This window comes from Lissotriton vulgaris, unplaced genomic scaffold (genome assembly GCF_964263255.1).
Source record: "Lissotriton vulgaris unplaced genomic scaffold, aLisVul1.2 SCAFFOLD_991, whole genome shotgun sequence".
Classification (NCBI taxonomy): Eukaryota; Metazoa; Chordata; class Amphibia; order Caudata; family Salamandridae; genus Lissotriton; species Lissotriton vulgaris.
In genome coordinates, this window is record NW_028245828.1 from 506279 (window position 1) to 794636 (window position 288358).

At 45.6% G+C, this 288358-nt stretch overlaps 1 protein-coding gene across 1 annotated transcript; it reads right to left on the reverse strand.

Annotated features, from left to right (window-relative positions):
- Positions 1-8626: 8626 nt before the first annotated feature.
- LOC147666280 (alpha-N-acetylgalactosaminide alpha-2,6-sialyltransferase 2-like) lies at positions 8627-233833 on the reverse strand. The gene is made up of 10 exons (XM_086949163.1): positions 233081-233833; positions 60009-60101; positions 52665-52719; positions 51715-51886; positions 40479-40641; positions 32140-32278; positions 19446-19549; positions 12234-12317; positions 11936-12035; positions 8627-11036 (listed from the first exon to the last, which is right to left on the reverse strand). The coding sequence occupies exons 1-10, from the start codon at positions 233218-233220 to the stop codon at positions 10869-10871; spliced, it is 1218 nt and encodes a 405-aa protein (XP_086805289.1). The 5' UTR covers positions 233221-233833; the 3' UTR covers positions 8627-10868.
- Between the last annotated feature and the right edge of the window lie 54525 nt (positions 233834-288358).

Below are 288358 nucleotides of genomic sequence, written 5' to 3' on the forward strand. Positions count from 1 at the left end.
CAGTTCAGCCCGAACTGCCAAGCCATGTCTTCCCTGGACCGAAAACAAGCTTCCAAGGACCGGTTTATGGCATTCCAGCCGTCTTCAGCCCGGCTTGCTTGAATCCAGTGGCAAAGTGAGCAAGGGACTCACGTCTGAGCATACCCCGCCACACTTATGGCGGCCAAAAGCGGTACAAAAGGTGGTGGTGATGGACGGAGCATCCGAATCAATCAAACACTCACACCCAGTCAAAAGATCTGGGTTTAATCCATCACCGTTCTTTAGCCCACTCTGCCACCCCAGTTCAGACATGGCTACATGCAAATCAGTCTGACCCTGTGCCTCATGGGAACAGCATAGTCCAGCACATTTTTAGGTCTCCCCTAGCATAGCTGCGCACATGAGCAGCTCGCTCGTTAGGTCTCGCCTAGCATAGCTGCGCACATGCACAGCTCGCTTGGCGAGATTTATTGTTAATGAGTACTTTCAGAGAAGGGCTTTAAGCCCTGCCCCTTATTTCCATTGACTGGCATCACCGTTTATGGTTAACGGTGGCCTGCCATTGGAAATTAGGGTTTTTGGTGGACGCCCTTTGACCTTCGAGCCGGACTTTGTGGCCTGCTTTGTGTCTGTCGCAAAGCAGTTTCTTATTTTTATGGGGACATGTGTTAGAAACACATGGCCCCATAAAGACAAGAGATCCCCATGCTCCGGCTGCAGCGCAGTCCTCCTTTCACTTTTGGGATCGCCCTTGTTGTAAATCGCCTTTGGTCTGTGCTGTCGACGACAGATGAGCCCCCCCCTGCGCTGCCCTCATGATTGATGCACTAGCTGGAGTCAGTGATCCTGAGCAGACACGATTCCTTAGGGGTCGCTGAAGTGGAGTGAAATTAATTACTATTGAAAAGCACCTTCTCCACTTTGCCTGCTGCTGCCTGTGTCTTTGACTAGAGGTCTCCCATTGCTGGCGTGAGGAAGGGGCGCGTGCCATCACCAGCGTGTGCACTCTACCTTCTCTCAGGCCTCGTGAACAAGTGCGAGCTAACGAGAGCAGAAGGAGGCGTACATTTACTGCCAAACACACTTGTGATTTCAGTTGGAAGCAGGAGTATACTATCCCAATATGCCTGATGTCTACCTAATCACAAACGCTACAACAGTTCGCACAGCGGACCTTGTGCGCTCTGAGTCTGGCTTGCTTCAGAATGGGGGAGAAGGCGCTGCTTAACCTGCAGGTCCGAAGCAAGAAATGGTGAATAATCAGGCAACTCCCGAGGCCTGTTGCACCTCGTGGTTTCTGTATGTGTTGTCGATTTTTTAGGTGTCGATTACGTTGCACATAGAATCGACCGGAACTGAAAATCACCTAAATACAGCTCAAGGGGGTTTCCTTCTCATGCTCTTGGCATAGTCTGGGAGGAGTCATCTGAACTTGCAAGGGTGTTTTGGTTTAATTTCTCATCCCGAGTAAAAGAAAGAGAAACGTGCGAGAGGAAGCAGAACAGACCTTAAACGCGGCTGAATATGGAAGAAACACAGTTTTGCGGTAACTGGTAAGACTATTTATTGCATAGCTTTGTGTTTTTAATTGGATTTCAAGAAATTGTGTCAGCAATGCAATTAGCAAACATAAGACAACAGCTCAGGAATCTATGCCTCTTAGAAATTGCCATGGTGAGACTCTGAGATGGTGTAATTAATTTTATTGTTTGTTAGTTTATTTATATAACGCGGCTTGTCGCCTGTGGGGGTATCCAGGCACTGTCCATTGGTACGGGAATCAAGTGATTTGCCCAGCATGGCAGGATGCTGTGCTGATGCCGTGACTGGAACTCGGATCTGCAGCTCTCAGTCAGCAGCTCTGGCCACTTCGCCACATCCTGTACCCCATTGTGACCCTGGGCATAGCTTCCTTTCGTGCAGCAGGTGCAGTGGCAGTGCCCTGGGGCCAGCGTCTTGAGGGGCCCAATGAACCCTGATTATTCCTGTATTTTATAATTCATACAACAGCTAGGGGGAGTTTTCTTCTGTGCCCTAAGGCCCCTGACACACTGTGTTCGTCACTCAGGCGCGCAACACCCATTGAACTCACTGGGCTTCAGCCCCCCCCCCCCTCCGTCGAGTGTGGCAGCCCGGGATGAGACAGATCCAGGGCACACACAGAGCAGCACCCGAACGTTACACAGGTCTTTAAAAGACCATTTGAATGTTAATTAGGCCCTGCAGTTGTTTCACCCCCTTCTAAGAGCCCCTGCAGCTCCACTCTGCCTACTGATTGAAGGTTCAGCCCCCCCCCCGAAATTTTTTCTTAGCCCCCCACCTCTAGTTGCGGCACCACTGTTTGTGATCGGTAGGAGTTTGGCACTGTGCCCATTTTTTGGCGAGTGGCGGCTCAGTTACGTATTTATTGCCACTAGTGCGACTGACTTCGGAGTCTGCTGACAGCTGTTAGCACGCGTACGGCGCATTTCTGCATTCCCCATAGGAATGAGAGACGGAGGACTTTGACACACCTGCAGTTTGCATTTCTGATAAAGCTAGACATGCTGTTGCGAAACTTTCTTCCAGGAGCTGGGTTTCTCAGTAAGTGCATGAAATGGAAGAATAGAAGTGCAGGTAGCCTGTACCAGGGTAAGTTCTTGCTTCTGAGACGTGCTGTGCCAGTTTAAAGTACTGTACCTCTGGTGAGAAGTGCAGGTACTCTCCCTCTCCTTCTAAAGAAGTGCAGGTGCTCAGTACCTGCCTTTTTAAAGCACTGTTTCAGGATACGTATGAGTGACATTCTACCATCAAATGTGACACCTCGAATGACACTTTCCCGAGAGTAAAACCAAGCAATAAAGGCCATGTGAAGAGGTAAAGTATTGCAGATTTGTGAACACTCCGACTGTTCCGGCATGAATTCCTTGGCAACACATGAGGCTGGTAATAAAGGATCTGGCGTGTTCTTTTTTTGAAGTTGGGAGCAGTGGTGGTTTCAACGCAATGGCGGAGGAGCGTTGCCCCACTGCCTGGCTCAGAGTCAGCATATGTAAAGTAAAACTATCTTCCAGCATCGTTTTATTTTTCATTTCCCTGCTCTGGGCCAGCTTGTACAGGGCGGGTAGGGCATGGAAGAAGGATTGCTATGGGCACTCCCTAAGTGAGCATATGGGTTTGGCTGAGACCAAACACACATGCGCACTTAGGTTTCCCCAGCCACTGGTTGGAAGTGCCAGCAACTCATGTATAAATTATGCTGTTGTCAATCAGGGTTGGAATTGTGGGACTTATTTACAGGCCCCTTGCAATGCCTGTGCATCACATTTTATGTGTTGAAAAGTGACTCACCAGCGGCGCAAAAGGCTTGTAAATAAGCCCCTGTCAGGGTCGGACTGGCCGTAGCGGGCACCAGACATTTCCCCGGTGCACCACCAGCGTGGGGGTAGGTTTTAGGCCTTTGAGGGCCGTTTATGTTACAGGGCCGTTTTTGTGGCATAGCTGCAATATCGGCGGTCCCTGTAACAAAATTGGCCTAAACCAGCCCTGGCAAAGAGCTTGGCCGCACCCCCAAGCCCCTGGGGGGACCAGCCGAGCATCTTGCCAGGGCCGGTTTTGATTCCCAGTCTGATCCTATCCCCTGTGTGTGCTCAGTTTCCACTTCTTGGCTCATAAGTCATAACTCATAGCAGTCACATTGTTTTTTTTTGTTTTTTTGAGAACTTGATGCAACCTGCTTGTTACTGTTTAGTATGGCCCACAAATGCGTGCCCTTAGATGTCAGTGTAAATCGGTGGCACTTTAGTAGCTGTTGCAGCATACAATACTCCCATCAGAAATGAATTGCTAAAACAGATGAATGAAGTTTGTATTTTGCCTACATACAGCTCCACAGAGACTCTCACTTTCTGTCAAAATGGCTAAGTCAATTTCATGCTGTGACCCGTCAAAAGAAGCACCAAGATCAAACGAATTTAGCAGAAATTTCAAGTTCTTAACTGTATTTCAGTGTTACACTTCTCTTATTACAACTTTGACAGTGCTCTAGTAATTAAAAAGAATCATATAAGTAAACAACAAATGTCAATTGGTGTGCTTGGCACGATTGTGTTTACAGGTAGAGTGATACGCCCATGTGAATGACCTTGACCATGAGTATGTGACGGATTCATTTGTTTGCCTGTTTTCAAGTAATGCCCGCTAGATCCAAATGACTTGGGGATTTGGGAATGTATACTTAACCGAAATCACAAGCAACAGGTTCATCTCTCGGCCCAGCTCATTGCCTGGGACAACAGGACAGCACTTTTTTAGGTTTCAAATGCCTGCACAACAATCTCTTGAAAAAACAAGCATTAAAAATGCAATAGGTCTCGCCTTTCATTAAGTTAAAGCCATTTGGTTTGCTATACAATACCATTAGCACAGCAAATGGCTTTAACTTAATCACAGGCGAGACCTATTGCATTTTCAATGTTGTGTCCTTCGATATTGGTGCCTCTAATCAGTAGCACAGCTTGTATGGATGTTTAATTATCTATATGTAATGTAGGGAATGATCAGCGAATAGTCTGTCCTTAAGTGCTGAACAATCAGTTAAAATCAAGCAATTTGGTGGTGGTGTTTACCTGTGGTGTAACGAAACTTGAGTGCCCCCACTGCAATGTGCACGAAGGGGCCCCTTTACGGGCTTACTCGGGAGCTCTCGGGCCAGGGAACTGCGCCGAGAGCCTTCCCCCGCACTGCGAGGGCCTTTGTTACACCACTGATGTTTACACCATATTTTAGTATGGATTTTTTCTTTAAGTTCTTATGTTCCACTAGGATGGAGCAGTGAGTTAAGTGTTTCTCTTCAGGCTTATGTCCTTGGAATATTTCCACTAGTTGGTACGTTTTCAAGTCAGCTGTTTTCAATAGTGCAGTGACATAGGCTATTCAGTAAATTTAGGGCAGAGGGGTCTCATTTAAGATGCATAGTTTAGATTGTCTTGAATGCTAATATCGTGATGGAGCATATTTTCTCCTTAGTGTGAGTGGACAGATGAATGGATCTCTGCATGGTATATAGCCTGTTTTTCTTAAATGCCAGTTTGATTTTTTTCTGTTCAAAAGCCAATAAAGAAGTGTCCCTCCTAGAACGCAACCCGGAGCTTTCCCCCACTTCCTTTTGAGCAGCCCAATAGCCTGTCTTAGATGCAATACTTATAATTTTGTTTCTTGAACTTCAAAGGAGGCAGTTTACTAATAAGTCTTCTCACTGAACATTGCTTATTTTTATGCTCGACAGTATCTTTACCCTAATAGGTGGACTTGGTGGAATTTCTCTGTAATATATTATTATCAATGCTGCTTTATTGCATAGACTAACCAATTTTGTCTTCCATAATGATTAGTCCGAGGCCAACGTTTCGCAAGTTAAGCTGCCTTCTTATGGAGTATGGCTACCCCCCCTTGACCATACACCCTCCCATCTTCTTACCTCTGCTGCTACCTTCTTGTCTCCTCAATAATAAAGGCAGATTCCTCTCAGTGTTCTGTTCTATGGCGTGAACACAGGAGCTCTAGAAGTGGCTGCCTTCTTGGGCCAATCAGATCATTTTAATCCTGGATTTGGGACCACCTTCAGCTAGCTGTCACTTCCTGTTTGAGGGATAGTCATGTCCAGGTCCATTTGTTTTGCATGGGAGCAGCCACATTTGCTGCTAGCTATAGTATGGAGGAGCAGATGGCACAAAGGGTGGGGAGCGTGTGGGAGGTGCAGGCAGTCTCTTCATCTTTGCAATTAGACATCAGTCCCTTAGCAACACACTTTTTTTCCTGGCAAATGTTCTTGCCTGGGCATTGGGTAGTATGAGGCAAATGTAAGACCAATTTTAGAGGTCGCAAAACGAGAATCAGGCCATTTGTGACCGGTAAAACTGCTTTCAGCCTGTAGTAACCCTATTTTGCGAGTCAGTAACCTATTACCAACTCGCAAAATAGGTTTGCAAATCGGTATGAGTAAGGGGAATGTATGAATGTTTTGCAACTGGAATGTGGTTGCAAAACATTCATATTTTATCGACACCACGAAGGAGGGGGTAACCCATTCACAAACAGGAAGGAGTCCCTAAAGGACCCCTTCCCCTTTGTGAATGTGGGTGCCAACATGTTTCAAGAGTAGTAAGTGGTCCCACGGAGCACTGCCTACTCATAAAAAAAAAAAAGAAAAGGCAGCTTTTCATTTTTCTTTTTTGAATGCATCTGGTTTTCCTTTAAGGAAAACGGGGTCCATAAAAAAAAATGCTTTATTTAAAAAGTAATCACACACATGGTGGTCTGCTTACCCCAGCTGGCCACCGTCCATGCGATTACAGGCTATTCCCAATGGGTCGCAAATTGCGACCTGCCTCGTGAATATTGATGAGGAAGGTAAATTGCGACCCCATTGGGAATCGCTAAATGTGTCGGAGTCCCTAATTGTGAGTTGCAAACAAATCGCAATTAGAGACTCCCAAAATAAAACGGGCGTACATCTTGCACCATGACTCTTCGCAGGGTCTTTGTGTAGAACCCCCACTTGCATACATAAAGAGGGTTCACAAGTTGTGATGCAGCTTAGCTAAGCACGCCATGCCAAGCATTAGGTGGTACGGTGAAGGATATTTGTGTCAACAATTTGAGGGCGGTTTTTGAAGAAACTGAAAAAAGGGGGATTCCACCCTCGGCCTTGTCTTCGTTGCATTTGGAAGGCAATGATCCAGTAAAAATGGGTGCTGGGGTCTCTTGGAGTTGCTAAGGTTTTTATGGCTCGCTAAGCATTTTCTGGAGGGAGCCTTTGCCTGGTCTCACGCCTTGACAGGACTTGAGGACTAGCTGCTCAGTCTCTTAATGATCCCACACAGCACCTGAGCGGCAGCAAAAAAGTATCCAGTCTTCTTAAGTTGACTAGGTCATGAAGCATTCCTAATGATTTGCAGCAAAGGAGAAGGTTCTTTCTCCCTGAAAGGATTCTTCGGCTGCAGCACAAAAACATCTGTGCATAATTTGCTTTCATTGACCTGTCAATATCTCCTGAAGCTTCTAGGGAGGCCAGGGGTGAGACCAGATGGCAAGTGAACCATGCTGGCCTGTGGCGAGGTGAATGCATGGTTGGCAGTGACAGTTCATGTCCCCTGGGCATCTCACATGGATTAAGGCACAGAGAACCACCAGTGTCACATGAACCTCAAAGGGGGTAATTGCAGCAATTTGTAAAGAAGCGGCAACTTTGCATGGGGTTTGGGTTGGTCGCGGCCCTTGCCCACCATCCCATGCACACTCAACTGTGCCAAGGGACAGTGGCACTTTGGAGAGGTTGGAGGGTGCGGTCTGCACTGGGGGACCAACACATGGCCCGGTTGCTCAGGCTAGCAATCCGGTTGGTGGCGAGGGATACCACAGGGAAAGTTTTGGTATGGGGTGAATGGGCCTCTGGCACAAGCGAAGGGGGCAGGGATTTGCATAAGAGCGATTGTTGTTTTGCCACTCTAGGATAGGGCTATAGAGGGCCCAGAAAGGTCAAATCTGCCAGGGAGACCCAGTCGAAGGGCCAGCCATGAATTCATAACAATTATGTTTGTGCACAAGGAGGTATGGGGCAGTAGGTAACTCGATGCCTGGCTGACTATGTAGGAGAAAAGAATCTGTTATAACCTTGCAAAGAAAAGTGCTGTGTACTTTTATAAAATGTTGCAAGTTTTAATTATGTAATAAAATAAGGCCTGAGATGTTGATATCTCTTACCAATCAACAAAACTGGGTCTCAGGCTGTCTTTTCCGAGTTTTAAATGTTCTGGGTGTAGGGGGATGCGTCAGCGGGAGGTCATCGATGTATCCCCTCCATATTACTGTCACTACCAGAGCATCAAGTACCACACTGAAGTCGAAATAGGTAGGAGCACGTCTTTTTTTTTACTGTTTCAGACGTTGAAAGATTTTGCTTAGTACTACAAAGGACAAGAAGGAAATCAAATTGGATTTATCGCTAATAACAAAATGAATATCTCCGTTTTGAACCTGTTCCATTGAGGATGTTTGTAAAGCCTCCACTCTCTGTGAGCTTCAGGGATATATGTAGATCACACCCAGGCCTTCTGGCAATGAATTGAAATTCTTTCATTCTGTTTACATCCAGTGTGGAGAATCTTGCTGGCAAGATGAGAGATCTGTCATTTCACTCTGGAACGCTATTCAGTTTGTTTTGGGAACTCAGTTTATCAGCATATTATTTGACTTTTATGGATTTTCCTTTCTCTTCAAGGCTTTTAAAGGAACAACGGCATTAAGAGCAGGATTATACATTCTAACACTGTCTGGACAAAACGAATTTGTTTTTTTTCGGGTTCAAAACCACCTATCAGCCGAATCATGGCATCACCAAACGAGATCTCACGACCGTGGACCCGATGATGAATGCATCAAAAATCCCTTTGCAGGACTTTCGACCAACACTAGACGAAATGGCACTGTGGCATTAGACCCTGGTATACACTTATGAGCCCTGCAGCAAACCTTAATCTTGTTGGAGGACAATCTCGCATTCCACTTGGTCAAATGTCCCCTAATTGTCATAAATTTAGAGAGCGGCATCTGCAAAATTCCATTACCTTTGGTACTGGGTTTGAAGTGAATAAGATGACACATTGTAAAATTATTTTATTTGATTGTTATGCAGTTTAAAAGAATACAACATTTCATTGTCAGTTCATTAAAACCAAGAAATGAAAATTGCAAGTGATGACTTCTACCAGAACATCAGTCAGTAGGAAATACTGTTCATTGAGTCCAAAAACTCTCAAAAAGGAAAACTCTCGTGAAACATGATGGATAGCATAGACCTTTACATTGATTCTCGCATTCTCTGACCTTACATTTGTACCTGGAGATGCTGTATGACCTGATTCTTATGGCAGAGACGCAGCCTCTGAAATATTGAAAACAGGATCCCATTTATTGAATGGTTGAACGTTTCAATGTTATGGCCCATAAAATGCCCTCTTGCAAGTGGAGAATACAAAAAAGAGATGGGTGTAATGCTCGAGTTATTCTTAGCCACAAGTAATTACTTGGGCCGCATCCGAGGCCATCGTTTTTATTGCCCAGACAGAACCCGGTGATATGGAAATCCGCCTTGGTCCTGCTCAAATGGGAATAATCCATCGGAAACTGCTAAGCCAAATCCATTTTGTACAGGAACTCAAGCAACCAAAGACTGGTTTTGGACCCACTTAGGGCTGGACTGATCCCATTGGAGCAGGACCAAGTCTGTTTTGCATACATTTGGTTCCGGTCTAAGGTGACATTGTGCAAAAGAGCTTTGGACTGGGGTGTGGCCCCAAACAATTCCCAGAGGATGAGAGTAATTCAAGCACTACATCCATAACATTTTTGTTTTTTTGCGACTATTTCTTTCTGCTGGTAAGGGGATGCAACGGTTTAGTGGGAAGGAATTAAAAATGCTAAGGAGCCAATTGAACCAGCACATCAGTCAATGCAAGCATATAAGGCACCGTGACAAGGAATTGACTAGGCGCCCAACACAGGTCAAGCAAAACCTATTTCAAGATTCGGATCTGATCAAATAATTTTCTTCCTTTAATCAAGCAGAAGTTATTCCACCATATTAAAAATGCTTGTAAAAACACTCTACTTTGCATATAAAAATGACTTAAAAATTTTTTTTTGACTTTGGTAGTTCAAAGTTCAAAATGGAGAAATAGGGGGTCACCGTTGTAAAGCTGTGTGGCAACACTCCCTGCTGTGTGCCTTTCTTTACATCACGGCCCATCAGCAAACAGCTAGGTCAATGGCAGTAGCAGAGAATGTTCAAAGTTGACAATGATGTCCTACACAGCTTGATCGTGACAGCTCATACTCGTAAGTTGTATGAAGTTTGAAGCCCTAAAGTGAGTAAAAACAAATAACGATCCTCATTTATATTAAAGTGGGACCTTTAAGAGTGCACCCATATTTTGTAGATTAACTTTTCCCTTGAAGGATGCAAAGAACAGGATTTGTATTTTTTGAAACATGCTAATTTCTTTGATTTAAACTTAGTTACCTACGAAAGTGGGGGTCACCACCCTAATAAATCCTGATCGGCTACTGGTTTCAAATGTTTATAAAAAGGGGAAGGAGCAGGGGGAGGTTACTTCTTGAAGACCTGTCATACTTCTTTTAATCAATCCATGATGTCACACTCTACATAAGCAAAGTTCTAATCATCATCCGGTTCTGCTGATCTATTGCCAACTGGTTCATTCTTGGTGGGTGTCGATAAAACTGTGCATCTCTCATCTTAATGTTCTGTAACTAGATGGCCCAATGTTTTTCATCAGTGCAGGTTCGGACTATTTTCTGTGGTCAGAAATCGAGGTGTTAACACTCATTCTTACATTCAAGTGGCTTTTGTCGGGAGTTTCTCCAGCCTGCTGTAGTAATTTATGGAAACGGAATTCTGGCATGATCTCCGCCATGCAATTGCAGGATATTCATCTTGAGCAGCTTGACAAGAGGAGTTGGCGCCATTCTGTCATAGTTAACCATGTTAACAACACTTTTCTTTAGTAAAGAAATATTGTACATCTTGAGTGCCCCTGTCCTCATTGCCAAGCTTACCATGCCTGAAGGAAAAGCCCTTTTCAGAGGAATGCATCATCGTATGGCAAGATCTCGAAGGGATAAGGGTGAACTGTGACCCGGGTCAAGAACCCATCTGTGGCTTCCCAAGCGGGAGCATCTGATGTTCTGTGCCCCTCTCCACCCAGCACGAGGTCTGTCACTCCTTCAATGTAGGCGGTCTTCATTCCCGCTCAGTACTTGGCTTTGGGTGAGAGTAGAAGCCGGTTCCATTACTGGGAGGCGAGGAGGGTCCACAAAAGCCAGCGTTATCTCTGGTACAGCCACAGAAGACCGCGCTGGTGCAAGGATTTCCACAGAACTGACTCAAGCAGCATATCGTGATTAGCATAAAACTGCAGGGGTTTCTTCACAGGCTCGTAATAGTGGTCAGAGAAATCCCTGTAGTTGTCTGTGATGAATCCGTAGGCGCTGACCTGAGGAGAGAAAATCATGCGTATGAATACTGTTCTTGGAGGTATGCTGATGCTCTACACCGATACATCTTGCAGTCCTTAGCTAATCTCAAACATTTATCTATGATATGTGTTTCAACTACATATTCGCGCCCCATAAACATGACAAGAAAAATCAGCTGGGTTTATTGATCTGTGATAAAGGACGGGCCCATGTAATTGGGGCAGATATGGTCCCATACTAATGCATTGAAACTTAATGGGCAAAAGCTCTTGTTGATCATCCCTGCACCCCCCTTTTTAGCCAATCAAACTTTGACTGCCCATGCTATAAGATTACGATCTCTACCATACTTGTCCTCTGCATTCATATCGTATGTTGATGCCAAATTCTATGACCTCGTAGTGCTCTTGGTAGTTCAAAGCATACCTTCTATGTGGTTATGAGTTTTCCCTCTCACTGAGACAAAATACTGCTGTGTCCAGTCTGTATGAGAATTGGTCTGTTGTATATTGAGTTCAATGATGGTCTCTGTGGTTTTTTCGAAGACCACTGTGTTGTTCTATTGCATAAGCTTGTGTAAAATCTTTACTGTATAAGCTTTAGTGTCTGGATAAGTGAACTACAGGACGTCGCCCACCATGTTATTCCAGGAGGATGCATGGTTGGCAACTGCACATTCAGCTGCGCTGGGATATGTTGGTAGGAGTTTCTACAGCTTTGACATTGTGTTGCGAGAGAGAAGATGCATTCGACTTTCCCACAAAGAGACAGCCAAAATAAAATCTTTATTGACAAATCTAACAGGAAGAGCCACTAAATCCGAGTTGAAAGAAACAATTTTATGCATATATTTTCCCACTGTACATAAAAACTGTGGTCTGCAGGCAGAACGTTAAATTAGACACAGTAACCTCACCTGGTCACAGGTATGGAGTGCAGTCAGAAGCATTAGAGCCCCTGTGCTAGGCATGTACAGGTTGGCGAACTGGGATTTTAGTAAGGTAGATTTCAAAAACCTGAAAGGATGGAAAATGGGTCAGAGGCAATATAAAAGAAAACATTTTAAACAAAGATTGAAAGGGCAGATTGCATTCAGGGAGGACTGAAGGAAAAGTACAAAGGGAAATGCAAACAGTGTGTGCAAGTGGCAAAGGAGGGATGGGAAAGTGCAAGGGAAGAAACTAGAGAGTGACAGAAGGAAGAGATTGCATTACCTGTCAGTGAGATATTTTATAAAGTCTGGATGCAGGATTTTAAACTTGTGAGCAGAGGCTTCTGGTCCAAAGTAGCTCTGCGGCCTGTGAGCAGAGCAGAAAAGAAAGCTTCAGAATTTGTTGTTCAGCCAAATAGGTATATCATGTTATATGCTTTGATTTGCTATGCTTGACTTTCGAAGAGTGCCCCCTAACCCCCCAACACCACCCTTGGTTGTCCAGGTGCTTATGTATAAAATACTCAGCAACCAAATAACTATATTCTGTAGAATAAGAATTATCAAGCTATTCTCAAAAGAAAGTTAGAATTCAAAAGGCGAGAAAGGAGGAAGGCTGTTGTAGAGAGTAAATGTACAAATCTCTTCCTCCAAGTCACTCCCTAGTGTAGCGGGACTCCTTCTATCCAATAGACCAAATCTTCCTTCATAATAGGAAGGCTGCTTCCATAACTGTTCGATGGTTCGTACACACACCCTTCAAGTGAACTCTGTAGATGGCGACCAATCCCAAAGTATTAAGCAGAGGTATGACTTGATCGACCTTGTGCACCCTAACACAAAGTGAACAGCTGAGTTCTGGATCTCCTGGGGCTTGTCCTCTAACAGACAGAATTATCCTATAACCAATTTGTGATTTGATTATACCAGCTACTGCTGTTTTTCAATCTGCAATTGGGAGACAAGGAATAGTGTAAACCAGATCTGTGTGAAATGAAAGAAGTTAGACAAGGCCACTGGTTAATGGTTGCTAATCAGAGGTCAATTTTGAACCCAAAACTTACCTAGTAAGGGGCACCTGCACTCACTATGAGATTTCAGAATGTATACCCACCTACAACCACTATCTTCTAACCAGAGCTTTAAGTGGGTTACATAAAGTGGTGAGAGTGTTTGTGGGGTGGGGAGGGGTCTAAAAGGGACATGTATTAGGCTTATGTAATTAAGGGCTTGGCTTAAACACCTAAACTACATTTCTGTGATTTCCACAGATTCCCACCGGATCGATATTTTGGTTCCTCTTTGAACATTCAGTTACTGCGTCTAGTTCTATAATACAACACATATAAAGCTGGATCTTTTGGCTTTGCCAAATTTGTTTTTTTTTGTTTTGAGTATACTCTTTCCATCCTAAGTGGAAAGAGCATACTCAAAAATTGGTTTCATGCCCACTCTCCAATCAGACTCAATGATTAGTCTCAACAAGCTGCCAAGCTCTGCGCATCACTAGCAGACAGCATTAGAAGCACCCAGGAGCATATACACTTCTGAAGACATATGAAACAAATGTCTGTTTCGTAGACAACTGCACCACTCCACATCCGGGCAACAGAGCCAAGAAACATACCTACACTCAAGTGCAATCATCAGCTTATAATCCACAGAACCCAAAGGTTCAGACTCCCACTCTTCCTCTCTGAACCCACAGAGGTCAACTGCGGAGTACCCCAAGGATCCTCGCTCAGCCCTACTCTCTTCAACATCTACATGGACCCCCTCGACACCATCGTCAGACAGCATGGGCTCAGCATAGTATCCTACGCCGACGACACCCAGCTCATGCTATCCCTCACAAAGAACCCAGAAGACACCAGACTCTGCTTCCAGGAAGGAATGAAGGACGTCGCAGCCTGGATGAACAACAGCTGCCTGAAGCTCAACTCGGATAAGACAGAGATCCCTGTCCTTGGACCCTCCTCCACCGCCATAGTGGAAGAGCCACAGCTTCAACAGACCCGATTCTGGCAGGAGACTCCCAATTTTCCAAGCCAAAAATGGCTTTATTGTAGCTGTCTCTCGCCTATTAATGCCCCTCTCTCAATAGAAGTCCATGGGGAAAATACATTCCCCCATTTTATTTTTAAATCTGTTCTGAAATGTTGCTATGTATGCCAATGTGTCTTTGCCACATTGGCTTTAGACTTGCACCCTGCACCACAATATGTGACTGATGTACCCGGACATGCTGATTCGCTGTAGTGGATCATGGGGCAGCTATGGCCACTCCTACTGTGCACCTCTCGCATCCTGCCTCCTTTGCAGAGCAATGGCTCAGAATTCTCTCTGCAGACTGGTCCCAGAAAGAGGCAAAGATAAGATTATTGTATTCTTACAGGGCAATCTAGGACACTGTCAGACTCCGCATTACTGTTTGAGTGAAGCAAGTGAGCCCATGCTGTTTAAGGGGAGCACTGAAAATACTTTTTTTTTAACGGTAACACAAAAAGCTTTGTAAAGCACATTTTACATATTTATCTTTGCAAATAAAGTTTTCTGTTTGTTGCCCAAGATCACAATTAATTGATTGTGGACACCCAGGGACAGTGCTGGTAGGTTTCTGTGGGCCAATATTGTGAATAATATGGCGTGACCCTTTGCTGGTATTTCGGTCCTTGTGCCACAGTTAAGCAAGTTGGTGGCTTGCCCTGAAGTGGCCCAAGCCTGCTTTATGGAGTAGAAAGTGATCAATGGTATTTGTAGCTAAGATTAGCCTGCTGTACACAGCAGGCCTTACATCTTCCCACGCCCCCATGATTTGCTTACTTCAGACAGCTAAACACTTTCTGACACATAAAAGATAATCCGAGCATCCAGGCAAGTCCCTTAGTCGTCTCTTCTCAGTCATGATTCCAGTCCTTGACAAGACAGTAAATATCAATCTTTAGGACTACTGTACATGTGTGTGTCACCCGCTCACATGACCAGACGCAACTACAGATTATGTTATGTTATATGTTATGTTATGTGATATGTTATATGGTATGTTTATGCATGGGATGTGCGCAAGTAGGAGTCCTGCTGAGCGGAGATGTTTAGATGTTTGGTGGAAGGAGATCAGACGTCAGGTAAATGTGTCCTGAGTTGTGTACGGAGTGTGTATGTAAGGACTTTGAATTGAGTGTTTGTGTGTGTCAGGAGTCAGTGTAGTTCCCTGAGATGTGGTGTGATGTGGGTTCAGTGTGGAAGGTTGAGGTGAGTCTGGCTGCTGAGTTTTGGATGGTGTGTATCCTTCTAGTGAGTTTTTCAATGATCCTGGCACAGAGGGCGTGGAGTAATTTGAAGATCTTCCTCAGTATCTTCAGGGTGAGGAAGCAGAATGCAGTGGCGGCATGGGCTTCTGCTGTTATTTCCAGTTTGCTGTTGATGATCATTCTGAGGTTCCTGGTGTGGGATTCAGGTGTAGGTGTGGGACCGAGTTTAGTCAGTTAGCAGTTGGCGTCCCACAGTAAGGTGTTTGAAGACCACTACTACTGTCTAATTGGTACTGAGCTTGAGACAGTTTGCTTTCATCCAGTTAGCAACTTTGGACATGCATATGGTAAACTTGTTTCTTGTTTTTGGCGTCCTATTCCAGAGGAAGACAATAAGTTGCACATGTTGTCTGCGTTGGAGAGGTTGTTGATGTGTGCCCAGATAATGCTGGCCAGAGGGATAATATATGCATTGAAGAGAGTGGGGCTGGGTTATGAGACTGGAGACACTCCAGAGTCATGTTTGCAGCTTTCTGAGGCGTAAGGAACCAGGCTGCCAGCTTGTGTTCTATCCATTAAAGAGCAGATGTAGCGTAGAGCAGGTCTTCGGATGCCAACCTTGTGCTGGCGCCTTATAAGAATGGGTTGGTAGACCATGTCGAAAACTGCAGAGATGTCTAGGAGAAAGAGGGCTGTTGTGCCTCCTCTGTCAAGGATCATGTGCATGTTGTCTGTAGCAACAAGGAGTGTTGTTTCTGTACTGTGGGTGGGCCTGAATCTAGAGTGCATGATATCAAGGAGCTGGTGGTTGCTAAGGTGGTCGGTGAGGTGTTGGTCAATTAGTTTATTTAAGCCCTTTGCCAGATGTGGTAGGGGGGAGATGGGTCTGTAGTTCAAAGTGTGGCTGGGGCAGCAGATGGTTTCCTAGAGGAGGGGCATGATAGTGATATGTTTTTTACAGGTGTCGGCTCTTGACAGGAATAACCCACTGCCGACTGTCAGTGGGTGCAAAGTGGTCAGTTGAGCTAATTAGCTCCTCTGCTACTGAATTATAAACGCAATAGCAGTGCAAAGGTGTGGGGACTTTAATTTGTTCCTTGCCCCTGTGTACCCTTGCCTGCCCACTGACTCAAACAAGCATTGGGAATGCCAACAAGTCTCGTCTACAGAATGCTTAAACACTTACCAAACGTGGGCAACTGTTCACACACTGGCACTAATGTACTCAAGGGACACTGCAAAACCTGAGTCAAGCTAGAAGGTGTCAAGATTTCAAGTTAGCCATACCAGGTAAATAAGCCATTTCAAATTATCGTGAGAAGCCTGAATAAAAGTGAAAAGAAATCAAATGTGTAAAATGCGAAAAGAAAAATAATAGAAATTAAAGTGTGAATAACACAATAGGACACCTGGTTCCATCTACAACACTATAACCTGAAATACCTGTCAATCCATGGAACAGCACATATTGCACCTGTGATGTCAGTCACAATTGCTGAAACTCCTAAAAGAGAGCCAGGGCAATCTCAACAAGACGAGTGTCATCCTGTACCATCAGATGGCCTCAATGATACACTGGTATCTCCCTGAGCTCCACAATAATAAACAGCAATGCAATCTTTTGCACAAAAGTATAAAGAACAGTTCCACTCAAATGCAGGAGTAATGTCTTTCTTGAAAGAAGATGTATCCGTTGAAGAAAAGTGATCCACAAATCCAATGTTATGGTAATCCAATGTCTTTTAATGGTAGTTTCTTCAAATAAATCCTTTAACAGCCACATAGCCACAGCCTGATTGCCAACTCCATAAGTGTAGATGGCCTCAATGAGTTACTGAACAAATGGAGCTGCATCCCCCATGATAATGGAAGGCGATGTTCGGTAGTAGACTTAGTGACACCATGATGTCCACACTGGAGTCTCATGGCAGAGTGACTAATAATAAGATACTGCTTGCAGCACTCAACACTACTACAAGAAAATGTTCAGTGACGGGCTGTGATGACGACTGGCTAAAATGGAACTAGACAGGCTGCATATTAAGAAGAAATGCTCTGAGGTTATCAGACACCATTCAAGGGGGAACAAGACAGACCCCAACCCTGGAGATTTGGGATGTGTACCACCAGTGTCTAGGGATCCATCCTGCATACTTGGCAAAGTACACCATTTTCTCATTTTACTGTCAAGGTAGCCAGGGCGAGCAGTCAAAGGTTTCTCAAGAAGGTAGTGTGGAGAGGCAGAGGCTCAGAATTCAACAGTCGTATATCAGACAGAATAAATTACAGCCCATCCCAGTGCTTATCTTTTTACATAAACAAAGTACTATAATTTCACAGCAGCACAGAGTATTACACAATTAGATATGGGGTATGACTACAAGGTTAAGCAATCTCATCCACGTGCTTTTAGCAAAGTCCTCAATGGTGCCTCCCTCCCCACTTTGTGGTCCCTGCATGGCATTCAGAAATGGATTTGCCTGTTAAAGGTGTACGATTAAATGGACTGCAAAATGAAGTTCTCAGTCACAGAGCGAGCTTCTTTGCACTGCCCTATATAATACACCAAAAACCCATCCTGGGCAGGATGGGTAGGAGGGTAGATCAGACATTATTAATGAGAGTGAGCTTCAATTACTTTCTTTCAGACATCACCAATCATTCACGATTTAAGATGCTTTGCTAGACTGTGGGCTTGTTGAACACAAGCTTGTTTCTATCATAAAGGTGGTGTATGATGGATATATAATCTATATATATATATATATATAAAACTCAGTAAAAAAAAATATACATATCAGACCAACTACGAATATGGGAAGTTACAAATATGTGAAGTACAACTTTTAGCTCCAATCTCTGTTAATATGAATATGACTCGTGAGATAATAATTCTTTTGGTCCAAAAATGTTAAAAAAAATTAAGTTTCAGTTTCTTAGTTTTTTCAGATCATAGACTCAATCAATAGAGTTAAAAGTACCCTCCTAACTTCGACTTTATACCCAAGGTACAACATTAAATAGGCTTTAATTATGAAGCACAATGTAAATCAAAAAAGAAATGTACAAATTAAAAATCCATCAATTGGTTTTCCCAATCAGTTCAAGATGATTCTGCTTCCAGAACAAATTGCCAGAAGTGCCAGCATGTCCAAATGATGTGCCAAACTATGTATAAAATGGAAAAGACATAGCGCTTTTAGAGGTTTGATTGCGCCTGACACCTCAAAGGTGAGAGAAGACGTTGTGGACAATTAGTTTATCTATTAGCACATCAGGACAGTAATATTGGTATAACAGTAAACCTAGAGACTACTATGTTTACTACTTGCTCCATATTGCGAGGACTATAGCTCCCAGAATGCACTCATTAAAAAAAATGAAATTAAAGTACTGGAAGTATGAATTGGCCACGGAGCATTCTGCAGCTGCAACTCAAAGAAGTGAAAAATGACGGAGAGTAGAACAATCTATACAAAGCATCATAGCTGAGGTCAACTGAGATGCCGACGTCTCGAAAAACATTTTCTCAATGACTTTGCCAGTAAGTGGGTCAAACTTAAATTTGTATGTTGTAATATTTGTTTAATCAGTAGACTCATGTAGCGTCCAAATGGGGATCAAATAAAAACGCTTCACTGGGGTAACTCTATTCTAATAAAAACTATGCAGCCATATAGCACAAAAAATGAGAAATTCAGATGTAATAAAATTAAACAGATCAGTTGAGCATTTAATGAGTTTTTTTAAAAGCTCAATGATATATTTTATATTTAAAATGTGTTTAATTGTACTGCTGCTTTATGTGATGTGCTTCTTACCTTAGTGGCACCCACAATCCTAACATACAAAATGATGAGGCAGTGTATGGAGGACGGCTCAGCTTTAAACAGGAGAGCCAGCAGAACCTGGGAGTCACCTCCAGCAAGTAAGACATCTAACACACCTTTCATTGGCACAGCCAGTGTAACCATTAAGTTAAGGAAATTTCAAGTGACTTGAAGGTAGTATTTTTTATCTTCTGTTGAAAGCGTCATTGCTTTACAGGGAGCAAGGAAGGCAATAGCAAACAAACAGCAAAGAAAGCAGGAAAGAGATAATAAGATATCTTAATATAGCATTAAAGCAAATACAACTGGGATTTGCAAATCTTTGCATATTATTATTATTTTAATAGTCAAATGAAGTCAGAAAAAGCTATTGACATAGCAACTATTGACAACAAGTCTGCTAAAGCTACTCACATGTCACCCGCATCATTGCCTTCTGGAACTTCAACGCCCAAAATAGCAGATTTCAACATCAGGTAATCTCTCAGGTCAGAAGGGATGAAAATGTAGCGCAGTTCCTGTGAGGAATTAAAAGAGCATTCCATTAATTAAAGGATTACTTCATCAGGAAGCGAGTGCGAGAGATCCATCATCCCTTGTACTAGTAGTAAGAACAGTGCATGAAGTCTAACTAGGGGGAGGCAAGAGGCAGGACAGAAACAGCTTCCTATTGGCCTCATGTCTCGTGTGACACCATTGGCAAGACCTTGCTACTCAATTATCAAAACGGGGAGTTTTGATTTTATACCCCCCACCCCCGCTATATGTTAGGCCCACAAGTGGATTGGCAGAAGGTTTCCCACATGGTATGGGGCCACGTGACAGCAATTGAAGGCATGTGTCTTGGAGACAACATACATTTATGGGTATGCCAGAGGGCAGCCAGGAATGATCAAAGGTAGAAAGACGCTTTTTAATCTCATCTGCCATTGACCTTACGTTGCTGTTGCAGAAGCAAAGTACAATAAAAGTATAGGACACCCAGATGAATCCATGGGGAAACGAAAGGGGATTATGCATGTATGTGCAAGAAGTTCAGGAAGCAGTGTAGGGGAATGAGAGGTGGTTAATTCATTCTCCAAGTAGGCGCTTCTGGAAGGTCAGCAGAGTGATAATGTACGGGCCCCACCTGCCAGGCTGACATTGTTCGATGCGATGCAGTGAGGTGATAAACCTAGGCTATGGTATATTTGTCAGTGACAGATTACACAAGGGAGGAGACATCGTAATAACCATAGGAGGATGAGTTAAGCCCCTTAACGTATGCTACTCTGAGCGTGACGTATGGCTGAAGCAGAGCAAGGTGAAATGTGTTAATTATACAATGAAAAGAGGAGTGCCATGTGCTAACAGTTTAGATAACCTTGTTGAGGAATAAGTGCAAGTGGTGCTCGGTAGTGGACGGACATGGAGGGAGGCCGTAAAAGAAATATTTTGGGTGTACAGGACAGTTGCGTACTCACCCACCAGTAAAGATACATCTGGAGAAGGATGGTGAGTAAAACGTCGACAGCAGGTTGGATAGATACGAGTGGGATGGTGATTGTGGACAGAAGGAAAGCAAAGTGAAAGTTGAAGGCAAGGTGGATCATGTACACAAGTGACATGTCCAGATGTTGGGTGGTAAAGCTGTAGAGTGTCAGGTGGGCGAGAAGTGGGTGTAGACAATGCAAAGGTTTGCACAAAGGGAGATGATACGGTGCTCAATCAATCAATCAATCAATCAAGAATTTGTAGAGCGCACTACTTACCCTTAAGGGTCTCAAGGCGCTTGGGGGGAAAAAAAGGAGGGGGGAGCTACTGGTCGTATAGCCAGGTCTTGAGTAGCCTCCTGAAGGTCAGCAGGTCTTGGGTCTATCGTAGGCTCAGTTGGAGGGTGTTCCAGGTCTTGGCAGCGAGGTGGGAGAAGGATCTGCCGCCGGTGGTTGTTCTTCGTATGCGAGGGACGGTGGCGAGGGCGAGGTCAGTGGAACGGAGCAGGCGGTTGGGAATGTAGAAGAAGAGTCGCTGTTGAGGTTGGCTGTGTCAGTGAATGAGTAGTCCCCTTTCCAGTGGGTAAGACAACCCTTTATGTGACTCGTGGTATGGGGGTACACAGGGGAGAGAAGAAGGAGCTGGGTAAAAGCAGAATAAGCATATAGAGTACCTTTTCACTCACTCGAGGGGCTATGTTTTGTACCAGTGTTAAATTTCTTTCCGTTCAGTAAAATGAATTCACTGTAAAGCAATTTGGACATTGGAGCTGCTAGTAAAGTGTTAGTGGAAATCTAGAATCCTGTTGGGTGGTTTGTCAGTTGTGGTTGGTAAGGGAGGGATTCACGTGCTGTACTGCACAGGGTGTTTTCTCTGTAATAAAGTACCCTTCAGTTGTCTTAGGTCTGCCTGTTTAGGCACCCCTCTGCATACCATGTGGTTGATTTTTGTTTTTATAAATGCTTCTTTGCATTTGACTTTCTTTTGCAGGTCACAGTTGTTCTGCTAATATGTTTCCAATAGTTTATGTGGCACAGGTTGCAAGGGCAAGGTACCTTTTTTTTTTCAGGTGCCAAGCCGAGGACCTTGTCCATCCTGCAATTTTATTATGCTCCATGTCAACCTGCTTGAGCAGATGATGCATGCTCACAGACACCTTTATATCCAGAAATGGAGTCGTGAAATAACCTGCAGCGTTTAGTAAACATGGAGAGAGCCACATACTCCAGGAGTGTATGACGACCTATGTGACTGATCCACCGCCACTGGGAGAGGGCATTGATAGAGGTGAGCGAGCCCAACAAATTGGGGTGTGAGGGGTGCAATGACAGCAGTTTGCAAGGGATTCGGAGTAATGATGACATTAGTGTGAGTTAATGCAATTCACCAGGAGAGTTATAGCAGACTTGTTGCCCTTTGTAATAATAATGCAAATACTGAAGTAAATTGGCAGCCATTGCACTGATAGCCATTGCCTCAGTATAATGTGTCTCTTCTAACCTCGATCTACATTTAGCATACCTTGAAACTGTTTGGCATCCGCCTTCCAGGCTCTTTACAGCTTTTGAATTCCTGAGGGCACATAGCTATTCACCAGACTGAAATTTGAACTGGTTACCTTGGCAACCAAATTACACAAATGACTCTTCCTAGCTTCAATAAAGGCAACATTTCTGAGGGTAATGCAGTACCACTCTATAAGCTCCAAGGTCGTCATGTGTTTCCAGAATCATAGCTTGGTCTTCACCAAATATGTCAAAACACACGTTCATGATTGGAACAGTGTTTTGACTGGGCTTTATGAAAGGGTATGGATTGCGAAAACAGGGCAGGTGTTGCTTTTTTCAAGACCAAATAGAACCCAATAGGTGCATGATTTTACACAATGGGACAATATCAAAGTGGACTTTGGAGAGACAATGGAGAAGACATCCACTACACAGGACTGTGACCAATCCCTGTATTTCATGACTTTTTGTGAATTCTACTCTATATGGGTGCATCATTTGTCAGGGTTAATGGACCACATGAGAGTTCATTAAAGCAAAGATGTGAAATGCCATAGAACATTGAATAACAGATGAGTTTTGACACTGGGTTCGAATGTATTCTCTGTGTACCCGCAAAACACTCTTGACAACCATACACCATTTGTTCATGGTCAAGCAGTATGATCACTGCATACTGAACAAGCTATTGCACCATTAATTATTCTTCCCAGTCGTTGTGCTCATTGGAATACATATATTAAATTATAGAGCAGGAATCACTGGCTCACTCACAGAAGAAGCGGGATGCATACTTTTGTAATAGCTAGATCATCAAATGTTTGAAGTGGTATTGGAACCAGAGGGAGCCTAGATGAGCCCTATTTCGTTGGCTCTGAATTCATTAACACCGCAAGAACAGAGCTATGATATTCTTGACATGCCTAGAAGCAAGAATATTTTCCCTGGGTGCAAGAATTTACATCTTCGTGGTAAGCAAGGTCGGTTCTCGGGTGGGAAGTGAAGAGGATCTGGCTGTTACCTTCCAGAACATCTGTGTTAGCAAGTCTGAATTTGTAGCAGAGACATGATTTTCATACACTAACCAGTATCAATGGGTGAAGTTATATGTAAGGGATGGCATTTTCGAACAGTGAAAACTTTCTAGTGAGTAGAATTTCATATTTCGGGGTAATAAGTAGGCTCCCTGCCTACTTATTACCCCTCAATATGAAATTCTACGAATGAAGTGAATTCATTAGTGAAGGGCTTCATTAACCAAGAAGCTAGGAGTTTCCTCGACCAAGGGAGCCATGACAAACCAGTTCTGGTGGTCTAGACTACTTTACAGGTAGTGGCATGGCTTGAGGCCTACCGGAGAGCCTGTCATGTGAATGGAGTCTGTATACTTTTCAAGTTTTCAAAATGTTACCAGTTCGCTAATATTCTAGGTTAATGAATATTAGTTCACTAAGTACCCTGTGTCCAGTTTATCAACAGCTAAGCTATTCACGCAGTGACATATTTTATGAAAAATGTTTTCTTCCAATGGGATTTGCAAGAAACCCGTTTGTAGTAGTATAGGGGGACCGCAATATCAAACATTTCACTTTTCCCGTTATCACCCACAGGAAAATGGATTTGTGGAATGGTTAACTGTTCAATGAATGAAATATGGGCATTGCTGAAACTTTGCGTTTCTACTTTCAGACTGTTGATCAGGTTAGGTTACTCACGGGAGAGAGATTTGTACAGATTTGAATCTTTATTGGCCTTTCATAGAAGGGGGGATTTGCACACTAATAAGAAGACCATGTGAGCAAGAGTTGAGGTATCCCAACATAGGCAGTAAGAGAAGTCCGATAAGAAGTCAGGTTTCAGGTCAGGTTTTAAAGTCTTTATTTCGATTTTTAGCAAATCATAAAAGACACATTAAAATACAGAAAAATGTAACTGATTCAATTTAAACAAAACAACCAAAGAAAAAACAACAACACTATATAAGAAAGTTTAGACACTAACGAAAAATATTCAAATAAGTATACAAATAAGAATGAAGAGCATTTAAGGCAATTAGATAAAACAGGATTAAATTTCAATTAATGAATAAAGAAACCTGAGTATTTTATGTAAAAATAGATAACGTTACATTAAAAGGTCGACATTACAGTTCAAATTCATTACAAATGGGCCCTTTGTGTGGCAAGAAAAGAAACAAGGGATACAGAAGATGCAGCCAAGTAGGTCATCTTTGTACTTGGTGTTAAGGCATGCTGGTTTTTAGCCTTAAGAGCCAAGCCCATCCCAGGTATTTAGCCAGAGTTACCACAAAGAGTTCGGAGGTGTTAGTCCTGAGCACCCGTATAGCTTCCATTGCTGTTTTAAATGGTAGTTTTTGAAACAAAGGTTTTAACCATTTCTTTCGGGGTGCACCGTACCTTGGGCAGGCAAAAAGAAAATGTCCTTCAGATTCAATATGACCTGGGCAGTATGTACAATGGGGCGATATCCCTGTAGACCGTCTGTTTAGAAAGGTGTTCAAGGGTAGAGCGCCCACGCTAAACTGGTGGTACAGCTTCTTATCTAACGGTCGAGATATAACATCCCAATATGGCTCTCTCGATAGGTCAAGTTTGAATGTTAAAAACCTGCCTGTAAGGCCGTTTTTGTTAGAAAGCAGAACTCTTTTTAGACGGGTTGTGGCCCAATACAAGGATTTGAACTCATCTTTGGGTGGGAAAACATTAGATTGAGGGGATGTCCAGAGATGTTCCAGGCCCATATCTTTTAAGATAGATTTGACAGCAGAAAGCCATGGTATTTTCCCTGAACCCCTAATAGACCTAACTTCCGCCAGTTCTTTTGCAAAGAGAGAAAGATCTGGAGAGGTCCATATCCGTCTCCACAGTGCTACTAACCTAAATCTTGCCAACTCATTAATAGGTGGGGAGCCAAGGTCCAAGCAGAGGGGGATTGAGGGTGTTGACTGCAGGAGGCCTGCTAGATTTCGAAGGAATCTACATTGAGTTTTGAACAGGTTAAACAGGTCCATGTGACCCCACAGATCCGCGCCATATAAAATGGCCGTGGAGATTTTAACATCATAGATCTTAAGGGCCGGGAGAACCCGTTTTGTGATTGATTCCTTCTGCTCTTTGATGAGGCAACCAGTCAGCCTAGCAAGTTTAAGATGTTGCATATTGATCTGGTCCTTCCATCTTAAACGGCTATCGAGGGTAACCCCTAAGTAGGTCATGGTATCGACCTGCTCGAGGTTTACTCCATTCAACCTCGCCGAACTCCGGATTGTGTGGTTTTTTGTAAAGACCATAAATTTTGTTTTCCCCACATTGACTACCAGATTATTGATGGCACAGTACTCCTCAAAGCGGTCAAGAGCCCGCTGGAGTCCGCTGCGTGTTTTTGAAAGGATTAAAGTGTCATCTGCGAAGATGAGTAAGAGGAACCTCATCCCAGCCAGCATTGGTGCATCAGTGGGGGTATCCACGAAATACTTAACAACTTGATCGATAAAGAGGAGGAAGAGGGTTGGGGCCAGGACGCATCCCTGGCGGACACCTCGAGTTACGGGGAAAATCTCCGTCACTTGTCCCTGACCCCCCCACCTCACCCTCGCAAAGTTGTCCTCGTGGAGTCTTACGATGAGGTCTAATAATTCTGATGGGCACCCCAGATTTTCCAAAACACCCCATAGTTTGGCCCTGGGCACTATATCAAAGGCGGACTTCAGATCAATGAATGCAGCATAGATGGTACCGCGGCCTAGCCACACCTCCTTCCAATAGATCAGGCAGAATCTAAAAACCTGATCTATGGTACTCATTCCTGATCTGAAGCCCGCCTGCATGGGTGACAGGATATTCTCTGTTTCAATCCATCCCTGGACCCGTCCCAGGACCATACGTGCCACTATCTTTTGAATCGAATCGATTAAACTGATAGGGCGGTAGCTGCCTGGGAATGGGATGGATTTATCGCCCTTTTTATGGATTGGAACAATTTCAGCCCCTTTCCATGATTTCGGGACTGTAGCTCCGAGGGCCAAGGTATTAGCTATCCAGCCACAAAGCGGGATTAGATTTAAACAAATTGTCCGGGATCAGATCCATACCGGGGGCTTTCCCTCGGAGGGTCAGTGCCAGCGCCAGCTCGGCCTCAGCAACTGTAAAGGTGAGTTTTTCACCTTGAGGGGTCAACAAGGGTGCATTGCCTAAGGGATTTGTAGCCTCATGATCGTCAGCTCTAAATTGGGCCGAATAGAATGATACCCAATCCTCAAGGGGCACATTATTTACCGGGGTAGAAGAGTCTACATTTTTACCCCATTTAACCAAATCCCAAAACCTTTTCTGATTATTAGTGGAAGATGCCTCCAGGAGGTCTGACCAAAACTTATCCTCCCACTCCCGTTTAGCTTCACTGAGGGTTTACTTGTAATTAAGCCTTGCAGCTTTCACTCCAGCCATATCCCGGGATTTAATGGCTGAAATGAGAGCCGCATGTGCCTCCCTACATTTCCTGTTGTACCATTTTTGGGGCAAGTGATTGGTTTTGGTGACAGCATTCCCACACGGTTTGGATAGGAGAGTTTTTAAACGGTCAAAACAATTAGTATGAACTCCCATCACATTGTTGGCTAATCCAATGTCCACCCCCTTCAAATCTATTTGCGACATTTCATTAAGCGCATTTTCAACCACAACATTAATATTGTCCAGTAGACACTCGTCTTCCAAGACCTGTGACCACTTCAATCTCCTTCTGTCATTGGTAAGTTGTACGTCCCCTGTATAGGTGGCAGATGGCTCCTCCTGTCTAGTTACACCCGGTATCTTCAATGACAGTGATAGTGGGTTATGGTCACTTTCTGGACGCTGTAGTACTGCCATGTCTATTAGCAAAGACCAATGTTCCATGTTCAATAAGATGTAATCAATACGGCTCTGCCTCTGCCCATTGTCGAAAGTACAATTTCCTTTCATATCCGAGGCAGTGCGGCCATTGCATGCACGGAACCCATTCTGTAAACAAAAAGCCATCCAAGGTACTGCCGCCTCTGTAGCTTTTGCCCTCTTATCCACATGTAAGTCCGGGATTAGGCATGGGCGGAAAATCCGTTCCGCTCGCGGATTTTGCGGATTTTCGGGAAATCCGCAATCCGCGAGATTCGCGAATCTCCCGCAAAATCCGCAAATCCGCGAGCAGCGGATTTTGCTCGCACTGCTCGCACTGTTCGCGTGAGTTCGCGCCCCGCGAATAAGTGCAAAATTGCAGAAATACGATCTTAGCAAAACTGAAAGTAACTACTTACCAGGTTCAAAAGTTCAGGCTCATCATTAGTAGCCATTTCCTGTAGTGCTTCCTGAGGGGCCCCTCCAGAGTTCAGTTGCCAGTTGCAACTATTATGTGACCCTGCTCTGAACCTCAGAATAGTTACACATATGCCACAAAGGTCCTGAATTACAGCTAAGGGAGACAAGCAGGAGCCAGGCTGGAAGTTAAAATCCATTAATCAGCCCCTAATTCATTATTGTCAGTTGGGGCAGGGCAGGTGTTGTAACTAATTTTGCAACAATGAAAGCACTTAGCAAGTGCAAAAGATCACTAATCAGGGCGCACTAAGGAAGCAGGTGCCAGCTAAAAAAATATTCTGTGACACATTAATCAGCCCCAAATTAATTCAGGTCACTTGAGGCAGGGAAGGTGTGCTTTGCTTTGCCGAAAATAATGTACACTGGACAACCAGAGGGTGTGGTGATGAAACAGAGGGTGGCATGGGTGGGCCAGAGGGTGGCATGAGTAGTCAGAGAGTGGCAGTGGTGACAGAGAGTGGCAGTGATGAAGAAGAGTGTCCCAAACAGGCTGGACACGTAGAAACAACAAGTTCGCGAAACTTGCGACCCGACAGGTAAGTTCGCAATTTGCGACATTGTACAAAACCCTCGCGAACTGGCAGAAACCCGCGCAAACACAAAAAAAAAATCCGCAAATTCGCGAATTTTGCGGATTGCGAATCCGCAAATCCGCAAAATTCGCGAACGCGAGATCCGCAAAATTCGCTCATGCTTATCCGGGATGCCCCATACCGAATCGTCTTCCATAATCCAAGTGTCTCCCGTATCAAGCACAGGTTCTATGGTGCAATTTAGGTCACCAGCAAGAATGGTAATAATGCCTCTATCCATTTTCGTAATTATATGATCAACAAAGTTCAACAAGGGTGGGCTTCGACCGCCAGGCAGACCTCTAGCATAAATATTAACAATGTTCATGATTTGCTTATTCCCTTTGTTTATTATGATGGAGAGGAGATCCTGGTTCTCCACCGGAAATTCAGTTGGATAAAAACCCAGAGATTGCTTCACCCAAATCAGCAAACCACCTGAGGCCCGCCCTTTACCTCCTTTAGTTGCAGGTTTAAAGAAATTAATAAATCCCAACTTGTGAACAGGCTCCGTTGCCCAAGTTTCCTGCAACAGGATAATATCATAATTGTCCATAAAGTTTGACCAGTCAGTAGACGCAAGGCGCGCCTTAATACCCGCTATATTCCAGGACAAGATTTTCAAGTGGTCTTTCAAATTGTCTGGCAATAAAGGGTGTAAGGGCTGCACAGATCCAAGAGACACCCCTGTATCATCATTAACCACTAAATACTTGTCGCAATCTACTGAGACTATGACTTTGTCCTCGGTCAAGAACCCCTGGGCAGCTGCATATGGTAGAGGGCTAACTAGTTGAGACATTTGACCCATTTCCTCATCTACTTGACTGTTGGTTTGATTTGGACACACCATACTATGTTCTATTGGCTCTCGGGCTACTGCACTACCAATCAGGGACTCACTAGATGGATCGTTGAGTCAATCTATAGCCTCGAGGCCAGAGAGGGGGCCAAAATGATTAAAAAGAAAGGGACGCTGGCAATTAAAAAGAAAGGGACGCTGGCAGTCAAGCGGGGTTAATGCCAGGGGATGTCTTGCAGCAGGGCCTTTACGAAATAAAGGATAGGATGGAGGGGGAATTTGCCTGCGCGGATAGAAGTATGGTAAGGCTAGTGTTTGTACATCCCCCTGCCTTGCAAACCTGGGTTCCCGTTTGTTGGCATCTACCACCCAAGGATCTTTAAAAGAGATAAGGATACAATCCCCTTCCAAGTCTTTTACCTCCGGCCCCACCCAGTCTACTCTCCTCACATATAATATCTCCGTGGGGGTGGAGGGGGGTAACGGGCGATTTTTGTTCAACCAAAAAGTGACTTTATTGCGAAGGTCGCTATAAGACTCCCTGGCACCCGGTTTTAATGGTGCTACACCCGTCAGAACGATGGTGTGTAGGGCTGCTTCAGGTGGTAAATCAACACTGGGAATATTTGGTCTTTTACGTCCCCCCTCCCTGTGGTTGGTGGAGGCAGTACGTTGGGCTCTTGAGGTACCCGGGTGGGGAAGAATTAAAGTAGGTTGTGTGGGAGGACCCATAGTTTGGCGCCCACCAGTATTTTGTTTGGCCGCTGGTTTTAATTGGGCCTTTGATACCCGGGTATGAGTGCTAACTCCCGATTTAGGAGATGTAGTATTAATTTTTTGGCCCCCTTTAAGTATGGTGCTATTCGTTCCTGTGGTTTTATTAGGAAGATTTTTACCCTTTTCCATATTGTTGTTACTGGTGGCCTTTGTGGATGCTGATGTTTTAATAGCACCCATATTATTTGAACCAAGAAGTGTTTGAAGCATTGAATGGTTTAAATTGATCAAGTCCTCCATACTATCAATTTTAGTGGTCATGAGCCTAGTCCGCTCAAGGACTGGTAATAGTAATGTTTTAAACATGGCCTCCATTTTTGCCAACAAAACCTCATCACTATTAAGGCACATAGGGCAGGTGCTTGAGGAGCCCAGAGCCGAAAGGGAAGGACATAACATATTATTGAGCACAGAGGGTTTTAAGTGGTTTGGGTGTAGCTTGGGCCCCTGTCCCCCTTCATCTTGGGCTTTGTTTACTTTACTGATTTTTAAGTCTCTTTCCCCCGACAATCTAGAGTCCCACTTTCTCTTTTTAGTGTTGGGGCCAGGATTCGGTATAGGGGGATTAATAATTTCGGCAGGGATAGACATGTTGGACTGATTGAGGCGAAGAGATCCAGAATGCTGGCTAAGATCTCGCTCCTCACCAGTCACGGAGTCATTATCCTCACCCCCATCCCCCTGGCTGCTTTGGGAAGCATTTATATTATTCCTTTCTTCCTTTGTTGTATCCCTTGTTGGGCTACCCCCGATGTTTTCTAAATGGACTATTGCGTCCGTAGAGGTAGTATGGACACAATTAAAGGCAGCATGAGGAGCAGAGGGCGCAGGAGAGATAGATGTGGCTAAGGCCCCCAATGAAGATCTCTTTCCACTAATAAGGTCTATTGAGAGTCTTTTCTCTACCATGGCGATTTCCTTTTCCAGGATTCCAGTAGCCCGTGTTATAAAAGCGTCGAGAGGGCCGGAAACGACACCCTTGGTGGTATTGATTTGGACAGTACATTCCTTCCCTGATCTTAATGGCATTTTCTCAGACCTTCTCAACGACCAGGGGGGGTGGGCCTAGGCCGGACTCTGCCGTACTCGAACGGCCTCAAACGGCCCGCTCTTTGCCCGGTCTTCGCCCCGGCCGTTGCCCCGCGTGCGTCCCGCGTGCGCATTGCTGTGACTGCTTATCAAGCTATAGGATAAGTGAAGGGGGCGGGAAGAGGACCAGCTGCGGCCGATCAGCGCCGCTGGGCACGCTGGTCCTCGCAGTCCCGCCTCAGTGCTTGCAAACCTGTGGAGCAGTCCCTGTACTGGCGTTGGTGCTTCTAGCACGTCCTGGACCGGGGCAGGATCCCCAACAAAGTCTCTTGCCTTCGAGCGGTTCCCGCGGAGCGGGGGCCGCGAGGCGTGGCGGCGAAGTGGCCGGAAAAGGCGCTGTGCACCCAGGCAGACGAAAGCGAGCAGCACTCCCGCAGGGTCAGCAAAGAATCCCAGGCAGCACTCTCACCTCGTTGGTTTTACGGTGGAGGGGGCGGGAAGAGGACCAGCTGCGGCCGATCAGCGCCGCTGGGCACGCTGGTCCTCGCAGTCCCGCCTCAGTGCTTGCAAACCTGTGGAGCGATAAGAAGTCAAAATCAGTTATATAAAAATCAAACTGCATGATTGGACCAAAGTGTGTCCAATATATTTTGGACAGTTAATGGCTGCTGTTTATCCTGACTGAAGATGGCAGAATATGGATGCAACATAAATGTTGAACATGGGGCGAGGTCTGAGTTAACAGTGAGCGGAGCAGGCGTAGTGACTCTATGCGAAGTTCCACGGAGTTGGGGAACAACTCCGTGGAACTTCACTCAGCTACAAGCCTTCCCCCTCCCTATGTAATTATAAAGTAATAAAAAAGGTACTTACCTGTCGTGGCTGCCTCCTCCTCGCTATGACTGCTCTCCTTACTCGTCCTCGCCGTCCTTCTTCTTAGATAACCCCTATGGTGTACGGCTTGCGTGTGTTCTTTGTTTCTGTGCCCCACTGTAATAGGGCATGGGCACAGAGGTAAAGTGATTCCCTCATTTGCATGGGGCACACCCCCATGCAAATTAGGGAACGCCCTCTGCAGATAGTGCTAGGCTTTATGTGTCCCAGCGCTATCGGTATTACAGAAGGGGACGCACAAGCGTCTGTGGCTCCTTCTGTAATACCAAAGTGCCCTGGGGTGCAAAAGGTGGGTGCAGATGTCCAATGCACCCCTGGGGCGCTCTCTGTAATACGGCCCTTATGCAACCTTTTGTAAATAGAGGGCAATAATCTGTGCAAATGGTTTTGTGCTCATATTGCACATTTTATTACTGCTTGTGTTTTGTTAGTAATTGCCATTATAACTGAATTCATCCTGGTGGTGGTTGCTCATATCAACATAGAAGTGGGCGTCATTTGTACCAAACTCCTAATCCGAGTAAGTGTGAATACTGATACAATACGCACCCATTTTAGCACTAATTCATAGTTCTAAAGGACCTGCCAAGCATGTTGGATATGGTAATTTCACATTTTCCATTACTCAGTATTGCTGTACAAAACAAAATCCCAGTAGGATGTACACCCACTTGACCATACCTTGCTCTGGGGTACTTTCTTGAATCCGTACACTTGATAGGCTATTAGGGAGTTCTTCATGGTGTTCACAGTGAATCCATAAAAGGAGGTCTTGGTGCCAACATCCTCCTCAAAACCCTCAGTCACTGCTCCATTCAACCTGAAACAAAAACCAGCGAAAGATTGCTAGGAAGAGGCACTGAATATTGAAGTAGGTGTGCAACGAGCAAGAGCAGCATTTTAAATGTATGCTTTCGTCTACTGGTGACACACTAAGTCTGGAGTACCTTCTCACCTTTGTCATTGAAATGTCCATGCCCAAAAAAGTTCTGATTGTGCAGATTAGGGGATCCAGTGAAATCTGAACCGATATATTATGTGTCCCACATGAGAAGCAAGTAGATCAGAACTCAGTAGTTTTACTTTCCATTCAGGCACTTTAAGGCCTACCTCTATAGTCTGTATTTCAAAACTACAAATAAAAGAAGATTATAAAAAAAAATATGGTTTACACTACTCACACAGGAGATCTCTGCATGGAATGTCTTTATTCGTCCCTTGGGTGTGCCAGCACATCTCTTTATCTTTTGTCCTTGGATACTTCAAAGACTAGTGAATGGTGTCTCCCAGGAATAAGGACATCAGCCTATGCACCTGGTGAATGATAGCCTGTGCTCTGTTATAACTCCAATTGCAATGCATGGAAGACTGTGGCTGTCAGAAGCATCCCCTGGCAGGTAGAAGAACTACCTGAAGCCTGTGAGTCCTAGATCAAGAGCAGGCTGCAGTACAGAGAAGCCATCTAAAGGTAGAGTGCGGCAGACCCTGCTTGGCTCCGGATGTCCTGACATTCCCTACTATCACCTGTATCATCCAAAACACAACCTCCCACGTAGAGAAAAGGTCTTTGTAGGGCCATTAACCTCATTAGACAAGAGAACCAGTGACCTGACTGCCTCTACTGACTGTTACCAGGAGATCAGAAGGGTGCATCAGCCCTGAAAATAGGGATTGTCTCTCTAATTCTGTTTGAGAAGGTAGATGATATGCTGAGCTGACCCTATGTAAGCCTGGAGGTCCACTTCGACTACCAGTCCCAAAGTACCAGTCAGGGAGGTACAGGAGCTCTCAGTGGCTGCAGTGAGATGACAATCACAGTTATATGCATCCATCGTCCTGCTGATGAGAATGCCACCAATGTGATTTAGCCGACATCCAGTGGAGGTCACAGGCTGCAAGTGTTTCAGTTCACCAGGGAGTGTGTCGAGGGACCTCTTTGCCCATCTCACTCAAAGAAAAAAGACTCCAAGTGACTGCTGAACTGCTTTCACTCGGATTATTCTATGGAGAATAGCTATCTTTCCTGACTGTTGGGCTGCATTCTCATTTACTTGCAGACTGCAAGCAGAATTTCAACCGGAAGTCTTTCCTTCTCCTTTTGTGATGGCCAGCGTGTTCATTCTTTCTATCACTGCCTACACTTAGCCTCAGACTACTACCTACCATCAGTGCCCAGGATGCATTACTGTCATCTGCAAGGTCGGATTGGGAAATCCAAGCAGCACTAGAAATGTTTTTGGACCAGCCCCTGGGGAAATGCCTGATGCCCGTTATGGCCAGTCTGGCTCTGGTTATCTGCAAACACTGTGCAGCCCATACTCTCTGAATCTTTCTCCCTGCAGCAGCATGAATGATTGTTCTACTCCAGGGCCCTACTGGAATCCAATTATATGAGTAGGAGGCACTACTATGTAGCTCTAAGCACACTGGGCCCCACAGTGACCGTGTATACAGGGGCGTAACATAGGCTCCTGCAGCTTTGCAGAACAGAGGGTCCCTCAACCCTCCAAGGGGCCCACATTCAGCCCAAGGCCCAAGTATATCTTTGAGGTAAGGTAGAATCAAAGGCATCACATTCTGCGGGCGGGGCATTATTTTGCGTAACCCCACTTAATGTATATAGCTATTAAGTGCGTACTCGTAATTACCATTGCCTTTTCCCAAGGTTAGTCAATAAAAAGTGTTTGTTCATAGTACATTGTCCATGATGATTATCTGCAGAGCAAGTAATGCTTATGGTACAGTGTACTTCAATAATTCAACTTTGCCTTCTTTCTTTAAGGTATTCTGGCATTTCCATATACTGTTCTTATGTTCCCTGAAAAGGTCTAAGCACTGGGGCTTTGCGCAATCACCCCACATGCATGCAACAACAGAGATAGGCTTTTTGCTCAATAGATAGCCAGTTTGTCACCAATTTATTGGTTTCATCCTTTCATTCAGGATGGGCAAAGACGACGAAATGCTACACGGATTCCGATCCATTGCATAATCAGAATCCCACTTTCTTATAATGGCCTCTTACAAATCAAATACGACTTGCTTTTCAGGCTGGGAACACTGCCCGTAACCCCAGTAGATGTGGGAGATGTACTGCTTCCTTTGGTGTCCATACCCCACTGATGTTCAGCTTCTCCATATGAGCTCCCATCCCATCCCATACACGAGGCGTACGTGGTGAGGGTCACTGTTGGCGCTGGTGTCATGAAGGGTCTTCCTGCCATTTGTTCTGTTCCACCAACTAATTTCATCCTGCACTCTCTGCGTGACAACTACTATATCTACCCAGCTCTTCGTTGCCTGTGACCATTGGTTTTGGACCCATCCCTTATTGTCTCATGTGTAGCCCAGCATGTGGTATTAGTGGTATGCAGAAAGCCTTCCTTCCTGGTAATTTCCTCACAGCCCTCACTGTCAGAGATTGACATTTTTGGTAACAGAGAGCTTCTTGTGTTATAGCCAGGACTCTTTTCTCGCATGTAAATGCCTTCACTTGTATTGTGTTTATTTTTGCTCCCAAGAAGAGCTTCTCCTATTCTGGAGTGGGTGAAGACTTCTCCATTTTTATTGTGAACCTCAAACTGTGGAGGGTCATCATCACTGTTCTTGGGCTATTTCTGCACCTGTGGGCAGAATTTGCTCTCACCAGCCAGTCGATTTAGAAGGGGTACACATGTAGTCCCTTTCTTCTCAGGGGATTGGCTATGGCCTCCAGGCACTTTGTGAATACTCTGGGAGCGGATTTTATGCCAAAAGGTAGTGCTGTGATTTGGTAGTATGTTTTGTGTAAAATGAAGCACAAGAACGTCTTGTGCCTGTGATTCCTTGCAATGTGTAGATAAGTATAGTTTAAGTCTAGGGTTGCAATGTAATCCCCTTGCTGGAGTTGAGGGATGACCTCATGTAGAGAAGTCATCTTGAACTTTTGTGTTCTTATGAACTTGTTTAGGAAGTGGGGGTCTAGAATGGGCAGTAGTGACTTGTCTGGTTTTCGGTATCAGGATGTATGTTGAGTAGATTCTTTGATTGATCTTTTTTTAGGGGCAGCTTTTCTATTGTTTGTTTCTGTAGCAGTTCTTTTGCTACCGGTTGAAGCTAGGTCTTGTCTTACTTCATGTGGGTGGTGTGCTTTGGGACCTAGTTGGTGGGTGTTTTTCCAGTTCTATATAATAGCTGTGTTGGGTGATGTTGAGAATCCATTAATCCGATGTAACGTCCCGCCACCCCTGGAAGTAGCCTCATATTCCGCCTCCACAGGTTGTGTGTGGGTGGTTGGAACTCCATATTTAGTGAGTCACTTGTTTGTTGCTGCCTCCCCTCTTGACAGCTCTCCTTTGCCTGTCGCTCACCATTGTGGTGTTTGAAATTGCCATTTTTGGGCAGGTGTTTACGCGTGGCTGATGTGTTGGCAGACTTGATGTGTTGTGAGGATTTGAAAACCTCCACTTCCCAATGGTCTTCCAGTAGGGGTGATTCCCCTTCTCTGCTGCCCTTAAGCTATAGGGCCCCTATCGACTTTGCTGTGTCTTTTTTGATTTGCTGCAGTGTGTCATCTACTGCACTTCCCAAAAGGTGTTCACCATTGAGAGGAGTATTGCTAATTTTCCCTCCCTAAGTCTTTCTCCTCCTATGCGCTTTCCATCAAAAGCTTTACCTTATTCAGAATTCCTAGAGTGAGGCTTCAAAGTCATTCTTCTTTTGAAGGATTGTGGCCATTTTAGCCTTGTTCTGTCTTCTCTTGCACTCATATTTGAGTGCGCGTTCTTCGGTACCGAGTGTATTTACTGCCCTTTTCTTCGGCATCGAAGTTTCGGCTGCTATTGGCTGTATTGCCAACTTCTTGCTTTTCTCTCGACTTCGATCATTTTTTGACGTCAGTGTCTTTGAGACCCTGCCATCTGCGGTATTCTTTGTTTGGTGCGCGCGGGGATCCTTTTGCCTCAATTGGTCTTCTGTCCTCAAAACGTTTGGCACCCAGGCAGTCTTTTGTGATCTAGAATCCAAAACATTCAGCTCGACTGCTCCCAACTTTTTCAGTGCTACCTGAGTGCACCTCTCCTTTGATGTCCTGCATTTGCGCTCAACGTCGATGATCTCGCTCTCTCGACATCCGGGCACTCTTCTCCAGCCTCTTTGGCAGCATTATCCTCCTCTACGCTTGATAGTCCGAGGTCTTACTGCTCCTGCATGGTGTAGTGTGCTTGCCTTTGCTTTTCTCATGTACTCGGCATCTTTGATTTGAATTCTTCGCAGGCCTCACAAGTTGGAGTTGTGATCTTTCTGCAGTCAAAGATTGCACACTTAGGGGTTATTCCTCTTTGCAAACTTGTGGTCGCACTCTGGACAGAAATGGAAAGATGTATTATCTATCTCACGCAGAGCAGCGGTCCCACTGTCTATGCAGTCTTCCTTCTCAGTCTTTTGCTCTGTGCATGTTCCACTTTCTTCATTGTTTTAGGTGGAAGTTGGTGGAACTCTTTGGAAAGGATTCTCTTCCTTGGACTATCATGATGGCATTCTCTAATTTTCGAAATTTCCTCGATGATTTCTCTTTTTTGCTCTTCTTTCCTTTGATTTTTGGAGAGCTTCAGAGATACTTTCAGACCTAATGGCAGAAAAAAGAATCTGAAGATGGCAACCACAAAAGGAGACTTCTGAGGAGTGTGTCTGACATCAGGACAAGCTGGACTAAGCACCAAATGGTGTGGGACATTTATGCCCCACAACCAAACAAAGAAACTAAAGAAAAAGCAGGGAGAAATTACTGTAAAAGGGGAGTGTTCCAGACGCTACCAATAATGTACAGCATGTGAATCCAGAAAAGATTCACACTGCTAAATCCTCCCAGGTAAAACCCTAGGGAGGGCCATGCATGCTCACTAATCCTTGCTAGGTCTATGAAATGTTCCTCAAGTGTTTTTGGCACGAGTGATTTTAGTTCAAAGTCCAGCCCAGGTTCTAAAGTAAGGGTGGGCAGAGTTGGGAGAGTGCTACAATGCGGAATTCCACTTAGTTTATTAAGAACTCTGTGGGTTCCTGACCCCCAGATTGCCACCTGTTTGGCTTACCTGGTGCGTTCTCCACCGTGCCCAGGCTGTCCTCCTCCTGGCTGTCTCCCCTCCTCGTCGGTGCAAAACCCCTTTGCTGTACTGTTGTGTGGCGTTTTAAGCTCAGAGTGAATTTTCCCGATTCATGCCCTTATATAGGTACAATTCACATTGCTCTTATATAGGCATAGAAATCAAGCCCTTATTTAGGCATAGCCTAGGCTACCCAAATACAGGCATGGCTACTTCCACCCATACCAAACGTCACAACGACTTATTGGAAAACCAGCTTAAGCAGTCAGGGACTTCCCCTTGATTGAATATTGATTTGTCCAAGAACTCAGTTACTTCACAAAGAACAAGGGGTTCTTTCCGGACGTTCATATGCCCGACTTTACGTCAAACTATGGCATTCCTAAACACCTCAAGGTATAAATATACCTTCACTTGCTCTAGCAAGATACAGTGGTTCAGAGCAGTTCGAAGACCTACTTGCCCGACGCAGCTCGCTACAGCAAGTGCAGAAGGAAGCCGACTCTCCAGCTGACGCACTGATCAAGAAGCTGCCTTTCTCCTGCCGAGAATCCAGCTGCAGTGTTTCCGGCTCCCCTTGCGGATTGTTGGGAAATCGAGTCCCGAGACAGAGATACCAGACCTCCTTCATTCTAACAAGGTATGGAGCTGATTAGAACCTAGAGAAACCTTTGGTAGATTCTTGGCAAAAAACTAAACCTATGCTACACAATACTTACTTCTTCCCTCGTACTAGACTTAGGTTAGGTACATTGGGGTAGGTGTATTTTAGAAGCACCAGCTGAGTATTTTAGTCTAAGTTATTTATGTATGTACCATACAATGCTCTTACAGTATTATTTCATATTACTATTTACGCTGTATGCATTATACTTTGCAGTCTGCATAATGATTGTAGCAGTTCACCTCTCTTGCATGAGAAAGACGACTGTTCAATAAACCCTTTTTATAGAAAACGCCTGTCTCTCTATTTCTCTGCAACTTTGTAGAAATGAAGCATGCACGATTGACTGGGTGAAATACTTATCTATTGTTTAAACGACTCTGAGAGATATATTCTTATTCTTGGGAAACAAAATTGTCATGTTTATGCGGTTGTCAGAAACTAATCCCTTCTTGTGAATTCGAGAAAGTTTCTAGTGACCTCTGAGTTAGCTGGCACACACACAATTAAGTTTAGTATATTCGATAGAGACCTAGTTGACCAAAGTCCAATGTCAAATCTAAAGGATATATTATTCCAATGCGCAGAGCCTATTGGGAATATAGGAACTACACAACAGTACATCTTGGGAGGACTGCCCATGCGTTTGTGCATGCGCAGTCCTCCCAAGAAGTTCAGCATAGGGGTTTTGGACTGATGAGGAGAGAAGACAGCCAGGACTCAGGGGGAGGACAGGCCGGGCATGGTGGAGAACGCACTAGTTAAGCCCCGCCAGCCTCCTAGGGGTGGGTGACAGGGGCAAACTCCGCGACGCTGTGGAATTGGAGTTTTTGTTGAACTCTGCGTTCCCAGCAGAGTGTGGAGTTGGCAAAACTCTGCAAACTACGCTGGCGGAGTGGAGTTCACGACCCACTCTTATTCTAAAGGTAAAAAATGTGGCCAGCATAACAATCTGTTGTTCTGAGAAGTGCTGAACTATTTCATTCGTAAATCTTACTTCTATTAAATAGGTAGAGGTTCTCAGACTGCTTCTGAAGCTGTGCTAGTCTGCTCATTGACAATGCTCCCTTGCTTGATCAGTATTGTACATAGTCAGCAAGTCCTCTGAGGGTGCTCCATGGTTTTTAGCATTGCAACAGGAGAGCCCAAAGATGTTCTGCTAAGAGGGTGATCTCAGAGTGTACTAGTAATCATACTTTATTGTGGTTACTGCTCCCTCAGAGTGCATTGGAAAATACTTATTGCACCTGGATATGAAAGAAATGATCATATTTCGGAAGCTATTGAAGGGACAGTGTGTTATCAATATAGAACTCTTCCACAAATAAGCTCTTGCAATCTCTGATGAAGTTCTGATGAAAGGACGAAATGCTTTGACTGGGATGAGAATTCACAATATATTGCTTAGAAGAATAAAGATTTACTTCACACGCAAATGGCTTTGGTGGCCTCAATGGACTAGATAAATAACTGATTTTGATATTTTGAATTGATGCTTTTATTTAGGTTTTGTATGCTCCCCCTTGCAGTATGTTTTTTGGTGATTTCAAAGAGGGCCTTTAGGCAGTAGAGCCCCAGGGCTGAATGCATACCATTTACCTACTTTGATGGACTAGTCACTTGTGCGTTATTTGGAGCCATTACTGCTTCTCTGGTGTTGGTATCGAATATAGCATGTTACAACGCATGCTTTTACGTCGCGTTCCATTACAACGAGGTCATTACAACGACCGCATTGTTACAACACAATACCTTTACAATGCAAGTCATTAGATTGACTTGCACTAGATGGCGCTCCAACATTAGAAATAGTATAATTTACTATTCCAACTCCACCTTGCGCAACAGTAGGGAAGGTGTTGGAATAGTAAATCATACTATTTCTTAGGTTGGAGCGCCATCTAGTCTAAGCCGATCTAATGACTTGCTTTGTAATGGTATCGCGTTCTAGCAATGCGGTTGTTGTAATGACCACGTTGTAATGGAACGTGATAACAACTGTGTTGAAAAGGTCGCTTCCTATTGGCATCACATTTGACATATGCAGTTGGGATTTTTAGTCAGCAGCACTTTGTAGGCAGAGATTTGTGAACCCAAACATACAATGGAAAAAGATAAACTGCAAGACATGCAAAGTAAAGCGCTAGAGGCTAAAAATCAAGGACTGCCAGGTGGGGTGGGGGAGGGGTCACAAGGGAGTGTTGCAAACTAATGTCACAGAATGGATAGTCACAACTGGGATGCTTGACCAAGGATAGCAATTTCATTTCTCATACCTGAACACAAAGTCATGGGCATCTATGGCTTTGCCTTGTCGTGACCCATTCAGGATGCCCCCGTTCCCGACTACAGAACAACGCACGCACCCGTCCTGCGGTTTAGCGTCAAACATCCAGCTGTTGGCAGAATGGTTCAGAAGCTTCAGGGTGGAGGAGACAACTGAAAATAAATGGGGAGAAAGAGTTATGTTAGCATCAATGTGTTGCAAAAACTTGCCATGTGCATGATGATTGGAAAGTACACATTCAAACATTCCGCTCAGCTGTAATTGCAATATTTTTTAGAACACCCAAGTGTCAAATCAGAGGACATATGTTATCAAGTGGGACGTGTAAAGTGACTGTGTCCTTTTCAGCTTTGCAGAATACCCTGGGAAAATAAAGATTTTGGGTTGGCAAAAATCAGGGTTGGACTGGCCTACAGGGCAATGAGGCAGTGCCCGATGAGTTGCTCCAATAGGTTTTTATTACTATTAATTTCTCTAATGTTACCACTTTTTTCTCTATATGCTTTGCTAGTGGTAGCCACTTTTATTTTGGTGCCTCACCCTATTTGCAGTCCTAGTTCGACCCTGGCAGCAAGAAAAAGCAAGAAAAAGTACTATTCAGACAGAATTCAAAACGCTAAATGTGCAAATAAAGAATTCTATAAAATACTCAATGAACTTCGTAAACCAAATTGCCTAGAAGGAACTCATCCTGTTACTCAAAATTTCAATGCATTTCGGGCTATTTGTAAGCCCTTCTTCAGGGGAACACTACAAGTTGTAAAAAATACACACACCCATTAGATTTTGTTTTCCAACTGACATACATGAAGAATATTATATAGTGCATCGTGAACTTACAAAATACGTTTAGCAGTGAGCTTCATAAGTAACGTTTTTCCTCGATGCACGAAATGTGCTACACAAAAAATAGCCAAGGAAGCCTTTCTCCAAACATTAATTTGCCCTCGTTTTTAATCTGTTCCAGTTTAACACTTCCCGTCCCAGTTTCCCAGCAGCGTGGGTTTTAACAATTCTGCCATGAGTCCAATATCCATAAAACCAACCACGTTCCCCGTTCTTCATACCTTTATCTTCCATCGTTATAAACACCTTCTCAATCTATTCACTCCGTGGAATTAGGGCAGACCGCGTTACCGGGCTACATGCAATAATTGTCGAAACTTTAATCTAGTGAAATTGAAAAAATGTAAAAATAGGTGTGCACTTGTTTATTCCCCTTTTTTTCAATCTATATGAAATATATCTGCCCTTTTAACAAGTTGCACCCGCGGATAACTGGTGATAAAACTGTAATTAAGTTACATGTGAAGCAATACCATCTATCCTCTAGAATGGGTAATCACGTTGAAAATTAACACGATGGTCAGATTCGGTTTGCACTGTACATGTACATTTTGTATGTAATTTAACACATGTGGGAATGGGTGCAATACGTTTATATAATTGCTTGACGAGAAAAATTGATACATGAAATTTTATAACTAATGTATGAGCATAACATCTAAGGGTGGGCGGGGCACTCAGGTAACACCTGAAGAAGCATGTAGCAGGATATTTTGCATCAACTGTGAAAAGGGGTCGTTTCTAAACGCATCCTTATGGGATTTGTAGTAACAAGGGGAAGGCATTGTTGCGGGAACGTAGGTATTGGTTGGATTAAGGTTGAGGAGGCACATCATATCAGTTAAGAAGGAGGATAACATCAGTGAGCAGTTTGCTTGTTTGTAGGAGTGGATAGATTGAGAAGGTGTTTATAACGATGGAAGATAATGGTACGAAGAACGGGGAACGTGGTTGGTTTTATGGATATCGGACTCATGGCAGCGTTGTTAAAACCCACGCTGCTGGGAAACTGGAACGGATTAAAAACGAGGGCAAGTTACTGTTTGGAGAAAGGCTTCCTTGGGTATTTTTGGTGTAGCACATTTCGTCGCGACTTATAAAACACACTTCATTCATTCATTCATTCATTCATTCATTCATTCATTCATTCACCCCCTGAAGAAGGGCTTACAAATAGCCCGAATGCTTTGGGAAAAATATGATTAACCACTAAGGATCAATTATGTATGACTCATGCGACAGAAAAAAGCCTGGATTAGCGTATCTGCCGGATTAGAAGCTGTTTTTACAGAAGCGTCTCACATGTAACACATCAGAAACGGATGAACTTTGGACTACTTTGAATACATTTGTTTTCAACGTGGATGAATTCATTGTATTTTATGAAGTAACATGGAGTACGCTGTGCGTCCGGTTTTGGAGTGTAAACTCGCTTCAACTTCGTTGGGCAATATTTCAGAACATATTCTGGCATACAACCAACTGCTACTGCATCCTTGTCATTTTATCAGTTGTCACAACCCAGGCCCACACAGCCACAGCTACAGAGGCGGCACCACAGAGCCACAAAACCTGCCCACACACTCACCTGTCAGACCGACCCATCTAGCAGTGCCTGATTGCTATTGGCCAGTCGAGCCCTGTGTTGAAGATCTTAGAAGGAGGCCCTTTAAACTCCTACACAACCATGGCAAATTACTACACCCAGCAGTAACTCACGGCGTGGGGTTACTCCATTAGTTTTCTCACAGGAGTCATATAGAACTCCTCAGTTGTCTAAATATTGACACACCCACACTTTAACGTTTGATTGACAATAAAAATGTAAAAAAATGCAGGAACAAAAGAATCCCACTTTCACATAAAACATATAACACAATCCTTTATTCCAATAAGAACCTATTCTGTTTATACCGGTTTCCTCTCATTGCTTTTAGATAATGCTTTAGGTCGAGCAGTAATTACACAATCCAACCTGGTAGTCATTTCATTGACCTTGCAAGAATGACAGCCTACATGAACCATAACAAGGTCTGAACCTGTGATCAGAAAAGGTTCACACAAAGATCAGAGCAATGAAAACGTAACAACTCCACTTCAGTATGCAAATGGAAGGGTACAGTGAGATTTTTGCTATGATCTCAAAAGTGCCAATTTTTCCTTGATGCACTTTTCGTGAAATTGTTCATTTTTTGGGAACAATATGTAATATTGCCTCCTTTCGAGTCACTAGTAGGAACAGAAAATATCTTGTGAAAATAATGGCCATGAAACATTAGCTCTTTGAACCAGTCTCCTACTGGTATCATGCAAGTCTTATGAAAGCACGGTATGCTCATGCTCAATTTTCATGCGAAAATACCAGCTGCCACATTTCACAAAATTTCGCACAATTTACTAAAGAAAAATAAAATAGAGATTTGCACATTCTTAGTTTTCAATGAAAATAACTAATATAGAAAAGACGTAAGGCAAATATATTCTATTTCCTATTAAGATGCATAGGCAGTTACAATAAATGATTGCCAAAAGACAAATCTGTTTGTATTTGTAAATGGCCCCAGCTTTTATTCTTATCCTGTACAACCTAGAATTTTATAATTTAGCCCCAAATATTATTCTTGTGCTGTACAACCTAGAATTTGATAATTTAGATCCAACTTTTATTCTTGAGATGTACAACGTAGAATTTGAAAATGTTGCTGCATTGTAAAAATAAAAAGCCTAAAAAAAGTTTCATTTTCATAAAGTTTGGGCTTGAGAATTGTTTTTTTCGAGCAAATAAAACAACCCAATGAAAGCATTCAGTTTGCGGAAATAGATATCCACACCTACGCTTTATGGAAACCCAGCCTATTTATGTCGCTTCCTGTTTTGAATATTTCTGGTGCAACGACACCAACACAGTGCCCAACGGCATCACCGCTGTTTATGCATCTCACTATCCACCCTCCTCTGAACACCTGTTAGATGCCCACTGCACCACCAGCGGCTCCTGCAGGGGTTTATGCACTTCTAACCAAGTAAAAAGGATCATGTTTACTGCCCTCGCCATAAGCGGAATAGTTTCTTGGCATTTATTTAATGTTTTTGTTATTAGCCTCCTAACTAGAACTAAGTGTATTGTATCAGCCTTAGGAATGTGTAAGGCTGAGTCAACTTTGCTTGATTGCCAACCCGAGATCACAAGTTACACCCAGACTCTGCCTGCAGTGGGCTGCCATGATGCAGAGCTTCAATTCTTAAACACTAATTACATAATTTCTTTCCATTTGGTTACAGTCACAATTGGAAAAACATCTGATGGCAAAAGTAAGCACCATTTAAAGTCAATGGGAGCCTATTCACAAACTGCATTTTGTTACATTAGTAGTATTACAATAGTACTACTAATGTACCACAAAAAGCAATACACAAACCAGCATGCAGAGGTCAACTCCTCCGGTTGTCTTTTGTGTGCGGAGTTCCCCCGCCTCAATGAGGAGATCTCTCACACATACATTTTGTTTAAGGGTTTTTGGGGCCCTAGACTGCAGAAGTTTGTGAATGGTACGCCCCAGTTTGAAGATACTGCTATCTTTGATGGGTAGCCATTGAAGAGTGGGGAGAAAGAGGGTGAAGGGTCAGCATATTTAATGCCAGATGTCAACCTTGCTGTAGGGCGGGAGGCTGCTTTCAGAGAAGCAAGATGTGTCTTTGGAATTCCCAATGATTGGGAGTTCCTATATCTTGAGAGGGACAAGGATTAACCTACAGTTTTGAGGTCTGGATCTGGACTGTAGGGGTTGCAGATGCGGCTGGTACATTTGGCTTGAACATGTATGATTGTTTGCAAATTCTTTATTTTATATATTGTGAAGCTGAACAATTTAGTGCAGTCAATAAGTGCAAACTTTCATTTTGGAATTCTAAGCAAATCCAACAATGGCGGACATCTCAAACATTGACAGGAATAGTCATCAAGGTAATTCCTGACAAGGCATTGCAACTTTGCTGGATTGCCCAAAGTAAAACAAATATATACATTTTAAAAATAAAAATCCCAATGCGGTATTGTCTTGTTAAAATTTTAAAAAAAGAATGCCTCCCATGCCATGCCCTTGGTGCCAGGTTTTTCCAGGTGGTGAATGGTGTTGAAAAATCTCTATATGTGAGCCCTTCTAAAGGAGATGGGCAGAAATATAGCCAAACCATGATCAAACTATATTCCGTACGCATTTAAAACAGGCAAGTGGATAATTCATAGTCTTGGAGAGTGGGGAACTCAGTCGCATTTTCAATGGAGTTCTCTCTCAGACAAGATACAGACCCTGTGCTTTTAAAGGATTCAATTTGAGGTTGAGGAAGGAGGATTGAATATCATCAAGGATCTGAGTCAGGGCAGGGGTGCAGTGTTTGGGGATGAGACTTTCATTTGCAGCTGAGTATCATTCTAGTTTAACTGGTAAAAGTTATTTAACGCTTGAGAAAGGTTGAAAATAGAAGGGGACTGAATAAATCCCAGAGGAAACTAATCCAAGAGGGTGCTATCAGGGTACCACTTATTTTTCCTTGCTGGTTGCAATTCTTTGTGTATGAGGAGAAGCATCTGTGGACTTTTCAATTAATTCCCCTGCAGTCTCTAAAGGTGTTCTTAATACTGAAGCTAAGTGAAGAATGAGTGAAAAAAAGCCCCTTTCCCCTATGAAGAGTAATTGATCACTTGATATTTGCTGATTGGTGGTCTTGATACTACACACCAATTTTGAAACCCTATTGAAGGTTGTCAGATAAATTGATTATGATAGAATGTTTTTAGCTGTATAGCTACATGGCTTGCTAGGAGTTTTACCAGGAAAAAAGGTTTGTCACAGAGCAGAAGTTGTTGTTCAGATCCTATAGGTGTTCTCCTGGTTTACTGTAGGAGAGAGATTTCTTGAGTGCAAATTAAGAATCCAGAAACCACTCATTGTCTCAGGAATTAATTGATAAACGTAATTCAACAGAGGGCAGCTGAGGTGCCTATGTCTTTGAGATGCATGCCTGGAATAGGATCTGTGAATTGAAACAAGGTTTTCACACAGTTTATAGTGTTAAACACTTTGCTTATAGTGATCTGTGCGAAAGGTGCCCACAGCTATTACTTCTTAACTGGCGAGTTAAGAATGTGGTCACTGTTTGTGAATGACAGGAACGTTTCAATCGTTATGATTTTCTCTTCAAAGAAATCATTTTCTTTGAAATCACTAACCAGTAGATTAGGATTTGGAGTTGGCTTGATGATTTCACATGTTCTTTGGCTACATCCATTTTCATTCAAGTCAATCTAGAGTTGATATTAACCCCTTCTGCGCTGATGACGAGCTCAGCTCATCATGAGGCTTACCTGCCGTGCGGTCATGACGAGCTGAGCTCGTCATGTAACGCGGTATTTACAAAACCGCCGCGCACAGCGGGAAAAGCCGCCGCAGCGATGCGGTTAACAATATGTTTTCTGTTATTCCCACAATCCCTATAGAAAAGTTCTAAGAATTTAGTGAATGGCTAATGTGCATGTTGAAGTTAATAGTGCTAGGCGACTTTCTGTCTTTATTCGAGGCTTTAGTGTACTAAGGATTCTTGGATTTTCGCCTTGACTGCGTACGGGGCTAGTTCATTCAAGATTTCCGACATATTCTCATTATATTGGGCCTTGATTGCATTGATCTCTTATTTATCTGGGTGAACAAGTAACTCTTGGCATGAACAAAAAGACGTTAATGTGACTGGTGTCTCCATTTCGGGTCTGTTTGGCTTAGAACTCACGTTTGAGAGCGAGGTGGAGAAAGGAATTAAGAAATAGTCAAGTATTCAACAGTTGTGGAAGACTCAGGTTTGAAGAACCCTTCTTAGATTATTGGTATATCTTAGATCAATTCGATATTGTGTGTGGGTGTTGAGCCCAGTTAGAGATTTATAAGTGATCCTGTTAACAGTGACCTTCATTAGTCTGGTTTTCCCAGATCTTCTGAAATGTGTTGAAGCTCTGGAGATGACGTGTATGAAATTGATTTGGGTACTGCTTGGTCTTTGATTTTCGTAGGTGAGAATATGAGTGATACATGGACGATTGGTTTGAATAAGAAGTTGGGAGTTAGGAAAAATAGCATACATTCCCATCGATGTATCAGAAAAGGAGATTGGTGAGGTAAGTGATCCAGGATAAATAGAGAATGGTTTAGTGTGTTAGGAGTGGCAGTTGGGTAGGTGAATTGGATTGGAGAGGCTCAATTGGGAGATGAGTCAGAGGATAGGAGAATTCATTGAGAGTTCTAGGGGAGGAAAAAATGCTGAGTAAGGTAAAAGGAACAGGAAAGATGACATGTGAACGGGGAGGTTTGGTAATAGTGCCCATGTAAGCCAGTGGTAGAATCTGTTTTTTTGTGTGGGAAGGTTATTAGTCTTGAGAGATTTCCATGTTTTGAGCTAAGTCGGAAAATTGAGATACAAATATTTGAAGTTGTCATCCGAAGTATAGATGACGATTTTGCTGTTCTTGCCCATGAATATTGATACATCAACCTTGGAAAAAGAAGACAGGTAGTATCGGACTGTGTGGGATTTTGGAGATTCGAGTGACCGATAATAGACCAAGGAGACCTTCATCCAGAGAAGCGTGTTATGCGTGAAGACTAAGATCAGTTCTCTGGCATCCTCAGTGGGAGCAAAAGTAGCAGTTGGTGTTAAGTGTTTCAGAAAAGTCCTTAAGCAACATTTGTCGGGACTTGAGTAAGCATGGGCGAATTTTGCGGATCTCACGTTCGCGAATTTTGCGGATTTGCGAATTCGCAATCCGCAAAATCCGCGAATTCCCGCGAATTTGCGGATTTTTTTTTTTTGTGTTCGCCCGTGTTTCTGCCAGTTCGCGAGGGTTTTTACAATTTCGCAATTTGCGAACTTACCTGTCGGGTCGCAAGTTTCGCGAACTTGTTGTTTCTACGTGTCCAGCCTGTTTGGGACACTCTTCTTCATCACTGCCACTCTCTGTCACCACTGCCACTCTCTGACTACTCATGCCACCCTCTGGCCCACCCATGCCACCCTCTGTTTCATCACCACACCCTCTGGTTGTCCAGTGTACATTATTTTCGGCAAAGCAAAGCACACCTTCCCTGCCTCAAGTGACCTGAATTAATTTGGGGCTGATTAATGTGTCACAGAATATTTTTTTAGCTGGCACCTGCTTCCTTAGTGCGCCCTGATTAGTGATCTTTTGCACTTGCTAAGTGCTTTCATTGTTGCAAAATTAGTTACAACACCTGCCCTGCCCCAACTGACAATAATGAATTAGGGGCTGATTAATGGATTTTAACTTCCAGCCTGGCTCCTGCTTGTCTCCCTTAGCTGTAATTCAGGACCTTTGTGGCATATGTGTAACTATTCTGAGGTTCAGAGCAGGGTCACATAATAGTTGCAACTGGCAACTGAACTCTGGAGGGGCCCCTCAGGAAGCACTACAGGAAATGGCTACTAATGATGAGCCTGAACTTTTGAACCTGGCAAGTAGTTTCAGTTTTGCTAAGATCGTATTTCTGCAATTTAGCACTTATTCGCGGGGCGCGAAGTTGTACTGGGAAGCCGCGAACTCACGCGAACAGTGCGAGCAGTGCGAGCAAAATCCGCTGCTCGCGGATTTGCGGATTTTGCGGGAGATTCGCGAATCTCGCGGATTGCGGATTTCCCGAAAATCCGCAAAATCCGCGAGCGGAACGGATTTTCCGCCCATGCTTAGACTTGAGGCACCTTCTGGTCTCTCCAGATAACTGGATTTTGTGGTTAAAAACTGAAGGTTAGATAGATAATTCAAGTGGATATTGATTCAGGGTGATCGCTGCAACTAATGTTGCATGACCCCAATGCCTAGAGGGAAAAAGAAAATGCCATGTGCCTTTATGACTGAAAATGTGCATGGATTGAGCTATGTGGTTAGCTTTGCCCAACTAGACTTTCGGTCAAGCTCTCTTGGACCAACAAAGACAAAAGCATCTGCGATTTTCTCTGGACCCACACTTTGGATTATCCAACATCTGGCATTAAAAGAGGCAGAATGTCACTTTAACATCACGCCTATTCCACTGGCAATCTAGAACACATCAGAGCATGATTTCATTAATTTCTGCCCCAGTGCCTATGCCTTTCTCATTGTGAGTTTCCTTCACCAGTGTGAGGTGGGTTTGGATGCTACTCACAATAAAGAAGAACATTCCATGCATGCACCCAAAGTAGCCCCAACACAGTGTGTATTTTAATTTTAAGTCATGATAAAAAGCTTATGTTTCACTGCATCTAAAAAAGCCTGTGAAGAGAATTGCCCATGCATGACAACAAAACCCCCATTGGGAAGGGAAATAAACACGAGCTCCCCAGAGGGGCAGAGCATGTGCATCATATGAGCACCATCTGAGTAGACAGAAGTTGGAAATGAGATCTGCATGCAGGACGCTGGCAGCAGGCTACAATGGGAGCTTCTGTCCCAGGGCCTTCTGATGGAAAAGTTAATAAATCGGACAGACACTGATGCCCTTTACGCATCAGAATGTCAAAAGATCAGGCAGCTCGTCCCTCCTCGCCCATTCATCCCAAGGACTGTTATTCATTAGAAGACGGTTGTAGGGGGAGGAGCAGAGGGAAAGGTCAGGGAGACTGAAGAGTCAGTGATACCGGTGCATGAACGGGTTCTGACAATCATTCCTTGGACACTGGAAAGCACTGGCAGGAGGATGTTGTTGATAGGGACAGTGGTGCATTGTCAGAGCTGTGTGGAGAGTAGTCGAGGGCAGAGATAGAGAATGAGATGCCGGTCAGTGCTGTGTGGGCGACCTGCCCTGGAGGACAAAAGAGCACTGCAGGCTCGAACCGAGATATATTATCAAAACTGAAAGGCCGCAGCAACCGCTAGACATGCTTAGGGAGTGGAGGATGTGCACTTGCAAATGCGTGCATGTGCTTATGCACTGGAGGGGCAGGAGAGAGGCCCCTGCACTGGAGGGGCAGGAGAGAGGCCCCTGCACTGGGGGGGCAGGAGAGAGGACCCTGCACTGGGGGGGCAGGAGAGAGGACCCTGCACTGGAGGGGCAGGAGAGAGGACCCTGCACTGGAGGGGCAGGAGAGAGGCCCCTGCACTGGAAGGGCAGGAGAAAGGCCGATCATGTACATTGCAGCACCGAGTGTATGCCTCAGTGATGAAATAGGAGGGGTCCTGCAGGTCATGAATGAGGCAAATGTTACGACTTTGCATGGGTGCCTGTTTGGAACAGCAGGCGCAATGGAGAGTGGAAACAGCTGCAGGATTAAGGTGCATAGATAGGGCTTTGCTGGACCTCCTCTGTGAACTGCATTGGTAGTAGCGCATGCAGTGACAGGTTGCAGTTCTGAAAGAACACGAGTGCTTGCAGTGCATTGGCTGAGTTGGAGGGGTATTTTACAAAAAATGCATCTAGTGCACCACAGTGTTAGTAAGAGGAATCCTGGTTCCAAATTGCCCGGTGTCCTAATTTAAATGAGTCTGCCCCAGAGCTCTGTCCTACATTAGAACATTTAGGAACTTTGCATTAACTGATTCCACCCTCTCTCTCACCCTGAATCTGTTTATGTCACAATCCTTGTACTTGAATTGGATAAATGTAGATCAGTCGTAGTGTCACTCAGCCTCCACTGCAGCAGAAAGGTGCAGAGGTGCCTCAACCAATGACAGTGTGTGGACTGGAGGGGATTGTACATTATTTGAGTGGAAGAGAGTGGGTTCTATTCTTCTTTGCCAGCTCAGGGGACAACAGATGCCTGATGTGTGGAAGATTCCTTCAAAGAAAGTTCCAACAACAATTATCTAAAAACTGCTACCCTTGCTAAATGTTTGTGACCTCAGTTTTAAAACGGTGCATTGTGTAGGCTCTTTTCTGAGGATGCAGGGCCGTGAACGATCCTCAAATGGGACGGACATGCTCTTTCACCCGCCAGGCGTGAATGCGCTTCGTGGAGGACAGCAAGGTGGATTAGCTCTCTCACGTCTGGATGTAGATGCACCATAACTGGGGTCCCTAAGAAGGTTAGTTACCAGGTCCACTGGCCATGAATACACCATGGTTGAGGCCTTTAAGATGGACATGACACCTCATCCACAGGATGTGACTTATCAGAAGTCATAGTTCCTGATAAATGCCATCTCGCTCCCATAACATAAGTGTATGTGACGCGATAAGTGTACTTGCCCCGCACCTTCTGGATGTGAATATGCCTTGAATGTGCTCACCTGAAAGGACCAGCTCTATAACGAGAAGGATGCAAATTTCTCAAATCAGGATCCCAGAGAAGGATCTTCCCCCTCAGCCGCCCAGGATGTAGGTGTGCTAGGAGTCACTTACCTGATTGAGAAAGATCCTTCCATCCATAGGGAGGGCTCCACTTCTGCAGTCGATCCCACGACTTCAAATGTGTGTCCCACATCAACACTGGCACATCCAAGTTGACGAGACTGCCATAGCGACTGTCTTTTTTCAATTTGGTTTTCAGGGAATTGATGCAAGGTGAGCCGGGCTGCGAAGAGAGGAACAGTAGGCTCTGAGAGATCAAGGAATAGACACGATACGTGGGCGAGAAGGGGAAAAGGCGAGATCAACATGTCACACAAAATGAGGGAGAAAGGAATGGAAAGGGCAATAGTGATGAGAGAGAGAGAGAGAGAGAGGAAGGCGTGCAAGTGCTAGAGAATAAAAGAAAGAAGAGAAAACAAAAACACAACAATGAAATGAAGAAGTGCTGATAATGACACAAAGAAGAATTCATTTTGGAACAGTAGAATGAAGAGAAGCTGATAATAGAACGATTAAGCCGAAAGACACTGATATGTGATCAAAGAAAGAAAAGGATGGTATCAGAATAATGACAGAACCATGAGTGCAAAAGAGAACAATGAAGGAGGATGAAACAGTTAGAAAGGGAAAGAGGTAGGGAAGGTCAACGGAAGACCGGGGCGGTAAAGAGAGGCTGCGTAGGAAGGCGAACATGAGGAGTGGAGACCAAAGAAGAGGAAAGCAGAGGAAAAGAGGGGGCAGAGGGGGGTGTAGAAGAGGTGAGGCTATACTAACAGAAAAATAAAAGGAAAATGTTAAAAGCAGAAAACAAATATTGAAAAATTACAATGATCCAATATGAGAAAAGTGAAGGAAGATCAAGAGTAGTCAATAAAAGAAAAATTAAAGGAAAAATAATAGATAAGAGAACAATAAAGAAAAGTAAATAAAGTATAGAGGGATTTTTTTTACTAGAAAGAAGATATAGCAGCTTAAATGTATTTTTTACACTTTTACTTTACCTTCTCGTGGGTAATATTGGTCCTCCCGGCTTCCAAGGGGTTTGGCACCTTCTCTCTGCAATGAAACCAGAAGTTGTTATTAGCTCTGCTTCTTCATCAGGTCATGTTAAGCATTTTAGTTGGTTATGACAACTTCTGTCTGCTCACGTTTGAATAATTGTAGTCTTCTTCACAAAAGAGCATAATTGCACTTTCCACTGGTTGAAAGTACATTAGTAACTAACGGGACGAGCGTCTTGTGCACCTGGCTGTGAGATTCTGGTTCTATACGGAGCACGTTAACACGCTAGACTATAGGTTATTTTCTTCTGTACAGCGGTGATAGGTCACTAGTGATTAGAAGTGCACCGCGAAGGTCAGGGCATTGAGGATGTTTTTCAACAAAAGGTTAGTTTGCGCTTACCTTTATCACTAGCACTCGTGATGCTGCCTTGTGAAACAAGCAACACATCATTTGTAATCATGTTTAAGGTGCAGAGGGGGCACTCACTATACCCTGATGGGAAATTCTGAATAATACCTTAATCATTTATGTGGAAGTGGGATCAAATAGATGTCATCGCACTGAATTCTGGGAGCTTGCCATTAGGCATCTCTGTAGCATGACTACCACGGATCTTTGTCGAGATATTCCCCCCTACTTCATAGTGTTTCTCCGGACCAGCTCTGGATTATTCCCGTTGATGGTATATTCACTGCTACAAGTTCTCCATCACGTCCCTAGGCAGTGAGGAGGGGCGGTGTTGGCTCAAAGACCCGCCCTGTCCCTGAGTCCATGAAGATCTCACAGGATATTGACAGGAGTACATAATTGAGCTACCATAAAGGTGGCTACAGGATATTAAAGTAGTAAATATGGAAGTTGTATTTAGCAGCTGAATAAAGTAATCCTAGCTCTAAAGCAAGACATCAATACACAAAGAAATGGCTGCTTTTATTTCCGCGTCAAAAGATGCAAACCTTAATCATATCAGAATCGGCTTTTGGATCAATAGGCCAGGTTTATACCTATGATTAGGACACTGCCCTAAGTTTTCATTTAAGAAAGCCCATGAAAGTGGGTGCATTTGTTTCCTCGAATAGACCAAATTGGACTAACACAACTGATACTGATGTTTTCCAAAGGAAAAGCCCATAGCTGTAAATATAATGTCCTGGTGATATAGAGCCATATGGCCCCTATACTTCTGTTTGCAAGTTCACGAGCATGTAGCGATGGACAGAGCGATACATTATGGCCAATGCAGACTACTGCCTTGAAGCTCCACTGAAATTGGCCGCAAGAGGGTGGTTGATAACTACAAATGCCATTGCTGCTACGGAAAATGGAGTATCCAAATGGCAAAATATATTTTTTGCATGAGGCGGGTCTCAAAATCCTTAAACTAGAGCTCAGAAGTTGTACAACAGAGAAAGGGCGAAAGGGGATTCTTTACTTCCAAATGAAAAAGAGGTGATGGTACTGCCAAGGTTATTTTCAGGTTGAGGATTGCAAGCAATGGGGCAAGAGTGTTGGAGCAAGAGATATAAACCAGAAGTGCAGACCGGAAACCTGCTGCTACTCTAACCAATGGTGATGTGCGATTTGCAAATACTTAGGACTATATTCTTTTACCTCAGTGACACCAAACATTTTTGGTTGTTGGTGGTGTATCCTATAGCCAATCACAGGTTGGCTGAACAAACAAGTGCAAACCATCCTTTGTGCTTTTTCACACTGCTCAACCGTTTTCAGGAGTGGAATTTATCCAACCTTTTTACACAGGTAAACCTTTATATGTTTGCCCTGCCCAAATTAATCTAGGGGTGCAGATTGTGTCAGAACTGGTATTTACTGGGAGTGGTAAACAAGTGTGGAAATTGAGACTAATCCAGGCCCCCAAAGCTATAAGAATGGCTTGGCGGCAGTTATTAGCAATTTTAATGTATATTTAATTATTATACAACTTTTTTGTGCTCATCTGTTATTTAGACAGACATCACCACCATGTGGCAGATTGTCATATATGCCGCTGTTAACAATTAAGTGCTGGTGCTGAGCACCTGAATCCACTGGCTCAAATCAAGCACTTATTATACTGTGCATTTTTATTGTTGCAAAACCTGCAATTTGTTAGGTAGCAAACTATGCAACCGTAAATATTTAAGTAGACTTGCGAACTCACAAAATGCACTTTCAACTGATTACAATTTTTGGCATGACAAGGGGGTACAAAATCAGCGTCCCTTCTTCCTACTGAATCGGAATGAAATATATATAAACGGTTTGTGATGGAAGCCATTGATCTGATGTCAAGTCCCTCAAGGGACCACTTCCATCTTGTGAATATGTGCACTTGGCATTGTGGAGAACTACAGTAGTCCATGCTCCTCCTGAGGACATTCGCTGAATGTTACATTTTTCTTTAACCCATTAGAATTAATGGGGTAACCCTGTATCCCTCAGAACCTGGGTATTTATGCTAAAGCGAACAATTGATTCTGTTGGGTAGTGCAACTACTCTGTGTATAATATACTTAATATCAAAGCAGCTGCTTCAATCACGGTATTATTATCAATGAAAGCACAAAATCAGCGAGAAAGATTTGCAAAAAGCAGAGTTTTTTTACTCCTTTGTTATTTACAGGAAAACATAATATGGCTCCAAAATACATTTGAATGGCGGCGAAATGAAGGTGACTGTTGTGCAATTTAAGTGAGAAAGTAGTGATAAGTGGGGTCAATGATGAAATATATACAAGACATAAATAAGTTACATGAATACATACAGTACAAAAATCCTGTCCTAGCTCTAAACTTTTTAACATGAATCCAGGATCAAATAATTTGGCAGTTAAGGTAACGGAGACTATATGGACATGGATGGCATTAACATCGATCAAAAAGTCTCCACCAGCCGGTTGGAGTCGTGAGATGCTTGAAATAATGAGTTGGTGGGTTCTTAACATTATTTCTTAAAATATTTTTTGCATTCATTGATAATAACTTGATTGAATCTGCTGCTTTGATATTAGGTATATTGTACACACAACCTTTTTCTTTAAAGCCGATCCTGCCCACTTAAATTCTATGGTCTGCTTTAAAAAAATGTTGGCATTTGGTGAATGCAAATACACTGACTGCAGGCCCTAGCAAGCTCACATCAATAAATTCTAACCAATCACAGGGACTCTAAAAAGGACTCCTGCGTCATGAATAATAAAGAGGCAGAAACATTTGTGAATCTCTGAGAATGGGCATTTTGTAAAGCAACTGATTACTACATCAGTCAAATCTCAACATGAAGCTGGGGTCACAAACCAGTCGATATGTAAAAAGCGCACCTAGTAGTCTACGGCCCCGTCATACCGTGATCCACAGACTCTTCCAGTTAATGGACAGTAAAATGTTAGAGTTCAAGGAATTTGGCGAGTAACATGCAAACATTTGTGTGAGAATCGGTAATTGCAATAAACTCCAAATTGAAATTTTCAAAAGTGCAAATCCATATGTACTACGTACTTTCATTACCAGGGTCGATTTCTTAGGATTCTCTATTGCAATGTACCAATTCCTGTTTTGCAATTCGGTGTTCATTGCAAATTCACATCACAACCAGGAATAAAAGCCCAAGGAGCACATTGCTGGACAGATAGCCCACAGTACACAGTAGGGGTGCACAGGAGGAGGAGAAAGCACAGAAATAATGGCAAGACAAGCGCCAGAGAGGAAAGAGGTGGGAAAAGGAAGCAAGTCCTCTGACATCAAATTTGAAAATTCTTGTCGAAAGAATGTGTTGTGGATGATGATGATGGTGATAAGTTAAATATGCTTGACGCCTCCAAAAAGAAGATCTGGCAAGGAATCCAGGAGATACAACGTACAATAGCGAATAGAAAGTCATTTCCTGACATTTGAATTCATCTCAATCAAAGGACTATATGTATGGCATTCAGACTTGATAATAAAAGGCCCTTGCAAATGAAGACTAAGCAAGGTCTTTTCTATAAGATTTCCCCTCACAACATGAGGAAAAAAAGGAGGCATTGATGTAGAGTTTGACAAATACAACATGAATACGGCCAACAACACGTGGCCATAACCTCCAGTAGAAGCCAGCAGTGCCGGCTAAGACCCATGCAGCCACCATTGCATTCTCCCTCTGGACAAACAAGACGCAGTGAGATGAGGGCTCCTCCATGAGAGACTTAGCGGAGAGTGGAGTCCCACCTCCCCTGGGGAATTCAGGGCTCTTGAAATATCAATGCTGATGGTCCATTGTCAACAACTGAGAGCCATGCTGGGGAAAAAAGTAGGGGTCCTAAGAGAGGCAATTTAGAAAGGTTTCAGGAGCATTAGGGACAGGCAAGGGATTCCCAAAGAGAGGTAACGGGCGAGGCAGGGACTGCATTTGCGGAACAATCCATGAGGAAACCCAAATTGGCTGGCCTGTGCTGCTCGTGTGTTGACTTGTCACACTGTCAATTTACAAGATTACACGGGGCATTACAATGGAGGCAAGGGCCTAGAGCAGATGACATCATCAATGGAAGAGCTGCACAGAGTTCATATTGCTGCTGTGGAATGAGTTCCTGTACCCAAGAGTAGAGTGAGAAAGCCTCCAGCCTCAGCGGTATCCCTGGGCCTAAGGTGGCTACGGCACGACGTGCGAGGAGCCACGCTGCTGAGGGAGATGGGGCTGGCACAGGTAAATCACACTGATCAACTTGTGGATGAAAACAATTCAAGCATTATAGCCCCCTGAGCAACGAAGGCGTGCAGCGGGTTTCACTCTAGTAATTGTTCAGTCAGTCATTGTACAAGTTCCCAGCTGGTGGCGTTTCCAAGTGGAATACTTAATTCTGCGAATTTAAGCAAACCGTAATAAATGATCATTGAATAATATCCAGACATGCTTACTTTCCTTTTGGATTTTCTAAAGACACCTGTTCCTAAACAGCAGGTTTATGTTTTTAAATTAAACTATATAGATTTGTGTTTTTTTTTAAAACATATAAGGTGTTGAGGCACTTATCTCTGAATTTACTGTTGGTGAATGTCTATTTGGCATTTCCTTCCTTTTGCAGCTGCAGTCACATCCTGACCTTGGTTTGCATGACAAGGGGTGGGAGGTTGCTTCTTCAATGTTATGAAACATAGCACAACATGCTTATGGCATTACAGCAGTTTCTTGGCGCACACTGCAATGCATCCCCCTTTTATGAAAGAACCAGAATCTGTCTTTCAGAAGGCCAAAGATGCTCTTTATCACAGACCGAGGTAACACTGCACCTCCTCCCCTTTGGTGACTGGACTCAGAGATGGCGTCAAGGGCCACGGTGGCATAAGTACTGTCACCTTTATGATGAATGGTATTTGTATAAATGGTGCAAATAATGGTATACAAAGTTTCCAAGCCATCCTCTTACCAGCCGCTTGTAAAGCACACACTGCTAGAGCATCTTTGAATCATGCCAGGGTAGCATGCAACAAGGTATTTTCTAAGGCATTCTGAATCACAAATGTTTAGAGAATGCTGGTTTGGTCTGTTCCTAGTCCGGTATTCTATCTCTGATGGGGAACATATTAATATGTGGTTCCATACATACAGGGAACAAAGTATGGAAATCAAACAGTGCTGTAAAATCTAACATTGGTGCACTGCATATTCCCTCCCTGTATAATAGATAGCAAAGCATCCATGACATTTCTACAAGCTCTAGAGAGTGCATGTTAGGATATTCTCTTTCCCCACGCTCTGGACACAGTCAGGAGTTATCAGGTCGGGCGGCGGGGCCCGACGATCGTGCCAGAGGAGGTTCACTGGAGCTCGCCCAACCAACCCCCCCCCCCCCCCCCCTCGCCCCACACTGCAGAGGGCTGTGGGGGCTATTGTCAGGCCACTGGATATTCCAACTGCCACAGCTACTATGTCCTGGTAGATAACTGATGCAAGCAGCTGTATTGGGTCTAGTGTACGTTTTAACTAATACTACCTCTACTTGCCATTAATCGCATCCTCAGTTTTTCAGAGTGCATTTCATACTCTAAAAATCTTCTCCTGCCCTTTTCTCTTATGTGCTTCCAAAATCCTCTCTCCTCACTATTGCATAAGAGGAGCCATTTTAGAAAAAAACAACATTCTAGGCCACTTTTTAGTTCTCGCCTACAGACGGGTTTCAGAAGTTGAAAAAACTCATTGTGTACAACACCAATGCTGCAAGCGGGCTTTAGGTCAGGCCGTTGCTTGGCTTTCTTAAAAATCTCATTTGCTTGCTTCTTTTTCAGGGGCCTTCCTTTCTCGTCTTGTGTTTCTTTCTCACCTAGCATATTGCTCCATTACCATTCTATTGATGGAATGACTTGTATCCTTCCACGACTCACATCAATAAACGTTGCTATTTTCCTTTGCACACTCCATGGGTGTGCATGTGTTTTCTTGCTATCTCCTCGTATGCCTCATTCCCCACCACCTACCCACCCTGCTCCGTGTGCCCACACTTCCCAGCTTATCTGTTTAAAACACAACAAGTATATACTTTCTAGGTTTGACTAAAAGGTAGACTTTATTGGATTTGTTTTCTCTTCTCTAATGTCCTCCACGTGTTAAAAGAAAGCTCAGACCTTGGCATACAAAGGCAGCCTTTATGATGTTGCGGATGAGGCAGGCTGGTGCACTCACACAGTCTGCATTCATGACAGAAGGTGAATTTAGATTGACTGGATTGATGTCTCATCTCCCCTGGCTCAAACATCTGCTCCGTTGGCTGCTGCAGCGCACCTAATGGTTGGACATTTGTTCCATTTCAGAGTAATGTGGAGAGTAAATGTCAATGACCCGACGCTCCTGACCATCTTCTGTTGTCTATCTGCTTGATCCTAACCCCTCCGGGTAGTCCTCCGTTATGTATGTGCTTGCCCAGAGCCCCTCCGACCACTTTCCATTGTCAGCCTGCTTGTTCTTGGCCCTCGGGACCACCCTCTGTTGTAGTCTATTATCTGTCATTATTTTCGTATGAAATCACATAGGTAGTTGCTATAGGAGAGATAGGTGAGGGTGATGAGAGGCAGGTACCATAAATGAAAGAGGGTTGTGGGACAGTGTTTTGACAGGAACTAGGTACCACAATTGAGATCTGTGATGGGTGTTGAAAGAAGGTACTTCAACTGAGACCTATTGGTGAGAAGCACATACCTGCGGTTAGATTTATGAAGTGATGCGACAATCCACTTTATAATGAGGGAAGTACAAGGATGACTGTCGAAAGCAGGTATCAAGGACATTTTAAAGGGTTGTGTAAGCATGTGCTGTAAATGAATTGCATGAGGTGTGGGCCACAAACCTTCCATTGCCAGCCACTCACCTTTTGTGGACAGTCTCCTGGTTCGTACTGGCTGTCTCCGCTTGCTTGAACAGAATCTTGGATCCCAAGCGCAGAGCACCCTGCTGCAAGGAGCTACAACACAAAATATGAAGAAAGTAAGCATGGAGCCTCAGCCCTAGGGTAACACTTATTTAATCTACATGGTGAGAGAACATGTCTGTATCTTGTAATTTCTTCTATTATAGATGCAGGCCTGTAGTCCCAGTATAAAAGCTTGTCTCCAATTTCTTTATTACTGGTGACTTGTAACGTCTCTAACAAAATGAGGAAGCTGCTAAACTGTAATATGTTATTACGTTTTGTGTTGACGAAATACCTGCTACCAGAGCCAACAGCAAAGATGACAGACATATCACAGAGCATAATTACAGCCGCAATTTAAACAAAGCAGTGAAACAAAAACTGGTTTTTCATGCTTCTGGTCTATTTTTCCTCAAACGAACAGTCATGAGCAGAAACAAGATATTTATGGGAACATGTTTATTTTTTGCAATCTAAATGTCATTAAAGAAACATAGAATACCCCTGCATTGGTCTACATATTGGAAGCCACGTGATTGTTTATTCTCACTTACATTAAACTGATTCTAAAATGTTTTTGCAACAAATTAACATTTTCAGATAAGTTTGATTTCACATTAGACTTTGCTTTTAGCTCCCATGTCTCCAGCTATATGATATCTTTCATATGAAACAGCAAGATACCAAGAATGTAAGTTATTTCAAGGAAGGGTGACGGTCCGACCAAAAAATATAGGAAATAAAATACCCCCTGCTATATATTTCAAGCTCTTAGCTGATAAAGGACTATGAATGGTAGAATATGTATGTATTGCACAACGGGAGTTTGGTACAGGAAAGCAGAAATCTAAATGCCAAGTACCACATTTTTTAAACCACGAGGGTGGCTTTAAAATTAACCTTCATTAAATGTCATCACATATGCGTTCAGCACATAACATGCTGGCGTGCATTCTACATTTATTTCACATATCCACAGCTGTAAGACCTTGTGCATCGGAAGGAGCCCTAAAGGAGCTTTGAAAGGACTCTGGAGAAAATGACGATGTGACCATTAATAAGGCATAGAACACCTGTTACTGTACTTAGATATGATATCGTGAGCATTTTCGTGGTTCGTGGTTCCATGACCTTATAACGGATTGTGGTTCATACCTCATTCGTGTATACATTCTTGGAAATCCTTGACTTGTAACGTGACTGATAATTACCCTTGTAAAACACAGCTCTGCATTACTCATTTCTAGGCGCAAACATGCTTAAAGCGTGTACAGCTGACTACTAACTTTACTGAAGATAGTCACATTTAAAAACATACAATCGTTTGTATAACAATACAGAACTTGGATGGGGGCAGACCCACACTAAAGGGTCCTGCGAGTTTGCGCCATACTGTGGGTCCAGTGTGGGCAAACAGCCCCTGACTATTCCTTGCCATAGCAATGCTTTTCACAGGGCTGTCGATTATTGTTTTGTCTGAGAGATTGAATAAACTGAATACAGCTAATCAACGATTGTCCTTGCATAAACTCATCCTCTTGACCTCTTCCACAACACACATGGGCTACCCTGCCAAGAAATAGAAGTTCTTCGGCGGTTCCCTGCAGCTCCAAAGCAAGAGACTCTCTATTACTTGAAAACACGATTTTCAATAAAAAATATGTACTTTCAGAAAATATTTCTGTGGCTGTGCACCCAAAATCTGAAACTCTCCCCCCTGCCACCCATACTACCATCTGCATATCCGTTTTCCAAAGAGATCTAAAGATATTTCTTCTTAGTAACTATTTCCTTACCTTCCTCGGTCTAGCTACAGGAAAGTGTCACTATTTCTGTTCCCATTCTTTTCGTGAGTAAATTTTCGCATAAGTGGCATGCATTCGCTGTTCCTTGTACACACTGATTGCAACTAAAACTACCCACACCGAGAGACCCTGGTAAGGTCTGGCCTTCTTAAGCCTTTGTTTGATCTTAGTCCGTGTACCTCGATGTTTTATTCAATATTCAATATGAGCATCTACTTTCCTCAAAGCCCCGGTGCCCAAGTACTGTTCATTTTGAAGTTCAATTCGTTGGCCAAAGATTATTTTCTCAGTATCTGTTCCACTGTTTCATTTAGATAAATGTGTTTTGTTTCATGTTGAGACCCATGTTTATTGTACTGTGTTCGTCTATCTTTTCCTTTCCTATGTTAGCACTGGTGCTCAAAGGGCTTGTAAGCTCTTATAAAACCTGAAATAAAATTAAAAATAAAGGTAAGGAGTTACATTATCACATATGCCTTTGTTTTCCAGAAGATCTTTAAACCCAAGAGACCAATGTTATGTTATTTTATGTGTATTTGTAAAGTGCATTATCTCCCGAAAGGGTATCCTGGCGCTGATATGGCATTCTATGAAAAGCTGGCTGAGGCATAGGAGCACTGAACCTTAATAGCCTCTACACGCCACAGGTTGAAACTGGTATTGTATGACAATACAAGACATTCTAATGTCTGAATTCACAGACATAGACAACACATGCTCTTTAACTGGATCGCCCTAGCACTCAAAAAGCAGACAATGAAAAAAAGATAACCAACAACTAACATTTGATTGGTGTGATAAAGACAAGCAAGACAGGATCTTTTCATCTCATAAGGAGCGATGTGGCCCTAGGGATAGAATATATCACCAAAATAAATAGATATACTCAATACACTAAAAGCACCTTCTCTCACATGTTGGAAAGCAGTTCTGCATTTCGAATTAGTTTCTGAAAAATACTACTTGCATTATATGATGAGGTGAATTGTTGATGAAACAACCCCTACTTCTGCGAATTAGTCCATTCCTACACAACACACACACACAAATGTCCAGACCCACCACCACCAGAAAACACAACAAATGCAATACACAATAAGCGCATTGAAAAGCCCCACAAAAGCTTTGCATCAACTACATGGTTGCAACCTGCCCAGTACTTTATGGTTGCTACATTTTTAGGGCCAAATAAAAAAACTGGATGAAAAAAATAAAGTCTGTATTTTCTATTTGAAACAAGAACTTGAAACAGAAATTAAATGTAGCAAAACCTGGCTATATGCAATTCCTTATTTCTGTACATGTAAAACTGTCTAGACAAATGCTAAACGAGCATCAAAACAAAATTTTCTGAAGTGCTTTAATTCATTCACATTAATTCGAATTTAACACAATAGACTTGCGTTTCAGAATCCCAAGTACAAATTAAGCGTCAGTATTTTTCTTCTACAAAATTGTGGCAACACGTTTTGGTGTGGTTTCAACCAGAAGAGACTGGTTGGATTTTACTATCCTCCCATGTTCAAAATGTCACATCTGCTATTCTGCTCAGCAAATTGACTGGTCTCTGCAATACCAATCCCTTGCGCTTGTGTAGAACACATAAATGGCAGTTCCTGCAAATGGCAAAAAGTGTGTAATTAGTGGATGGATTGCTTCCAATTCAAGTGAAAACCATTCTGGAGACTTTCACTGAACTGTATAGCATCTGATGACGTTATGTTATATGCTGCTAACAGGGTTTGGCCAAATCAACTATGATTTACTTTTTCAGCAGAAATCAAGCACATAGACCATTACACTTTTAAATAAGGACGTCATTAGCAAAAAAAATGCCATAGAATGCGTCATAGCTTCCATACTAAGAGGATGAAGGCCTTTCGTTGACGCTGTGGTACAAGAGGTGCTGGTGCTTCCCAACAGGATTTCAGCCTGCCCTCCCTAAGATTGCAAACCAAAATTTTAAGGGGTTCCTTAACAAAGGAACAAAAGGTCACTGTTCGTCTTCTGACTTTGCCTTTGGGCCTGATCATACTGTGGCATGGGATCTGGCTGGTAGTTGAATGGGAGGTGTAAAGCCCGGTTTACAGTATTCTTCCTGTTTCAAGCAGCGACACCAACATTCCTACACCCTTTGGGTTGAGACTGGTGTACGTGCTGTAAAACATTAGCTCTTTCTTTAATAGGCTTCTTGTGCCCTAGGGCACTGGACATGTAATTACGTGCAATAGGAAATTGTGATACCGAATAAATTTACCTAATCTGATGGAGCAAACACCTAGCAGTAAAGTGTGGAAGACAGGTCCAAAGCGGGGGTTACTCAGCATTCTTGAGTCCTAGCTCAGTAATATGGTGCTAGGAGTAAAAGAAATGTATTGGAATGTGCTGGAGAAGGCCAGACCCAGGACCAGGATGCGATGAAATGCCTTAAAAAGGTGAGACACGTTCTAAAACAATGATCTCGGACAAACTGAACATTGTTAGGACTCAGCCTCTCTCTCTATGGTACCCATTTTCAGAGGTTGACTTGCCTAGAAGACACCAGGAAGATTTCCTGAGTGGCAGTTGGATTTCGAAAATATGGTAGGGCCGAAGCAAATTCAGGTGATGCTTTGTGTCCTGGTCCTTCTTGTGTTTTGCTGACACTGGAGGCCTTCGCATTTCGATAGAAGCCCCTCTGCCTCTTCACATTTTGGGGTGTACTGGTCTTGTAGCACGTGCAGAGAAGAGGGCGGCACCTGACCCCTGCTCTGGTAGCTCGCGATATACAGATAGGGTTACAACCGCCAGAATACTAACTGCGTCACAGGAACCGACGTGAGGAGGCGCGAGGGGAGCGAGGGCGCGCGGCAGGGTAAGGGCTCGGCGCGGTCCCGCTACGGAGAACTCGGGCGTAGGGGGGTGGGGGCGTTACATTGTTGGCACGAGCAGCACAGGGAAGCCATTATTGTCCGAGCAACAAGGAGAGCTTTGTGAGGGCGATATATTATCTCCTATTACTTGGAATGCGGCGGCCTCGGGGGCTCCTGGGGCTGAAAAGCAGCGGAGTGCCCGAAAGAAAACCCCGGGTTATGCCCAGCTTAAATGTGCATTTGGGGAGAGTTTATTCTGAACACTCTCCCCTAACATGTCTCCAAGACCCCAAAACACGGGGTCAGGCGAGCCAATTCGTGCGTCGTTTCATACTAGAAGTGCCTGAATCACAACGTAGATTTAATAAAGTTTAAAAACTTGATTCGAAGTGAGTGGGATGCGAGGAGGTCACGGCATCTGTGTTACAAGGCACCTTATCTGGCACAGGTATGATGTTCTATCTGTTTTTAGAAACAACCAGCGTTCTTTAGTCCCTTCATAATTTGCAAATAGATTTTTTTGTCCCTATAAGGTTGTCAAAAGACTGTATGCCCCTCGCCTTCATACTGCAAACACTATATTGCACAAGTACAGTTTTGCATTGACGTGAACCGACGACTGGCTCGGAATGTCACTTTTCCAGTGGCCTGTCAGTTTAAAAAATAAAGGGGCTCATTGCAGTGCAAGGGTAGTGCCTGGGTGATTTCAATCCGATGCCCTGGGTATTCGAAAATAATGTACAAAGGGGGCCCGACTTTTCAACTGCCTAGGGGCCTCCACAGGGTTTAATCCGGTACTGATGGGAAGAGGTGTTCAGACCGGAGGGAGGTCCAGGTGAAGGGCGGCTTACATCGCACAGGCTGGGTCCAGTGGAGACATGTTCACCACTGGGAAGATGTCGAGACTGAGGAAGGCATAGCGTGGAGGGGCTGCGCACATAGTTTAGAAGTGCTCTGCGCAGGGCGGGGGATGGGGGCGGATGTGGGGGCGGGGTGAGGGGGGGTTTGAGAGATGTCAAGAATGAGAAAGGCACAGCATGAAAAACTGTGGGGCATATTATCAAGGGGGTTTATCTCCGCATTTTTGGCTTTAAAAGCCAAGAAAGCGGAGATAACATTATCTCCCTATTACCTAGCTGTCGCTAACACCAGTTAGCGACAGCTAGTAGGAGATAGCGACCATCTTGGGCCCCGCTTTGCATATCAGTGATATTTATCACTAATGACATGCAAAGTGGGCGTGCCAAGATGTTAGCGACTGGAAACAGTCGCTAACATCGCTATCTCCTATTACCAACTTTTAGAGATATTCGCGCTAAGCGCAATTATCTCCAAAAGCTAACACCTGCCCCATAGCAGTTCTTAGCCAAGTTATCCAATGGTAGGTGGATAACATGGCTAAGAGCATTAGCTCGGTAAAGCATGAATATCGCTGACTTTTCAGCGATATCCATGCATTTCGGCTGATTTTTATCGCTTAGGAGATGAACCTTGATAATAGTAAGGTTCCTAAGCGATAAAAATAGCCGCAGCTCGGCGACAAAAATATCACCGCTAAACCAACATAGCGATAATTATCGCTAGTTGTTGGTAATATGCCCCTGTATCCTGCGATGATGTGTTAGTCTTGACTGTGGAAGGCGCAGTATGGAAAGGCGGGACCCAGTAGAAAAGGGTTCAGTATTGAGGATATGTCCAGGCTGAACAAGTCACAGAGTATTTTAGTTTACTAACTGTCCTGTCTGCCTGTGTGCTACTGCTCAGCCTGGGAGGTGATTCTATATGGAATGTCAGTCTGTGTTTCTTTCCTGGGTCGTCTATGCACTCTGTAGGAGCAGGTGGCAGAGCAGTTCACTCCCAATCCTCTGTTGTGGTATCTATACCATACTACTTAAACCCTTCCATGCTCATGACAAGGTCAGCTCGTCATGAGACACAGTGGAGCTGTGCTTATGACGAGTTGACCTTGTCATGATCCATGGACTATTTCAATTTCCAGCGCACAGCGGGAAAACCCCTTAGCAGCCAAGGTTTAAAGGTACGTGAATTTGTAATTTGTCCGTCTTTTCACGGACAATGAGGTCTAAAGACTTGCAGAAACTGAAGAATAAGCAAGAAAAAGAACAGACGTCCAAGAAAAGTAAAGTACATTTACACTATTGTCAAAACCAACCGCACAGCCTGTCTCCCAAAAAAAAACAAGCATTGTCAAAGCCAATAGACCTAGGTTGCAGCATACACACATTAAACTCAGAAAAGAAACAACATTGGACTTTTTTGAAGGCTCCCTTACCTTCAGTGTAGTCCTGCTTTTTGTTTCCATTTCAAGTAAAAATGGCTATATTTGGAAAGTTGTGCATTGTGAAGTGTAATGCCAAGCCCTCAAGTGGAGCCAATAGCATTAATTGAGAGATGAATACTCCACACGGCTTATCTAAGACATGATTGGCAACATATCAAGCCAATGGCTGAAAGAGCCCGGCCAAAGAAAGACAATAGTTCAAAGGGGTGGATCCAAATCTGTCTGTCTGTCTGTCTGTCTATCTATCTAAGTATTGCCTTGTCAAACCCCAAACCTTAAAAGGCTCCCAGTAAGAAGGTTGATTCAGAAATATTGGAGTTGCTGAGGAAGCTGCATAAGAAAAAGGGATGGGGTATGGCCTGACAAAGAAGACCACCTGGGTCCACAAGCATCAGACAGTCTCCCTCAAGAGTAGCAGTAGCCGAGACTCTCAGACCTTCAGAAGAGACCCAGAAGACATCAGAAGAGACCCACAGTTTGCTATCCACAGAGAAACCGTTCATTTGTTATCAAGGAGAGAGAGAAGGCAATAGACCGTCTCCGCTCCCATGAAATGAGGGCTACTGGAAGTTCAAGTGATTCACAGCAGTGTCAAGTGGGGGCAGCGGTTGCACAATGATGGGGCATCCTCTTCTTGGGAAGCAAATATGTTACACCAGTTTTGACGTCGATCTTTAGTCACTGTAATAAAGAGTAAAGAGACATTTTCTTTTTTTTTTTTTTTTTTTACTGGATGGTCTCTTTAAAGAGGCCGGTAATGAAAATGAGCAGCCTGTCACATGATCTGGTGAGCAAACAATAGGCGTCGTAAATCTCGCTGTGAACGTCTCTGGTGGGTGTTCATTTACATCGGTCATTTGTTTATGGCAGCTAGAGAGTAATCTATATGGCGTGACCGGACTGCAAGTTTTACAGTGGGATTGAGGATGGCACATGCTTGGTCAGGGTGCTTTTTGTTATTTTTCAAATCAAGGCTGTGAACCTTGCCGGGGAAGGTGTTTTAGACATATAGAAACTTGTGACCACGAGGTCTGGTGCCAAGAACCCTAAATCAGGGATGGGGATGCCAGCGTGTGTCCGATGGGCCTAAACTCAGTAGTGCCAGTCTAGTACCGGCGGAAATGTTCAGTGTAATGCTGCGCAGTCAGTAAATGCTACTGCATATGTAAAAGAAGTCTGGGTATGAGTTGTGCACCAGAGTGGAACCAGGCACAAAATGATGCGCGTGTGTACCTATGGGGCTTCCATATTCAGTTTAGCGGATCTGTTCTATTGTAGATTGACGGGGTAGGTAGTTCTCTGGGGTACAGTTGCAGGGGAGGTTCAGGTTGTGACGGATTAGCAACCCCTCTTCCAAGGCTGCCAATAAAGAGGCGTTGCTCACACCAGCACATGGATGGCAGGGATACAAGACTCAACAGAACCTACTAATTATGTATTGAATTGTTACCAGGCAGAATGGTTTATGGGGCGTAGTGTGTAAGGCAATGTAAGCGCTGGTGTTTCTGATAGATTTTTTTTATTCTGTTAAATGTCCTGGCAGTAATTTTATTGTATTCAAATCGGTGTTGTTTACGTTTATGTGAGGAACGTTAGAGAAGAAAGTTCTAGAATGAGGCACAAACATTGGGTTCTGTGTGTGCAGGAGTAGAAGGCCTCGGAGGTGCAAGGGCATTAGGTTTAATGTTGTGTAAGTGCACCATGTCCAGAGTGCGCTCAAGTGTTCAAGGTCTCGATTTTCTACCAGAGCACAAAAGTATTTGCTTGTGCATGGACCCAGGGTCTCGCTAGGTGTTTGCCCGAAGCCTGCTTTATGTACTGGGGCACGTACAACAGAGTTCTTCCATGCAGTACTGTGTACATAATGCGCAAACATTTGTGAGTGTAATGTTGACTCAATGTCTTATATTTTGATAGATGGTTTGGGGAGTGAATGCACGGAACGCCCTAAGCAAGGGTGGTATGTTCAGTTCCCACTAGAGGCGTGGGTGTTAGCAGAGTTCAAGGAGCAGTGTGCATTGAGACCCAAGTGTGTTGGAGTGCCCCATCTCCAGTGGTAAAGATTCACAGAGACCTTTGAAAATTTATTTTCAACATCTGAGGGACATCATTATTGTCACCTCCTTCCGAAGACACCCAACAATGCCCTGCTCTCTAAACATTTTCACCAGATCGTCCACTCCATTATCTTTTCTCTGTCCTCTCCTCCAGCTGTTCTTCCCATTTCCGTCCTCGTCAGGTGCCTTGCAGCTATTGTGGTAGCTTGTGCCTTAGATATATCCAAAATTAAATAGTGACATTTTGCCGAGCAGAAGGTGGTCTTCAGGATGGATCAGAACCAAAATGGACCTATTTGGACTGTAAACCTGCTCAGTAGGTTTTAAATCATCACCAAAAACCATCAGCAAATCCAACAGGCTTGGCTTTACCGTGCCCACACATGTAGCATTAACCCCTTCCAGGCTCATGACGAGCTGGGCTCGTCATGGTGTAGCCTCCTCAAACACTGATGACGAGCCCAGCTCGTCATAAACAATGGCATTTTGAAAATTACAGCACAGCAGCAAAATATCGCTAGCAGCGATGGTGTTATGAAACAAGAGCGAAACACACAGAAGGGAGCCAGCAGGCTAGAACAGAGAGGATTATAGTTGTAAAGTAGTCTTTCTGGCATCTCATTGAAAGTAGAACTCGAGCAGAGGCACCCAAACATTCAATAGTATTGCATGAGTGAGAAATACTATACTGGGCTGAACCAGCAAGTGGTTGATAAAGATCAACACAGTGCGGAAAAAAGACTGATCAAAGAAATGCCTGAAGGTGGCAAACCCATCGCCCACTATATGCATATTGTTGGCAAAGGGTGCTTTTGCAATGCTTAGTTCGAGCAGGTGGTTTCCAGTGCTCGGCACTAGCACTTAATTGTCCACACCAGTGCTGATGACAATCTGCCAGATGATAGCACTGTGTGTCTTATTTAGGGATGAGCAAAATCACAGTTGTTTATTGAGTCAATATACATTGAAAATAACCAATACCTGCCGCCCAAGCCACTCGTATAGCTTTGGGAGCCTGTAATAGTCTCAGTTGTCACTCTTGTAGGAGTGTGCTGTTTAGGAGTTGTGTTTGTACTGACATTGGCAGCTTTGGCAGGAGTAATGAGGGGTGCAAGCTGCAGTGGTCCTCTGACGTGGGCACTGGCACTTTTTTTTATTTTTTTTTTACAAATCAAGCACAGAAGTCGTTTGACAGCTGTGAATACCCAGACCTATAAATAAGAAGGACGCTTGAGGGAAGTATGACAGTTTGACTCGTGTGTTGGATTTCTGAAAGAGTTTCTGGCAAAATGCTGGACCTTAGAGTAATAGTAATGAACAGGGGGCCGAGCTCCACCATCTACACATATGTGTGTCCATCTGCCTTTGGATCCGTGACTTTGTCTCTTTTATTAGTTCTCTCTTTCCCTCCTTTGCACTCGAATATCCTTCCTCCTCCTACTCCCTCTCTTTGTCACGTACCCTTTGACTCCCTCCTTAAGTCCAAATAATTAGGAAGTGTCTTTCAACACAGAAAGGAATGCTATTACTAGTAAAACTTTTTGCCTGTTACACTGATTATCCATACCCACCCTAAGCTTGTTTCAGAAGCAATTCCTGATTTGCACATGGACAGAGTGACATGTTCAAAGTTGCTAAAGCTTAGCTACATAATTCTTTATAATTTGGGTTTGGTCTGAAAGATGTGTTATTGGCTGGTTGTTCAATGAAAGTTTGTATAAAATTCTCTGTATTCTTTTTAAACAAGGACATTTTTGTCTCCGTTTTATTTAATAATTATTTACAAAGTTAGACAGCTCTAACATACTTTTGAAGTCATTTTTAAAACGTAGTTTAAGTTTTAGGTTTACACTTCAGAGTGGAAAAGTGCCAGTTTTTAATGCTTCTCATATTTGAGTTTTACTGCCCTTGGCATAAAAATACCAGCTACCCTGATATAATACTGGCCAGGTGACAACCATCGTGGTGCAACAGTTTTGTCCCATTGTTGAGTAAGCACACTTTTTCAAGGCCATTGTTGGGATGCTGTTGGTGAAGTCAAATTGTTAGCATAAACCATCTTTAATACTACAGTGTACCAGCCACGGCTCGTGCAGGGCGTTACACCGGGCGGTGACGTCAGGCAGAGGAGGGGTAGGGTGGGGGTTGTAAAATGCGGGATACGGACGATGTCAGGTAAGTACCGGAAAAAAAAACGAATTTCGTTGCCCGCGCTGCATCGCCAAATGTGATGCAGCATGCGCAACAAAATTAGTTTTTTTTTCTGTACTTACCTGACATCGCCATATCCCGCATTTTACAACCGCCCACCCTGCCCCTCCTGCGCCTGACGTCACAGCCCTGCACGAGCCGTGGCTGCAGTGTACTTGTCCTTGTTTAGTAGGATGCCAGTTCGAGCTAACCACTGGCTCTATTTGATTTAATGTTAGCAATTAGTGTCACAAGAGTATTCTTCATAGCCTTTACATAGGCACTGTAGGAAAATGGGGTCCCTCCACTTTTGTTTGGTATCTGATGCAACTTTGACTGTGTGTGTACTGGGTCCCTGCTAACCAGGCCCCAACACTTGTGTTATTTTCCCTAAACTGTACCATTCTTTCCACAATTGGCACACCTCTGGCACACATATAAGTCCTTTGTAAAAGGTTCCACTGGTCCCAAGGGTCTTGTGACCAAAGTGGGTCTCTAAGGGTTGCAGCATGTATTGTACCACTCTCAGAGATCCCGCACCAAACATTTACGCAATGCAATTGCCGACCGTGTTTAGGTGCAGCTAAAACTGAAGAGTTGGCATGGCATACATCCTTGTGTTATAAGAGAGCGTAAGGAGAACCCTACCCTACCTGTCGCACAGTTGTGGGCAGAAGGCCTTGATTTTAATCGCAATTCAAAGATCAAGCATGTAATTTTCTCTTCTCATATTCCAGTTTATTCTACATCATTAAACTGTAATTAATCGTACAGTCACAAAATCAATGTGTATCATATGTGTATAATTCAACTAAACAAAATTATAAATTCAGTTCTAGAGTTTCCTATTCACTCATTACATTTCAATCAGTTTGAAAAACAATTTGAAAGCAATATAATTTACAAAGAATTCAAAGAGATACCCAATGCATTTGGGTTCAAAACTGAACCCTTCGTCAGGGGTTAAATTTCACAACAAAAATTATAATGGTATACAATATCCTTGAGAAAGTAATGCGGTTCCAGTTCGGATCTATAACACAAACAAAAACAGCAGAACATTTATTAATGTTTCAAGTTTCTTAGCATGCAGTCTAAACCTGCATTTCATACGTTTAAGTAAAACTAGGGAATGACACCGCAGACACCAGAGATTTGAATAAGAACTAAAGAAGAATTAGTAGTGAATTCTTTGTAAATTATATTGCTTTCAAATTGTTTTTCAAACTGATTGAAATGTAATGAGTGAATAGGAAACTCTAGAACTGAATTTATAATTTTGTTTAGTTGAATCTCTGCACCCTGCTGCCCCAGTGCTGCTGGTGGTGCAATTTCTACCTGGTCTGAACCTTGACCAGTGTTGACCAAACCCCTGAAAACTGGATGGGTAAGTCAAATACTTACCTTAACTGTTTTCTTTCCAAAATATTGCATTCTATTTCTGCTTATTGCATTTAAATATCTATCTTCTACAATTGCTAACTTCTACTGTTACTGATTGACAATACGAAAGTATTTCGAGTACTGTAAAGCATGTTTACTACCTTGCAAAACAATTCCTATTGTACCTTGAAAAGTATTATTGCTATTATTGAAACTGTTACTTACCTGCAATTGAGTTACTCTTGGTTCTAAAATATAATAACAAAGTAACTTTTTATACAAAACAATTGGTCTTGGATTCAGTCTCGGAGTGTGTGTATTCATTTCTTGCCTGAGTTTGTACAACAAATGTTTAACAGAGCCCTCTGATGAGCCTAACTGCTAGACCGCACTACCACAAATAGAGCTTTTGGTATTATTATTTAAGCCTCTGTAAACCTCTGAGGATCAACTGGACTCTGTGCACACTATGTATTACTTTTGTATAGTATATTCAGAGCCAGCTTCCTACATGCACTCCCAAATAATGCTGGCTGACAGGAAATGAAGAAAATTAAACATATGGAATTAATAATTCCATATGGGAAGAGGAGTTGGTCTAATGGCTAGGGCGGTCGACCTCGAATCTGGGGAACTGGGTTGGAGTCTCGGAAATGACGCTGAACATCCTGTGATTCTGGGCAAATCACTTAATCTCCTGTGCCTAACAAAAATGAATGTGTCCTCATGTATTGCAACTGGTGCTAATTAAAGCGTTCAGATACTCGATTCGGGTCAAGTTTGCGCTATATAAAACTCTGTATAAAAAATATTTTAAAAAAAAGAATTACCTCAATAAGGAGATTTTTTTTTCTCTCACTTGGTTTATCTTTCCCGTTTCCCTGGCCCACACCCCTCAAAGGGGATAGTAGTTTAGCCTAAAGCAGTATGCAACGTAACAACATACCTCAGCCTAGCAAAGCATAGAATGATATATGTCATTTCTGCATTGGTAGAATGCCCTGGGAAAACACATTGTTTGTGTTTGGCTTTCAGATAGCTACGCTGTTGAAAATGTTTTACTTTTAACAAACCCCTATCAGGGGCGAATCACCTCCCCTTCTTTTGCCCCTGCTTCCCAAAACTGCTTCCTTTTCCCCAATAATCATTATCTTGACAACATGATATGGTGCATAGAAAGGCTGTAGTTTATTCAACATAATTTATACATCTCACAACTTACGTTTGGTCATTCATAAACATTGTGTTAATTTTAAAACATGCATTGTACTCTAACAGTTGTTGTTGTCCCTTTTTATGACAGCACTGTCCTTGTTTGAGGAGCCCCTTTAAGAAAAATCCCTGTGTTCACGGTTCCAGGCTTCCCTTGCTACTGATTTTGTGGGCATATGTTAGGACCTGCCCGGGCTGCAAGTGCCGTTCCGCTTCCTCTGGACCCTTGTTGGCCACTCGCCTGCTCCTCAGTACCCCTGCCGTGTGGCATCCCAAGGACCCTGTGCGAGCATCACATCTATTCCGTCTGTATCTGTGTGCTGTTATTCGCTCACTCAGTGCCTTTGTGGTGACACTTGTGTTAGCAGCTCATCTACCTAAGGTAACTGTTTTCTTTTGGGTATTTTTTCTTGGGTTTTTACCGACCTCGACCTTACCCTCCCCTTCAACCCTGCAGCTGCAACGGCCACTTCCTTTTGGTGTGGGTAGGTTACCAACTCCATCAGGGAGGGGTTCATGTGATAAGTTAGGGTTTGCCACCCCTTTACGAACCCCCCGGCCGCTAGCCACCACTGCTCCGGATTGTTCGCCCCCGCAAACAACCACTAGGCACCCAATCTGGAGAAGTGTGGCTCAATGGTTAGAGCGGCAGACCTTGATGCAGAGGTCTGGCCGGGACCAGGGTTCAATTCCCGACGCGGCAGGGTCTTGGGCTCAATGTCCACGGACTCGATAATTCTCGCCTCGGTCCCTACTCTAATCATGGGTCCCCACTCTGCAACTCTGGGCAACAGCTTGCTTAATCTCCACAACGGCCCTAAAAGCGCTGGGATGCCTGGCTTCACCTTGGGGGTGCCCAGTATGGAGCATCTCACAGGGAAAGCCAGGACGGGTTCCACAGCGGTATACAGCACCAAGATGCCTGTCTGGTGATAGTGCGCTTTACAAGTATACATACATTTACATTTACATTTATTTATTTACATTTACAATCTGGTGCAGCCCCGTTTTCGCTCGCTTTGCTAGAGGAGGGTTCCCGCCCCCGGGCGACATTTGCCACGGGCACCTACGGGGTCCAGCTTCGCCTTCCCAGCCCGTGCATGCTTTGCGGGATTTAAAAGGATAGAAAGTACACTCGCTTGTGAGCACCAGTGTTTACAGAGAGCAAAAAGTCCCCCATCAGAAAGAGCGCAATTCCCATTGACCCTGGCTTCCATGGTGGCTGATTCACAGGCTGGTCTAAGCCTTTCCAGAGCTCTTAACAAAATTAATGGCACAAGGAATTACCTGCTGCAGGCTTATTTTTCGCTAAACCCGGTCTTCCCTCTTGCAAAAGACACAAGTTGTGTTCGAGCTCCGGAAAATAGAGTGATGCTAGTAACCTTCACTCATCATCCCTAGTACCTAGTCTCCACACGAGTCAGAAATCTATATATAATTCTAACCCGACAATTAAACGCTGTAACTGCTGCAAGAAGAATCACTGGAACAGTGTTTTTGAATGGCTCTACGGAGCAGCAGTTAATTCATATGCAGCAGGCTGTCTGGCAAGTTCTATAGCGAGAAAGCAAAATTTGAAATTACTTTGCATAATGTAAATTTGTATTGGCATGGTTTTGGCAAGACATGCTATACCTACAACGCATGAGATGTGCACACGAAAGTGGGTGTATGCATAAACCAGGATGGAAGGTTGTGGGAGGGTGGAGAAAGGACATATGCAAGTGTGGAGATTCACATACAAATAGTTGTTTTGTGCAGGACGTTTCGAATGCAGTAGGAGGTCACAGCTTGCCATGTGTGCAAATGTACATGCAAATGGACACAGTCTTCTGCTTCCCGCGCTTCCTCGTGGGATACAAGCCAAGGCCGCACACAGAGCTGCGGCCGAAGATTTAATATCATTAACTTTACCAACTTCTTTTCATATAGCACTTCACGGCGTACGTCTGCCTAGTCTAAGCGCTGTAAATAACAGGTGTTCCCATTACCCAATTTAATGGTGCTCCATTCACTACCCTCAGAAGGATGGGAGGCTGAATGGGCACAGTGGGTTTCATACACCTGCATGTGTCGGTGTGAGCGCTCAACTCACTGTGCCATCTATTTGGCTGAGCCAATGCCTTTCCCAGGGCCAGTTGTGACTACAAGAGGAGAGGACGAATGCATAGTCTGTAAAGATAGTGGTAAAGACCGACCTCTTTGCCCGGGGTTGCAGAATATTACTGGCTAATTAGCAGAGGGTAATTGGCAAAGGGTTAAACTTTCCAACAAACTGACAACAATAACAAATAGGAGTGTTTGTAAAGCGCACGATTACCCGTAGGTGTCTTGGCGCTGAATAACAGATGTTTATTGTTACCCAACTCAATGGTACTCATTTTATCGACCTCAGATGGATGAAAGGCTGAGTGGACCCGCCGGGATTTGAACCTGTGACCATGAGGTCGAACACAGGCCCCTGCAAAGGAGGCATTTGTCCACTGAGCCACCAGACCCGGCTATCAAGGCCAATAGGGCTGTGGCAGAGCAAGTAAACTCATTGTTAGCCTGAAATGCAGGTAACGGTGTCAGCCCTACTTACCTTTCAAAACTGACAACTTGATGGACATTTTTCTAATTACCCTAGGGGCCAGTCTGCAAACGAATTGTTTTTGTTGATAAAACTCCTTTTGTTTCAACCAAAAGTTTAAAGATGCTTCTATTTACGGGTTCCAGTTTTAGTTGGTTTATAAATTCGCATAGCCTCTCCCGGACTGACCTGACCTGGAAGGTCTGTTAATTACCCAGAGAGCTTTGGTGGTCAGAGGGGTTCAAAGGTGCTATGGGGCTGGGCCGTTAATTTACAAAACTGCCAAGGGTATTCGAGGTGATATCGCACACACTTTGACCTCAAACTTATCACAACTACATCACATGACTTTAGGCGTCACTTGAAGGGATGTGACGGTGGTAAAATAAAAATAATCCTACAACACTTATTTCAATAATAAAAAATGTGTTTTATGCAGAAAAAGTCCATTTTAGTTACCATCCATATATTGACCAGCGTGTGTGCAGGTATGATGCCAGGATAGCAGCTGCCGCATACAAAGCAATAATAGTAATGTGGTCAATTACTGCCTAAAATGTTTCAGTGAAGCCCCAGATAGCCAAATGCAGTCAGAGACGGCGGGCGGGTCTGCCTCAGACCCAGCTCTGTCACCAACTTGTAAATGAAAGTTCCCGATGGCTCGGGTAGTCATGGTTGTCTCAGCTTCACTTCTTCCGCATACAAAAAGCCTGGTAAGTACAAGGCGGAGCCTCTTGACAGTGAGGTGTCTTGCAATTAGGTTTTTCTTGCCCTGTTGATGGAGAGCTCACAGTTTACCTGCTACACCGATAAAATGAAGTTTCCTCCGCTCAGAGGGCTTAACAACTGTACTTCACATTTTTCTGGGTAGAGCTCTCGGCTAGAGGAGATCCAATAATAGTCCCTCGAGGAGTGCCTGGCAGAACTGGGCGAGGGCCTAATAGGCCCAAGGCAGATTTCATCAACCTTTCTAGAATTCATTATTATGCCATTTGTCCTAAAATCCAAGTTTGCAAGTCAGTTTCTTTCTCTTTAAATGGTAATATTGCACCTAAATGGAACTTGTAGCTTGTTACTAAGCCAATTATGGATGGTTGTTTTAAATATAGAACATGCTTCGGCAAAGCCAACGCTGTGTTAAAATAAACAATATATAGGATGTTTAGTCTTAGTAACTTCAAAAACATGTAAATTAACATGCTTGCCATGTTTTACTCCTGAACATTATGCAACTGGGATTTGTGGGTTTCAAAGCACTCTTTACTGTGGAGTTGTCTAAAGTTAGAGTTTGGCTTAAGCATGTCAAGCAGGTATACTGTGTAATGCTTTAGCTTGGACTGCAGTAGCACATAGTTGCTGGGTAGAACTATTGTTATGTTTTAAAGTCTCCCATGTGGATGCTGAACGGTGACAATGTTACCCACAAAGGAATGCTGCCTTTAAAGCCATATGAAAAAAAATGCTATGTTTTTAACATGGACTTACCCAAATATTAAGTATTCCAATTGTGTTTGCCACTTAACTGCCAAGTCCAGGGCTAAAGCACACCCTGCACCTGGAGGTCCAAATATGCTCGCAATTCAGTCAAATAAATATCGTGAAAACAGGAAAAATATGAATCCTCCGACATTGCACCCCTGGCATCTGGCACCCCAACCCTTCAAAACACACACATATCTTGTGTCTTTCACCTCCCTCCAAGACAATCCACATACCTGTTGTCCTTTACCTGCCCCAAAAACAAAGCACATACTTTCTATTGACCCCCTTCGCTCAATAAACCTTACCCAATATACCCAGTTCCTGTTGTCCTTGGCCACTCAACCACCGGACACACCATACCCGGGGTTCCAATTACTCCACCTTTTAGAATATGCTCTAAATCTTTCATTCTGCCTGTGCTTACCAAAACATTGAATACCATCCAAAACATGCCACTTAACTGGCATCATTTACCTGTCCTACAAACCACATACCTGAATCATGCACTCCCACTCTTCAAACACACTCCATAGCTTGTGTCCTTCCTTCACCCATCTCTGGGCTGCGGGGTACCGGAGGGCTCATCTCTGAGCCCGGCGCTATTCAATGCGTATATGAGACCGCTGGCTGAGATCGTTCATCCATATGGCATCAAGATCATTACATATGCGGACGACACTCAGCTAGTGGTCTCTCTTGAGCAGAGGAAATGCCAGCAAACACAGACTGGTCTCACAACCTGTTTGGAACAGGTTAAGAGCTGGATGACAATGTCGCATCTCAAGCTTAACGGTGATAAAACCGAGCTCATGCTTCTCAGTCCACCAGCCTTGCCTACTATAGACCTGTTATGGCCCACTAGTATGGGTATGCCTCCCATGCCCAGAGACGACATAAAAAGTCTTGGGGTGTGGATGGATAAAACCCTGACCTTTAACACCCAAGCAACTAAACTGTCAGCGACCTGCTTTGGACTTACTCGGATGCTGAAGAAAATTTTCCCATTTCTACCTTTCGAAGCCAAGCAAATCGTTATGCAGTGCTTAATTCAATCCCGTCTCCACTTTAATAACGTCCTGTACTTAGGGGCGCCTGAATACTGTCTGCAAAAACTTCAGCGGATTCAGAACTGCGCAGCACGGACATTGCTTAATCTCCCACGCAGAGCCTCGGAGGAGCATGGGTTGCGAGCCCTTCATTGGCTTCCTGTTAGGGAGAGAGTCAAATTCAAGTCCATGTGCATCTTCCATCAAGCGTATTGGAAAACTGGCCCAGAAATCAACCACTCTTTGATCACTCCCTACTGTTCGAACAAACCGCTCCGCTCCGCTCATGCCTTTTTGGCGACAGTTCCCCGCATCAGAAGATCTAGAGCAGGTGGCCGATCATTTTCCTATAACGCCGCTAAGTTATGGAATTCACTCCCCTTCCATTTAAGATCTAATTCCAACTGCACGACTTTTCGCAAACAGCTCAAAACCTTCTTGTTTAATACTGCAGACTAGCCCCTAGTTTACCACCCTGGGAGGTATCAATCTGGTCCTCAGCGCTTGGACGCCTCAAGGCAGCAGCAGCGCTCAATAAAATTCCTTTTCATTTCATTTAATTTCATTTCAAATACAACCCTAACTACAATCCTTCCCTCCCTCATCCCGAACATCCCATACCTGGCATACTGCCCTGTGCCAACCCCAAACCCACCAATGTTTGACATCCTGTCACTCTGGGCCTCCGAAGCAGACTTCAGACCTGGTATTGTACTCACTTCATACTCCAAAACACAAGCCAAACCTGGCATTCATGCCTGTACGCACCCTCCAAAACACACCCATATTTAACATTCTTTTCCTCCCTTGTAAACACACTCAGTTTCTAGCATCCTGCCCTTTCCCTCCTCAAAACTCCATGCCTAGTTTCATGATCAATCTCACCCTTAAGCAGGCCCTATCCCTGGCATCCTCCCGCCTCATATCCCACAAGTGTACGCCAGGCCATGCATCTGATTTCCCCACCCTCCAAGCATACTCCATACCTGGTGTTCTTTCTCTTTGACCTATCAAAATCACACGGTACCCTGCGTCTTGAAAGCTTCCAAACTCAATAGTCAACATCAATCAGCAGCTGGAGTCCTGTCCCTTGCACCGCAAAACACATACACCACACCTTGTGTTTTAGGTGCCACGTTCCTCCACCCCAGTAATACATATGACTGCAACTTAAAGCCCCTGACAGCCTTATCAAAGCGCCGTCTCCGGAGTATTATCATTTAAATATGCTCAGAAAATATATTTTGCGCATTGAAGACAGCCCTCTTCAAATGTACAAACAAAGCTTACGTCTCCTTTGCATCACATAAAAAGCTCGACTACTTCTTACTTTAAGGAAAAGATACAAGTGTAATCACCATAAGTAAACAAGGAGAAACACTGCATTCGTGCCCCATGACACACATTCTTTAATGTATCACAAAAGCAAGACAAAAATATTGCATCATAAATGTAAGTAGACTTGCAATTAAAAATTGTAAATACATACTTGCCATGCTGATGAAGTAAATTCGATATGTTTGTAGGTTATTATTCGTCGATACACAGTGATATCAAATTATTGTGAGTGGTGATGTATCATGTCAAATTATCTATAATTATTATATGGGATCCACGACTTGTAAAAGCAGTATCTGCATTCCTTAAATTCGGTTTTATTCCATGGTAGGTATGATAGAGTATGTATAAATGCAGTCATTTTTTTAACTGTATGCTTGTGCATCCTTTCCAACATTCACTGCTGATTATTTACTGTGATATATAACCAATATATATTGACATGAAAATTGGTTCATTCGCATTAATGTGAGCGGTGTTCTAATGTGATGACATCTCTTTATGTGACAAAGTGAAATTATTGCACATCATCTGTGCGAATTAGTTCCCCACCTATTTTTCTAGGTGTTGATCTCTGCTTCATGGTCTTAAAGTAAGTATTTATTGGCTGTCTGACGCTGGTTGGCTGGTGCTATACAAAATAGAGTGTTTTTGCATGCCTTAGTGCATACAAATTTAAAATACAATTCATCAACGATTTCTTGTTCTTTTAATACTATTGTGTGTGGGGAATTGAACACCGATTTTCTCTGGGAGGGCTGTACTCATTTCCTGCATTGCCAGACAGCCATTTTCTCGCAGTGCGCTCTCTAGCCTTTATTGGCTGGCGGCTTATAAATTTGCACGCTGCACGGACGCGCGTGCCTTAACCCCTTCACTGCGGCGGCTATTCCGCTGCAGTGCTAAGGAGGTAGGGGGACCGCGCGGCGGCCCCGTGCTTGTGACAGACCTGCTCCGTCACGGCACGCTGGTGAGCTGTGCTTGTGACGGAACGGTTCTGTCGCGGCCCCGCCTGCTCAATAGAACGCGCCGCGCAGGCGCGGCGAGCGGGCTGTGACGGAACCGTTCCGTCACCAGCACAGCCCACCCGAGGCTCATGACGGAACGGTTCCGTCACGAGCATGGGAGGGGTTAATGGGTTTCTCACATTGCTACGATTGCCTCGCACCAGTATTGCTCTTTGCACATCTCCCAGCTGATCGCTCATTTGAACCATTTTTAACTATTGGTGTGATTTTCTGCTGCTAAATAAAAACGATTTCTTGTTCTTTTAATACTATTGTGTGTGGGGAATTGAACACCAATTTTCTCCCGGGGGCTGTACTCACTTCCTGCATTGCCAGTCAGCCATTGAGAGACGCCATTTTCTCGCAGTACGCTCTCTAGCTTTTTTTGGCTGTCAGCTTATAAATGTGCACGCTGCGCGGATGCGCCGCTGGCGCACATAAGGCATGCAAGTCAGCGTCCTGGAAGTGGCCAGGGCCGGTTACTCTGCCCGATGGCCTACCGATGCCCATGTTAGGGTGTATTATTCCAGGGAGGCGCTTGAAGCTCTCCGCCAGTCCACTGGTCATATTCATTTCCAGTTTGACTTGCAGGCGACCCAGAATAATACCTGTGCTGCCTGCGGGTTTTGCTTACGCCCAATACCTCTCGCACCCCTGCAATCCCCGGGCTCTCGGCCGAAGCCCTCCAAGCCGCAATCTATCTCCACGGCCCTGATTAATGTGCGCTGCCTAACAAAAAATATTATTGCGAAGTGTCTGAACTTCTCTCTGACCGACCGGTCGACCTCTTATTCATCACTGAAACATGGTTGGATAAAACCTCCGACCCATTTGTTACTCTGGCCATCCCCACGGGATATAAAATCGCCAGGGCTGATCACCTGGAGGGGACGGGTGGAGGAGTGGCGATCGTATTCAGAGAGAAGTGGGATCTTATTTGAGACTCATGCCTGGGGTGATGGGGAGGCTTTGGACTTAGGTTCTCTCCCCAGTTTCTGCCAGGTAGCTCCTTGATCTATTGCCCCGCCCCCACCAACCCCCCCCCCCCACCCCCCCCCCTCCCCGGGCTCTGCTCGTTCTTTCTTGCAGTCTTAGGGTGATGCGCTGACACACCAGGGCTCTTTGATTTTCGCAGTATCTGCTTTTAGAGGATTTGAATATCCACCTTGATCAGGCGGAGTGGAATGATGCCCTTGCGCTGGGGGATATCCTTCAGCTTGCCCAACTGTCGCAATGGGTCATTCACCCGACTCATCAGGGCGGTCATATCCTTGACCTTATTTGCTCTAATTTTAGTATCTCGGCCGAGGACCCTTTGCCAGTTTCGTGGTCAGACCATTTTCTTACCTTCTTCTCCTGGAAGCTAGCTTTGGCTTCGGGGACGGGCTCTAATTCTCGCAAACCAGCTTTTAAAAAAGTTGATCCTTCCAATTTGGCAGTGGTTCTGGCGGCATCTAGACCTGCCCTTATCCCTGACCTCGATGGGAGTCTTGCGGGCTTCATGAATTGGCTAACCCAAGTCGATGTCCTCGCTTGTCACTCCCACCTCAACTAGATTCGAGGGCCTCGCCTTCTAAACCTTGGTTTTCTTCGGACTTGTGCCTGCTCAAGCAGGAATGTGACACCATAGATTATTATTGTCCCTGGCTAAGGCCGCTCTTAGGGGCAGACAAAAAAATCTACTATGCGGCCATTCTTCAGGCAAAAAAAAACAATATTTTACAGCCCTTATTGAGTAGGCCTGTAACAACTCCAAGGAGATCTTTCATATAGTTCAGAGTTTCACGTCTCCTGTGGCTCAAACATGTGCTCTCCCGGCCACTGAGGGTCAGTGTAATGTTTTATCAAATTTTTTCTCAGATAAAATATGCTTGATTCAGGAGACCTTCACTTCCTGCCCTGGTCCTCCTCTTGCCTTGGTGCCTACTGCCTCACCGCAGGGTGTCCCAAAACACGCGTTGTCAACTTTCGTCCCAGTGGATCGGTTTAGTTCTCTGAAGATTCTCAAGGGCCTGAAGTCCGGCTCTCCTACTGATCCCAGTGAGGCGAGACTGCTGGCAGCAGTAGCGGAGATTATTAACCCTGAGATTAATGCTATTATCAACGCCTCCCTTGGCGAGGCCAGAGTTCAGTGGGAGTGGAAACAGGCTAAAATTCTTCCCCTCTTGAAGAAGCCTTCTCTATCCTTTGAATCCAGGCAACTATCACCCTATTTCCCACCTTCCCTGCCTAGCCAAAGTCTTTGAGAAGGTGGTCACCAGACAACTCACTGAGTTTGTTGATAAATCTGACGCTTTGCATCCGGTGCAGTCTGGGTTTTGCGCCTCATACAGCAGGGAGGCAGCACTGGTTGAGATCTCTGAAGCCATCCGGGATCGGTCGGCTGCTTTCGACCCGGTCCTGCACGCCAGGCTGCTCACCCGCCTCACGGAGATTGGCATCTCTGGTGGGCCTTCGGCTGGTTGAGGTCCTTCCTTGAAGGGCCGGCTCAACAAGTTTGGCTGCACCCGGCTACCTCTACTTCGCAGGCGGTTACCAAGGGTGACCCTCAGGGGTCTTTCCTTAGCCCCTTCTTTTAAATATCTATCTTACTCCTTTGGTCTTCTTGGCAGAGGAGTTGGGGGCCAAGGTGATAGCATATGCTAATGACACCCAGCTCCTCTTTACGTGGGGTAAGGATGAGGACTCAGTAGTGCCTGCACAGAAGTGCTTGTCTTCGGTTTTTGGGTGGCTTGCTAGGACACAACTCAAGTGTAACAAAGACAAATCTGAGATCCTTCTCTACGGCAAATGGAAATACAATTTGGCCTCCTGGATTTCCCTTTCCTTCTTCTAATGGGAAATCTGCTAAAAATCTAGGAGTGTGGTTTGAGGACAACCTCTCATTCTCTGTTCAGGTGAAAAAGATTTCACATAGCTGTTTTGGCCTCCTTAAAACACTCAGGAGTTTTCTCCCTCTCCTTCCTAGGTCTGCCAAAGAGACGGTAATTCGGGCACTAGTCCTGTCTCGGTTGGATTATGCTAATGCCCTGTATATTGGCATCCCTGGTTAGACTTCAGGTGATCCAGAAAGCAGCTGCCAGGCTGCTTTTGGGAATCACTAGGAGGAGTAGTGTGCATGCTCATCTCCGCGCCCTTCACTGGCTGCCTGAGGCAGAGATGGTCAAATTTAAATTGCTTGTGATTGCTCACCATGCACGGTACAATCATGGGCCCACTTATTTATAGAAACGGTTCCCTTTCTATGTCCTGCTGAGACAATTGCAAACTCCAGCCCTTTTATTGGCGAGGGTGCTGCGATTCTCCCGTCACAAACTGGGTGGCTGCTCTCTTGTTGTCAAAGCTTCTCAGGCTTGAAATGCCCTCCCATTCTTTCTGCACAATACTCAGGATCCTCTAGCATTTAAGAAACTATTAAAAACTCATATGTTCCCGTAATTGCAGGCTACTAAGTCAGAAACTCCTCTTGGCTACGCACTAGGGACACTCTTCAGAGTAGCTATTGTGCGCTATAAAAGGATTTACCTAACATAACATCTAGGCCATATCATATAAGGATTAGAAAAAGAGAGGAGTAGGCCATTAAGTTTCCTCTAGTTCCCAGTTACATTCCTATGTTTTACCACAAAGGCTGTACATGATTATGCATACCTCACTAGGTTGGAGCAAATGCAAATATTCCATAGTCTCTTTGCATTTCCTAATGGTCAACTACCTCTGAAGAGGTTGGAGTATCTAGGTTCTCTGGTCTTTTTACAACTCACAGAAAAAAATCACCTGTAATTGAGATTGGAGGGCTATTGAATTGCATGGACACAATATTAGGTATTTTTCTGTATATACATTAGATGGATAGGAAACCAAAAAAATAGCCAAACCAAGCCTGAATCGTATTAAATAAAATCTTGAATGGCTGACATCCATGCCAGGTGTTGTACATGGTGAAAGGTATGATGCCACCAACCTCTTCCTCAATTCATCCTCCTGTCTCACTGCCGCTATCATCTTAAGAATTCATTTTTCACAAGTGATTTAGCAGAATGGGTAATGCAAAGTGGATTTTCAAACAATTCAATTCTATGAATAGGTTGTAGCTCATATTTGATATACATCAGCCATTCGAATGTATGAGCCCCTGCAAGGTTCCTACACTAGGTAATAAGTATTTAATATCAACGCTGCTTCAGGCCTGGACCAGACTGAATGTCACTACATGCTTGCCTTACGGCATCTACCAGATACCGTAGCTCTAATTCCTCGTGCGCTACTATGGAAGGAACACTGCATGGAAGTGATAATCTGTGCAAAAAATTGTTTTCACTAGTTTGAAGTTAAGAATGATGTGTGTATCCCCTACACCCCTGCACCATAGGTGGCCATCCATACAGGTCAGGCTTTATATATAGTAGTGGTGGTGTCTAAGGCCATAGAACCTAACTTAGCAGCAAATTTAAACAAAGAAGCAGTAGCTTGTACAAACTGGGTTACGCTGACGCTCCTCAAGGGTTTCCACATACTCAGGCTGTCAAATGGAACATCCAGGTAAGTAAATGTGGGTACATATTTGAGGGCCGTACCACCAATATGAAACAGCCTGATCTAGGGGCAGCCGCAAATTATGGAACAAGATTTTGTTTTATTTGTAGAGAGACCTAAATCAGACATAAAAGCTAAAATACCCTTTCCTGTTCTAGCTATGAACACGCAAACATCAGCGTACATAACTACAGGTAACTGTTGGGACACCATCCTAGGGGTACCAGCTGCTGCATCTATCAGGATCCCATCTAGGTCATTAATGTGGAGAGTGAAAAGAAAGGGGACCAGCACACAGCCTTGCATGACCCCCTTCCTATTCTTTATGAATGGGGTATACTCCCCATGTGGCTCAAACTGGATACTACCTTCTACATCTGCATGCAACTGGGAGAGGAGGTAGACAATTTTGGGATTGGCACCTTTATTTATTAGCATTTTCCATAGCTTCCCCTGAGTAACATTGTCAAAAGCTCGCTTAGATCCATAAATGCCAAAATGGGGGCCATATATCAAGACATGATTAAATGCAAATTCAAGCACTGGCCACAATTCTTAATCCTTGGCTGAAGCCCTATTGTGCTGATGTTGAAATGCGCTTCTCATTTGCCCAGGTTTCAAGTTGGTCTAGCAAGAATCCTAGTGCTTAATTTGTAAAATATTAAGTGCCAGGGCTCTGACCAGGAGGCCACTGCAGCCTACACCACCTATCGCCCTTGTCATCGCTGTCAAAACAACTACTAACCTTCTCTCTCAAAAGTAAATGTGACAGTTCAGATCATTCCAGGTCGCTAAAGCGATGGCTGGGGAGGCAGATATTAGCAATTCTAATGTATATTGTATTCCTAAACTACCGCTGTTCTGCTCATCTCTAAATTGTGGTGGACTGTTTTAAGTCCGGAGTTGAAAATTAGGTGTTGGTGCCGAGCACCGGAACCAATTAAGTGCTGGTGCTTAGCACCAGAAAGACCCGGTTCAAATTAAGCACCGACTCTGCCCAGTAGCTATGCTGTGGAGTCAAATAATGATATTGGGCAGTAGCATTGGGGTTCATTCACACACCCCTTTTTAAAGATTAGTACAATAATTGCCCCAGACCAAGATTTGGGGAGGCCAAACTGCACTTTCAATCACATTCATCAGCATTGGGACCTTAAATAGGGCAACTGGAACCCCCATCTGGTCCCGGTGTTTTATTACTGGGGCATCTTTTCAAAGCGCAAATTATATCACCCCAAGACAATTTTAATTCTTCTTGACCTCTGGTTTTAATGAATCCTCTGTGGCATTAAACTCAGCGGGTTCCGCTCATTCGAGTTATACAGTTTCGTGAAATGATTGACCCAGAGATGCTCATAGATGCTCGCATCTCTGCTGGTGGTGGGACTGTTTGAAAAGAATGGTGTTTTAACTACCTTCCAAATTGTTACACATCATTCACTGCACAGGCGACAGCTAGCTGCTCCCTAGCCTCCCTCCTAAACTCTTCTTTCCTTAGTTTGATGGCTTCTTTGCAAAGTTTTCTACAATTCCTGATTTCTATTGGTGCCTTTGGCGAGCACCAATCCTGGGTCAGGTTTGACACTGAGGCAGTGCTCAAATTGCTCCATCTGATTCTCCACGAGCATGGCTAGGAAGGCATGTGGATAAAAATTACTCCACTTGTGAGAATCACCCCTCTTTATTGTGTACTTAATCATGTAGAATATCTTATTAGTAGACACCGAAGCTAGCCCTAAGCTAAGGCCTAAAACAAGTGTGTTATGGTCACTCATATGAATCTCTTAAATCTAGAACTTATCTACCTTCCAAACCCAAGTCTTGGAAAGTGCAATAAAGTCAACCAGAGACCTCTGCCCCCTCTGAATGTTACCCGGTTCAGAATCCCCTTGGGAGCTGTCATTGTGGAGTATGAGTGTGTGGTTCTTCAGAGGACTATTCACACCATCGCCACAAGGGTTGTGGTGAAAGTGTGAGAGGTTACAAAAATTGTTATCTACTATCCCGCCAACCATCATCAGAGATAGGGCACAATCATAGGTTAAAGTCCCCTCCCCATACTAAAACATAGTCCTCTGCTATGCCTGTTAACATGTCGAAAATACATCCAAGGCAACAAATGATTTGTACATTTCTAGTGGGAACGTTGTTACGGTACAAATGAATGGGTATCACTAGGAAAGCCCCATCAGAGATAAGCAAATTATCTGCAAAAATGGATAGTTCAAGTAAGTCTTCGCAATCTTGGCTGCCATGGTGATACTTATTAGACTTAAAAGACCTCCACTATGGTGCTCAGACAATCAGGAGTGGCTCCTCCACGTGGACGGAGGAGTGCCACCCCACTGCTTTCATGCAGTATGAGAAGCAGAAACAAAAAATGGTATTATAAATACCATTTTATGTTTCTGCTTTTTGCACTGCAAGAAAGCAGAAGGGTTTGGTTAGGGGCGGTCAATCCTGCTCAAGGGCAGGGGAGGAATGGCTTGCCCACTCTGAGGGTGCTGACTGTTTGCACAAAAACAACAAAAGCCCCTGCTCTAGGAAAATAGCAATAAAGTCTCTGTAGTTTCTGGTTGTGGTAACAATAGTAAGAATATGCACATCCACAATGTTTCAAAGTCAATAGATAGCGGTGTGCCAAGAAAGAAATTTGCAATGGAGTAGAATCCTTGTTATGGAAAACAGTTTATTGTTCCTCTTGTTGTGGCCAACACGTGTTTCATCGCAGGGAAACAAACTGCGAATCTTCAGGGCTGGGTATAGATACAAAAGATGCATTTGTATGGTTGTTCTACATGAGCGAAGCATAAAAAGTGGTTGGTGAACCCTTCGTGATAAAAAGCGGGCATGCCATAGGGTGACATAGTGTCATACACGTGTGACTTGAAATCTGTAGCACTGGTGACTTCAGTGTATGTGAATGGTGATGTTCTTTTTATCGTGATTATACAGATTGTGTGGAAGTGACTTCAGACAATCTACAGTTAGGTCATTCTAAAAGCAGACACATTGACCAGTGTGCGTAGATACACTTTAAATTTAAGAAAATCTCAGAAGAAACATTAGAATTGGTAGAAACGAGTGAAAAGTGTCTGTGCTTGTGATCAGGTATACACCCCATTGTAACCTGTAGTGACTTTTTAGTGAGTCTTTTTCAACCAATATATTTGTAAAAACATTTTGTTGAAAACATCGACAATTTTATAAAGTACGACCGGCAAAAGTTGAATATCCTGTTATAAATACAGAAAGGGGTGTTATAAGGTTTTATAAGGTTTTTGTATTGTTAATGGATATTGTCGATTTACACGACAGTGGATGCAGATAGATGGAGCGCTGATGCTCATCCCCTGGTATTTAGGACACGTAAGAACTGCTCCAGTTATTAGTTTGTTGTACAGCCATGTGGTGGTGTCAACATATTTTGTAGAAACAAACGATCATTCCGTACGCCACTGGTCAATGTGAGCGCTAACACGGAAAAGGAGGATATCTGCTACAAAGGTGTGTTTGGAAAAAGCACTTATATATCTCGTATTAGAACACCAGACGCGAATTATCACGTGTTTGTCAAGAACACGCATTTCGTTGCAGTAGTTCGAGCACGTTTCTTAGTGGTTGTGGGTTGTTTGATTAATAAAAAAAAGGAAATAGAGAGCGGACACAACGAGGTCCAAGTAGTTAACCTTTCCTCCTTTCCTCTAACTCCCGATATGACCAATCTCCTTTCCAGGGGTTTGAATTTCAATCCCTTTTCAATAGGAGACACATGCCAAACGAAAATAGACCTCTTTAAATTTGTACGGAGCCTGAAATTGAAAAAGTATTTTGCTGGAAAAACCACAAACACAAGAAATGTTAAAAATATTCCTGATGTATTAACAGACAATGTGACTACAATAAAAGATATACAAGCAATTCACCTATTGTTATCTATTACTGAATGTGAAGACAGCCCCGTAGAGATGGGACAACTTTTAGAAGAATTGAACATAGACACAGATCTGGGGGTTGTTAGTGGCTTGAAAAACAAATCCACTTGGACACCAACACTACCAGGTGGCAACAACATTGACAATTTCCACAAGCGAGTTCTTGATGACATCAACAAACTCAACACAAAAAAACTCAATGAAACATTTACATTTAAAGATAACCTCACCAAAGGAGAGCGTCTTGCCCTCGCCACACTAACACAGACTTCCACCATTGTGATCCGCGAAGCGGATAAAGGAGGGAACATTGTGATCATGAATGCAGATGATTATAACAATGAAGTACTAAGCCAATTGGCTGATACCTCTTGTTATGAACCGATCACACTCAACCCAATGGGCACTCTAACAACATCAATTAACGATCACCTGCACAAGTGGAAAGAAGATGGCTTACTGAATGAAGAAGAATACATGTACCTCAAGGTACACAAACCGACATTTCCATGGCTTTACACCCTCCCCAAAATCCACAAAGATCTCCCCTTCCCACCAGGCAGACCCATTGTCTCGGGCATAGGGGGCCCAACTGAGAGATTGGCAGAGTATGTGGATTTGTTTCTAGGCCCACTGGTCAAAATTTTACCCTCATTCATTCAGGACTCCAAACATATACTGAGTGTACTAAGTGACCTAGAATGGCAACCCAACACCACCATAGTGACTATGGATGTGGTTGCCCTATACACGAGCATCAATCCTGTCCTAGGTATAGAGGCTATAACACGGGTTCTGTCCAATAGACCGGCATCCCTATGGGCACATACCCAAATGTTAACATCTATGATGACCCTTATTCTCAACAACAATTTCTTTATGTTTCAAAAAAACTGGTACAGACAAAAACGTGGAGTAGCCATGGGCTCTAAATTCTCGCCATCTTTTGCCAATCTGTTCATGGGTGCTTTTGAAACCGACCACATCTGGGGCACCAAGGGCAGCGAATACACCGACTCCATACTATTTTGGGGACGTTATATTGATGACTGTATCTTACTGTGGACAGGCTCAGACGAACTTCTCCAAAGTTTCTTCGAACATCTTAACCACAACGATTGGGAACTGAACTTTACCATGAAGTTCAGCAAAACCAATATAGAGTTTCTAGACCTGGAATTCTACGTCCACGACAACAAATTACACAGCAAACTCTACAGGAAACCCACGTCGTGCAATGCTATTCTTCGAGCGGACAGCTACCACCCACCACACCAGATCAGATCAATACCTTTTGGTGAATTCCTCAGAGCCAGAAGAAACTGCAGCAAGGACAGCGACCTGGCTGATACTGTACAAGACATGGAACGGAGATTCGAAAGACGTGGATATCCCCAATCCATCCTGTCCACAGCCAAAAAGAGACTCAATAAAATCACGAGACCAGAGACACTCAAATGTAACAACTCTAACAAGGCGAAAGATTCCACAGTGAGGATGATCACTGAATTTAACAGTCTACACAGACCAATTCGTACTAGCATGACCAAACACTGGAATCTGCTTAAAAATGATCCAGTACTCAAGGATCTCATTCCTCCAATTCCCCAAATAACTTTCCGCAGAGGAAGAACTCTGAGGAACAGACTCAGTCCAACTGTTCCAAGAACAGACACAACTCCGGACTGGCTGACACAACGCAGTAAAGGGTTTTTCAAATGCGGCTTTTGTGTAATGTGTAAATGGGCGAAACACAAGACAATGAAATTTATTGGTCCCAATGGAGACACATATGACATCAGAGTGAACATCAACTGCACTACGAAATATGTAATATACATAATTGAGTGTCATTGCGGAAAACAATATGTGGGTAGCACAATAAGGTGTCTAAAGGACAGGATCTCTGAACACATGAGAGCGATACAAAAACAAGACCCTAAATATCCTGTTGCCTTACATGTAGCCAAATGCCAATCAACCACTGAAGATTTCCGCATCAGTTTTTATGGCATTGATACAGTACCCATTCACATAAGGGGTGGTAACCGTGAGCTGGCTTTGAGACGCAAAGAAGCGACCTGGATCATGCGTCTGCGCAGCATTGAATTCGGCTTGAACTACGACCCTGAGATGCAATACTTCCTAGGGGACTAAACTAGGACAAGTCTATAAAGACAACTTAAATAACTTAAAAAACCCATTTCCACATTACAACAGTTTCAAAAATGTTCTCATAAGACTCAACCCTACCAATATACCACAACATGCCTGCAAAACATGTGGACATAAACGCCTTTCTTATTGTTGTTTATTTGAACTATGCTTATTTAACTATATGTACTCAGTGTATTACTGTGCTTTACATTTATGTATTTTGCTGTCAAATCGCCTGCTGATTGATACACTAGATAACACCAAACACTTCTATCATCTGAACCAGGAATCTTAAACTTAAACAACTCCTAACTAGCAACCAAGCACTGATTCTTGGTTTCCGTATAATTTACACTGCCTATCAGAACACCGACTTGCTAATAAATACTGCCTATCAGAACACCGACTTGCTAATAAATACTGCTAATAAATACTGGTTTTCTCCCTGTAACCCGATTACCGGTGGTTCACCCTTTACGTTACTTCAGTTGTAGTATTTTCTCTAAACACAGCCAATAGTTCAGCTTGTAAAACGACAAGTCGCCGCTCTAGTTTCTCATTAACTTTGAGGGCAAAAAATGGAAGCAAAGCTTAAATAGACGTCCCCACTTCCTGTCAGGTGACCGTCTTCGAAAAACGGCGCCGGGAACCACAGGAGGGGGAACGAATCTAACCAGGTAAATCATCTAGCTTTACATACCGGCCAATTCGCTTCTTTGAAACACACCAAAATAGAATAGAAGAGAATTACACCACACCGCTTGGTTTTTCATTACTCTTTCTACAGGTGCACCCGCCTGACTTCCTTTTTCGAGCGCTACAGCTTCAATCTATTCTCCTCCCGGTCATGGCCCCCTTATGAGCCCAATAAGGTACGAGTATATTTCTACGGTTTCCTTTTTCCTGTGGATACTAATTTCCATAAGGGTTCGTCATGTTCTCATGATACACATTTTGTTTACCTACAGGAACTAACTAACTACGCGTTTAAAGCGCATTCTCCACACTCTCGCCCTCCTGGGCGTTGGCCACATCACTAATCCCGGCTTTTTTCTCTTAAAAGGGTGAGTTACTTATTTTGTGTTCAAATATTGTCAGAGATTAGGACTTGAACTTGGCCTCGCTTTAATCAAACAACCCACAACCACTAAGAAACGTGCTCGAACTACTGCAACGAAATGCGTGTTCTTGACAAACACGTGATAATTCGCGTCTGGTGTTCTGATACGAGATATATAAGTGCTTTTTCCAAACACACCTTTGTAGCAGATATCCTCCTTTTCCGTGTTAGCGCTCACATTGACCAGTGGCGTACGGAATGATCGTTTGTTTCTACAAAATATGTTGACACCACCACATGGCTGTACAACAAACTAATAACTGGAGCAGTTCTTACGTGTCCTAAATACCAGGGGATGAGCATCAGCGCTCCATCTATCTGCATCCACTGTCGTGTAAATCGACAATATCCATTAACCAATACAAAAACCTTATAAAACCTTATAACACCCCTTTCTGTATTTATAACAGGATATTCAACTTTTGCCGGTCGTACTTTATAAAATTGTCGATGTTTTCAACAAAATGTTTTTACAAATATATTGGTTGAAAAAGACTCACTAAAAAGTCACTACAGGTTACAATGGGGTGTATACCTGATCACAAGCACAGACACTTTTCACTCGTTTCTACCAATTCTTATGTTTCTTCCGAGATTTTCTTAAATTTAAAGTGTATCTACGCACACTGGTCAATGTGTCTGCTTTTAGAATGACCTAACTGTAGATTGTCTGAAGTCACTTCCACACAATCTGTATAATCACGATAAAAAGAACATCACCATTCACATACACTGAAGTCACCAGTGCTACAGATTTCAAGTCACACGTGTATGACACTATGTCACCCTATGGCATGCCCGCTTTTTATCACGAAGGGTTCACCAACCACTTTTTATGCTTCGCTCATGTAGAACAACCATACAAATGCATCTTTTGTATCTATACCCAGCCCTGAAGATTCGCAGTTTGTTTCCCTGCGATGAAACACGTGTTGGCCACAACAAGAGGAACAATAAACTGTTTTCCATAACAAGGATTCTACTCCATTGCAGATTTCTTTCTTGGCACACCGCTATCTATTGACTTTGAAACATTGTCGATGTGCATATTCTTACTATTGTTACCACAACCAGAAACTACAGAGACTTTATTTCTATTTTCCTAGAGCAGGGGCTTTTGTTGTTTTTGTGCATTTTGTGTGGATTTCTGATCCACCTTTGAGCGGTTACGAGGGATTACCGCCCGCCCCTTTGCCTGGAAACTGATACCTTACAACACCACAATACCCTGCGGTCACTCGGTTGTGCGCCTATCCTAATCTGGAATACCTTAAACCCTCCCAGTAGATCAAAAGGTGCTGACTGTTTGGTCGGCCCCAGGACCGACCAAACCAGTTATATGCTCTCTGAATTTTCTCCATGTAGGCTGCATGCAGCCTATATGGAAAAAACGGCCTCCCCATAGACGCCTGTGTGGTCAGCGTCCCAACCAATCATCACGCTGCCATTGCAGCGTTGTGATTGCTGATTGGCTTAGGGGAGGGGAGGGAGACTGCCTGCTTTATGTGAGGAGCAGAGACGACGTGGGACCGGGCCGGTGAAGGTAAGTTTACTTTTTTTAAATAAATTAAACACCCCCGCATGACCCTCCGCCCCCAATCAATCTACCTGTGTGTCATGCCGGCTGTGACTGCAGACAATGGAGGCAAGAATATCAAATAGAACCATTTATGTGCACAGAATTTAGTTACCAGGTCTCCTGCAAACAATCTGCTGCTTGGATATTAGAGATACCCAAATATTGTTGGTTAATTTGTTACTCAGTCCCGCCATGTTCCAATAAAGGAGGGTCACGTCACATGCTGAGTTGCACGGGACATGCAAGCAGGGCAAGTGCGTGTTGGGGTCAGGAAAGGGGCTTGAATGGCATATGGCCTCATAGGAGCTGCTCATATCACCTAAATCAATGTTTATTTTCTTGTCCCAACTGACTAATCAAGCATACTCCATTCCAGGCATCTTGTCTCTCTTAAGCATCCGGCTAGCTTCCAACTCCACTTCATACCAGGTTGATGGACCTCTCCTACCTGAACACACTCCATGCTGGCGTCCCATGCCAGTGAAATCCTAAAAAATCCCACCTTGGCATCCATACAATCTTTCATAGAATAATGTATGCAAGTGCACCAAGCTGTACATGAGTGGGTAATTCATGATTTAGGCTTTTCAGCGTGCAAATCCACTGCATGATATTCAGCTTACACCACCTCCACGTGCAGAAAACAGAGGACCAGGAGTAGAGCAATGTATAGAGGTGACGGGGCAACCAATAGGGCTCACGTCGAGGGTAAATGCCATCTGCCCACTATTTTCAGAGGGTACACGGCGTCTACCCTACTTCAAAGCTGACCACTGTCAGCAGAGTGCCCCATTTCTAACCTACTTTTCCTGGAATTCACAGAAATATGCTGAACTAGTCTCGGTGTAATTTTCTGACACCAGGACACCTCCAACTGCACCTGCACATGGTCTGCTTTTGTACCGAGCAGCAATGAACAGCAGCCGCCGGCCCGTGCAGGGAAGAGCGGTGGGCCGGGTGAGAGGGATTATGACGGACGGTGATAAGGGAAATTGCATCATTTATTTAATATTCACTCGTCATCTTCGGCTGAAATCCCCCACCCCCATTGCTCTTACCTGCACGGGCCTTTGGCTGATGAATAACCAGGCAGGGAAGAGGCTTATCAGATTGCACCTTTGCCCATAACAAAAGCAGGGGTTAAGAGGCCATTAGTCCTCTTTTCATTGGAATATCGGGACTGAGAGCTATTGGGAGACTCACACCTAGATGCAATGGAGGGGAAAGGAAGGCTCACATCTTATGGCTTCACAGGTACTTAAGAGAGAAATGCTTTTGACTTTGTTGAGTCCCTGGATATAAAAGACATGCATACACTATAAGAATGACAGATGTGTTGGTCACCCCAGTATTTACACAAATAACAATTTAAATACCACTACCTTGTATCATTTATTTTATAGCACTTTACACTAATCATCCCAATGCAGGGTGTCAGAGCGCTTTACATCACACGTACAGATTATACACTGACAATACCTTATATGTGTGTACATCAATGTAAAGTATCAGTTACATAAGACAGTGAGGTTTATATGGTGTAGGAGCCTCATGTCCTTCATACTTCACTGCTATATTAGAAGGATTACAATTTATGAACTGCAGGTAACAAAAGGATCTGTCTTAAAAGCAGTATCCCATTTATAAAAAACAAAAATCTGTCATCTGCATGTTACGTAATGTGCTTTGCAAGAAACATATTTAACTCTCTATATTACTTTGGACTAGGCAAAACTCTGATCTCTCCAGCAAATACGTTATCCTCTAGAGTTATCTTACCATTCTTATAATTATTCCCTGAGATTTAGCTTGCACACAAAGATTTCTGCAGCAGGTGCCTTAACCCCATAAGATATCTCAAAATACAGACATTGAAACAAATTAAGCAGCACGGATTTGCTGCCACGTTTCCCTTGTTGCTAATTTCTTTGTGGCAGTGTTTAAAAAAGAAAATAGATATATAAATTGAGGCCCAGATTTTGTGTCAATATTTTGGCTCAACCCCAATGCAAAATCTAATTTGTAAAATATTGTAATGTGCTCAAATGTACTCGTGATAGAGCTGCTAAATATATGTGAGGTCTTAAGATCTGATGCCACTTCCTGTGAGGTAATGGGTTGTGGTTTCACTTGCTGTGATATCACACCCATTGTGGTTGGCTTGGGCCCCCCCCCCACCTTCTGTTTTTTAGGACTTGAGCCCTGGCAACTAGTAATCCAGAATGAATCTGGAAGCAGGAGCGTTACCAGGAGGCACACATTGGGTAGCAGCTCCTATGTCCAGGCCCATGGGCTGAGTCCACTAGAACACCACTCCCAGTTTATGATAGCTTTGTAGCTCTTCACATGAATATCAACATCCTCTTCTGTCATAAAGTTTATGAGGCATGGGGATCTCTAGTCAGGAGACACCAATAAAAGTCGGTGATAACAGGGACAGCCAAACTGAAACCTAGAAACAAATGGAACAGATATCCCTCGTGAGTTTGCGTGCTAGGTTAATTATGCCATTCCAATGAACTTACAAAGCATCTCTTTCTTAGTCTTGTAGGAAACGAATTCCAGATAGTTTAGTCATTAAGTTCCCTAAATCAGTTCCATTGCAAGGATTTATTATAGCCCCACGCAAAATTATTTTTTGCAGTTTTGGTCCTCTTTTTTCTTCTCTGTAAGGCCATTTTAATGCCTCGGTGAAACCTGGCGGCATCTTGTGGCTATTTGTGGTAGTGCTATAAAGTAGTTGCTTCCAAGGTCCTTAATATGGCACCTCCTGACTTCACTACATGATCAAAACATAGAAAGGAGTTTGTTGCCTGCAGGCCACTCTATTCCCTCAGTGTGTGAGAAGACACACCGCCGCCTCATGCCCAAGAGTTATCAGCAGCGGTCACTGGTGTAACCCGTGAAGGTCACAAGGAAATCGTGATCGCCACCAAAACCTTGCTCGAGGACAGAGAATAGGTTAGGCGCAGCTCAAGAAAGCCCAAGCGCCGAAGATGGCTACAGAGCCTCATGCCCCATGGAAGACCTTGCAACAAGTTCCATGCACCTGTTAGCTCGGTTTCTTCTCGACTTCTGGGTGATACTCGGGATTCCGGCTTGCAACCTCAGTGGCGTCCATGGTAGACGCAGCTATGCCACCCAGCTTTGATGAAACATGTGCCGCCTAGGGAATGCCCAGCACCACACAGACCTTCCTTCAGTGGAGGTGAATTCACAGGATTGCTCAAGTAAAAGGGAACTAATAACTCATCCAGGCACCTGTGGCCTCGAGCGAAGGGCACCGGGGAGAGATTTATATCCACGATCAAGAGAGGGGTTCAAAGAGCAGACACAGTAAATGCTCAATAAATCAAGTCATGTGCCAAGTGTGAAGAGAATACGGGAATGCATCTCAGGATGGCGGCGTGTGGACGGCTGAGAAAAACATACACTTCCCACGGGCAAATCTGGGACCACCAGTGGATCATGAAAACGTCATGGACACAGACAGCAGGTCCAAGAAAGGAAAGAAAGACTATGCAGATAAGCCAGCTTGTGACAGGGCTCTGCTGGTCAGGACACTGACACAGACTAAACAACAGACCTTTGGGAATAACCAAGTAAAAGAAGGTATGGTATCCGGAGCACCAGCCCACACTATGTTATCTGTAACGTACGTCATTTATGAACCATTTGTGCTGCTGACTAAAACATACCAATCAATCAATCAATCAATCAATCAAAAAATTTATATAGCGCGCTACTCACCCGGAGGGTCTCACGGCGCTTGGGGGAGGGGGTCTGCTACTGCTCGAACAGCCAGGTCTTGAGTTGCTTCCTGAAGGAGAGGTGGTCTTAGGTCTGACGGAGGTGGATGGGGAGGGAGTTCCATGTCTTGGCTGCCATGTAGGAGAAGGATCTTCCTCCCATGGTGGCTCTTCGGATGCGTGGAACGGCGGCGAGGGCGTGGTTGGTCGAACGAAGCTGGCGGGTGGGAGTGTAGAAGGTCAGGCGGTTGTTGAGGTACCTGGGGCCCAGGTCGTGGAGGGCCTTGTGTACGTGGGTGAGGAGACGGAACTTGATTCTCTTGTTGACTGGGAGCCAGTGCAGGTCTCTCAGGTGTCCGGAGATGTGGCTGTGGATGTCCAGGATGAGTCGTGCGGAGGCGTTCTGGATGCGTTGGAGTCTCTTCTGTAGTTTGGCTGTGCTTCCGGTGTAGAGGGTGTTTCCGTAGTCCAGTAGACTGGTGACTAGTGCCTGTGTGACCGTCTTCCTGGTTTCGGTGGGGATCCATCGGAAGATCTTCCGGAGCATGCGTAGGATGTTGAAGCACGAGGACGAGACGGCGTTGACTTGTCTGGTCATCGAGAGGGAGGAGTCCAGGATGAAGCCCAGGTTGCGTGCGTGGTCCGTTGGTTTGGGTGCGCTGCCCAGGGCAGGGGGCCACCAGGAGTCGTCCCAGGCGGAGGAAAATGGTCCCAGGACGAGGACTTCCATCTTGTCTGAGTTGAGTTTCAAGCGGCTGTTCTTCATCCACTCGGCTACTTCTTTCATCCCTTCGTGTAGGTTGGTTCTGGCAATGGCTGGGTCGTTGGTGAGGGAGAGGATCAGCTGAGTGTCGTCGGCGTAGGAGATGATGTTGAGGTTGTGTTGGCGTGCGATGGCCGCGAGGGGGCTCATGTAGATGTTGAAGAGGGTGGGGTTGAGTGATGATTCTTGTGGTACGCCGCAGATGACTTCGGTGGCCTCGGATCTGAACGGGGGGAGGCGGACTCTCTGGTTTCTGCCGGCGAGGAATAAGATGATCCACTCCAGAGCCTTCTCTTTTATTCCGATGTTGCTGAGGCGTTGTACTAGGGTGCGGTGGCAGACAGTGTCGAACGCTGCGGAGAGGTCCAAGAGGATGAGGGCAGCTGTTTCCCCGTTGTCGAGCAGGGCTCGGATGTCGTCAGTGGCTGCGATGAGGGCGGTCTCGGTACTGTGGTTGGTTTGGAAGCCGGACTGCGAGGGGTCGAGGGATCCGTTCGACTCGAGGAAGGCGGCAAGCTGTCGGTTGACGGTCTTCTCGATGACTTTGGCAGGAAAAGGGAGGAGCGAGATGGGGCGGTAGTTTTTGAGGTCGGTGGGGTCTGCTGATGGTTTCTTCAGGAGGGTGCTGAGTTCGGCATGCTTCCAGCTCTCCGGGAAGGTGGCGGTGTTGAAGGAGCATTTGATGACGTCTCGGAGTTGGGGTGCGATGACGGAGGCGGCCTTGTTGAAGATGTGGTGGGGGCATGGGTCGGTTGGTGATCCGGAGTGGATGGTGTTCATCGTGTGGATGGTGTCTTCGGTGCTGACCGGGGTCCAGGCGTGGAGGGTGGTGGTGGGAGGCGTCGGTTTGGTGGTTGGGTGCGTGGGCTATGTGCCGAAGCTGTTGTGTATGTCGGCGATCTTGCTGTGGAAGAACGAGGCGAGTGAGTCGCAGAGTTCTTGCGAGGGGGTGATGTCGTTGGTTCCGGCGTTGGGAATTTCAGTTGGTGGTAAGGAGAGCACAGCTCACCTGTCCAAGGCTAGATACGATACCTATTGCAGATCAACAAGAGCCATTAAACCCCCTGGTTGCTCAGAGCACCACTGCCCAGGGAGCCGCGAGAACTCATTGAATGAAGGAATAAATGAATATATACTTGTAGAGCGCATGGCTACCAAAGGCCTCCCAGCGCTAGAGACAGAGCAGAACAGGGGCCAGCAGCTGAATAGCTGAGCAGCACAAGAGTAGTAGGAAGGGACACCCACACAGGGACAGAACATGATTGAATCTAAAGAGGTAGAAAGAGGTCCCTCCCAGTAGGAGGACATTCTCCCACAAAGTATTACAATGCCGACGTGGTCTGAGACCAGCTCAAGACAGCAGCATGGCATTAGCCTTAGTTCAGGAATCAAAGAAAGTAATCCACTAATCCTTGCAGTCTGTGAAGTTTCAAGTTCCTAAGGACTAAACAGTAATATCCACATGGATCACCCATACTGCCATTTGCTTGCTTTCTCGTGATATACAGACCATACATGCTCTTCAGCTTTGCCATTACTTTCTAAGAATTTTGCCATTGTGTATCTTTCCTATTTTTAATCACAATCACTGTTGCTGGAAAGCGGAGGCAAGCCTTTAATTTTCCATCCAAATGCCATTTCTATTGCAAATTCTCAGCCAGCTTTACCCCGCCAGTCACTGTGTCGGCCTCTAAATCTGCAACTGCATTCTGAAGCCTCTTTTTCAGCCTGAACTGGTATTTGTAAGCATAAACTAAGCTGGATGGTGAGCAAGCATAGGGATGAATGGAAGTCCAGGGGTATGGTTTATGATCTGTGGTCATGGACAGTGAGGGGAAAATATTAGGGGTGTGCATATCTCACAATATTCTCTCTAGCGCAATTACATGGATTTACCGTAAAATTACAAGGAATTACACATGGAGCATAAATCAGCATTTAGAGTTTCTTAGCCCAAAATGCAGGATGTCTTTTGCACTAAGAAAATAGTGCTAAATGTAACAGAACATGAACCGCAGAAGTTGCCTGCACTCTCTTAGTTTGTTGATCCTTTGTTTCTGTCATACAACTTTTGCCCCAAATTACTCTTAATTATGCAAGTGGGCGCATTTGCCTAAATTACTTAATTTTGTAATACAAGAGTAATGCGAATTCACCAAAATGAATCAGGTTGTTCAAGTTTAGTTAACATTTCTTCCAAGCTTCAAAAACATTTAAGGACTGCTGGTTCCAGTCAAGAAACTGTGCCTCAGTTATTTTCTGAATTTCAGGAAGGAAGGTAATAAAAGCCACGATGCAGGGAAATCCAAAAGAGGCTTTATTCAGTGCAACCACCGACAGGTTAACAGGTCTCAACAGCAGCACATCCAAAGCCAGAAGGACTCATGACAATCCATGAGGTAATAACATTCTACATTCTATAACTAACACTCATAGCTTAATTACAATACATCCCCCTTACAAAAATCATAAAAGGCAACAGAATAGAAATGTCTCTATACAATGACCTAATTAATGCCTAAGGAAGTCAAGAGAGAACAGAAAAAAAAGACATCTAACATAAGCAAATACACAATTAACAAAATGAAACATAGTGGGCAATAACTACCCTAATACAAAACATAATCCTTGAATTTCACAAGTACAAGCATGTGCCTGGTTGGATAACCAGTGTTTTTGTATGCAGGAACAAAACCACGAGTAGCAACTGTGCGGTGAGTTGTTGTCAGGATCCGTCCACCCCCTCGCCAGAAGGGTGGATCGAGCAGAAGGTGCAAGCTAAAAAACCCTTGTTGGAAAACTTCATTGAGATTCTTAGTGACAGCGCTGCGGAGGTCCGCCATCTTGGGAGTGCGGAAGTCATTCCGTTTCCTGCGTGGCGGTTTACTTTGCAGTTGATTCGAGAGTGTCTGCATATCGCGCACGCGCGCAATTCGCGCTGCGCACTTCAACTGAGGAAAATACCGGAGACGCGTGCTTACCTCACGCTCTCTTCAGAGAAAGTTCTTTTGACCAGAGTTTTTGTGTACAAGGCGGCTGAACTGAAACCTTAAGGAAAGTAACAAGTTACGCTTTGTATTATAGAAAAAGACTTTTCCTAATTCGCCTTTTTCCCTTCAGTATTGTCAAAGCTGGAAGAATCCCGTCGACGGAGTTCAGGAGAGAAGTTGTGTGGAGGAGTCAGAGCTGGGGAAAAACTTCAGTCAAGAGAAGTTCCCTCAAAGACCTTCAAGTAAGAGTATTATTCTTGAGTTATCTGAGAGAAGTCTCAAGGCAATGAACTAAAGACGCTTCTGGACTCACTTTGGCAAAGAAGCTGATGAGCACTGCGTCAAGAGCCTGACTGAGACATCTTGAGGAGAAAGACTTGATTAAGAACGTGAATTTCTAAAACGTGTTCAGAGAGCAAAAACATGTGATGAAAGACTACTTCCTGTGGAGTTTCCGAAATAGTCTCAGAGTTGAAAGACTGTACATTCAGAGTTATAGACTTGAGTTTCACAGATCACAGAGTGTATTCGAAGCATTGTTCTAGTCACGAAAATTCCAAAGACCAGAGTTCATTCTTTCAGTGAACCAGTAGTAATTCTCCAGACATCACTTATAGAGAGTGGCTATCTTCCTAGTTTGCTTAGGTAAGACATAGAGAGCATAATAATAATAATAAGACAGAGTAACTAAAATATGTTAAGTAGAGAGGGCTAAAGAATTGTCTTTTCCTTTGCAGCGAGTCCAACCTGAGGGCTATCGAAGCAAACCTGACGAGGAAGAAGTCTCTCTTGTTTTGTCTGTCCACTTCCCCTTTCCCTTGCTGGTGAGGGCTGAAGACTGTATATCTAAGCGGTCTTGGGTCTTGGCTAGAAGGGGACTGAGGAATTAGCGTCTGTTCCTGAGGGGGCCGAACCAGTGTATCCTTTACGGTTCTGACAGATTGAAGTGCCTGCCTCTATTGAGGAATCAGGTCCCCTCCCGGACAGAATGACGGAAGGCTTCGATTTAAAAACCTTGAGTGAAGTTCTAGGAAGTATGCAGGTGCAGTTAAATAGTGCCTTAGAGGAGAATAAATCTTTAAGAGAGGAAGTTAAAAGATCTAGTTTAGAAACCATGCAGATTCGTCAGAGGTTAGAAGGTCTAGCAACGACAGGGCCGTTACCTAGAACCGCTACACCACAGCAGTCATCCCCGTCGGGGGTTTCGACTCAAGTAATTCACTCTATTTCCCCAGTCATTCCTTTGGCAGCCCCAGAGAGATATGGGGGGGGATCCGATGAAGGCCCAAATTTTTTTGACGCAGTGTTCCCTACACTTTTTGTGTCGTCCTGTAATATTCACAGACGATCAGGCTAAGGGAGCATTCATATTGTCTTATCTGACGGGAGATGCGGCTGCTTGGTCAATGTCATTGGTCACCAAAAAAGATCCGATCCTAACCAATTACGAAAACTTCAAGGTGGAGTTTGCTCGAATTTTCGATCGACGATCTTGTGCTCAATCCACTGATAATGAGCTGTTGGACCTTAAGCAAGGAAATCGAGATTTGGTGGGATATTTGGCTAACTTTAATAAGTTGGTAGTGGAAACCAATTGGCCAGAGGAGAAAAGAGCGGCAATTTTTTACAGAGGCCTTCGAGACGAGTTGAAAGATGCTCTCGCTCAAATACCACAGCGTCCCACAGAGGTTTCCGCTCTCATAGACTTGGTGTTGCAATTGGATCACAGATTAAATGAGCGGAAACATGAAATAAGGAAGGACTTTCGACCCATACCTCCTCGATTCGATCGAATGAGAAGTGATTCTCAAAAGAGTTCTGAGACAACGTCCGTAGAAGAGCCCATGCAAATTGGATCCGTTCGAGGTCCGTTGTCAAAGGAAGAAAAGGAGAGACGGAGGAACTCCCTGTTGTGTATTTATTGTGGAGGTTCTGGGCATTTTGTCAGAGAGTGTCCGAAAAGATTGAAGACATCGCAGCCAGTCAAAGATCGGCTTCGCCCGTAGAGAGAGTTGCACGGGTCGAAGCGTCAGAAAAGTCAACTCCAGAATCTCAGCATATTATGAATACCCTCCAGTCGGCTGCTCCACATTTGATTGCGACTTTTGTGGTGAAATTTCGAGATCAAGAAATCAAAGAGGTGTCTGTCATGATTGACTCAGGAGCAACAGGCAATTTTTGTGATTTAAAGTATGCCAGACGGCATGGCATTCAGTTTGTGAAGAAGGTTACTCCAGAACCTGTGCGAGCAGTGGATGGCACCAACTTGTCCTCGGGGCCTATAACTCATGAAACAGAGCTACTTCGATTAACAGGTTTACAAGGGCATTCAGAGTATATCACCTTTAACTTGATTGACGCACCACAGTTCCAGTTGATATTGGGACTTCCGTGGCTAACAGAACACAATCCAAGAATCGATTGGAGTCGAAGAACCATTGAAATGACTTCACCTTATTGTGTCGAACATTGCTTTGGTAAGGAGAAGGTTCCAGAAGAGGAGTCACAGGTCAAGATTTTAGCTTCTGTTCATCCGGCCCAAATCTGTGCAGTGGAAGTTAAGTCAATTCCAGCTGAGTATCAAGACTTAGCAACGGTGTTTGATAAAAAGAAAGCAGAAACCCTTCCTCCGCATCGACCCTACGACTGCAAGATTGACATCGAGCCTGGAGCAATTTTGCCCTGCAGTCGAATCTATGCGCTCACAGAGACGGAGAATCGTTTCCTGAAGGAATATCTAGACAAATACTTGGCCAATGGATTTATTCGACCCTCACAGTCCCCGGTCTCCTCGCCTCTTTTTTTTATTCCGAAACGGGATGGAGATCTGCGGGCTTGTATTGATTACCGAGCCTTAAATCAAGTAACTGTCAAGAATCGATACCAGCTCCCCTTAATCTCAGTGCTGTTGGACCAGGTCAAGAATGCTAAAGTCTATACCAAGTTGGACCTTAGGGGAGCATACCATCTCATTAGAGTGGCTTCAGGAGATGAGTGGAAGACAGCGTTTCGGACTCGATATGGATTATTCGAATATCAGGTGATGCCATATGGCCTTTGTAATGCTCCTGCTGCCTTCCAACATTTCGTGAATGACGTGTTGGGGGAGTTTTTGGATCGAGTGGCAGTGGTTTACATTGATGATATTTTGATCTTCTCCAACAGTATGGAAGAGCACATTCCTCATGTAAGAGCAATCTTGAGTAAGTTATTGGAGAATCACCTTTACGTCAAGCTGGAAAAGTGTGCCTTCCATGTCACCAGAGTAGAGTTTTTGGGTTTTGTGTTATCCCCTGAAGGAGTGAGCATGGATGTCACGAAGATCAAAGCAGTCCAGGACTGGCCCTCTCCCAAGTCGGTAAAAGAAGTGCAGAGTTTTTTGGGATTCTCGAACTTTTACAGGAGATTTATCTCAGATTTTTCACAGAAGGTAACCCCCATTACTCGACTCTTAAAAAAGGGAGTCAAGTTTGAATGGAAGGAAGAAGCAGAGGAGGCTTTTCAATTTCTGAAGGATTCATTCACTCAAGCTCCCATACTGTTGCATCCGCGAACCGAAGACCCCTTCTATGTAGAAGCAGATGCTTCTGATCTTGCCATTGGAGGAATTTTGTCACAGCGGCATCCTGATACTGGTCAGTTACATCCGGTGGCGTATTACTCTCGCAAGCTCAATCCTCCTGAGTGTAATTATTCAATCGCTGACAAGGAGCTTTTGGCTGTAAAGAGTGCCTTTGTGGAATGGCGTCATTATTTGATGGGAGCGAGACAAAGTAACTGTTTTTACGGATCACAGAAATTTACAGTTCCTCAAGTCAGCACGAACCTTGACCGCCAGACAATTACGATGGTCATTGTTTTTTGCGGATTTTGATTTCGTCATTACCTTTCGCCCAGGAAAGAGTAATGCCAAGGCGGATACGTTGTCAAGGATAGATTCAGCCACCTCAGAGAAAACTGGAAGAGAGGAACAGAGCATCATTCCGGAGAAAAAGATTGTTATGGTAACCACGGCAAGTGATCTGCGGGACAAGGTGCAGGAAAGTATGTCCATTCAAGAAATGCAAGATTGGTCTCAGGAAGAGCAGGGTCGAGAAATCAGAGATGGGTTGCCATATCAGGATCAGCGTATGTTTCTACCGACATTAGAGCTCCGAGAAAAGGCGTTAGAATCTTGTCATGATCATCTATTGGCAGGACATAAAGGAATTCTCGAGACCACAGAATTGGTGGAGAGGAACTTTTGGTGGCCTGACATGAGACCGCAGATCCGGAAATATGTAACTTCTTGTGAGAGGTGTTTGCGAGGAAAAGCTGATAGGAGATCACCTCCGGTGCCACCTCACCCCTGGCATACGGTGTCAATGGATTTGATAGTGGAACTACCCTCTAGTTTAGGCTACACCGTAGTTTTAGTGTTTGTCGATGTATTCTCTAAAATGGCACATTTTATCCCTTTGAAGAAGGTTCCAAATGCACCCACTTTGGCACAGCTTTTTTCCCAACATGTTGTGCGGTTGCATGGAATTCCCAAGGTCCTGTTTTCGGATAGGGGAACTCAGTTTGTTTCGCATTTCTGGAAGGCCTTTACCCACAGATTAGGAATAGACACTCGGTTTTCTACAAGCTACCATCCAGAAACAGATGGCCAAACGGAAAGAGTGAATCAGGAACTGGAGCAGTACTTGCGACTATACCTATTGGATCAAAAGATGGAATGGTCTGAGATGGTGTGGGCAGCAGAGTTTGCTTATAATAACTCCGTTCACTCTTCCACTGGTTATTCGCCTTTCTACATAAATTATGGTAGACACCCTACTTTGATTGTAGAAAAAGAAGAGAGTTCAGTCCCTGCAGTGGATGATATAGTCTCTAGAGTGCAGAGGTCCCTTGCCCAAGTTAAAGAAAACCTGTCCAAGGCCAAGGAATCTTATAAAAAACATGCAGATAAAGGGAGGAGAGAAGATCCGTTTTTTTACCCAGTAGAAAAGGTGTGGTTGTCCACAAAAAATTTGAGGTTAAAAGCTAATCGAAAATTCCAACCCCGTTTTTTAGGGCCCTTTAAAGTGGAGAAAATGTTAGGACCTGTAACGGTTAGGCTACACCTGCCCTCTTATCTGAAAATTCACCCCACCTTTCATGTCTCTTTAATTAAGAAAAGTCCAGAGCATTTGAGAGTAGGCTTAACTCCTAAGTCAGTGCAGGTAGATGGTGAGGAAGAGTTTGAAGTACACAAAATCCTAGACTCAAGGTTCAGAAGAGGCACACTATACTATCTGGTTGACTGGAAGAATTTTGGTCCAGAGGAAAGATCTTGGGAGCCAAGTGACAATATTCATGCCCCCAGGTTGCTCAGAGACTTCCATAAACTTCATCCTTCTAAACCCCGGCTGGGGAGAGCATCCTTGGTGGGAGGTACTGTCAGGATCCGTCCACCCCCTCGCCAGAAGGGTGGATCGAGCAGAAGGTGCAAGCTAAAAAACCCTTGTTGGAAAACTTCATTGAGATTCTTAGTGACAGCGCTGCGGAGGTCCGCCATCTTGGGAGTGCGGAAGTCATTCCGTTTCCTGCGTGGCGGTTTACTTTGCAGTTGATTCGAGAGTGTCTGCATATCGCGCACGCGCGCAATTCGCGCTGCGCACTTCAACTGAGGAAAATACCGGAGACGCGTGCTTACCTCACGCTCTCTTCAGAGAAAGTTCTTTTGACCAGAGTTTTTGTGTACAAGGCGGCTGAACTGAAACCTTAAGGAAAGTAACAAGTTACGCTTTGTATTATAGAAAAAGACTTTTCCTAATTCGCCTTTTTCCCTTCAGTATTGTCAAAGCTGGAAGAATCCCGTCGACGGAGTTCAGGAGAGAAGTTGTGTGGAGGAGTCAGAGCTGGGGAAAAACTTCAGTCAAGAGAAGTTCCCTCAAAGACCTTCAAGTAAGAGTATTATTCTTGAGTTATCTGAGAGAAGTCTCAAGGCAATGAACTAAAGACGCTTCTGGACTCACTTTGGCAAAGAAGCTGATGAGCACTGCGTCAAGAGCCTGACTGAGACATCTTGAGGAGAAAGACTTGATTAAGAACGTGAATTTCTAAAACGTGTTCAGAGAGCAAAAACATGTGATGAAAGACTACTTCCTGTGGAGTTTCCGAAATAGTCTCAGAGTTGAAAGACTGTACATTCAGAGTTATAGACTTGAGTTTCACAGATCACAGAGTGTATTCGAAGCATTGTTCTAGTCACGAAAATTCCAAAGACCAGAGTTCATTCTTTCAGTGAACCAGTAGTAATTCTCCAGACATCACTTATAGAGAGTGGCTATCTTCCTAGTTTGCTTAGGTAAGACATAGAGAGCATAATAATAATAATAAGACAGAGTAACTAAAATATGTTAAGTAGAGAGGGCTAAAGAATTGTCTTTTCCTTTGCAGCGAGTCCAACCTGAGGGCTATCGAAGCAAACCTGACGAGGAAGAAGTCTCTCTTGTTTTGTCTGTCCACTTCCCCTTTCCCTTGCTGGTGAGGGATGAAGACTGTATATCTAAGCGGTCTTGGGTCTTGGCTAGAAGGGGACTGAGGAATTAGCGTCTGTTCCTGAGGGGGCCGAACCAGTGTATCCTTTACGGTTCTGACAGTTGTCTCTGTGAACTTAACCAATCTAGACATGCTCCAGGGACTGCCATTCAGGGCCAGACTGGCCATAGCGGGCACTGGGCGTTTTCCCGGTAGGCCGCTAGGGTGGGGCCGGTTTTCGGCCCTTGCGGGCAATTTTTGTTACCGGAGGTCGGCAATATTGGCCCCCTGTAACAAAATCGGCCAAAACCGGCCGTCGCAAACTGCTCAGCTGCACTCACCCCAGGCAGGTGGTGGTTGGGGGGGGGGGGGCAGCTGAGCAGTTTGCCAGGGCCGGTTTCTGTTCCCAGTCCGGCCCTGCAGCCATTGTCTAGCGTTACAACATTTTTCTTTATTGATGATAAAAGGGCCAAGGAAATTAGAAGAACCTTTGTGACCATGTCTAACCTTTTTACCAAACCATGGTCCCCCAAATTTCACTTCCTCTCCCTGACCGACATTTTGTTGTCATACCACAACTTATTTTTCTGCTGATATTCAGCAAGTTTGGTTTTTCTTAACTCATCAGTCACAGCGTTACTTTACCATATGGGAAGTCATACCGGATTGAGTTTGGAATTCGCCATCCTGCCTCTCAAAGCTTCAAAAGGAGTTCTTTGAGAAATGGCATTGGGAACAGTACGGTGTGCCCACCAAGTTTCTCTCAACACATCACAAAAAAGAAATTCTGGAAGGTGGTGCTCGTTGAGCACAACTCTTGACAATCCTATTCATCCTTTCTGTGAGACCATTGGTTCGCGGAGAATACAGGGCAGTCTTCTGATGAATAATCCCAAGATCTTCAAGAAAGGCATGCATCTCATGGGAGGTGAACTGCACCCCATTGTCAGCGACTAAATATTTCGGAATCCTTCTGAAACTAACACATCTTTCAAAACCCCAATCACTGACCTGGAATTAACAGTACCCATGCATTTGGAAACCACTTATTTTGAAGTGTTGTCTACTAAAAGAAAGACAAACCTCTCATGGAAAGGCATCAACTCAAAGGGACCGATTATATCCAACCACAACTTGGTACAGACAGCATCAGGGACAACTACAGGGGAAAGAGGAGCATGACCAATAGCATGAGATTTATCATTAATGGCACATAAGTGATAGCCTTTGACAACACTCTCTATCATCCAATCCATCCCAGGCCACCAATAGCTTTCCCTGACACGTGCCTTAGTAAGGCTTCTTCCCAAATGTTAACAAACAAACAGGGTGTGGGGGACCTCTACTTCCGCTTGGTTTCCAATCCGGGGCACCGACGGACAGAGCGGGGCCTCACACTCCCGAGCGGTCGCCGGGTGAGGTGAGGCTTTCACCCACACAAAGCTGGGAAGAAGATGTACTTCTCTCCTTCCAGTGGGTAAACAAAAAGCGCTCAAGATTCCTGGTAGATATGTAACTTTTTAATTACATTTACCTCTTCACTTAAAAACATTATGTACTTATGCAGTAGCTTTTCCACGTCTTAAGGTCCTGAAGAAAGCCGGGGTAGTGCCCCATGGGCTGAAACATGTCGACCGTTTTGCATAGCGCCATAGGGTAGTCTTCACTACTCGGCGTGTTTTTAATCTTAGGCACATAGATTTCTGTTCGAAAGTTTCCAGAATCTATGTAGTTAATTTTATCTGTCACACATTTTTTTGAGCACTGCACTTTATTCACATTAGTCTAGGACAAACATAAAGGCTAGACTTCTGACATCCACTCCCGCAATGGCATTATGCGGTCAGATGCGACATTGGATTGATCAGTATTTCCCACATGACGCTAACTCCACCAAAAGGGTGGTCTGATGGGAATTGTCTCAGCTTTTGGTTTGCCTTCTATAACATTGTGTCTTGTAGCACAGTTTGTTTTCTACAGCATCTGCTCACACGTGCTTCCAACTGAATTGCAGACTGGCATAGTCACACACCATTCATGATGACCTGATCTGCTCCGTTGTGTTTAGTATTCTTCCCAAATGTCCCTCATAAGCTAAGTTGACCACTTTTTCCTTAAGCTCATCAGGTGGAACTACTCGGTCACCTCTCATGAGATTTCCCTGACAAAAAGTAAGATCGCTCCTCACTGTCTAGAAGGGCTTCAAGTCAGGGTCAAGATCTTTGTAATTTGGCCAATACCTATAAATGACAACTTTGAGGGATGAAAATAACCTATCCTTGCCAGCACAGGATTTCCATTCCTCCTTTGACAGTGAGGTCTCAGCCAACCAATTTACATATTCAAGCTCCTCCCCCACGTGAACTTTAAGGGAAATTGTGACAAACAGTCAGCAGGTTTATTACTTGGCCTGAGATATACTGCACACAAAGTTAAACTCTTGAAGACTTTCATTCCATCTCTTAAGCCTAGGGGTCATGTAGTGACACGAAAATATTTGGACAAGGGGACGGTGGTCAGATTTTACTGTGAATGGAATTCCCGAGAGATGAAACTTTAAGTGTTGCACTGCCCAAAACACACTCAGTGCCTCCCTTTCAATACAAGAGTTGTTGACCTCAGCCTCTCCAAGGGCCCTGGAGGCAAAGGCTACAACTCTTTCTTCCCAATCCACAATTTGAGAGAATTCAGCTCCAAGTCCCTTGAGACTGACACCAGTTGTAAGGATAGTTTTCAACATAGAATCAAAATTTCCTACTGTTGGCATTTTCCCAATCTCAGACTTAACTAACTTGAAAGCTGCCTCGCATATAGGTGACCACACAAAATGTACCCCCTTCTTTAACAAAACTCTGATAGGCTCAACAACACTAGCGAAACCTTTAACAAACTTAGAGTAAAACTCTGCCATTCCCAAAAAGGACCTAACTTGCTCTTGGTCTTCAGGTGCAGGTGCTTTGGCAATACTCTCTGCAAGCTCCAGCTTGGGCTGTATACCATCTCCAGAGGTAACGCGACAGAGATAAGTAACCGGCTTCAATCCAATTCGACATTTTTCTTTCTTGACCGTGAGCCCTCCTTCTTTCAGCTTATTCAACAGCGATCTCAGGACAACCTTGTGTTCACACTCATCCTTACCATAAGCCAAAATATTGTCCTGAAAAAACAAGACATTAGGTAGACCTCCTAGAATCATCTTCAATACCCTTTGAACACAGGCTGCCGCTGAAGCTAACCTGAAGGGCATCCTCAAAAATTTGAACGCTCCCAAGGGAGGGACAAAAGATGTTAAATGTCTGGAGTCCTTATGAAGCATGATTTGATGATAAGTGGACGACAGGTCCAACCCACTAAAGATTTTGGCTCCCTTCAGTAAACTAATAGACTGATATATTTGGAAGGAGCTGGCGGTCTACCCAGATCCATTGATTTAGTCCGCGCAAGTCGTCACACACTCTCACAGCAGAACCACCATCCTTGGGCACCAAAACCACAGGAACTAACCACTCCGATGCCTCAACCTCTTCAATTACTCCTAACTTTAACAATCTTTCAAGCTCAAGTCTTAATGGTTCAACCATCAAGTTTGGCACTCTTTAAAACATTCTTACTCTTGGTATTCACTGACACTTTGGCAATGCCGTCAAAAAACTCATCACCAATATCACAATCAGACAGAGTGCGTACACCATCTTGGTCTTTCTTTGACCCTTCACTCTTGAGTCTTGTTACTCTCTTCCTTAACTCTCTTACCCAGGAGGAAGTATTTTCAACACCTTCCACAATTGCAATGACCTCCGTTCACTTGGGATTTTTGGATAAGAGTTTTTCCAGTACCCTAGAGCTGTTGTTACACCTTACAAGTTGATCCCTAACGAGGGAATCTGAAAGTTCGCCAAATTCACAAGTGCTTGCCAAGGTTTTGAGAGAAGCAACATAGCTCCCCACACGTTCAATGGGGCCTTGGACTCTTGTGAAAGATCTATGCCGTTCCAAAACCACATTGATACGAGGCCCAAAATATCGCTCCAACATAGTCATAGACATCTCATAAACGCCTGTATGTTCGCCATCGCCATTCCCTAATATTATGAGGTCCATGCTATCATGAATGCTTCTTCCCTCCACACCTACATTATGCAGAAAATTGGCCTGTTTCCAGAAAGCTGATAATTTTTCTCCCCCAATTGCCACTATATACAAATCAAATAAATTCCTCCATCTCTTCCAGGGAAGAATTGGATCCCCCTTTTCAGATAGAAATGCAGGAGGTTGGGACATGCTGGTAGATGTGGCCATGACTTATCACTTGTGGAAGGGAAACATTTTTTTCTTCAAAATCGTAATACTAAAAATGAAAAAATGAAAATCTCACCATGAGTAAATCAGTTTTCAAAAGATACAGTTACATTCCCTTACAGGAGTTGTGGGTGAGAATCGCTCTTCACAGCTCACATCGCACTGTCATCAGTTTCACTGTTCGAGCCGTAATGCAACAGTAATGGAAATAGTATTGCCAATATGGCCGCAACATTGTACGTTGCGTGCCCCGACGCATACGTCCATGCGTCTGTGTCAATACAACGTGATGACGATGATTGAAGAATGCAGAGAACGCTGGTAGTGCACGGAACACTTCGAGCTTGGAATGCGATGGAGCTGATTCCGAACACGCGATGGCGGAGATTAAAAAATAAATGCAGCGGAGCTGGCTGTAAGCACGCGATGGCAGAGATTCAAAAGTAAGCATGTAACTGTCCCTTCACTTACTTTTGAGTTGTAGTTTCTCCAATATAAAACCAACAAATTCATGTAGGCAAGGTGCGCCCCGGGGTGTGTTCCAATGTTCAAAACGTAGATACAGGTCTGCTGTCAGTTGTCTTAGTAGGGAGCTTTCATCCAATGCCCCCCAGAGAATCTTTAAATCGACATCAGTTGGTTTGCAGGGGAATCGTGGTTGCTCACACTTGTGCCAATCAAGAGCAACTCGTCGCCAGTAATAAAAGCCAGGATGAAGGGACATCCAAAAGAGGCTTTATTCAGTGCAACCACCAACAGGTTAACAGGTCTCAACAGCAGCACATCCAAAGCCAGAATGACTCATGACAATCCATGAGGTAATAACATTTTGCATTCTATAACTAACACACATAGGTTAATTACAACAGAAGGCTTAGTCTTTGTGTGGATGAGGAGTACTGCTTCAGTTCCCAAATATTTAAATTTACAAGCATTGCCTTCAGTTGTTTTGTTTAATTATTTTTTGCATGCTTTTATTTACAGTATGGTGAGGTCTTGGCTCCTGGTGTAGTGCTGTCAACTTAAGGTGAAAGTATACAGTTGGTTCTGTCTGGTATGTTCTATTTCTTTAAGTTTCTCTGATTTTTCAAAAAAGCATTCATCTCAGACTGTTCATTTATAAGAGAATAAATTACAAGAAATAAAAAACCAAACCGCTCAAGGTATATCAACAGATTTTTATATAAATTACTTAAATTTATAAATACCCTTATTTCAATATTTTCAAGGCTGTAAACAGTACATGGTGGCGCATCATATGTGAAAAGGTGACATCAGTGCTCAGTGATGTGCGGGACTGTGAATATACAATGATAGTTTTAAAAGAGGGGAAGAAACGCCAGTGATCGCGGACGGGGCACGAAGGAATTCTAACACCCGATCTGATTCGGAACTGAAACGTGGACCCCCATTCAAAGTAATACGGCGGGACCACATATTTTGTGTCTTCTTCATTGAAGATAAACAGAACAATGGATATGCATTAAGTAAGCGCCACCATAAATTGAGAATCACCATTGAAGAGAGTCTTAACCCATAACCTAACCACTCCCTCCCTGTACCCAGTCCTGATGAAGACCCACTTTGACACTTTAAGAGTGCTTTTCCAGGGTTGAAACGTCGACTTTAGAACCTTTTGGACCAGATTTATAGACTCTGCTTGGAGACCAACTCATGTGGTCGGCAGAATTATCTAAAAAACTACGCATTACTGGCCAATACCCCCTGGTTTCTTCTTCCCCCTCTGTGACTTAATATAAAAATCTGTTGATATACCCTAGACGGTTTGGTTTTGTATTTCATGTAATTTATTCTCTTATAAATGAACAGTCTGAGATAAATGCTATTTTGAAAAATCAGAGAAACAAAGAAATAGCGCATACCAGACAGAACTAATTGTATACCTTCACTGTTGCCCAGGTTCTGAGGGATACTGGGTTACCCCATTGTGACTGGTCAACTTAAGGTAGGTATTTCTCAGCCCACTACTCGGGGGTTTAATTTGTGGTGACCTTGTTTGGGATTGATCTAGACTTGAAGAGGGATAACTTAGTTCCTTTAATTTTAGGGGATGTGGGAAAACTTTTTCAGACCAATAATGAGGCCTGTTATAGCAGGTAAGATATCTTTCATGGGGCCAATGTGAATCCAGGGACACTGTTAAGCTTGGGGTTACCTTCATTCAGGTGAGAGGAACAGGGCTTGGTGTTCTGAAGTGGCTTTCAGGCAGGAAAGGTTTCTTTCTTTTTAAAGAGACAGCTAGACTATACTTTGATAGCTTTATGGTGGGCTATTTTTGTAGGAGAGGTATGGATAAAGGGTGAATCTGAGTGACGCTGTGTTAGCTGTTTGTCAAGCCGTCCAGGGTAATTTCAGATATCCAGGCTGGAATCTGCTCGTTTGGTGCTATTGAAGAGCAGGATGAATTCTATGTTGATTAGGTTGATCTTTAGGTAGGTGACATAAAGGACTTGGCATTCTAACTATCAGTAGCGGCTCATGTCCTGGCAGTTTGGTAAGGCGGGGGCGACAGACGACAAACAAAAGAGACGCACACCAAATAATAACTTACCTGCTGCATCACCGCTCTTCTGCTCCGTCCTCACCAGCACACGTTCCCAGAATCCCCTGCGGCCAATCCGGACGCACCTCTCATGCTGCTGGCAGCATGAAATTAGTGTCAGGTTTGGCCTGGGTGCCAATGATTTGCGCTCCCAGGGAGACTGGGAGCCTGTGCTTGCTGTCTCCAACTCACCAATGCAGCTCGGGTTGGAGACAGCTTCAGTGTGCATGTCGGTTTGGACGTCCTGAAACGGCCGTCCAAACCCACATGCGCCCTGACAACACTACCCTGCCCACCATTCCCACTCCATGACTGCCACCAATTAGGCTCAGCCTCCAAGACTCGGCTTTTGGAAGAAAAATAAAACGATAATAAACACTTTTACTTTATAAGTGAGTTATTGTACATCAAATATTGTTTTTCGATTCAGTAGCCATCAGCACCTCAGCTCCCACTTCCACTTGACCTATATGCACCAACGGCAGGATGAACCAACTGGTCCTGAGGAGAGTGACTGGAGTGGCCCTAGTTTAGCTCCAACACTCACAGGCTGCAGCAAACACGAGGATCGTGCCAGGGGTTCGAGGAGGCAGCGGGCAGGGTTTGCAAGAAGCTGAAGAGAGAGGAACCGTTTGATATGCCAGGAGACAGGCCTTATGTGCGGCTAAAAATAGTTGGGAAAGGGCAAAAAGAACGTCAGGGACAGCTGACACGTATCGGATGGACACAGTCTGATCAACAACATAAGTTACGTATGTGGCTAGTAGGACGTTCCATTTGCATAATCTTCAAACAATGTCGCTCCTGCAGAGTTAGGATTACAGATGACTCCATATCACTGGCATGCCTCTTTGGGGGTTGGAGACTCTTTTGTTTCCGTTGAAATTAATAAAGCTGGTTAGTGAAAAGAATGCCCGGGACAGGAAAAGCTGTGTTCCAGAGATATTGTGTCATGCATTAAAATTATAACAATAAGTATATGTTAGGCACATAAATTATGCGTCGAGTGCTATGCTACATTCTCAATGCAGTGTGTTCTGTTCCATCTGAACACAGACTGAAACAAGCATTTACAATGCAATAGGTCTCGCATTGGCGAGCGTTTGAGCTATTGGCATTGTAATTACCAATGCCATTTATTTATGTATTTAAAAAACCTGCAAGCGGTGCATAAACACACACTTTATACTTACAATCGTTGCTTACGAGAAGCAATGCTGGCAGTAACTACGCCTCTTTTACTGCCAGCCTTGCTTCTTGTAAGTAAGGACTTAAAGTGCAAAGTGTTTGTTTACGCACCACTTGCAGCTTTTCTAAACACTTAAATAATTTGACAATTTTATTAATAAACTGCATGATTACTTAAAATCTTTACAGTGTAAAAATGAAAGAAATAAGAAAAAAAAAAAAGAATAAAAAGCTTTATGAACGTCCCGACTCCCCCACTCTCAAGTCCCATCCAAACATAAAAGTGAGAGTCAGTTTAAGTTAAAATACTAACATATTAGTCCTGATTGGCTGTTCAAAACTGGGTTTTTTTAAAAAGGAGTGATGCATAGGTTATACAAGTGTTTCCCAGCTGATAAAGGGGGGCACATGAAAGTTCGGTAGAGTCAATTCATGTACCAAGGGCTGTTGACGAAAGATGGATTCTTCGTGGATCTTTAAACCAGACCAAGTTCGATAACTGGGGCAGAAGGCTTCCAGTTACTTTGCAGACAATACCGTTAAGTGGGAGTCGAGTGCCATTTTTACCTGGTGTATAAATTTCCCAACTCTGGCTAGCAAACAGGTCGTGGAGACCGAGAGGCACCAGTCCGAGGCCTGTCTACAAGTTCTATGGGCCGTGTTCCTTAAAATCGGAAGCAGCAAGCGATGGCGGTCATTGGCCAGCTTTGTGCAGCAGCACAGCAAGTGTAGCCAGGATTCCCTACGGTAATTGCATAGGCGACAGGCCAAGGTGCCATCCGTACGGGCCCATTTGGGGTTGAAGTCCATGATCCTGAGGGCCAAAAGTCGAAAGTACAAAATGTTCTTTCTCGCGTAAGTGGATACTGGATCTTGCAGGTAAGGTTGGGGTTTACCTGGAATATATGATTTGTGCAGGGCCTGAGTTAGTGGATTTTGCCGAAGAGATGCAAGGTCAAGTTCAAAGGAGATAATCTGGACTTGGCGCTTAACTGCTATGGGCCCAGGCTGAGAAAGGAATTTCGTGCAGGGGCAAACTCCTTCTTTCGTTTTTCAATGCTGCAATGGCTTGTCCTACCCTTAAGTACCAGGGGGAGCCCACCTCATCAAAGATTGATCTTAGAGAGTGCTTTAGCGAATGTACTGGTGCTTTCAATACTATAATATAGAGTTTTAAAAGATCCCCCAGTAATACCAGCTCCGGTCGCTTAAAGCCTATTTCTAGCCTTAATCTAGTGTTCCTTGCGTAACTAGGGGCCTGTAGCACCAACTTATAGGCTTTCGCCTGGGCCGCGTTGACCACTTTGTCAAATGCACCAGGGTATGCTATGTGCCCATATGCAATGGCAGAGATCAGTTTTGCCCGGAGCACTGTCAACATTGGTTCTGCTGAGGGACTGTCCAAGCGGTGGCTTAAGCGTCTTAGCGACAGAATGGTTTTGTCAATTTTAGGTTTAAGCTCCTTCAGATGTCTGGCTGCAGAGGCACTCTCAGAGACCCAGGTGCCCAGATAGTTGTAGGATGGGGCGGTGACGATACGGTGCTCCCCCAGAGACCATGAAGCTTCTTTTTTGAGGGGGTATTTGCCAAAAATGACAATTTTGGTCTTGCCCACGTTGATCCGTAAGTCATTTGACTTATTGTATAATGCCAAACTGCTTAAGGCTCTTTGGAGCCCCACCCTAGTGTGGTCCATGATCACCGTGTCGTCTGCATACTGGAGTGTTCCCAAGACGAGCCTCCCCAGTTTTGGAGGTGCTAAGTTGGCATCTTTCAGAGCTGTCCCCATGTCCGCAGTATACAAGTTGAAAAGCATGGGGGCCAAGACGCACCCTGCTTGAGGCCCGAATTGGTTTCAATTCTTGCAGTTGTTATTGTAGGGCTTAGCTTCACCTTGACCCAGGTGCCCTCATACAGCGCTTTTATAGCTTTTAGTAGAGCCTGTGGTAACCCCCACGAGTCAAGTTAAATAAAAGGCATTGTCATTTTCAATGCCAATAGCTCAAATTTTTGCAAATGTGAGATCTATTGCATTGCAAATGTTATTTTTTGTAAACACAACCGTGAAGTTAGGAAAACACTTCGAAGAGCACCAGTTGCATTACAGATGGCCATTTTTTGTTCAGAAAAATGCTTCATTGTTAGACCCAACGGGCTTTAATTGAGCACTCGCGCATCCCTTTGGGCCATGTATTCTTATGCACATGTGGTAAGTGATTTGCCCAGAATCCTGGTATGTGGATCTTCCGCTAGCCCTGAACCTGGTTTCTTGAGCATTTAAGTGGGCTGCGCCAGCCGTTATGCCACATCCTTTATGTAAACTGTAACTTTTCTGGTACCACTCTGAATGTGCTGCCTTTTGTTGTGTGCGAAAACCTGTGACTGCTTTGAGGGGGGTGAACCGACTACTTTAATGCAGAATGTGACACTAACCAGAGGTGTCATTGTAACAGTAACCCAAAGGACGGTGCAACCAATTGACAATGTAGGCTCCCCTGCGGCACAAATTACCCAACCACCACCTGGTGTTTCACTGCCAGGCACCACCACTTCCTATCCTCCCTCTCCTTGCTGTTGAAAAGGGGGGTGAAGTCTCACTGCCTAATCACGGCGCAATGAGACTCCTGTAAGCATTCCGCTGCCGTCTTTGAGCACTGCTAACACTGACTGGCTGCCCCGGGCCACCAAAGATGGCCACCTACGAGGGCGGCCACCCTTAGTGCCATAGGATGGCACAGACCCATGAGCGGTCTAGTGTTGGGGGGACCAGATGGTCCCCCTGTGATGTCACTTCCTTCGTCCAGGTGGAGGGGCAGGATAGGCTATATGACCCAAGGGGCGAGGGTCAGGCCTGTTCCTGGACGCGGTGGCAAGCTGACCCTCGCCCCCCCTCCCCCGTGGACTTCGGACGTGTGGCTGCCTGTGCGCTTTTCGCCCGCCCATCCTCTTACCCTGCTTTCGGGCAGTAAGGGAGGGGGGCTTGTTGCTACTAATTTTACTGTCTTTTGTGTTGCAGGCAGAGTTACAGGGCGATCCAATGCAGGAAGGTACAGAAGGGTACCCTCTACAGGAGCACCCGAAGGATGCGAGAGCAAATTATCCCATGGGAAATCCAAGGTGGGATCCTGGAGGAGTGACGGCGCCCCGTTAGTCCTTCGGGCGGTTGTGGACCTGAGCAACCGGGGTTGCCTGTAACGCTCCGCCCCCCGGAGGGGGTGGGGGGGCGTGAGTAAGGGGCAGACTGGAGGTCTGCCGGGGGGAGGGGTTAGACCTTCCCCCAAAACTGACAACACCCCCGAGGTTAACACCACAGGGTTATGGCTCATCAGGTGGGCGGCTCGCGAGAGGCGGCCTGCTCTTGGATCGCCCGTAAGATAACCCAACATGTTGGCATAATGTACATGCTAATAAAGCTGCAACAACTTTCTCCAACAAATCATAGTGTGGTGTCTGTTATTTGGGAAAGTTGGGGGAGGAGCGGTCCGGGGTATGGGCCGATATTGGCACTAACATTCTTGCACACACCGCTGCCTGTGTGTGCCCACGAGGTGCCACCCACTACCCCTTCCATACCCGGGACTTGAACCTGCTGCCCCCGGGGGCTCTGGGCTCTTGAGCCTGCCTGGCAGTAGAAAGCCACTTGTCACCGATAGTGTATTGCACCTTCTGTGTTTGTATGAACGGCGCGAAAATATTATTAATGGGGGCCGCGCCCTGTAGTGCTTGGCGTCGCACCTCCCCCTTCCCCACCAGACGTGAAAGGATCCCTGGCAGGCCCGACCCGTCCTCCTGATCTTAAAATCCTCCTGGGCAGCCCCCGTTCTTCCCTTAACCTTGTAATTCGAACCTTAGCCGCCCCTTCCTCAAGCTGCCGCAATGAGGGACCTTGACCCACCCACCCCTTCCCACACACGCGGGAGCTTTTGTCTCCCTATAGCCCGACTCGCGGATGGTATTGGAGTGCTATAAATGAGCACCAGTTGCGTCACACCAGAACAAATTCATTTTTGTGGTACTCATGGGGAGATTAAATAATTTGCCCAGGATCACAAGATGTTGAGGCCATGCCGAGATTCGAACCGGATTCCCACACTCCAAAGTCGGCAGCTCTGACCATAGGGTCACCTCCATCCCTCCTTAGACCCCGCTTATGTCTACTGTTGTCTTCTGTACTATCCGTGTGCTCCCGAGCCCCATTTTTCACCCCCTACCTCAAAAATTGTACCCGCATCCTCCCTACACCCCATCTGCTGTCCGTACCCATTTAAACTTCACTGTACGAGCCTTCATCCCGCTGCCTGCTCTTCGAAGCTCACGAGTCGTGGCCTGAATTCGCAAACTTTCCAGCACCCCTGGAGGGCACTTGAATCCCACGGCTCCTCCCCGTCCCAAGGACATCGCTATTGTTGAAGGCCCTAAACCGTGCATTCCCTTAACACCGTTTTATTGTGACACACCCATAAACAGACCGGCATATCCGTGTACATCCTTAGCTACTAATTGCTGAACGACTCTTCCCCACAGTGACCTCTGGTCACCACGTCCGCCCCTTGAGCCCGGCATGTCACTAACTTGTACATCTTCTAACCACCATTGTGCCGGACCCAGCAGGAACACCTGAAGAGCGTCATTCTGGCCCCCATCGCCCTGTGCAAGCTGAGGCACTCTGAGCCATCCATCACACATCATTCACCCATCACACATCCATCATTCATCATTCATCCATCACTCATTCATCCATCACTCATTCATCCATCACACATTCATCCATCACACATTCATCCATCACACACTCATCCATCACACATTCATCCATCACACATTCATCCATCACACATCATTCACCTGTTCTCCAGCACATAACTCCACTCCTGCTGCCAGGTGAACGTAGAGCCGCAAGGCGGCGGTGGGGGGGATGCAGTCCTCCATGGCGCTGCTGTGAGGCATGCATGGCGGTACTTGGGCCAAGCCTCGGGTGCAGCTGCACCCTGCCGCCTAGTAGTTGTCGATCACTCTTCGCCCGACTGTCCCCGGACCCTGCCCCATCCTGTGCGGTCAGTGTGCCTCCTAGCCTCACGGACTGTATCATCCTCCCCGTGTGCCCTTACTACCACCCGCCCGAGGGCCCTCATCTTATCCCAAAGGTTAGCCGTCCGCACCACAATCACCTGAGCACCTCCCTCCCTGCTGCCGTCCGCCCTTCCCAGCATTTCTCCGTGCATAGCGCCCCTTCATCCCTCCCCAGACAAGGGCTCTTGAGCGCCACTGCGGGCACCGTGGTTATTTACATGAAAATGTAACTCCCTTAACTGATCTTGGAAGGATAAAAGACCGAGTGAGTCTAGATTTGGGCTCGAACCGCCCTCCAAGGATACCAACCTGTGTGTGGTACAAACCTGCCACCCGCCCGATAGCACTGTGACCCGTACTGTACCATCCCTGTGTGCTCTTCCTACCAGTGGCCCATCCAGCAACCTCTCCTGCCCCACGCTTATAAAGAATATGCTTGCCCCCCCCCCATCAGCCCCCAAGCCAAGCAAGTGATGGGCTCCCCCCCCACCCCCCCCTTCAGCTACCCCCCTCCCCAGCCTGCGATTAGCTCATTCCCATGGCCGCCACCCTAAACGAGTACAGCAACATGTCACAATGATTATAAACAATCTTAATTCCATATGTGTCTTCTAGGCACTACGGCGCACAGCTCGGTAACCCGCAGTCGTCTGATTTCGTTATTTTGTGTATTTACGCCTGGGCTTGTCTCAGTTAAATTACACAATAATACATGTTCTAATTTTAGTGTCACATAATATAAACGCCTTTTCAGATGTTCGAAATCAGGTGCCGGAACATTATATTGTATCACTCCATTGACTGTAATTTACTAGAATTAATAGTTTATAAAGATGGGATTAGAAGCAGTCCCTCACTCCTCCCTCAGCACACAAAACGCCCAAAAAGCAAGTCAGTGTTCAAGTGAACCCAGTGGTCGAAGTGGGAGATAAAAAGTAGGGGAACTGTGGGTGGAGAATCAGGGGGCAGGAATAACCGAAGATTGAATCAGTGGGCGGAGTCAGGGGTGTGGCTAGAAATAGCAAAACATACCAATTTTTAGTACATTTAGCATTTCACTGACCAGTTACAGCGTATAACATTATTTAATTAAAACAATGGATAAACATGTTCATTTGAGGTTTAATTCAGGCAAAAGCAAACACTTATAGGGAATACAGGTTTATGTAAAGCGTGTGAAATATAAGCAGGAACAACATGTTACCGTAACCCTTTCATTGGTGCTGTCGGCCAACGGCCGTCGCGAACACCACCTTTGTAGTGCTCCGCACATCCGTTGGCCAACGCGGCCCTGCCCACTCATCAGAACACCTGCACTGTGGCGGAATTGCTGCCGCGGTTAAGGTGTTAATGCTTTCACTCTCATTGTTCAGAAATCCATGATTATTTTTTTGTGTCAAACATTGAGGTCATGAATACAGGGCTCCTCCTGTACACATGTGTTAAGCAGGGCTCAGAAGAGAATGGGACTCTTCGGGAGAATCTAGACTCATAGAAACCCACAAAGGCTCCTTCATATTCATGTCAGCCAGCTAGCTGCTCAACCATAATATAGCAAAAAGAACAACTGGTGGACAGAATGCAGAATAATATCATACATTCACCCCAGTACAGAGATCTGGGCTTAAATCCATCGTTTTTTGCCTCACCATGCCATTCCAGTTTGGACCCAGCCATGTGCAAATCAGTCTTGATCCTGCGCCCAATGTGAACAGTCCAGCCCGAACTGCCAGGCCATATGTATTCAAGTGTCCTTTCATTCGGGAAGTGAACAAAAAGCAGTACCCACTGAACTATGCACATAAAATATTGCTCTTTGATATGCATGGTACACGTTCTTTCCAGCAGGCACATTACCCCTCTGCGCTACCTTAGATGAGTAAAACAGCCACTAGACAAAACATGCTCCCATCTCTCTCCAGCAGGTACATTGATCACCAAAGTTATCTTGGCACTTGTATTGTTGACCGAAACCTGCTGAATATACAAAGAACTTTGCAGTGTTATTAAAACTCCTGCACTTGTACAAAAATGGTCCCCCCTAAACTAAACTGAAACCCTACCCTTCCAGTCGCCCTGGGAAACGCCTGCTCCTGCCCTTTCACTGCTCCTGTCCAGTCAGTACTCCTGCTCATGCTCGATCAACACTCCTACTTTGTCAATTCCCCTGCCCCTTTCACTGCTCCTGCCCCGTTCACTGCTCCTGCCCCGTTCACTGCTCCTGCCCCGTTCACTGCTCCTGCCCCGTTCACTGCTCCTGCCCCGTTCACTGCTCCTGCCCCGTTCACTGCTCCTGCCCCGTTCACTGCTCCTGCCCCGTTCACTGCACCTGCCCCGTTCACTGCACCTGCCCCGATCACTGCTCCTGCCCCATTCAATGCTCCTGCCCCATTCAATGCTCCTGCCCCATTCAATGCTCCTGCCCCATTCAATGCTCCTGCCCCATTCAATGCTCCTGCCCCATTCAATGCTCCTGCCCCATTCAATGCTCCTGCCCCATTCAATGCTCCTGCCCCATTCAATGCTCCTGCCCCGTTCAATGCTCCTGCCCAGTTCACCGCCCCTGTCCGTTCATTGTTCCTGCCCAGTCCCCTCTCCTGCCCCGTCACCTCTCCTTTCCTGTTGCATCTTGTGCCCCGTCACTGCTCCTGCTCCGTCACTTTTCCTGCCCCGTCACCTCTCCTGCCCCGTCACCTCTCCTTTCCTGTTGCATCTTGTGCCCCGTCACTGCTCCTGCTCCGTCACTTTTCCTGCCCCGTCACCTCTCCTGCCCAGTCACCTCTCCTTTCCTGTTGCATCTTCTGCTCCGTCACTTTTCCTGCCCCTTCACCGCTCCTGCCCGTTCACTGCTCCTGCCCGTTCACTGCTCGTGTTTGGTCAGCACTCCTGCCCGATCACCGCTCCAGCCCCATCACTTTTCTTGTCCCATCACTTTTCTTGTCCCATCACTTTTCTTGTCCCATCACTTTTCTTGTCCCATCACTTTTCTTGTCCCATCACTTCTCTTGTCCCATCACTTCTCCTGCCCTGTTCACTGCTCTTATCCGTTCACTGCTCCTGCCGGTTACCGCTCCGGCCCCTTCACTGCTCCTGCCCCATCACTGCTCCTGCCCCATCACTGCTCCTGACACGTCACTGCTCCTGACACGTCACTGCTCCTGACACGTCACCTCTCCTGTCCCATCACTGCTCGTGACACGTCACCTCTCCTGCCCCGTCACCTCTCCTGCCCTGTCACCTCTCCTGCCCCGTCACCTCTCCTGCCCCGTCACCTCTCCTGCCCCGCCACCTCTCCTGCCCCGCCACCTCTCCTGCCCCGCCACCTCTCCTGCCCCGCCACCTCTCCTGCCCCGCCACCTCTCCTGCCCCGCCACCTCTCCTTTCCCGCCACCTCTCCTGCCCCGCCACCTCTCCTGCCCCGCCACTTCTCCTGCCCCGCCACTTCTCCTGCCCCGCCACTTCTCCTGCCCCGCCACTTCTCCTGCCCCGCCACTTCTCCTGCCCCGCCACTTCTCCTGCCCCGCCACTTCTCCTGCCCCGCCACTTCTCCTGCCCCGCCACTTCTTCTGCCCTGTCACTTCTCCTGCCCTATCACTTCTCCTGCCCTATCACTTCTCCTGCCCTATCACTTCTCCTGCCCTATCACTTCTCCTGCCCTATCACTTCTCCTGCCCATTTCCTCTCCTGCCCAGTCACCTCTCCTGCCCTATTACCTCTCTTTTCCTGTCGCCTCTTCTGTCCCGTCACTGCTCCTGCCCAGTTCACTCTGTGTACAACATTGGGGAATTTTCCACCTTGTGTAATTTGTCACAGTACTCTGTTTGGGGAAAGCTCCTCTGTAATCACTAACTCCAATCTCACTGGCACATGACATGCTAAAGGCAGACGGCGGGCACATTGTCATTCGAAAAGGGGTAATCAGCCTCAATCGGAAACTAAAGCATTTTCAATCGGAAACTAAAGCATTTTCAATATTATATAGAGAAAAACCATAGTTGTATGAATGTAGTATATCTATCTTTTCCAACCAACAACCTTTGACAACGCCGAAAGTCCTGGCTTGTTGTAGGTGCAATGTTACTTGTTGTATTATATATGTGAAGGTAATAACAGAAGCAGGAAAATACAAGTCGGGCAGCACATTACGCTGGGCACATATTTTTAGCATAAATGTTTTAAGCCACATCCTTAATTATATCGCCACGTCCCTTTGAGAGCCCCCAGTTTTTTTAATACCACTAAAGCCCTGCCCCAATTGTGCTGTGAGTGATGGAAGGTCATGAAAAGTTGGTCGTATGGGTGTCAAAGGGGATCATATTGTCAGAGCCACTGTAGCGTCACAACGAGAGATTCCCCAGCACACAGGCCCTTTACGAGGAGATACAAAGCTATACTGATCTGCGATGCTTAACAAATTCAATCAGATCTGCAGCCATCGCAGTCTCAGCCAAAGTCAGCATAGAGTGAATTGAGACAAATTGTTTCTCAGTCTCTTTTGATTGTACTCGGTTGCTTTCCTGAGGAACAGTGCAAAAAATGTCAGTGTAGTGAAAAAAATGTCTCCTTGAGTAACCCTATACATCGAAAAGGCATTTTTTTCAGGCCTTCTCACGTAACTTGACACAATCATTGTATTGTACCGTAAATGCATTTATATAGTGCTTACGAGGCGTCAAAGCGCTCTTTCAGGGAAAGCTCCTCTGTAATCAGTAACTCCAATCTCACTGGCATATGACATGCTAAAGGCAGAGGGCGGGCGCGTTGTCATTCGAAAGGGGGTAATCAGCCTCAATCGGAATGACAATGGGCCTGCCCTCAGCCTGTGAGAGCTCAGGGAGGGGCTGCTGCAGCCTCTGGAGTTCAACAGAGAAGTGCGAGCAGCCCCTGAAAGCTGAAAGAAAAAAGTCAATTATTTTTTTTTAGTAGGACTATTCTTGCCGTCCCGGGATGCTTTTTTGAAAGTAATAAGTAGGGGAACGGACTGGAATAATTTTTAGAAGTAGGGGCACGCCATGCCCTTCCGTCCCCGCCCACTTCTACCACCGAGTGAACCCAGTATGTGGCCTAAATTCAGGGCACAAGTCGTAAAAAAATAAGTGGGGGGACGCTGTCACCGGAAGTGACGTCATGAAAGGTGGCTTGCACCATCAGGCTTGGATTTTTTATTCAGGTAAAAGTGCCCATTAGTGCCACAAATACAGGTTACATTAAACAGCCCTGAGTCCAAATGGTACGTCAAGGAGGAGTTCAAAGCAAACACACAATGTTGATTGACACTTCCGGATATGTTACTTCCACCACTCACGTAGGATGTACTCTGCATCTCCTGCAAATCGAGCAGCGTGTTGAAATTCAATTAAAACGTTAAACCATGTGCTCACAATACAAACATCAAAAATAATTAGACTGTCCTTTATTCCCAGGGCCAGGGTTTGTTGTTTAACAACCACCGCCTGGAGTAAGGTACATTGATTTACAGGAAATTGCCCGCTCATACGCGTATTAGTCATTATAAATACTACTGTCGCAGCCAATGAACCCTGATAAGCTGCGGTTATCCGAGCCAAGTGTGTCATCAGTGCGTCAGTGTCTGTTTCCAAACAGCTCCCTTCCCTCTAACACTCTCTTTTCCCCCTCAGAGTTCAGAAAAATATTTGCTCCGGATGGTCTCGCACGCAGCCTCCCTTGCGGCGCTTCTGCAACCTGCCTATGTCCTGCTAAATATGTTCAAAGAGGGCATCCGAACAGTCAAGTGGAGCGAGTAGACAAGTAAAGTGGTTTTCCTGGGAAAATCGTCTTCTTTAATTAAGAACCAAAAAGCATTTCTTTCTCTCTCCAGCTGTCTGGCGTATCTCCCCGGTAAAATAAGTGGGGGGACGCCGTCCACCCGCGTGGTACCCCGACTCGAGCCCTGCCTAAATTGTATTGTAGATGGAGCACAATTAAAGTCAATTAACACGCACAGAACAGAGTTCTTTATACTGCGCGTGCACACACCCTGAACATCTGGATTTGTCAAAAGTGACGATAAATGAAACCAGCATTGGCAAAGCCAAATAGCTATTGGCAACGCCAGAGCTATTGGCTTTGTCAATGTTAACGTCTTTCAGCCATGTTATGTAGCTGCCTCATAACGTTTTTCCCCTGACTTTTTTTCCCATGTTGAACAGCTAAAAGTCACTGACAAAGCCAATAGCCCTTGCATTCCCAAGTCCTACGTATGTGGAGCTAATATACTGCAATTAAATGTACAATCATAACTCCTCTAGCATGCTTACAAAATTGTACAAAAACAGTAAATTGTCAAAAACAAATGTATAGCGTATTGATTCAATAATGCACTACCATCCCCCCCTCCTCTCCCCTAGTATTTATAAACCGATCTAAAACTAATTCCACCGCTCTTTGGACCTTTATGGCCACATTACATCACATACCTAAAATATATAAAGAGCAGTGTCAAACAAGTATTTCCCCAAAAAAATCATGAATAACCATGTCTACAGGCAGAACTGACGTCACATTAAAGTAATATCAATCAGCTGCCTAAGGTCCCACCAAAAGGGGAATGTCAAACTGCCCACAGTGGCATCAACAGTGGATTTGGTTAACAGAATAGGAAACAGCGGTTGGACGCGCAATGGGCATATTTGTCTAAGGCACTGAAACGCACTGGGTTTCCTACTTGAATAAAATAAAACACACACTCTACCCAGCTTTATAAAATGCATAATAAAATATTGTACAATGTAACTGCACTGTTGGCACTCAGTATAAAGCAACATTTTACCTTGTGAAATGCTGGTGATATGTTAATTTTAGACATAAAATTGCTGGTTTAAAGAAATATGCTTACATCCTTTGCAGCATTAATGCCCATACCGGAAAGTGTATATTGTCGATTACATCCAAAACACATACAGTAAGGGGGACCCGTGGGCCGTTTAATGACCAGCTCTGAATACAAGCCCAACTAACAGTATTCACAACAGAGTATCAGAGGGTCAGTAATGTGACAGGCTAGTTAAAGAAGACAGAACAGGTGTAGCGCTCCCACTGTCCATATGATTACAGGGCAAATGCTCAAAAATGTATATATATACATATAACTCTGTGCCAGATCAAGATCAGTATCTGGTCTCTGGCTCCCATCAGTCACCACTCGGAACCGCCCTTCATCATTTGGGGCCCCGAGGACCAACACTGTACCAGATCTTGGTATATTGACAGAAAGAAAGGATCTTTCTGTTAGTCTGTATGTGTTGGTATATGGTTGAAACCATATGTGTCGGTGGAGTAACTGATAGGGTTGGAGAGAAATCTAATGTGCAGTGCAAGAAAAAACCAGGGAAAGAATGAGGGTGAGTAAAATTGGTTTGAGGAGCAAAAAGTATTTTAATGGGGTATAACTCCTATCACCAATGTTAAAAATAGCTCAGACAGGGTGAATTTATAACCTGTCTAGTGGTGTGACGTGGTCGACATGTTTCAGCAAACCTGGCTACTAGCCTTGCTTTCTTCAGGACCTATTAATTACAGCTACTGCAAACAAAGAGACCCAACGTGACAAATAAGTAGAAAGTTAAAAGGCAGTGTAGGAACGACACAGAAAAGTCACCTGAACATCCAGGTAGTGTCTGTTCCAGACCTCTTCATACACTCAGCGGTGGGCTGAAAATAAAAAACATGGCATGAGCTAATCCTCCCATACCTGTCTTCAACAAGCCTGTCAGGCATACCTCGTGCACAAATTCACATAGGTGTAGTCCAAAACTCGGACTCAGAACAGGCACACTGACCAAGTTTAAGCAAAACTGTGACCAATGAAACATTTCAAGTCTCACAGGGAATCCCTTACCTGATAGGTAAGAGGTATACACCTCACCTCGCCTGGCTGCGGCTCAGGACTGGTGAAGCACCGCTCTAAAGAAGGGGGTGAATAAATTCAAGGACACGAATCATTCACCGTGTAGTGCCTTTACTAGATCAATTGTGAGCACTAAATCATAGTTAGAAGTAGCAATTAATGGGGAGTGGTAGAGATGTCATAGTCATTTTTACATAAAATGTATCCAATAGTGCAAATTTACTGACGTTGCAAAACCCAAAAATTAGGTGTGCAAAGCCAGGAAATGTGTGGCGGCAGGTATCACATAACCGCTAGACCATACAGTGTATGCCAATGTTGTGGGACTCAAAATGCCAGATGCACCCTTCTTAGAGCTAGAGACCCTCAGAGGTCCAAGGTTTCAAGGAACAACGCTGCGCTCCCCATGGACCACATGACTGTGAGTGCGCGGAAAAACGGGGACCCGAAGGACCCGTTTACCGACAGCTCTCCTACGTGCTAAGGGTCTAAGCAATGCGCGCTGTTGACAGGAAGCATGCCGCGCACTCACCTGTCCGTCGGTACTTCCTCGCGGCATCTGTGCCGTCTGGGGAGGTGCCGGCGGAGTGTTTACAAACTAACTATATAGCGCGTGCCCTCATTGGCCCATTGTGTTCACGTGACGCGCAAAACAGAACGTCACGCGTCCAAAATGAAACGAAGCCCCTGATAGGGGTAACGTCCCGGAAAGGTGACCAATGAAGATCCTGGTCGATGAAAACATAAACAAAGAGCTTGGTCCCTCGATCCCGTCAACTAGTTTAAACAGCAGTTGGCTTAACTCGTTTAACAGGATAACCACCACAGCGAGGACCTTAATCTTAAAGAATGTAAAGATGAAATGAAAGGTCTAACAAGACACGAAGTCACCCGGAATAAGATCTATGGGATGGGGCCAGTGTCTGATAAGATACAGGGATGACGTCCACTGGCCTAAAGTGGTATATAATGGCCATAAGGGTATATCTGACACAGTGTAAGATACACACCACAGGGAACACTCAAAACGAGGACCAGGGGATATCATCATTCAACCCCGTTCGGTCAGTCCCCAACCTTAGTACCCATTTCTGTTCTTTCTTGTGTAAGAAATCACTCACATTGGTAATGTGGGATGGAATGAATGGTTTCTCCAATACTGTCCATTTGAAGGACGTGGGTGGATGATTCTGCGTGATGAAATGATTAGTGAGTTTGGTGGCCTGTCTCCTGCAATTAATAGTACTTCTGTGCTCAGATAGCCGCACCTTTATTTTGCGGGTGGTCATCCCGACATACCTAAGTTGACAAGGGCAGGTTATGAGATAGATAAGCTTGTCACTATTACAGTTCGTGAACTTCAGTTGTTTCCAGGGTTTAGAAGTCCCGATGTCTATCTCATTCGTCCTGGATGTTTGGGCACAAGATTGGCAAGTGCCACATGGGTGGTGGCCAGACACAGGGGGTAGATCCCAGAGGGTGCCTACAGCTCTTGGGGTTTCACCAGGGGGTCTGGTGTGTACCATCCTGTCCCGCAGATTGGGACCCCTTTTGAAGGAGAACAGTGGTTGTGGAATGGAATGTGGGCCTGAATTCAAAATGGGCCAGCGTTTCTTAACCGCTTTCTTGATATTATGAGACAGTGTCCCAAAGGTGTGTACAAAGGTTAGCCTCTCAAGGGGTGCTTTAGGAGTAGTGGGTTCCAACAGTGCTTCCCTATTGTTGTTCCTTGCACGTTTCAAAGCTCGATGTACCAAGCGGGGTGGATATTTCCTTTCAACAAGTTGGCTTTTGAGTGCAGTTGAATGCTTTCCAAAGGCAATATCAGTGGAGCAGTTTCTTTGGACTCTCAGGAACTGTCCGAACGGAAGATTGTCCCGCAAGGACTTAGGATGGTGACTGTCATATAGCAATAGTGAGTTTCTGGACATGGGCTTTCTGTACAACTCGGATTCCAAACCCGTGGACGTGGCTTTAATCAAGAGATCCAGAAAGGCTAGCTTGTCTTCGCCAATCTCAATGGTGAATCGTAAAAAAGCATTCCTGCTATTCAGCCAACCAAGGAAGTCTTGACAGCTGTCTTTGGAGCCCCGCCACACCACCAGGATGTCATCAATGTATCGTCTCCATGTTCTTATCTGATTACGATAAGGATTGGAGTCATTGAGGACAAACCGCTGTTCGAAATAGTGCACGTAGAGGTTCGCCAAGCTGGGGGCATAAACGCTCCCCATGCTTGTTCCAGACACTTGTAAATAGATGTTATCTTCGAACTGGAAAAAGTTCTTCTTCATGGCAAGAGTGGCACAAGCCATGATAAAATGTATCGGAGTGATGGTAACTCTCTCGGTAGTGTCCAGTAGTGCATGAATGACCTCCAGGGTTTCGTCCTGGGGTATAGAGGTGTATAATGCCTCTACATCAAACGAGACCAAAAGGTCCGTGTTGATGTCAAAATCAAGACCAGGTAATATGCGTAAGACATCTGTTGTGTCCTTGAGGTATGTTGGCATAGTCTGGACCATGGGGCGTAGAAAGTAATCGACAAACGTGGATAAGGGTTCCAGAACGGACCCTATGCCCGAGATGATAGGTCTCCCTGGTGGTGGGCGTTTCTCCTTATGTACTTTGGGTAGTACATAGAAGTAAGGAGTCACCGGATGTTCAGTATTGAGGAAACGGGCCTCTGACTCAGTTATCCATCCTTCACTCACTGCAGTGAGTGAAGGATGGATAACTGAGTCGGACCCTATGCCCGAGATGATAGGTCTCCCTGGTGGTGGGCGTTTCTCCTTATGTACTTTGGGTAGTACATAGAAGTAAGGAGTCACCGGATGTTCAGTATTGAGGAAACGGGCCTCTGACTCAGTTATCCATCCTTCACTCACTGCAGTGAGTGAAGGATGGATAACTGAGTCAGAGGCCCGTTTCCTCAATACTGAACATCCGGTGACTCCTTACTTCTATGTACTACCCAAAGTACATAAGGAGAAACGCCCACCACCAGGGAGACCTATCATCTCGGGCATAGGGTCCGTTCTGGAACCCTTATCCACGTTTGTCGATTACTTTCTACGCCCCATGGTCCAGACTATGCCAACATACCTCAAGGACACAACAGATGTCTTACGCATATTACCTGGTCTTGATTTTGACATCAACACGGACCTTTTGGTCTCGTTTGATGTAGAGGCATTATACACCTCTATACCCCAGGACGAAACCCTGGAGGTCATTCATGCACTACTGGACACTACCGAGAGAGTTACCATCACTCCGATACATTTTATCATGGCTTGTGCCACTCTTGCCATGAAGAAGAACTTTTTCCAGTTCGAAGATAACATCTATTTACAAGTGTCTGGAACAAGCATGGGGAGCGTTTATGCCCCCAGCTTGGCGAACCTCTACGTGCACTATTTCGAACAGCGGTTTGTCCTCAATGACTCCAATCCTTATCGTAATCAGATAAGAACATGGAGACGATACATTGATGACATCCTGGTGGTGTGGCGGGGCTCCAAAGACAGCTGTCAAGACTTCCTTGGTTGGCTGAATAGCAGGAATGCTTTTTTACGATTCACCATTGAGATTGGCGAAGACAAGCTAGCCTTTCTGGATCTCTTGATTAAAGCCACGTCCACGGGTTTGGAATCCGAGTTGTACAGAAAGCCCATGTCCAGAAACTCACTATTGCTATATGACAGTCACCATCCTAAGTCCTTGCGGGACAATCTTCCGTTCAGACAGTTCCTGAGAGTCCAAAGAAACTGCTCCACTGATATTGCCTTTGGAAAGCATTCAACTGCACTCAAAAGCCAGCTTGTTGAAAGGAAATATCCACCCCGCTTGGTACATCGAGCTTTGAAACGTGCAAGGAACAACAATAGGGAAGCACTGTTGGAACCCACTACTCCTAAAGCACCCCTTGAGAGGCTAACCTTTGTACACACCTTTGGGACACTGTCTCATAATATCAAGAAAGCGGTTAAGAAACGCTGGCCCATTTTGAATTCAGGCCCACATTCCATTCCACAACCACTGTTCTCCTTCAAAAGGGGTCCCAATCTGCGGGACAGGATGGTACACACCAGACCCCCTGGTGAAACCCCAAGAGCTGTAGGCACCCTCTGGGATCTACCCCCTGTGTCTGGCCACCACCCATGTGGCACTTGCCAATCTTGTGCCCAAACATCCAGGACGAATGAGATAGACATCGGGACTTCTAAACCCTGGAAACAACTGAAGTTCACGAACTGTAATAGTGACAAGCTTATCTATCTCATAACCTGCCCTTGTCAACTTAGGTATGTCGGGATGACCACCCGCAAAATAAAGGTGCGGCTATCTGAGCACAGAAGTACTATTAATTGCAGGAGACAGGCCACCAAACTCACTAATCATTTCATCACGCAGAATCATCCACCCACGTCCTTCAAATGGACAGTATTGGAGAAACCATTCATTCCATCCCACATTACCAATGTGAGTGATTTCTTACACAAGAAAGAACAGAAATGGGTACTAAGGTTGGGGACTGACCGAACGGGGTTGAATGATGATATCCCCTGGTCCTCGTTTTGAGTGTTCCCTGTGGTGTGTATCTTACACTGTGTCAGATATACCCTTATGGCCATTATATACCACTTTAGGCCAGTGGACGTCATCCCTGTATCTTATCAGACACTGGCCCCATCCCATAGATCTTATTCCGGGTGACTTCGTGTCTTGTTAGACCTTTCATTTCATCTTTACATTCTTTAAGATTAAGGTCCTCGCTGTGGTGGTTATCCTGTTAAACGAGTTAAGCCAACTGCTGTTTAAACTAGTTGACGGGAATCGAGGGACCAAGCTCTTTGTTTATGTTTTCATCGACCAGGATCTTCATTGGTCACCTTTCCGGGACGTTACCCCTATCAGGGGCTTCGTTTCATTTTGGACGCGTGACGTTCTGTTTTGCGCGTCACGTGAACACAATGGGCCAATGAGGGCACGCGCTATATAGTTAGTTTGTAAACACTCCGCCGGCACCTCCCCAGACGGCACAGATGCCGCGAGGAAGTACCGACGGACAGGTGAGTGCGCGGCATGCTTCCTGTCAACAGCGCGCATTGCTTAGACCCTTAGCACGTAGGAGAGCTGTCGGTAAACGGGTCCTTCGGGTCCCCGTTTTTCCGCGCACTCACAGTCATGTGGTCCATGGGGAGCGCAGCGTTGTTCCTTGAAACCTTGGACCTCTGAGGGTCTCTAGCTCTAAGAAGGGTGCATCTGGCATTTTGAGTCCCACAACATTGGCATACACTGTATGGTCTAGCGGTTATGTGATACCTGCCGCCACACATTTCCTGGCTTTGCACACCTAATTTTTGGGTTTTGCAACGTCAGTAAATTTGCACTATTGGATACATTTTATGTAAAAATGACTATGACATCTCTACCACTCCCCATTAATTGCTACTTCTAACTATGATTTAGTGCTCACAATTGATCTAGTAAAGGCACTACACGGTGAATGATTCGTGTCCTTGAATTTATTCACCCCCTTCTTTAGAGCGGTGCTTCACCAGTCCTGAGCCGCAGCCAGGCGAGGTGAGGTGTATACCTCTTACCTATCAGGTAAGGGATTCCCTGTGAGACTTGAAATGTTTCATTGGTCACAGTTTTGCTTAAACTTGGTCAGTGTGCCTGTTCTGAGTCCGAGTTTTGGACTACACCTATGTGAATTTGTGCACGAGGTATGCCTGACAGGCTTGTTGAAGACAGGTATGGGAGGATTAGCTCATGCCATGTTTTTTATTTTCAGCCCACCGCTGAGTGTATGAAGAGGTCTGGAACAGACACTACCTGGATGTTCAGGTGACTTTTCTGTGTCGTTCCTACACTGCCTTTTAACTTTCTACTTATTTGTCACGTTGGGTCTCTTTGTTTGCAGTAGCTGTAATTAATAGGTCCTGAAGAAAGCAAGGCTAGTAGCCAGGTTTGCTGAAACATGTCGACCACGTCACACCACTAGACAGGTTATAAATTCACCCTGTCTGAGCTATTTTTAACATTGGTGATAGGAGTTATACCCCATTAAAATACTTTTTGCTCCTCAAACCAATTTTACTCACCCTCATTCTTTCCCTGGTTTTTTCTTGCACTGCACATTAGATTTCTCTCCAACCCTATCAGTTACTCCACCGACACATATGGTTTCAACCATATACCAACACATACAGACTAACAGAAAGATCCTTTCTTTCTGTCAATATACCAAGATCTGGTACAGTGTTGGTCCTCGGGGCCCCAAATGATGAAGGGCGGTTCCGAGTGGTGACTGATGGGAGCCAGAGACCAGATACTGATCTTGATCTGGCACAGAGTTATATGTATATATATACATTTTTGAGCATTTGCCCTGTAATCATATGGACAGTGGGAGCGCTACACCTGTTCTGTCTTCTTTAACTAGCCTGTCACATTACTGACCCTCTGATACTCTGTTGTGAATACTATATTGTCGATTACTACAGAAGAGGGCAATACCGGAGTTGCCGCCAAGCTGCCGACCGAGGTTCCCCTATTGGTGGTAGCAGAGCGGAGGTCCTACTTACACAAAGAGGACTAGACCACGTATAATTATCTTTTGCACCAATACATCATAATACAGTTCATGTTTATATCAAAGACCGTGGTTCTTAAAACCGGATCCAGTCGCAATAATACTGAAGTGACGCGGAAGCTTAAGGGAGTTTTATCCACCCCTAGAGGAAGAGATCTACTTTGGTATTATTTGGTTAATGTTTTAAGATTTCACCTAGGACGGGCAGTTGGAGCCATGATGAGCCCTGTCTTGCACCTAAACGAATAATATGAATAGTATCCATATTCGTACCATCTTTGACATCGTTGAGGAGCTTTGTGTATCAGTTTGACACGAGAGACTGCTTTATAAATCTAAGTCTTGAGAAAGGTGGTTTGAAATTGAGTAATACCATCAAAACGCCGACGCTTGCTTTTTATTGGTTGTACCCCAGGAACACGTTAAAGTCCAACAGAATACGTCAGGCTGTGGGCACTTAAATGTTTTAAGATTGGGATTCCTCAGGGAACAACTTAACATAGATGCAATTATCTATTTGCACAAAGCCTTTGTTGTCTCTCACCTTATTCATTCTTTTTTAATAATATGTTTTTAATGAAGTGTATTTCTTGATGTATTGTGTTTTTATGTTTATTTTTACTTTGAATTTTTATGACATTCGTGACTAAATAAGAATAAACCTCTTTTAATACACTACCTTTGTTACTCTGCATACATTACAGTTGACCAGTGGGGTCTGGGGCCGTTTTGATTGATTGTGTATGAATGTGGCTTACCACGTGTGGGTGAGACAACGAGTGCAAGAAAACTTTATGTGAACGTTTCTTCATTTCCTCTCCATGAGAATTTCATTTTATATTTACCTGTGGTACCCCCTCTCTTGGAAAGCGGGGTTGCTCCCTTCCTTTTTAAATACATTGTCGATTAATAACACCGTCATTGACCCAAGCAATATAATTATATAGCCATTCTAACTAAATGTTAAACCTATCATCGGCTCACAGCTGGTGGGAGGGCACAGTGACCTCTCTGTTTGGGAACCTTTCTAGAACGTGAAAAAGCGGAGAAAAAGGCAGGGTGGTGCTCAGAGCCCACTCTTGAATCGCCTATACTATTTTGATACCAAATGTACACCACCATGTTTTCTAAAACTATGTTTGCATGAATACAAATAATCCAGACTTTAAAATTGCCTCATATTCGCATTAAATTAACAGAAGTATGGCATGAGGGAATTGTACCTCTGCTTTTTTTCTATGTTTAAGGCTGCAGACGCCGTTGAGTAACAGCAATGAGGAAATCAGTTGAAAAGACTGTTGCATTTGACGAACTAACATTTTGCAAAGGCTCGTATTTGAGCACATGGATCTTTACCCTAAAATTAGATGCAGTCTGCATCATTTTCTTAAATTTTACTAACACAACCTGCCATCTTCAAACAGGATTAGTACAGCTAAATAAGGAAGACTTGCTTGATGAAGACTTGTGTAAGTAAAAGCTCTTCAATTTGAAGTTTTTTATTATTTTTTGAAGGGGGATCAGCAGTGCCACAGGCTGCAGGGGAGGGACGAGCCTGTGAAGCCAAAGGGAGGATAAGGCAGCTGCAGGGGAACCGGCCAGAGCAGGGGAAGGACAGCGAGCAGGTCTGTGTAAAGGGAACATGCCTGGCATGGTGCGCCGAGTGTGGGCTCCGCAAAACACCACAATAAATAACCGAAAGACCACACACACCGAGCTATACAGCGCTATACATCAGAAATTTTAGGGGGGACTGACATCTGCATACAAAATATCCAACAGAAATGTAAACAAATAGTAAAACAAGGGCCAGCAGCTGGTGTGCTCCGAGCAGGGAGGGGGTGGGGTGAGAAGAGGCTCCCTGAGCCGATGTCCACTTCTCCCTCTTTCCCGCATGCACCATTTTGTTCCAATGCTGCCAGGAGTGAAGTCCTTAATAACCTCGCCCCTCCCCAAGTCCTGTAAGCGCTCCTCCCCCTTCAAAACGTATGGCCGGCTTTCATCTTAGTACATTGTTCCCAGGAATTCTGTGCCAGGCAGGAAGAGAGGAAACTTCTGTGCAGAGCTGGGAAATGTTCCCACCTCAGAGTAGGAGGAGGTGGTGCGAGCCGCCGGGTCCCTAGCACCCCCGCCGCTCGCTTACTCTCAGCCTTCCTACGCGCCTGCTCCCTCTCAGGTTCCTCTTGGGGAATCTTCAGACGTGGTTAGATGTCTGGGCTCAGTGCCCCTGATCCTGTTCCCACCCGCACACAGCCACCTCCTCAGCTGCAGGCCCGAAAACCTTGCTCCAGCTGCTGCCTATTACTAACATAAATGTCTGTCAGGGAAGAGCAGGCCAGAAACATCATTAATAGAAACCTAAAAAACAAGCACTCGTCAGACAGAGACTTTTCTCTTTGTCGGACAGCCCACTTGGACGGGCTCGTCCGACTTACTTCTTGCTGTAAAAGGTTTCTAATCTTCATGGGGCCATGGGTATGCCCTATAAAGATTAGAAACCTTTTACAGCAGAATTAAGTCGGACGAGCCCGTCCAAGTGGGCCTTCCGACAAAGTGAAAAGTGTACGTCACACTAACCTCTTTACCAATTGACAGCCACCGTTTAGCCTAAACGGTGACACCGGCCAATGGGAAAGAGGGGCGGAGCTTAAAACCCTCCAGTGAATCTCCCTTTAAGTCATAAAATCTCGGGAGCTTGACTGCGGATGTGCGCAGTCGACGCCAGCTCGACCTAAAAAACACACAAGCCTCAAAAACTCTTACTCATGCTGCCTATGTATCTGCCATTCAGAAATATGTTCCTACAAACTTTTAGATCAGTTTAGGTCAGTGGCATGAGGACAAAGAACTGCCAGTATAAAGCCTCGGGGTGTGCTTCATTCCCCCAGTTCTAGCTCTGTCCTATTTAATATACCGATGGTGTGTTAACAGACCCATCATGACTAGTATGCAGAGAGACCTAATTATACATGGCTTGTACCAACAGGAGGGCCGCGCTGCAGGAAGTAGCCAAAGGTCACAGCAGACAGAAAGGTCATGGTCTGACCTTTGTGCAGCAGGCGGTCAGAGCCTTGTTGATTCGCTTCAGACAACAGGGATTACATTACAGCCAGCAGAGTTCAGCTTCCTTCCAGGTATGTGCCAAGTGGCGGCCAGTGCATGTTGATACTAACGTCCCTTTTCAAGCAAATCAAAAGTCAACGTTTGTTTTTAGTGACTATTTCAAATTTTCGTTCGAGAATTACAGTAGTTACTTTAATTTGAAAGAAATTACCTCTTCAGAATTCTAGAAGACATAAGCTGTAGCCAGGAGATCGCATTCTACAGATAAACACATTATTCAATACAAAACTAAACAATGTAAGCAATCCCGTGCGTACGCACATTAACTTCAGTCTCGGGGAAAAAACATTTCTGTGTATTCCTTTTGGTGCTTGAACAAATACAAATAGTTCACCTATCGAACCAACTACCCATGTAAACAAGAGTTACATGGACATTTGCATCTGAAAGGTGACGATTACTTTGAAGAAGTATAGAACATTTCTCATTATAGAACCGACAGGTGTTTCACAGAACCTGAATATTACCAAGAGAACACTCAAATAAAACCAGCATTTGTAGAGCAAATAAAAGGTTTAATGTTTGTACGGTCTGCCAATGGCGTTGTCAATGCTTATTTGTGTACTGGAGAGCGGGCACAGACAAAATCACCTGTAAAATGGATGCTATGAAAATAAGGTACCCTTTTTACATCTCGCCTACCAGATAGTTTGAGCTATCTGTTTGGAAAATAACTATTGTGGGCTTATCAAGAACTTGCAGTGGGCTTACAGCCCCACATCTTATTTAACAGCTTTCCTTGTCCATCTTGTGTTTGTCCCTCCCTTGGAGCACAGGCTCTTTACTATCCTATAGCTTGTTTGACTTGTATCCTTTTACTGTCTGCTTTTAGGTAGCTACTGTTTTTGCTGGAGCACTCTATGAGAAAGGCATGTGTTTTCCAGATTTCTCTTTCATGTACTTCTCTCAACCGGAAAATATCTACTCCTGCGCTCTGTGTTGTTAGCTCTCCCTCATGTGCTTCTCCTCCAGCTAAACTTCCCCCTCCCATGAGCTTTGTGTTGGTTTCTCGCTCATGTGCTTTCTCCGCACCCTCTTGTTGTGCTACCTTACATGCTGCTCTTTACCTTTCTCTGACCACTTCCTATTGCTTACCCATCCGCTCCTTCATTAGATATATAAATCTGAGTGCGACTCTTCTTGCGTTCTGGCAGTGCAAGATAATTCTAATATATATATATATGATCAAGGGCACAGCGTGCCTGAAACCCCGGCGCAACGGAGTACTTCTGAATCAGAGGTAGAAATCTCAGAAGAATAACAAGCACGAAGTGGCAAAGAAGGTGGTGAAGAAAATCAACTACTTTTTTCAGGAATATGAGCTAATGCGCGGCTTGAGACAAAGACCTGCCCCAAGAACACATCCTCCAGAAGCAAGAAGAGGAAGACAAGGAAGGGCAAAAAAAGCTGAAACGGAACGTTCAACTCCAATCGTAACTCTAAGCAAACGGAGGGCTTGATGGAATTAAACGAAACAAAATAAACAGTAATCAACTTATCGAACAAAGATCTATCTGAAACCGAACTGGCAGTATTACAACTAGGCCTCACCTTTTGCCCCACGCCAGCTTTTGACTACACACAAATGCGCATAGATTTATACAAATTCATTCGGAAAATCAAATGAATGAAAATACATTCTTTACATCCCAAGAAAGGAACAATGCAATCCACAGAGGACAGAGACATGTTTGACCAATTGACAGGAGCTGAGTTACAAGCAATTCTGACACTTCATGATCTAGATGAGGGGTTGGACTTTCAAGAGAACCAGGAAATCACTCCAACACAGATGTTGGAGGAAACAGGGATCTCACAAAAATGATGTAAAAGTAAACTTAAAGTCAAATCCAGATTCAGCCCAAGAACTTCATATGACGCCATTGACACCTTCCAAGACGTGGCAATTTATGAACTAAGGAACCTACAAAAAAATTAATTCAATGCGGAAAAAAAGAATTTAACCAATGACCAATGGGAGGTAATCCAAAAATTAAAGGAAGACAAGACCATAATTATAAAACCCTCAGATAAGGGTGGGAACGGGGTGATTCTCAATAAATGTCAATATGAGGATGAAGCATTATCCCAATTAAAGAAGAAGGAACACTACATCTCAATCAATAGACAACAATATCTCAAGAGCATCTCGGATTTCACCAACTTGATTGCAAGATGGAGAGATGAAGGGATATTCGACCAGGAAGGCTGGAACTATCTGAAATGTGACCATCCCGAACTAGCTACCTTTTACCCCCTACCAAAGGTACATAAGAGCAAAGTATGGCCACCAGTACGGCTGATTGTGTCGTCAAAAAACAGTCTACTGGAGAACACTTCCACATATATTGATCACTTCATTTGCCCCTTTGTTAAAGACTTAAGTTCCTATCTACGGGACACCAAAGATTTCCTAAGAATCATTGAAGGAACAAGATGGGAGGAGGATATGCTACTAATAACTTTTGACATTTCAAGCCTATATACATCCATAAGGCATGATGATGGTCTACGAGCAATGAGCTTCTTTTTAGAGAAAAGAGCACTCAAGTATAGGACACACAATCAGATGCTCATAGAACTGACCAGGTTTTGCCTGAATATTAACATCTTTATATTTTCAGGACAATTATATCTACAAAAACAGGGTACCGCGATGGGCACGTGCTTCGCCCCAGCTACGTGAACTTGTTCATGGGCTGGTGGGAGAAGCACGTGGCCTGGGCGGGTACCAATGAGAAATGGATGGAGAAAATCGCTCTGTGGACCCGCTATATCGACAATCTCTTCATCCTGTGGCAGGGCTCACAGAACAAAGCAGAATACTTTCTAGCTTTAAATGTCAATGAATGCAACCTTGAGTTTACTAGTTGTATCAGCAATAAGGAAGTATTATATCTAGATCTGAGGGTTTATGTAGAAAAAACAACGTAGAAACCACTCTCTTTCGAAAATCTACAGCAGGGAATACAATCCTGCATGCAGGAAGCTGTCATGAAAGGAGTGTAGTAAATAACATTCCCTTGGGTGAATTCCTCAGGATGAAGCGTAATTGCTCTACCCAGAAGGAATGTGGAAAAGCTATATCACAGTCTAAAAAGGGCTTTCAACAAAGAGGCTACTGCAAAGGTATTTTAGAACAAGCTGAAAACAAATGTAAAACAACTGAAAGAAGTCAATCGTTGATAGACAAACGAGAATCCAAGATCAGAAAGTAAGAATGATTACCAACTATACAGAAAAGTCCTCAGATGTTTTCCAAATTCTCAAAAGAAACTGGGGAATTCTCCAATCAGATAATGTGGTTGGAAAGCTCCTTTCCAAAGATCCGTTAGTGACATACAGAAAGAGAAACTCACTAAAAGATCATCTAGTGAACAGTCATTATGAAGCAAAAATGAAAAAAGTGGCACCAATCAAAGGGTTTTATCCTTGTATGAAATGCAAGGCGGGTAAAAACAGCCATAAAGTGAAAGATTACCTCATACCGGGAAAAAAAGCCCAAACTCCCATTTCTAAATTGTTAAATTGCAACTCAGACTACACAGTCTATTGTCTTGCGTGCCCCTGTGGGAAGCAATATGTGGGGAGTACTATTCATCCCACAAAAAAAAAAAAGAATTCCCTAGCATCTCAAGGCAATCAATAGTAAGGATCACAACTACCCGTTGCTAGTCACTTCAAAAAAGAACATGAAAGTAACGGCAACCAGCTTACATTCTTCATCCTCGATCAGGTTGTTAAATCTGAAAGGGGAGGAGATTGGGTAAGAAAATTGCGCACACTAGAATCAAAATAAATAATTAAGCTGGAAACAAAAATACTGAGAGGGTTAAACAATGAAGAAGAGCTGTGGGTCCACATACAGTAGCTACGTACCTAATAGAGAATATCAATTTCTGTTCTGCTTTTAATGAGGCCTCTACTGAACATAGATAGAAGTTATGAAGATGGGAATGCAAATTAGTTTCCCTTTTCTGTCCTCAAGATCTGTTCTCTCCCTACGAAATACCACTAGCATATGACCAAATTTGCCCATTCAGGGCATTATTTTTCCATCTATCTTATGTCAGAATTAAACATAAGGAAACTCTCTGCTAAAATGGTAAATAATTAAAATTTGTGCATATTTAAGCAATGGCGAAGTAGCTGATTCACAGCATTTATAGAGTGGTCACGATCATGTATCAGTCCCAAAATCAATAAGTTAGATTGCACAACACACTAGTAATGCAGAGTTAATTTTAGGTCCGATTATGTTGACAGACCTTATAAGAGTTTAAGTAATTCTAAAGATTGACACATATGAATTGTTAATATGTATTTTATGAAAATGATTTGAAACAGAATACTAATATATCTTATGAATTGTTTGTTTAATAATGTGCATTAACGCGATGTGCAATTTTACCTTCACAAAATGGCCGTCAAAAACAAAGTGATTTTTTTTTCCTTTTTCACTGTTTATGAAGCACACAGTCACTTTCTACCCACATTAAATTTTGTATAGCACTTCTTTATTTAAACACACAGATTCATTCAGTATGTTAACACTGACGAAGGCGGCAACACCGAAACGAGTTTGTTAATTGACTGCAGCAGCAAATAAATACGGCGATTTGAACATCGTAAATGGCTTCGAGTGCGCTCTATTGAAATTGGTTCTTTGTGGATTTGTGACCAAGTGTTGGGAATTTTATATATATATATATATATATATATATACACACACATATATATATATATATATATATATATATATATATATATATATATATATATATATATATAGATACACGCTACACGCCTCGTACCTTTTCGTACAAAACCAAGCACTGGGGATGAGTCAAGTTTCAGTTTATTTTCTGACTCAAAACACCGGACGAGTTTCGGCAGTGACGTTTCTCGATGGTGAATGGGCACGCCAGAAAATGACATTTTTTTTTATTTACAACACAACAGGAATCACATCCCGTTCCGGGTACTGACACAAAGGGAGAACTAATGCCATACTGGATAGGTAACGCCATTTTGTAACATGTTATAATGCTCCATTCGAAGTACAATGTTCATCAATATGTATCCTTACATTTCTTTTCTGGTTTCGTCAGCATTTTTATAAACACAATTTGTTGCACAATGTTTTCACAATAAAACGGTATATACCAATTGTGAATTGTGTATTGCACAGCCTGGTGAAGAACATGCCCAGCCTTCCAGTCACTCTTTGAGTGCCGAACCACGGTGCTCAGACCAATCACAATGCTGCTATCAGCAGCGTCGAGATTAGCTAGGGGAATCTTGAAGCCTGTGTGGTTCCTATTCCTGCCCCTGGAGTCCTGAAGTTGGCGAAGAGGTACAAGAGGCGGCGGCTCGAAGGCAGGAAAGTACATTTTATTCACTTTTTAATCCCCCCTCCCAAAGGCGACCTGCCCCTGCCATTGAGTAGCCGCCACTGCTCCTTGTTACAACACTCTTCTTGGACTGTAACTTTAATGCAGTCTGTTCAACAAAGATTCCATATTATTGTAGGCCAAGAACAGTCTAGCTACACACAATTTGCCAAACAATTACCAAACATTTTCCCTCACAAAAAGGCACCCCTATGAGCTTTGTCATTGCATATTTAAGAAAAGTGAGACCTATTGGCTTTTATAATGCTAGTTAACCATTAGTTTTGAGTTTCTTTCTTTTCATTTAGCCAAAGTAGAAGATAGGGTAACACAAATACCTACAGTAGTTTTATAGAATCTGCCCTCTTACACGTAGCGCCTGTGTTGAGATGGTCATGGCAAACAAGCTTTGCATACAGGCGCACTATGCAAATAGTCATGGCAATATGCCCTTACATGCAGTGCCTGTTGGAGGTGCCATTGCAAAATATGCTTTCTAATTAGATAATTGTGGAAATAGTGCTTGCAATGTATGCCTTTCCTTCAGAGGTGTTGTGAAAAACTATCATAACAATGTTTACAACGGGGTCGATATACGCCAGTAACATGAAGGTAATAAGTAACCTGTACTTGTCCTAACAACCGGAGGGAAAGCCCCAACACCCAAGCCCTGCTCAGCCCCATAAAAGTGAACTGGAAGTCATTCATTGCCTGGGTCCTCCAGCCACAGGGCAGCCAGGATGCACTAGTCCTTCAGTTCCAAAAGATGAACCTTGGAGGACATTGGGAGCAGGGGTCCAGTGATAAATAGCTCTTTTTTTTAAGCCTCTTTATTATTCTCATTACAAACCCCTGCATAGAAAGCTCAGTCCCAGCTTTGTCTAATTTTTTACCTACTCCTCTATGATTATCAAGAGGTTGATCATCCTGATCTTCCTCTTGGTATTTAATGAGTAGTTCTGAAGGACTTGTAGCTGCTCCAAACCTACCACCCAAATCAGAATCTTCTTCTGTCTTCTGAGTCCAACAGTTTGTCAGGAACCTGTAGAGGTACCTTTTGAGGAGACAGGCACAATGGAGACAAAGGTTCCAACCCAGAACCACGCCTTTGTAGCAGAGAAGGTTTCGCTGTGGACGGTGTAGAAGTTAAAGTCGTAGATGGTGACCAAACCTGAAGTTCTGTACATGTGGACAATTTTTGCGTCTACAGAGACGTAAGTGCTGAAGATGATGACGCCGACGAGGGCGTGGTCATCGATAAAGTGGTCTTCGACGACGAGGAGGGCTTCGTCGCCAACGAAGTCTTCGTCGACGATTTGGCCATCGACGATGGAATTCTCGTTGACGAGCTCATTGACAATGAGGAAACCGTCGACGACGATGGAGTGGTCATCGACGGGGCCGTCGACGATGTGGCTGTCATCGACAAAATCTTCTTTGTCGTCGCCGGTGCACCCACGATAGGAGCAGATGTAGATTCTCTTGTCGACGATATAGGTTTTAATGAGACATAGACCAGCGTCTACGGAGTTGACGCCGATGACATGATAATCTCAGTTTTAGGAGATGAAAGTTACTGTCGATGTAGAGGTTGCGTTGACCGAAATCTTTGTCGACGAAGGGGTCGTTGACGGCGTCGTCGACAACGGGGTCTTCTTCTGAGGTACAATCTTCTCAGAAGTTATTTGAGGTGGCAGATTCTTGACCGATCTTCTCAGGGGCGTGGAAAGCAAAGGTTTGCTCTTGACAGGAGGAGTAGCCTTAGAAGTGGAAGGCCTCTCTGACCCCTTAGAAAGTTGCTGATTCTTCGCAACCTTGGCCCCAGGATAAGATAACACCTCCTCAGCAGCTCTCTTCCTAGAAGCCACAGATGACCCAGAGGCAATACTGCCTACCCCAGACACTGGATTGTCCTGGTACTTGAGCTTCTGTAGCCACAGAAGTAAGCGGCCCTCTAGGTCCCTGAGGGTCTTTTGAGGGAAGGTCCTGCATATCTTGCAGTACTTCACCCTATGATCTGGGTACAGGCAGTAGATACATTTCTTATGGGGATCTTCTTTGAAAAGCCAGAGCTTACCACAAGATTCACAAGGTCTGAATAATGATTTCTTAGACATCCTAAAACCAAGAAATCTTGAAGAACTGAGAAGAACGGAGCAGAGCTAAGGGAGACTCCCTTCACACGACGTGCAGTAGAAATCTGAGAGCCTGAGCCTCTGAGGAGAACTTTCTGGTGGGTGCTGTCGCCTGATTGGCTGTAGTTTGCGCCATGTATAATGACTATGATAGTCATGCATGTGGAACTTTTTTCTTAGTAGCTTGGGCTACTTTACTTCCTGGTTTCTTGTTACCAAGGTTTTTTTTGTTGTCATGGCATATTTATTGCTTTTTCATGTACTGTGGGACTCCCACTCCGACGACAGGGAATGATTCAGGCATGTGAATCAATGAAAGACACCAATACTGGAGAACCACAGATTACAGGTAAGTAACTTTTGTTCTTACGACTACTAGTATGAATTGGCTTGAAAAGATAAACATAACCAGCACAATAGATGGCAGTTCAGCTGAGAGGCCAAACACTGACTGGTCATAGAGTCTTATCATGTCCACTAGGATGACCTGTCATTGGTAGACAATGGAAGGACCTTCGTCTATTGAACCGTGTGACAAACTGGCACTCGTGGGCATCACGATGAGCTGGGATGCAGGGGGCAAAGTTGGGAGCTGCTGTGTGGGCTTTTCTTGGTTAGCAGTTGTGACAATGATAGGGAGTGTGTGTGAAGTGTGTGGACAGTGTGAGGAACTGGCACTGGAGGGCAGTGTGAGAAATCAGCACTGATGAGCAATGGGAGGACCAGGCACTGGTGAGCAGTGTGAAGATTTTCCACTGGATGGCGGAGTCCGGAGGGCAGCATGAGGGCTGGGCAGTGTGAGGGCCCAACAGTGATGACCTGAATGAGTGATGGGCACTTAAAGTCAGTATGAGGAGCAGGGGCTGATGGGCAGTTTTAAGAGAAGGGTATGTTGGGCAGAGCATGTAGTACACGTTGATTGGCAGCGTTATCCATGGTCACTGGTGGCAGTGAGAGAAGCCGCACTAATGTGAAGTGTGAGGAACAGGAATTGGTGGTCATTATGGAGAGCTAGCACTGGTGGCAAGTGTGAGGTCTCAACAAATAAAGCACAGATGGATTGGCACTTAAGTCAGTGTGCTAGCTTGCCCTTATGGGCAGCTTAAAGAACTAGTTCCTGTTGGCAGAGTGAGGAGTGCACTTTGATTGGCAATGTAATTCATTATCACTGTTAAAGCTGTTAATAATGTTAAATGTGAGGACCAGGCACTGGTGGTCATTGTGATGAGCTGGTACTGGTTGGTAGAGGAGGAGCAGAAACTGGTGGACAAAGTGAGAGGTGGTCAGTCTGGGAAGCATATCCTTGTGAGCAACTTGTGAAACTGGCAATGTTGGACAGTGTGAGTAACTGATACCGATAGGTGGGTGAGGTGCTGAAAAAGAGGCAACATGCAGGGGTGGCTCCTTCATTGGAGCGGAGGAGCGTTGCCCTACGTAAATGCCCCCAAAAACCCCAGAGATAGAAAATAAAATGGTAATGAATCACCCTTTTTTTAAGTGTGCAGGTCTCTTTGGCCGGCCATCTTGCGATGACCAGCGAGACATGCGGACTTTAAACCTCTCAACCCAGCTGTCTTAAGACAGCTGGGTTGAGAGCAAGTGCAGGCCTCCAGCATGCTGGGGAATGGCGAGAAAGGACACTCCCTCCAATCAGGGCGCCTCTTTCATGCTGGTTAACAGCATGTGAGCAGTGCCAGGATTGGGCCAGGGAGTTTGCTGATGCCTGCACTGAAGTGGAGCAAAGAAGAGGTCCAGAGCAGAGGACGTGTCTGGTAAATGTTTTAATTTTTTTTAAATGTATTTTAATTGCATGCACCCCACCTCCCCCACCCTAAACCCTCCCCATAGGTGCCAGCTGCCATTGACAACATAAGATTGTTGTCACATTAATAGGCAGTGTGCAGAGCTTGCACTGGAGGCCAGTGCGAGGCTGTGACACCAGTGTGCTGTGCTCGAAGAGAGCACTGCTGAGCAGTAAAAATGGCTGACACTGATGAGCAGCGCGAGGCGTTAGGGGCCACATGTACTAAAATTAGTATTTGTGGTTCCCAAATATCGATTTTTTGTGACTCGCTATTTGGTCATCGTGAACACTAATGCACTAAAGTATGTTTTACACTTTTTGCGATTCCTAGTTGGTTGCAAATAGACCTACCTCACGAATATTAATGAGGTAAGTATCAGTTTGGGACTCATTAGGAATCTCGAAATTTACAGGGATGGTGGCCTGCTGAGGTCAGCAGACCACCATGTCTGTGATTGCTTTTAAATAAAGCAATCTTCATTTTTTTTTTTAAATGCAGCTTGTTTTCCTTAACAGAAAATGGGATGAGTTTTAAAAAAAATACAAGATGTCCTTACATTTTTTTTAGAGTACGAAGCGATCACTGAGAACACTACCTGCTCTGAAAAATATTTTGTCAACCAATCTCAAAGGGGGACCCCTTCCTATTTGCAAATGGGTTACTATCAACTTCAAGTCGGTGGTAAAATGCAAATGTTTTGCGGCTGTATGTTGGTGTCAAAACATTTGTAGATACCAATGCAAATCGGTATCTGGAAAGGACACCCTAAACACGCCCCTTTCAAATACCGAATCGCAAACACAAACTGCGACTCCGTAACGTGCTACTGAATCACAATTTGGGTTTTGTACATTTGTAAAAGCATTTTTGTGGTCGGATACGGCCCGATGGTTCATTTCCGACCACAAAAATGCTTCGTACATTTAGCCACAAGAATGGTAACTGCTGTATTCACCACTAGTTGGCAGAATGAGAGGGTGGCAATGGTGAAAGCCAAGGGTACTGGTGGACAGCATGAAAAGTTGGTAGTGATAGGAACCTTGGGTGGACAGTGTGATAAACTGTCAAAGGAGGCCGGCTTAAGGGGATAGCACTGTCTGGCAGTGTGGCAAGATGAGGATTTGACACTGGTGTGGAGTGCCTTCGACGTCAGCATTTTCAATCCACTGCCTTTCGCAAGCAGCAATTTAATTCATAATGACGCAAATTAAGCATTGTATAGCACAGGAAAACAGAGATCACAGAGCTTAAATTAGAAATTAGAAACTGCTAGAGCACTAAATCCCTGTCTTTGTGTGAAAATATAAATAGAATGAAATGAAGAGAAGTCTAGTTGTGTATCGCTTTGGTGGCGCTTGAAGTTCAATTTGTGTTTAGAAGTAGTTGAGTTGCTGACTGCGACTGATACATCTGCTCCCAGCTTTCAATTGTTTCTTTTACCCAAGAGGCTTGAGTGATAAAAGGTGCGTAGATCTGCTGTTCTGCCTGCTTTTGTGTAGGTTTTCTGATAATTGCAGCGTGAGTACACGCTTGACTTTGGAGAGAAGTTTGGACACAGGCGATCAGAATTATTCCTAAAATATGTCTGTGCTACTAGAATACCGAAGCAAAACTTCATATTTTTTGTTAAGTCTTGAGTTGTGTAAAACCAGATCAGTATGCCCTGGGTGCACCCTGGAAGCTGCGATACCCACAGTCTCAGACTCTTTTAATATGAAGTTGAACAATGAAGTGCAAAAAGGGCCCAGGTCTTTTCTATAAAAATACGAGGACCCTGTAAAATATCTCCCTGCTAGCTCTCAATGGTCCACCACCAGGATGATTGACAGTCTGTAAATTCAGGACCAAAGGTTTCGCCATCAAGTTGACAAAAAACCTCCTCTAAAGCCAACTATTACTGCAAATAAAGGCCTACCCACCCCTGGCTTACCAACGGCATAGGTCAATAATAAATCAGTGCAGATAAACACCTGTGGCAAAGCTTAAAGTGACGCCCTAGGACAACACCGTTCTTACCTGTCCAAACAAAAATCACTTCAAGATGCCGGTGTTCATGCATGCGTGCTAATATTTAACAGAAAGTACTCAACCGTGAGGACACCTCTGCAGCACAAACCCACATTGGAAAAAATGCGTTTTTATTCATGTGACTTTTCCATGAGTTCAGAGGAGTGCTTTAAAGCTATCGCTAGCTAGTACTCAGAAAGTATAACTCTGCCCTTCGGTAACACTATATGGAACGACATTCATACGCCTCTCTAACAGGTCAGACATGCCACTCTCCCGAGAGCGCTTGGATGTTCATATTGTGTCGCAACACCATGAAAAGGCTGGAACGTCTGGGTAGCGTGAACACGTGAATCAAGATACCGTAAAACGACCTTACAAAAGTAGATGCAAGAAAAATCTGAATACCATGATCTAACAGAGGGTACTTCGGAATCCTAAATTTATTGTGTTTCTGAGATATCCTTTACCACATACAATGGTCCGAAAATAGGCAACTAGAAAGTTGCCTATAGATTTTTTTGCAATATTATATGAGACAAGACAATTTCCCATTGTGCAATAAACTGGACATAACTGGCTTTGCCCAAGCCTTGCCGGCCTCTAAGAAAGCACGCCCTATGCTATGGGGATCTCACCGCACTTCTCTTAAGTTTGGTTTTTGCGATCATACCATCTAGTAGGTCAGATGCCTCAAGACTGTTCTGGAGAGCCTGACACTTCACTTCTAAGTATCAACTTCTGAAAACTTTTCACTGTGTGAGGAGGTGGGAGGGGAAGGCACTTCCACTAGCCACCCCACAAAAACAACCCTCTGAGACTGCTAGACATGCCCTGGGGTGGTTTCACCCGCTGGAGAGGATTCAAATGTACAGAGACTCTGAACTGCAGCTGGAATCACCTTTTTCCCAGAAGACCATGTGGAGGCAGATGATACTGTGCGACACAAAGTGGGACCCTGTGAGCTGGAAGTTCTGGTTTAGGATTAAGTACAGTGTTAGGGTCAGACAAGAGTATTTGGAAGACATCTGGTTTCATTTCAAAGGACTTTGTCGTAGCAGTTTCAGTTTAGGTTTCCAAATGTAAATTAAAACGGGATTTTGAGGTTAGTCTGTTGTGGTTTCGCATAAAGGATTTTTTCTGTACTAACTTTTCTCTGTAGTGGTGTCTCTGTGAAAATACTAAATATTTCTTCGTAAAGCTATTCTTTGTAATGACGGATCAGGTTTTCAAAGCTGCAGGTTTGCATGGTGTGGATATGATTAATGGTTTCACTCTGTATATTTAAGGGAATTTCTTTTTTTTTCTTTTTATAGTTCAGTTAATGTCTTATCAGCAAAAGAAAGCATGCATTACCAGCATTCCATGATCATTGGCATGTACAGTGGTGCTTGGCTGGTGCCTGGCCTGCAGGCTGCAGCCCGTCCATGTGTACGCCTTCCAAGCAGGGCCAGCTTTAGGGCAGTGCGACTGGTGCGGCTACAATGGGCACTGACCTGTGAAGGGGCGCCGACCTCAAAGGGGGTGCTGTGTTCAGCAATAGCTTATGATTGGAGAGATGAGGGGCTCTTTTGCCTGGTGGTGGTGAGAGAATCTGAGGAGGCAGTAATGGGTGGTGGGAATGCCAAAAATGATTGTTGCACCGGGCGCCGCCTGCTTCCAATCACCCACCTCAACTGTGCAGGCCTTAGACTAAACCATGCACCCAAACTCCTGTATACTAGGGTGACCAGATGTCCCAGATTTGCTCGGACAGTCCTGGTTTTTCATGGACTGTCCCGTCACTTTTTAAAAATGTCCCGATTTTTCGGAGGGTTGAGTGAGCATGCACATTATCACCGAGTGGTACAGGCTGGCTCATGTTTTCTCTGACCCTCTCTTACCACAGGAACATATGCTAACAGGTTTAGAAAGCCACCTACTGCGTTGCCTCGCCTTTCTCAGGCAGCACAGTAAGATTTAATGAAGGGAGAATAAGTGTCCCATTTCCAGCCAAAGGCAGACTCTTTAGCTTCCTACCATGGGTCTCATCACACATTGGGATGGGAGAAATGTGTGTGTTTGTGTAATAAATAAATTATATATATATATATATATATATGTATATATATATATATATATATATATATATATATATATATATATATATATATATATATATACATTCACACCAAACTATTCCAAAAGGAACGCAGAACTCTCTTAGGGTCAAATTAGATCCATTTAACACCATGCAGACGCGTTTCGGCAGGGATTGCCTTTTGCAATGCAGGTATTCTACAGCGTCACATTTAAGCTTTTGGAAGCCACTCCCATTTGCTGACTTCTACTGATTAACAGGTTTGTATTGATCTTTTCTGTGGCAGCCATTACATAGTGTGTTCTTTCTATTGCACATCATGCTTCATGCAGACGCTGTTGCTTACGTAGCACTTTTCTCATAGTAACACTTAGCTGCATAAAACATATGCGCATTGGCTGAATTCAGTTTCTCTGGAACGGATACACCTTGAATGAATTCCGTGACACCTTTGTTGCCGCATATGTCGATACTTTGTGAGGAGTCCCGAAGGTACCGATGTAGTAGCCAGTTCCTTGACATTTAGTAACATCCCTTTTTAAAGCAGGTATATCCTCTCTGTTCAGCCGCAGTGGTTTATATACATACACATACATGGTGGCTCCTCCTTGTGGTATTCTAAATACCATTTATGTTTCTGCTTCTTGCACTGCGAGAAAGCAGAAGGGTTTGGTTGGGGGTGGGTCTGCTCGAGGGCAGGGGAGGAGTAGCTTGCCCAATGTTGCGGGCCCTGACTGTTATGGTCGGCCCTCTGGGGCCGACCAAACCAGTCATGCGCTCTCTCCCTTTTCTCCATGTAGGCTACATGCAGCCTACAACGAGAGAGTGTCTGCCCCATAGACGCATGTGTGGTCAAGTCCCAACCAATCACAACGCTCTCATTGGAGTGTTGTGATTGGCTTAGGGGAGGGGAGGGGAGGGGGGAGGCTGCCTGCTTCCTGTTCCTACAGAGGCAGGAAAGCAGGAGCAGACCGAGCTGTGAAGACGCGGGACCCGGGAAACGTACATTTAAAAAAAAAGTTTTATTTATTATTTAAATCCCCCCTTCCCTCGTGACCACTCGCCATCCCCTCATCCCTCACGACCACTCACCCATCCCCCCCACTCTGCACAACCCCACTCCCACCCCCTACCTGTGAGCCATGCCGACCGTGACTGTGTGTGTGTGTGTGTATATATATATATATATATATATATATATATATATGTATATGAGTCCGAAAACTGGTGTAGTCCTATTTGAAGAAACCAGAGTCGAGGCCCAAATATATTTTCAGTGCTCAAGGTTTTATTTGGCAGAAAGATTCAACAGCCCCTAGGGGCTCATTTAAAGGATCGAGCGCCCGCCGTGAAAAGAGGCAGAAGCACGCCGCTTTTTCGTGTTGTATATATATATATATATATATATATATATATATATATATATATATATATATATATATATATATATATATATATATATATATATATATATAGATCAGCCTTGCACAGCTGATCCTGAGGTATGGGGGCTTGTGCAGGGCCTGAACCTCTACGAATGTCTGAATGCATGTGCATCTATTGCACAGAGGAGCAAATTTGGGTCCACAAAGGTTAGGCACGTGGCTGTGAGGAGTGCGTATTTGCCGCTAGCCAAAGTCCATGTGCAGTGAGGTTGGGTAGGCAGTAGGATGACCAGATTTTCTGAAAGAAAAACCGAGATGGCTGTAGACATAGAAATAGGCCTATGTTGTGGTCGGGCCCGGATCACAGTCACAAAAATATTCTTAATGTAGTCTTATTTCCAACCGTGATCCGGGCCCGACCAAAACATAGATCTATTTCTATGTCTACAGCCATCTCGGTTTTTCTTTCTGAAAATCTGGTCATCCTACTGCCTACCCAACCTCACTGCACATGGACTTTGTCCAGCGGCACATACGCACTCCTCACAGCCACGTGCCTAACCTCTGTGGATCCAAACTTGCTACTCTGTGCAATAGATGCACATGCATTCAGACATTCGTAGAGGTTCAGGACCTGCACAAGCCCCCATACCTCAGGATCAGCTGTACAAGGCCACCGAAAGTGTATGGCAAGCTCTGGGCATGGCCTAGGGTGACCAACCGTCCGTAAATTTCACGGACAGTCCGTAATTTCGGCCGTCTGTCCGTTGTCCGTGAAGGATTCTTTAACGGACGCCATTTGTCCGTCATTTTAACCGGGCACCGGTCGCCTCACCCTAAAAGCCGGCACAGCATGCCCCAATCCCCCTTCTTGACTCCGAGGCTGTTCCAAAGCTCCGATACCCCGCAGCATTGGAGAGGCACAGCGGGGTGGTAACCCTCACACCTTCAGCTCTTGATGAGCTGTTAAGAGGTGCTCAAAGGTGTCTAAGAGGAGGGGCTGCAGGTTCAGGAGCAGGGCATCCATTCAGATGCAAACAGCCCTGGATGCGCCATGACTCTGCAATTTAGACCTCACACATTCCATTTCTGCCCAGGACCCCAAACATCCTAGACTCGGGCAGATAACACCGAGGCAGCACGTGGTTCTCTTCACATAGCTTCAGACATGCCAACCCTCCCGATTCAGGCGTGAGTCTACCGATTTGAAGGCTAGTCTCCCGCCTCCCGATTCCTGCAAGCAAAAACTCGATTCCTCAGGGGTTTCAGCTGACAGGGCTTGGTATTTATTGTGTAATGTGTTAATTCTTCCAGCAATAGATGCAGGCGCTCTAGAAGGGGTGAAAAACCAACAAGACTTCATTAACAAAGGAATGGTATTTTAAAGACCTGTGAAGTACTGGGGGGGCTGTGTGTGTGCCCTGGAAGCCCACGGGTGTGGGGGTGGGGTTGGGTGCATGCACTGCCAGCAATCCGCCAGGCCAGTGCACAGCACTTGTATCACCCTCTGTCTGTCTGCCTGCCATTGCGCCCTATGCTTCTGAAAGGTAAGAAAAAAACGCGCATTTGCGTTTCAATGTCCGATCCTACAGCAGCACACTTATAAAGCCCATACATGCCAGTAACCCGATTCAAGGCCCCATTCTCCCGATTTTTTTTTAAATCTCCCACTTTGCTCTTCTGAAATGTTGGCATGTATGTAGCTTATTTACTGTCACTAAATTGTAAACAAACCTCGGTTCTTCAAACATGCAGTCTATAATGTAATAAAATAAAGAAATGGCACAATTGTACCCACACTGATTAATAAAGTATGGAGGACAATCAGTTCAATCAGTTCTCTTAGAGCATCTCCTGTAAGTACAGTACATCACAGTGGGGGATGGCATTTTGGGTGGAAGGGTAGCTGAATGATGGATGAGGGGAAAGATGGATGAGGGGAAGGATGGATGAGGGTATGGATGGAGGGGAAGGATGGATGGGTGAAAGGATGGAAGGATGATGAGGGGAAGGATGGATGGATGATGAGGGAGTGGGTGAAAGGATGGATGATGAGGGGAAGGATGGATGGATAGATGGATGGATGATTGGGTGGGTGGGTGAAAGGATGGATGGAGAGTGGGTGGGTGAAAGGATGGATGAGTGGGTGGGTGGATGGTGGGTGGGTGAAAGAATGGATGGGTGGTGGGTGAAAGGATGGGTGGGTGGATGATGGGTGGGTGGGAGGGTGGATGAGTGAAATGATGGATGGATTGATAAGTGCAAGGGTGAATGAATGGACGTATGAGTGAAAGGGTGGGTGTAAGGATGGATGAGAAGAGTGAAATGGAGGGTAGATGGACAAAAGGATGAATAGATGTGTGAAGGAGTGAAATGATAGATGGATGAGTGATAGTGTCAATTGATGGATTCATGAGTGGATGAGTAGATAGATGGGTGGAAGGATGGATGGATGGATGATGAGTGGAAGGATGGATGGATGATGAGGGGAAGGATGGATAGATGGATGGATGATTGGGAGGGTGAAAGGATGGATGGATGGAGAGTGGGTGGGTGAAAGGATCGATGGATGATGGGTGGGTGAAAGGATGGATGGATGGATGAGTGGATGGATGGGTGGGTGGATGGTGGGTGGGTGGGTGAAAGGATGGATGAGTGGATGGGTGGTGGGTGAAAGGATGGATGAGTGGATGGGTGGGTGGGTGGATGGTTGGGTGGATGATGGGTGGGTGGGAGGGTGGATGAGTGAAATGATGGATGGATTGATAAGTGCAAGGGTGAATGAATGGACGTATGAGTGAAAGGGTGGGTGTAAGGATGGATGAGAAGAGTGAAATGGAGGGTAGATGGACAAAAGGATGAATAGATGTGTGAAGGAGTGAAATGATAGATGGATGAGTGATAGGGTCAATTGATGGTTTCATGAGTGGATGAGTAGATAGATGGGTGGGTGGGTGGGAGGATGGATGGATGATGAGTGGAAGGATGGATGGATGTTGAGGGGAAGGATGGATGGATGGATGGATGATGAGTGGGTGGGTGAAAGGATGGATGGATGGAGAGTGGGTGGGTGAAAGGATGGATGATGAGTGGGTGGGTGAAAGGATGGATGATGAGTGGGTGGGTGAAAGGATGGATGGATGATGAGTGGGTGGGTGGGTGAAAGGATGGATGGATGGGTGGGTGGATGGTAGGTGGGTGAAAGGATGGATGGGTGGTGGGTGAAAGGATGGTTGAGTGGATGGGTGGATGGTTGGATGGATGATGGGTGGGTGGGAGGGTTGATGAGTGAAATGATGGATGGATTGATGGATTGATAAGTGCAAAGGGTGAATTAATGGACGTATGAGTGAAAGGGTGGGTGTAAGGATGGATGAGAAGAGTGAAATGGAGGGTAGATGGACAAAAGGATAAATAGATGTGTGAAGGAGTGAAATGATAGATGGATGAGTGATAGGGTCAATGGATGGATTCATGAGTGGATGAGTAGATGGATGGGTGGGTGGATGGATGGATGGATGGAAGGAAGGATGGCTAAGTGAAAGGGTTGATGGAGAGAGAAAGGGAGGATGGATGGATGACTAAAAGAGTGGATGGGTGGAAGGATTAGTAAGTGAAAGGATGGTTTGATTGGTGAAAGGGTAAATGGCTGGATGGATGAGTGAATGGATGGATGGTATGAAGAGTGGATGGATAAGTGTATAGATGGATAGGGTGAAAGGGTGGATGGATGGATAATGGATGGATGAGTGAAAGGATGGAAGAAGGGATGGATGAGTGAAATGATAGATGGAAGGATACATGATGGATAGGTTTGCAAATGGTTGAATATGTTTGGAAATGGCTGGGCTTACTTATATACTATTGCGCAACCTCGGATATGTCTGTAAAACTTACCTATTGTCTAGAAGTTTTGTCCTGAATTTTGACCTCCTGTCCTGAATTTGTGTCCTGAATTTTGACCCTTTGTCCTGAATTTTTACACTCACCGTCCTGAATTTGCACCAATGCCAGTTGGTCACCCTAGCATGGCCAGGCTCTTTGCCACTCTGTGCCACTGAACCAATTTCGGCCGTACAAGATGTGTACAACCTGTGAGCATACACTGTGGACTCTGGGCACAGGTCCTGGTCTGAGGCCAAACTCCGGCCCAGCCCCACAGTGATAAGCCGGTATATCTTTGAGCATTTGGATCAGGCTTGACAGGGCAGCTGTTAACAGGCATATGTGATAAACAGAAAAAAGAGCATTCTAAAGCACAACTGAGCAAAGGGCTTTAGTTCCGCACACATGTTGATTCTCGTGAATACGACATCTGATTGGACCCTAGTGGAGTGCTTACTCTGGAATAAAAATGCTTGTATTGCACATTTTTGCAGTGTGGGGAAAGGTATACTGAATATAGCATAACTGAGTGGATTACAGTGCCAATTGAATAATCGGGGTTACAGGTCCAATCTATTTTTGGTTTAAAATTACAACAAAGTCAACAGAACATACACAATTAGTGTGACAAGCATGTTATAGCCAATAGGCATGTAAGAGGCATTATTATTAATCTGGGTTAAAGTCTGTTTAGAAGTATTTTTTAACATGGAAACTCAAAGATTACAGTAGTTGGCAAGGGTTTTGGTGTGACTACTTCCTCAGACAAACACCAAGGTAGAATATTTGCGCAGTGATAATCCTTGCTAAACTCTCTTAAAAGGACTGTTTTTTTTGCTGTAATTGTATTTACTTTTTTATTTTATGAATAGGTGCTTGATGGTTGCCCTTGAGAAAGCTTACTCTCCATACAGTAGGCCTGAGTTGGCTATACGCGCCAACCATGTCTGAAACTATAGGCCTGATCTATATATTATGAAAAATTATTATAACGGGTTTGGCCTAACGTATTTATTTTGCAAAGAATATGTTAAAGCCAGTATGCACATAAGGCTGGATTATTAATACACTGTATTAAAATCCGTAAACAGATATTTTTTCCTCAAATCTCACAGATTGCCATAGTCGTGTTTTGGTGTTAATTACCTATTCTGACAAGAGGAATAGTAGACACCTACTGCGCAAACGCCTGTTGGGTCCTTTCAGGAGAAGCTCTATTTTATTTTGTAGAGTGTAATTTCATATATTTCTAATTCATTGGGAAAAGTTATTTCAGATGTCCTAGTTCAATCTGTCATGAAAAGTTAGCACAAATGTTGTAGGCCTGAATTATTTTTTATAAGAGGCATATGTTATTACCAATAGGCCTTAGGGTGGCTCGTTATACATTAAATACAAACCCCTTCAAAAATAAAGGCTCTTTGAATCAGTCCTCTTCAGCCACTACTCTGTTGGAGTGCCATTCTCACTTCCATCCATGACAGCATATAAGACGGGGCAATGAGTTACCTCTCTTCAGCTACTCACTGCCTTTATTTCCCTAGGAGTAAATGATCATATGTGCACCTCTGCTTGAATAGGAGTGCACTTTTGCATCATGGCTGATGGACCGGTTGTTAAGTTTTCCATGCAAAAAGATTTTTTAACCGTCCCTGTTCATTTCTTTGCTTCTTCTTTCTAGATCTCACCTACTAGACAGTGCAAGCTTTTTAGTTGCAAAAGACCGTTCGTGGGCTTGCCAAGAATTACAGTGGGCTTACACCCCACCCATTGCTTACAATTGGTTGTCTTTGTTGTCACTCTCATTTGCTTGCTTATTATTCAATGGCTTGCCATTCCCTTCATGTGTTTCCCCTTCCAGTGCGTTGAGTTTTAACAGGGTGTACCCTAAAAACTAATTGACCTGGGTCATAAGGTAAGTACAAATAGAAAGGGTCAGAGTTTTTTATTTAATCACAAACAAATAATTATTGTGTGCCTATCTTCAGAACTACATAAGTTCACCACAAATCGATATGTCTTCATTCATTGACAGAGTTTATTTAATGAACATAAGATCATATAGACTGATGCTTATCAAGTCTCAAAACCCAAATACATTTATTTTCAACTGTTTAAATCACAGCTAATTACTTCTGTGATTACAGGTAAGGAAAATCAATCTGGTCATTCAAAGTTGTCAATGTAATTTTCAAATCATTACACAAAACAGTGCTCACAGTGAAATAGAGAGAATAGGGGTGTTTAAAGAGGATGGGAGTGATAGGATGGGTGGGGGACTGGGTAAAGGTAGTGTGACAATAGTACCATCACAATAAAAGCAGTAGACCTTTACAATCTAAATTGAACAATGGTTCCCTAGAGTCATCATGCATAGGATAGATTAATCCAATTCATTAGCTCCTATGATGTGGGAGTATTTTGTAGTCTACGTTTCGACCCCGCTTGAAGTTAAGGGTTAGTTACGCCTCATTATGGGGTCTTCCTCAGGACATAGTGATGTGAGAGTACCTAGAACAATAAATCTTGCATTAGATGCATGTGGCGAACATTACGTCATTAATGGCTATGTGGGTTGTGGTTACCTACATTCTTACACCGGCTGCGGCTGAACCGTGTATGGGGGGGCCTTCAAGCGCTCCTCTGGATTCTAAAAAATTGTGAGGAAATAGCCTTAATTAAAAACCAGGACATGCGGGCTGCTTGTCCAATATACATGGAGTGGATAAAGCGAGACTTACTGGGGCGATGCTTGGATAAATCTGCGCGTAGTTCGCATTATCATTGTGAAGGAAGTCTTGTAATCAACAAAGATGGTATCCGTGGATTACCATCGGTTGCTCAGAAGGTCAACACGTGACAGCACTCTGAAAGTAAATGGAAATGCATGCATAATCGGGGCTGGTGGATACCAAGTTCCTTAATTAACTTGGTCGGTAATTGGTTAGGATTATTGTGCGAGCCGCGCTGGACAAAGGGAGTGCCTAGCAAGAATTGTTAGCTTGCTCTTACGGCCCTTGATACCTCTAGGGTGCTTGGGAATACAGCATAGAAAAAGGGTCAGCATATGACCACTGAAGGATTTTTGTTCGAAATAGAATGAGCCAAGTCGCAATGAACTTCAAAAAAGGCGGCTCACTGCTGCCGTTATGTCGATGCTCACTAAGAGTCTCAACAAGGTGGAATAAACATTAAGACGGGCGGAAACCCGTGTGCAGCCGCCTACCTGGTCTTTGCCATCGCTACTGCCGTAGTAAGGGCGAGGCATTGAAATGGTGAACTTTAAGTAACATCATCTCGCGGTGCCGCCGCTGGATGATAGAATGGGGGCTCGTCCCCGTAGGACCAATCAGCGTCGAATATCAACACAGTCAATGTCTTGCTCTGACGTCGAGCGGAGGGAGCGTCTCTGAAGAGCCTAGTTGTGTGTATATTTAAAACCGAGGGATGCGAAGTTGGAACTGCTCAGACGTGAGTCCCTTGCTCACTTGGCCACTGGATTCAAGATAGCCTGGCTAATGAGGATTATAAATCCGAAACCGGTCCCGAGATGCTTGTTTCCGGTCCAGGGAAGACATGGCTTGGCAGTTCGGGCTGGACTGTTCCCATGAGGCACAGGGTCAGACTGATTTGCATATGGCCATGTCTGAACTGGGGTGGCTGAGTGAGCTAAAGAATGGTGATGGATTAAACCAAGATCAGTTGACTGGGGGTGAGTGTTTGATTTGCTCAAACGCTCCGTCCATCATGCCCTTTTTCATCATCATGTATCACCTTTCAGAGTAGAGCAGTAGTATGTGGTCGTCTCTTCTGTGCTGTGCACAAGGCTGGCAACCTGTGTTAATCTATTTCCAATGAAGGGACAGAGTTGCCTTGCAAAGGGAAGCAAGTTTGCATATCACCCCACTAGAACTTAATGGAGGCAATTATTTCTGCTCAAGTTTGGGATTAAAGCAGGATTTGAACCACAATTACAGTTCTGTGAATATCAATGCCATTCTCGAGTTTAATCCTTTCAAATGACTCCGTCCACCGTCTCGAATTATAAACAGCTCAGTATGTTCTCTGCTGTAGAGACTAGCGGAAAATAAAACTCATGTGGAAAATCAGCAATACAACTAATATAAATTAAAGATTTTGGTTTTAATTTTCACGCACATGTGAAGTGATTATGTTACCTTCAACAGCAGCCCTGCTGACAGGGACACAGTCCGGGATTTTAGGACCGATGTTTCAGTGTTATTTACAGTTTGTGTGAATTTTTGAGTAAGGTGCACAGTTGTCTGTAGTTTTCATTCGGATCCTGTTTCTTTGGCGCTTCTCATTCTATCAGTGTTTTCTGGATTATTTCCACTTTACGATTTGGAGAATTTATTGAGGCACTTAATGAAGGCACTGATCTGGATTTACTTACTCTTATCAAAAGTATAACAAAGTTGAGCAAAAACATTATGTTTTTTGGCCCTTCATAGTTATGTTTCTTTATTTCTCTTTTTACAAGTATTATTCTTATTTATGGCCTGATAATTTTGTTAGACTATTGGAATTGGAATGGCCACCACATGGTGTATGGTATGCTCTGGGTGCCCAGCTGTATGAGAAACTGGCATCCTGGCATATTTTGGCCCCAGCATCACACTAATCTAGCATGAGCACAGAGAACTAGGTCGCTCCCTTTCTATGGGATGTCCAGGCCCTGTCCTGTGACTTCCGGGTGGGTAACCAAGCGTGTCCTCATAGTAGATAGTGGATTATTGTCCCTGACCTGGGTACACCACATAAAGCAGTAGTGTCAGAGTACAACATTTTGTGATTTGTACTATGACCAGATATTTTTGTGTCAGTAACAGCATGGATCTATCGACTACTCTTATGTAGAAATCTGCTAGATGGTACCCAGAACCTAGCGCTGACATTCATTGTGCATGTCTAATGCATGCACGTGTTAGGTGAGGGTTTGACTCGGACCCTGGGTGTGAAAGTCTAAGCACTGAGACCAAAGAGGTCCATTTTGGATGACTCTGGTTGTAGAATGAGAGTAGCGTCCTCGTGCCATGGTAATGTATTGCCTGCGGTCTTGTAGCAGGAGGGTGGAGAGCAAGACACTGAGGAGAGGAGGGTGGAGATGGGCTACCATGACAACGGAGTTAGAAGGGGCTGTTGTATAGTTCTTCCTGATCACTGCCGTTTAGTAGACTGTAGGAGAGGGGGCGGGGCTGCCTTTTCTGTTGTTCAAAGTGAGGGAATTTGTAGGCAAGGTGTGCCCTTTTGTCCGTTTTTGATTACTAATTCAGGAAGGCTGATGACAGTCAGGTGCAGATATTTCACACTTCATCTCTGTTGTGGGTACTCCTGCCTGGAGCCAGCCCCATTGCTACCGGTTGTGCAAGACAATGCTTTATACAAATGCTGTGCCTAGGGAGTAGCCTGTAAATTACATTAGAAAGGGAACCAAACCAAACCAAACCAATTCCGACGCATGAGACAGTGGATCTACATTCCTTGACGGGGAAAAAAGTGAAAAAGTATGATCAGAAGCTCCCCAATCAGTTCTTTTCGACTAAGAAAGAAAGATCACCTGAAGTTCTGGAAGAGCTGCTGTGTCACCGAGCTTGTGTCTGACAGCCAGTGTCCCACATGTAAGTGAACATCACCTAAATGTACAATTTCTGCTGGAAGTGCCAACGAACTGCCTCAAGAGCTTAGATGTCTGTCTGTCTGCCTACTGAGGGAAGGCGCATAAGTAGGGAGACTGTCCAGGAGGAAAGGCCCAGCATGGTCCCAGTGTGCTAAATTAGCCAGAGGATCGCGAAGAATGTGAGCTAGTGATCCAGGAGGGACTGGTGCAGTGAAGGGGTACCCTGGTCTCCTTGTGCAATTCTTGAGGTGCTGTAAATCAGCTGAGCCAGCCTTTGTGTCACCCAGGAGCCTGCCACTGGCTAAATTGTTAGTGTTCCCACCGCTGGTGAGGAGACATTGAGTCGCTGTTGAAGTGGGAAGTCCCAAACCAGCCCGGAGACCACACCGGTGACCAGACACCATTACAAAGAGTCTTTGCAGCTCAACCCATGGGGCCTTCACTGTCAAAGACTAGTGTCGCTGCATACGCCTGCCTCCAGAGCCCGTCTTGTGAAGATTGCCCTGCTGGCTGCAGCCACTGCAGTGATCTACAGAGGAAGGGTCCACCTGGGGAGGGCAGGAATACCACCCATGCCGCTGGACAGCTGCTGAGCACAAACAGGTATCCATGTGGCTCAACTACCTGGGGACGAGAGAGAGACTGAAGTGCGGGCAGATCTGCTGTAGCTGCCTGGGACTTTTTGGTACAAATGCTACTAAAACTTTTGAACTAAGCTACACACTTAACTTCTGAGAATTTTTGAGTGATGTGCACCGGAGTCTAATCATTGCCTACGGCCTAATAAACTGGGGACAGTAACAGCTGGATTGATCATTGTTAAAGGGAAGACAGGGATGGAAGGGGAAATGTAGTGCCTCATAGCTAAAGTGCAATTTATGTCAACACTGCATGATACAATGATTTTCGTAGCATTCAGTTCTGCCGTGAGCATTTTAAACGTTTTTTCCCCCACAAAGGTAAGTACTGAGCTGGACATTGCATACTTGTGTCTGTTATTGGACTGTTGATTCTTGAATTCTTGCACCCCATGCTACCTTCCGGAGAATCCTGTGTCTGGTCATCCTCACTACCCTGAGAGTCATAGGCCAAAAGGATTGAACTCAGCCCAGAATGCAGAGTCATAGTAGGACAGTCCTCAGGGCACCAAAAGCAAACAACCTCAACCCCAATGATTGGGGTCGAGGAGCCCCACTCTGTCCTGTGGCATCCAACAGATCCTGACACATACTAAATCATGTTATGCTTGAATTCGTTACAGTGCACTGCAATAAATATTATTTGAGCAATTGTGCGATTACAATTTCTGCTTATAATTAGGGCTATTGGAATTATACAATTCTACAGCCTTTTTTCACTTAATTATGGATTTGCCACATTTGCCACATACTCCATCATCTGCTGCATAAAATGCAGATGTTAACAGAAAATATTTTTGTTTCTAGCCCAAATGGATCAAAAGTTACTAAACATGTTGTAACATGGGTTTGCACATAGTGCATGGCCTTTCGCAAAGGTTAACGAGTAATTTTTCAGTTAGTTAGTTAGTTAGTTAAAAAGTACTTGATAGAGCGCACTGTGACCAAGCGGCTTCCTGGCGCTAGAGTAGAGGACTGAGGAACATAGAAGTCTGCTAGGAAGTAATCAGCAGGAGTACGCTTAGGAGAACAGGAAGGTCTTAAGGGCCTTGCGGAAATGTAAGTAATCTGGAGTAGATCTAACGGACAATGGGAGGCTGTTCCAAAAGCGAGGGGCTTATACAGAGAATCTAGGCCCTCCGGTCTTGGATCTGCGGAAGCGGGGGACATTGAGAAGAGCCTGATTGGATGAACGGAGGGCATGACTGGGAGTGTAGAGAATGATGAGGGAGTTAATGAAAACCGGAGCAGTGCAAGCACGAGCCATGAAAGCCAGACATCCCAACTTGAAAAGGGATCTCTGGCAGATGGGGAGCCAATGAAGAGATTTCAAAACAGGAGTGATGTGATGGGACTTGGGGAGGTGGTAAATGAGTCAGGCGGCCGGATTCTGAATAGACTGAAGACGGCGTAGTTCGTAGGCCGGAATGCCCGCATAGAGGCTATTCCCGTAATCAAGACGGGAGAGAATCATTGCCAAAATAATAAGTTTGAGAGCATCGGGGGAAAAGAAACGGGACACTTTCCGAATAATCCGGAGGGAAAGAAATCAGTTGCTTATTTCTGCATTTGGTTCTTAAACTGGGATTAATGAGGAAAAAACATTGCGCAGATAGTATTACCATGTTTAAAATTTACAAAATAATGAAGGAATACTATAACGAATGTACCTCATTATGCTACATAATTTGACTCTTTCTTGACGCTTAATTTAGTAAACTGTCGCATAACTTGGTGCTCCCCGGCTGCATAGCTCCAGTTGCCTTTCTTATAATCTTCTTCCCTTTATTATTTTGTTTATATTATGGTTTGACTTCACTGTAGATCCCTTCGGAATCTGCAAGAGTCACACTCCCTCAAATTCCTTTCAACTATACCAAACTTTGGTTGGAAAATACCCCCATTAATCGGTGCTGTGTTTCTAGGTCACTCACCTCCTGTTTAGGTGGTTGGCAGGAGCTGTGTGGTTCCTGGCACTGACCTCTTATGGAAGAGGTACTCAGTAGCAGCAGGAGTCACTGCAATCCCCCTTGCATCATATTGGAGCAGCACTCTTTTCCCACCAGCACCAGGCCCAAACAACCACTGGCAAAAACTCATGGCTCTGGATTTAATATGAAAGCACATGAAGCATTAGCATATTACCGCCAGGCACACGAAAGGGATCTCATCCAGCAGGAGTGGAGCGAGAGGGCCATAATCGTAAAGTAGTCCCTCTGGTAGAACAACACAATCACAAGGGGAAGGAGAAGAACACACAGACAATAGCATTGCATGTGAAAGGAATACTCCACTGGGTTGAGCCAATACAATATTGAGAAAATCTCTAGCCTGTGAAGTGACTGGGAAAGGGTCTTGTTGACCAGATTTAGATTCAATATGTTGCACTATTCACTGGCCTCCCCTAGTGGCTGGAGTGCGATTGGTTCCCTGGGTCTGTGTGGCTGTGACAATGTGTCTCTGCAAGATATTTTACATTTTATTATGTTTTGGAGTTATTTCAGGTTACCCAGGAGAATGTTTATTATTCCACTGTTGAAATCCTTGAACTTTTTGCAAGTTGGACCTGCTCTCATGTTTTTACAGCTTTTATCTGATGAGCGTATCCTTTTTAAAGTTTCTTAAGAGCTGCAATGAGATTGAGGTATTCCAGGATTTATTAACTCTGCTACATCTGATTGCTGAACATTTTTACAAGCTTCTCCCGTTTAGTTTTACAGGGTTTCGTCTGATGAACGGCTCATTTTAGTGCAATATGTATTCTATTTTTTAAATGTTTGAAGTATTTTAAGAATGATTAATCTAGTTATATTTAGTTTTAGGATATTATTGATGGCAAATGTACATGGTATGTTTATGTTTGTAGTAGTAGTGTGGCTCACTGGTTAGAGGCGGCAGCCCCGAGAGCAGAGGACGGCCCGGGACCAGGGTTCGATTCCCGGCGCGGCAGGTTTCTGGACCAGGGTCAGCGGACTCGATAATTCTCTCGCCTCGGTGCCCACTCTGATCAGCGATCACACTCTGCAACTCTGGGCATTAGCTTGCCTCATCTTCACTAACGGCCCCACCAGACCCGCCGGGGATGCCTGGTCTCACCCTGGAGATACCCATTAAGGGACCATCTCTCAGGGAAGCCAGGAAGGGTTTCGCAGCGGTCGAAGCGCCTTGGGACCCTCCGGGTAAGTAGTGCGCTATATAAATGCCTATACATACATACATATACATACATGTTTCTGCTTCGTTTATATTCAGGTTATGATGAAATCTCAAGCCTGTGGCTGAAGAGGCTGGTCGAAGAAAGCCAGTGGTTGAAAATCCTTACTATGTATATTGTTAGCTTTATAACTGAATGTGAGCTGGAACTTCTAAATACCCCTTGTTTAACTGACATTAGTGTTTTTCTCATAAACCTAGTTTGAGAAATAAGACAAAGAGCCTTACATAACTTTTACCAACTATTTATGCCTTTTAGAAGGCACAAAACTGGAGACAGAGTTCCAACTCACATCCTCTACTCTCAGATTTTAAAGGGCCACTAAACCACACAGTCCAATATTCAGTTTCAGTTTATAAACTTTATTTCGATTTGTTAAAAAAAATCACAAAAGTTAGAGCAACATAAACATGGAGGCAAGATAAACATTACAACATGATTCTAAAACAGGATACTTATTAATTAATTAAGTGTGAAACTAACACCCTGGATGTCCTACGTAAAACAATAAATACATTAAAAAGAGTTTAAAATAACCCCATAATTTGGGAACCTAATTCAAAAATTGGCATTAGCATTCAAATGTATATGTATAGGGGAGTGGTACCACGGTACAAGAAAGTGCATAGTGCTATAATGGAGATACAAGTGTATGAAACAACGTAGACAGTTACAAATATCTCGTTTTATTCCATCTAATCACCCATACCCGGCCCAGGAACTTTGCTGTAGCAACCACAATCGGGCCTTTCACAGAAGTTTTTTCAATTCTGAAGGCCTCACTACTGGACCTGGTGTCCAGACTAGAGCATACGGATTTTAACCAAGTATGTCTGGGTTTGGTGTAGGCTTGACAAACAAAATAAAATAGGAGCCAACGTTTCAATCTTATCTGGACAGAACGGACAAACAGTGGTATTTATATTGCTCCATTTAGAGGTGAAAGTATGTGTGGGCAAAGATCCCACCCTAAACTGGTGGAATAATTTCCTGTCTCGTGTTGAAGTGATTAAGTCCCAATACACCTCAAACTTGGGCTCGTGTTTTAGTTTGAGGAAAGCTTTGAACAGAGTGCGGCTGGAACCAGATGCAGAGCGTTTCATGTTAATCAAGTTCCAGTAGGCTGCCTTTAGCTCAGGTTTGCTTGGAAATACACTCCCGGCTGGGGCGGTCCACAAACTGCTCATCCCCAACTCACTTAATAGATTTTAACAGAACTGAACCACACAATTTTCCTGTTAATATCTAGATCCCTCACTTCTAGGAGGGCCTGGGCGTAATGTACAAGCTCAGGAGTCACCCAAAGCCGCCGCCAATATGCTAAAAGCCTATAGTGTGCCACATCCCTTACTGAGTGGCAGCCCAAATCAAAAAGAAGAGTAACTAATTTAGTGGATTGGGGAGGCCAATTACGGACCGTAAGAATTTATTCTGGCCCACCACTAAGGTATCCAAATTGGCATGTCCCCACAACTCCACCCCATATAGGATTGAGGCGCCAATTTTTGCATTATAAATCTGTAGTACAGGAGCTATTGGTTTAGTATGTGAGCATCTGTACTCCTTGAGCAGGGCACCAGAAAGTTGGGCGTGTTTAACAGAAAGGCAGTCTAATTGTGGCTTCCAGCTCAGTTTTCTGTAAATTATTACCCCCAAATAGGAAAAAGTCTCCGTTTGCTCCAAAGACCCTTCCTTCATTCTAACATCGCTGATAACTTTTTTTAAATTGTGGAAGACTATATACTTCGTTTTGTCGACATTTACAATAAGGTTGTGGTCTGCCCAAAACTCTTCAAATCTTGAGAGGGCGCATTGAAGTCCCTGTCTCGTCTTTGAAAGAATGAGAGCGTTAGCGGCGAACATTAGTAACGGGTCTTGACTCCAACTAAAAAGTGAGCGTCTTTGAGGAAATGTTTAAAATAATTTACTACCCCATTAATGTACATAGAGAAGAGGGTAGGTGCTAAGACACATCCCAGTCTTCCGAACCGGGAATTTTTCAGTAATACCACCTGTCGTGTCCCATCTGACCTGGGCAAAATTATCTGTATGTAACTTGACCGCAAAAGCCAAGAGTTCAAGCGGCATGCCCAGCTTGAGCAGGGTGTGCCACAACCTGGGTCGCGGGACCGAGTCAAATGCTGACTTCAGGTCTACGAAGGCAGCGTAGATAGTGCCTTTCCCCAGGGTTACAGTGCACCAGTATATGAGAATAAACTTTAAAACCTGGTCCACTGTGCTAATGCATTGCCAAAACCCCGCTTGCAGATCAGAAAGGATATGACAATCCTCCATCCATGCCTGAATTCTACATAGCACAACCCTAGCTGAAACTTTTTGGTTGCAGTCACTCAGGTTTATGGACCTGTAATTACCCGGTATTGAGTGATCCCCTTTTTAGGTCGAGCTATTTATAGCTCTGACCTATTGGAGGGGAAACAACACTCTTGAACAAGCGGATTCCTCCCAATGCATGTTGTCTACTGAAGAGTGACGCTTCGTAAGGCGCGCACTTGGCCTCACTCACACCCCATATGCTCTTTCCCTCCCACACGCTTGCTCCCCTGCTCCCCCGCCCCCCCAACCGACTTGAAAGGAAGCCTCACACACCAACATTTGTCTCTCACACCACCAGACATCAAAGGCTGCTGCTCCCCCACCCCCCCCACAGCAATGCCGAGAGCGTATTTTAGAAGATTAACCCTGTTACTTTCGTTTCTCTCTACTTCTTTCCCTCCGGACTTTCACCGCCAATCTTTGCCTTCTTCCTCACTCCTTCTTTCCTACCAGGTTTCTTGTTTGTTAAGCTCCAGAAGCATGCACGATGTGCTTTAAATGCGGGCTAATTTAGCAAAAAATATATATGTGTTTAGATCGCACAACGTACTGTTTCTTTTAACATTGCATGTTTTTATTATCTTATAGCGCGGCAAATCCGTAATAGCGCCAGCGCATCTTCTTTTTAAAATGCGGGTTAATTTAACAAATTATATATATATATATATATATATATATATATATATATATATATATATATATATATTTGCAATGCGGGACGCCTTAAGCATAGGGTCCTGCGTCTTGCTTTTGTTAGGCTTTTATTCTGTGCACACACTACGATCCCGGTCTTTTCAGGGCAGCCAACGCTGCCTCACAACCCCCTCCATGCCGATTCCACAACAATAGGGTGTGAGGCACTGGGTGGAGCACACGTGCGTGTTGCTCCAAGCAACCCTCACCCACGGATGCTTTTCACCAGTTAGACAATTTGAGCTCGCGGCTATGGGTGGGTAGGTGGGGGCTCTCAGCCCACTGTAATCACACAGTCAAGACAGAGGCTGTCTCCTATCTCTGTGCCGCTCTTTCCACCAACACTTCACCTTGCCTTTCAATGCTAAGAACCTTCTTTTTTGGGCAGTTTATTAATTATGCTAGATAATGGATACCGCGACTTGCTTTACCTGCCAGATGCTTGAGCCACCCAGTGTCCGTTGTGTGCAAGATATCCTGCCAACTTAGATTAATACAGTAAGACACTATCTTTCAGACTGCTTGACAGTATGTCAAATACCCAGTGGGGCTTTCCACCATTGCTTGTTTTGTTATCAGCCGCTCAAACACACTCCTATGGACACCGACTGCAGGGACAGCGGCATGTTGGAGGAGCAGCCCCCCAATATTTGCTAGGTAAGCCCGGTCTCTCACGGGTCACTCTAACAATAACATGTTGTAGTGATTAGTTCGAATGAATCCCCTTGCTTTTTTGCAGACGGTTGCCAGCACAAGGCGTAGCAAATCCTTGAGGATTGCTTCATATGGGTCACATAAATTGGTAAGCAGACAATGCAATTGAGTTGGGAATTCTGCTTATTATTAACATGGTTGCGCACAACATTTGGACAGTTAATGTAGCTCGTAATAATTGGGAGCTGCAGACTTAGACACACATTGACTTATGCTTCAAAGTGCTTGTTTGCTCATAGAGTCACGCTTGATCTCACCTATGGCACGAATATGAGATTTGGCAACACTTTTTTTAATCACTCTGAGCACGCACTATAGTTTACCTTGACGATGTAATTTCAAATTCTTCATGGGCAGCTGCCCAGTGCTAAACAATACTGACAGTGCATGGCAAAGTTGTGCTGTCTGAACAAACATCTTTTTGGCTACATTAACCTGTGACCTTGGCAATATTGTAGCACCCACTCAACACCACAGCACCACTCAACACCACAGCACCACAGCACCACTCAACACCCAACGCAACAGCACCACTCAACGCAACAGCACCACTCAACGCAACAGCACCACTCAACGCAACAGCACCACTCAACGCAACAGCACCACTCAACGCAACAGCACCACTCAACGCAACAGCACCACTCAACGCAACAGCACCACTCAACGCAACAGCACCACTCAACGCCACAGCACCACTCAACGCCACAGCACCACTCAACGCCACAGCACCACTCAACGCCACAGCATCACTCAACGCCACAGCATCACTCAACGCCACCGCACCACTCAACGCCACCGCACCACTCAACGCCACCGCACCACTCAACGCCACCGCACCACTCAACGCCACCGCACCACTCAACGCCACCGCACCACTCAACGCCACCGCACCACTCAACGCCACCGCACCACTCAACGCCACAGCACCACTCAACGCCACAGCATCACTCAACGCCACAGCATCACTCAACGCCACCGCACCACTCAACGCCACCGCACCACTCAACGCCACCGCACCACTCAACGCCACCGCACCACTCAGTACCACCGCACCACTCAGTACCACCGCACCACTCAGTACCACCGCACCACTCAGTACCACCGCACCACTCAGTACCACCGCACCACTCAGTACCACCGCACCACTCAGTACCAGCGCACCACTCAGTACCAGCGCACCACTCAGTACCAGCGCACCACTCAGCACCACAGCACCACTCAGCACCACAGCACCACTCAGCACCACAGCACCACTCAGCACCACAGCACCACTCAGCACCACAGCACCACTCAGCACCACAGCACCACTCAGTACCACAGCATCACTCAACGCCACAGCATCACTCAACGCCACAGCATCACTCAATGCAACAGCATCACTCAGCGCCACAGCATCACTCAACGCCACAGCATCACTCAACGCCACAGCATCACTCAACGACACAGCATCACTCAACGACACAGCATCACTCAACGACACAGCATCACTCAACGACACAGCATCACTCAACGACACAGCATCACTCAACGCAACAGCATCACTCAACGCAACAGCATCACTCAACGCAACAGCATCACTCAACGCAACAGCATCACTCAACGCAACAGCATCACTCAACGCAACAGCATCACTCAACGCAACAGCATCACTCAACGCAACAGCATCACTCAACGCAACAGCATTACTCAGCACCACTCAACGCCACAGCACCACTGAATGCGACAGCATTACTTAGCACCACTGAATGCCACAGCATCACTCAGCACTACTGAAGGCCACAGCTTCACTCAGCACCACTGAAGGCCACAGCTTCACTCAGCACCACTGAAGGCCACAGCTTCACTCAGCACCACTGAAGGCCACAGCTTCACTCAGCACCACTGAAGGCCACAGCTTCACTCAGCACCACTGAAGGCCACAGCTTCACTCAGCACCACTGAAGGCCACAGCTTCACTCAGCACCACTGAAGGCCACAGCTTCACTCAGCACCACTGAAGGCCACAGCTTCACTCAACACCACTGAAGGACGCAGCATCACTCAGCACCACTGAAGGCCACAGTAACACTCAGCACCACTGAACGCCACAGCATCACTCAGCACCACTGAACGCCACGGCATCACTCTGTGCAACCATTCAAGAACAACTGGTTCTAATATGTTCTCTCAATGTTTCAAGCTTTATTACAAATGTCACAATAAGATGTTATTATTTCACTGCTGTTCTTGGATTATCATCACAATAAAATACACTGAACATAATCTTCCCAAAAGTTATTTACAAAAGTTTAAGCTATTGCCATTATAAATTACAATAACTTTTATGCAAGTATTAATCATCAAAAAAAAAAAAATTCTATTGTTATTTGTAATATTAATACATCTAGGTCATGTAAATACAACCCATACTGCATTACAAATGCTATAGGTTTCACGTTTTCAAAAGTTTAACCTATTGGCATTGTAAATGACAAAACTATTAATTTCGCTATTTTCAAAACCAACACATAAATAAAATATTTTTCATTCAGGGGGGAGCTACGATAGCAAACAAGATGGCCGCATAGTCTCCCGGCTCCGCCGACCTCCGTCTTTCGCTCGCAGATCCTGTCGTCTATCCTGATCTTCCGCCACATATCCGTGTCTATGAACTAATCTGCAGTTCGATGGAGCAATCCTGAGACTTTTCCGGCATTGTGGAGTGGAGTAATGTCAAGGTTTGACTTGAGGCCTAACCCAGTCTGGAAGCCGGGGTCCTGAGTGCTGGTCCTGCCGGGTCCCAGTTGAACAACAGCGGACTGGTGAGGGCGGCAGGGTCCGTCTGTGGAACTTTCAACATCTTTTGGACTGCTTTGCTGCCGATCTGCTGCCTGGTCTCGTATCGAAGTTGAGGAGACGTGTGATGCCCGAGGTGGTGTGGCGGAGGTCCCTGACCCGGGGGCCTAGTGTTCGCCTCGCCGGTGCCTTTGGGTTGGGGACTTTGCGCGCAAGACGCATGTTGGCGATCTGTCCCTCACAGTTCATCCCTGCTCCTCCTAATCTTCCCCCGGGGAGAGCGGGCTCTCCGAGGGGAACACTATGCCTGATGTCGTGCGAGACCTGGCGGAGCGGGCTGAGCGCGGCCCGTCACTGCGGTCTGTGCTGGCAGCCCTCGAGGCACTTCAGGTGACTATGGAAGCCCGGGTCTGTAAACTGATGTCGGCAGCAGACGGAATTAGGCAATCAGGACCGGACCCTGATTCATCGCACGGGACTCGATGGCCAGCTCTACTCCCGATAGACACCCCAGCGGTGGATTCAGACCCTGTGCATGGAGATGTGCCTGCCCCTACAGAAGTGGAACTGATCGAACATGCTGCGATCTGTGTATCGACTGTATGGTTGGAATTCTTGGTTTCACTACCAGTGGAACATTTAACTGCTGTTCCTATTCTGGTAACTTTTGGTCGAGACTGTGAACTGCGTTGGACTGTGTCGCACCCCTTTCCCAGCTGGTTCATCAAGATGGCGGAGGAAACAGTGTCGGTCCTTGGAGTCAGGGAGGGGTATCGTCGGAACCGGCCATGTACTTTGGGGTTTGCCATCTTTTCTCCATCTAGCAGACTATATTTCGGCAACTTCTATGTATATTTTGACAATTTGTGGATGGAGTTTGTTTTGCCTATCTTTGTTTCTATGGCCTTTTTCTTTCTCTTTTGTTTCCTTTCTTTTGCCTTTTCTTTCGTTTCTTCATTTTTCGGGTTAGCATAGTGGGTCCACTCTTGTGTCTATTATCGATCTTTCTTTATCTGTGCCTATATTTCCTACAGTATTATCAGTATCAATGGGCGGGCGCTTAACTGGTGCGAACTGTGACTGTATGCTTGTTTATCCTGAATCATATACTTTAGCGCCATTGTTCTAACTGCGATCGTTCTAACTGTGGATGTCTTACTATTTTGCCCGCCCTTTGTGTGACTCTGTGTTATTGTATGGCACCTGATCCTTTCATTTTTACTTTATAAAATGGAGCCTTTTGAATCCTGTAATGTAGTTGGTACGCTCAATAACGTGTTTTAACCGAATCTATGGTACCTCCGATTCACGGGCTGCCGAGTCGTGTCATAACTGACTTGCTGTGATGAAAACTGATTAGCGGCCGGCCTGGTGGTTGTAGGCCCATATTTGTAATCGTTTGAAGTAACAATAAAGGTTTTCCAAAAAAAAAATATATATATATATATATTGGTCATTTACAATACCAATAGCTCAAAATTTCCTAATGCGAGACCTATTGCATTGCAAATGCTTGTTTGTGAATGGGAAGAATTACTGCTCCTGATCAAGAGCTGGGCAACAATGCTCCTTTAGCAATGGCATTCAACAAAAGTTGGATATACAGTCCCCAGTAATCAAGATCTTGAAGGAACAGGTCCGGGGGGATGCAGTCTAACCCGGGAGCCCTACCTTTCGGAATCAGGAGGAGGGCATTTTCCACTTCTTTTTTAGTTATGTACATGGCGGGAATAGAAGACATTATTACAAAATTATCTTGGACTGGTGAACCACATGCAAATTGGCCTTTATAATGGGGAACCCACTGATCAAGCGCCACGTTATTCGTTAAAATTTTACTCCCCACTCCCCCACTTTACCAAATGCCAGAATGCAGTCATGTCTCACCCGGTACAAGCTTTAAGCAATCCACTATCTTTGCTCCTGATGGCAGACACTAAAGATCTATAAGCAATGCGACAAGAATAGTTTTACCAGACAGCAGCCTTCTGACATGAGGGTTTAGCCAATTTTTTAGGTTTAGCAATAAAAAAACTTTTAAGATCATTAAAAAGTTGCTCATGAATCTGAGCAGCTCTAGAGGTGGATACATCATGCGCAGCATCAACCTGGAGAGTAGCTATGGCATTGGCTAACAGTATACTCATTTGAATGAAATGGTCTGCCTTATTTACCACATTAAGCCACTTGAGGCGTCGTGTGTCATTTGTCGAAAAAATTTCTATACAGTCAACATGTGGTATCAGATCTTCTCCATAATTTGGGTGCCAATCCCACAAGGAAAGAAGCAAAGGATTGTGGTCACTTTCCGAGCGAGAGTGAACCTTTATGTCTAACAGATAGGTCCAGAACTCCTTGTTAATAATAAAATAGTCGATGCGACTAGTACTTTGACCACTAATGTAAGTTGGCAACCCATTTTTATCTGATATAGTACGCCCATTTGCTGCTCTCACCCCATGTTCCAAACAAAGTACTTTTAATTGAAATGCTGCCCTAGACCACCTTTTTATTGGCATAAGATCAAGAGAGGGGATCAACCATTTTTCATCCTCCTCTACACTAAAATGCAAATCCTAGAAGTCCAGGGGTTCGGAAGTACAATTAAAATCTCCGGCTATTATTATGTTGCTTTGGCCTCTTTGGTTTGTTAAAAAAACATTGAGCAGTGCTGTGGTGTTTGACGCCTTCCCACCTTGCAGAACCCTGGAGTAAACATTAATTAGTAGGAAATCAGGAAGATTAACCTGGTATAACCTGATAATGAGAATGTCCCTAGAATCAATGTGAATCTCCTCTAACGTATAGTGGAGCACTGCCTAACCCAAGTTATCAGGCCCCTTGTGGGCCTACCCCGTTCTCCCTGTTCCGAACTTTTATAAAAATTAATATAACCTGGGCTGAATACCTGGTCCACCGCCCAGGTCTCTTGGAAGAACAAACATATCCTGTTCCTCAATAAATGAAGACCAATCAGTTGAGGCAGTTTTGCTTACAAGCCCCACAATGTTCCAAGAAGTGAGTTTTAAGCCAACACGATTAACTATAGGGACTCAAATTCTTAGACGAGGACTTGGGCTACTCCTAGTCACAAGGGCGTCGACAACTTTTGAAGTAGGATTTGCAGTGGGAAGCGTACCACAATCTACTTTTCTTCTTAAGCCAAGCGGGCCTGAACTATTACACTGAAGAAGCCCAGAGGTAACTTGGGAATAAGGAAGGTCGCTTCGCGTGGTGGACAAAGCTAAGTCGCCCACACTCAAGACGGCCGCAGGATTGAATCTTTTCACAGGCGAACAAACTACCCAATCAATCTATTTCTTCCAAATTAGTGGATTGTAACTATTGTGGGTGGGAACATTAAATTAATCGGTTCCTGGAGCATAGAAGGTAGCTCGGAAGTCACCCATCCCAGTGGGCAGTGTTGGAGGCTTCCGGTAGAAAAACCCCAATGGTAGGATGCTGATATTATCCCCACTCAAATGCCTTGACCCTGCCCTATCTAGAATAGTTTTCACTAAAAGGGGGGACCCAAAATTCAGCACTACACAATCGCCTCAACTAGTTTTTGGCGATCTCCCAATACATGGGACTCTTCTAATCATTCTTAATTCCTGAAATAAATGACTACCGAACCCAGTTTTCTGATTTAAAAAGTGAAGGGCCTTGTTCCTGAGCGATGCCCAATGTTCCCCATTACCGAGTTGTAATGGGGGTACATTAGATAATATAATAGTGTAGGGCGTGGCATCAGGAGGTAAGTTAAGGTGGTCATTTTGGTTAGCCAAGCCGCCCCATGTCCTTCATTTATTTTTACCCCCACTTAGTTCCCTCGTGGGGGCAACCTTTGGAATACTAGGGAGTGTGCAACTAGGGTTCACAAGCGGGGTTGGCACAACTAAATTGTTACCAGGGGCAACAGCAGTGGCAGATAGATTTGTTGCCGGGACTTGGGTAATACTGTGATCAATAAGGCCACTAATAGCTCCTTTGGAAGAAGTGAGTTTTGGGAGAGAAAGCTGATGCTCGATTTTATCCAATCTAAAGTCAATGTCAGACAACTTGGTAAATAAAGGTTTAAGCAAAGCTGTAAGTTTATCTTCAATTTTAGCTAAAATACGAACTTCATAGTCGCATGACACCTCACTAGGTCGGGCCTGTGCACTGGTCTCTAATATACTAGAAAAGCTAGTATCTGCAATCCCCTGGGAGCTGCCTTTGTTACCACGCGCCACCCTTCTGGTCTTAGCCACTTTATTAGCCTGATGAGTGGTGAGTGACAACCCACCCGCTTTCCTTTTCTTTGCTATGGCTGTAGAGGCACCCTCCCTATCCTTTGCCTGTGATAATCGTTGATTGCGAGTAAGGATCTTGGCTGGGGGCGAAGGAGTGGGGATGGGCGCACATACTGGAGTAGGGGGATCAGCTAGTGATACTATTGGTGACAGAATACCCTGATGATGCGTGCATTTAGAAGGAGGATCCAACAGAGGACCAACTAGGTGAGCTTCAGAGGAGGCTTGGCGGGGTGTCTAAGGAGAGTCTCCTTTCCGTAAGCTCAATTTCATGCATGAGAACAGATTCAGCCCTCGTCAGGGATGCATCGAGTCAGCCTACAACACCTTGTCCCCCCTCCCTTTGTGGCTACCCATGCTCATAATAGCTGATAAAGAGATAGAATAACCACAACTAAATTAAAAGGAAAGCAGCAATTCCAGTTACACTTCAAAGGGACTGACCAGAGTCATTGATTGCATGCAATGTCCAAAAAAAAGGAGGTGGCCCTGCCCTGCCTCCTCCTGTCTACGACGGGCGCGGACCAGCGGGACGGCCGTCAGGACGGAAGTGGTGCTGGCAGCGTCACAGACCTCAAGGTGGCTTGTAAGGTAGGTCAGATCCCGACAAAAAGAAAGTCCAAAAGTGAGCAAAGAAAACCCGCGCTGCGGGTGGCTTAGCACGAATTTAAGTGCACCTGGCGCTTCAGAATGACGAAGATGGTACTCGCCAGTGGAGGTTGCTGGGAGATGTAGTCCTTGACCGCCCGCGTCCAGACCAGCGGGACCAGCGGGACAGCCATCAGAGTGGAAGTGGTGCTGGCAGCGTCACGGACCTCAAGGTGGCTTGGCATGTAGGTCACATCCCAACAAAAGAAAGTCCAAAAGTGAGCAAAGAAAACCCGCGCTGCGGGAGGCTAAGCGTGAATTTAAGCGCACCTGGCGCTTCAGAATGGCGAAGATAGTACTCGCCAGGGGAGGTTGCTGGGAGATGTAGTCCTTGACCACCCATTCCAGACCAGTGGGACGACTGTCAGGGCGGAAGTGGTGCTGGCAGCGTCACGGACCTCAAGGTGGCTTGGCAGGTAGGTCAGATCCCAACAAAAGAAAGTCTAAAAGCGAGCAAAGTCCAATATTCACAAATCACCTTAGCTATTCTTTAACCAGATCCGATCTTTTAAACTAGCCGTCTATTTGCCTTGAATTACTCATGGACCATCCACTGTTACTGATTTCAAAGGCAAGGTTCACTTATGTTTCTCGTTGCTGTGAAAACAGTGAAAGTATCAAAGTTACACAATGACCAGGCCTTCCTGGGACTAGCAGTTCTATTGTAGCACCCACATCCAATATCTAACTTAAATCGTTTTTACTCTATACAGCCGAAACTATTGTTCATGCATATTAATGTTACACTAAATATTTCCTGATAGGCTTATGTTTGGTAATAAATATTCTAGAACACTATACGCATAAAGGATGCATATAAAATAATTTTGGATTTTGTTTCACAAGAAAAGCAGTAGTTTCAACACCTGTATTTCACATGCGTACAATTGTATTTCAGGGGTATGTCATCATTCTTATTAAATATGCATTTCATAAGATGAGACACCAAGTCTTTGATTTCCTTATCCCAAGTTAGTTAGTATCACAGAGTATGGTAATGCAATTGGATGATGACAGCCCCAAACTACTGTCCGGTGATTCACCACTGCCCTTTGTCTATACTCTGCCCTCTCCAAGAAAGCTAAGCAAAATCTAAACATTCTAATTTTAGTCAGTGTCAATTGGGCAAAAGGGGGGGTAGCACAGACCACGTACTCACTTTATTGTGTGAAAAAGGCCACTTTATTGAAGACAAGTAAAGATCACAACATTAAAACCCTAGGCCTTTGCCTTACAAAACAAAGTCTCAGTACACAATGGGTCACATACCCCCTTCCCCCCAATCCTAAGGATCCTCCCCCTCTCATCTTTATCTTGCAACTGTGTAACTCCTACCCTGTATTGAACTGTTAACCTTCAACGTCCTTAACACTTTAACCTACATCTATTAACATCTAAAAGTATCATATATCTTAACTTTTACTTTTTTGCTTTATCCAGGTGTAACTTTATTGCCCCACCCATTGTCCCGATTCACCTATGTTCACAACAATAATTTTGATGTAGAACCATGCCACCCGCCGCTTAGAAAAACCCCTCCCCAGACATTTCTAACCCTACCCCCCATGACCCTCTGTTGCACCATCTAACATTCAATGTTCTATCCAGCACTTCCTTTGACTGCAACAAGTATAACCCTATCACGTAGAGAGACAAGTAAACCCCGTCCCCCCTAAAAAATTACGTGAAATCGTATTTCAAGTTAGGGTTCTCCATCCGCCCAAAACCTTCGTCCCTACAAAAAACCTGCATGTCCATATTAATTTTCCTCCTGGCCTTATCAATGGCAGAGGGCTTCTGCAATGTCATTGTACACCCCTGGCACATGTTGGGCCTTGAATGAAATATTATTATGTCTCAGACAGCCCATCATGAACACTCTTAAGCACCTTACTCTCCTTTTTGTCTGTGTCCTGCAATCCGTTCTTGCCTTGCCCATCCTCCCCTTCTCCCTTATGCTGTGGAGTGAGCTGCTCGCCCTTAGCCCCTTATCCAGACGTCCCTGCCTGTGGTATCTCACCCTACCCCACCACCCCTTCCGATGTCACCTAGACGACCTCGGTCTTTTCCTCGGAAGGCTGTGCCTCTGTACCCACCCTAGCATCCTTGACATACAAACCTGATCTTAAACTGATATCTCCGCTTTCCCAATCTCCACCGCATCTACCCCTATGGACACCTTTTCCACGACTCTGTTTGCCCTAAAACACCTAGCACCCTTACCTGGCGTTAAAGTTGGCCTCCGCACTAGATGCAGCTGCCTAACCAGTTGAAAAGGGGCATTACCAACCATTGCCTTTGGACGTGCTTCCAGATTGTCGTAATAAACAAAACGAAATGCCAATACTGCACTGTTATTTGACCATCAGTTCAAGGAACAATGAATGAAACAATTGCCCTTGCAACACCAATCTTTCAGTTTTAATTTAATCAAAAACCTTTATTTATATCTATCTGAAATCATTTATCTTCTTATCTTTCCACAATCTTTCAGGGGAATTTCTCTGGATTACAAAACAAAATAATCAATTTTTCTTTTTCTTAGCTCGGAGCCCCTTTTAGAATTGTAAATCACATTCAGTCTCTAAAATACAGACTTTACATATAACATATATACCGTGACAGAATCATACACCTATTTCAATATTCCTCACATCCATCCATACTTTCTCACACCATACAAAGACACATTGCCCAACCAGGGATAGCTTAACTAAGCCCTATTTATGGTTGAGCACTCTAAATGTAGTATTCTATACACAAAAACTACGATGTTTGAACAACTAGGCCATCTACCCAGTACAACACAATTCAAATTTTGGCAACAGAATGAATCAATACAGATTGGCCTAAGAAACACAGTGGTCTACGCGTTTCGAATCACCCACACTACGGGGATTCTCCTTAGGACCGAAGATTTTTATTAAAGACAAAACACAAAGACTGTCTTACTTCATGTAATCTATAAAACTCCTCCATCATCTATCCACTCTCTCAGCATTCACATCTTATCTCGTTATCTGGAAAAGGAGTTACCATGTGAGGATCTGAAAACATTGAAACTCTGGTCAAGACTGCTCTTAGAAATGGTCTTTAAATGTAAAAGCAGGGAATTTTTTGCAATTCTTACTTGATTCAACTTAATGAATGGCACCGTTTAGAGGAGCTTCTCAAGTGTGTCTTTGTTCAGTATCTATTGGACAATAAAAAGTGTCAAACTTCCATTTAGAAGAATGCCGACACTAAAGATCGCTATTTTAACAAGCATTTGCAATGCAATAGGTCTCGCATTAGGAAAGTTTGAGCTATTGGTCTTGTAAATGACATTTTTTTTATTTATGTGTTGTTTTTGAAAATGGCTAAATTAATAGCTTTGTCATTTACAATGCCAATAGTTATAACTTTCGCAAATGTGACACCTATAACCTGGGGTTGCGCTGAGTAATGCTGTAGTTGTGCTGAGTGGTGCTGCGGTGGTGCTGAGTGATGCTGTGGTGGTGCTGAGTGGTGCTGTGGTGGTGCTGAGTGGTGCTGTGGTGGTGCTGAGTGATTCTGTGGTGGTGCTGAGTGATGCTGTGGTGGTGCTGTGGTGGTGATGAGTGATGCTGTGGTGGTGATGAGTGATAAAGTGGTGGTGGTGGGTGGTGCTGTGGTGGTGCTGCTGAGTGATGTTGTGGTGGTGCTGAGTGGTGCTGTGATGGTGGTGCTGAGTGGTGCTGAGTGATAATGTGGTGGTGCTGTGGTGGTGCCGAGTGATAATGTGGTGGTGCTGAGTGATAATGTGGTGGTGCTGAGTGATGCTGGGGTAGCGCCGAGTGATGATGTGGCGATGCAGAGGGCAGAAAGGCACAAAAAACGAGTCTTACAGAGGGCAGAAGGGCAGAAAAACAAGGGAAAAACGAGTCTAACAGAGGGCAGAAGGGCACAAAAAACGAGTCAAACAGGGGGCAGAAAGGCACAAAAACCGAGTCTAACAGAGGGCACAAAGGCACAAAAAACGAGTCTAACAGAGGGCATAAGGGCAGAAAAAACATCACAAATTAGATTTTATCTGCCAAAATTTAAAAAAAAATCACTTTGATTTTCCTTGATAGGTGGTATGGGCATGTGTCATAATTTAATTTGCGGGCTAAGGTACAATATCTGGAAACCATATTGTGAAAATGTCTAGATTAAGAAGAGACCCCTGTTCTCTTTGGCTGTAGTGGTAAGGCATCCTTACCCAGCTGGACAGATAGCTCAGTGAGTGCAGGTCACGAGTTCAAATCCTAGCAAGGGACTCAGCCTTTGATTTTCTGTATGTCAGTAGATTTAGTGTTATAAGTGGATAATAATTACATCTGTTATTGTATGAGGTGGTTTACAAAGATTATATTTTTATTCCTAACATTGTTTGAGCTGAAACCTCTGTGCAGAGCATTGATGGGAATTTGGTATTGAGCAGGACCTTAATAACCTCGCCAAAATCGAAGGCAATACCTTAGACACATCAGAACCATCATCAAATGGTAGCAAACAGTGCAGCGCAAGAGGGCAATCGAGGGACTGATCAAACGCTTTCACCTGCTGCATGTCAGCCACATCTTTAGCTTGTAATACGCAATGTTGCTTGCAGCGACCGCACTAATCTCATTACTTGGCCTTTTCCTTCCTTCTTGACTGTGTTTGGTAGTTTGTCCTTTATAATTATTTTTGCGTGTTTCCTCCACTTACCGAACTTAGTTAAAGTCCACAGTTACGTTATGATGCTAAATCCTTGGCACATGCATGCATTTCCGGCTCCTAGCAGCCAGATCGATGTGTTTGCCTCCTAAAGTAGAGCTGCTAGTCGTGGTTTTTTAAAACTGAGAAACCTTTAATACGTTCTGCATTTAAAAGTAAAAGTAAACAATACACATTTATTTTTAAACGCCGAATAAAAAGGTGCATACTGGGTACACTATGTGTAATTTCAAACTGAATGAAAACGGGAGGACCCATTTTGCAGTTTGTAGTGAGCCTTGCTGCCGGTTTCATCCATTCACTCATCTTGACACTCAGTTTACCTCACGCTCCAGCTGCGTGAAATGATCAACAAGAGCGCCTGCTGTGAGCTGTTGCAGGGGTTGGGGTAGTTGCATAGGGCCCTTTTTGATAGTGAACACTGTAGAAAGATCTTAGCAGTCATGCTCATTGCTGTGCTGAATTGATACCGCCATTTCCTGGTATAGATGGAAAATATCTGTTCTTTCTTTAATTCCGTTATGGTTAATGGCAACAGAAGAAGGATTTCCTGTCTCTGATTGGAACATAAATATATATTGATAGTCTGCCTTCTGTTTCCAAAGACCATGGTGGAATAAAACAAGCTCTTGGCATTGCTGTGGGGAGGGGGGGGGAAGAGGAGAAATGCGAGACACGGCCTGGCGGCCGTGAAAGGTGTGAAGCAGGGGGCGGGGGAGCGGATCCCTTTGAAGTGAAGCTCTCGGAGGCAGGCGGCTCGGGGAGCAAATGGTAAGCGCGTGCACGAGCACATGCACTCAACGTAATCCTCCTGGTGGTTTCAGAGCTTGGTGTGCCCTCAATACTCTCGTCCTATTATCGCTTAGGCGATTAATAGGACGAGACCTAAAAAGGAAAATGATGTACCTTTAAGACGGAAAAATACCGTTTGAAGTTGTGTAGTATTTATAATTCCAAGTCGTGTAGTATTTATAACTGAAGTCCAATGACAACAATCCGGACCTGTAGCAAGACAAGTGTATTGTGTGTATCAGCTTGTTTTGTGACGAACCATATCAAAATTGTGCACCTTCTAAACATGAGGTCAACTGGCACGCCCTAGCTGCGCTTTTTAACGAGATGAATCGGAGCTGTAATCCGATACTTTAGTTTATCATGAGTTAAAGAGGTTCATGGGGCGTTCAACGATGCTGCCTTGGGTCAGAATGAAAGTTCTAATGGAAATTCTTACCTGGCTCGTTCTCGGAGGCTCCCACCTGTTACAACGCGGACAAACAATCTCCGCTTGTCATGCTGACTAGTCGCGTATACGCACCGGTTATACAGCACGGTATTTTAAACGTCATCGAAGTAAGGGATGCTGGGAAGTATAGTCCATCCAGCTCGAAGTCCGCATAACGATCAGTTGTCGTTACTCAAAGGAAAGCTCCTTGTGTCGGCTCAAATGGGGAATGCAGGCACTTCACCACAAACAGTAGCTCATGTAGATTATGTCCATGCAAGTTTGATTTAAACAGGCTCATGTAGAATGTGTCCGTGCAAATTTTGATTTTAACAGGTTATTACAGCCATCAGGCTTATTAACCTTCTTCTACTATGTTCATGATGAAAGACCCACTTATAGTGGATAAATAAAAAGTCGATAGTAGTGGACGATCTTTTATAACATACGACTTGGATATCTCCATTTAAAATCCTCTGGATGGTTCTTGACCCAGTTCATTCGGTCTAGTTGTGAATTGGCTATGATCCTCTTGATATACGAAAGTTGGATCTGAACAATTTGTGTGAGCAGGATTAATCGGGTGTTTGGAGGCTCAAATATTTAATGCCTCTGTTATTGTAAGCCTGTTTCTTCACTAGAAGTTTAGAAATGTTCAAGTAGTATGTCATTGGCCACAGTGGATGCGATTGACAGGTTAAAGCTTCCAATTTCCTACCTTAAAAGATGGATCTACAGTTGATAAATTTCTGATAGCTCATTTAGGCCATCTACAGCTGTATTGTACTTTATAATTAGTGTGGCTTCTTTTTTGGTCAGTTTGATCTCCAGGTCACCTTCTCTTGCATATTGTTCTACTTTCGAGTTGACCTCATGTTTAGAAGGCTCACATTTTTTATATGGTTCGTCACAAAACAAGCTGATACACACAATACGCTTGTCTTGCTACAGGTCCGGATTGGTGTCATTGAACTTGAGTTATAATGCTACACAACTTGGAATTATAAATACTACACAACTTAGAACGGTATTTCTCCGTCTAAAAGGTACATAGTTTTCCTTTTTAAATAGCGATCTTAAGTGTCTGCATTCTTCTAAATGGAAGTTTGACACATTTTATTGTCCAATAGATACTGAACAAAGACACACTTGAGAAGCTCATCTGAATGGTGCCATTCATTAAGTTGAATCAAGTAAGAATTGTAAAAAATTCCCTGCTTTTACATTTAAAGACTATTTTTAAGAGCAGTCTTGACCAGAGTTTCTGTGTTTTCACATCCCGACATGGTAATTCCTTTTCCCGATAACGAGTTAGGATGCGAATGCTGAGAGAGTGGATAGATGTTGGAGGTGTTTTATAGATTACATGGAGTAAGACAGTCTTTGTGTTTTTTCTTTTGGAAAAATCTTTGGTCCTGAGGAGAATCCCCGTAGTGTGGGTGATTCGAAACGCGTAGACCACTGTGTTTCTTAGGCCAATCTGTATTGATTCATTCTGTTGCCAAAATTTGAATTATGTTGTACTGGGTAGATGGCCTAGTTGTTCAAACATCGTAGTTTTTGTGTATAGAATACTAAATTTAGAGTGCTCAACCATGAATAGGGCTTAGTTAAGCTATCCCAGGGTGGGCATTGTGTCTTTGTATGGTGTGAGAAAGTATGGATGGATGCGAGGAATATTGCAATAGGTGTATGATTCTGTCACGGTATATATGTTGTATATAGAGTCTGTATTTTAGAGAATGAATGAGATTTTCAATTCTAAAAGGAGCTCCGAGCTAAGAAAAAGAAAAAATGATTATATTGTTTTGTAATCCAGAGAAATTCCCCTAAAAGATTGTGGAAAGATAAGAAGATAAATGATTTCAGATAGATATAAATAAAGGTTTTTGATTAAATTCAAACTGAGAGATTGGTGTTGCAAGGGCAATTGTTTCATTCATTGTTCCTTGAACTGATGGTCAAATAACAGTGCAGTACTGGCATTTCGTTTTATTTATTCTGATTCTGGCGTGTCCTTGCTGCGTTTAAGCCAAACCGTTGTTGTTTTTCCTCCAGATTGTCGTTGCACTCCTGTAAAATACTTGCGAAAATCATGTTATCTGAAATCCCCCTCATGCACCGCTTTTTCACCATTTGTGTTCCTCCTCCACAGTGCATCATGATTCACCACTACACCTTCTTCCAGGCTCAACTCATTATAATCCAACTGCCCAGGAACCTCCACGAAATCCAACTGCCCTGTAGGCACAAAGACCTGTGTATCTGCACCACATTCTGCTTTTTGTGCCCAACTTTCCACCTGCCAAGGGGCACCAAGGGGCCGTACCGCCACCTGCTGTCACTCAGAACCGCTCACATCCATATGGGCCATACCGACCCATCCATGTTGATGAACTGCCGAGGACACCTCAGACCTTCGTGTGGCAATGTTGTAGCCATCTCACGCTCACGTCCAGCTGGCTGAGCTAGACCCTGCCTTCTCTTCCCCTCGGGGCCAATGAGCCACATGAAGCTCTTCCGAGTCTGCCTGCCTGCTGAGGTGGTGAGCCTGCAATAAAAAGAGGATGTCTGGTGTGCTGGGGTTAATATCGGTGCCTGATCATCGCCATGCTCTGGTACCCATAGCCAGCACCCTCTACCACCCTAACCAGCCCACACTGCGACCTCATCCACGTCCTGCTGCACCTGCCACCTTGCAGCAGAGTGTGCACCCTCCGGTCATCGCAGTGCCCCCCGCCGCACCACTCTCATCCATCTGCACGTATGTCTAAGGATCGCTTGACCCCCATTCCTCGAAATACCCCATCTTCTCACCATCCACCTCCTCCCCCTCATCCTGCTCCTCCACCATTGCTGCCACCATTGCCATTGTGGGGCCCTTACCATGCCACTTAGCTTCTTCCCGCATCCTGACCTGGAAGCTTCCCGCCTGTCCAGATGGGTGGTCTCCCATAACCACCTGTTCTACTCCGACCAACATTTACCACCTTCCAAGTGGCGCCACTGGGGGCCACTGCAGCCCAACCTTGCCATCGCCTGTCGACCACTGCCTACCTGCTTTGCACCGACCCAGAGACTGTTCTCCTGCCTTGCGAGTGGGCCTTGGTGCCTACTTTTGCCCATAGATCCTCTGACTTCATACGTCATGATGGTGAACATGCCAGAACCGCCACCACCAATCCTCTTGCAGGTAGATGCGGCAGGCTTGCTGAGACCTGCGCGCTCGGTTTGAGGAGATCCATGCAACCTGCACTGCGAGCAGATGCATTGCTTCTTTTACTCATGTCTCTTTCATGCCTTAAAGCAGTAAATTCTACACGCAAGGAAGTCGCTGAAGTTATAAACTCTACAAAATTCACTGTCTATGCTCTGGCCTCCATGTCACCTTCCTAAAATGGTGGCAGGATGCATAAAATTGGCGGTTATATATTGGGCTGCTAGCTCCCAACACATATAACCCAAATAAAGCAGATATAACCCAAATAAAGCAGATATGAAGCGTGGGCTGGCCCATTCTCCCAGTATCCCTGGAGAGCACACTTCCCTACGGTCAGCTGCCCCCCCAAAGCCCATTATGATTTGAACCCTGTAGGCACCAGTTTTTTAAAACCGAACATACAAACAAAAGGAGTTCTTAACAAATGAAAGTGTTTTTCTAAAAACCCATCTTCTTAACTTAAAATATTTATGTTTTTCTCTTCATTAGTACAGACAGCCAAACAAGTTATCTGCACCAAATCATCATGCAATCTAAACAATAAATAATGGGCGATGCAATTTCTTATTTCCATCTCGGAGTGCTGATGACATTTACAAACGATCTATTTATTTTATAGGCAAAGTCAGTGGGCCATCTTTGGCATTGCAGTAAAACACCTGCTTGTTCAGAACTGCTTCAGTACTTTTAATTAGACCTTCCATTCTCTCGCGCAGAGCACCTGACAGTGGGACTGTACATCCGGGGCATAAAGTCTATTTATGCAGTAACTAGCAGGCTGAACCATGACGTGCGACCGCTTTGGCCAGCAGTCGTGCATTCACTTTGTAGGCCTACTCACATATGGCCATGCTATTAGTGGTAAACAGATTGCAAGACCAATGCATCATGGTGTTGATTAGAATGCTATGACTGACTGAAGGTGTAACGCAAGACGAGGGCCTGTTCGCAGAGGTGCTAAGCTTGCTTCAAATGTCAAGGTTGCTGAGTGACTGTTCTAGGCAGAGATATTGTAAGAGGGACATTTAGAACAGCAGCTTTATATAGATTTGGGTAAACAGACAAAATATCGACTACAAAATATCGAATGGACATAATATTGAGTACAAAATATAGGCTGGACAGAATATCGAATGGACAGAATATAGACATTAAAAATATAGTTTTGAAGGTAAGTAATGTAATATCGAATTTTTAAATATAGTCAAAATATCGAAGTACATATTATAGGTTAATAAAAATATCGAAAATTTGATAGCGAATTTTTTATAGTGTATTTTATGTGTTAAAAGTGTTTATTTATGTTATAATGTAATTTAATTAATTAATTTAATGTTATTTAAATTTTGTGCAATTTAATTCTGTAGCGGGTTGTGGGTTTATAGGGGAATAGGGTGGGAAGTATTTTAATTATAATTAATTAAATATGTAAATGTATTTATTGGTATTTATGTATAATTAATTGTTGATTAATTTTTATGTTGTAATTATTTACATTTTAATTGCCAATTAATTTTATTTAATTGATTAATTGATAATTATGTTAATTTAACTAATTTAATTTCTGTAGCGGGTTGTGGGTTTATAGGGGAGTAGGGTGGGAAGTAATTTAATTATAATTAAATATGTACATTTATTTATTGGTATTTGTTTATAATTAAGTGTTAAATATTTTTTATTTTGTAATTAATTACATTTTAATTGCCAATTAATTTTATTTATTTGATTAATTGTTAATTATGTTAATTTAACTAATTTACTTTCTGTAGCGGGTTGTGGGTTTATAGGGGAATAGAATGGGAAGTAATTTAATTATAACTAATTACATATGTTAATTTATTTTGGGTATTTATTAGATTTTAATTGTTAAGTAAGTTTTTAATTACTAATTAATTATTTGTTAATTTGTAATTAATTAGTATTACTAGATAACTAATTGTAATGATTAAATTAAATTAGTATGTGTAATTAATTGTTAAATTATATTAAATTGGTAATTACTTCTAATTAATTTTTTTATAGATTATATATATATATATATTTTTTTTTTAAAATAATATATGAAGTATCTACTTTCCCTACTGTTGCACTCTTTGGAGTGGGAATAGTCATTTTTACCCCTACGCTATCCAACGTTTTTCCTACTGTTGCACTCTCTGGAGTGGGAATAGTAATTTTTACACCTACGCTATCCAACGCTTTCTCGACTGTTGCACTCTCTGGAGTGGGAATAGTAATTTTTACCCCTCCGCTATCCAACGATTTCCCTACTGTTGTACTCTCTGGAGTGGGAATAGTAAGTTTTACCCCTACGCTATCCAACCCTTTCCCTACTTTTGCACCCTCTGGAGTGGGAATAGTAATTTTTACCCCTACGCTATCCAACGCTTTCCCGACTGTTGCACTCTCTGGAGTGGGAATAGTAATTTTTACCCCTACGCTATCCAACGCTTTCCCTACTGTTGCACTTTCTGGAGTGGGAATAGTAATTTTAATCCCTACGCTATCCAACGCTTTCCCTACTATTGCACGCTTTGGAGTGGGAATAGTAATTTTTACCCCTACGCTATCCAACGCTTTCCCTACTGTTGCACTCTCTGGAGTGGGAATAGTAAGTTTTACCCCTACGCTATCCAACGATTTCCCTACTGTTGCACTCTCTGGAGTGGGAATAGTAATTTTTACCCCTACGCTATCCCTACTGTTGCACTCTCTGGAGTGGGAATAGTAATTTTTACCCCTACGCTATCCAACGCTTACCCTACTGTTGCACTCTCTGGAGTGGGAATAGTAATTTTTACCCCTACACTATCCAACGCTTTCCCTACTGTTGCACTCTCTGGAGTGGGAATAGTAATTTTTACCTCTACGCTATCCAACGCCTTATCTACTGTTGCACTCTCTAGAATGGGAATAGTAATTTTACACTTCTGCTATCCTACGGTAATAATATTGGATATTTTTTCATTATATTATGTTACTATATATATATGTTTTAACAAATATGATTGTAAACATTTTTTTATAACTTTAATTATTTAATTATTATAAGGTAATTTAAGTATTTTTATCTATGATATTTTACAGTATAGCATGATTTGACATCAGTAAGTGATTATCATTCATGTGCCATGGGCTGCGATATATGCTCATACAATGAGACGTATCTATAAAAGTCACAGAACATCATAGTAGGTTTTATTCTACATGGGAAATGTGCGTAATTTATGCTCATTTCCTTCTGCAGCCTGGCCCTTTTATCCGTCATTCACAGGCACTCTTCAAATAATAGCCATCCTACTTCCAGCTTCATAGCACATCTCATGAGGTCCCCTACAGAAGGGTAGTAGCGCACATCTGGATAATAACATTGGTGCCAAGAAGGGCCCAATGAGGACGCAAGCACCCAAAGGGCGGGTGAAGACCAGTGGTCAAACTGGGGGGTGGAGGGCGTGGGAGGCTGAGGGACACAATGTGCCCATACCATTTTAATTTGAGAAAAACTGTTCCCTTACTTTTTGTGAAAAGCTAACCGTACCGGGACAGTTAATTCTGATAGTTGAAATGGTTCAACAGAAGTTTAAGGCAGGTAGTCTCCTGTGTGAAACGGAGGGAGGAGCAGACAGCTAAACAAACCTTCTTGCCAGAGTGCCTGCTTCCATAAAAGTAATGCAAATGTAGGCAACTGGTCATTCTGTAAATGTAAAGGGTGCTTGGAAGACTGCATTGTCTTTAACTGATGGAATCACCTGAAGCTTCCTGATGACACCAATTATTCTTTTTTAGAGGTATTGTAAGGGAGTTACCATCTAAGATGTGAAGTATGAACTTTTAAAAGACACTTCTAAAAACAATTTCACTTTGTAAGGTCTCTGTATTACTAAAATCCATATTTTGGAAGCACTTTTTTATCTTATACCTTTTTGTGCATTTTGTAGCAGCATCTCTTATACTGTGTGGAATGCAAGCTTAAAATAATGTCTTACATGTTCACAGTTATTTCTGTTTCTGTCACAGACTGGTACCTTGTAAGCACTAAACATTCACATGTCACTATTCTCCACTGCACAAACAAGGATTTAATTATGTGGTTCTCTGGTAAAGTGCATTAACTAATAGAGGTTTCATAATGTACAGTAATGCATTTCCCAATGATTAACATAACTTGCATTTAATTTCCATTGAAACTGTGCCTAATTTTATATACTATTACCTGAAGGTGAAAGACTGAAGAAGGTTACAGAATATTATGTTTTCTTAGCCACTTCTTTGACCACACCCCCACTATGACTCACCCAGTGACCCTATTGTGCACAAAATCAGTTCCCATATTTTTAGGTCTCGCTGAGTCAGCGCGCACTCGCTACTCGAAGAGACATTTAGTTGCTGCTTCAAAAACCGCTACTTTGCCGGCACCAGCTTGATAGAACGCGCGTGTGACGTGCACAGCACTTTTTCCGGTCGCTCGTGTGCGCACAACTTGCTTTTTTTTTTAAGCTTGTTTTGTCTTGATAACCTACTGAACACCAAAACCTGTTTTCCCTGCATCAGCATTTATTTCTAACATTCTACAACCTGGCAACTATGAAATAGAGATGGACACAACCTTTCAAAGCAATCATTGTTTCTTTTCAGTCCCCCTTTACCTTGATTAGAAATTCAGTATCTACTTCTATGATCTTGCGACCTAAATGTGATCGCACTGTTACTAAAACAATGTTCTAGTCAATTTTAATGCTAAATGGAATCTTTGATCCTATCCCACGACTGCCTAACTAAAAATGCTTGCACTCAGACACAGACAATACTGAACACGGTCCTGTCCCAACCAAGGTAATACTCATGGCAAGACAAAAGCTGCTGATTGCGATCAAATCTATTTAGCTGGATGGTTTATTGCACTATCCTGTCGCAACATCCGTCCCCTTCTGTCAATGGTACACCAGTACCTCAACGTCAACTAACTTTCCATATTATTCTCAGAGCATTCTATTATATCATTCTCCTAAGATGTTCATATTCTATGAGTTCTCATTATCCAAGATTACACTGGTGCCTCCTCCATTGACACAAAGCCTCCATTAAAAGGATCCTTTTTTAAATCTTGTTACATGCATCATAATATTGGGAGAAGTTAACTACAATCCGCAGAGAAAAAGGATTACACACCAAACCTGAAAGGATAAAGACAATTCTACCACTTTTTCAAACTATGAAAAGAGCATATTACAATTGTCAAACAAAATCTGCATCTAGCCATTCAAAAGCACTCTCCTCTGTCATAAAACTCAGATACATTTAATGCAACAGAATCTATGACACATTCAGCAGAGATTGTAAACAAGTTACTTACTGTGTGGTAATTTCTCGAAAGGTCGACATCTCCTTGAAATTTCAAACACCCAGCCATTCACTAGTCAAGTAGTAATAGTTCCTCTGTGCGGTAGTGGAAGAAAAAGTCACACTTCTGACGTTTTTAAAGAGTGATGGGTCAATGTGACGTTTGTCGAATAAGTGAATGTTGAAGGTTTTAGTGGGTGCACATTTAACTAAGATCTGTCAAACCTCTTTCCTTGTGAAAACGAATAGAGAAAAATAACTTTAATTGAACTACTTGAATAGTTGACGCTCCCTAGCTTCCTTCATTCAAGGTTCAAACCACTGTGCAGCATCCAAACACTCACCCTTCGAGAAATAGATTATGCAGTTTACATTCTAGAATAAGGTATGTCCTATCTGCTAGCACTGTTTGCATTAACTGCAGCATTAGTCATAGCTGACCATACAACTTTTTTATTTCCTTTCAGGCCTGACCCAGAGAATACTTTAGTATTTTGCCAGCTTCTTGTTTATGAAAAACATCCTAAAGAAAATACATACATATATACATTCAAATCGGGGATATCGTCCGCCCTCTTCATCCATTGTTCTATTCAGGTGTTAATCAAATTTGCTTCCACCCACCACAGTATACAGTATGGGACAGGGGGGTCAACCAATTTCATCCATTTGTCATCATGCAATGTGAGTGACTGCATTGGTCACATGCGCATCGCTGTCTGTAAAGAAGTGCACTTACGTTTCAGGACTGTTGTGCATAGGCTGCTGGTCCTCCTCTTTACAAATACATTTTGAAAAGATTTTGGACAATTTTATTGCACATAAAAAAATTAAAAAAATAATTGCACCCGTGTGATGGCCAGACCTATTGACCTTGCCATTACTGGTTTGACAGTGAGTTCAGATTGACTGGTTCTGGAATGCTGCCCCGTGCTTTTTGCTTTCTCGTTAGTGCCCCCTAATCTGGTAAAACGGTTTTCTTCCCATCATCGTCCTTTCATTTCGATGGGTATTGTGTCTGACTGAACTCCAATATCTCAAAATATTACTAGTCTTAAAAATCTGGATGGCAGCAGTTTCCCTGTAATGCAATCCATGTAAACTAGAATTCTTACTCTTATATTCGAGTTCCAGTCTCCATCTTATTAAATCCCCATCCCTTTCTCTCTCTCTTTTCCCAGGCTGCAATCCCTCCCCAACCCTAGACACACACAACCACATACACACACGCACACAACACCACACCACACACACACACCACCACACACACCACACACACACACAACCACACAAAACCACACACACACACACAACCACACCTGCGCCCACAACTGCACACACAACCACACACACACATACACACACACATCCACACACACACACATCCACACACACCCATCCACACACACACATCCACACACACACACACATCCACACACATCCACACACAACCACACCAAGCATTGGCATAGCCAATAGGTCTCGCCTTTGGGACCTTATAAGTGTTTAGCCACGCAACAGTTGATGTGGTAGCACCAAGGATATTGTGCTGCATAACTAAATACTTAGACGGTCCCAAAAGCGAGCCCTATTGGCAATGCCAATGCTTGTTTTTAATGCACTTCGACCACTGGTGAGGACTTTTCGTCCTGAAAACAATACTTCCTTGCATACTCTATAGATTGTAGAGTATTTACACTTCAGCAAGGACTACTATTTGTGGTTCATTTATTTGAAGAATATTCGCCCTTGCTATCTTTTCTCCCTTTGCCTGGATTGTGATATGAAGAATTTTCAGAACAGCCACGCCTAAATTATGCTTTTGAGCTTAAGGTGGTCGGATTTAAATCTTGTGAATTATTCTAATGCTTCGCAATTTGTAACTCTACGCTGAAGTACTAGCCCCTTGTAGCTCAAAAAAGCATTTAATACTACGGTGCCCAGAGAGAGTTATCAATAGACAACCAGAATGTATGTAAGCAACAACTTGCTCAGCCTAAAACATCGAGTCACAGCTTTAGTAATGCTCATAAGAAATGCAATGAAGTTGAACAGATAAGTAATGACTGTCAGAAGCACTGTGCAATGGTTCAAACAAATCATATGTATAACTGCTATCTCAATTGCTGTGTTCCAATAATTAAACAAGGATTGGCAGAGCCTACAGGTCTGGGCATTGGTTAGCAGCCTTTTAATTTTGTCAATGCTGGTTTTGTCATCGTTTTTACAAAACTTTATAGTTGGGAAAGCTACTATGGCCTCATCAATCAAAGAAAAAAACCTTGACTAACAATAAAAATATGTTTTGGTCTTAAAAAGCACACACAACGCACAGTAGTGCCTTGCACTTTTTTTTTAATAGAGTTTTATATAGCATGAACTAGAACCGAGACATCGGGTATCAGAGCGCTTTACATGAGCACCACTTTAGTTACAGAAGGACACATTCATTTTTGTTAGGCACAGGGAGATTAAGTGATTTGCCCAGAATCACAGGATGTTTAGCATCGTTGCCGAGACTCAAACCAGATTCCTCAGCTTCGAGGTCCACCACTCTAGCCGTAAGGCTCCATCCTTAAGGAAACTACTTTTTGTGTGGATGTAGTGCCATATCTCAGTTAAGATAACTAACTGCTGAAGAGGGCTGACCCACTTCCCTATTCTGTATGCTGTAGCGGGCCAAAGAATAAAGTACGATACAATAATAGACCAATAGCTGAAGATGGCTGGCTTAATGCCCCTGTAGGCAAGTCTATTATACATATACATTTAATTAAACCAAAATGTCTTGGCTGAAGACTGAAAAATGCCCCAAGGTAGTGCTTTGATGAGAAAAATGTCCTGATAATATTTAGTTTTTATATAAGAAAGCTCTGATTTTATAAAGGGAACAAGTTGGTAAAACTAATAATGTAATAGCTAAATTCAAGAAAGTATAGTCAGAGAGTGCAGGAAGGTGAGCGTGTTAGTAGCAGGTGATCATCACTTTTTATTTATGTAAAATGTTTATACAGCGGAATACTCAGCTATGGCAGAATGCTGCTTCCAACATTGGACCTGGATCATGTCCACAGGTTACTCAGTCACAGAATTGGGCTTCCGAATATTGTATGGTGAAATTCTACTCTCACCATAATTATCAAACCGAGGGTAGATACATTTGTGATTGTTTTTTGCATCTTGAATCTCAAGTGACCATCCTTGTTACTTGATGGTATTTAATTAAGGCTTGCATATTCTGTGAAATTATTTTTTAAAGTTTTGTTTAGATGCAGCTTGTGTTTTTTCCTCCTAGGCTCAGATAAAATGGCCAGTTTCTGCACAGTGAGTAGATGATGTGCTACTGTTTGTTTTGCTAAAAACATAATACTACAACTTAGCCGCATTAAAACACTGTCAATAACAGCTCTGCTTTATATAATGTCCAGACTTGCGCCAAAAGCTCTTAGTCTCTCACAGCTATGCTCCAAAAAATTCCATGGGTCATGAAGAACTCATTTTTGATAATACCTAGCAGGGGCGTACCTACTATTGGTGCAGCAGGTGCAGTTTTATAGAACCCAGAGCCAAGGGGGACCATATATTGAACCCTGATAATTGCTATACTTTTACTTCCTCAATCTCTGTCAAAAGGGGTAATTTTCCTCCTTGCTTTGCACCAGGGTCCATGGCATCCTTTCGGATCTACTGTTACCTAGAGTGCCTTAAAGCTATGTTCTTGGCAATGCATTGACTCAATCAGAGCTTCTTATAAATAAAGATATTTTGGGTATTATATGTTATGAAATTGTACTTAGTCCACCTTGGACCATCAACAGCAAACTTTTAATTAGCATTAGCAGTTGATTATTGATTAAACATACGATTCATGCTCCTACCGCCAGTATCCAAAAAACAGCAGACTAAAGCATGAATACCACAGTCGAAAATCTGGTAGCATAACCTACCACTAGATTGCCTATTGTGTCAGAAAATCCACTAATTTGTGGGTTTATATAGGTGTACCTGTCAACGGAATCCGCAGATACAACAAAAAGAGCAAAGTGGTGCCTGTCTTGTTCACATCATATGAAGTAAAATAAATGTCACATGTTTGTGTGTTCACTCCACTCAAAACATTTGTTCTGTCACAGGCCGACATTACTGGCACTATGAGTCAGCCAAAGGCATTTAATGATGGATGTGCTTCATAAAAGCACACAGTCTTTGCAACAGACAGTCCGTTTTTGGTGTAATTACACTTAACTTTGACTCACTGAACAGACCAAAGGCTGAAGGAAAATAGAATACAAACTCTGGTGGAAATTTTTCAAGTTAATCTGCCCGTAATTCCAGCGCCCCTGCCAGAATGGCGGCTGCCGGGAAGAAAGACAGAGCCTCTTGTTTATGTGAAAGGGACAGAATGAAGTAGCAGAACCGCAGAAGGGGACAGCTACTCCCTAGTACCTTATGAAAGTAAGCCAAAAGCACCAATGCGAAACAGCGGTACGGCAGCTGCGTACAAAACTGCTCCAAAGTAAAACTGAGTCAGTCATCTTTCCCAAAGTACATGGTTCGGAAGTTCACTTTTTTGGTTTCGCCTGCAAAGTGCATGCTCGGCGCTTGCAAAATCTCTTGTAAAGAAAAAGAAATCCTAAAAGGGGCTTAGGGTCCGTTCATTATTTACCTTTAGATACCATTATTTAGCTCCCGTGCCGCTGTGATTTCCTTGCTTCCTAATGGTCAGTGCCTCCTCCTGGTTCTGTGTCTGGGTCGCTGCCGTGGAGCATGGACCAAGTAGAACTTCCTGTCTGCAGCCAGTGTACTTCCACTGGCTGCAGGTAATCCTTTCGTACTTTTCAACTGCACTCTTATGGAGTGCATGCCTCTACAGTCCCTCTTTTTCACCCCCACCCTTGGTTGTGTCTCCCACACCACCCGCTGATGCCACCATTTTTTTTTCATCCACCCCGCCTCCTCCTGCTCGCCGTTGTTTGTCAACCAACCCCGCCCTCCTCCCACTTGCTTTTGTTTGTCAACCACCCATGCCCTTTCCCGTGTGCCGTTGTTTGTCAAGCACTCCCCGCTCTACTCCCACTCTCCAATCTATTTCCCACCCTCTTCCCTGGGGTTGCTTTACCCTCCACCTAACCCTTGCGCTGATTTTTTTAGGTCTTACTGTAGCCAATGCGCTCGCTCATTGCTTCTGCGAGAAATTATGTAGGGGCTCCAGGAAAGCCTAACAAGAGGGCTTTGGAATGCAGATTATGGCCAGGGCATGTGAGGCATTCAAGCGCGAAGCTGGCATCTGGACTGCTTTCGCCAGCACATGCTCAGCCTCACATCCTGCTCCCCCTCTTACTTTAGTTATCGCTGACACCCCATATGCTTGTTCCCTCCCACCCTTCCTTTGATGCCAGAGGGATTTGGAATGCGGATTATGGCCAGTGCATGTGCCTCACCATTTGCTCCCTGCCCCACCCCCATCAGACTTCAAAGGCTGCCGCTCCCCCACCCCCCCATGAGACTTGAAAGGAATGCACTCCCCGCTATCTTGTTTTACATGTTGCACAGCAGCTCAGGCATCGATGAGAAGCGGTCTCAGAACATGGCTCTACAGCCTTTCATGTTTGTGTCACCGAGTTTGGCACCTGGTGTAACAAGCATGAAAGGCTGCACAGCCATGTTCTGAGAAGGCTTCTTGTGGATGCATATATATTGATAGGACTAGAATATCATTCAATCCACAATGATATAGTTATATTTTAAGAGTACACAGGATATGGAGTTAAGAAGAGTAAATCTGTACTTGCCTTCACAATATTTATTTTTAACAATTTATATTGATTTTATAAAACACGCAACCCACATCGCTGTCAATATACTTTCACTGTGCAAACCATTAACAGACTTGTAAACAAGCCCAGGTTGTCACCACACCATAGGTAATACATCAGCCTTCGCAATATTTTGCTAGTTGATATTCTGTTTGTGATATTTTATAGCACGATATTTTCTGCTCCATATTCTGACATGCAACCACCTGGCTCACCTCAAGTAGACCAGCTGGACTGAAGGTTTAGGTGACAATGATTTCTAAGACAATATAGTGCCCTACAACATGGTGTCACCCGTCTAAACCTAGAAAGGGACAACAATTGGATACAGATGTATGGCACTCAACCTGCTAGTGTTTTTTTAATTAAATCAAAAGTAATTTTTTTTTATTCTCACAATCCACTGCGCAAGTTCAGTTTATTTTATTTTACATGATTGTACAATGGGTCTATGGGAAAGTAACAAAGCTGGGACCAGAGACGTTTTAAGGCATGGGCGAAAGGGGCTCTGGCCCAGGGCCCCACTCTTTTAGGGGGGTGCTAATAGTTACAGCTCTATTCACCACACAGTCCTCCTCTGATGACATTGAATGATTCTTAAACATAGATTGTTTTAAATACCCTTTCACTTTAATTAATTTCTAATACAGCTGATGTGTGGAAGTTTATTACAGAATTTTTGCAATGTTGTGTGTTTTTCAAAATCATACAACATCCACAATAACGTTTTATTTATTTATTTACTTGAGTTTTATATAGCACTGGCTAGACCGGGGGGGTATCAGAGGACTTTACATGAGGAGAGTTAAATAGGTTACAATTTACACATTGTTACAGAAAAGTACAACAGTTACAAGTTACAGTCTTAGGTTAATGGTGTGTAGAGGGGTAAGGGGGCAGTGTAAAAGGGAGAGGGGAGAGAGAATTAAGCACAGGCATAAGGATAGACAAAACAGGCAGGTGGAGAGGAATTCAGGGGAGAGAGGAAGGGAAAAGGGGAGGTAGCCAAAGAATGAAAGAGGGAAGCGGAGGTGGAGGGGGTAGGGGACATAGCGTGGAGACGGGGAAGTAACTATGTCTGACGTCTGGCTGGGTGGAACAGTGATCAATCTCAGTCCTCAGTTTTGTGTGATTCCCTTTTTCACGGAGGACTCTCTCAGCGGGTTCACTGAGAATCCATGGCATATGATGCTGGATGCGCGTATCAAGAGAGAGAGGACTAGAAAGCTAGTCCGAGTCCCCAAGGGTTTATATGTATCATCAACAAGAACTAGCATCAGCTGCAAATCGCTAGCGTATGCTTGAGAAGGGAATCCCCCTCTCAAACCTAGAATACCTTAGTGAGTGTAACACATAGTCTGTAAAACACTCCACTTATTACTTTGTAAATTGCACCAGTACGTTTTTAAAGGTCCTGAGGAAAGCCAGCATTATTAAAGGCAATGGCTGAAACATGTCGACCAACACCGGATGTAGGAGGTCTTCACTAGCCACCACAACATCCACCTGCCTTGTTTTAATCGCTGACGGAGGCCCAGTTATTAAAATATAATTTACCCTTGGGTACTGGGACCCCCGCCAAGCTGTTTTAATCTCTCTTCACAACCCCCTACACTGCACTCTCAGAAAAATACCAGCTCCGCTGTAACCAGGCGTTGTAGCACACCCGCGACACATTAGGTGTCACTGGGTGGGCCAGATGATGAAGCATGCCACCACCTAGGTTGGTGGGGGAGGGCTTCATGAATACACCTAAAAGGTGCCAGCTGACAAAACAAGTCAGAGTCCTATAATTAAGTCACATGTAGCTAGTTCTTATTGATGATACATATGATGCTGGATCCCTCCCCAACAAGGGAAGAGGAGTGCTTTGGTCACAGGCACACTCTGAGGATTGAAGGAGGGAAGAGGTGGGGGAGGGGGTAGGAAACCCAGCAGGAACACAATGTCCGACATCCGGCAGGGTAGGAGACAGCTCCCAGTGGTAAGGGGATCAGTCTCAGTCCTCCACTATGTGTGACACCCTTGTCACTGTGGACTCTCTCAGACGGGTCTCTGAGACTCCAGGGCATAGATGCTGGATCCATTCCAAACAAGGGGAGTAGGAGTGCTTTGGACAAGGGCATAGTTATGGGGGCCATTTAAGGGCGACAAGCAGGTGGAGAAAGGCACTCCCTGTAAAAGGGTCTAATGACTTTGCCACACCTCATTGAGCAAAAGCCTTTAGCCGGGCTCCCCTTCACAAGACTGCAATGCAGGTGCCTGACCGCCGCCATTTTAAGGTCAGGCACTGCTTGATCAGGATGGATTCTGCTGGCTCCACCGCTGTACGGGTTGCAGCTATCAATCGGGCCGGGCAGCTTAACAGGCCGTAGGCACACCACGCCCCAGGCCGCCGCCGAGCCCCGCACCTCCGTAAGGACATGAGAGTCCAGGCCACAAGCAATGGTGCATACGATGGTCCCTCCAACCAAGAGTGGTGCCGCAGCCTGGAAATCCATTTAGGTCCCCGCAAACTGCAGATGTATCTTAAGCGGGCCGCCCGGCAATAGGCATATCCGATCAGCGCGGACTCAACGCTCCTCCGTGGATCACACCAGACGGCCACGGTCGCACCAAACAAGCGGATGGAGGCACACCATATGTCAGACGGCCACAACCAGACGGCCACAGTCGGGCCAAACAAGTGGATGGAGGCAGACCATATGCCCGGATCAGATGTGGTCTACTTTTCAGAAATCTATAGCTTTCCTTAATCACCCATGGCTTTCACACTGGTTTCCACCACAAACTGGAAATAGGTTGATAGCACAATAAAATGGAAAAATGGGATACCTCGTAAAAAGAAATGCCAAAATTGTGGTAATTTATTCGGCTCTGCATGTTCCTGAAATCTGGGAAGGTGGTGACCTTAGCACAGAAAACAGCTATATTTTGACAATTTCTCGGTTCCCTCCAGGGGAATCCACAACCCCTGGCCATCTAGAATCCGAGGATGTTGGAAAAACCAGGAAGCACATTTTCCGTGGATACATTATGTGGGAAAAAGTTATGGAGCTGTTGCCCGGGAGTTTGCTTGAGGATGTCCTAGGGTTCTCAAGAGATATCTGTCCAAACCCGCTGACTTTCTCCCTCTCTTGGCAGTCCTTTCGGCCTCAGAGTCACTCAGTTTCCTTCAAAAGTTTCTTTTAGATCAAAACAGGACCTCGCATATGAGAAATGGCAGTGGGTCGAATTGATTATTTTCAATAATAATACTGAGCTGCTGCTCTATTACAATATTGAAAGCACACATCACTATCCCTGAATATTAATGGAAACGCATTTAGAATTTGGACCAGTGTGCCCGTGTAATGTCAGCGACCTGAAAAAAGAGGGCATTAAACGCTCATATTGGATCTTAAATTAAAAGCTTTTCTGCACAGGGCCCCCCAAAATCCTGAAGCTGTCCCTGGCTCGGGCCATTTCTTCTCATTCTGGGATCCCTGCTGGTGAGGGGTGATCCCGCCATGCTGTGGGCGGGTGATGTGGGATGTGTGACGTGCGAAGAATGAGAGTCCGGGTCAAAGGGTTGGAGGGGATGCAGCGTTGTCACAGAAACCAAATATTTGTCTCTTCTTTGTTTCTGCGACATCTGCTGATGCTTCGGCCAGCGAGGTCGCCTTCACCGAGCTGATTTATGTCCACGCGGCTGCGCCTCTACGGTCCGGGCCTGGTTGGCAGCTGCGGTTTCATGCACATGAAAACGTGGCATGGAGCAGGTGTCGTGCATCTGTTGTGGGCACCACTCCCTTCCTCGGTGCCTGTGTAAAGAGTGGGGTGAGAGAATGTGTGCATAAGGAGCAGGTGTGGTTTGCATCTGTTGTAGTCTCCTCGCTTGCGTGTGGGGACGGCGGATGCACATAAAGCAGGCGTTTACTGTAGCTGTTGTGGTCTGCTGTGGGCGTCCTTGAATCATTGTCTGATTTTTTAATCTGTACAAGAGGCTTCTGAGAGTGCAGTAGAACTTTGGAAAGTTCATGATACGTCACGCAGAGCCTGAAGAGAGAAGGCAAAACACAGGTGCTTTGGTGATGAAAAAAACAATCGAAAGTTCTAATTATTTACTTTAATTATTATACTTAAAGAGGTGTCAACTATCACGGACAGTTCTCGCCTTGGCTCAGCGCAGAAAGAAAGTGTATCTGAAAGTTTCAAACGGACAATGAAAAATATATATATGCACCCACTTTGAATCAGGTGCCAGAGAGCAAAACTAGGGGCCCCCTTTCCTGCCCCATCTTCAAAAGTGCATGAAAGGTGCATGTGCGAATTCTACTCAGATCGAGTGGGCCCAGTGGCCTTTATTTCCAGGCATGAATTACTTGCACAAAACGCCACGTGAAAAATACCCCCTAGTGATCAATGGCTGGAAAGAAGGGCATCTGCGTCAACTTTGGTGAGCTCAAGGTTTACTTGTCACTAAATGAAAGATGGTGCACGAAACACACTTCAAATAAAACAGAGCTGCTACAACAATCACTCACTGAGAAAGTTGTATTTTCTGTACAATAAAAGCACGTCTCAGGTCCTCATGCCGGACACCGAAACATACTACAACCAACACCAGACAAGCTATCATCCATCCCAGCATGTGCACAATGTATCTTGCCACCGACGTGCAAAGGCGCTTCAGCGTCTCATCTGAGGTGTGAAGCACTATAAACACAGCTATAGTACAGTATATTGCATTGTGTGCTTGATTTGGCAGTATTGTGCCCAACAATATTTTGTACTGTAAAAGAAAACCAACTCAAGGTGCACTCCCAAATAGCCAGGGCGTGGTCGCCCACTTTGGCCTTTACCCACAGCAGATATGGATGCACCCGACCTGGTGTTCATCGGGTGTTCTGGTGGATATGTCCAACTTGTTCGTATGAATGAAATGAAATGAAAAGGTGATTTGTATAGCGCGGCTGCTGCCCGAGGGCGTCCAAGCGCTGAGTAGAGGGCAAAGTACTCTGAGGAGGGGGTAAGATGCTTAGTTTCTGAAAAGGAAGGTTTTTAGTTCTTTGCGAAATGAAGAAAGAGTCTGATTGGATCTTAAAGAGGGGGGAAGGGAATTCCAAAGCTTGGAAGCGTTGAGCTCGAAGGACCTGCCTCCTGCCCTAGATCTTTTGATTCGGGGAACTGTGGCAAGGCAGGCGTTAGCTGATCGGAGTTGTTTGCCGGGGCAGTATGGAGTGAGAAGGGGGTGGTTGATCTGGGGGCCAGCTCTGTAGAAGGCTTGGTGGGAGATACAGAGGGCCTTGAATTTTATTCTTTCCCTGACCGGGAGCCAGTGGAGAGATCGAATCCCTGCCTTGACTGATTCTCTGCGGGGTATCTGTACTAGTGTCCTGGCTGCACAATTCTGGGTCCGTTGAAGTTTTTCTAATACATATTCTGGTGCTCCTAGGTAGAGGGCATTGTTGAAATCAAGCCGAGATTGAATGAGGCCCTGAATGACGATTTGCTTGGCTTCGAGGGGTAGGATAGGGAGGATTTTTTTCAGCATCCGGATCAATCCAAAGCAAGTTGCTGATGTCTTGGTCGCCTGGGTATTAAGAGTCAGGGATTTATCAAGCCAGACTCCTAAGCTCTTGATGTCCTCCTTTGGAGATGGGGTGGGCCCAAGCTGGGGGGCCATAGCTGTGCAATGGTAGTTGGGGAAGGGGGGCCGAGGAGCAGGATCTCGGTTTTATCCCCGTTTAGTTTTAGAGAGGATGCCGTCATCCAGCTTTTTATCTCTTCCATGCAGGATGCCAAGTTGACTTGTGGGAGCTTGCTGTTCTTCTGCGCCAGGGAGACCACGAGCTGGGTATCGTCCGTATATGATATGATCTTGATACCATATTGACGAACGATCCCAGCCAGCGGTCTCATGTAGACATTAAACAGCGTGGGGCTCAGGGAGGAGCCCTGTGGCACCCCGCAGCTCAAAGGTTTGCTGGTGGAGCAGGTGTCGCAATCGAAGACCTGGAACGTTCTTCCACTCAGGAAGGATCTTAACCATGCAAGAGCATTTCCAGAGACTCCAAGATCGAAAAGTCGATGCAATAGAGTTTTGTGGCATACCTTGTCGAATGCGGCGCTGAGGTCGAGGAGGACCACTGCCACTGATCCCCCTCGATCCAGGATCTTTCTTGATTCTTCTACCACGGCTAGGAGAGCTGTTTCCGTGCCATGTTGTGGGCGGAATCCTGTTTGGGTGACATCTAATAGGAGATTTTCTTCGAGGTGTTTGGTTAAGTGGTGATTGAAGTGCTTTTCCAGTATTTTACTTGCCCAGGGTAGCAAAGAAATGGGACGATAGTTGTTGGAGTCGTTCACGTTAAGATTGGGCTTTTTTAAGAGTGCTTTCACCATGGCCTTTTTCCATATGGGGGGTACGATTCCCTTTTCCAAGGAGCAGTTCAGTAGCTCGAAGAGGGTGGGGAGAATTGTTTGGCTAGCCATGGTCATCGTGAGGGGGGGTGCTGGGTCAGAGGGAGAGCCCGATTTTATTTGAAGTGCGAGAGTTTGAAGCGAATCCAGGTCTAACGGTGGGATGTCACTCATGGTTGCTAGACGCAGAGGGGTAGTATCTGTTGAGAGCTGGGGCTCATTGATGATTGGGTCGGATGCGGAAGTGGTGAAGGAGGAGTATATTTTGTTGATTTTTTGGTGGAAGAAATCGGCTAGATCATTGCATCGGCCGATAGGGTTATCGGCTGGCACTGAAGGGAGGGAGATTTTGGAGAGGGTTTTGACGATTTGGTAGATTTCTTTGGGCTTGGATCTGGCAGAAATATTCGTTCCCCGCCATACACTAATACAGGAGATTCGCAGGATGTCTCCTGCCATTGTGCCTACACAAAGCCCTAACTCTGCAAACTCTCGATCTAACAATGCCTCGCCTTACTCTGGATCCCAATCCCAGGACCTGTGCCTCCCCAAGCCCAGTACATCATGCACTGGCACTTAGATTGCACTCAGGACCACATGAATTAAACAGCAATGGCGGCCACAGTATGTTCATGGTTAACTATAGAGGGTGACAAGAAAAGGAACTCGTATAATGCATCGTATTCTCTGAAAGCATTTTTTTACATTTGAGTTCACTTTATTACTATTTGGGTAAAAGATTCACCTCATTAGTACCCTTTTAACATCTGTATACAGTAATTACCTACTTAAAAGTGACAAGTTAAACTTTGCTCCGAGTTTGGCACTGCACAGTGTTGTGTGTTTTAAAAAAAACTTTGATACATTTTTTGTTGAAATCTTCAAACTATACAGGAGACAGTAGATTATGTGGCAAATTTGGCAACGTAATATTTGTGCGTAAAACTCCACGACTGAACCGCCATTGTATTCCAGAGGCCCCGATTATAATACATAAAAGAACAATTCACATAAAAGGATCCCTGCTGCAACCATATGCTAGGTCCACTGGAATTATGTGGCAGTGGAGGGCCAATTATGGGGCTGAGTTGACTAAATTATGCAGCAATAAAAGGCAAATTATGCAGCGTAATAGGGCACATTTTGTGATATTTTTACTTCATTATTTTGCCATTTTTACTTTCCTTAAAATTGTCTGGGCATTGGTTGCACCTCATAAGAACCAGTTTAACACCCGAATATAGCAATAACCAACAGAAAGAAAAATGACCAGTCAAGCTTTGCAAAGGTCCTTCCACTGCGCAGCAACATGTATCCCTGCTTTTTTAGTAAAATTTCAACCCATTTGAGATAGAAACAACTTTTTTATTGTTAAAATCGGTAGATTATGCAACAGATGGATTATGTGCCAAAAGTGGTATATCTATAATTATTCTAAAAATAAAAAGTACAGATTAATTAGATTTTGACTAGTGGCCCTCTGCCGGCCCTCTGCTGCTCGCACGGGAATTCATGTACTACATTAGAGCTATGACGCATTCAACGCTGGCCACTGTAGTAGGGATTCTGCTCCTACACAGAACTGTGCATAGAGACTTAGGACCTCAATGAATTAGGGTGTGCCAAAACCCACCTTAGTGCCCAAACCCCCTAACAGACAAGCAATCAGTGACTCATTGCTTCTTCGTCCTATAGCAAAAACACCAATGATTAGTCAACCCAGAACATGCGACTTAGGATACCTCAGGTAAGGTGGCTAACAAGAGCACTCTTTCGTTACAGTCTTACACCAGTCCAAAACCAGGAGTAAATAGAGACACGTGCAAGTTTGAAATGTTTATTTTTAACGCCGTGATCTCATGCGCAGTACCTTAGATAATACAAGCAAACATATCAGAAACAAGGTTGTCAGCATTGTTACTATTCCATAAAATACAAAGGGAGAAAGCATCTTATAATGCTAACTGGAAACCTGTTTAAAATATACCTATATTTCACCCTCCCTAGTTAGTGAGTTAGTTTAGAACTAATGAAGGTCTCATAGGATTACATGGGCGGTCCCATACCTCTGATACTCAGCAGTAGTGGACCGCATCGAGTTCTGCACAAGCTGTCAGGATACTAAAGTTCTCCAAGTGTGTCCGATCATGCCTGCACAGTGCATTATTAAACGCGCCAGTATCAGAGGTTGCCACAGCTCCATATGTGTTATGTCTAGAACGTGCGCGGATCAATCCGAATAACAGACACAGTGTCCAAGATAACCTTGACAGTCTCGGCTCTCTATGTGCAGACTAAACTAGCGAGGCAGTTTAGAAATGTAGCATAACAAGCTATTCTCATATGAAGCAAAATACTCAGCCTTCTCTAAACAATATCGCAAGTGCGTGTCGTGTGCAAAGCAGAGCAGGAAAGCAAAAAATGGCATTTAAACTTCTAATCAACCCATGCTAACTTAACACTGTGTAAATGTAAGGCACGCCCTCACTACACCACATCATAGCTCTTTATTTTTTTAACTTATCCCCACCCCTTCCCTCTTTCTTCTCTCCTCCCTAGTTCTTTTCCCCCTCCTACCTGCCCGGTCTCAGTAATCTCGACAAAAGTCGATATGAAACTGCCAGTGCTACCCACTTTATAGTGCTTTTAAAAATCAGACCGTTATCCACCCCCACCTGCCACCGCGATCCCTACTCCACCTCCCGATGGCCAAAACCAATTGATTGTCCATGGGCGAGAGTTATTGGCTTTGCTAGTGCTAGTTTTCATTTCCTCTGTTTGTTTTTATGCTCTTAAAGCAATCAGATGCAGGTTCTCCAAACCCTGCCTCACAGCCCTTAATGCCAAATATTTTTCTACAGTTACTCTATGGCTTTTGGCTTGTAATATGTAGTTATTCTCCAAAAGTTCACAAATATCATTGGCCGTAAGGCTTCTAAGTCTATAGTACAACTGTTAAGTTGGCTTCAAGTGTGAGAGGGTTATGATGGGCACCATACTAGTACTTTAGTTTGCAAGCTCCCAGGACTAGTATTCCTTTTGTGGATGCTTATGTTTTTAAGCATTAGCACTTTAAAGCCAGATCTCGTGGCATTTTGTTGTAATAAAAGGAACATCTGACTTTAGGGTAGCCCAGGATAGTATTTATTAAGATAGTAAGTTCAGGATAAAAGGTACAAAGAGCTCCATTAGGAGCAGCCTTCCTGCTGCCTAGCCCATACTACAACTGACAGACTCACTCATTCAACACTCCACAACATCATCATCAGGCATCAACATTCCACACCACACTCACACTGGCTGAGCAGCATGTACAACACATATCTTGTGGCTTTCGGTCACCCAGCATGCCGTGATCCCAAGAGCACAAACAGCAGTGCTTAATTTGAGCTGGTGGTTTCCGGTGCTTGGCACAGCACTAAACTATCAACATCGGCACTTATGACAGTCTGCCATAGGGTGGTGCTGTTTGTTTAAATTAGAGAAGTAACAAAACAGTTTATCAATTCAATGTCAAATAATTAATACCTGCTGCCCAAGCCATTGTTATAGCTTTCAGAGCCGAAATATTCTGAACTGTCACACTTGGAGGTTGTGGCGGGTAGTAGTTGTGTTGGTTATGTCACTGGCAGCGGCAATGGGTGGTGCCAGCTGCACTGGCCTCGTGCCAAGGGTCTCAGCGCCTATTTATTTGACAAATTAGGCACTGACAAACAGAGCTTTATGACCAAGCCAATATGCATGCCAGACAGTAGCCCTGGATTGTCTGGAGTGAAACTGGCTGACATGCACTCCAGGCAAAGAAACACAGCATGCAGGTCTGGCGGCCATGTCCTGCTGGGCGAAAGGATGGCTTCAACCTCCAGCAGCACTCAAAGTCTCTCTGACAGGGTGCCCACTAGTATCTGCAGGAACAGTTCTGTCCTCAAGGGAAACAACCTTTACAACGCAGTCATTACATCGCACTACCGTTACATAGCAGTCATTACATCGCACCATCCTTTACATAGCAGTCATTACATCGCATGTCATAACAACGCAGCCATTACATTGCATGTCACTATAACTCATGTCATTACAATGCATGTCATTACAATGCAGGCATTACATTGCAAGTCATTACACCGCATAGTACTCTTACACTACCCAACACTTACCCTACTGTTGCATTCACTGGTATTAGAATAGTAATTTTTACCCCTACACTATCCAACACTTACCCTACTGTTGTACTCACTGGAGTTAGAATAGCAATTATTACCCCTATACTATACAACACTTACCTGAAATGCGATGTAATGGTATGCATTGTAATGGTATGCGTTGTAAAGGTATAATGCGATGTAATGGAATGTGTTGTAAAGGTAGTTTCTAAAAATGCGATGTAATGGCATGCGTTGTAAAGGATGTTGCGATGTAAAAACAGTGTTTTAAAGGCATGCATTGTAAATGTATTTGTTGTAACGTCATACATTCTGTCCTCAAGGGTGCAGTGAAAGGCTCCCTTGTGGTGGTGGCAGGATAAGAGACAGGGTATAACATGAGCGCGGGAAGCAAGTGGGAGCAAGGGATATGGGAATGATGGAGAAGGCAAGTGAGGACAGCAAGGAGAGAGCAAGCAGAAGGCAGGAGGGGGAACCTTCAGCCTAATCTTTGCTGATTAAGGCTTAAGCTAATAGAGCACATTCAACCTGAAAAATAAGCATATTAATTACTCTGGGTACAAATGTGTAGGATGCGTGTAAGGAAAGGAACATGATATTGTATCGGTGATGGGTTTAGATTTATACACAGGAAGTGATGGCGCTCTTGCTTGTGCGTGTATGAAATATACCTGTAATTGATGAGTGTACGGTGCAAACAGGTCAGGGGAGAACAAACCCAAGGAAAACAACCCTTGCACTTGTGTGGATGTGAGTCCACACGTACACATTTACAAAAGTCCTGTGCACACGTTTGTGTGTAATAGGTTTTGGTGTCAAAACCAACATTTCCAACACAGTGAACTTATAACCGAACAACCGAACGAACCACAAGACGTGCTGCATACGAGCACAGCTCCTGCACCATAAGGGACGGACCCGTCCTTTATTTTCTTTTGATTTACCCAGAGATGCTAAGAGATGTTTATGGTACATCTCCCGATCTATACTAGGACCGCTCTGTACCCTGCCTGTTAAACACAATTTCTCTGAAAGCCTTTGTCCTTTTACACTACAAACAGCCCTGAAGAGTCACCATAATATAACACATTGTGACGAAACACGTGTCGGCTGGTAGAATGTACTCTGTACTGATCTGGATTGACTTATAAATCCATTTGCTGAAACTTTCCAAGGTCTCAACCTTCATTATTTGCACAAGTTCACTGTGTTGGAAATGTTGGTTTTGACACCAAAACCTATTACATACAAACATGTGCACAGGACTTTTGTTAGTAAGGAAAGGAACATCCCTGATCCTGGAACATCAACATGCAGTGGCTGCACAGTGGTCCAATTCCTAACCAATCAGGGTAGAGACCTCCTCCTCTATCAGAGGCACCAATGGAAAAGGCATATTCCTGCACTCAACTTGGGTCACTCCAGCATCATTCTTAGCACAGTAAAATGGACGACACTTTAGTAGTAAAGGAGAGCTGTAGTGTAGTTTGTGCTAACGGGGAAGAGGGCCACGAGTGAGAAGGGGAGTAAGGAAGACAGAGCAGCATTAATAGGAGCTTAGGGCAGCAGTAAGCAGAGGTGTATGGAGTCAATGGGATGGCATTAATTCAGAGGGACGAGTGGCAAATGGCAGCAAAGGGATGGCACATAATATAGAAGGCCATTGGAGTGTGGTATGTGGCAACAAGTGAAAGGAGCAGCACGTGGTTTGGGGAAATGATGAAGCTGCAACAAGGTTTAAAGAGATCAACCACTTTATGAGAGTGGGTGGGCATAAAACGAGCACAGCACTGTGTGTGTCAGAAAGGTAAGACACAAAGATGGTGATGTTATCTTTCTTTGAAGCCATGCAAGGAAATGAGGCCAGGAAGTTTAAGAAAGTTTAATATGGGCCCAATAAATTGAACCAACTACTACAGTGAGAACTGAATGTATCTGGGTCAGGATGGGAAATGGAGCGGGTAAGTATATACCAAAGAGCTCTGCAGTCCTTGCGGAGAGAAAAGGCACCAGATAACCACTGAATCGTTGCTTCCCTGTTGGCAATGGCTCAGTGTGTGAAGTAGTGCATGCCTTGGACACTAAGGGATGGTCGCAGGTTCATACAGAACTCTTCTTCTATTTGTCAGTCATGCAAGAGGAATACTTAGGACAATCACACAGCACACGTGTGATTTCAACTTACTGTAGCACCGAGAAACATCACAGCTGCACAGTAGTTCAATCCTATATGTGAAACCTTTAGTAAGTGCTGGCTTTTTAACCAAGAACTTGTTATTTCGGGGCGTTTAATTTAGCTTTTATCACTATAAGTAATGCACTTCAAGAAGACCCGGAAACCCTGTGCAGCTCTTCTCATCTGCCATTTTTTAGGTCTTGCCTGACTCAGCCCATGCTCTGTCATTTGCTAGATATTTTATTAGCTTACAAGGGGTCTAGTGTCTATCTATTACTTACTGATACTTTGCTTCATTATCATTATTTCCTTGCTTCTCTTTTGGCAGTGCATACTTGCTTCACTTCCTCTTTGCAAGTGTGCCCCTACCCTGGGCATAGACCGAGTACTACTTCCTGTGCCCAATGCGTGTCCTTCCACTGCTCGTGCTCAGATTGAGGCACTTCTTTATATTGTTGCTTCCCCAGTCGTTAATGCATGTTGTGGTTGATTGTCCATCTGTCGTCGTTATGAGGGTCATAGGGTTTTTAATGAATTGTTAAAAGAGACATTCACATCTACATTCGTCCAAAGCAACATGTTGGATACAACACTTTCATGTCTAACTTCTATTGTAGAACAGTAGTTTTGAGGTACAAGTCTGGGATCGTTAGTTGTATTTGCCAGCTGTTGCCTGGTGCATGTTGTACCAACTGAACAGGCAGATGGTAATCATTTTAAGATGTGTATTGGCATGTTTATATTGTGAACCCACGCTATAGACGAGGGTGGCAAGCAGCTCATTCTTTCGAACTTTGAATTACCACAACATGCTTGGCCCTGTAAGAAATTGCAGTTTGGCAGTGAAACAACACACTAAATTATTATACTGCACCCAAATATGCAATCTTCTTTATGATTTGCATGCTTTAACAAGAACAAAGTATTTCTAGCCCAAACTGAGAAAGTAAACAAGCAATAGCAAAGCAAATGGGTCTCACCTATGCAACATCGATTGATTTTGTCAATGTGCTTTAATCATGTTGTAAAGGAGCACAGCTCCCGGCTGACAGTAATTTTTTTAAAAAGGGCTATGACGCAGTCCCTGCTGGCAGAACCATAATGCTTTTTTAATTTGCTTTCAATCATGTTGCACAGCAGCTGTGCTGCAGTACAACATGGCTCTAAAACTCATTGACAAAGCTGATAGATATTGCATAGGTGAAACCTACTAGCTTTGCCAACACAGGTTTCTTTTATCCCTGAAGTTCCACCTATTTTTTTTAGGTCTGGCATTGGACAAGACATTTTGATTGTATTAAATTATATCTATAATCTGTGCTTAATTTGTAAAAGAATAAATGCCGGGTCCAAAGTTTTGTCAGAAGCCAGTGATCTGGGCTATTGAATGTCAGGGGGCTGAATATCATGGCTGAATTGTCTTTATTCCTCCTCATGCCTCTAATCTGCCACCAGCCACTTCCTGCCTCTTTATCTCTTTCTTGCAGGTTCCCGCTTACATCCTGTGTCACAGTTTTACTGTCTTTCGCTTTTCCTTTATTTCCCCATTGTATTTTTTTCTCTTTCCTGCTCTGGGTCAAAGTCAACTGAGGAAAAATTAGTGCCAGTCCCCAATAATAAGTGTGGTTGATTCCTACCTGCAACCACAGGCTCAAATCAAGCACTGTATAATGTACTGGGTCCATGCAGTTTGTAGATGAGCTCTTGGACCTGCATGGTCCCTTGCTGCTGTACTGCAGTGATACTCAAAGTAGGGCCCGGGTGCCACATCCATCCATCCTGACCTTCACATGCAGCCTCTGCTGAATGACAGCCCTGGGCTGCTGTTTACTTGAAAGGAGCACTAACATGCAGAAATATGTTAAATAAACAGGCAAGCATTTATTTACATAAAAGAAAAGAAGCATAAAAGAAAAGAAGAATATCATGTGTCTTGCACCACTTAACTCTAGGAACACATTATTTTTTAAGACATCTTGCAACAAACGTTTACAAATATGATAAAGTCTCTTCAAAATCCAATAAAGAGTACTTCATTAACATGCAGAAGCTTTATAACTTAGTACAACAGACATCAGTGTATTGAGAAGTATTTTGGGTGGAAGGATTAAGCTAGAAAAATAAGCCTCGAACCTAGGATGAATTTAATAATAATTATTGATGTTTTGAAATACCCTATCTGTATATTGTATGTGTCTGTCGTTTTTTGTCTTTTAGCCGTGTTTACATTTTCATCTTCATTTTTGTAAATTTATTGGTGCTACGACAAGGAAAAGCTAGCTTTTGTTAACTCTGCTGTAATTCGTATATTGGTGTTCTTCTGTATGTTTGTTCATATATAAATGTCAAAAAAAAAAAAAAAAAAGTATTTTTTCAAAATTGGATGTGTAACCATCAATGCCTCCCCTCGCCCTAACATCAATGCCAAGAATGTACTTAAAGACAAGTAAGTTGTACCATGTGGGTACCCTGGGTTGCTATTATAAACATGGACATAATTAATAATAAATGAAACACAAGAAAAGGATAGGTACAGTGCATACCTAGAACTCACGTATTTCAATGTGCTCTTATATGTGATCATGAAGAAAAAGTAGGCAAAGTGAAATAAAACAATTGCCTAGTATCACACAATTTGGTCAAGTAGGGAAGCCTGGATTGATCCCAGGTGTTTTGGTTTAATTTTGTGCAATCCTATTTTTTTCCAATTCAATATTCAAGTTACTTCATTTGTGCACTTGACTATCCCAAGGTAGTGAAAGAGCAAGCAGAGAAGGCTTACTCCAATGCGGTAGAGGGATGGCGATTCAGATACAGCAAAACACAGTACTGTCAAATCTATAACTCTTGTAGAGATTAGGACTCCATTTAGAGGGCAGAATTGAAAGAAACCCTCAAAATAACTTCGTAACTCATGGACCTCTCAATGTACATGCTTTGCTTCCCCTACACCCACCTTACATCCCCGCCTTCTCCCAGTAAGGCCCCTCTCCTACCCAGCTGGCATCAATGCGGCCCTTAGACCTACCACAGACCATACTTTGTGGCCGCTGGGAAAATGTTGTGAGTACTCATGTATCCTGCAACCTGGGTATGGAGCTGGTATGATGTCCGCTTCCTTGTGGCTTACGTTTAGCCTGATGGCACTGCTAAAGTTTTGCTAGCCTGTCTTATTGCTGCTGGCCTTTCCTTCTTTGGAAGCTCTTAGACAGCTTAATCAGACCTGAAATGCCTAAGAGAGCTTGAAAGTCCTTCTACCCCCTTCTCTTGACCACTATATTAAAAATAAAAGTAGAAGATAAATACCAACATACAGGATATAACCTCACCCAAACTAGGGAGTCCCTAACTACAGGACTGTATCACTAGTGAGCAGTAGTACTTGTGAATGCTTCCTAGTGCTAGTTGTACAAACCACTGTTGAAGCATACCACACTAGGAAGGCAAAGGTTCATCATCCTATGAAAGTATATGCTGGTATGTTAACTCCATAGGAGTTTCAGCTGTTTCTTCCATGGGGGTGTACTTCCTATATCTCTGTTTACAGTAAGTGTACAACAGTCGTAACTCCTCTCATTCACTTTTTAGGGGCTGATAACAAGTTATGCAAGACCTGCATGTAAAAATAATGTTACCATGTGGTAACACTGTGCCTGTGCCATGCATTGCAAGTTCTGTCCCATGGAATGGGCAATTACTACGTGGGGCTCAATTTACCAATGGCAAAACCACATGGATTTCCCAATTCTATTGGTTTTAGTTCATAGATTTACCAGCAGGTGGGAAATGTATGCTACAGCCTCGGACATGGGGCGGGAGGGTGGAGTAGGGGGTAAATGGGAAGCTATATTTTGGCTGGGGCAACATTGTGTGCACTGCTACCTGCCATTTATGTATTCGTGTTAGAAAAGGTTGCACTGCTGCTGCCCATGTTGTAGCTTTGTTACCAAACTCTCCACTACACAAAGGGCGAAACGATTTGCAATGCCAATGCTGGTTTTGATCTGTGATGTACAGGAAACAGTGAACGCTAAAACAAATATGCCAACAGAGTTTTCTTTTGGTTTGATGCATGCGACTTTTGAAATAGACAACTTTGTAAAATTTTAAAAGGTAGCCGACAAATGTCTCCCTGTCACGTATGACAACTTAAGTCAATTTTGCTAATAGAGCTTTGCGTGGTGGGGTTTCTAGCACTTAATGGGAGTATTAAAAGCACAACATGCCCCACAATGCAATATGGTGTTAGCTGAAAATCCAGGAATAGCTGATCATTTATATGTGATAGCTGCAGTTGTGAAATGCAAAATAAAATCTATCTCCTGACAGTCTGCCTTTTTTGTAGGCAATTACGGGTTAAACAGCCTAGGGAAACACCCTTTCAAATAGAATACATTTCACTGCTTAAGGGCCAATATTAACACACTTTGAAAAAAACAAACTAGCATGCAAAACACCTTATTGTTTACACAATGCACATAGCAGCTGCAAACAAGCATTGCCAAAACCAGTAGGTTTAGCCTATGCAAAATACTGTTTTATGGCTTTGTCAGTTGTTTTTTTACATGTTGCACAACAGTAGGGGCTGCTGTGCAACATGGCTTGAATTAAAGGGGAAAAAAGCACTATGGCATGGCCAGCATTGAACGTATCATAGTGCTTTTTTTAAGTTTGGCTAGCCTGTGCTTATGAAATCTCTTTATTTAATATATCTTAAAAGGGGGCTCTTATCAGTTCCTATTGCCGAATTAGTGTTGTTTACCTTGTGTGTAGAACTTTTTTTTGTTAACTTCCCCTGGCTGCATGCATTTATGATACTTCTACTAAAGCTGTTCACACTGTTTACGCTGTATTCACTGTCAAGATAAGATCTCTGCCCAAAGAAAAGGCAGATAGCTTCTAACAGTATTCTGGAATGCTTGCTTTTTAATGCTTATATGTGGAGAGCAGATGCTTTCGCCTTGGAACGTTTGTGGCATTTCCTATTCATGTCTCAGTACATTTCTTTGCACTTTGTAGGCATTATCGGATTGATTTTTCTACATAATCTATTTGGTCATTATGATCAAATTCTAAATGTAGTAATAAACATTACACGTTAAAAATAAAGTTAATATACACGTGATATGCTATATTTTACTTCTAAACAGGCAACCAAAATTGCAGTTAAAAGGGAACTAATTTGAATGGTGCAGCAGGTGCAGTGGCACCAGGTGCAATAGCTCTAGGGACCCCACTAAACCCAATTTATTGCAAATAATTTAAAGTAAACAGGCAGTCACAAGTGCAGTTATCTTGCATACAACAATGTCACAATTTCAATAGTGCAGCAGGTGCAGTGATACCAGGGCCAAATGCTAGAGACACCCCATTAAACACCTACAATTGCTATCTTTTACTACTAAACAGGCAGTTACAAGTGAAGTTATCCAGCAGACAACAGGGTCATGATTTCAATGGTGCAGCAGGTGCAATGGCACTGGGGCCAAAAGTTGCCAGAACTCTTCTAAACACACAATATTGCTATATTAACTACTAAACAGGCAGTCACAATTGCAGTTAAAAGGCACTTAATTTGAATGGTGAAGCAGGTGTAGTGGTACCGGGGCCAACATTTGTCAGACCTCCTCTAAACACCAGATTTTGCTACACTTGCTATTCCGGGACCCCATTAAATGCAGAAAATTGCTAAAGTTTGCTACTAAACAGGCAATCACAAGGGCCTTGATTTCAATTGTGCTGCAGGTGCAGTATCCCAGGGACCAAAAGTTGTCTTAACTCCTCTAAACACCAAATATTGCTACTAAATAGGCAGTCCCAGGTGTAGTTACCTTGCAAGCGATAGTGTTGTGATTTCAATGGTGCAGCAGGTGCAGTGACACCTGGGCCCAAAGCTCTAGGAACCTCTCTAATGAACCAACTATTGCAATCTTTTACTACTAAATAGGCAGTCTGTCACAGGTGCAGTTACCTTACTGGCGATAGGGTTATGATTTGAATGGTGCAGCAGATGCAGTGGCACTTGGCCAAAAAGTTGTCAGAACTCCTCTAATGCCATAATGCTGGTATTACATCAATGAGTTCTATTGTTCCCTCTTTCATTTCATTTTTCAAAATGTTGGTATCACTTTCCCGCACTATACAACTATTAACAGAACACAATTTCACATAAACATGTCATAACACTTTAACAGACTTTCTGTAACGTTTATTGTGAGACCTGACATCTTTGGTGTGGTTTCCCTTGTCTTTTTGCCTCTACCTCCTGTATTTTTGGCGCTGTGCTGGATTTCGTTTTTGCTAGTTTGGATGCTTTGGGCACTTTGCCACTACTGATTAGTGTCAAAGTGCAAGTGTTACCTAGGTAAATTGTTTTTGTAATTGGTTATCCATGATTGCCATATTTGTATTACCAAGAAGTCCCAAGTAAAGTGCACTGAGTGTGCCAGGTCTGGTGATTCAAATGCTAATAGTGGGCCTGCAGCACTTGATTCTGCCACCCACATGAGTAGCCCTAAAATGGTGTCTCAGGCCTGCCACCGCAGAGCCTGTGTGCAGTCTGTGGACTGCCATGTCAACCTGGCCAGTGTCCCCACTGACCAGGCCTAACCCTTCCCTTTCTGTACACATTGGACACCCCTGTGGACGGTCCAAGGTACCCCCCTGGGCAGGTTGCAGTGTATGTGAAAGGTAGAGCATGTACTAGTGTGGGTGACCTGCTCTGGTAGTGAATTACAGCCATTTTTGTTTTTCGCTATAGTAAGGCTATCTTGCCCATAGGCTGTAATGGGGAATGCTGTGTACAGTGGTTACCTGCATATCTTGCCATAGGAGCAAGATAGGACATAAAAGTCTGGTATCTCTGAACTCAGAATTTAATAACACATCTTTTAGGAAAGGTGGTTTTTAAATCCTGTGTTTGAGAACAGCACTTTTAGAAAGTGGCTGTTCTCTTGTCTGACCTTTCTGTGTGCCTTGGCCTGTTTGTGAATTGACTGTCTGGTTTGTGAGTGACAGGGGCTGGGTGGCTCCCAGAGGCTGAATGGGCCATCCCTGGGCTGAATAGTTCCATCTGCATCTAGAGTGGTGGGAGGGGATAGCGCCTGGGCCTGAATACAATGCTGGCTCCACCTCCTGCTGGATGGCTGACAACCCTGCCCCTGTCACTGAAAGGAAAGGAGAAGCCAGGAAAACAAAGTGCTCAAGGAAGACCCAGAACTGGTTCAGACCGGGCTCAGAGCCCTTCTGTACAAAGGGAACAAAGACTTGTTGGGGTAAAAGTACAGGACCCCAGACTACAGAAAATTAGATCATCCTGGAATCAAGAAGGACCTCTACCAAGGAGAAAGCTGGAAGACTGAAGAGGGAGGACTGTCCTGCTGTGCGTTTGTGGGCTGACCTGCAGTTGCATTGTTGCCAAGGAGATCGGAAGGACTTTGCTTTGTGCTGTGTCCCCTTGCTTGAAGAGATCTCTAAGTGCCTGAGTAGAGATGGCTCCCTGTTAAGAAGTCCCAGGAACAAAAGGACTTCACCCCCAGCTTCCCCCCTGAACTCTACTGAGGGAGTTCTGTCCTTCCTAGAGTGCTTGGTCCAGTTGTGGTGCCTCTGGAAGTTGTACCTGTTGTTTGGGAAGCTGGACAAGGAGAAACTAAGACAATCTGCAAATGTTCACGCATCACTCGCTTGCGGAGCGCATCCCCGACAGTGCGAGGAAATTCCTGCTGCAGCGAAGATCGAGATCGTCGCAGCGCCTGTTGCCGCTGCAAGAACTGATGCATCCTTCGCTTGCGGAACGCATCGATCCGTTGCAGGAAGATTACCATCGCTGCGAGTATCGTCGCAGAACCTGTCATCGCTGGGTGAGATCGCCGCACCGCTTGCTTGCGGACCACATTACGTCGCTGCGAGTATCGACGCAGAGCCATCGCATTGAGGGGCCGCTAGAGGAGAAGATAGACGCTGCGCATCACCGCCGCACCTGAGATCGTCACCGTCCCGAAGATCATTACATCGTGCCTTTGCGAGACACTTACTACGGAACCTGTGCACCGGAATCCATACAAGGTATCGCCTCCCTCCCCATACAGACCGGATTCGTCGCAACACGCCCGCTGCGTCCAGCACGGCTGTTGCATCACCTCCCCAGGGTCTCAGAAGTGATGCGTCGCTTGTTTTTCAACGCTGCAGCTTCCACTTGGAACTTTTGTCGCATCTAAAAGGTACTTTTGGCTAAACGTGACGCAACTGTGGAATATTTTAACGCAGACCCTAGAACTCTTTTAAAATCATATTCTGTGTATGTTGGATTTTTGTCGTTTTGGTCTTGTGTAGTTTAGATAAAGATACTCTATTTTTCTAAACTGGTGTGGAGTCCATTTGTGGTGTTTTCACTGTGTGACTGTGAGTGTTGGTACAAATACTTTGCCTTTGATAAGCCTGTCTGCTCGTGCCAAGCTCCCAAGGGGGTGAGCAGGAGTTATCTAAGAGTGTATCCCCCTTACCCTGACTAGAAGCAAAGGTCCCTATTTTGACATTGGTACCTACCTCTGCCAACTAGAGACCCCCAGATCTAACAAATATTGTACAACTACTCAGCAAGCTACAACTTACAACAAAAACCAGCTTAATATTAATCACATTGGTGAAACCCAATGCATTTACCAATGCTTGTTCCTTTAAGTCAACTCGTGGCTAACAGCACGCCGAGGAGGTTTGTCAAGCAACGCAAGGGTGGAGGTGGGTGGGTAAATAACATCGAAGAGCGGGAAGAGGTGGCAAAATGGAAGTAGTAAAGTATTAGAAAAATCTCACTTCTGACATGGGACCAAACAACGGCTATCCGCAGGGGGGACGGGGGGGGGCTCAAAGCAGGAGCAAGCAGGGGAAGGGTGTGGGTCAAAACAATGGCCAGTGGGCAGAGGGTGTGGACCGATGATAAAAACAATAGTTTCGAAAATAACGGCAAGCGGGAGAAGGAAGCGGGTGATTCAAAACAAGGGACAGTACCTCTGTGCCCCTGGAGGGATGAGAAATGGGCGATAGGTCCTCACCTTACTTTGTATACCTGAAGCTACCTCTTTAAGATGTGTTTCATATCTCATCACAATAAGCCCATGTCAGCACATACCCCCTTAAGACCCAAAAACACAGTTGTCAAGTATCTTGTGTCCCCAGTGACAATCAGCCACTCCTGATTTTTAACTAGCCTCCGGTTGCATTGTGGGTATTGTGATTTTGTGATTGTTGTATTAGCTCAAAAACAGCACCTAGTAAATCCTATTGGCTGAAACACTGGGACTGGATAATTGTCCCACGCATGAATGGGCCACCTGAAAGCCAAGTGCCCCTGCTACCCACCTCGGTCCTAAGAGGAGAACTGTACTTTCAAGCAGTGCCTTTACTTTTACCTATATATCATTAGAGGCCTTCAATTGATCGTGAGATTCTCCAATGTCCACAAATCCACGGTAGTATGTGAACCAATACGCCTAAAGATGAATATACATTCCCCAAATGCCATTAAATCAAAGATGTTATCTGGAAATACTTAGCATTCTTCCACATTGGATTAATTAATTAAAGCAGTATGTTTAAGGAGTATCAAGGGCTCACTTCTGACATGGCACAAAACATTGGTGAACAGTTGGAGGTAGGATGGGGACGGGTGGTGCAAGGCAACAGTAGAAAACAATGGTCCAAAAAAAAAAACGGTGGGTGGAAGAAAACAACAGATGGTGAGAGGAGGGTGGGGTGATTGTAAAGAAGGGCGAAAGAAAGGGTTGTAGATCAAAACAACAGCAATCAGAAGTAGGAAGGGGCTGGTGGGTCACAAACAAAAGCAAGCGAGAGGATCAAATCGACAGCAGCCAGGAGTCGGTGGGTCAAGAAAATGGTGAGCGGGATGGCGTGGTGGGTCAAGACAATGGCGAGCGGTAGGGCGTGGTGGTCAAAACAATGGCGAGGGGGGTAAAAACAATGGTGAAGAGAGGAGGTGCTGGTTTAAAACAGTAGCGAGCAGAAAACAGGTGGGCCAAAACCACAGTGAGTGGGAGGGTCAAAACAATGGCATGGGGTCACAACAATGACGAACAGGGGGTGTCAAAACAACAACGGGCAGGAGGATGGGGGGGACAAAAACAAGCAGGGGCGAAAAAGAGGGATTGCGGAGATATGCACTCAATAAGATTGCATGTGGGGAAAAAAAAGAGGAAGGACACTGGTCCCAGGAAGCAGTACCTGGTCCATGCTCCACTGCATGGAAGAAGACTGAAAGCCTAGGAGGAAGCCAGATGTGAAGAGGAAGCTCTAACCAATCGAAAGCAAGGAAACAAAAGTGGCATGGGAGCCAATCAATGGTAAGTAAGAGGGCTACAAGATCGTCCGGAGGGACCGAAACACCAACCAGATGGGAGGAGGCATCGCCATCATCCACAGGAGCACCATCCGTCTCACGACCAGCACCGACAACTCCCTGACCACCGCCGAACACCTGCATTTCCAGATCCAGACCAACCCGAACACCACCCTCAGAGGCACCCTGATCTACCGATCCCCTGGACCACGCACACAATTCAGCGAGGACATCGCCGACTTCGTCAGCCCACATGCCCTCCCCTCCGCTGACTACATCCTCCTGGGAGACCTCAACTTCCATCTGGAGAACAACAACGACCGCAACACCAGCACCCTGCTCGACAACCTCGCCAACCTGGGACTCAAGCAACTGGTGTCCACCCCCACCCACCTCGCCGGACACACACTCGACGCGGTCTTCTCATCCAGCAAGGACATCGACTTCAGCCACGCCACAGAGCTTCAATGGACGGACCACAGCTGCGTCCACTTTACCTTCAAGAAAACAACGACCCACCACCACCAGCAACAGGCCGCCCGCAGAAGCTGGAACAAGATCACAGCAGACCAGCTCGCCACCTCCCTGAGCCAGCACCCTCCTGCCAGCTCAGCGAACCCCAGCCAGGCCGCCGACAACCTCACGAAGTGGATCAGCAACTGCGCGGACGAACTCGCCCCACTGAGGACCCCGCCCAGCAGACCCGGCAGCAAGAAAGCCCCATGGTTCACCGACGAACTCAAGAGCTCCAAGAAGAACTGCCGAGCCCTCGAGAAAGTCTGGAGAAGGGAACCGACACCGGACAACAGGACCTCCTTCAAACTTGCCACCCGGAAACACCACCAGCTGATCCGCGCCGCCAAGAAAACAGCATTCAAGGACCGGTTGGACAACAACGCACACAACTGCAAGGAACTCTTCAACATCGTCAAAGAGCTTTCCAACCCCAGCGCAGGAAACAACGACATCACCCCATCGCAAGACCTCTGCAACTCCCTGGCTTCATACTTCCACAACAAGATCGCGGACATACACAACAGCTTCAACAACCAACCAACGCACACCATGACCGAACAACCACCCCCCACCACCACCCTCCACGCCTGGACCCCGATCAGCACCGAAGACACCATCCGCACGATGAACTCCATCCACTCCGGATCACCGACCGACCCCTGCCCTCACCACGTCTTCAACAAGGCCGACGCTGTCATCGCACCCCACCTGCGAGACATCATCAACACATCCTTCGACACCACCATCTTCCCCGAGAGCTGGAAACACGCCGAACTCAGCGCTCTACTCAAGAAACCAACAGCGGACCCCACCGACCTCAAGAATTACCGCCCCATCTCGCTCCTCCCGTTTCCAGCCAAAGTCATCGAGAAGACCGTCAACAAGCAGATGGCCGCTTTCCTCGAGATGAACGGATCCCTCGACCCCTCACAGTCCGGCTTCCGAGCCAACCACAGCACCGAGACCGCCCTCATCGCCGCCACCGATGAGATCCGAGCCCTGATGGACAACGGAGAAACAGCGGCCCTCATCCTCCTAGACCTCTCCGCGGCATTCGACACGGTCTGCCACCGCACCCTAGTACGGCGCCTCAGCAACGTCGGAATCCAGGACAAGGCGCTGGAATGGATCATCTCCTTCCTCGACGGGAGAACACAGAGAGTCCGCCTACCACCGTACAAGTCAGAGGCCACCGAAGTCATCTGCGGTGTCCCCCAAGGATCATCTCTGAGCCCCACCCTCTTCAACGTCTACATGAGCCCCCTCGCGGCCATCGTACGCAAACACAACCTCAGCATAATCTCCTACGCCGACGACACCCAGCTGATCCTCTCCCTGACCAACGACCCCGCCGCCGCCAGAGCCAACCTGCACGAAGGGATGAAAGAGGTAGCCGAGTGGATGACGACCAGCCGCCTGAAACTGAACTCGGACAAGACGGAGGTCCTCATCCTGGGCTCCTCTCCCTCCGCCTGGGACGACTCCTGGTGGCCTCCCGCCCTGGGCACCGCACCCAAACCGACAGACCATGCACGCAACCTGGGCTTCATCCTGGACTCCTCCCTCTCCATGACCAGGCAAGTCAACAACGTCTCCTCGGCATGCTTCAACATCCTACGCATGCTACGGAAGATCTTCTGGTGGATCCCCACCGAGACCAGGAAGACCGTCACCCAGGCCCTCGTCACCAGCCGACTGGACTACGGCAACGCCCTCTACGCCGGTACCACCGCCAAGCTCCAGAAGAGACTCCAGCGGATCCAGAACGCCTCAGCCAGACTCATCCTCGACATCCCACGAACCAGCCACATCTCCGGACATCTGAGAGACCTTCACTGGCTCCCCGTCAACAAAAGAATCACCTTCCGCCTCCTCACCCACGCACACAAAGCCCTACACGACCAAGGCCCGAGCTACCTCAACAGCCGAGTCAACTTCTACGCTCCCAAACGCCACCTCCGATCAGCCAACCACGCCCTCGCCGCCGTCCCCCGCATCCGAAGAGCGACTACAGGAGGAAGGTCCTTCTCCTACCTGGCCGCCAAGACCTGGAACTCCCTCCCGACCGACCTGCGCCTGACCCAAGACCACCTCTCCTTCAGGAAGAAGCTGAAGACCTGGCTGTTCGAGCAGTAGCGGCTCCCCCCCCCAGCGCCTTGAGACCCTACGGGTATGTAGCGCGCTTTATAAGTGTCACTGATTGATTGATTGATTAATGGGCAGCTCTATGCCCCTTTTAAGATGTATTCTTCCCTTCTTTACAGGAGATTTTGCATGCAGGACGTAAGCACTATGCAGGCAAAACCTAACAAATGTCTGAAAAGACACTGAGAAAGAAAAAAAAATGTGCTGGCACACGTCTCCCTTAACCCATCCTCGGCCTAGAGGCTTGTGTGGCTTAGGGGGAGTAACTGCAACCCCACTGAGATGCGTCCTCCCGCATTGAACAGGGCCAGCACGTACTGTCCCATGAGGGCAGCCTTACCATCTGACAAACGTTAAGAGTCAAGCAGGGTTAACCGTGACTGTTGGCCTGCTCAGGGCCGTTATCTCCTGTTCCCAGATACTTGCGGATGGATAACATGGTTGATCATCTCTGCCAAACAAACGTGTATGTTTTAGATTTAAAGACATACAGGCCTGTCTGCAGGCATTTACCGGAACTGTCTTACACTCTTAGAATACCCCTTCTTTCCCACTGAGGCAGTTTTAAGCACCCTTTGTCACAGAAGTTCTTCCTTAAACAGTGTTAGAAACCGTGTTAGAAGATACCTGCGAGGCATAGCTTACAACATCTGTATGCCCAGGTGCCTAGATAATGCACTGACTCTCCATCCTCCTTCTGCAACACCACCACTAAGCCCCCACATCTCTTTAACAAATTGAGTGAACAGTGAGTCCATCGCATTGGTTACATCATTTTGCCTTTTTTTAGGTCTCGCCTGCCGATGCGCTTGCGCATTCGAGCTGGCGAGAGATTAAGGGGCTTATCCAGACTTTAACCAGACTGGCGATTTGATGCAGTGAATGTGCGCTTTTAGCTCAATGTGCAAGCGCAATGAGTTAAAATGCGCGTGCACAGCATCAAATCGTCAGCTTGGTGCCGCCAGCAGCTCTTCCCGCTCCGCCCCCTGCTGCATCAAAGGCTTTGCGCTCTGCCTCAGCCCAGCCATTCTCCTCCCCTAATTGCCCCCTGCTGCATCAAAGGCTTTTTCACGGCCGGCCGGCCATGCTTTCAGTTTCACGGCCGCCAGGCCGTGTCTCCTTTTTTAAAAATGTTACTATAAGTGGCCAAGGCTTGTTTGTTGTTGTTGTAATGCTGGCTTCTGTCTTTGCATCGGCACGCAATGTAGAGATGTAGATATCTTACATCTCAAATATGCTTTCCTGGATTTATAAACGTGGTATGTAAATCATCTTCTTACCTCCTGTACCATACTAGATCTCACTGTTTCTACTTCCTTGCATATTCCACATACTGAACCTTTAATTCCCCCTTTTCTCCTGCTTCCACCTCAGCTCATTCTATTTTATCTTGTTTCCTTAATTTGAGAGGCTCTCTATGTTTTACATCCTCTTATTAAACTCTCCAAGCCTTCAATGCTCTCTTTAGAAAGACCCTTCCTTCTCCCCTTTTGACCCTCAAACGTCCCAGTCTCCAGCTCTTTCCTGCATCTGTCTATTTAGCTCACATTACCTTCAGTGTGAGCACCTAATAGGCTACAAAATATATCGATGTTCAGCTTCTGAATGGATCTGAGAGACATTGGTATCTTTTACGAAGTGTAAACAACCGAGGCAGCTGTAGACATGGACAGAAGGAATTCTTTGTGAATGTACATGTACGAGACGAACATAGGCACATTTAAATATATTATGCGACATAAAAGGTATGTAAATCGCTGCAAGCTGGAGGTTACAAACAGTCAGCCTCATTTTTGAGGCCTTAGCCCCATCCGTGCTGCAGTCAGGGTCTCTGATCAGTGACACCTGATGCTTCTTGGTTCTTAAAGGTGTTTTCTAGGCACAGTGCCCATCCCCCAGTCTGCAGCCTAAACTGACTTCAGGAGATTCTGGCGCACAGGCCTCTTGACATACTAATGGCCCTTTTGTTATGCGCAGGTGTGTGTTTGCATTGGGGTCCCTGCCCATCCCGAAGTCAAGCCTTGAACTTCCTCTCAAGGTAGAGAATATTAGCATCTTCAATGCTGGACGGAGGAACGGTCTTTGTGCACAGGATGAAGCCCAAACAACGGCTTACTTGCTTTAACTACCTTTCAAATGCAGTGTGAAGAAAGATTCCCTCTTTAAACATGAAAATGTAAGTTTCATAGCGATATGCGTTCACGTTTACATTACAAGAACTATGATAAATGCAAGGGTTTATATACAGACGCTTCTGAAATTGGTAAATAGTTTAAGAGGAGACACATTTTAAAAACATACTTTACATATTGCATCGCCTTTTCATACACTACTTCAGTGTCAAGGTTTCTCCTATTTAAAGGCTTGTGATAAATAGAAAATGTTTCTTAATGGAAACAGGGGGCCGAGAGGCTCTAGGTATGAACACAGGTTAAGCCCAACATTGAACACAGTTTTGAAACAGAAATGGGATGTGCAGAATAACATGAGCGCAAAATGTATTGGAAGCACGTTTATGTTTTCTATAGTGTACAATATATTTATGTTGAGCAAACTTTTACTCTGGGAGGTAAAAGTAATATTTTGAACAGAATTTGATGAACATTTCTTAAGCAAAGGCGCATTATCTAGAAGTAGTGTAATGTGTCCCATAGGCAAAATTGCACGCAAATATTATGAGTTTTCCTTAATTTTAAATATGTCTGTTTGTTGTTTTCGTCATAATTTGTTAAACTCTTAACAATCTTTTCCTCCACTGCAATGTTTCTGCAGTGGCCCTGAGTGCATGCTCTTTCCATCAGGGTCATTAATTCAGCCAGCAGTCCTGCCTAATACTGCACAGGTGGATGACCTCTTTTCTGGACATGCAAAGTGTCACATGAGTCTCTTCGACATCAATTGTATTAGTAAAGCAAAAAATAAATCAAATCCTGGCTGTTACCTGAAATCATGTTTACCCAGCTAATATCACATTATTTTAGAGCAAGTACAGAACAATGAATGTTTGCAACCAACATTCTATGTTACTTCCTCATCAAAGTAAAGCTTGTTGACTGAAATGGGTTGCTTAACAAACTGCCAAAAGTCGTGAAATATGGGTAAATGTATTTGCAGGTTATGGTTAAGAACAGAGAGAAAAGAAAACAGGCCCCGAGATGCATATACCTCTTTCACTGAGCTCCTTTTCACTGCACATCTGCCGTTTAGGCATAGGGAAAACTTTGTTTAATTGGAAACTGTAAAGCTTTGCCTCTTTTTGCATGATCACCCCCAACGTTTTGGACTGATGTTGCTGTTTAGGTCTCGCCTGCCGATGCGCTTGCGCATTCGAGCTGGCGAGAGATTATCGGGCTTATCCAGAGTTTAACCAGACTGGCGATTTGATGCAGTGCATGTGCGCTTTTAGCTCAATGCGCAAGCGCAATGAGTTAAAATGCGCATGCACAGCATCAAATCGTCAGCTTGGTGCTGCCAGCAGCTCTTCCCGCTCCGCCCCCTGCTGCATCAAAGGCTTTGCGCTCTGCCTCAGCCCAGCCATTCTTCTCCCCTAAATGCCCCCTGCTGCATCAAAGGCTTTATCACGGCCAGCCGGCCGTGCTTTCAGTTTCACGGCCGCAAGGCCGTGTCTCCTTTTTTTTAAATTTTATTTTAAGTGGCCAAGGCTTGTTTTCTGTTAGTGACTCGACATCATTGTCCTACCATCTCAATTAATCCATCTCTTCACCCCTCACTTTACTTGTCTGTTAGTCGCTCCCCCTCGTTATTATGAACCCCCTCATTCTTCACCAATCACTCGCTATACATTTGCTAATGCTCCCCATTGGGGCTTTTACTCCTCACTAACAGTCCCTCCCCTCACCACCTTTGTTTCCCGATCCTGTCCGCTTTCCCAAACTCACCCACTGTTTCCCAAACCTTAATTCCGAACTACTCCATAATAATTGTTTACCTACATTTTTACCATCTCCCTCAACCCTCTTCTGTTACTGCCCTCTGCTTATTCCTATTTAAGCGTGTCCTTTCTCCACCGCTCACCCTTCCCTTATAATCCCGATGCCTTCCTTTGCCCGCAATATTACCTCTCCTCACTGGCACTAATTGCCAGGGACACAATTTCAAACTGGGTGGAATTTCGCTCTTTTGCACTCCTACTTCCCTTGCTACCGACATCTTTCAATCCCGAAAGGCGGCTCTGGCTCTCAGCTGTGAGCGGGAATTGGAAGCATGAAATAACGACTTCAGAAATATAGTCATTATTCCCACAGACTTCCGACCTGCTGAGTAATCGCAGTGCAGTCGGGCTCGAGGCGTCAGGCTTTCTGTTTATTCTGCTTTCTGTTTGTTAGTTTAAAGCCAAAGCGAAGACACTTCTAAATAAATAAATAAAGCCTAAAAACACACGTTCTTTCAGTGCGACCTTTCAGTATGTTTTTTTAGTTAGTTTAAAAACTGACCAGAACATCTATTGTCTTCGGGCGTTAAGCATAAGCCTTTGTGCTCCCTTGGAATCCGTAGGAGTAGTAAAACATAAACCAGTGTGTCCCCTTAGAATCCGCAGGAGTGTCGTACACTCCGAGGGTTGCAGAGGTTTGGGGAACTAAATCGAATTTAATAAATGTAAGAAGGGTCTGTGAAAATTGTCTTTGTCAAATATATATGAATCCGTGCACAAGCAATTTGCAAACGAATATTCAACGTTGTAGCGTGCGTCTTGAGGTATCACTCTCTAGACCATAGAGTGTATACTGAACATTAACTTATGGCGTCCTTGAGTTTCAAGGGCGGCCCTCAAGGCACTGCGGGGCTGCGCGCAAGCGCTTAAATCAGTGAAAGCCAAAAGTTCTTCGTGCAGCTCGAGATAGAACTCTGTTTGAAACTATTTAATTCTTTACATGTTGCTGGATGGAACTACGGGGAGATGTATCCTAACCACCAATTATGCTCACTTTCAGATTCCCCTGATGAAGTGCGCTAGATGCACGAAATGCATTGGGAACTTGTTGAAATACTGCTTTATTTCTATGGATTAACCCTTTTGATGAACCAAAAATGAACATTTGATATGAACATTACAAACTAAACAATCAAACAATAAAGCTGAATAAAAGCTTTGCAACATTACTGAAGAACTTTTGGCTTTCAATGATTTAAGCGCTTGCGCGCAGCCCCGCAGTGCCTTGAGGGCCGCCCTTGAAACTCAAGGACGCCATAAGTTAAAATTGTCTTTGTGCAAGCTTCCACCAGCGTGCGCTCTGGCATTTCTCCTCCCCTAATTATTCACTGCCCAGCACATCAAAGGCTGCTGCTCCCCGTGCGTCTTGTCACCCTCCGCTGTCCGTTGGTTACAGTATGATCAGTCCCGTCGTGCCAGTGCCCGTCAAGCACTTTAGCATGTCCGATTTCCTTTAATGAAATCCTCGGAGTTGGTGGACCATGTTCAGACTGTCAACATTATGGTAGAAGATGTCTTGTATAGACAATATTTCCTTGAAGCATTCAATTACTAAATCTTGCCTTTTCGCCAGCATGAGATGCAGTCCTCTCGGACCACCATTGAGTCAGATGTTTTGTCTCCAATATTCTCACCAAACAATAGTGAGTAAAAATACTCCACTGCCCACAACAGAAGAACTGAAATGAGGGATGTGCTGCCCCTCTTATCTCTCTGCTCTCCTTACTTTCACCACTCTCCCCTCCCTCTCTCACCTCAATATCCCCTCTCCTCACTATCCCCACTCTACCCTCTCACCACTCTCCTCTCACCACTATCCCCTCTCACCACTCTCCCCTCACTCCCCTCTACCCTCCCTCTCCTCACTCTCCCCTCTCCTCACTCTCCCCTCTCCTCACTCTCCCCTCCCTCTCTTTCCTCCCTCTCTCCCCACTCCCCTCTCTCTTCACTCCCCTCTCTCTTCACTCCCCTCTCTCTTCACTCCCCTCTCTCTACACTCCCCTCTCTCTACACTCCCCTCTCTCTACACTCCCCTCTCTCTACACTCCCCTCTCTCTACACTCCCCTCTCTCTACACTCCCCTCTCTCTACACTCCCCTCTCTCTACACTCCCCTCTCTCTACACTCCCCTCTCTCTACACTCCCCTCTCTCTACACTCCCCTCTCTCTACACTCCCCTCTCTCTACACTCCCCTCTCTCTACACTCCCCTCTCTCTACACTCCCCTCTCTCTTCACTCCCCTCTCTCTTCACTCCCCTCTCTCTTCACTCCCCTCTCTCTTCACTCCCCTCTCCATCTCCCCTGTCCTCACTTTCCCATCTCCCCTCTCCTCACTCAACCCTCTCCTCACTCAACCCTCTCCTCACTCAACCCTCTCCTCACTCTCCCCTCTCTTATTCTCTCTCACCTCTCTTCTATCTACTCTCTACCCTCTTACCTCTCTCCTCTCGTCCCGCTCCACTCAGCACCACCACAGCATCACTCAGGGGCACCACAACATCACTATGCGCCACTACAGCATCACTGAATGCCACAGCATTACTCAGCCACCACAGCATCACTCAGCACCACCCCAGCATCACTCAGCACCACTCACCATCACCACATTATCACTCAGCACCACCACAGCACCACTCATCATCACCACAGCCTCACTCAGCGCAACCACAGCCTCACTCAGCGCAACCACAGCCTCACTCAGCGCAACCACAGCCTCACTCAGCGCCACCACAGCCTCACTCAGCGCCACCACAGCCTCACTCAGCGCCACCACAGCATCACTCAGCGCCACCACAGCATCACTCAGCGCCACCCCTGCATCACTCAGCGCCACCCCTGCATCACTCAGCGCCACCCCTGCATCACTCAGCGCCACCCCTGCATCACTCAGCGCCACCCCTGCATCACTCAGCGCCACCCCTGCATCACTCAGCGCCACCCCTGCATCACTCAGCGCCACCCCTGCATCACTCAGCGCCACCCCTGCATCACTCAGCGCCACCCCTGCATCACTCAGCGCCACCCCTGCATCACTCAGCGCCACCCCTGCATCACTCAGCGCCACCCCTGCATCACTCAGCACCACCCCTGCATCACTCAGCACCAACCCTGCATCACTCAGCACCACCCCTGCATCACTCAGCACCACCCCTGCATCACTGGTTCAAATATGTTCTCTCAATGTTTCAAGCTTTATTACAAATGTCAAAAAAGATGTTAATATTTCACTTCTGTTCTTGGATTTTCGTCACAATAAAATACACTTAACATAATCTTCACTAAAGTTATTTACAAAAGTTAAAGCTATTGCCATTATAAATTACATTCACTTTTATTTAAGTATTAATTATTTTAAAAAGTTAAAAGCCATTGTTATTTGTAATATCAATACATCTAAGTCACGTAAATACAAAACATGTTGCATTACAAATGCTATAGGTGTCACATTTGCGAAAGTTATAACTATTGGCATTGTAAATGACAAAGCTAATAATTTACCTATTTTAAAAAAAAACACAAATAAAAAAAATGTCAATTATAAGACCAATAGCTCAAACTTTCCTAATGCGAAGACCTATTGCATTTCCAATGCTTGTTTCTCTTTGCCCCCCTGAAAAACTTATCCTGATGCAATAGATTTCAAGCAGTTGGAATCGATCTTGATTGGCTCTAGAGCTGAGTGGGTGAATGGGAGTGGAAGTGGGGTCTTCATCCGCCAAAGGTCGATAACATTAGTTATTTGTGTTTGTGGGAGTTTTACATAGCACAAACTCGACCTGAAGGTATCTGAGCGCTTTAGCGAGCATCAGTTGCGTTACATGCGGACACATTCATTTTGCTAGGCACAGTAATCATGTGATTTGCCCAGAATCACAGGATGCTGAGCGTCCCTGCCAAGACTGGATCCCTGTTCCCCAGCTTCGAGGTCGCTTGCTCTAGCCGTTAGACCATATCCTTGCAATAGCAATCCCATTCACTTGCCAAACAAATCAACGCAGTAACAATGTTAGCACAATACTTATAACTGTAAAAAAAAATGCCCCGTTGTACTCTCTACAAGCCTTACCTGGATCCACTCGTGAAAGTCACTCGGCGGTCCTCTGTGGTGTAATAGTGCCCCAGGAGGAGGGTGGAGAGGGTGACAATGACCATCCAAAAGAGACCGCAGCGGTTCAGCCGGGGAGCCCGGTGGCAAAAGACTTTCATTCCTGGAGGCTATGTTTGGGGGTCCTGCCCCTTCCCTTAACAGTTACTTCAGGTTCTGCAGGAACGCGAGAGTGGGGTCCTGGGACCCTCTAAGAGACCGCGGTGAGGCAATTGACTTCTATCATGTGTACTCCGTGGATCACCTGTTCCAATCTCGGCAGGTTAATGCACCGGCTGCAGAGCTCTGTGCGAACAGACGAGGTCAAAGTTTCCAGTTCCAGTAAAAGTGTAGGGTGGGTTAACGCGCCGACTGTGGAGCTCTGTGTATGCCCGGGAAGCTACAAATTCGAAGCCCATCAGGGTGGCGGTAGGCGTACAGCTAAACGTACCTTCACAAGTCGCAGGCGGGGCTAGGTCCCTTGTACTTCCAAAAGAGTACTTCAAGCCCCCCACCGAGCTCCGCGGCGACACGGTGCAGCGCCCACCGAGCGGCCCCCGTGCCCCATCTCTGACGGACTCACTTCCTCCACCTCGGGGCGCCTGGGGTCTGTGTTGTTGTCTGAGAGGTCCCTCCCCGGGTGTGTAGCACACTCACGGGTCCCCTCCCACGCGCGCTCCTGCCCCCTTGTTCTTCTTCCTCCCCTGTGCCTGCCTCTCACAGGCACCCGCCAGCAGCTGCACCTTCTGGCTGCGAGGTGTTGATGCTGTTACTTGTTGCTAAGAGGGCGGAGGGGCGGGCGGATGGTGCGAGGCACTGACTTTTCGACCGGTTTAGACTTGCCAAGGGTACACCGAACCCAGCTATTTCGCGCCTGGGTCCTCTTCCCTGTGTTTGGGATTAAACATTTGCCTGCTGCTGTCATGTGGGCAAAAATGCAGGTTCACATTCCGTACTTCCTTTCACCTGCCCCTCCCACCGCAAAGAACATCAGACGGTGGTGCGCGCGCGTTGACATGAAACAGAAATGCAGGTACTCAGTCTCAGAGGAGGCGCAGGAGTGCTGCACAATGAAAGACACAAGAGTCTTGCTAAGAATAGTATGCAATCTCATTAGAATAATTAGCAAGTCATGTTGAGAACAAACTGCTGGTTGCTACTGGCGTAAGGCTGAAAAGTTCTGTTAGTGGCCCAATCTGATTTTAGCTGCCCCCGGTCCCTGTGAGACGCTGGTACTGCCCGGTGTAAAATATGTCCATCTTGCTTTGAGGGACTCTCACTGTCCATTTACGTGCAATGAAACTCAGGTTTTCCTGAAAAGCTGGCATGGATCCGGAGCCCTTGGATTTAAGGTGGAATCAGAAGGGATTGGACTGTCCAATTGAGGCGTAGCGGTTCTCTTGGGATCGGTACTGCCAATTAAAAGTGCTGCTTGCCCTCTGAGAACTGTCCAGATCTACCTAAAGGGTACAGAAACTTAGTCCATAACACCTGTTCTGCCAATATAAGCATATTAGCGTTTCGGAAAAAATCTGCTGCTGTTTCTTTAAACGAGAAGCAACCCTGCAGGGTCGTGCTCAGATGGCCACAATTAAAGTTTAGCCACCCGCTAGGCTTCCACTGACCAACAGAAAACGAAGAATGGCCGGTACCGAGGCTTGGCACAACAACCTATTGAAAACATGGACAAGAACAAACTTCGGCTGTGCCTCCGAGTCTGGGATTTTCCTGCCCCTTCTGGCAGTCCTCGGCCGGGCCGACAAAAGATATGCAAAGCCCAGTGGGTGTGAAGACTATGAAAGGAATCCGCAGCCTCTACTTGCCTGGCTGTGCACTCCCCAGCGTGAACCCTCCATTGTGGACATGTTTACAATGCAGAGGGGGCTGGGAGAGGCAAACATGCCCCACTCTCACAGGAGGCAGGCAATGCTTTTTTTTCTTACAATTTAGACTTTGAACACCCGAGTCTAAACTGCGCCAAGTCGTTTAAACCTTCTCTCCTTTTCTTAAACACAGAGATGCACATGATAACCACTGTCTTACACCCACACTTTCATATACCCACATCTTCTCTCACGTACACAAGCTTTCTCTTTCACACATTCTCACACAGGTCCACACTCCCTGTCTGTAACGCAGACTACACCCACGCACACATACAAAACAAACATTTGCAATGCAATAGGTCTCGCATTTACACAAGTTTGAGCTATTGTGCCTATTATTTTTGTTTTGGGTTTTTAAAACATAAATAAAAGGCATTATCATTTACATTGCCAATAGCGTAAACTCGCGTACATGCGAGACCTATGGCATTGCAAACAGTTGTTTAACTTTAAACACTGAGCGCAGCGCCCACTTCAAGGACAACGCATTTGGTTTCTTTTTTTTTCTCTTTTTTTACTTTAACACTGAGTGCGGTGTCCTTGAAGCGGGCGCCCCACTCAGTATTAAAATAAAAAATAAATAAATGAACAAACAGTTGAAATATTGAGTTTATTGTTCAGTTAATTAACCCCTTTGTCGCGGCGCGAATTCGGCTGCGGCGCGGGGGGCGGGTGCGAGTTTGGCGCTCCCTTACTCATGAGGGTTCCACGCCGTCATGAGTCACTTGCGGTGTGTGCTCATGACGGCGTGGAGCCGTCATGACCCCGCCCACTCACTAATTCGCCAGCACAGGCGGGGAATTAGTGCCGCGTGGGTGGAGCGGCAGTGGAGGGGCAGTTAGATGACGGCTCCACGCGATCATGAGCACACGCCGCCTGTGGCTCATGACGGCGTGGAGCTGTCATGAGCACGAAAGCGGTTAAAACCTTTACAATCATGCATTCAAATTCATTCTTTTTTAAAAACGTTTTTAGTGACTTAAAATAGATTATTGTTAAAACACAATAAAATTCAATAAAATGTGACAGAGAACTAGTTTTTTTTTTTTTTTAATTTCAACAAGTTTTTGTTAGTAAGTTTTCATATATAAACACAGTACAGTCATAGCATTGCCTCGTGGACTCCGTAAGGGTTACAACGGGCTTGGCGGGCTTCATGGTGGAACGTATATCACTCGGTCAATAGTAAGGGCACATTGTTGAATCATGTTGCCCCTTTGTTCAAAAGGAAAGTGAGTGAGAGATGAAGAGAAGAGGGTGAAGAAGAAAGGAAGTGGAGATAGAGATGAGTTGTCGCACTGTTGTGCTGTGCCCCGCATAGGTGATTCAGAAAAGGAGGTGGTGATGGACAGAGTATCTGAATTAAACAGAACACTCATACCCAGTCAACAGATCAGGGCTTGATCCATCACCGTTTTTTAGCTCACTGCACCATCCCAGCTCAGAACCTGGCTACATGCAAATTAGTCTGTCCCAGGCCCAGTGCATCATGGGAACAGGGCAGACCAAACTACCAAGCCAATTCTTATACTGGGCAAGGAAACAAGCTTCCGGGGACCGGTTTCTGGCATTACAGCCGTCTTCAGCCCGGCTTGCTTGAATCCTGATGGTGCAATGAGCAAGGGACTCAAATCTGAGTATACCCTTCCACGCTTATGGTGGACAAAACGATTCAGAAAAGGAGGTGGTGATGGACAGAGTATCTGAATTAAACAGAACACTCATACCCAGTCAACAGATCAGGGCTTGACCCATCACCGTTTGATGGATCAAGCCCTGATCTTTGGACTGGGTAAGAGTGGTCTGCTTAATTCAGACACTCTGTTCATCACCACCCCCTTTTCTGAATCGTGCCCCGCATAGGTGGTTGGTGGTGAAATGAAGGTTCCTATAGGACCATCATGGGGTTTCGTCCATTCCCAGGTGTTTGTCTAGGGGTATCCACATTTCGCCTCTCGCTGTGTGGTTGGGCGCATGTGTTGCCGTTATGGTGTCGGCCCCTCTTAGAAAGGTGATCCATTTGACCCAGCCCTTGAAGGTGGCCTTCCTTGTGTTTTTCCAGTTTGCTAGTATCGTTTTGACTGCTGTCGTGAGGAGGAGGTCTATTAGGTCGCCGTCCTCTTTTGATTGGAAGTCTGGGGCCATGGAGGCCGTTGTTAGTTCTACAAAGCCTGGCTGTATGTCCACTCCCCACTACCTTTGTGATGAAATCTGTAATTCTGGCCCAGAAGGCCCTGACTCGGGTACATTGAAAGATTAGGTGTGCAAGGTCTCCTCTCTCTTTCTTGCAGTTCCAGCAGGTGTCACTCTCTCTGACCCCTACCTCCGCAAGTCTGGCTGGCGTCCAGTAAGCTTTGTGTAGCAGCTAGTATTTTGTCTGTGCTACTTGGGCTGAGCTTTTGTTTTGGGAGGCGGACAGCCACAGGCGGCTTTTTTCCCTCTCATTCAGTTGTCTGCCTATAAGCTCTTCCCAGAACCCCTTTGTCTTGATGTTGAGTTTTGATGTTGCCGGATGTAGTAATTTGTATAGATGGGAGGTGTGGTGGCGTAGCTTGTTCAGGTTCCCCATATATTGTATGATGGACGGTGTATTTTTGTTCAGATTGGCTTTCGTGATGGCAGCTTTGATTTTGAGAAACCCATAAAAATCAGCCGTGGTTAGGTTGTGGATGTTTTTTAGGGCTTTGAAAGTTAGTGGTGCGTTGTTTTTTTCCAGTTGTTGGGGAGTGGATATACCCTTCCCAAACCAGGTGGTCTTGGCTAGGAACTTCCCTTTAATTTGAACTTTTGGGTTGTACCATATGGACTCCCATTTGGTGTTTCTGATGCTTCGTTCCATTTTTAGGTCTCGCCTGTCGATGCGCATCGAGCAAGCGAGAGTATTGGGACTTATCCACTCTTTCCCCAACTTGCAAGGAATCGTGGCGATTCCTTGCAGTGCCCGTGACTTTTAAGCTCAATGCGCATGCGCATTGAGCTTAAAAGCGCGTGCACATCAGTTCCCTCAGCCGCACTCCGCCCCCTCCCCTTCCCGCCGTGTCGCATTTCTCCTCTCCCCTCCCCTCTCCTCCGTCCGTCTTGTTTGTTTAATTTAACCCGCTCCGCCCCCTCCCCTTCCCGCCGTGTCGCATTTCTCCTCCCCCCTCCCCTCTCTTCCCTCCGTCTTGTTTATTTTACCCGCTCCGCCCCCTCCCCTTCCCGCCGTGTCGCATTTCTCCTCCCCCCTCCCCTCTCTTCCCTCCGTCTTGTTGCCTATGGGCGGCTGTGCTGGCAAGCAGCGCTGCTTCCTCTCCTCTTTCTGTTGAAACAAACAGCAGGGAGGGGAGGCGTTTCCAGGGCCAGCTCACTCTCGCTCTCTTCGTCTTGTTTTGCTTTCGATCTAGACCCGTCTCCAGCAACAGCCTCTGCTGCCTTAACTTTTAGTTTAGATACTGCGGATAATTACCCAGGGTCCTTCTAACTTCCATTTTCAAACGCCTTGACAACAGTGAAACAATTTGGGATTTCGTTGTTTTCATTTTCTTAAAAGCAGTACGGTTTTGCTTCGTCCCTCAATACTCTGTTCGTTCAAAGTATGTATTTGTTCTTTTTCTAATCTTGTATGTACAGAATCATCTTTTTTTACTTATTTCTGAGTGTATCGCTTTTTTAAAATAGCGAAACACGTAAACATTTCAATATGGCCATTATGTTCAGCTTCTTCCGCCATACTACAGTAGCGTATCCGTTTTTTTTCGAGTGACGGACATTCAGTTAGTTTACTTCCCATTGCCGTCTCTTATTGACTACGCAGTTACAGTCTGGATGACGTAACCACGTCACAGATACGAACGGCTTGCCGGGCGCTGTAGTCCTTAACTATGCTGCCTGTAGCCCCACCCCGCTTCTTTGCTCTAGTCTCCCTCAACCCCTCACCCTCACCCTCACTCACCCTCACTCACCCTCAACCCCTCACCCTCAACCCCTCACTCACCCTCACTCACCCTCACTCACCCTCACCCTCAACCCTCACCCTCACTCACCCTCACTCACCCTCAACCCCTCACCCTCACCCTCACTCACCCTCAACCCCTCACCCTCACTCACCCTCACTCACCCTCAACCCCTCACCCTCACTCAACCCCTCACCCTCACTCACCCTCACTCACCCTCAACCCCTCACCCTCACTCACCCTCAACCCCTCACCCTCAACCCCTCACTCACCCTCACTCACCCTCAACCCCTCAGCCTCACCCTCACTCTCTCACCCTCACTCACCCTCACTCACCCTCAACCCCTCACCCTCACTAAACCCCTCGCCCTCACTCACCCTCACTCACCCTCAACCCCTCACCCTCACTCACCCTCAACCCCTCACCCTCAACCCCTCACTCACCCTCACTCACCCTCACTCACCCTCAACCCCTCAGCCTCACCCTCACTCTCTCACCCTCACTCACCCTCACTCACCCTCAACCCCTCACCCTCACTCACCCTCACTCACCCTCAACCCCTCACCCTCACTCACCCTCACTCACCCTCACCCTCTCTCACCCTCACTCACCCTCACCCAATCTCAACCCCTCACCCTCACCCTCACTCACCCTCACTCACCCTCAACCCCTCACTCTCAACCCCTCACCCTCACTCACCCTCACTCACCCTCAACCCCTCACCCTCACTCACCCTCAACCCCTCACTCACCCTCAACCCCTCACCCTCACCCTCACTCACTCACCCTCAACCCTCACCCTCACTCACCCTCACTCACCCTCAACCCCTCACCCTCACTCACCCTCAACCCCTCACCCTCACTCACCCTCAACCCCTCACCCTCACTCACCCTCAACCCCTCACCCTCAACCCCTCACCCTCAACCCCTCTCTCACCCTCACTCACCCTCAACCCCTCAGCCTCACCCTCACTCACCCTCAACCCCTCAGCCTCACCCTCACTCACCCTCACTCACCCTCAACCCCTCACCCTCACTCACCCTCAACCCCTCACCCACCCTCACCCTCAACCCCTCACCCTCAACCTCAACCCCTCACCCTCACTCACCTCACCCTCAACCCCTCACCCTCACTCACCCTCAACCCCTCAACCTCAACCCCTCACCCTCACTCACCCTCACCCTCACTCACCCTCACTCATCCTCACCCTCACTCATCCTCACTCACCCTCACCCACCCTCAACCCCTCACCCTCACTCACCCTCACCCACCCTCAACCCCTCACCCTCACTCACCCCCTCACCCTCACTCACCCTCAACCCCTCACCCTCACTCACCCTCACCCTCACTCACCCTCAACCCCTCACCCTCAACCCCTCACCCTCTCTCACCCTCTCTCACCCTCACTCACCCTCACTCACCCTCATTCACCCTCACCCTCACTCACCCTCATTCACCCTCAACCCCTCACCCTCACTCACCCTCAACCCCTCACCCACCCTCACCCTCACTCATCCTAACCCACCCTCAACCCCTCACCCTCACTCACCCTCACCCTCACTCACCCTCACTCACCCTCAACCCCTCACCCTCACTCACCATCAACCCCTCACCCTCACTCACCCTCAACCCCTCACTCACCCTCACCCTCACTCACCCTCAACCCCTCACCCTCACTCACCCTCACTCACCCTCAACCCCTCACCCTCACTCACCCTCAACCCCTCACCCACCCTCACCCTCAACCCCTCACCCTCAACCTCAACCCCTCACCCTCACTCACCTCACCCTCAACCCCTCACCCTCACTCACCCTCAACCCCTCAACCTCAACCCCTCACCCTCACTCACCCTCACCCTCACTCACCCTCACTCATCCTCACCCTCACTCATCCTCACTCACCCTCACCCACCCTCAACCCCTCACCCTCACTCACCCTCACCCACCCTCAACCCCTCACCCTCACTCACCCCCTCACCCTCACTCACCCTCAACCCCTCACCCTCACTCACCCTCACCCTCACTCACCCTCAACCCCTCACCCTCAACCCCTCACCCTCTCTCACCCTCTCTCACCCTCACTCACCCTCACTCACCCTCATTCACCCTCACCCACCCTCATTCACCCTCAACCCCTCACCCTCACTCACCCTCAACCCCTCACCCACCCTCACCCTCACTCATCCTAACCCACCCTCAACCCCTCACCCTCACTCACCCTCACCCTCACTCACCCTCAACCCCTCACCCTCACTCACCATCAACCCCTCACCCTCACTCACCCTCACTCACCCTCAACCCCTCACTCACCCTCACCCTCACTCACCCTCAACCCCTCACCCTCACTCACCCTCAACCCCTCACCCTCACTCACCCTCAACCCCTCCCCCTCAACCCCTCACCCTCACTCACCCTCACTCACCCTCACTCACTCACCCTCAACCCCTCACCCTCACCCCCTCAACCCCTCACCCCCTCACCCTCACTCGCCCTCACCCTCAACCCCTCACCCTCAACCCCTCACCCTCAACCCCTCACCCTCAACCCCTCACCCTCAACCCCTCACCCTCACTCGCCCTCACCCTCACTCACCCTCAACCCCTCACCCTCAACCTCAACCCCTCACCCTCACTCACCCTCAACCCCTCACCCTCACTCACCCTCAACCCCTCAACCTCAACCCCTCACCCTCACTCACCCTCACCCTCACTCACCCTCACCCTCACTCATCCTCACCCTCACTCATCCTCACTCACCCTCACCCACCCTCAACCCCTCACCCTCACTCACCCTCACCCACCCTCAACCCCTCACCCTCACTCACCCCCTCTCACCCCCTCACCCTCACTCACCCTCAACCCCTCACCCTCACTCACCCTCACCCTCACTCACCCTCAACCCCTCACCCTCACTCACCCTCACTCACCCTCACTCACCCTCACTCACCCTCAACCCCTCACCCTCACTCACCCTCAACCCCTCACCCACCCTCACCCTCACTCATCCTCACCCACCCTCAACCCCTCACCCTCACTCACCCTCACCCACCCTCAACCCCTCACCCTCACTCACCCCCTCACCCTCACTCACCCTCAACCCCTCACCCTCACTAACCCTCAACCGCTCACTCACCCTCAACCCCTCACCCTCAACCCCTCACCCTCACTCACCCTCTCTCACCCTCACTCACCCTCACTCACCCTCACTCACCCTCACCCTCACTCACCCTCACTCACCCTCAACCCCTCACCCTCACTCACCCTCAACCCCTCACCCACCCTCACTCATCCTCACCCACCCTCAACCCCTCACCCTCACTCACCCTCACCCTCACTCACCCTCAACCCCTCACCCTCACTCACCCTCAACCCCTCACCCTCACTCACCCTCACTCACCCTCAACCCCCCACTCACCCTCACCCTCACTCACCCTCAACCCCTCACCCTCACTCACCCTCAACCCCTCACCCTCACTCACCCCCAACCCCTCCCCCTCAACCCCTCACCCTCACTCACCCTCACTCACCCTCACTCACCCTCACTCACTCACCCTCAACCCCTCACCCTCACCCCCTCAACCCCTCACCCCCTCACCCTCACTCACCCTCACCCTCAACCCCTCACCCTCAACCCCTCACCCCAACCTCTCACCCTCAACCCCTCACCCTCAACCCCTCACCCTCAACCCCTCGCCCTCACCCTCACTCACCCTTAACCCCTCACCCTCAACCTCAACCCCTCACCCTCACTCACCCTCAACCCCTCACCCTCACTCACCCTCAACCCCTCAACCTCAACCCCTCACCCTCACTCACCCTCACCCTCACTCACCCTCACCCTCACTCATCCTCACCCTCACTCATCCTCACTCACCCTCACCCACCCTCAACCCCTCACCCTCACTCACCCTCACCCACCCTCAACCCCTCACCCTCACTCACCCCCTCTCACCCCCTCACCCTCACTCACCCTCAACCCCTCACCCTCACTCACCCTCACCCTCACTCACCCTCAACCCCTCACCCTCAATCACCCTCACTCACCCTCACTCACCCTCACTCACCCTCACTCACCCTCAACCCCTCACCCTCACTCACCCTCAACCCCTCACCCACCCTCACCCTCACTCATCCTCACCCACCCTCAACCCCTCACCCTCACTCACCCTCACTCACCCTCACCCTCACTCACCCTCACTCACCCTCACTCACCCTCAACCCCTCACCCTCACTCACCCTCACTCACCCTCAACCCCCCACTCACCCTCACCCTCACTCACCCTCAACCCCTCACCCTCACTCACCATCAACCCCTCACTCACCCTCACTCACCCTCAACCCCTCCCCCTCAACCCCTCACCCTCACTCACCCTCACTCACCCTCACTCACCCTCACTCACCCTCACTCACCCTCACCCTCACTCACTCACCCTCAACCCCTCACCCTCACCCCCTCAACCCCTCACCCCCTCACCCTCACTCGCCCTCACCCTCACTCACCCTCAACCCCTCACCCTCAACCCCTCACCCTCAACCCCTCACCCTCAACCCCTCACCCTCACTCGCCCTCACCCTCACTCACCCTCAACCCCTCACCCTCAACCCCTCACCCACCCTCAACCCCTCCCCCTCAACCCCTCACCCTCACTCACCCTCAACCCCTCACCCTCACTCACCCTCAACCCCTCACCCTCAACCCCTCACCCTCAACCCCTCACCCTCAACCCCTCACCCTCACTCACCCTCAACCCCTCACCCTCACTCACCCTCAACCCCCCCCCCTCAACCCCTCACCCTCACTCACCCTCACTCACCCTCACTCACCCTCACTCACCCTCACTCACTCACCCTCAACCCCTCACCCTCACCCTCAACCCCTCACCCCCTCAACCCCTCACCCCCTCACCCCCTCACACTCACTCGCCTTCACCCTCACTCATCTCAACCTCACTCACCCTCAACCCCTCAACCCCTCACCCTCACTCGCCCTCACCCTCACTCACCCTCAACCCCTCACCCTCAACCCCTCACCCACCCTCAACCCCTCCCCCTCAACCCCTCACCCTCACTCACCCTCAACCCCTCACCCTCACTCACTCACCCTCAACCCCTCACCCTCACTCACTCACCCTCAACCCCTCACCCTCAACCCCTCACCCTCAACCCCTCACCCTCAACCCCTCACCCTCAACCCCTCACCCTTAACCCCTCACCCTCAACCCCTCACCCTCACTCACCCTCAACCCCTCACTCACCCTCACTCTCACTCACCCTCACTCTCACTCACCCTCACTCACCCTCACTCACCCTCAACCCCTCACTCACCCTCACTCATCCTCACTCACCCTCAACCCCTCACCCTCACCCACCCTCAACCCCTCACCCTAACTCACACTCACCCTCACTCACCCTCACCCTCACTCACCCTCACTCTCACTCACCCTCAACCCCTCACTCACCCTCAACCCCTCACTCACCCTCAACCCCTCACTCACCCTCACTCACCCTCACTCACCCTCACCCACCCTCACCCTCAACCCCTCACCCTCACACAGTGCAATAGGTCTCGGAGCATTTGAGTTAGAGCTTTTAGAATTGTTTATGGCTTTTTTTATTTGTAATTCTTTAGCATTGGCTACAGGAAACAAAAATGCTAAAGATTTACAAAAAAAACCCATAAACAATTCTAAAAGCACTAACTCTAATGCTGCGAGACCTATTGCATTTCCAATGCTTGTTTTATCTACTTTGAGTAGGGCTGTTTTAGTATTTTTGAGGATAGTGTTGCTGGCCTCTGGATGTTTTATTGCCGTGAGCATTACTATGGGGTCCAGACCTCCTAGCATGGCTCTCTCTAGCTCTAACCACACTGGTGTGTATTCCTTATCGGGGGCAGCCAGTGTGCCCCCTGTCTGGCCAAGCAAGCGGTTTGAAATGTCTTGAAATTGGTAATGTTGAGTCCTCCTAAGTTTTTGTTCAGTCTGAGTTTGTGCAGACTTATCCTGGGTTTTTTATCTTTCCATATGAATTTATTAATCATGGCGTCTAGCTGTTTGTGGAAGTCTGTTGTGAGTGTTAGTGGTATCATCCCTAGCAAGTAGTTGATTAGTGGTGTTATCATCATCTTGATAGACTTCACCCTTCCCCACCAGCTTATGTATTTAGATGACCAGTTTGTCCTTCATTTTTTTTAGGGTGATGGCCTCGTTGTGTTCTAGGGTATCTCTGAGGTCCTTGCCGAAATGCAGTTCGAGGTATTTGAGGAGGTTCTTTTGCCATGCCAACCCTGAATTGCCCAGGACCGCACTTGTCGTATGGACATTCATTGGTTTGCATTCCGACATGTCTCTGTTGAGTCTGTACCCTGAGACATTTGCGTATGCTTCAATGGTTTTCATTAGTGCCTCTATCGATTCCTTGGTTATGATCAAGACGTCGTCAGCATATGCTGCCAGTTTCATCGTTTTCCCGGGTATGTATACCCCTGCGATGTCCGGGTTGTTCCTGATCATGCTGAGGAGTGGCTCTATTGCTAGTAGGAAGAGGGCTGGAGACAGCGGGCAACCTTGTCTCGTTCCTCTCTCTACTGTTAATTGCTCTGATGATCCACCATTGACAACCACTCTAGCTTTGGGTTTTTTGTATAGGGCCAACACCATGCCGCTATAAGTCGCTCCCAACCCAAACTTCTGCATGCACCGTTCCAAGTATGGCCAGGACACTCTATCAAAGGCCTTCTTGGCGTCTAGTGCTATCATTGTCAGAAGTTGTCCTGGTATATGATGCTCATTAGTTCTAGTGATCACCTTGTACCATGCCAAGCAACCCTTATGATGATTGGTTTTAAGTCAACCTTATAGACCAGCTATCCTAGTAGCGTGGACAAAGCAGTCCTAGGCTAAACTCTGTAAAGGCATGTGAAGCAAGCTGTTTTACCATACACAATCCCCTTGACTACCAAACGAAAGGACACCACACAGATATATATTGAAAATATATATATATTTATTTACTACAAATATCCCCTATACTCTTTATGAGCACAGAAGCAAATGCGTTAAAACAAAACACAGTTTAAATATACAAAAGTTGCACAATATGGATGAGCCCTAGGGGCCACCTAAACCATATACTAAAATAGTGGTATAAGTACCACAAATCGAAAAGGAAGTAGGCCTAGGGCCTGGGGAATCGCTGGAGCTGTTCGGGACTAGCAGTGACTAAGTCGGGAAAGGCCCGCAGGACTCGGGTGCAGCGCTTAAAGCACACGCATGCACCAATGCAAAGTCAATGGTGCGTAAAAGTTACAAAGTTACTGAAAAGGGAACCTTCCGGATGACCTAGAACCTAGCAACTTGGAACATAGACACTAGAGGTGTATTGCTACACAGGAGAACCGGAGTGCCAGGGTTACCTCACCCACAGTAAGCGGGTGCATATGTTTCAAAGTGTGTCGGGTTTCGTCGCGCTGGTCTATGGAGCCTGTAGATGAAGAGGCTGCAGGCGGGTCGTCGAGGAGCGTTCCAGTGGATCCAAGGGTGGATCTGAAGGGGTGAAGACCTGAAAGCAGAGGGGACAATGTTCAAAGTCACTAGCCAGTGACTACCGTGGAACCAGATTGGAACCAGGCGATGTCGGGTGCAACAGGCGAAGAGGTGAAGATTGTCTCTGCAGCCACGTGGACACAAAGAGGTCGAGGACGTCCAGGAGTCGGTCACGAGCTGTTCCACAAAGGCTCTAGCTGATGGCGGTGTCGGCTTCTTGATCGGAGCAAACAGGCCTTGGCTAATGCAAGCCACGCAGGAAACGATGCAATCTTCTTCTTTTTATAGGAGCGGGGGCCAGTCTGGTGCAACCAGACCAGCAGTGTAGATTTTGGATTTCGTCACCAAGATGGCTACTAGCCAACGGCCAGTAACCGGGATAGCGCGTAGAGTGGCAAAATGAAAAAGGGCCCCACGCAGATCGTGGAGATGCTGGGGGGCTGATCTTCGGTGTAGATGCTGCTCGGTGGTGGGGCTTCTTAAACCCCAAAGCACAGCGTCAAGCGTGCCTCGGGTGCTGCGCAGTCAGCTTCTCGTGAATCTTTCAAGATGGCCAGTCCCACGTCTCTCGGTGCCTCCACGGGTCTCTTCTTTTCAGGGACTGTGGATCGGGCTCTGAGATGTCTGGGAGTCTAGGTCTTGTTGGGCTCTGGGTTCCGGCTCCGGCGGGAGGCGGCAGCAAAGCAGACGTCGAATTGCTGGATGGTGCCTGTATTCACAGGGTGGTCACTCCTTGGCCACAAGGGAGATGCTCTTCAGTCTTCTGTGCAGCAGAATGTCGAAGTCCAGTTTCCTTCTTAGTTTCAAGTCGAGTTCAGGATGATCTGAAGTCTTGGGACACAGTTCCTACTCTTATTCCAAATCTGGGGGCCGGATCACCTGCTAGGTCCCTCCTCTGGGTGGGACCAGGAAGGGGGGCGGTTACACCCCCTTTTCTTTGTCCAGCTCCGCGCCAGGACTGGGGCTGGAAAGCCCCAGCACCGGTTTGGACTGGCTTATGCACGGGGACACCTTGTGTGCCACAGGCATGGCTCATTCTATTCAGCCCTGTCCTACCCAATACACAAAATCCTGTCTGAGGTGGTGCTCGCACCTCCCAAGGCAGGAAACCCTTTGTCCAAGCCTCCCTCACTGGAAGGACTCCCATCAGCAGGAGGTCAGACTTGTGTCTGTGGTGGCAGCATCCATTTTGTGATGCTGAGGCTCGAGTTTAACTTTTAACCGGGGTTCAGGTTATATGCATGTCCTGTCCCTCTAGATGGGTGGAATGCTACCCCCGTCGCCAGAATTGGTTAGGGGGTAGTATCCCAATTCCTCTGACACCTTACTCGACTTGTTTTGATAAAGCCAAACCAAAGTTAGCAAGTAACCGCGAGGATTATAATGCACTTAAGAGTATATGGTATGGCAATATCCCAGAACAGCTAAGGGAGTTGTTCGCGACAGCTGCAGATGGGCTCAGCTCGTGCCAGAGCACCATCTCACATGAAACCAAGCACTCTGCCTCCAGGATTGTCGAGGCCTTCCATAGGAGTGGCTTGTAGGTTAACATGTGTCCAGTTAGGTTAGATATAGGTATACTATATCTAAGTAAGAGGTGATTACACCAACTTAAACCAGCTGATCGATCAGCAAGTTGAGTCAAATATGGAGGCCAGGCCAGCGGTGGCACAATACATGCTGCAGCCCCTGGTAGGCCTTGGATACACATATGCCCTGGGTACCTGGAGTACACTGTTACAGGGGCCTATAAGGTGAACCAGTTCCAATTCGTAATGCACCTAGAGTGCATTGGCAGTATTTTAGACAGAGAACAGCAGGCTGTGGGTCTTATTAGCAAGCCCACAGCCACATTAAGTCATAAACCAGTGAAGCAAAAAGCAAAAATTTGGGGTGACCATAGGATAGCAGACCCTACTCTCCTACACAACCCCCCTCCCCCCCAAACACAGGGACATTAGACTAACCTTGACCAGTTGTGTCTTCATGTTCTAAGTGGAAGTACCTGGAGAGACCATCTGCATTACCATGGTCAGTCCCTGGGCGGTGCTCCACTGTAAAGTCCATCCCCTGTTGGGAAATGGACCACCTGAGTAGTTTGGGGTTTTCACCCTTCATCTGATTAAGCCATAACAGGGGCTTATGGTCTGTCTGAATCTTCAAGTGAGTGCCAAACAAGTATGGTCTCAACTTCTTCAGAGCCCACACCACAGCAAAGGCCACCCTCTCAATAGCTGACCAACGTTTCTCTCTGGGGGTCAGCCTCCTGCTAATAAAAGCAATGGGTTGGTCTTGACCATCTACATTAAGTTGTGAAAGCACAGCTCCCACTCCCAACTCAGAAGCATCTGTTTGGACAATGAACTCTCTTGAGTAGTCAGGACTCTTCAGGATAGGTGCAGAGCACATGGCCTTCTTCAGGTCATCAAATGCCTTTTGACAATTTATTGTCCAATGAACCTTTTTGGGCATCTTCTTGGATGTCAGATCATTAAGAGGAGTCACAATGGACCCATAGTTCTTAACAAACCTCCTGTAGTACCCAGTCAGGTCCAAGAAAGCTTTGACCTGAGTCTGGGCAGTTGGAGGGGACCAGTCCTTCATGGTCTTACTCTCCAGGGGCTGTACTTGGCCTCCAACTACAAGGTGGCCCAAGTACGCATCCTTACTCTGCCCTATCTGGCACTTTGTAGCCTTGATAGTGAGGCCTGCCTTTTGTAGAGCCTCTAGCACTTCCTTCAGGTGGACCAGGTGATACTCCCAGGTGGAGCTGAAGACAGCAATATCATCCAGATAAGCAGCGCAAAAGTCATCCAACCCAGCAAGGACTTGATTCACCAACCTTTGGAAGGTGGCAGGTGCATTTTCCAAACCAAAGGGCATCACCACAAATTGGTAATGCCCTCTTGGGGTAAAAAATGCAGTTTTGGCTTTGGATTCCTCAGCTAACCTGATTTGCCAATAGCCAGCTGTCAGATCAAATGTGCTCAAATATTTGGAAGAAGCCAACTTGTCAATGAGCTCATCTGCCCTTGGAATAGGGTGTGCATATGTCCTGGTGACAGCATTGAGTCCTCTGTAATCCACACAGAACCTCATCTCTCTCTTGCCATCTTTGGTGTGAGGTTTGGGGACCAGAACCACTGGGCTAGCCCAGGGGCTCTCTGAAGGCTCAATAACACCTAATTCCAGCATCTTTTGCACCTCAGTCTTTATACAGTCCCTGACATGGTTAGGTTGCCTGTAAATCTTGCTTTTCACAGGAAGATTGTCACCAGTGTCCACCACATGGGTACACCAGTTAGTCTGACTGGGTGTCAAGGAGAACATATGACTGTAAAACCTGTCTGCAGTCATTTTGTTGATGTTCAGTGAGGCTGCCATCTAAGGCCACACTATCAACTGAACCATCTTCAGGGTTCTGAGTTAACAGGTCTGTGAGAGGGTCACTCTCTTCCTCTTGACCCTCATCTGTAGCCATGAGCAAGCCCATGTCTGCCCTGTCAACATATGCCTTCAGTCTATTGACATGGAGCAGCCTGTGGGGGCTCCTGGGAGTTCCTAGGTCCACCAAGTAGGTAACCTCTCCCTTCTTTTCAACAATGGTATGGGGTCCAGACCATTTGTCCTGGAGTGCTGCTGGGGCCACTGGCTCCAACACCCATACTTTCTGTCCAGGCTGATACTCAGTCAAGACAGCCTTTTGGTCATGCCAAGCTTTCTGTAATTCTTGGCTAGCCTCAAGGTTTTTGGATGCCTTCTCCATATACTCAGCCATCCTGGAGCGGAGACCAAGTACATAGTCCACTATGTCTTGCTTGGGCTTTCTGAGAGGTAACTCCCATCCTTCCCTCACCAAACATAGGGGTCCTCTTACAGGGTGTCCAAACAACAATTCAAAGGGGCTGAAGCCAACCCCCTTTTGTGGGACCTCTCTGTAAGCAAACAGAAGGCAGGGTAGAAGGATGTCCCATCTTCGCCTGATCTATTAAGGTGATCCTTTGATCATACCCTTCAGGGCTTGTTGAACCGTTCAACAAGCCCATTGCATTGTGGATGATAAGGAGTGGTGAACTTGTAGTTGACACCACATTCCTTCCACATAGCTGTTAAGTATCCTGACATGAAGTTGGCATCTCTATCAGATACTACCTCCTTAGGAAACCCCACTCTGGAGAAAACTCCAAGTAAGGCCCTGGCCACAACATGAGCTGTTGTGGTCCTAAGGGGAATTGCCTCTGGGTACCTGGTGGCATGGTCCACCACCACCAGTATGAATCTGTGCCCAGATGCTGTCGGGGGATCCAATGGACCTACAATATTAATCCCCACTCTTTCAAAGGGAACCCCCACCGCAGGTAGTGGTATCAGGGGGGCCTTTGTTGTGCCACCTGCTTTACCACTGGCTTGGCAGGTTACACAGGAGCGACAAAACTCCTTGGTGTCTTCAGACATGTGAGGCCAGTGAAAGTGAGGGACACGCCTGTCCCAAGTCTTTTTCTGGTCTAAGTGTCCTGCTAAAGGAATATCATGGGCCAAGGTTAGAAGGAAGCCCCTAAATTGCAGTCTTGGGGTCTCTACCCTCTGAATAAAGTAGCCCATCATCCCAATATACTTTATGGGTACCTTGAGCATTCCCAGCAGCCTCAGCAGCAGCCTAGTGTCTGAGGGGTTCAAGGGAAGGACAGGTTAACTGAGCCTGCCCCAAATCTGCCCTAGAAGGCCCCCCTGTCCCCAGAAACTCAACCTGACCAGGTTCAAGTTCTTCAGGGACAGTTCCTTCAGGGGTCTCAAGATCATCTTCCTGGGAAGGCTGATCCTCACTTGTAGGCAGGTGGGAAGGCACAGCCTTTACCCTCCTGTTCTTCTTCTTGGTATGTGCTTGGTCCATTGTTCCAGGATCCAAGACCTGAGGTTCAGAGAGGAACGTTTTTGCCTGTGACCTAGTCACAGCAAGGACATGTGATGATATCCCTAACATCTCTGCATGAGTCATGTACTCAACTTCTGACCATAGAGAGCTCTCCAGGTCATTGCCCAACAAACATTCAACTGGGAGATCTGCACTAACCACAACTCTTTTTAGGCCAGTTACCCCTCCCCAGGAGAAATTAACAATTGCCACACTATGTGTAGTAGTGACATTGCTGGCATTGGTCACCAGGTAATTATCACCTGGTATGTATTGTCCAGGGTCCACAAAGCTAAGTGTCACCATAGTGACACTGGCACATGTGTCCCTGTATGCTTGAGCCACTTTTTCATTAATCAAAGGTGTCTGTCTGTACTTGCCCAGATTACTGGGGCTTATAGTAGGAGGCAAATCTATGTCCCCATCACAAATCAGAACAGCCTGTGTAGGAGTTCTGACTAGGCCAGGCTCTCCCTCAGTTCCCAAGGTGATACCCACTACCCCCTTAGTCTGTGGACCAACACTGCCAACTGTACTAGTGGGTGCAGGTGCCTTAGGGGCTGCAGTGTTGGGGGCTCCACCCTTTTTACACTCACTGGTCCAGTGAGAGGCGTTTTTACATGTACTACACCAGGGTTTTATTTGACCTTCTTTCTTTTTCTTCTTGGAAGTTTGGGACCCACCCTCTGTATTAGTTTGGGGCCCCGTTGAAGACTTCTGGTCTTTAGCTTTCTGCTCCCCACCCTTCTGGTCTGTTTTCTTTTGGTCACCACCCTGGTTCTGGTTCTTTTGCTTAACCCTGGTTCTAACCCATTTGTCTGCCCTCTTTCCCAATTCTTGGGGAGAGGTCAGATTTGAGTCAACCAAGTGTTGATGCTACTGCTGGTTCTAACAATTATTTAAAATTTGTTCTCTCATAAGCAAATTGTACAATCCTTCATAGTCTGTATCCTTACTTCCCAGCAACCATCCCTCCAGAGCCTTAGTGGCACATTCAACAAATTCAGACCAGTCCTGAGTCTGTGTCTTTTGGGTCTCTCTGAACATTAACCTGTACTGTTCAGTGGTTAAGCCTAACCCATCTATCAGAGCACTCTTCAGGACCAGGTAGTTTCTAGAATCCCCATCACTAACTGTGAGAAGTCTGTCTCGGCCTCTACCTTCAAAGGAGAGCCACAAGATTGCTGCCCACTGCTCCTGAGGGATCTGCTGTACTCTGCAGGCTCTCTCAAGTGCAGTCATCCATTTGTGGATGTCATCCCCAGCTTTGTAGGGGGGCACAATCTTACTCAGGTTTCTATTATCATAGGACCTGTTTTATCCTTAAGGATAGTGCTGCCACCAGTGGATCCTAATCCACCCTCTCTAGGCTGTCTTGCTCTAGCAAGATTCTCTTGGGCCAGGGCAACTTCTAATTCTCGCTTCTGGATCCTAAGCTCAGCCTCTCTCATGTTGGCCTCATGTTCCCTCCTCTGAGGGGATGTCATTCTCCTTCTGGAGTGACCATGAGAACCTCTAGAAGCTTGGGAGGTATTGGATTCACCTGAGGGATTCCTCCTCCTCCTTTGCTCCTGGTTAAGTCCACTTGGGTGTCTGAATGGGTTTAACCCTGACTCAGTCCCAAATAGGCTTAAGCTAGCCTGGCTAAGCCCTCTGGCCGGCACCTGACTATTTCTGCCATCATTATTATTATTATTATTATTTTGTGTACTTATAGAGCGCAGTCCTGTCACCCAGAGGGCATCCTGGCGCTTGAACTTCGAGCGGTTGCACTTTTCACTGCTCAAACAATTTTAGGAAAGAGATGCGTTTTTAACGCTTTCCTGAACGGAAAGTAGTCCCTGTGGCTTCTCAAAGAGAGTTGTGTAACTCGGGTACGTGAGGAGCACTCCGTTATTTGATGATGTTTTTCGTGCTAATCAAATGGTGCTACGACTAATCAGGGTAGTCACTCCTGGGTTTTATCAAGTGGTTATGATGGGTTTTAAGCCCCACCTAATCGTGCACTGTTCACCTGGTGCTCCGCACCTCAAATTTTCAACATAATATTAACACACTTAATGATGTACGTTTGCTTTTAACTTTTTATTTTCGTTGTAGCATCTGGTTTTTAACCTTATTGATTGTTATTTTCTTAGTTCATAACAAAAAAAGGATGTCTTACATTTTCTGAGCTATACAATCATTGTTTCTTTTTCTGTACTTTGGCATAACATGTTTAAATCCATACAATTTTCATATATTTACAAAAGAGCCCAATGCATTTCGGCACCTCTGTGGTGCCTTCATCAGGGGCGACTCTGAAAATAAAAATATATACATAACGTAAGAATCATTTCAGTGATAGTGCATGGGGGTATTGACTGGAAAATTTGAATGTCATACCTGTTTGTTATGGTTGTGGTTGTATCTGTATGAACGCCTCTGTGTGTAATGCTCTGTATTAATCAATAGCAAAACATAAATATCCATGTCAGTTATATAGACACCTGGATCTTCAATCATCTAATGCATGTACTACCGTGAGGAACGTACCTTGTATGTTTTCTCTGTGTGCTCTGTAACAATAAGTACAATCTATCAGAACTGCACTGGTACCACGACAGAAAGAACTGCATTATTTGTTTAAATTGCGTTTTTGTAGTATGCCCTACCGTATGTGCACCACATCTTTGATTCTGTGGGATAGAAGAAAATATTTCCTATGTTATACTTCTGAATTCCCGTTATGGCCACAAGTTAACTACTCAGTTGAAAGTATTCCGTACCTGGTGTGCCAAAGGATTTTTCCGTAAGCGAAAAGACCGCAGCCCTGTGCTTGCCGTGTTCACCCGAACGTTAAGGAGACTCCATTAAAGAACTCCGCGAACTCCGCATGGTTACGGAGTAGTAGTAATTAACAACGGACTACTCTAATGCTCTGTATGCAATACTATCGCCCGTGTGGGCGCCATATTGGAACGGGTGATAATTAATTGTTACATTCAAATATGCGCCTCGAAAAATCAACACTCGATCATACTGCACTCAGTATGGATACAGAATGAACATTAAAGTCCCGAAAACAAAAGCTATCGTAAATCCTGGTAAATTTTTACGATGTATTATATTCACCTATGGTGCTCACGCTCGGTGAATGCGGGTGATTCATAAGATAAGAAACTACCCATAAAAACTGTATTGTTATTGGTCATGTCACTGCGTGACCATTTGGTTATCACTCTAACAAAACCTCCTATTCTAGAATCTAGTGAACAACAAAACAGGGTTTTTTTAAAAATGTGCCTACGGGTGCCACGTGATAGACACATGCCGTTGTTCCATGCTAGTATGGGAGAACCCACTGTATCCCTATACGTGTTTGTGTTGGTGTGGTGTTCAACAGTTATATATATTGGGTCACATGAGAGACAATCGTTTGACAATCATATGTGCTAATGGTGTACTAAATTATAATCCATTATGGATTATAATTTAGATTCTAGAACAGGTTTTTTGTTAGAGTATCCATACTGAGTGCAGTATGATCGAGTGTTGATTTTTCGAGGCGCATATTTGAATGTAACAATTAATTATCACCCGTTCCAATATGGCGCCCACACGGGCGATAGTATTGCATACAGAGCATTAGAGTAGTCCGTTGTTAATTACTACTACTCCGTAACCATGCGGAGTTCGCGGAGTTCTTTAATGGAGTCTCCTTAACGTTCGGGTGAACACGGCAAGCACAGGGCTGCGGTCTTTTCGCTTACGGAAAAATCCTTTGGCACACCAGGTACGGAATACTTTCAACTGAGTAGTTAACTTGTGGCCATAACGGGAATTCAGAAGTATAACATAGGGAATATTTTCTTCTATCCCACAGAATCAAAGATGTGGTGAAGATAAGGTAGGGCATACTACAAAAACGCAATTTAAACAAATAATGCAGTTCTTTCTGTCGTGGTACCAGTGCAGTTCTGATAGATTGTACTTATTGTTACAGAGCACACAGAGAAAACATACAAGGTACGTTCCTCACGGTAGTACATGCATTAGATGATTGAAGATCCAGGTGTCTATATAACTGACATGGATATTTATGTTTTGCTATTGATTAATACAGAGCATTACACACAGAAGCGTTCATACAGATACAACCACAACCATAACAAACAGGTATGACATTCAAATTTTCCAGTCAATACCCCCATGCACTATCACTGAAATGATTCTTACGTTATGTATATATTTTTATTTTCAGAGTCGCCCCTGATGAAGGCACCACAGAGGTGCCGAAATGCATTGGGCTCTTTTGTAAATATATGAAAATTGTATGGATTTAAACATGTTATGCCAAAGTACAGAAAAAGAAACAATGATTGTATAGCTCAGAAAATGTAAGACATCCTTTTTTTGTTATGAACTAAGAAAATAACAATCAATAAGGTTAAAAACCAGATGCTACAACGAAAATAAAAAGTTAAAAGCAAACGTACATCATTAAGTGTGTTAATATTATGTTGAAAATTTGAGGTGCGGAGCACCAGGTGAACAGTGCACGATTAGGTGGGGCTTAAAACCCATCATAACCACTTTCTCAAAGAGAGTGGCAGGGAGTTCCAAAGTTTAGCCGCTGCAACACTAAATGAGCGGCCGCCCATCCTAACTCTCTGAAACCTCGGGACTACAAGCAGTTGTGCCGAAGAAGAGCGGAGGGGCCGCGAGGCAGAGTACCAGGCAAACATATTCTGCAGAGGTACTGGGCCCTGTTGATGTACTGCCTTAAACACCAGACACGCGGCTTTATACAGCACTTGCAGATGTACCGGGAGCCAGTGTAGATCTCTTAAAGCTAGAGTAGAAGAGCTAGACCTAGGGCGGGAAAGAGCCAACTTGGCGGCCATATTCTGCACCCGTTGTAGCTTCCGCAGCAGATTTTTTCGGGCCTCCAGAAGTAGCGCATTACAGTGGTCTAGACGACTTAGTATGGTACCGCAAACTACTGCCGGCCTGGCCTGGGCGGGGAGAAGGGGCAGAACTTTACGCAACATGCGTAGCAGCATCATGCACGTGGAAATGGTTTTGTTGACGTGCATGTCGAGCTGTAAATTTGGGCCGAAGATCACCCCAAAGTTACGGGCTGATTCCGCCACCCACACTGGCTTGGGAAAGGTGGCAGGCCATAAGTTCTCTGGAAGTACCCGCGGGATCCGATCTATGGAACAATAGAGCACCTCCGTCTTTGAGCTGTTAAATTGTAAGGAGTTGGCCCGTAGCCAGTCCGCTGTGGCTGCCATACAGCGATGAAATGTCTCCAGCGGAACCGCATTGTTTCCTCCCAGAGAAAAGACCAGCTGGGTGTCGTCGGCGTAATTAAAAGCCGAGACACCAAAAGATTTTATAAGCTGGACCAGGGGGCGGAGGTACAAATTAAAAAGTATAGGGCTGATGGCCGAGCCCTGTGGGACCCCCTGCCCTACTTTCCGTGGCTCAGAGCGATATGGAGGGAGCGAGACCAACTGTTGCCGGCTGCCAAGATAGGATATCAGCCAGTCTCTTGCACCCTCTGTGACCCCACACTCCTCTAGTCTCCTGATAAGGGTCCGATGGCAAACCGTATCGAGCGCGGCCGACATGTCGAGCAGCACTAAAAAGGCTGCCCGACCACTGTCGACACGCGAACGAAGATTGTCCAATACGGTTACCAGTGCGGACTCCGTCCCGTGCCCGGGGCGGAAGCCAAACTGTGCCTCATCGAACCATCCGATATTCTCCAGGAAGCCTGAGAGTGAGCGGGTCACCCATTTTTCCATGATCTTAATAGGAAAAGGGAGCAAGGAGATTGGCCTATAGTTGGAAAGGCAGGCAGGGTCCAACGTTGGTTTCTTGAGCAAAGGTGACACTACTGCTAGCTTCCAGCATTCGGGAACAGATGCCAACTCCAAAGACTGGAGACAGATGGAATACAAAGGCTGAAAAAGTTCAGCATGAAAAACCTTCAAGAAATTGGGAGGCAGTGGGTCGAGCGGAGAGCCCGAGGACACCGTATGTGCCAAGCTGCAGAATTCCTCAAAGGAGGGACAGGGAAAGAGTCTTAGTTGGGGTCGACTGGGAGAAGTATCCGGAGCTCCCAAGCAAAGAACTGGGTTGCTCGGCTGGGGTCGACTGGGTGATCCGTCCGGAGCTCCCAGACTGGGGCCAGGGGCACCCGTCTGGGGTCGACTGGGCGGGCCAACCGGAGCTCCAAGCCGAGAGCTCCCAGTATGAGAGCTGAGTCAGTCGGCTGGGGTCGACTGGGTAACCCGTTCGGAGCTCCCAAGCCAAGGCTAGAAACAACTGGCCGGGGTCGACTGAACGGGCTAACCGGAGCTCCCAAGCCGAGAGCACCGGGCAAAGAGTTTTTTAAGCCCTCTAAGATCTTTGCAGTCTTCTCCTCAAAAGCACCGGGCCAGGGAGTCGCACAGGGCCTGCGACGCAAGGACCGTGTTAGCCACACACACGGGGTGGGACAAGTCCCTGACAATTTTAAACAGGGCTTGAGATTTATTAGGCGCCTGGTTCAAGGTGGATTCCAGAAAAGCCGCCTTAGCCAGCTTAATCTGCGCCTTGTAGTCCTGCAGTGCGAGCCTGAACGAGGCCTTTGCTGAGGTTAAATACTCCTTCCTCCAAGCTCTCTCAGCGCATTTGCAGCTCGACTTCAACTGTCGTAGCTCCTCCGTGTACCAGGGAAAAGCCCATCAGAACCACTGCTCTCCCCTTCTGTCTCCCCTTCTTCCTCCTCCTCCTCAGGCTGAGTATCTCCAGTGTCTTGGTCTTCCTCACCTATCTGGACAACAGGGACAGGGAGGTCAGTATTATCATCTTCAGTGGGAGAGCCTCCTTCAACATTCCCTGTGCGGTCTGCTTTAGAGGTCTTTAGAGCTTCAGACTGGTCTAAAAGCTCTCTGAGGTGGTATGTGGTAGGGGTTGGACCCGTCTTGAGACCTCTTAAGGTACAGAGCTGCCTCAGTTCTTTAAAGTTTAACATAGCAAATTTGGATGGTGCCTTTGGAGGGTCACTCTCAACAGGGGCAGGTCCAGTGGACCCCTCTGCTCCAGACATTGCTCTAGTGTGGGTGGATGTGTTGCAATCTACCTACAGTGGTGTTTACCTACTAAACCTATCTAGTAGTTGTAGTCAAGGTGTGCTACTCCCTATCCTCTACAACAACTAAGTTCAGTAGAACTTAAGTATACTAGTCTTGTTTTATACGTACCTAGCAGGTACCTGTATGATCGTTCAAATGATACTCTCAAAGATTGTAATGGTAAAACAACAGCAAGCTCAAATCCCAACCGCTGCTCACCAATGTGAGAAGTTGGCCTGGTATATGATGCTCACTAGTTCTAGTGATCACCTTGTACCATGCCAAGCAACCCTTATGATGATTGGTTGTAAGTCAACCTTATAGACCAGCTATCCTAGTAGCGTGGACAAAGCAATCTTAGGCTAAACTCTGTAAAGGCAGGTGAAGCAAGCTTGTTTACCATACACAATCCCCTTGAATACCAAATGAAAGGACACCATACAGATATATATTGAAAATATATATATATTTATTTACTACAAATATCCCCTATACTCTTTATGAGCACAGAAGCAAATGCGTTAAAACAAAACACAGTTTAAATATACAAAAGTTGCACAATACAGATGAGCCGTAGGGGCCACCTAAACCATATACTAAAATAGTGGTATAAGTACCACGAATCGAAAAGGAAGTAGGCCTAGGGCCTGGGGAATCGCTGGAGCTATTCGGGACTAGCAGTGACTAAGTCGGGAAAGGCCCGTGGGACTCGGGTGCAGCGCTTAAAGCACACGCATGCACCAATGCAAAGTCAATGGTGCGTAAAAGTTACAAAGTTACTGAAAAGGGAACCTTCCGGATGACCTAGAACCTAGCAACTTGAACATAGACACTAGAGGTGTATTGCTACACAGGAGCACCAGAGTGCCAGGGTTACCTCACACACAGGAAGCGGGTGCATATGTCTCAAAGTGTGTCGGGTTTCGTCGCGCTGGTCAATGGAGCCTGTAGATGAAGATGCTGCAGGCGGGTCGTCGAGGAGAGTACCGGTGGATCCAAGGGTGGATCTGAAGAGGTGAAGACCTGAAAGCAGAGGGGACAATGTTCAAAGTCACTAGCCAGTGACTACCGTGGAACCAGGATGGAACCAGGCGATGTCGGGTGCAACAGGCGAAGAGGTGAAGATTGTCTCTGCAGCCGCGTGGACACGAAGAGGTCGAGGACATCCAGGTGTTGGTCACGAGCTGTCCCACAAAGGCTCTAGCTGATGGCGGTGTCGGCTTCTTGATCAGAGCAAACAGGCCTTGGCTAATGCAAGCCACGCAGGAAACGATGCAAGCTTCTCACTCTGACCAGCAAAGTCAGAGGGGGTGCTCCTTTTTACAGAAGCGAGGGCCAGTCTAGAGCAACCAGACCAGTGGTGTAGGTTTCGGATTTCGTCGCCAAGAGGGCTACTAGCCAACGTCCAGTAACCGGGATGGCGCGTCGAGTGGAAAATGCAAAAGGGCCCCACGCAGTTCGTGGAGATGCTGGGAGGCTGATCTTCGGTGCAGATGCTGCTCGGTGGTGGGGCTTCTCAAACCCCAAAGCACAGCATCAAGGGTGCCTCGCAGTTAGCTTCTCGTGAATCTTTAAAGATGGCCGGTCCCACGTCTCTCGGTGCCTCCACGGGTCTCTTCTTTTCAGAGACTGGGGATCGGGCTCTGAGATGTCTGGGAGTCTGGGTCTTGTCGGGCTCTGGGCTCGGGCTCCGGCGGGAGGTGGCAGCAAAGCAGACGTCGAGTTGCTGGATGGTGCCTGTATTCACAGGGTGGTCACTCCTTGGCCACAAGGGAGATGCTCTTCAGTCTTCTGTGCAGCAGAATGTCGAAGTCCAGTTTTTTTCTTAGTTTCAAATCGTGTTCAGGATGATCTGAAGTCAAGGGACACGGCTCCTACTCTTATTCCAAATCTGGGGGCCGGATCATCTGCTAGGTCCCTCCTCTGGGTGGGACCAGGAAGGGGGGCGGTTACACCCCCTTTCCTTTGTCCCGCTCCGCACCAGGACTGGGGCTGGAAAGCCCCAGCAACGGTTTGGACTGGCTTATGCACGGGGGCACCTTGTGTGCCCCAGGCATGTCTCATTCTATGCAGCCCTGTCCTACCCATTACACAAAATCCTGTCTGGGGTGGTGTTCGCACCTACCAAGGCAGGAAACCCTTTGTCCAAGTCTCCCTCGCTGGAAGGACTCCCAGCAGCAGGAGGTCAGACTTGTGTCTGTGGTGGCAGCATCCATTTTGTGATGCTGAGGCTCGATTTTAAATTTAACCATGGTTCAGGTTATGTACATGTCGTGTCCCTCCAGAAGGGTGGAATGCTACCCCCGTCGCCAGAATTGGCGAGGGGGTAGTATCCTAATTCATATGACACCTTACTCGACATGTTTTGATAAAGCCAAACCAAAGTTAGCAAGTAACCGCGAGGATTATAATGCACTTAAGAGTATATGGTATGGCAATATCCCGGAACAGCTAAGGGAGTTGTTCCCGACAGCTGCAGATGGGCTCAGATCGTGCCAGAGCACCATCTCACATGAAACCAAGCACTCTGCCTCCAGGATTGTCGAGGCCTTCCATAGGAGTGGCTTATAGGTTAACATGTGTCCAGTTAGGTTAGATATAGGTATACTATATCTAAGTAAGAGGTGATTACACCAACTTGCACCAGCCGATCGATCAGCAAGTTGAGTCAAATATGGAGGCCAGGCCACGGGTGGCACAATACATGCTGCAGCCCCTGGTAGGCCTTGGATACACATATGCCCTGGGTACCTGGAGTACACTGTTACATGGGCCTATAAGGTGAACCAGTTCCAATTCGTAATGCACCTAAGGTGCATTGGCAGTAATTTAGAGAGAGAACAGCAGGCTGTGGGTGTGATTAGCAGGCCCACAGCCACATTAAGTCATAAACCAGTGAAGCAAAAAGCAAAAATTTGGGGTGACCATAGGATAGCAGACCCTACTCTCCTACAATCATGACCGCTGGGTCTGCACTGGTGGATGTGCGGTTGATCAGGTGGCAGAGAAGTCTTGTGTTGTCTTGGGAAAGCCTGTTCTTGATGTAGCATACTTGTGAGTTGTGAATGAGGTGAGGGAGATAGCTATTCAGTCTGTTTGCTAATATTTTTGCATACATTTTGCAGTTGACGTTGATCAGCGAAATTGGTCTATAGTTTTGGGGGTATTGTGGATCTTTCCCTTCTTTCGCTATCACTATAATGTTCGCCTCCGTCATGGTGTCTGTCATTCGCCCCTTTTGTACACAGTGTGTGAAAACCTCTACCAAAGTGGGCTTCAGCAGTTGTATGTAGAGCTTTTAGAAGATCGCTGTATACCCGTCTGACCCAGGTGCTTTGTTTACCTTAAGTAGTACTATGCTCTTTCAATCTCCGCCCCTGTTATGTCTGAGTCCAGCATTGTTCTTTTGTGTTCTGTCAAAGTGGGTAGGTTCAATTCGCTTAGCAGGTCTGCCCCGTCCTCTAGTAGGTTTTTATCTGCTTTGTACAGGCCACCATAGAAGTCTTGAAAAGTTTTCAATATTCCTTTGTTGGCATTGTGGGTCTTTTTTGCAGAGTCCGTAATTGCGGCTATGGAGTGTTGCCTTTGTTTTGCTTTTAAGTAAGATGCTAGTGCCCTCCCTGCCTTGTTGGCCGTGCACAGGTTGATCGCTTTGTATTTGTTTATCCACGTGCCTGCCCTCTCGCTTAGGATTCTGTTTAGCTCGTATTTCTTCTTAGTAAGGGCAGTCAGCGTGTTGGCGTCTGCCAGATTGGCACAGTGGCCTTTTTCCAGGTCCCTAATATCGTTCTCGAGGTCTTTAATCTTTTTGTTTCTCTATTCATCTTGGCTTTGATGTTTAGGAACTTCCCTCTGAGGGTGGCTTTGAGTGCGTCCCACAGGACACCTTTGTCCACTTCTGCATTATCATTGAAGGTCAGGTATTCCTTAATTGCCTCCTCGATCTCTATGACATGTGCGGGGTGCTGCAGAATGTCGTTGTTTAGTCTCCATCTGCGACTAGGTTGCTCATTGTGCCTGCCGCTGAGGAAGAGACTAATGTGTGCGTGGTCTGAGATCGTTATGGGCGCTATCTCTGTGTGGTCAATGAGGTGTGTGTGTGTGAGGCTGACATGAATATGTAGTCTATTCTACTGTATGAATTATGGGGGTGCGAGTAGAAGGTGTATTCTCTTCCGTCCGGGTGTTGTAGTCTCCATGGGTCTCTAAGGTGTAGCTTTGTGCATAAGTTTGATATGGTGCTCTGCTCTTGGGCTCTATGGCTCTGCCTGGCTGGGTGTCTGTCGGTGGCCTGGTCTAGCACCTCATTCATGTCTCCAGCCAGCAATATCAGGTCGTCGTGGGGAAGTTTGTCTAGTCTGCTCTCTATATTGTTCCAGAATTCCTTATTTTCTGCATTAGGGCCGTAGACATTGGCTATATGTAGGGTCTCGTCTCCACTATCCAGGCTAGTTATCAGCAGCCTTCCATCCTCATCATTGTGGCATTCGTGTAGGACTAGGTTACTTTTCTTATGTATCAGTGTAATGACCCCTCTTTTTTTGTTTGGCTGGGGAGCAGAAGGTTCCTCTTATCCAGCTCGCTCTGAGACGCAGCGCATCGTCCTTTGAGAGTTTAGTCTCCTGGAGGACATACACATCGGCTTTTAGTTTTGCTAGGGAGTCTAGTGTCTTTCTTCGCTTGACTGGGTGGTTTAGTCCTATGACATTTAGGAACACTACCTTGATGTCTGAGTTCAGCTGACTAGGTGTAGGTGTTGGTATTGTTATGGGATTGCGTACCTATCGCCTGTTTGTATGGTGTATCCCATCTGTTGGCTGTGCGTGTACCTCCGTTGCTGGCATACCACTGGTCTATGCATTCTAGATCTCTGACCACCGTGCTCGGGCCCGGTCAATTGACTGTTGGCTCTGTCTCCGAGACGGATGTAGTGCAAGGACAGAAAGTCAGGGATAGGAAAGAAGAAGGAAAGAAGAAGATAAACACAGAAGGCTATAGCAGTAGTCGCGTACCACGGGACTTGAAGAACCCTCCTCCCCCTTTCCTCCCCCCTCCCCCCTCCCTCCGTGTTTCGTGCTGTAGGCGTGCGACAGTGATGATCCCCCAACCCTCCCCCGAGAGTATACTTTGGCATGGTCCCGCTGGGCTTCGAGTTCACCTGTTGAAAGTTCCTCCCCTTCTTGCCCACGTAATATGAGCATCTGTGATAATTATTCAGTAAATTCAAAAGGATATACATTGCTCACCTTCTTAAAGTGGGGGTTCTGGTTTCTCTTTTGGTTTCTCTTTTGGACCTGTCTCTGGTGTGGAACATATCCTGAGGTAGATCGGTTCGATACCAGTGCTGAGGTAGTTAGTTGGCTGTGTGTGCGTGATGCTTCCCTGCACCACCAAAAGGAGTGTCATTGATCAGTCTAGTGGTAGATGTGTCGGTCAGGGCCTGACCTAGCTTAAGGGGTGGCCCAAGGCCACGAGGTAGCATTAGTTGGACAATCACTGGTTGGCTAGTGGGAGTGTTCATGTTCACATTCCGTTGTTGTCTTCTTCGCCGTTGTCCGGTGGGGCTCGTCTTTTTCCTGTACCTGGGCTTTGTGCCTCCATTTCCTCTGTGGTAGGGCCTTGTAGATATCTCCTGAGGTCACCCGGGTCATCAAAAAGCCTGGTGCCCCTCCTGTCTGTGATTTTTAATCTTGAGGGTCCTGCGAAGCTGAAGGTTATGCCCTTTCTCCTCATTCTGTCCCTTAGGGCCAGAAAGCCCTTCCTGATTTCCACTGTTAGCTTGAAGAAATCTTGTGTGATTATGATTTTGTTCCCGTTCCACGTCAGGTTCTGGTTTTTCCTTGCGGTGGCGAAAATTGCTTCTGTCTGGTGGCTGTGAAGTGGTTTGCATATGATTGGGCGCGGTCCCCGGCCATGTTGGGGTTTGTGGGCTGGTATTCTGTACGCCTTATCGATTTCAAATTGCCTATCAAACTTAATTCCTGTTAGTTGTGGCAGTAGCGTCTCTAGTAGGGCCACACAGGACCCGGATTGGTATTCCTCTCCTTCCGGGATGCCCAGTAGGCGTATGTTTCCTCTCCTGTTCCTATCGTCCTGCTCTGCCATCATTTTTTGGAGGTGGTCTGTGGTTTTTGCTACATGTGTCAGCTCTCTGCGCGTTTGCCCACTGTTATCCTCTAGATCACTGATCCTTTTTTCTGCTACTGTCATTCTTTCGTTTATTTTGCTTTGATCTGCCCTTATGGCCGCTAACTCCAGCTGCATACTGTCTATTGTCTTCTTTGTTGCCTTAGCAAGCTCATTCCCTTCATTGATTTTTTTAAGGAGTGTGTCTAGAGTGATTTTGTTATCCTGATTGTTCTTAAGTTTTGATGGGGATTCCAGTATTTCTTTTCGCTTTTTGATCCTGTTGGTGGGTTTGCCGTCGTTCCCTGCCATCGCTGCGACCTCTCTCCTGGCAAAATACGTATGAAGCCTGTCGACCCTTTGTTGTTTTGAGGCCAGTCCTTCTAGTCGGAACCTGCTGGGCGCTCTAATTGTCCTTGTCCTAGTTTTGGCTCCCGCCAGTGCCGCTTGTGGGTGCGGGTTGTGTGGGCTACGGTGGCCCACCCCTCTAGCCATTGTGGTGGTCTCTCCTCTGGCCGTTGGTCCTGTGTTAGTTTTGCGGGCAGGCTTGCTTGCTTGGTTTCTTGGTTGACCCCTTGCCGCTACCTGCTTGCTTAGTTGTCCAAGTTACCCGCCTTGAGGTGCCCTCGTTCTTGGGCACTATAGCCGTGGCGCACCTGCGCGGTCGCTTGGGGGTCTCGTATTGCTACAGTGCTCAGCCTGTGTCCAGACTTATTTATTCTGGGGCAGGTGAGGCTGTTGCAGACATTTTTGGAGAAATCGGCGCTCTTTTGTCGGCGCAAGGCGACTTCCTCCCGCTCTGTGTCTTCAGGTGTGCTCGTCCCGGCGTTTGAGCGCGTTTGTCTCCCTTCGCCTATGTTGTACGTGTTGTTATGAGGAGGGGTGGGGCAAGGCGCAAGATGGCCGCTCCCGTTTGTTTGGGTTTCGATTTAGGCTCTCCCCTTACGCTGCTCTTGTTTGCTGGCTTTCCGGGTGCGTGCTCCTTGGGTTCGTTTCTTTCCTTTCGCCTCTTGTTGCAGCTAGTCACGTTGTTGTTAGTAGTCAGCGGTGTCTGTGACGCGGGAGGGGGGTGGGGCTGAGTGCAAAATGGCTGATCCTGTTTTGTATGTCTGCGTTAGTTTCACCCCTTACGCTGCTCTTGTCTCGCTGGCTTTGTGTGCGTTCCTTTTGGGCGTGTTTATCTTGTTTCGCCTCTTTTTGTCATTGATCATGTTGCTGGCAGTGATCGGCGATGTCTGTGATGCGAAGGGGGGTAGGGGTGAGCGCAAAATGGCCGCTTTCGTTCTGTACGTCTGCTTAGTTTCGGTTTTGAGTTCAGTCGTTCCGTTCGCCTCCCCCTTATTTGCTTTTTGTTTGCCTCCACTATTTTGGCATAGGCACAGTCTGCTTTCGTTTTAAGCACTGCCCGCTTCCCGTTCCCCCTCTCCTTACGCTCTGTTGTGGCTCTCTGAAGACTCTCGCAGCGTTGTGCTGTGCTCGTATGCCGCCATCTTAAGCACCTCTCCCCGTCTCCTCTCCTCGTTCTCTTTCTGGTGTTTTCTCCTCTTGCTTCTTCTTTGCCTCGGGTTCGTGTCTGCCGATTCGTGCTCTGCACCTTCCTACGCTTGATCCTTCTGTTTGTTCCGGTTTCTTTTCGTGCAGGATGCATTATTCGCCGTTATTTCCTCTCGGGGTGGCGGAGGTAATGGACTCAGGCACCCGTCCTCATCACCGTCCAAGCCACGCCCCCACCCAGAAGTAGTTTTAAACAGCAAAACGAAGAAGTATCGGGCAGTCTAGGGATGTAAAGTAAAGTGCAGGGTGCAAGGCAGCAGGTGTTGCTTCTGCAAGATTCTTGTTAACCCCTTTGCTGCGGGGGTCATTCCCCCGCTGTGCTGGGGGCGAGGGGGGCACGCACAGCGCCCGCATGCTCATGACGAGCTCAGCTCGTCATGAGGCACGGCGCTCCTGTGCTCATGACGAGCTGAGCTCGTCACAGGTGCACCGGCTCCTGTGGAACGCTCAGCACAGCAGGGGAATTCTCCCCGACCCTGAGCTTTCCACGGCCCATGACAAGCTGAGCTCGTCATGAGCACTGGAGCGCCTTGGCTCATGACGAGCTCAGCTCGTCATGAGCATGGGAGGGGTTAAAGGTCATGGGTGTTCTACTTTTCTTATGACAAGAAGAGATGCTGTTTGCAGAGCATCTGCTTGCTGCGGTTTTACTAAAATAAGGTGATGCACACATAGCCGTGGATTGCTAGGGGGAACTGAAAGCTAGGTAGCCGTGATAATAACTTACTATAGCGTAAAGCTATGGAGCAGTGTGAACCCTGAGAGGTACAGTGCATTGTCCAGCAGCGTTAGTCTGGTGCCTAGCAGCAGTTTGATTAGAGGGGCCGAGCTGGAAGCAATGATTCTTGCAGATAACGGGTGCGAAGTGGTGGGAGGAAGTACAGCATCTTCTAGTTATTGGCGATGGCCAACGGTGTTCGGCCTGACTTGCAACAGTGTAAAGTGATCTGTGCTGAAAGTGCTGCTGTTCGGCCTTATTTATTTATTTAAAAAGTTTTATATAGCGCTAGCTTAACCCGTAGGTATCAGAGCGCTTTACATACACGCAATAAAACAGCAGGACATTACATTACCTAGTTGTCCGGCAGTAAGGAAGCAAACCAAAGAAACAAAAATACAGCATGGGAGATGCATATGTAGTGCAGCGGAGGGGGGAGAGAGCAATAAAAAGAAAAAGGTGAGAATTACATAGTCCGGTCACCCACTATCCTTGAATGTCCGGGAAGAGAGGAGACAGCTCGGATAAAGTAGTCTAGCTAATTTGACGTTGGTCATGAAAGTACTTGTTTAAGAGATGGAGTTTCAGGTCCCTTTTGAAACAGGAGAAGGATTGGTTGAATCTGAGTACTACAGGGAGAGCGTTCCATATCCTGGGAGCGTTGCCCGAGAACTATCGGTATTGGGTGGTTTCTTTTTAATTTTCGGAGGAATAAGAAGGAGTGAGTTGGAGCTTCTCAAGGATCTGGATTGACCTGCTCTTTTCAGTTTGTGATTTAGGTAGTTGGGGGCAGGAGAGTGAAGGGTTTTGTGTGTGATGCAGGCTAGTTTATAGATACATCTCCCTTCCATGGGAAGCCAATTGAGACAGTTGAGAGCTGGAGTGATGTGTTCAAATCTTTTATCTCTAGATATGAGTCGAGCGGACATGTTCAGCACGGCCCTTAGAGGGGCTAGGTGGGCTTTTGGAGTCCCTGTGAGGATAGCGTTTCCGTAGTCTATTTTAGAGAGAACTAGGGATTGGACTACTGTCTTGAGGTTATCGTGGGGTAGAAAAGGTTTCAATTTCTTGAGGTGTTTTAGAGAGAAAAGAGCACTTTTTGCAGAGTATTTAATGTGGGCCTACATTGATAAGTTCTTGTCAAGGGTGATGCCTAGAGACTTAACTGAGTCAGATAGGTTAAGGGGGCAGTTTAGGGCAACCAGATTCTTGTGCCACTCTTGGATTGGATGATGGTTACTTTTAGGAGAGAATAGGATTAGTTCCGTTTTGGCAGGGTTGAGCTTTAAGTGGTTAACGTAGAACCAAGCTTGGATCTGGGTTAGGGTGGTATTGAGGAGTTGGATGTCGCTTGGGGATTTGATCCTGAAATAGATTTGGGTGTCGTCCGCGTAAAGGTGGTAATTCACTCCGGCTTTTTTCAATATGATTGTGAGGGGCTCTATGAAGAGATTGAAGAGGGACGGAGAGAGGATCGAGCCTTGCGGGACTCCAAGTGTGACTTTAGTATGCTTTGAGAGACAGGAATTCATTTTAATTTGTTGTGAGCAGTGTTGAAGGAAGGAGGTGAACCATTTTAGTACTGTGCCATTTATGCCGGAAAGTTTCGACAGGGTCTAGAGAAGGGCTGGATGGTTTACTCTGTCAAATGCCACAGACAGGTCAATAAGGATGAGTAGGCAGGCATCACCTTTATCTATGGCCTTGCGAATGTCGTCGGAGACGTTGAGCACAGCTGTTTCCGTGCTATAGCCTTTTCTAAAACCAGATTCAAATTCGTCAAGGAGGTTGAACTACTCAATGTGTTTATTAAGTTGGAGGAGAACACATTTCTCCAATGTTTTTGCAAGGAAAGGGAGGTTAGAGATAGGTCTGAGATTGTTAAGATCATTAGGGTCAGCCCCAAGTTTCTTGAGAATTGGTGTGATTTGTCCTAGTTGGAGGGAGTCGGGGACACAGCCTGAGGTGAGAGAGCCGTTGATGACTTTTGTCCAGAAAGGTGAGATGATGTGGTTGTGCATTAGGGAGATTTATGCAAAAAGTTAAACGAACTATGAATTGCGATTAGCCGAAGCCATGTGTGATCCATTTTAATGAGTTATAAGTTTTATACAGTTTCAAAGTTTTTATGTGACAATGATCTGTTTTTAGAATGTTTTATCTGTTTAAGGCCAATGGTCCAAATAAACTTTGATTTTGAACTGAAAAATGTGGTTGAGTTCTTTTATAATTGTGGAAGGGAGGGGGTCCAAAGTGTGGGAGGAAGGTTTTAGATTAGATATTATATTGAAGACCTCGCTAACCGACATTAGCTCAAAGTCGGACCAACGCACATTGTTTTTTAGCTGGAGGTAGGTTTGATTGTCATTGTTAAGAGCTCTTTCTGAGAGGTCAAGGGAGGTTGAAGGGGAGCTGGTTAAGGGGGGGAGGAGGGTTGGCAGTTTGTGAGAAGGATTGGTCAATTTTAGCGACTTTATTAGTGAAGAAGGTGGCAATTTCTTCGCATCGCTCATTGGTGGCTTCAATTTCTTGAGAAGGAGTTCAGTTAGTTTGGCTTTTAACAATGTTTAAGAGTTCTCTTGGTCTGTTTTTCGCCAGATCGAGTTGGCTACAGAAAAAAGATGCCTTTTCATTGAAGATGTGTTTTTTGTAAGACCGCCGAGCAGATCTAAGTTGTGTTAGGTGCAAGGTCAATGGGTTTTGTCTTCACGACCTTTCCGTTTGTCTGAGTTGATGCCGTTCATCATTCAGCTCCACCTTAAACCAGGGTTTTGATTTGGTTCTCCTCGGTTGTTTGAGTTTGAGAGGAGCTATTTGGTCTAATATCTCTGTCATTCTTGAGTTAAAGTATGAAATGAGGTCATCAGCTGACCATGATGAGGGATGGAGTTGAAGATGTGGATGAATCTTGACTTCAAGATCGGATAAAGGTATTTCTTTGATGTTTCTGGTCAAGAGTTTCGGTCTGACAACACAAATAGGTTGGAGGCTGGCATGTGTGTCAATCCTGAACAGAATGAGATGGTGGTCAGACCAGTGAATGGGAAAAATCTCTCTCAGGGAGATCAGATCGTTGTTGGTTATGATCGCATCTAGTGTTGCACCTTTGGTGTGAGTTGGATTATTGCAGAGTTGCTTGAGGTTATATATTTCGAGAAGGTTGGAAAGGTTCAGAACAGTGGAGTCTTCTGGGTCGTTCCAGTGGATATTGAGGTCACCCAAGAACACGTCTTTAGTGTCTGTCAAGGAGAATTGTGTTATTAGGTCTGTTAGTTCCTCGGAGAAAAGGGTACACTCTCCAAGAGGATGGTAGATGGTGTGCAATGTAATGGGGGGGGGGGGGTGCCCTTGGTAGTGAGTTTGACGCCTTGGTATTCAAACGATCGGTATTCTGAAGGTTTAAGTTTGGCAATCTGTATTCCATATCTATGAATGATGGCTAGTCCCCCACAGTTTTGATCGGCCTGTCTTGTCTGATGATGTTGTACCCTGGAGGGGTGAGAATGTCAAAAATGGGAGTGGAGTGGGCATTGAGCCAGGATTCTGTGAGGAAGGCGATGTCAATTTCTTCAGCGAGAAGAGTTTCAGCAATGTCAGTAGCGTGTTGTATGCTGATCTGCAGTTTAGGAGCATGCACAAGAGAGGACGGGGGGCCTTGATGGTGGGGGGAGTTAGGTGGATAGAGATGTATTGAACAGAGGGTCTAGGTGAGAGGATAGTATTTGCGATTCTGTTAGTGCCGATAACAAAAGGGATGTGGAAAGGGGCTGACCTCTGGTCCAAAGCGAGGTGAGGGTCGTAGAGCTTATCCGGTTTCGGTGCCGAGACGGGTTGGCTATCCTTGTTGGGACTGAGAGCCTGACTTGATGATTGGCTGGAGGGTGGAGGGGTGTTCTGTGGGGCCATGTGAGATGTATTGAGTGTAGAAGGAGCACAACACCTCGGGAGGGAGGTAGCACGGTGGCTTGGACCTGTTAAGAAGGTCTTGTTGTATGTAACGGAAATCGGCAGCAAGGGAGTTAATTTTCTGCTCCATTCTGTTCAGTTGCAGTGCTATTGAGCTGAGGAAGTTTAAGGTATTAGGCAGGGGTCGAGGATGTCTTGGGTCTAAGGGGGGAGATTGAGCAGGGGTCAGGGGTTGGATGGAGTCCCTGGGATTAGGAGAGGGGGGAGGTTGTATGCAGTGAGTCTGTAATGTAAGGTTCCTATTCGAGGAGTTCGGTGGAGGAGAGATGGGACAGGTGTCCAAGTGAGGAGGGAGAGAAAGTCTGTGGCAGTGCGACAGCGGTAGTTGAGTAAGTAGTGTTGGAAGGGGGAGAGAGACAACTGGGTTGGCAATTTCGATACACCGGGGGGGGGTAAGGGTCGGGGAACAGGGACAATGTAGGAGGTAGGGGAAGAATGAGAGGATTCCGATTTTCAGGGATAGAGAGGGGAGCGTCTATGAGATCCTTGGGATTAGGACAGGAGAGAGGTTGGATGCAGGGAGACAGATTAGAAAAGTTCCCATTCAAGGAGTTCATCAGAGGAGAAGACGGACTAGTGTCCATGTGAGGAGGAAGAGAAACTAAAGAAAGGCCATCGGAGATCAGGGGCTTGTCAGAGAGGATAGAGTTGAAGGTGGGTTGTGTATGGGGTGTGTGTAAGCAGAAGGGGATGGTGTAGTTGTAGAAGGGGGGAGAGGGACCACTGGATTAGAAATGACGTTTGACCAGGGGGAAGTGAGGGACGTGGGAACAGGGTCTGTGTAGGTGGTGGGGGAAGGTTGTGGGGGAGGGTTCAGATTCTCTGGGTTGAAGAGGGGAATGTCTGTGGGGATTTCTGTCGCAGGAGGGCTGCGTTTAGATACCGAGTAGTTAAGATTGGCCTTGAGTGGATTGTTGGCTGTGGGTATGATGCTCCTGGTGAGATCAGTAGATGAGAAAAAGGTGGGTGTTTGGCGACGGAGAGTAAGAGTAGGGGTAGTGTGATTGTAGTGAGTGATGGTGGAAGTCCATGAGTTGAGGAGAGGGTCTTCAGGGCAGGGAGATTGGGTCGGTTCCACTGTATTTGTGCGGGTAGTGGGGGATAGGGGAGAAAGGGATTGATGGCTCAGTTGAGTTAGCGAGGAGAGAAGTGTGGGGAAGTGGCAGTCAAAAGTGGTGAGGTGCGGGTCGGTAGCCTGAATGAGAATGGTTCCAGTTCTGTAGATGGAAATGGTGAGATCCCCTTTGAAGGTCTGGGAGATGGAAGTGGAGATTTTTTCACCATAGGGAATTGTTACTGACCTGGCGACTTGAAGGTGAAGAGAGAAGGTGTTTTTCCATTGAGCCGGAAGATAAGTGCAGAAAATGAAGTTTGTTTTCGTGCTGCCGTTGGTCGCTGAGTGATAGTTATCTACAATGAGTGTTTCAGGGTGTTGTTTTAGAGAGCTGTGCTTGAAGTTTTTTTTGGCCTTACTGGTAATTTTGTTAGGGCAATTAATGTACCAGGAGTTGGGACCCTAACACACAAGATTAGTGTTCCGGGTGGGGTTAGATGGGCGCATGATTGAGAGGTAAGAATGTCAAGATGTAACTAGCAATCAGGCAGTAGGCTGGACGCCCTCTTGAGGAGCCACAGAGGTAGGGTGGAGGAGGGCACAATAGAGATTGTAAAAACAATTTACACAGACTAGAGAGTAACAATATGCATGTGCCTATAAGTTGCTTAGGCTAGGAATGTCTGCTTGTGCATATTCCTCGGTGGGAGGACCTAATAAATGGACAACATCAATTACAAAGTCTATTATGAAGTATAATAAAATAAACAGACACAGTGTGTCTTTGAGGATTCCAAAAGTGTTAAAGAATGTCTGCTTGAGCCTTAAATGGCCTGTAAAAAATAAAATCTATATGTCGCACATGCCTGTATGTAGCATAAGCTTGGAATGTCTGCTTGTGCATTATCCTCAATAGGATGACCAAATGAAAAAAGTACCACATCCATTTCAAAGTCAATTTTGAAATACAATAAAATAAAAATTAGGAAGGTTAGGATAGGTGGGGGGAGTGCTGCAGGACCACTCCGGGAGGACGCCGCCAGGCCAGAGGGGCTCGATCCGGCTCACGGGCCAGAGTGGCTTAGAAATTATACTGCTTATTGGAGCGAGGGTGGAGTGCTGCAGGACCGCTCCGGGGGTCTCTTTAAGGACGCCGCCAGGCCGGAGGGGCTTGATCCGGCTCACGGGGCGGAGAGGCTTTGTAATTGTAAATTGTACTGTGGTTTGGAGCGCGGGGGCAGTGTTGCAGGACCGCTTCGGGGGTGGTGAGTTTCAGGGAATAAAGACGAGTAGAGTTATGGTGAGTGAGGTTAATCTCTCAGGGCAATTCTTGCTAGTCGCTAGTTAGGAACCACTTTTTAGGTAAGATTATCATCCTCGTGGAGTGAAACTGTGAAGATACTGGAAGGTTTTCATACGATAAGGTATTGCGGTAGCGCCATCTTAAGGCACTGCGAGGCGATTCAGTTTGCCTTGGGATGTCGCCAGTTTAGAGTCAGGCATAGGATGGGCAGGTACATTCAAGGCAGGGCAACAGCCGGGATCCTGGGCTGCCGGCTACACCGGTGCTGGGAACGTAGGACCTGACTTGCAAGAGGGTGAAGTGCTGTGTGCTGAGAATGCTGTTTTTCGAGAATCCTGCTGTAAGGTAAGGAGCAATGCCTTTGTTGGAGGTAGTTGAACGCTAAGTTCTTTGAGTATTTAGAGAGAAAAGTATGGTCAACTTAGAAAAAGAGGGTTGGAGAAGGTATTGAACCGAGTGCAAGACATTTAAAGTGAATTGTATACATATTTGACATTACTAGAGTCCCCATTTGAGGCAGCTGCACAGTCCTTAAAGTGCATGATGTGCCAGTCTTAACGCTACTGAAGTTCTTATTTAAGGCAGCAGAACAAACCCCGTTGTCCGTTCAGTTGTAATACAGTCTGCAAGATAGATAGCCTGCCTTTTTATAATTGTTTCTGCGGTGGATAAGTATTTTACCAGGCAACAGCTTAGTTCGATGTCCTCACCAGCGAACGATGCTAGCTAGCACTGCTGTCTGCAGGTTCAAATGGATTTCTTATTGAAGAAAGGTCTTAACATTGTTTGTTCCTGTTTTACGGCCTTGCATATAGTTAGTAGATGCACTATATCCTCCTCCTCCTCCCTGCAGATTCTGCAAGTTGCTGGCTTCGTGGGACGTAGCCAAGGTGGAATGTGGTATGCAGATGGTAGTATGCCCAGGCAGTGTTTCAGGAATTTCTGTTTTGTTGCTCTAGAGAAGCTGTTGAGGAGATAGACTTGTGGAGCTGCCTTGCTGTAGGTCTGCAAGGTAAACTAGCTATGAGCGCTCTCAGTCAGGGCGGCTTTGTCCTGTATAAGTGATTCCTTTTTGATCACATTGTTTACTATTTTTTTTAAGCTGGCAATGGTCGCTGGAACCTCCCAAAGTTCCTGCAGACCCAGCTGGTTGAGTGAGTCATCCAGGTAGCATCGGGCTGGGTATGCCCCCTTGGTGTTCAGTTCTTTCCACGATTGCATGTTTAGTGAGTGAGTCAGACCCCTTTTGATTTTGAACCACCTTTTGATGAATGCCCCTTTGCGGGAGAGCTCTTGCCTTTGGATCTCAAACTCCAGCCTTCATTGTGCAGGAGATGTATATCCTGGTAGCCCAAAAATTATTCGAATTGCTCTTATTATTGTGTGATCCGCAGTTTCACCATGTCTCCCTCTGACAGCTTCACTTCCGTAGCTGATTGATGGTATGAGCTTTGCCTGAATCAATCTGATCAAGGGAAGTAGATTTGGGCTAGAGATGTTGTTCTTAAGATTTCTTAGTGCCACAGCGGTCATTAATCCCCTTTTTTATGGCCTCCAGTTGAGTCATCGATGATATTCCCAGGTACTTGTAGTTTTGTACAGCTTCTAGCTTATTTATTTATTTATTTATTTGTAACAACATTTGTAAAGCGCGAACGAAGGCCCTCGGGCATCTCGGTGCTAGGTTATTGCAATGTTTAGGGTAAACCACACGAAAAAGAGAAGACAAGGTCCAAATTGATGTGTTTTCTTGATTGGTGCGAGAGGATCACACCGATACGTGTGTGAGGAAGAGTGTTGCGTCACAAAGGGCGCAACCTACAATACAAAAGATGCAGTGCTTAAAGAAAAAGTGCTAAGTTAAGCACTGCATCTTTTGTATTGTAGGTTGCGCACATTTGTGGCTATGTGTACCGTTTTCCAATTCCGTGCCGTCTTCTGATGGCACGGGCGGTACATGGAGCTGTTGCCTCTTTCCCCACATGATGATATGCCGCCACGAGGGTGGTCTGATGGGACTCTTCTAGCCCTTTGTGACGCAACACTCTTCCTCACACACGTATCCGTGTGATCCTCTCGCACCAATCAAGAAAACACATCAATTTGGACCTGGTCTTCTCTTTTTCGTGTGGTTTACCTTAAGTGCTGGGGCATGAGGTGACAGGTCGTTAAATTATCACCCCTTTGACCCTCTGTAAATTTTGTGTTTTGAGTACTGCAATGTTTAGCCAACAAGGGGAGCTGATGTTCATTGATTAAAAAGCCAGGTTTTGAGATTTTTGCGGAAAGACCAGAGGGAGGTACTGGTCTTGATTGAGTGAGGCAGTGTGTTCCACAGTTTCGGTGCGGCTACGAGAAATCTTCTGTCACCCCAGTTGACAGATTTGGTTCGGGGGACCACCAGTTCAAAGGAACTGGAAGAGCGCAGTGTTCTGGAAGGGCAGTAGGGGATTAGGTTCTGAGTGAAGAACACGGGTCCGGCATTATGTAAAGCCTTGTATACCAGGCACAGAGACTTGAACTTAATCCTTATCTTCACCGGTAGCCAGTGAAGTTGTCTTATGGGGGGTGACACCAGTTGGTATTTGGGAATTCGCCCTAGGAGCCTGGCGGCTGCGTTCTGAATAGCCTGCATTTTCGATAGCACTCTCTCCTGGGCACCTAGAAACAACGCGTTACAGTAGTCTAGGGTGGAGAATACCATGGAGCTCACCAGTGTTTTGGCGGCATTTTCGGGTAGGAAGAACAGAATTTTCTTAATGAGCCTTAATTTATGAAAGGCTGAGGAGGAAATCTGGTTAGCATGTGGTAAGAAGTTCAGACGATTGTCGAACAAGACTCCCAGGTTCCTCACCTTGTTGACCGGGTCTGGGGGCTGGCCCATAGGTGAAGGCCACCAAAGGGGGGACCAATCCGGGGAAAGATAGCCAAATATTACAACTTCCGATTTATCGGAGTTTAATTTCAGGCAGTTATGGGCCATCCAGCTCCCAATTGCCAGCATGCCCTGATTGAACATGTTGGCTATTTGAAGCCCGTAGTTCTTGACGGCGAGGATCAATTGAGTGTCATCTGCGTAGGACGTGAGGCTCATCCCATGTGCCCTGATGACTTTGGCGAGGTCCGACACATAAATGTTGAATAGTGTCGGACTTAGGGATGAGCCTTGGGGAACTCCACATGGCAGTGACAGGGGGTTCAAAAGGTCCAACAGTGACGACCTGGGGCCTGTTAGCCAGGAAGGAGGCAAGAAGATTTTTAGCGTTCCCTCGGATGCCTATGCTCTCGACACGGTCGACCAAGGTGGCATGGTCGACCGTGTCGAAGGCCGCCGATAGATCCAGCAGGATCAGGACAGCTGTGCCTCCCGCATCCCGAATGGCTCTGATATCATCCGCCGCTTTGACCAAGGCGGTCTCAGTTCCATGGAATCGGTGGAAGCCAAACTGCGATTCATCCAGACATTTGTTTTCCTCAATAAAGAAAGAGAGTTGGGCATTCATGATTTTTTCCACTATTTTCGGTAGTAGTGGGAGACTGGCAATGGGGCGGTAACTTTTGAGTTCTTCTTTGTCAAGGGTGCGTTTTTTGAGGAGCGGTTTATAAGGGTTTTCTTTAATGTCTCTGGGTAAGTACCTGTGCTAAACATGGAATTGCAGATATCAGTTATGGCCGGGAGAACTGCATCCATGATTGGCCGCAGAACCTTCAGATGACAAGGGTCTAGGGCCGAGCCCGATTTAATGGAGGATACGATGTTCTGTACCTGAGAACAGGTAACCTCTCTGAACTGAGGAAAGATTGGACCTTCAAGGTGAGTTGAAGGCCTGTGGGGAGGGGTTCCGTTGTTGGCGAAGACCCGATAGATGTCGTCAACTTTGCTGAAGAAAAACTTAGACAGAGCATCACAGAGCTTGGGATGGGGGAGGTGTGAGATCGACAGAGAGACCTGCTAATTGTTTGGTGGTCTCGTATAGAGATTTGTTCGAGTTTTGTGCAGTTTCTATTTTGTCACAGTAATACTTTTTCTTAGCATCAAAAATGAGAGTTTTGTATTTTGCTACTGACTCTTTGTACAGAGATTTGGCTTCGAGGGTGTAATCCTTCCGCCAGTGTCTCTCTCTGTTTCGACACTGTTGCTTTTGTGTGCGTAATTCCTCCGTGTACCATGGGGCCGACGGGGTAGATCTATTGCGTGACCGTTGTTTGACTTGAACCAAGTCTTTGGCTGCTGAGCTCACCCAGTTGTGGAGTTGGGAAGTAGCGATGTTAGGGTCGGGAGATAGAGTGGGGGAGGTGTCTTTAAGCAGGGTTTTCAGCCTGCATTCGTCTATGTCATCCCATGCCAGATAGGGTTGGCGGGGATTGGAGTTGGATTTGTCGGCCAAGGAGTCATGTACTTGTAGCGATGCCAGGATGAGATGGTGATCAGACCAAGTTAAGGGGAGTATTTGCATGACTTGGAGGCCCGTGGCATTGGTAAAAATGCCATCTAACGTGTGACCTCCTTCGTGCGTAGGGGAGTGAACCAGGGGAAGAAGGCCAAAGGTGGACATGTCGGCTAAGAGCGTAGCAGTATCAGGATTGTCTGGGATATCAAAATTAAAATTAAAATCACCTAGAATAGTGAGGGAATTGTCAAGCGCAGATGCTTCCAAAAAGGACCTAAGAACACCAATGAAATCGTTCCTGGGCCCCGGAGGTCGATAGAGGAGAATCCCTTTAAAGGTATAAGAAGGGGACAGTTTGATCGCAAATTCTAAGGCTTCACAGGAGGTTTGTGGAATCATTGTGAACCTTACTGTGTAAGTGTCACGAGCAATGATGGCAATACCACCGCCTTTTTTCTTTGTTTGCCTATCCAATCTGTGGGTGGTAAACCCCGCAGGAACGGCTATAACTAGATCCGGGTCGGACGCTTGGCCCATCCATGTTTCTGTCATAAACAGAAGGTCTATTTTATGATCATGGATCAGCTCATGAATGTCTTGGCTGTGTTTGCCAAGCGAGCGGACGTTCGTAAGCGCGATGGTGTGGGTTTTCGTGGAGTAATGCTTACCGCCAGGGAGTGATTTGCGGGTGGAAGGTATCATAGCGTGACATCCTGGGCAGTATGTAACTGGGCTTGTGAGCATAGAATTCGGGTGGGATATGAGACATGTCTGACTGGTCGTAGGGCGAAGAAGCTGGGGCTGGGCGGCAGAGTAATGGATACGAGGAGGCGGAGGGGGCGAACCAGGGGGGGTGGCCCTAGGCCCGGGCCAGGCGCGGACGGGCGCAGACTCGGCGCGCCGCCGGCGCGCCCGCTGCGCCCGCCCGCTGCGCGGTCGGGCGAATCTGTTGTTGATATGCATAGTTGGGCGGGGTGGGAGGAGGGTGGGAGGGGCGCAGAGCTATCTGGCCAGCCTTCCCAATTGAAGATGGCGCCCAAAGTAATGCTGAAAGCTTCCCAGCGCCTGAGTACAGCGGCACTGTGGGAAGATAAAGTGCAAAAGCCTCGGCGAATTAATCTCGCCTTGAGGTGGGGGGCGGATATATAAAATAGCACCTGGTTAAAATATTTTACAGTTTTAAAAACAGATTAGCAATTCAATCGTTTTTGTACCACAAAGTGCAAGGGAGCAAAGCAAACCTCCGGCTTCCGCCTCAGAGGGAAAACATCAAGCAGATACTGGGGAGTGAGAGGTAACGCCCTTAAATACCCTGGGAGGGCGGGAGGGGCGCAGAGCTATCCGGCCAGCCTTCCCAGCCTCGCCAAATGCCAGCGAGGCTGCGTCTTTTTTTTTTGCGCCAGTTCACGCGGAGACTTTTCGTTCTTTCTCTGTTAATGCACAGTTTGTTCTCCTCTGAATACCAAGATGTAGTATCAAGCAGACACTGTAGGCCCACTGGTGTCCGGCTTATGAGAACCAAGTCGCCTGCGTAGAAAAGGTTAGGCAGCTGAAGGCTGCCTATTTTGGGAGCATGCGAGTTGTTGTCAATGAGGGAGATGGAAAGCTCTGCCATGAAAAGATTAAAGAGTAGTTGAGCAGGTACGCAACCTTGCTTTAATCCGTTTGTGGTTGGGATCCTTTTTGTTAGATGGTCTCCTGTGCCCAGTTTTACTTGCACCCAGGTGTTGCTGTGCAAGAGGACTAGCTGTTTTAATAGTAGCAGTGGTATGTTCAGCTTTTTTTTTTTTGCCACAGTAAGTTCCTGTTTATATGGTCAAATGCTGAGCTGTAGTCAATGAAACATAGATGCAAGGGCTGTTTTATGGCAAGTGTGGCATCTATCATTAGTGAGAGGGTCATGATGTTGGTGGTAGTCCCCGTGTTCTTACAGAAGCATGTTCTGTTTATCAGGATTGCAGAGATTCCCGTCACCCACGATGTTAATTCTTGTAAGAGCAATTCGGCATAATATTTGGCTTCATTATCAAGTAGAGTTGCCAACCGATAGTTTTTTGGGTTGTCCCTGTTGCCTTTTTTGTAAATGGGGAAGATGATCGAACCCCTCCATGAAGATGGTATCGTCAATGTGCGCAGGATTAATTCGAAGGTCGGTTTCAATACAGATGCCCAGTAATTTGGGTCTTGTTTGAATAGTATGGGCAGGATCCCGTTTGGTCCCGGAGCTCCTTCACGCCTTCCCTTTGAAATACTATTGCAGATTTGTTCACTCGTTATGATAAGATGCTGTTCTGAAATTAATGCCTTGATTTAACGGGCTGCCAAGTGTTTTGACCTTTAGCCAGAATTGGGCACTGTTGTTGTTTTTAATGTCGTGCAGAAATTTAGCCCATAAAGCATCCTCAGGTGAATCAGCTTTTGGTTTTGTCCCTTTCTCTTCAGTTTCCTTCGCTGTTTGGATGTAGGCAAGCTGGTTGGTGAAAGGTTCGTTCCTGGAAGGCTGCTGTTGGAAGGCATGTTGCGCCTTCAGGGCCCTAGTGAGGCTGTCAGTAATCCTTGCCTTGTTTGTTTTTTTTTCCTTAGATCTTGTTGGAGCTGGGCTGTCCTCAGGTGGACAAATCTCTGGTTTCTGTTCCACGATGTCCTCGGGCACACCCTCGTTTTTTAATTGGGGTGGGTGTTGCTTGGCAATTCCAATTGTGGCTAGTTCTTTTGGAGTTAATGTCTGTGACACCTCAATTCTTATGTCAGATAGAAGGTTATCCATTATCGTTGGGAGGGTTGCCAGCTTATCTCCTATGGATAGGCATGTGCAGCTAACCAGTACTATTTGTGTCTCCACTTGTGCTCTTCTGATCAGATTATTAAGATCTGCCAGTTTGTCGTCGATATTTGCGTCAAAGATCGAGAGGGAGTTGAGAACTGACAATTGGATGTCCATCTTGTCGGACTGATATTGCATGGCGTTTACCGACATTTACATTGTGTGTAGCAAAATGGTCCAATATTGGGGTTCAGCAAGAGGTGCGTGAGAGTATGAGGCAACCAGCTCTTCCCATTCCTCCGGTGTGAGGTAGGATGATACAGGTTCTGTTTCCTGTGTTGTTGAGGTGTGATGCCAATGCGATTTGATTTTTAGTTCTTCCTGCGCAGTACCTGCAGGGGACTGGCCATGGTTGTCAAACGGTTCCTGAGCTGATTGGGTCAGCCTTTCCACTGATATCTGGAAGGTGGGCTGAATTTCTCCCACCGCCATTTCGATTGGCAAGTGCATGTGGTCGCTGTTCCCCGCTGGTGCCATCGGGGGCTCTAGCCCTTTGCTTTGCCTTGTTAAGGGTTTTTCTTCAGTATTCTGATTACGTTACCTTTTCCTTTTGTTGTTGGTGGAGTTCGGGGATGTCTGATTCTTCCCTTTGTGAAGTGTTTTCGTTGTTGTTGTTGTTGACAATGTTGCCATTTTTGTTAGCGGGGTTTCCATGATCTTAGCATTCATGGAGTTTAGACCCCACTTTTCCTGGGTTGAGTGGTGACTGATTGGGCGGGGTTCCTTTCTTGTTATCAGTGTCGCAGAAAGAGGTGTGTTTATTGATCTTTTGGTGTGCTTCCTCTTTCATGGCCTCGATGAAGCTGTTAGTTTGAGCTTGTCCATCTGTCTCCCTTTTATTGATTTTGTCGGTGTTTTTGTTGGTTGTGTTTTGTTAATGGTATTTCCTTTTGGTGTCACCTCAGATTGGCCTTGTTTGATCTTGTTTGTTCCTTCATGTGCCTTGTCCCCCTGTTCCCTCTGTTCCTTGTCCTCATTGGGCTTCTCGTCTTCTATGCTAGCTTTATGAGGTAGTGTTTCCCTGCCTGCCAGGAGCACCTCATAGTCGCCATTGTCTCCATTTGGCCGCTGTCGCATAGTGCGGAGTATTTTGATGGGTTGAAGAGGGGTTGGAAGATTGCTTTCTTTATTGCTGGCTAGGCATAGGACCGATCCGGCATCTTTAAGGAAGGAGAATTTGGTGTATATATGTTGATAACCATTAGTCTTGGTGGCCCCTGTGTTTGGGTTATTTGGGTTGACAATCGGCTGTTGGCTGCTGAGAAGTGGAGAGATCATGGAGGGCCCCTCTTCCTTTGTCGTCAGATCTTCTGTGCTTTCTAGGCTTTTAGTGCCGGAAGGGTTCTTTGTTGTCCTGCGTCTTTCCATGGTAGGGTTTTGCGCTGGCTGCTGTCTTGCCTTCCCTGATCTCATTGTAGTGGTGGTGTAAGTGTTATGGGTGCCCCTCCCCGGTTTCTTCCCCACTTTTTCCTTGACTTGGTCCTTGGTCCTTGAACCTTGGCTGAAATTCCGAAGACCCACTGGTTATTGTCTTGCCTTTCCCTCCTCCTTCTTCCTTTGCTTTGAGAAGCTCAGTAGTCTAGATTATGTGATCTAGATTGTGTGGTGGATCTGGCGTGGTGGATCTGGAGCTGGAACTGAGCTGAGCTGAAGCTTGGAGCTTGGAGCTGGAGCTGAGTTTGGGTGGGATGGAAGGGTGGATAAGTTTTGCTGTGTGCTGTACATCCGGTGTCTTGTGGTGCGTCTTGAGATGCTGTGGTCGTTAAACTCGGCAGGGGCTGAAGTTCGAGCTCAGACTCAGAGGTAGCCCCCTCACACTATAGCACACTCCACTGTGCTGATCCCCGAGCACCATGCGCAGTCTCCTCCCTCCACCTGTCCCCCTTGTCCCTCCTCTCCTACGGTGCTGCTCCCCGCACTCCTCTAAGCTCTGAGCTCCACCGAGGCGCTTCTGGATGTTTCAGGTCTGTGCCATGGTCAGGAGCTGGGCGTTAGTGCAGAGGGCAGAGAGCAGGCCAGGCCAGGCCAGGTGGGAAGGCCAATGGGCAGGCGGGCAGAAGAGCAGATACAGGTAGAGCTGAGAGGGCAGGAGAGACCAGGAGAGGGCAATAGAACAACATGGTGCGAGGCGAGCGGGGTGAAGATGAGCAGAGTATGCGGAATCTGCTGAGGTGGGACAAGCCTGTCTGCCTCACCTGCATTGACACGCTTGCCCCATCTTCCCCCTGCCCCTCTGCTGCAGGCAACCAGTCCACAGCCAAACACCTACCCAGACAGCAAGCCTTGACAACCACAACAACACGAGCGGCACCTGGAGCATTTGAATTTGCTTACCGGGTCGTTTCTCGCCTTCTTCGTGGTGTCGGCCGATGGCAGGGATGTAATGGAGGCGGTAGCAGGGAGGCAGCGCCGGATGTGCGGTGCCGGTGCAGTACAGCTATGCATCATGAGTCTGATATTGCCGCTGCTGCCGAAGTTCACCACTGCCGTGACCTTAGCCTGGAAGGTAGAAAGCCTGGAATCCGGAACAGCGATGCGCAAATTTCACATCGTCGTAACAGTCAGACAAACAGAGCACAATGTCCCTGAAGTGGGCACTGTGCTCACTGTGAAAGTAAACAATTAATTAAATTAAACAGAGCACAGTGGATACTGCGCTCAGTATGAAAGTTTAATAAAAAGTAAAATTTTAAATGATTGTGGTATCCCTAAAGCGGGTGCCAGGCTAATTATGCGACTACCAAAAAAAGCAGCCGCCACTGTACACACTAGTGCCGATAACAAAAATTGGGCTCACTCACTAGATAAAGCAGGCCGTGTATAACGAGCCAAGTAAAAGGTCCAGTCGTTATGAGCAGTAACAAATGGAGGCACGACGGTACCAAGGCGGGACTAACAAGCCTGTTTGCGAATTAGAAGCTACCATTTAAGAAGGACAGTGACACAGAGCCAATGACAAATATGGGAGGAGAGTGGGCTGAACTGCTAGTCCATATCCTAATACAGCATGTCTCGCAGATCGAGCAGTGCATGTGCGCTGCCGCTAGGCTCGACCTAAAAATAAGACAGTAACTTTTTTGAGACTATTATTGCACAATGGTCCAAGACGTGCAAGGAGATTGTGACCTCCTTGGACATGAGGCGATACCACCACCTGTCTGCACATTCACAACAACACATACAAAATCTATGCCTGCAGGACATGTAGTCTCGAACACCCAGTTACGTAACAGCAAGGGTGGAGTTCCAGGAGGCTTAAGCAAAAATGGAAAGTTGAACTATACATCATCTCGACTCGCAATTCCCTTGCCCAGACTCCAACCCAAAACCTGTCATCACAACTACACTCACACACAATATTCCCAGACATCCACCTAATGTTATTAAACTGCACAGCACAACAACTCTCATACCTTCTCCATCTTCCACACATACATCCTACCAAGGACAACATACAACCCCACACATTCACACACAAAACTGTTGTTCAGCACTCCAACATGCCCCACCCCAGTCACAGTAACTGGCTAAACCAGCATGACCGAGTACCAAGCTGAAGAAAACACATAGTATGCACCCCCTACCGGTATACACCTGTTACAACGCAATTTTTACTCCGCACTACCACTACAACGCAGGCATTACAACGCATACCGTTACAACGCATTGCGCTGGGGGGCGCTCTAGGATAAGAGGTAAGTTTAATTTACTATCCAACACCTTCCCTAGGGTCCACGGGGACTGGAGTTAGAATAGTAAATTATACTTACCACTATCCAGCACCCCAAAGCGCTATGCGTTGTAACGGTATGCGTTGTAAATACCGCGTTGTAATGGTATGCGGAGTAAAAGTATGCGTTGTAACGTCATACATCCCCCACTACCACGCCTTCTGGAAACGTCCCCAGGCAAGTCGGGGTTCTTCCAGATTGAATGTTGACAGTCTCCAGTACACCAAAACATTATTGACACAACACAACAACCAAACACTAAAGCACTCCACCACTGTAAACACTGAAACCAGACCGTCAGCACGTAGAGAAATACTCAACTGCAACACACTATATTCGAACACCACCACTCAAACAAAACACTGACCGACTCCATTACAGTCAACTGAATAAAACAGACCACAAAACACTCCTAAATGTATTCTGCTTCTGGATCAACACTCTGGACAAAACACTCCTAAACATATTCTGATTCCGGTCATACTACCAGGCACCTTAATGTAACACTAATTTGAATGATCCGCATGTGACACAAACTGATGCTATGCTAAACACTCGCACTTGCAAGTTTGGATGAGAATGCATCTGGTTTTAATCTTAGCTAAGGCTTAGCATGTGACAGCAATGTAATAAGGCCAGGTATACTGGATCTTTCGTCAGGAAGCCAGAAACACCAACCGTTTGTGTTTGTTTTCTCATTTTTGTATGACTGGATCCATGGCGGATACCTGGGAAGTGCTCCACACCGCAACAACTGCAAGAGGTGGACAGCCAAGGGGACCTGTACACCCAGAACGGGAGTGTCAAGCAAAGGCATCAAGTGTGATGGGCGGTCAATACAACCGCTCAAGCGGTGCCAGCATGAGAAGGTGCTACCCATGTGTTGGACTTGGCCCTTCTGGCAGGTTCACCCCTGAAGTTTTTGTTGTTATATGTAGCCTGGGGATGGTAATTCCCACTCTGAGTGCGTGTGAAGAGAGAGACCTGCCCTTCCATAGGAGTGCATGGGGAATGTATGTGTCCCTGGTAGTTCCCGATGCGTAGGGTGTGCAGGGTCAAGTCTGGTATGTATGAACTCGTGAGATTGAATGCTGCGCAACGGTATATATGGCATGAGTGTGTCTAGTGTAGAAGTCCCACTTTTAGAAGATGGCATATTTGTGGAATGTGTGCCTGGCGTGTGATTGGCTGAGGCTGGCTGGTGAGCCTGGCTCCCAGAATCTGGGAGAGTCTGCCCCGGTGGTGAATGGAGTGTTTGGCATGCTGATGTGAGGGGAGGAGTGAGCCTGGGTCTGCTTGTGGATTGACTGTCTGGTTTGAGTGTCCTGAATGAGGCTGGGTTTTCCCCACACAATGCTGGCTCCACCCCCTGGGGTGCGTCTGATGTCCCTAGCCTGGCCAGTGAAAAGAATCCCCTATAACCAGTTCCAGCTGGTTCTCTCCCTGCCTGCCCCTTTAGACAAAGGATGTTGTGCATAAAAAGGGTGCTGTGTCACTCTGAAAATGTTCTTGTTCCCAACTTGAATCTACCAGGGGCTGCTGCTGCTTGGGCTCAGGGTTGGCTTGCCCTGCCCTACTCCTGGACTTCTGATGGCCTTTTCCTTCTAGGAGCTGCTGTGCTCCACCAAAGGTCCTGGACTCCCTATGGACTTTGCTATTTTTTCCACCTAGCGCTTGGGAGCGCTTTCTTCTGACCCACAGCGCTTGGGAGCGCTGTTCGACCTACCTAGCGCCTGGGAGCGCTGGTTCCTGCCCTCTAGTGCTTGGAGCGCTTTATCCCTGTTACGAGCGCTGGGAATGCTATACTCCCCAAGCCGGTGCCCACCCGGCCTTTGCCCTGTGCTGCGGAGATTCCCGAGCCCCAGCGAGTGCCTACCTCGCTTATCCCCGTAATTGCCATACTCTTCGAGGGAGCCTGGCCCTCGTCATTTCCCCCGAGTCACCGCCGCCAGCCCGGGACCCCGTGTGATGTCACCCCCAGGCCGCGCTGGGATTGGCTGCTGACCCGGGATGTGCTGCTGACAACTCCCCGGGCCGCGCTGTGATTGGTCGGCGGCCCGAGGAGCTGGTGAGGCGACGAGAGAGAGCCCGAGAAGGCAGGGAGCGGCGGGAGCCTACTCCGCGCCCCTGCTTCCCCCCAGGAGAACTGCCGCTTCCCCCCCGGGGCCCCCAGGAGCGAGAGGGAGCCCCGGAGAGCGAGGAGAGACCAGCGCATCAGACCCGGTGAGTGCTGCACACGGGAGGGGGCGTCGGGGCACATTTCCGGTGCCCGCCCCTCCCCTCAAATGATCCTCCTGTTGTGCTCCGAGGCGCATGGGGGCCCCCAGTGATGCCGGGTCCCCCGAGGTGAGACCCCGCCTGCCCACACCTGGCGTCCTGAGCCTGGAGAGGCTCCACCCTTCGACATTGTTCGCCGAGCCCGCGAGGCTCGACCCCCAGCCCACATCACGCTTCCCGAGCCCCGAGTAGGCTCCAACGTGTCCTTGTGCCCCTGAGCCCCGGGAGGCTCCACCATTGCCCTTTGTCCTCTCGAGCCGGCGAGGCTCCGCCCAGTATCTTGTTCTCGAGCCCTGGAGGCTCCTTCTGGGTGCAATTGTTCCCCCGAGCCTTCGAAGCTCCATCGATGCCCCTCAGCTGCCCAGCACTTCGTGGGCAGCTGCCACGTGTAGGTTTGTCCCTGGCTATCTGCAGCCTGCCCTGAACATTGTGACATTGAGCGCCCTAGCCCCAGAAAGGCCAGCTGGCCTGCGGAACGCTATTGATTAACATTATTGTGATTCTGAGAGTTATTACGTGTTGCCCTGCTGATGGGGCCTCTGTTGTGTTATATACCTTGTCCTTCCGTCCCTCCTGAATATCGGATGTCCCCTGTATGTTGTCCCTGGTTAGAGTGAGTTCTACTGCTAGTTCCATGAAGCTCCTGGTTGTTATGTGTTCTAGTACTAGTTCTAGGAAGCTCCCAGTTGATATGTGTTCTAATGCCAGTTCCATCATGTGCATACCCCTGGCAGGGGTCCCTTGGCCCTGCCCTGTACCTTTTCCCTTGTAAACCCTGCCCGTGCCTCTGGCACCTTGTAAAGTGCGTGTTCCTATGTGTCCTTCTTAATACAAAGACTATTTTCATATATACTTTGTGTGGAGTTCCTTTTGTGGGTAGCCCTGGATGTTGTTGTTGGTGGGTGCGTGCGCAAATGCTTTACACATGACCTACGAGATAGGCCTGACTGCTCGCGCCGCGTTACCTAGAGGGTGAGCAGGGGTTGTCTTGACATAGGAGTGGCGGTCTCTGACTGGCTGTGGCGCAAGCCCTGGCCGGCCGGGGGTCCCATTTCCTACACTGGCGACTAGCGGTGGGATCCGGACTTGTGTTTGCGCAGTACCACAACGATAACTGGCCTCCCTACAAAACTCTGCATTGTAAATGGTCGCAAAGAAAGGAGATTATTGTCTTTAAAAGGTTACTTAAATGTCTGTTCTGTGGAAATTTTGAAAGATTACTAGAAATACCTGTTCTGTGGAAAGTTTTAAAGGTTACTTGAATGTCCGTTCTGTGGAAAATGTGTTCTTGTACACTATGAGTTAGGTGGCCCTAGCTCAGGAGGGTAGATCAACTCCCTAGTGCAATGTGTTTTTCTGGATTCACCAGAAGGGTGGGATCCAGTGGTGGCAGCGTAATTGTGTTCAATGTGTATGGTCCCTGTCCCTTCCCTGGAGTAATGGTACCTGTGCCACATGGGGTCAGGTCAGGTAGCTAAAAATGTCTGTTCTGTGGACATTTTTAAAGATTACTAGAAATACCTGTTCTGTGGAAAGTTTTAAAGGTTACTTAAATGTCTGTTCTGTGGAAAATGTGTGCGTGTACACTGTGAGTTAGGTGTCCCTAGCTTGGGAGGGTAGATCATCTCCCTAGTGCAATGTGGTTTTCTGGATTCACCAGAAGGGTGGGATCCAGTGGTGGCAGCGTAGTTGTGTTCAAATGTGTATGGTCCTTGTCCCTTCCCTAGAGTAATGGTACCTGTGCCACCAGGGTCAGGTTGAGGAATCAGGGGCGGTAGAAAACTGTCTTACCAGTCTAGGGGACGGTGTGTGGATGAATGTTGAGGTGTGCTGAGTAATGGAGTGTAAGTTCTCTAGGATGGGGAGCTTGCTGAATCAACGATAATCCTGTCCTTACCTACCCCGCTGAATGTGTTTGATGCATCATGTGGTC

Coding starts and splice junctions, on each gene's coding strand:
- LOC147666280 (XM_086949163.1), bottom strand. CDS start 233,220: ATGAAAGTCTTTTGCCACCGGGCTCCCCGGCTGAACCGCTGCGGTCTC. Junction 52,720..60,008: donor CAGGAGACTGTCCACAAAAG/GTGAGTGGCTGG, acceptor GTTTCATTGCAG/AGAGAAGGTGCCAAACCCCT. Junction 51,887..52,664: donor CCAATATTACCCACGAGAAG/GTAAAGTAAAAG, acceptor CTCTCTTCGCAG/CCCGGCTCACCTTGCATCAA.